This window comes from Homo sapiens, chromosome 2 (assembly GCF_000001405.40).
Source record: "Homo sapiens chromosome 2, GRCh38.p14 Primary Assembly".
NCBI classification, from domain to species: Eukaryota; Metazoa; Chordata; class Mammalia; order Primates; family Hominidae; genus Homo; species Homo sapiens.
Window position 1 is genome coordinate 84,103,507 of NC_000002.12, and position 288,358 is coordinate 84,391,864.

General features: G+C 39.5%; 1 long non-coding RNA gene and 1 pseudogene across 2 annotated transcripts, besides 4 other annotated features; one reads left to right on the top strand and one right to left on the bottom strand.

Moving 5' to 3' along the window:
- Positions 1-92,926: 92,926 nt before the first annotated feature.
- On the bottom strand, positions 92,927-227,351 carry LOC107985905 (uncharacterized). Its single transcript, XR_001739572.1, has 3 exons — positions 227,281-227,351; positions 101,455-101,522; positions 92,927-93,068 (listed from the first exon to the last, which is right to left on the bottom strand). It is a non-coding gene; the product is annotated as an uncharacterized LOC107985905 (long non-coding RNA).
- Positions 115,247-115,746: an enhancer, noted in NCBI's record as "H3K4me1 hESC enhancer chr2:84445877-84446376 (GRCh37/hg19 assembly coordinates)". NCBI's record gives its function as "activates a minimal SCP1, AML or CMV promoter by ChIP-STARR-seq in primed H9 embryonic stem cells {active_cell/tissue: H9 hESC(primed)}" and the evidence as "EXISTENCE:reporter gene assay evidence [ECO:0000049][PMID:30033119]".
- Positions 186,555-187,754: an enhancer, noted in NCBI's record as "BRD4-independent group 4 enhancer chr2:84517185-84518384 (GRCh37/hg19 assembly coordinates)". NCBI's record gives its function as "activates an origin of replication core promoter dependent on BRD2, P300/CBP, MED14 and CDK7 cofactors, and independent of BRD4, by STARR-seq in HCT116 cells {active_cell/tissue: HCT116}" and the evidence as "EXISTENCE:reporter gene assay evidence [ECO:0000049][PMID:35650434]".
- Positions 187,176-188,694, top strand: FUNDC2P2 (FUN14 domain containing 2 pseudogene 2; annotated as a pseudogene). Its single transcript, NR_003663.1, has one exon. The product of NR_003663.1 is annotated as an FUN14 domain containing 2 pseudogene 2 (transcript).
- Positions 193,375-194,574: an enhancer, noted in NCBI's record as "CDK7 strongly-dependent group 2 enhancer chr2:84524005-84525204 (GRCh37/hg19 assembly coordinates)". NCBI's record gives its function as "activates an origin of replication core promoter dependent on BRD2, BRD4, P300/CBP, MED14 and CDK7 cofactors, with strong dependence on CDK7, by STARR-seq in HCT116 cells {active_cell/tissue: HCT116}" and the evidence as "EXISTENCE:reporter gene assay evidence [ECO:0000049][PMID:35650434]".
- Positions 199,479-199,528: an enhancer, noted in NCBI's record as "active region_16098". NCBI's record gives its function as "activates an Ori minimal core promoter by ATAC-STARR-seq in GM12878 lymphoblastoid cells {active_cell/tissue: GM12878}" and the evidence as "EXISTENCE:reporter gene assay evidence [ECO:0000049][PMID:35858748]".
- Positions 227,352-288,358: the final 61,007 nt, after the last annotated feature.

A 288,358-nucleotide genomic window follows, 5' to 3' on the forward strand; every position in this document is an offset into this window, starting at 1 on the left:
AAAGAGTCTGTAACTCTTCACATTAAAGTTTTCACTCCTCTTTTGAACTCACTGAGATCATCACCAAAAAAAGTTCTGGTATTCAAGCCCTTATCTTAACATGGACCTAGAGGACAAATGAGTACTGCCAGTTCAAAAGAAAACAGCAAACTAAATGAGAGATACCATCAGAGGCAGAGATATTAAAGAGCATGGAACAAACAATTTTATAATAAGAATAACAAATATAATCTTATTAAAAAATAAAAAATTATATAATATATAATTTAAAATATTTATTACAAAAGTATAATTTTTGAGGAGGCAGTCTGCCTGTTCTCAGATCTCCAGCTGCGTGCTGGTAGAACCACTGCTCTCTTCAAAGCTGTCAGACAGGGACATTTAAGTCTGCAGAGGTTACTGCTGTCTTTGTGTTTGTCTGTGTCCTGCCCCCAGAGGTGGAGCCTACAGAGGCAGGAAGGCCTCCTTGAGCTGTGGTGGGCTCCACCCAGTTAGAGCTTCCCTGCTGCTTTGTTTACCTAATCAAGCCTGGGCAATGGCAGGCGCCCCTCCCCCAGCCTGGCTGCCGCCTTGCAGTTTGATCTCAGACTGCTGTGCTAGCAATCAGCAAGACTCCATGGCATAGGACCCTCGGAGCCAGGTGCGGGATATAATCTCCTGGTGTGCCGTTTTTTAAGCCTATTGGAAAAGCGCACTATTAGGGTGGGAGTGACCCGATTTTCCAGGTGCCGTCTGTCACTCCTTTCTTTGACTAGGAAAGGGAACTCCCTGACCCCTTGCGCTTCCCGCGTGAGGCAATGACTCACCCTGCTTTGGCTTGCACACAGTGCACTGCACCCACTGTCCTGCTCCCTCTGTCTGGCACTCCCTAGTGAGATGAAGCCAGTACCTCAGATGGAAATGCAGAAATCATCTGTCTTCTGCGTGGCTCACGCTGGGAGCTGTAGACCAGAGCTGTTCCTATTCGGCCATCTTGGTTCCACCTATATGTGTGTCTCTTCTACACAGAACTTTAAAAAAACCCAACCTGCCAGTCTCTGTCTTTTAATTGCTGAACTGATCCCTTTTATATTCACTGAAGTTATTGATCTATTTGGATTTATTTGTATTACCTTTGCTTATTGCTTCAATTGTCCTGCCTTTGTTTCTGGAGATCTGAGAACCGGCAGACTGCCTCCTCACGTGGGTCCCTGACCCCCGAGCAGCCTAACTGGGAGGCACCACCCAGTAGGGGCAGACTGACACCTCACATGGCCCAGTACTCCTCTGAGACAAAACTTCCAGAGGAACGATCAGGCAGCAGCATTTGTGGTTCACCAATATCCACTGTTCTACAGCCACTGCTGTTCTGCAGCCACTGCTGCTGATACCCAGGCAAACAGCATCTGGAGTGGACCTCTAGCAAACTCCAACAGACCTGCAGCTGAGGGTCCTGTCTGTTACAAGGAAAACTAACAAACAGAAAGGACATCCACACCAAAAACACATCTGCACGTCACCATCATCAAAGACCAAAAGTAGATAAAACCACAAAGATGGGGAAAAAACAGAGCAGAAAAACTGTAAACTCTAAAAAGTAGAGCACCTCTCCTCCTGCAAAGGAATGCAGCTCCTCACCAGCAATGGAGCAAAGCTGGATGGAGAATGAATTGACGAGTTGAGAGAAGAAGGCTTCAGATGATCAAACTACACCGAGCTACAGGAGGAAATTCAAACCAATGGCAAAGAAGTTAAAAACTTTGAAAAAAAATTAGATGAATGGATACCTAGAATAACCAATACAGAGAAGTGCTTAAAGGTGCTGATGGAGCCGAAAGCCAAGGCTCGAGAACTACATAAAGAATGCAGAAGCCTCAGGAGCCGATGCGATCAACTGGAAGAAAGGGTATCAGTGATGGAAGATGAAATGAATGAAATGAAGTGAGAGGGGAAGTTTAGAGAAAAAAAAATAAAAAGAAATGAACAAAGCCTCCAAGAAATATGGGACTATGTGAAAAGACCAAATCTACGTCTGATTGGTGTACCTGAAAGTGACGGGGAGAATGGAACCAAGTTGGAAAACACTCTGCAGGATATTATCCAGGAGAACTTGCCCAATCTAGCAAGGCAGGCCAACATTCAGATTCAGGAAATACAGAGAACACCACAAAGACACTCCTCGAGAAGAGCAATTCCAAGACACATAATTGTCAGATTCACCAAAGTTGAAATGTAGGAAAAAATGTTAAGGGGAGCCAGAGAGAAAGGTTGGGTTACCCACAAAGGGAAGCCCATCAGACTAACAGCGGATCTCTCGGCAGAAACTCTACAAGGCAGAAGAGAGTGGGGGCCAATATTCAACATTCTTAAAGAAAAGAATTTTCAACCCAGAATTTCATATCCAGCCAAACTAAGCTTCATAAGTGAAGGAGAAATAAAATCCTTTACAGACAAGCAAATGCTGAGAGATTTTGTCACCACCAGGCCTGCCCTAAAAGAGCTCCTGAAGAGAGCATTAAACATGGAAAGGAACAACCAGTACCAGCCACTGGTACTGCCAAAATGTAAAGACAAATTTTGCCAAAAACATGCCAAAATGTAAAGACCATCAAGGCTAGGAAGAAACTGCATCAACTAACGAGCAAAATAACCAGCTAACATCATAATGACAGGATCAAATTCACACATAACAATATTAACTTTAAATGTAAATGGGCCAAATGCTCCAATTAAAAGACACAGACTGGCAAATTGGATAAAGAGTCAAGACCCATCAGTGTGCTGTATTCAGGAAACCCATCTCACATGCAGAGATACACATAGGCTCAAAATAAAGGGATGGAGGAAGATCTACCAAGCAAATGGAAAACAAAAAAAGGCAGGCATTGCAATCCAAGTCTCTGATAAAACAGACTTTACACCAACAAAGATCAAAAGAGACACAGAAGGCCATTACCTAATGGTAAAGGGATCAATTCAACAAGAAAAGCTAACTATCCAAAATATATATGCACCCAATACAGGAGCACCCATATTCATAAAGCAAGTCCTGAGTGACCTACAAAGAGACTTAGACTCCCACACAATAATAATGGGAGACTTTAACACCCCACTGTCAACATTAGACAGATCAACGAGACAGAAAGTTATAAAGGATACCCAGGAATTGAACTCAGCTCTACACCAAGCGGACCTAATAGACATCTACAGAACTCTCCACCCCAAATCAACAGAATATACATTTTTCTCAGCACCACACCACACCTATTCCAAAATTGACCACATACTTGGAAGTAAAACACTCCACAGCAAATGTAAAAGAATAGAAATTATAAAAAACTGTCTCTCAGACCACAGTGCAATCAAACTAGAACTCAGGATTAAGAAACTCACTCAAAACTGCACAACTACATGGAAACTGAACAACCTACTCCTGAATGACTACTGGGTACATAAGAAAATGAAGGCAGAAATAAAGATGTTCTTTGAAACCAATGAGAACAAAAACACAACATACCAGAATATCTGGGACACATTCAAAGCAGTGTGTAGAGGGAAATTTATAGCACCAAATGCCCACAAGAGAAAGCAGGAAAGATCCAAAATTGACACCCTAACATCACAATTAAAAGAACTAGAAAAGCAAGAGCAAACACATTCAAAAGCTAGCAGAAGGCAAGAAATAACTAAAATCAGAGCAGAACTGAAGGAAATAGAGACACAAAAACCCTTCAAAAAATCAATGAACCCAGGAGCTAGTTTTTTGAAAAGATCAACAAAATTGATAGGCCACTAGCAAGACTAATAAAGAAGAAAAGAGAGAACAATCACATACATGCAATAAAAAATGATAAAGGGGATATCACCACCGATCCCACAGAAATACAAACTACCATCAGAGAATACTACAAATACCTCTACGCAAATAAACTAGAAAATCTAGAAGACATGGATAAATTCCTCAACACATACACTCTCCCAAGACTAAACCAGGAAGAAGGTGAATCTCTGAATAGACCAATGACAGGCTCTGAAATTGAGGCAATAATCAATAGCTTACCAACCAAAAAAACTCCAGGACCAGATGGATTCACAACCGAATTCTACCAGAGGTACAAGGAGGAGCTGGTACCATTCCTTCTGAAACTATTCCAATTAATAGAAAAAGAGGGAATCCTCCCTAACTCATTTTATGAGGCCAGCATCATCCTCATACCAAAGCCTAGCAGAGACACAACCAAAAAAGAGAATTTTAGGCCAATATCCTTGATGAACATTGATGCAAAAATCCTCAATAAAATACTGGCAAACCGAATCCAGCAGCACACCAAAAAGCTTATCCACCACGATCAAGTGGGCTTCATCCCTGGGATGCAAGGCTGGTTCAATATACACAAATCAATAAATGTAATCCAGCATATAAACAGTACCAAAGACAAAAACCACATGATTATCTCAATAGATGCAGAAAAGGCCTTTGACAAAATTCAACAACTCTTCATGCTAAAAACTCTCAATAAATTAGGTATTGATGGGATGTATCTCAAAATAATAAGAGCTATCTATGACAAACCCACAGCCAATATCATACTGAATGGGCAAAAACTGGAAGCATTCCCTTTGAAAACTGGCACAAGACAGGGATGCCCTCTCTCACCACTCCTATTCAACATAGTGTTGGAAGTTCTGGCCAGGGCACTTAGGCAGGAGAAGGAAATAAGGGGTATTCAAATAGGAAAAGAGGAAGTCAAATTGTCCCTGTTTGCAGATGACATGATTGCATATCTAGAAAACCCCACCATCTCAGCCCAAAATCTCCTTAAGCTGATAAGCAACTTCAGCAAAGTCTCAGGATACAAAATCAATGAGCAAAAATCACAAGCATTCTTATACACCAATAACAGACAAACAGAGAGCCAAATCATGAGTGAATTCCCATTCACAATTGCTTCAAAGAGAATAAAATACTTAGGAATCCAACTTACAAGGGATGTGAAGGACCTCTTCAAGGAGAACTACAAACCACTGCTCAATGAAATTAAAGAGGATACAAACAAATGGAAGAACATTCCATGCTCATGGGTAGGAAGAATCAATATCGTGAAAATGGCCATACTGCCCCAGGTAATCTATAGATTCAATGCCATCCCCATCAAGCTACCAATGACTTTCTTCACAGAATTGGAAAAAACTACTTTAAAGTTCATCTGGAACCAAAAAAGAGCCTGCATTGCCAAGTCAATCCTAAGCCAAAAGAACAAAGCTGGAGGCATCACGCTACCTGACTTCCAACTATACTACAAGGCTACAGTAACCAAAACAGCATGGTACTGGTACCAAAACAGAGATATAGATCAATGGAACAGAACAGAGCCCTCAGAAATAATGCCGCGTATCTACAACTATCTGATCTTTGGCAAACCTGACAAAAACAAGCAATGGGAAAAGGATTCCCTATTTAATAAATGGTGCTGGGAAAACTGGCTAGCCATATGTAGAAAGCTGAAACTGGATCCCTTCCTTACACCTTATACAAAAATTAATTCCAGATGGATTAAAGACTTACATGTTAGACCTAAAACCATAAAAACCCTAGAAGAAAACCTAGGCAATACCATTGAGGACATAGGCATGGGCAAGGACTTCATGTCTAAAACACCAAAAGCAATGGCAACAAAAGCCAAAATTGACAAATGGGTTCTAATTAAATTAAAGAGCTTCTGCACAGCAAAAGAAACTACCATCAGAGTGAACAGGCAACCTACAAAATGGGAGAAAATTTTTGCAACCTACTCATCTGACAAAGGGCTAATATCCACAATCTACAATGAACTCAAACAAATTTACAAGAAAAAAACAAACAACCCCATCAACAAGTGGGTGAAGGATGTGAACAGACACTTCTCAAAAGAAGACTTTTATGCAGCCAACAGACACATGAAAAAATGCTCATCATCACTGGCCATCAGAGAAATGCAAATCAAAACCACAGTGAGATACCATCTCACACCAGTTAGAATGGCAATCATTAAAAAGTCAGGAAACAACAGGTGCTGGAGAGGATGTGGAGAAATAGGAACACTTTTACACTGTTGGTGGGACTGTAAACTGGTTCAACCATTGTGGAAGACAGTGTGGCGATTCCTGAGGGATCTAGAACTAGAAATACCATTTGACCCAGCCATCCCATTACTGGGTATATACCCAAAGGATTATAAATCATGCTGCTATAAAGACACATGCACACGTATGTTTATTGCGGCACTATTCACAATAGCAAAGACCTGGAACCAACCCAAATGTCCAACAATGAAAGACTGGATTGAGAAAATGTGGCACATATACACCATGGAATACTATGCAGCCATAAAACATGATGAGTTAATGTCCTTTGTAGGGACATGGATGAAACTGGAAACCATCATTCTCAGCAAACTATTGCAAGGACAAAAAACCAAACACTGCATGTCCTCACTCATAGGTGGGAATTGAACAATGAGAACACATGGACACAGGAAAGGGAACATCACACTCCAGGGATTGTTGTGGGGTGGGAGGAGTGGGGAGTGATAGCATTAGGAGATATACCTAATGCTACATGGCGAGTTAATGGGTGCCGCACACCAACATGGCACATGTATACATATGTAACAAACCTGCATGTTGTGCACATGTACCCTAAAACTTAAAATATAATAATAATAAAATAAAATAAAAAAATCACAAACTCCCCCCCCCAAAAAAAAAGAAGAGACACACATAAACGATAAGAATACAAAAAGATGGGCCTGGCACAGTGGCTCACGCCTGTAGTCCCAACACTTTGGGAGGCCGAGGCGGGTGGATCCCAAGGTCAGGAGATCAAGACCATCCTGGCTAACACAGTGAAACCCCGTCTCTACTAAAAATACAAAAAATTAGCCAGGCGTGGTGGTGGGTGCCTGTGGTCCCAGCTACTGGGGAGGCTGAGGCAGGAGAATGGCGTGAACCCGGGAGGTGGAGCTTGCAGTGAGCCGAGACCACACCACTGCACTCCAGCCTGGGTGACAAAGGGAGACTACGTTTCAAAAAAAAAAAAAAAAAGCAAAAAAGAATACAAAAAGGTGAAATTAAAATGATGCCAAAAGACATACCAACCAAATTCGAAAAGAAAGGCACACTAGTATAGCTATACTGATAGTAAACAAAATAGACTTTAAATCAAAACTAATCATTAGGGATAGAAAGGTCCCATATACATTGATAAATGTTTCCATTCATCAAGGGAGAAGATACAATAATTTTAAACATATATACAATTCAAGAAGTTTTCTATATATTAAGCAAAAAATCGTAGGACTACAGTTATAAATATATAAATCCATCATCAGAATGGGAGATTTCAATGTGAATTTCTCACTTATTAATAAGGCAAGCCGATAAAATATATGTATATATAGGATCTAAACACAATTAAGAAGCTTGATCTATACTTACATATAGAATGCTAAAAACTATTTAAGAAAAAATCTGCTTCTCAAGAATATAAGCAACATTACAAAAATTAGTCATATACTGGAATATAATTCAAGCCTCCACAAATTTCAAAGAATATATTGCAGACTATTTTCTGATCATACTTCAAATCCGTTAAAAGTTAATTACAAAAATAAAAACTTCCCACACATTTTGAAATTCAAACAAAAATGTACCTAATTAACACATGAGAAAATATTATAATTATCTAGAACTACTTAATAATGATAATACTATGTTTTAAAACGTGTAGCCTACACCTGAAGTGTTTTGAGGGAAATCTATAGCGTTGTTTACTTATATAAGAAAAGAAAAAAATCTTAACATTAATAAGATAAGGGTAAAACTTAAGAAACTGGACAAAACAACAAAATAAAATCAAAGAAATTACAAAGAAAGAAAGAAACTAAGAGCAGAAATTGATAAAATAGATAAACAACACAATTGAGAACATCAATAAAGTCAAAAATTGTTTTTTTGAAAAAATAAAATCGACTAAACTGTTCCAAAAGAAACCGAGGAAAAAAAAAACAAATAAAAACATTTTGAATGAGCAGTCTGCAAAAGTTATATACTGCTTGTTTCTAAATATATGACATTCTAGAAAAGGCAAAATTACGTGTAGACAACAAAAGGATCAGCAACTGCCAAGAATTCAGGGTAAAATGTGGAGAGGGATGAATAGAAGGATGTCAGGGCATTTGTGGGGGTGAAACTAATTTTCATGTACTGTAACTGTAATGTAATCCGCAGTTGTAATGGTAGACACATAACATTATACATTTGTCAAAAATTGTACAACACAAAGAGTGAACTCTAATATCTATTTTGGATTTTAATTAACAATCATATATTAATATTGGTTGATCAGTTTTAACAAATGTACCACATTAACACGAGGGGTTAAACAATAGGAGAAACCCTATAAGATATGGCAAGGGGGCATATAGGAACTCTCTACATTTTCTGCATACATTTTCTGTACATTTAAATCTGCTCTAAAAACCAGTCTTTTTAAGTATTATTAATTACAAAGTGGATAAAACTACAGATAAAAGAGACTTTTCAAAGGAAATTATTCATATACTCAGTATTTTCCATGTTAATTACTTAAAATGCAACTCATTTATGTGAAAATAGAAAGCATGAGTTGTTCCATAACTATTACATAAATTAAAGCAATAGTTTTTAAAATGCTTATACAAAGCAAACATAGGGATAAGACGATTTTATTATAGGTAGTTCCCATCAAACTTGCAAGGCAAATTTTATCCCAATCTTAAAACGACTACAAAAAAATGAAATTCTTTCCAAATCCTTTAACAAAAAAAGCCATTATAAACCTAACATCAAGACCAGATTAAAAATATAAAGAACAAATCCAAATCGATTGAAATAATAAAATCTTTTAGCATGGTGTCTAGATATAAGACAAATATGTGGAGTTTATTGTACTTCTATGCATCAACCACAAAACTAGAAAGCAATTAAAAACATACCATGTACAACAGTCTCAAAGAATATTAAGTGTCTGGTAATAACTATAAATATATTCCGAGGTTTTTATATACTCAAAAATCACAAGTTTATGTAAGGAGACATGCAAGAACATTCATGACAGTATTTTTGACAATAGCAAAAATCTTTAATAGGCATATAGTTAAGTAAAACATGGTTTCATCATATAATGGATTATTAGATATTAGCAAAATTGTATGAATTATAGCTGCACCACTACACAAAAAATTAATCTTAATAACATAAAATTTATCAAAAAGGCAAATGCCAGATTACATTCAATGATAACCTTTTAATAAAGTTAAAAAACTGTTACAGGCCAGGCGTGGTGGCTCACACCTGTAATCCCAGCACTTTGGGAGGCCGAGGTGGGTGGATCATCTGAAGTCAGGAGTTTGAGACCAGCCTGACCAACATGGTGAAACCCCGTCTCTACTAAAAAATACAAAAATCAGCCGGGCATGGTGGCATGTTCCTGTAGTCCCAGCTACTCAGGAGGCTGAGGCAGGAGAATGGTGTGAACCCAGGAGGTGGAGGTTGTAGTGAGCCGAGATCATGCCATTGCACTCCAGCTTGGGTGACAGAGCAAGACTCCATCTCAAAAAAAACAAAAACAAACAAAAAAAAGGTTACAAATCCATATATGTATGAAAAAACTGTACTATACACACATACGTTATGGTGTTTTACATATATGCATACATATGACATATTGATAGATGAATTAGATAGGCAAGATTTAAAATATTCATTGATTTTACAAATTCAGAAATTTTTAAATACACTTATAGAGTTGTGGTACTGTCATCACAATCCAGTTTTAGAACATTGTCATCACCATCCATAGCTGTCTTGTGCCCATTCAGTCAGTAGCCACTCACTCCCACTCTCAGGCCCAAATAACCACTGATCTGCTTTCTGTCTGTATAAATCTGCATTTTCTGGACACTTTGTATACACAGAATCATACAATGTATGCCCTTTTGCCTGGCTTCTTTTATTTATCATAAGATTTTACAGGTTTAACCATGTTGTAACATGCCTTCATATTTTGTTTCTTTTTGTTGCTGAATAATATTCCATTACATTGATATACCACATTTTCTTTCTTTTTTCTTTCCAACTTTTATTTTAGGTTCAGGGTATATATGCGCAGGTCTGTTATATGGGTAAATTGTATGTCTTGGGAGTTTGGTATACAGATAATTTTGTCACCCAGGCAATCAGCATAATACCCGATAGATAGTTTTTCAATCTTCACCTTCCTCTCACCCTCCACCCACAAGTAGGTCCCAGTGTCTATTGCTCCCTTCTTTGTGTCCATGTGTCCTCAATGTTTAGCTCTCACTTATAAGTGAGAACATCTGGTGTTTGGTTTTCTCTTCCTACATTAATTCGCGTAGGATAATGGCCTTCAGCTCCATCCATGTTGCTGCAAAAGATGTGATCTCATTCTTTTTTTTGACTGCGTAGTATTCCATGATGTATATACACCATATTTTCTTTATCCAGTCCACCACTGATGGCCATCTAGGCTGATTCCATGTCTTTGCTATTGTGAATAGTGCTGCAACGAATATACTCATGCATGTATCTTTATGGTAGAATGATTTATATTTCTTTGGGTATATGCCCAGAAATGAGATTGCTGGGTCGAATGGTAGCTCTGTTTTACATTCTTTGAGAAATCTCCAGACTGTTTTCCATTGTGGCTGAAGTAATTTACATTCCCAACAGCAGCATATAAGCATTCTCTTTTCTCCACAACCACCGTAACATCTGTTATTTTTGAACTTTTTAGTAATAGCCATTCTGACTAATGTGAGATGGTATATCACTGTGGTTTTGAATTTGCATTTTCCTAATTATTAGTGATATTAGGCATTGTTTCATATGCCTGTTGGCCATGTGTATGTTTTCTTTTGAGAAGTGTCTATTCATGTCCTTTATCCATTTTCTAATGGAGTTGTTTTTTGTTTGTTGATTTGTCTAAGTTCTTTACAGATTCTGGATATTAGACATTTGTCAGGTATATAGTTTGCAAATATTTTCTCCACTCTGCAGGCTGTTTATTCTGTTGCTTGCTCTTTTGCTGCGCAGAAGCTCTTTAGTTTAATTAGGTCCCATTTGTTAATTTTTGTTTTGGTTGCAATTGCTTTGGAATCTTCATCATAAAGTCTTTGCTAGGGCCAATGTCCAGAATGGTATTTGCTAGGTTTTCTTCTAGGGCTTTTAGAGTTTTTGGTTTTACATTTAAGTCATTAATTCATCTTGAGTTTATTTTTGTATATGCTAAAAGGTAGGGGTCCAGCTTCAATCTTCTGCATATGGCTAGCCAGTTATCTCAGCACCATTTATTGAATAGGGAGTCCTTTCCTCATTGCTTATTATTGTCAGCTTTGTCAAAGATCAGATGGTTATAGGTGTGCGGCTTTATTTCTGGGTTCTCTAGCCCAGAAAAAAAGAGAAAATGAACTCATTTGGGTATAAATGACCACATAACTTTCTGAATTTATATTAGCTACAAAAGAAGGCTGAGTAAAGGTCTCTCATCAATAAAACTATCTCTGTTTATCTTTGAGAATACCTTATATATTTTTATATCTTATTGACCTAGCTCCATCTGAAATACTAAAAAATATATATTTTAAATTTTTGCTCTTGTGGCTTCACCAATACTGGTTTAAAAAATAACAAAATTCTGATCAAAATGATTCAGGAAAAAAATGTGTCATTATAGTCAAAATGCTTTGCTGTTTCAACAGCTACACTCTCAAAGGCAGGCCCTGTAGGGCATGTGTATTCTATGCTGCCGCAGCAGTTCCATCAATGAGTCCAAACACCAAGGGGAACATGAAAATCCCTCTGTCTTCAACATTCCTGAGGAAAATAAAACCATATTTATATGTGCATATTTTTGCAAACATAGATAGCTACATAATAGCATACAGCATAATATAGTGTAGGATATATGGCAAGAAAAATACACATAACTATTAAGATTCCAAATCCTCTTTCATTTTTGAATAACTGAAAAGAAAATTGCAATAGGCCAGATATTTTGCTGTGATGATTCAGAACTGCACAGATAATGCTGAATGGCACAGAAATGATTTCGTTCCTACTAAAAGTGAGTAAAACTGAAACTACCTGCCCAGTAACAATAATGAGACACACTGAGAAACTCTTAAACACTTATTCATTAATGATTCTTTATTCATTAATAGAAGTCAGAGTATAAGCTAACTTACTAGGGAAACTGGAATAATAAAAACATGCTTAGTCCAGGAAAGAAAATAACTTAGAATAATAATACATCAACATAAATGAATTTTTAAAAAATCAAGAACAACCCTATTGATCCTACAACCAATTTTGGCCATACTCCAGAGACAACCATCTCCAATCCCTACCCCCAATCATGTTCTGCTTTGTCTCCTTCTACCACATGGCTTGACTTTTACCCTAAACTGCCTACCTATTGTGTATTTCCTATATCCATAAACACAGGTGCCCAGTTATCCAAGCCAGAAACCTGCAAGTCCCACTAGATTCTCCCTCAGCTCTGCCCAAGCATCTAATCAATCACAAAATTTTGCTGATTCTTTCACCTTACTGTTTCTTGAATCTGTTCATCCATCATCCCCACTGCTGCTTTTTCAAGCTTCATCATTTCTTGCCTGAATTACTGCAACTGTCTTCTAGGCTTCTTGCCAGTTGTTTTACCCTCTTCAATTCGTTCTCCAAAAGCAGTCAGTGAATTTGCTGGAATGCACATCAGGCTTTCCATGACTCCCCAACGATAAGATAACATTTAAACTCTGTAGAGCAGCACTCAAAACCCTGCCTGGGCGGGCCCCTGCTTACTAACCTGACAGCAGCTCGTTCCACATTCCTCTTGGTACTTTTCATTTCAACCTAAGCCAGCACTGCCCAGTAGAAATATAGCATAGGCCATACTTCAAAGAAAGTAAAAACAGGTAAATTGCATTCTAATAAAATACCATATTTAACCCAATATAGCCAAAGTATTATGATTTCAACATGTAGCATTAGCCACATGTTGGCCACAGTTCAAGTGGTCAATAGCCACATGTGGCTAGCAGCTACCATACCAGACAGTGTAGGCCTAAGACATTTACATTTTCCCCAGTCTTCCCTATGCTTGACCATCTCTAGAATTTTTCGTTGGCTGCTACTTCTGCCTGGAATTCCCACCTTCCCTCTTCATATTCCACCCCACTGTGGTTACAATTTCTCCCCTATTGTGCCCTTCCTGACCCACCACCTGCAAATTATGTGTCTCTTTCATGCACTTCCAGAGCACACTGAGTTTTCTTTAGCAAAGAGTATATAGAAAGTTCTTTTCTTTTTACTTATATCAGAGGTATCTTAAAATGTCTAGTAATTAGTATAATATTTGACACATGGTAGGTTAAATACACACTCATGGTTGCCCACCCCATCAAAACTCCTCCTTTACTCAGTATCCGCCTGCTCTCCTATGGCCCAGGTAACTCAGAGGATACGAAGCTCATTGTTAGCTACTAGGGTGGAGCCTAAGTGGAAATTGATCAGCACATGATATTATTCTGGGGATTGTTATTGGTTCCAGATGGGCATGTGAACAAAGTTGCTCCAATTAAGCTGAAGGGAAAGAGCTTATTCCAGAGTTAGGGCAAAGGTTCTTCCTTTTTCCCCCACAATATGTGACTAAGGAAGTGTGCTGCCCCTTTTGCCACCAGCAACCTCCCTATAACGAGCCCTCCAAAAGAGCAAAAGAGAAGGAAAGAACATGGAGTCATTAGGCAATCTAGCTTTAAAGTCTGCACTGTGTCCAGATTTCAGAGTTTATGAGATAATAATTTTCTAATTTTAAAAGCTAGTTTGAAATAGTTTTTTATTACCTGCAGCCGAATGTATATGACTGATCTTGTTAACTTGTGTTAAGTGAATGCTTATTATGTGACATTGTTCTAGATATTTTACAGATTTTCCAACCACTCATATGAACTTCATATTTTTGCATTTTATATTTTACTTCTATTTCTTATTGAAAATAGTTTTCAGGGATAAGTTTTCCTGTGCTAATTAGAATGTTTTTTCCTGCTATCATGCTCAAGGTGAGATGCCTCCTTGGTGTCTGTGAGGCAAGAATTTAGATTGTTGCAGACCAGAGACTGAAGAGTGTCCCCATTATTTGCCTTTCTGCCTGTGGGTATATATTACTCTTACATAGCTCCTGTTTCATAATGGCATATAGGTATGGGGGAGGTAGATAATTTGTTGTACTCCTTACATCAAGCCAAAAGGACAGCCATCCACATGTAACAGGGAGTACTTCACAATACCCAGGGATACTGTACCTGGACCAAATAGGACTTTAGGTTGTCTTCCTTTGGGAAATGATGGAATCAGGGGGTGTTCTATGTTCAGGAAAACACAAAGGTGGACATTTAGCAAGCTGAGGCAGAGATGAAATGATGTGTTCACAGAATCCCCTTTCACTCTCCTTTCCCTAGGCCCCTTATTTGGAGTTAGGTCAGGTGCCATGTGACTAAATCTGCCCAAAGGAATGTGAACATATGTAATGTCAGCCACACCAGGTCTAGGCCTTGTAACAATCTCACACAATTGTTCATACTGTTTCATGAAGGTCTGTGCCAAAAATGGCAGTATCTCAAGGTACATGATGCCAGAATCCCCAAAGGATTGCTTGGAGAGAGCTCCAACATCCGTTAGACTAAAACATGAACCAGAAAGAGGTTCTATTATATTAAACCACTAAGATTTTTAGGATTTTTCTTAAAACAACTAGTGTTACTTATGCTGATTAAAATAGTACTCAATAAATGCTTGTTGGATAAGGAAATTGGGTCAAAACAGGATATCATTTCACTTAATAAGACATCCACAGTAACTTCTGCCAAAACAAAGCAAAAAAAATTAAATTAAATTAAGAATTTTACACTCTTCCACTCCACAAGGGGATCCATACCATCTGTATCTGAAATTATTCACTGCTAATTACTCAGTTTTTAGCACATACCTGGCACTGAGTATGTGTTTAATAAACATTTATTGCAACTTCTAAATGTTTGGAGTTCCACAGAGTCGTCCTTAAGCCTGATTGTATATAGAATTACATATTTTATAGGACTATAGTTGATTTTATTTTTGTCTTTATACTTACCTTGGTTTTCAAGCCATATCCATTAGTTATTATTTCATTATAATAAAAAAGTAAAAGTTTATTTTCAGAATCTATAAATCAATGTTGAACATTTATAAGAAAGCAAAATCATGGTATCAAATTAAGGTTGAAATAACAAAACAAATACTAGAGAAACCAAGTAATATATTCTGAAGCATTAGCTATAATAATGGTCATTATGAAGGAATTCTGTCAGAAAGCACTTCAATCAAATAGTAACGTAAGACACAATTACAAGAAAAATCAGCCTGGAGATTCTAGTCTCTTACTTTACAAGAAAAGTAAAATATTCTGGGTTATTTTAAGCCTCTAAAAAAATAGTTTCTATCACCTGAAAGCTGAATACATTATTTAACACTGTGATCTCTAATGCAGTACAGTAAAAGGCACAGTGTCTTTTGATGCAAAACAAGAATTAAGGAAAGTTACAGTGTCTGCTTTGAGATTTGGAAGATAAGAAGAAGGAAAAGATAAGAAGAAGGAGCTAGAACCTGAAAGGAATGAGGAAATCGAATAGACTGGACTTCTCACATTTTGATTTAGCATCTTGTTTAACCACTAAGCATCTTATTCCCTAAGGAGTATTTATCTTTAAGTTTTGTGGGAAGAGTGTAAATTGCACATAGGAATTAATTAATTTAATGCTTCAGTGTCCCACCTAATCAGATTATAAATCACTCTCTCAGACCGTATCTCTTATAATCATGACATCCCTAAGAGGTAAATTTGTAGATTAGGTTATTGATTAAATGTGGGGAGGGTGAAAGACATAAAGTCGTCGGGATTGACTGCCAAGGTTTGACATGAACAATTGGGTGGTTAATGGCGCCATTTATTGTGGCAGTCCACACATTCTAATGTGCATAGGAATCACCTGGAGAGTGTTTAACTATTTCAGTTCCCTGGTCCACACTCTAAAATTCTGGCTCAGTAGATTTATAGAAAGGAGTCTTGGAATTTGAATTTTTCTAAAAGTACCCCTAGAGGATTCTAGTACAAGTGAGTAGAGGACAACCTTTTGAGATATTTATAAATAAGGGGCACCCTGGAGGAGAAACAGATTTGTGGAAAAGATCCTAAGTTTTAGCTGCAGACAAGAATGTTCTGCTGATGTGAATCTGAATAAGTTTGTCCCCATGTGTTTCTAAGCTAACACTAAGGAAGAATGAACACTGAGAAGTTCCGAGCCAGGACATTGAAAGACTCTCAAACCATTACAATGGGAATAGCTCTGGGATTCAGGAACTATGCGGGCTCAGACAAAGAAGTCCACCCCAAAAAGTTGTATTTTCCAAACCTTAGGAAGGTAGGCAGTAGATGAATTAAACATAAGAAAATAAGGCAAATGCCTGAGGTTATATGAGCACTGTCAATATTCATCTGCGATCCAGACACTTTAATATTTGCTATATGTGCTTTATAGTATTTTATGTTCATTAAACTCCTAGCACGATTTCATGCTTACAGAGAATGATGGTTTTATGGGGGTGAGGAGAGGAAAGGGACACACAGAGGTGAAAGTACACACTGGCAACCAGCCTTATGAAGATTGCCTAGCAAATAAGACAAGTAGCTTATAAGAGGCATGACCTGGAACTTGCAGCATAGAGAATAGAATTGAGCTCAATTTAAATTAACCTAGCCCCGTGACAGTAGAAATCAGTCACAGCAGATGAAAGGGCCATGTTGTTTATGCCCGTATCTTTGGTTTTAACAGATCTGGGAGATGAAGGTTTATCCTTTCATTTAAACATTTGATGATGGTATCCTTAAAAGAACTATAAAATGCCATTTTAATATCCTTATGGGTGCAAAGTGCTTCTTAATTTCCAGATAAATATAACTTTGGAAATGTTCTCAATTTAAGAGAGGGCTAGGAATATATAGAAGTCAGAGAAGAAGTGGTTATCTGCTCTCTCCTTGGGACATGAGAAATATTGACCAAATTATGAGATACTATTAACAGTCACCAAGGAGAACAATTTTGAATCAAACTCAAAGAATATATCTATAATATCTTCATATGCAGTAATTTCTTACCAATTTCTTTTTTAATGGCTTCAATACAATTCCATTTCTTTTGGCATTCAGAGGCTTTATTAATATATTCCTACTTTTATTGAATTCTAAAACTAAAATGATGAGGTTGAGTGATATCCAAGAAAAAAAATTTGGAATATTTTAGCTCACCAAAAACTTAGTGCATAATTCTGTTCAAATTTAATATATCCTCACACTAAAATTCTATTTTCAAAATCTTACATTTCAGTTGCTTTTTTTTCATGTTAAATAGGCTAAGCAATGGATAATTCTCCTTTTAAAAGTGACCAAAAATGTGTACATTACTTTTAAAAAGTGCATGTCAGTGTTAAATACAAATAATAAGAATACATGGTTGGAATTTTCACTTATCCTTGAAAGACCAAGAAATTGGAGTTTAAATGCATTTAAATGCAATGAAAACACTGATTCATTAGAGAGCAGGTTGCTATGTAATTTACAGTGTTTGGCATTCACGCACTCATTATTTAGTACATGATACTTTTTATGAAGATATGTAAACTCTCTGGGCACAGATCCATTTTAAAAACCTAGTTCCTCTGAAACAAAGAAATGCTTGAGGAAAGAAAGCTGCAAAAATAAAATAGCTGACTGCAGAGACAGCCACCTGTGGAGTAGTGTACATTCTGGAGAATTTTCAATGTAGAAGACAACAGGACATCAAATCACATGTATTCTAAGGAGCTGCAGAGTTTAAACTATGAAATGAGGAGGCATCAAATAAAACAGAAAGCAAACAAATTTAATATGGGAAGGTCACTGGAGATGCCAATAAGAAAAATAAAGGTTGTCCAGGAAAGATTGCGAGTGTGCATTTTGAACCTGCAACAGGCGATGCAGACATTGTACCTCAACCCTTGCAGAGGAGCACTAAGCTAGTGTCCTGTGACTTACTGAGCATATTGATGGTCTTGCTTTACTGCTTACTTTTAGGTCATCTTCTATTCATTAGAAAACACTAGGCACTGCATGAAGCACTCCTATCATCTTGTTTAATTCTTATAATCTTGTTTTAATTCCCCTTACGATGTGATAGTTGAGATAAGATACATAAGATATGCTTTTTTGCCCAAGTCACCTACCTAGGAAATGGAAGAGACAACGTTTGAACTCAAGTCTGATTGAGAGCAAGGATGACATCTGTATAATGCCAGCTTCCTGGCATAGATTACTGCTATTCATCAAGAGAGTAAACCCAGAGAAAAATTTGTTTTACCCTACATACCTTTTAAAATTGTATTTATTTGTAATTATTTACAAAATTATCTAACAGCACTTTCTCTTGCACTTTAGGTTGGCTGCAACACAGCAATCATGATTGTTGATTTTTCTGTCATTATTGATCCTACTAATTCTAACACATGCTTATGGGATTTTAGATGAATAAGTAAACGAAGTTATTTTTGAGAACTAGAGAAGTATGAAATCTGGGGACCCATCCTTTGTAATCTTTAAAAATGCCACAAAAGGCCAGGCAAAGTGAGTGGCTCATGCCTATAATCCCAGCACTTTGGGAGGTTGAGGCAGGAGGATCACTTGAGCCCAGGAGTTTGAGACCAGCCTGGGCAACATGGTGAGACCCCATCTCTACAAAAGAAAAAAATGCCGCAAAAGATAATCTGCTCATAAAAGACTGACCACATGCTGCCTCTTTGTCTATCCCATCTAACTATATGGTCTTGCTTTGCTATTGTGCTCCTAGTTCAATTGCAACTTCTGCTTTTAAAATGGTCAAAATGACACTATTAATAATTATATAAATCACCATCTGCACTTATGTTGAGCACATGGTATGAATCAGAGTATCAGGCACTCATTATTTCAATAGCACTGTGTAGCAAACCTCCCTAGAACTCAATGAGCATTTTCCCCAGCAAGTGGACATGGATCAACCAATTTACACTCAGCTTAAATGGGCATCTCTGCTTCACACTGTGGGTCTACATTTGATTCTTCACTGTGAGTTGGGCTCACGTCTCCCACATGAATCTTCCTTCTGGTCCCAGGCTGAAGGAACAGTAGCTACTCAAGGGAAGCTCTTCTAGTAGAGACGCCACAAGTGCAAGTGGGCAAACCCAACTGGGCAAGCACATTTCCGGGTTTTGCTGTGTCACGTCTTCCATAAAGCAGGATGCATGCTCAAGCTCAAGTCAAGGGAAGGACCCCCATCCACAGAGGGCTGAAATGCAAATCCATGCAACAAATACATGGAGAAGTACGGAATTGGGACCAATAATTCAATCTACCAAAGAGCAACCATGTAAAGTTTTTTCATATCGTGTTAATTTTAACCGATCCGCAAAGTTGGAATTAATTTTTCAATATTCTCAAAAAGAAAAGTGAGATAAAGGTTAAAAAAACTCATATAATGTGACAGTTATTAAATAGAAAGTATGAGATACAAACTTGATCTGCCTAATTCCAAAGTTCTTTCACTCTTCTCTAATCATGGCTTCTCTCAAAACACAAGATAGTTAATTCTATTTCTCTTGAAATATTTATGTGGAACTTCACATTTTATAAAACATTTTCACATTTTTTTTCTCACTTATTGATGTAACTGCCTGGGACAAAATTTGAACTTTCTCGGGATCCATTCTTCACTTCTTGTTGCATTATCTAGCCACTGCTGGTTACCCTATTAAAGTTAGTGACTTAGCTCACCCCAAAATTAACTAACTATACATACCAATTAGTTCACCACTTTTTACTGAACTGACTCCTAAGTTTAACACAAGAATAAAAATTAAATAAACAAGATTCGTGCTTAGAAAAATCAGGTTATTGTCTGGTACAAATGTAAGTCATGCTGCATTATCACTCAAACTGACTCAAGTTGTTTTTGGTTTTGTTTTATATACTATATATATACTGAGAACCTACTATGTGTCAATCATATCATATTTCCTAATTTGGCCTGATAGTAGTACAATAAAGCATGTGTTATTAACTTGATATTACAAATTAGGAAATGGAGTCTCCAGGAGGTTAAGTAATACTATCAAGGTCATATTGGGATTCCAGTTTGGGTTGGCTGTCTGACAATGGCTAGCTAGTGTTGTTCACCATCTAGTAATCTGAATCCCCTTTTTCTAAAATTCACAAAAATTGGCCCATCCCCGCCCCAGGCTGTATGGTGTTCAGGTATTACCACAGAACTCCTGTAGACAAAGCCAGATGCCTGTCCTCCAGAAAGACATTTCCTGAATGATCTCTTTTCACACAACAAATGTGGAGGCAAAAAAATACTGAGAAACAAATTATAGAGAAAGTAATGGTGAGAAGAATAAAATTCTCCAAATAAGAATAACTGAGGCCTGAGGATCAAGACTCCATAAAACAGGATAAGAAGTATATAGAAGAAGAATAAGCATGAGTCCTTTGAAGCGTCTTTAAGAAGTAAGCTCTGGGCCAGGCGCGGTGGCTCACACCTGTAATCCCAGCACTTTGGGAGGCCGAGACGGGTGGATCCCCTGAAGTCAGGAGTTCGAGACCAGCCTGACCAATATGGAGAAACCCCATCTCTCCTAAAAATACAAAATTAGCCGGGTGTGGTGGCGCATGCCTGTAATCCCAGCTACTTGGGAGGCTGAGGCAGCAGAATCGCTGGAACCCAGGAGGTGGAGATTGCAGTGAGCCAAGATCGCACCATTGCACTCCAGCCTGGGCAACAAGAGCAAAACTCCATCTCAAAAAAAAAAAAAAAAAAGAAATATATAGAAATAAATAGAAAATATTTTCCTTTGAAATAAAAATAAAACTGAACCTCTTTTTTGTTTAAAAAAAAACAAACTAATATGGAAAAATTGACATCAGAACACTTATTGTTTAGGTTAATTCCAAAAATATAGAAATATTATAGTGTTTAACAAAATTAAAATTAAAATATGACTAACATCACCCTGAAAGTGGTGGAAAAAAAGAAAGAGAGAAATTCAAGAGTGTGATTTCCCTTTTCTGTCATAACAGGGAGTTTATATTATATACAATTGAAATCCATAATAATAAAAAGCACAATGGTTCTGAAATTTTAATATTTCTCATAATCTTCTTCTCTTCAATTTAGAGGGAACTTGTGGAGAATAATATTTCTTTGTGGTGAAAAAATATTTATCCAAAATTCAATAATTCTTTGTTTCATTTTATTCTTTTCTTTTTGAACAATTCAAATAAACTTAACTTTATAACTTATATTTAAAATAATAGATCATATCCAATTTTTATAAAATTATCTTCACCTATCTGGATATAAGCATAGAGAGATGTCAGAATAGCATTCTCCTGATATTAGTGTTAGTTTTTTGTGGTTCATGGAATGTGCGGTAATATTTTCTTCACTTTTCAGTTTATGTTTATTTTTTAATGAGTATAACTATTGTATAAAAACTTAAAAAATATTTTATTTTTAAAGAATTGTGTTTACAGACATTCAAAGCTTCATTTTCCAATTTCCTAACAAAATATTTCTTTGTAACTATGTAGTGTATTTAATTCAACAAATATTGACTGAATACTTCAGGTGTCCGATCCATTATGCTAGGAACTGAGGGCTCCAAAATGAACAAACTCCTGCATTGGAGGAGACAAGAATGCAACGGGAACAATGTTAACATAATGTGTTGGGTGCTGAGAGAGTGGTACATGGGGTGTTCATACATACAAGAGGAGCATCCCCCAAAATCTGAGGAGCTCCAAGCAGGCTTCCAGCAGGAATAACACTTGGACTGAGTTTTAGAGCATGGTTAGGAATTCTGAAAAGAAAAAAAGAAAAAAAAAGAAGAAGAAGAAGGAAAGTGGGGAAAATCGGCCGGGTGCAGTGGCTCACGCCTGTAATCCTACCACTTTGGGAGGCCGAGACAGGTGGATCACGACGTCAGGAATTCAAGACCAGCCTGGCCACGACAGTGAAACTCCGTCTCTGCTAAAAAACTACAAAAATTAGCCAGGAGCCATGGGAGGTAATCCCATGGCTGTAATCTCAGCCTGTAATCCCAGCTACTTGGGAGGCTGAGGCAGGAGAATATCTTGAACCAGGGTGGCAGAGGTTGCAGTGGGCTGAGATTGTGCCACTGCACTCCAGCCTGGGCGACAGAGAGAGATTCTGTCTCAAAAAAAAAAAAGAAAAAAAAATGAAAAGGGGGAAAATAATTCTAGGCAGAAGACAGCATAGTATGAGTCAAATCACAGGGATTTGAGAAGGGCACTGCAGATTAAGAACCTGCTAAACAACCTACAGAAAAAGCTAACAGAATATAAACATGGATGGGTTGAGCTTTCAGAGCCAAAATGTGAGTGTGTTAAACAAGTACAATCTTCTTACTAAGAGGAAGCCAGAGGCATAGAACTCTGGTTTAGTGAAGGGTGCAGGGAGGGAAATGGACAGGACAAACAATTGTCTTTTGTAAGTTCAGGATGATAGTATCCCTTGCCTTCCCCAGCTGTGTTCACCTGGAGTCCCTGACCACCTGTAAGCTCTACTGTGCCCTGATCCTAAGTCAGCTCAGTTAACTCAGTTCCAGAGCAGGATGCTCTAGGCCTAGGAAGGTGATGTGTGAAATGAGATTGGCACAGAGACTAGGTTCAGGGCATCCAGGGCTGATGACTGACAGCCTTCACTTACCACCTACTCTGCTGAGTTTCTGTCTCCTTTTCCTATCTTTGCTTCTCCGTGTATGGTATGGAGGTTTTTGCTGAAGACAAGATGTGGCTGCAGGGCTCATACCTTGTCTAGCTCTTTCCAGGCTCCTCTTTCAGAGGGACAGGGGAAAAGAGAATCCTACTTACCATGGCAATTTACTAGTTCTCTCTTTTTCTGAAGAGATCTATGCTGCCATCTGCCTGAAGCCTTGTTCTGTCATTCATTTAGCACCACTGTGGCCAAGCCCCCACTGCCGCTTAGACCACCCTGGATATTCACATCTGCCGAGATCAGGGCAGTTCTGACACTTTCTGATTAATCCTATGCCTGGGTCAGACTGCTTGGCATCCAAGCTTCCTCCTCTTGTTACAAGTATGCTTTGCAGCCAAGCCAAGTGACGTACAACATGAGCTGAAAAAGGAGTGCTCTAACTGAAAAAGCACAATGTCAAAGAAATCCATCAAGTCCAGCTTTCAAATCTGGGTTTGTAGATAAGATTAGGATGAGAAAGCCTGCTATAGAGGAGTCAGGTATTAGATAAGAAATTATATGTATGTTAGGCTTTATATTGTTTCCTTAACATTGATGACATGGTATTAATTATGAATAGATAAAAGTTAATATCTTTGTGATGTTATGTTTTGATTTGTTTCTTTTCATTGTATCACTCTGTTCTTACTTCTGCCTTTTAGGGATATGTTATCCTACAGTTTGAACAGTGACCAGGTTTTCTTCCTAAGATTTATGTTGACAAAACATAGGTTCAGGTTTTCTTCACAATTTTATGTTTTGTAATTCTGCACAGAAATATATATATATATATACACACACACACATAAATATAAAATACACACTCTATATTTAGAGGAATATATATACATATGTATATATGTATGTATTCTTAACAGTTTCAGCTGTTAAGAAAAGAATTGTATCTTTTTAGAAATATACTTTGATCATCCTCTTGGGAATAGAGAATGAGATCCTCAGGATTTGCTCTTTAGTATCTAAGGCCACAAACCCAATATGTAAACTGTTCTGTATCGTAAAGAACATGGACCTAATGGAGAATGGTTAAAAAAAGAAGAGGAAGAAAGGAACAGAGGATGGAGCTACACAGGGGAAGTTTAACTTGTACAACAGAATAGACCTGAACTTCTAGGAATTATTGTTTGCTTTTCTCTTATGCTGTTTTCGCCAACTCTTTAGTATTGTACACACATCTACGTGTTCTGTGAAGTTTTTTTTTTATGATTGTTTGTCTGTCTTTTTAGTTTTGTAAAAACTAAGGAAAAGAGATGAGTTCTATACCCAGAATGATGTGAAACAGGATAGGAACAATGTGAGTGTGAGAGGTGAAGCTGGCTGGGCTTCTGGGTTGGGTGGGGACTTGGAGAACTTTTCTGTCTACCTAAAGGATTGTAAACACACCAATCAGCATTCTGTGTCTAGCTAAAGGTTTGTAAATGCACCAATCAGCACTCTGTAAAAACCCACCAATCAGCGCTCTGTGTCTAGCTAAAGGTTTGTAAACGCACCAATCAGCACTGTAAAACGGACCAATCGGTGCTTTGTAAAATGGACCAATCAGCAGGATGTGGGCGGGGCTAAATAAGAAAATAAAAGCTGGCAACCAGAGCCAGCAGGTCCCCTTCCAGGCTGTGGAAGCCTTGATATTTTGCTCTTCATAATAAATCTTGCTGCTGCTCACTCTGGGTCCGCACTACCTTTATGAGCTATAACATTCACTGCGAGGGTCTGCGACTTCATTCCTGAAGTCAGCGAGACCACAGACCCACTGGGAGGAAAAAACAACTCCGGACGCGCCACCTGTAAGAGCTGTAACACTCACTGTGAAAGTCTGCTGCTTCACTCCTGAAGTCAGCGAGACCAGGAACCCACCAGAAGGAAGAAACTCCATACCCATCTGAACATCTGAAGGAACAAACTCCGGACACACCATCTTTAAGAACTGTTAACACTCACCACGAGGGTCCACAGCTTCATTCTTGAAGTCAGTGAGACCAATAACCCACCGGAAGGAATAAATTCCGGACACAAGTGTGTTTGTGAGACAGCCCTAATTGGAGCTCATGTGGTTCACCAGCAGAACACTAATCTCCATCCCCCTCACTCTTTGCCTCCTTGATTGTTACAAGCTTACAAATAAACAGCGCTTAATAGCAGGTTTTCAATAGCAAATTCTACTTTTTACTAAGTTGAGAATTTCTTTTTTAAAGAAAAGAAAAAACAGAAGGATCTATGAATTCAAACCACACTTGTCATTGATCACCATTTAATTCTAAATGAGTCACTGTATGTTAGTGAATAAAAACTAGAGTTTAAAATCTTAAACAAAAAGAAGAGAGGATTTTCAAGGATGGTAGTGAACCAGCTCCATGCTTAGGGACTCAGGTAAGGCCAGGGTATGGACTCCTGATACCAGGGATCTTTAATCTAGGAATCAAAGGACCAAGTGATGGCAAAGATATTTAGGCAGTGAAAAGAAATAGTGGCCTGTATCTGTGTATAATGTGACTTCAGCGTGGAATTGGGGAGCTGCTTAGGGGGCTACCGCACATCTCTGAGATACTTAGGTGGACAGTGGCAGGTCACTCAGACCGAGGCATGAGTCCTGCCAGTGAAGTTCTGCCTTCGGGGTGATCTAACTAACTCTAGGTCTGGTTTTCCTCATTGTAAAAGAAAAAAAAATGTGGATAAATGAAATACATTCCTCTTTTCTCCAAAACAATAAATTACTGGTCGTTTGATTCAAATTCTGCTTAGTATGCATATGCTGTGTTTGTATGTTTCTGACTGTGAAGATAAAGGCAAAGAATCCTCGCTATCCTTACTCAGTGCCTTCCTCTACCATGCAGCAGGTAAGTGGAACTAACAGAACTCACTGTTCTTTGTTTCCTGCCCAGCTCCCTCTGCCTTGCTTTTCTGGGACCCCAAGAAATTCCTGTTGTGAAAACTGCAAGAAAAAACCCTGTCTCAGCCAAACAGAATTCATCCAAGGACCTCAGCGTGTGTGTGCTTTGGGGAAGGGTTAAGAAGGGAAGAATATTTTCCTTTCTTTTATTTTTATTTTTATTTATTTATTTTATTTTATTTTATTTTATTTTATTTTTTGAGACAGAGTCTCAGTCTGTCACCCAGGCTGGAGTGTAGCGGCATGATTTCGGTTCACTGCAAGCTCCACCTTCAGGGTTCACGCCATTCTCCTGCCTCAGCCTCCTGAGTAGCTAGAACTACAGGTGCCCGCCACTACGCCCGGCTAATTTTTTGTGTGTGTGTTTTTAGTAAAGACAGGGTTTCACCGTGTTAGCCAGGATGGTCTCGATCTCCTGACCTCATGATCTGCCCACCTCGTCCTCCCAAAGTGCTGGGATTACAGGCCTGAGCCACCGTGACCGGAAGAATATTTTCAAACAGCCAAGCTTGCCTGTGGTCAGCAGTATCCAAAGGGGATTTCCAGAGTTGAAGTACCCAAACTGGAGGAGTTTAAAAACTATTCATTTGCTAAAATACAGATTCTCTGGGCTCCCCACCCACATTCTGACTTGGAGTATCTGGGGCCAGAACCTACGTACCTGAATCTGTAAAAGCTGCCTAGATGGTTCTGAGTCTATACAGGTTTGGGGAATGAAGTTAGGAATATTCTCAATCATTGGCATTTAACAACAGTCTTCCTAGGAAAGAGTCACAGAGAAAATCCCAAATCCCAATGGTGATTTTTTTTTTATCTCAAAGCACACACAGAAATTGAGTTGTCTCACCTCTGCTCCAATCCTTTTAGAGAGACATTCTTTATAATAACCACTGGGTTTCCCAGTGAGTACTTGCAATAAAGGTACACCTTAACTATTCAATAAATGTATGAAGTTTATTTTATAGTGAGAACATGGTCACTTTCAAATTATGTATTTATGGTCTTAATAAAATCTTAAAAGAGCAAACCCTGAATGAACCTGGTTGCTAATTTCAGTCATGAATCCAGTGCCCAAGAGAAGTGGTGGCTCACGCCTGTAATCCCAGCACTTTGGGAGGCTGAGACGGGAGGATCATGAGGTCAAGAGATCCAGACCATCCTGGCTAACACGGTGAAACCCTATCTCTACTAAAAACACAAAAAAATTAGCCGGGCATGGTGGCGGGCACCTGTAGTCTCAGCTACTTGGGAGGCTGAGGCAGGAGAATGGCATGAACCCGGGAGGCCGAACTTGCAGTGAGCCAAGATCACACCACTGCACTCCAGCCTGGCTACAGAGTGAGACTCCGTCAAAAAAAAAAAAAAAAAAGAGAGAGAGAAGCCCATTTGCACAGAGCATGTTCTTGTCTGGAGCAGCAAGAGATTAGAATTTTTGCTGACCACAGTATACTAATTTATGTTGTGGCAACAACTCCTAAGATTTCAATAGATTAAAACTGAAAGTGTTTGTTTCTTGTTTATGCTATATGACCATTATGTGTCATCAGGGACTCTATTCCTCACAGTTGCCCTGAGACCCAGGCTAAGTGAGTAGCCACCATCTTGAACATTGCCAGTTTTTACCCAAGAGGGAAAAATTCTGGAAAAAATCTCATAGCAACAATTATCCCCCACTCCCAACTCATGAGCTAAGCTACTTGTGTGGCTTCACTATATCACAAGGGAGCCAGGAAATGCAATCCTAGCAGTTTATTGGAAGGGGAGAGAGCTAAGCATATTCTGTGAATGGTATCAATGATAAGCAGAGTTAATATTCATATCCTTGCAAATAATCTGTTCTTTAGACCATGCTCTTGAGTCAGAGCAGCCTGGACCAAAAATGCCCTTTACTGCTTTGCTGAGTGGTTTTTCACAATTTTCTTAATTCTTTGAGTCTGAATGGCCTCATCTATGAAATGAGGGTAATAAACCTTTAGCCACTCAGGCTTGCTGTAAGGATTAAATAATTTTTTAAAAAAAATGCAAAGTGCTTGGCACACAATGCACACTGAATGTTTGCAGATGTTGTTTCCAGATGTTGCCATTACTAAAGAGGAGGAACCAGTCTTGCATAGTAAGAAGTGGGTCTTGCATAGCAGACATCATAGCAGTCTTTCATAGCAGAAGTTGGGTTGGGCATGGAAAAGAACGTTTTGTCAGAGGGAGAATGATACATTATTCTTCTGTAATGGAGAATTCCCATAAAGGGCTGTTACAGGAATGTCTCAAGTTATCTTCCACACACAATCTCCAGAAAGTGAAAAATAAACCCCCTTTTGGATGACTTACAAGGAAGAAGACAGCCAGTTGATTTCACTTTCAGTTGCAAATGCTGCCCTAATCCATATGGGTTTCTGTTCTAAGATTCCATGATTCTCTTATAAGTTCATCTTTCCCTTTTCATGTACTCTCCCTCTTACTATGCAAATTCCTCGGTATATTTCTTCTGTTCACCCTTTGCAGCCACTGCCTCAATGGGACAGTTGCTGAACCTTTTCATGGTGTTCGTTTAGCCCAGAAAAGGAACAAATTTGTACTGTACTCTGTTCACACCTTCAAAGAAGAAATGCCCCTTGCTCATCTCTGTTCCTCCAATGCAGTCCTGAGCCAGGATCAAAGAAAGTGTCCAGGTATTTGAACAAACAAATGAATAAATGTGGTTCTTATTTTATTTAAAACTTTTTTTTTTGTTCTGAAAAAGACAAAAAACCTTCAATCAAATAAATAATTAGGCTGAGAGCAATTGAGGAACAAAAGATATAGTCGACTGATTTGACAGAAGTTAGCCAATTCCTAGCTGTCAGTTGACTTCTGTTTACCATCTAAATCATGTCTCTATCCTTCAGTTCATATTCAAGCCAAACATATCCCCTCTAGCATCCTCAAGTTACTTAAATAGGACATCAGAGCAAAGGGATCACAAAAACTTGATTAACTTCTTGAATTGAACTTTCAATGCCCCATATGGGTTGCTGATATATTGCTTGGATTTCTTTTTCTGAAACCAAAGCCTTCCAGGTAAAATAGAATTGAAATCATGCTGTTATGACTATCAATCCCTTGGTCTCTGAGAAGTCACTCAAAAATGAGCACTGGACAGCAGCACACAAAAAAGGCACAAGGGAAATGACAAACAATATAAATCAAAGGCAGAGCAGATGGCAGGAGCAGCTGTGGCCTGACAGCCGCACTTAGAATGTAGTGTCCTTCTTCCCCACATAGCCTGTATCAGCTCCTGTGACCCTGGGAAAGGAACAGATCAAAGTTCACTCCATCTCAAAGAAGCTGGTGTCCATTAATGCCCTTACAAAGCTTTCTCCTTGAAATAGCTCATTTCCATCACTACTTATCCTACACTGAGGTTTTGTGGATCCAAACTTTATTTTTTCTTCTCACTTTTTCTCCTGCAATAAACTAGGGTTAAAATTGGATATTACTAACTGGATATTTCCAAACATCTGGACAACTGGTTTTACACAGATTAACTAGTTTTTTTCCAGTAAAACTTTTTAAAATTATATTTATTGGGATTTTATTTCTGGCTATAAAAGTAATACCCTGTTCTATAAAAAATTGGAATCTTTTAAGAAGTATAAAAATTTTTAAATTCAGTGACAAACATTAGTAACAACTGGATTTATTTCTCTCACCTTCTTTCTATGGTTGCACACGTAAAGTGTTATGAATACTTTAGCCTTAACTATGCTCATAAATATATTTTTTATTATGTCTTCTACTTACTCAGGTTAAAGTCACAGAAGTGGGATTATTGGGTCTAAGGATATGAACCTTAGATTTCTAATATCTATTGACAAATTATCCTTCAGAATTTGTTTAAAAATATTATCCAAAGTAAATTGAGATATATTCAGGTCACCATCTCTTTGATAGCTTTGAATACAATGTGTGTGTTATCTTTATCAATTTGCTAGGTAAAGAATAAAATAACATTGTTTTAACTTCTCTATCATTGCTAATTTCGAACTATTGATTGATTGGTTGATTGATTGATTTTTGAGATGGAGTCTCACTCTGTAGCCCAAGCTGGAGTGCAGTGGCGTGATCTCGGCTCACGGCAACCTCCACCTCCCGGGCTCAAGTGATTCTCGTGCCTCAGCCTCCTGAGTAGCTGGGACTACAGGTGAGTGACATCATCCCTGTCTAATTTTTTTTTTTTTTTTTTTGTATTTTAGTAGAGACGAGTTTCACCATGTTGGCCAGGCTGGTCTTGAACTTCTGAGCTCAGGCGATTGGCCCACCTTGGCCTCCCAAAGTGCTGTGATTACAGGCATGAGCAACCGTGCCTGGTCAGCTAGTTTTAAACTAATAATTTATTATACTATTTATTTTATTCTGTTAATTTTTTCTTAAAATAATGTTTATATGTTTTCCTCTCCAATGGAATTATAAATGCCTTGAAGTTAAGGCTTACATAATTCTTTCTATATTTTTACCTTAGTCTCTAGCACACTGCCATTAAAATTACATGCATCTTGATAAATATTATTAAATCAATTTTGTAGATATAGTTGATCTTAAATGATTAGCTGTAGCACCAGAGAGGGGATTTCAGAGAGCTTCCAATATGGTAGAATAATATTTCTGTGGACATTAAAACCTCTTTCGACAAAGATTCTTTAAGGGTTTTTTTTTGTTTTCAATTTTAAAATGAGGATAACAATACTAATTATAATTTTTAAAAAGTTATGTAAAGCAAACCAGATAATATGAGTGAGAAAATGATCTGGAAAAAGTCACCATAGCATAGAAATAAAATAATTGTATTCAAAAGATAGTGTTAATCATTGATCATATCCATTAATGAAAGGCTGTATGAAGATAACCTTTCTAATTTCAGTTTCTTCATCTTTCATTTATTATACTTTTACAAACTTTAAAGTCTATAATATTTGTCCCCAAGATTAATAATAAACTTCGTAAAAGGGAAAAATGCAACTGTTACTATGTATATGTTCTTGTTAAGTTTTGTTATTATTCATTCCAGACAGAATTTGAATTGACAGTTTTCAATAATAAATCCAAAATACTGAGACATATTAAGAAACGAAGCCCTGGCCGGGCACAGTGGCTCACCCCTGTAATCCTAGCACTTTGAGAGGCCAAGGTGGGCAGATTCTGAGGTCAGGAGTTTGAGACGCGCCTGGCCAAAATGGCAAAACCCCAACTCTACTAAAAACTACAAAAATTAGCCAGGCGTGGTGGCAGGCACCTGTAATCCCAACTACTTGGGAGCTGGAGGCAGGAGAATGGTGTGAACCCGAGAAGCGGAGCTTGCAGTGAGCCGAGATCGCACCACTGCACTCCAGCCTGGGTGACAGAGTGAGACTCTATCTCAAACAAACAAAAAAAAATGCAAAATATTAGGCAGGAGTGGTGGAACATGCCTGTAATCCCAGCTACTCAGGAGGCTGAGGCAGGAGAATCGCTGAAACCCGGGAGGTGGAGGTTGCAGTGAGCTGAGATCGCACCATTGCACTCCAGCCAGGGCAACAAGAGTGAAACTCTATCAAAAAAAAAAAGAAAGAGAGAGAGAGAGAGAAAGAAAGAGAGGGAGACAGAGAGAAAGACAGAAAGAGAGAGAGAGGAAAGAAAGAAAGAGAAAGAAAGAAAGAAAGAAAGAAAGAAAGAAAGAAAGAAAGAAAGAAAGAAAGAAAAGCCCAAAGAAAAATACAATTTGGCAAATAAAAAGAAACCAAGGATATACACAGAAACGTACACCAAAAGTATGTACACAGTTGTTAAAACTGGATTACTTTTAACTTGAACTAAGCGCTTTGTAATAGACTACAAATAAAAGGAACAAAACTGACAGTTACAAAATTTAAAATCCCAAAAGTAAAAGGTGCTCAGGAAAAACAGTTGTTTCTGTTTCCTCTACCAACCCCTACTTCAACTGCAGCATCTAGGTCTCAGAGAAATTTTTACCCAGGACCATGATGCGAGACAATTTGTGAAACTGTAAAACAATATCCTTAATGGCAAACTTAATGGAAATTTTCATAACCTGAGCACATAAGGCTAAAAATATTCATAAATACAATTCTACGGGAAACTAAAGAAACAGTTTAAGTAGCCAGATTTTAAATTTGTTTGGACTTGGAGTAAAATTCAGATGATCTAAACTAGTTCTAGACATTTTTCCAAGGGAAAAAAACCACTGGGCTTCTACTCTTCAAAGCCCAATTTAGTAGATATGGGTGAGCACCAGGAAACTGTGGTTTTTAAAAGCTCTCTGGGGAAGCCTGATGTACCTCTCCAGCTGAAAGCCACAGCTTTGGAGAAATGAATGAATTGTCAATCCTGAAGGAATCAATGAAGAATATTAACTTACAAAATTATAATTCCTGCTCTTCCTATTAGCCCAATGTCTTCTCCAACTAACACCAAATTCTTTAAGAGCAAGCTCTGTGTGATCACAAGGAACATATAAGGTAGATAAGTAGGGAGAAAAGGTGAGAGTCAAAATAGAAAGGGGTGATAGAATAGACAAGAAAATATTGCTACAGAAAAACTGTTTGCTGGGACTTCTGTTATGCAGCCGAATACTGTGAGTGATGACAGGAGGTCATGCAATCCAGGGAGTCAAATGAAAGTGAGCTTCATGAAAAACATGCTAAGACTGGGTACTTGGATATTCTCTGAGTACTTTGGAGAGAAGGAGGACAAAAAAGGGCTCACTTTGAGAAGGAGCCTCATCCGTGGGGCAGTCAAAGACTTCTCCAGAACAAAGCAGCTATCCAAAATGGTGGCTTTGCTGGTCCTCAGTATCTTCCCTAGGAGACAGGGCAGAGATTATTTATGGCCCTTCAGTGTCTAGCACAGAATTTAATCCTCAGTTCTGGATTAGCCTTTTCTACCTCTAACCCTAGACTCTGCTCAGAGAGACTGCTGAGCGTCTTACCGCTGCAGAGGTCGTTTAACTGAAAGATCCCAATAGAATTGATTTTGGCCCTTGACAGGACGTAGAGACTTCACTCTTCATCCCAGGAACTCTTGAGCTATCTTTTCTTTTATCTCCCCTTTACCCAGTTTTTCTCCAGCCATCACAAGTCTAAAAGGGTGAGCAGAATTCCAGTGGTAGGAGGAATGAAAAGATTAGAGATCAATGGACATGTTGTATGACCTTAAAAAAAAAAAAGCCCTTTTATTTCTCTATGTGTCTTTTTTAATGGTCTATTAATCCTGAACTCTGGCAGTCTGCAGTATTTGTTGAAACTGTGTTTGTGTGTGTGAGTATGAGTGTCTGTGTGTAGGTAGGTAGATATGCACATGTAATTAAACTTTAACTTTAAAGATGCCATGAGTTCAGAAAGTGATAAAATTCCTAGTTTGGCAAATATTTCCCCATAATAATTTAATAGGCCAATACTAGAATAGTCTGTATCTTATTTTCATATCTAATCCTATTTTATTTTCCAAACCATTAATAAACATCATCTCATTAATTCCAAAAATCATTAATCTCATTCCATGTTTTTCATATATGAAGAACTAAAATCTATCTTTTTTCCTCTCTTTAATTACACATGCAGATGTCTAGAATAACAACACTAGTGATAAATGTATAGTGAACTCTATCCACTGGCAAGTAATTATATTTCTTTTGAAATAATGATAAATAAAGAGGAAGCTAAATGTGTACAGATACTGTATCAAAATAATAGAGTGCTTTCTAATACCCATTTCTTATTTGTGCATGATGATTTAACATGATGATTTGTGCATGATGATTTAACAAATGCAAATTCTGGCTCCAGGCGCCACAATGTTCACAAAAGATACTTGTTTATAAACGTCACAGCAGCAGTTCATCTAGAGGCCGGGATTGGCAGCTGGTTGAATCATCATTTTCACATTTCATGAGATCTAAATATCTAGGTCCAAGCTTGACCCAGAATTGTGAATGGCAATTTTCTGTTTTCTTATTCACTCTCCTCCAGTCCCAAAGTATATATACTATTTCTAGGGAGACCAAGTTCCCCTCAGCTGTATTAATGAGGTATTTGTGTCTTCACATTCTCCTAACATTTTCCCTTTGCTAAATCCTGGCTTGAGATACTCTCATTCTATTTTTAAACCCCCTACCCAAAGCCTGGTCTTGATTTTTAAATATGATGAAATTTATGCAAAAGGAACTTCAAATATATCCATTAATTTTTTCAAATTGTGTGCACTCTCATTGACCCAACATATATCAAGGCCTCCTACAAGAATTTTGTTTTACATTTGAATTAAGGCATATGCTCCTGTTCAGCTACAGTCCACATAAAAACACTGAGTGATATGTCTGATATCTGCATATCTGAAGAAAGAAAAATTTTGGGAAATGGAGAGATGCTCCCAAAAGCACAGAAAGGATGTAACAGCAACAGGTACACTTCCACTGCATTAAAAGGGGAGCTTGGCCACAAAGAACATTTGATATGACAGCCATATAGATAAAATGCTTTCAAAAAGTTTTATCCAACTGCAAGGTACTGCATTTATATAATTGCTGGACATTGTGAAATGTGTTTTCTCTCTCCCTAAATGCATCTTAATAAGCCATTACAGGTCTATTTTTGGTCTCAGTTGTCCTTTCCAATAGACCATCTGTTAGAAAGACAGTGTAGGAAGTGCAGGTTTGCAGAATGTGTTTGAGTAGCTTTGCCTCAGACAAGCCAAGTGACCTTGAGCCACTTAGTTTTTTGGTGAATTTTTTTTTTACTTTGCAAAACATCTAGAAAAGTGACTATGAGGATTGGTGTTGGTGGGAGAAAAACTGGTTGTTGAAACATCTTTGTGGGGAGGTAGTGGATTAAGGGAAAGTCCCATCAGGGAAAAAAAAAATGGCTCCAAAGGGAACAAAATGTAAGTGCATCTCTGTATGCAAGGAGAGATAATGGCAAGATTGACAAGAGAGGTAAAACTGTTTTGTAGAAACATGATAAAATAATTAAATTCATTAAAATTGTTATGCTTCAAATGTTTCAGATATTATGCTGAGTATTACATTCAAATGAGGAAGAATAATATATATCTAATTCGTTATGATGAATGCAACCCCATAAATGCTGTAGATGGAAGATTATTGAAGGATAGAGAAGGGAGCAATTTAATTTGCTGAAAGTTTTAAAGGTGGGTTGAAAAATCTCAGAAAAGATCCATGAAGAAGCTGGCATGAAGAAGATGGATGTTGAGTGGAATTTTGATAGATAAATAAGTTGCGAAAGGGAATGACAGGGCGTTTAAAAAAAAAAAAAAAAAACAGGGATGCTACCGGCATCGTGTGGATAGAGGCCAGGATTGCTGCTGAACTTCCTACCGTGCACAGGATAGTCTCCTATAACCAAGAATTATCCGTAACGAAATGTCAGTAGTGCTGAAGTTGAAAAACTTCTGCTGTTAATTATGGGCTTCTAACCTAAGGGCATCACTAGTACGTTTTGAATGAGGGTTTTAAAAGATTATTCTGGCCACCATGTGGTAAACTGACTTGAGTCAGAGAGAGGACAGGATAAGAGAAGACAATTAGAAGCAACAGCAGTAGTTTAAGTGATAGATAATGGTGGTTTGAACTATGACTGTGACAGTGGAGATGGAGAAAAGTTGACACAATCAGTATGTGTTCTGAAGGCTATGAACAGTGGGTGGCAACGGCTGTGAAGAGAGGAGTAAGGAAAGGGTGTGTGGATCCATAGATTATGCAGCTAAGTGGATGGGAGAAGTTTGGAAACATACATAGGGAATAAAATTTCATTTGGGATATTTTATGTCTGAAATTTCTTTTAGATAGATAAGATACAGATTTCAAATGTTAGATACATGAGTCAGGAGTTCTGGAAAGAGATGTGGCATGGAGATAAAAACTGGAAGGCGATAGACAAAGACATAATATTTGAATGTATGGAAATGAATGACATGAATTTAAGAAAGCATGAAGCTTTGGAAGAGGCCCACAATGTGAGCCCTACAAAATAGGGCTTCTCTGTCCCAACATTAGGCATTGGGAGAGAGAAAAACAGACAAAGGAGAAAGAACAATCACTGCTAGAGGAGAAAGAAAAAACACAGGAGGCTGTGGCTTCATGGAGCCCAAAGGCAATTAGTCTAAGAAAGGAGAAAATGGCTAGCTGCCCCAAATGCTCCGGGGAGCTAGGGACTACTAGGACTAAGAAGAGTCCATTGAACCTGGCAAGGAAGAGGTCATTGGTGACATATACATATATATTTTAAAAAGGAGGTTCAGTGCAAAATCCAGATCAGAATGGGTGGAAGAGTGAATGGAAGGTGTCAATGGTGAATGTTACCTTATCCCTGTGATCCTGTGATCCTGTGATCAAGCAGCAAAGGATACGAAATCCTCTCACCCTTTGTGTTCCAGAAATGGCTTACTGCAAAGAACCATCCTTTTCCATGAGACTAAGACAACACTATGGTTTAACGTAATCCCACTTTTTATTTTTGCCTTTATTGTCTGGCCTTTTGAAGTTATATCCAAAAAATCATTGCCCAGACCAATGTCATGGAGCTTTTCCCCTATGCCTTATTAAAGCTACTTGCACAGCAAAGGAAAAAATCAACAGAATGACGAGATAACCTACAGAATGGGAACAAATATTTGCAAACTATACATTTCATAAGTGGTTAACATCTAAAGTGTGTAAGGTACTCAAACAATCCAATAGCAAAAAAAAACACATAACTTGATTTTAAAATGGGCAAAATGAATAGACATTTCTTAAAAGAAGACATACAAATGGCCAACAGGTATATGAAAAATGCTCAACATCATTAATCACCAGGGAAATGCAAATCGAAGCCACAATGAGATATCACTTCACTCCTGTTAAAATTGCTATTATCAAAAAGACAAAAGATAACAAATGTTGCAGAGGATGTGGGAAAAGGGGAACCCTTAGAGGCTGTTGGTAGAGATGTAAATTAGTACAGCCTTTATGGAAACCAGTATAAGGTTCTTCAAAATATTAAAAGTGAAAATACCATATGACCCAGCAATCCCACTGCTGAGTGTATACTCAAAGTTTATGTGTGTCCAAGAGATATATGTACTCCCATGTTTATTGCAGTACTATTTACAATAGTCAAGGTATGAAATCAACCTAAGTGTTCATCAGTGGATTAATGAATAAAGAAAATGTGGTATATATAACAATGGAATATTATTAAAGCATTAAAAAAGAATAAAATACTGATGTGTGTGACATGAATGGAAATGGAAGACATTATGTTAAGTGAAGTAAGCCAGGTCATTCATATGTGAAATCTAAAAAAGCTGATCTCATAGAGGTAGATAATACAATGGTGGCTACCAGAAGCAGGTTGTACATGATACATACATAAATTTTTATGTCAATTTTTTAAAATAAAAAAATATTTTTAAGTCTTAAAAACATTATTTTTTCAAATACAGTTTGTAAACCTTGATTGGATACTGCTTTAAATAAATCAACTGTAAAAGTATGTTCAGACTTGGGAAATGTGAACAAGTTAAATGATATTAAGAAATTATTATTAATTTAGTTCTGTGTAATATGCAGAATAAGTTATCTTTTATAGATATATACTGTAGTATTAGTGAGCAAAATGATATACTAATCTAAAACTTGCTTAAAGCCAACCCCAACACCCCTAACCCAAGTGATGGGATACAGTAGTTCCCCCTTATCTAGGAGGCATAGGTTTCAAGACCCCCAGTGGATGCCTAAAACCATGGATAGTACTAAACTCTATATATACAATCAGTCCTCTATACGCAGAAGATTGGTTTCAGGACCCCTGCATATACCGAAATCCACACATACTCAAGTCCTATAGTCTGCCCTGCTGAACTCACTTAGAGGAAAAGTCAGGCTCCACATATGTGTGTTTCACTCATCCAGAGAATACTGTATTTTGAATTCGCATATAAGTGGATCCACACAGTTTAAACCCATGGTGTTCGAGGGTCAACTGTACTGCTTTTTTTTGATCTGGTAATCCAGATGGCTGTGAAGTAAATCACAGACAGGGAGCGTACAAAGCACACCTACACTGGACAAAAGGACGATTCGTGTCAGCAGGACAGGAAGAGACTTCATCACACTATTCAGAATGGCATACAACTTAAAGTTTATAAATTGTTCTGGAACTTTCCATTTAATATTTTTGGACAGGGGTTGACAGCAGGTAACTGAAACCAAAGAGAGCAAAACAGTGGATAAAAGGGGGATAAGGCGGGGACTACTGTATATAAAACAAAATTAGCAAAAGTTGATAATTGAAGCTGAGTGATGAATATATCACTATCTTTGTGTGTGGTATATTTTTAAATTGTCCACAATAAATTGTTTAAAATAAAAATAAAACAACAGATTCACAGATATCTCCCTTATTTATCTATTGACAAAGCCAAATATAGCTCCTCTAAATTCCCATTATTTGTCTCACAAATGATTAGTTGAACCACTAGTCCCTCTGATCAATCAGTACAAAACACTCATAAACCACACTTTGGTTAATATTCTCTCCTTTCCCCAGCTCTCTGGCCTTTGGTCCAACCTCAACCTGAGCCAATATGTGGTTCCTCCTTAAGGGCCACCCCAGGAAAATAGGATGGCCTCATGGTCATCTGATCATGCCACCCTTTCTTCCCACTTCCCTGTACCCAGTTCTTTCTAGCCTTTTTACTCCTTTCTGTAAAAGAAAAGTTATTTTTGCCTATGCCTTGAGTTGTTTGCAGGTCTTATGACCATGAGTTCTCTTTATTGCAATAATCTCCCTGGCCCTATTGCAATAATGCTTCTGAATAAAGTCTCTACTTACTAAGTTTTTTTCTTTCTTATGTAATAAGGTGAGAAAATAGCATATGTAGGTAACTCTCAAAATCCCTTTCTGTGAAGTAGCATTTGAATGAAGATGCAAACCTGGGAGAATCTGGGTTGAAGAGGTGCTAAATTGAGCAGAAACCAGCAGGGTGGCAGAGCCTGGAAGAAAGGGACTAACGCATCCCCATCATCACAGACTCATATTGGGATTGGTAAGCAGAGGTGAGAGTGGATTGTGGAATAGATGAGAGCCAAGAACTTTGGCTTCTGTTTTCCTGCTGTCATTCAACAGCATTGAGGAAAAAATGGTGATATCTTACAGAAACCCAGCCAGGAGTTTGCCCAATCATGGCAGTCATGAGTAGCAGGAAGGAGGATACTATGCCAAGTTTAACCTGTCCTTGGCTCAGTGACATCTGGAAATCTGGCCAGACAGAAGTCCAGGCATACAGGGTTAGCCCACAGAGAGGCTGCCTCACCAGGCACAGGGAAAACACGGGGTGAAGACAACATTCCTTTTGGGGTGATCATATTGATGGATCTTTTGTTTATGATGTTGGGTGAGTCCAAGCCATTTGGTGACCAGTGAAAAAAACTAATGAATACTTACATGCATGGTTTATGAGCAAGTGCTAGAGCTACATAGACATAAAATCAATCAAAGGTGAACAAAAACAAATACACACACACACACACACACCCCCTACGGCCTGCCTGCTTTGCTGGCCTCAAGTTCTATAAGACACTCCTGCTACTATATAAGCTTCTTCTTTTAAAGTCCACTGCTACAAGTTCACAATGGATCCTATTAGTTACAACGAAGAGTCCTAGATCATGCACAATTCCAACAGTCAAAAAACACTTAGACTCTGAACAACATTGCCTTGGCATTTCTAAAGCAAAACATACCAGAAATATGAAGAAATTGATGGAAACATAATTGTATTGGGAACTTCAATACTTGTTGCTCCACGCTTGACTGATGAAGAACAAATAAATAAGGATATATGTTCCAAATACTAAAAATGATAAGGTACATTTGGGGAGATATATCATACTCTGTGCTCTACACAAGTCACTCTTCCATTAAACCTATTTTTAAGAGACTATTATATGTTGAAAATGTGCTATACAATGGGTTTTCTGAGGGACATAAATAAAGATGTTTCATTCATGGAGCTTCCAGCCTAGTAGAAAAGGTAGTTTTTGGACTTGTAACAAAGAAATATTCAACTATAAATTGGGTTAAGTGCTATAAAGGAATAGTATGGAGTGTGAGGAAATTGAATTTGGAGTGGGAGGGATAGATTCCCTTTAGGTCTGGAGGTCTGGGAAGGGCTTTCTGGAGACAGAGGCCTGTGGCAGGCAAAGGAGCCAGCCAGATGTAAACTAAAAATAAAATCTTAAGTCCCTCAGCCAACTGAACAGGCCCCTTCTTGGCCAAGGGGACCCCAGAGAAACCTTAAAAAGCTCTTAAGTTCAAAGGTGAGTTCTCTCAGCCACGATGGGACAGAAGGTCAGACACACCTCATTACACCCCCACTCTTTTGGAGCTTAGATGCAACAATTGACCAGCATTAATGTTAAAATAGAGATCATAAGATTGATTGAATGGACTCTGTGGCAATAAGATATCAGACCATACCAGGCAAGAGTTAAGTCACATATGCCTACACTTAAAGAATAAACTATGTTCTTGGTGAAACCCCATCTCTACTAAAAATACAAAAAAATTAGCTGAGTGTGGTGGTGCGTGCCTGTAGTCCCAGCTACTCGGGAGGCTGAGGCAGGAGAATCACTTGAACCTGGGAGGCAGAGATTGCAGTGAGCTGAGATCATGCCACTGCACTCCAGCCTGGTGACAGAGCAAGACTCCATCTCAAAAAAAGAAAAAAAGAAAAAAGAAGAAACTATGTTCTAACTGCCACTAGGTTTGTCTTTTTCTCTAGCAGCTAAACAAGCCCTGGCTTTGAGATAAGCAATGTTTAAACAATTGCAGCTCATTGCCAGATGCTAACTAACTGACCACCCCGCCCCTTCCACAAGCCATAACTACAGTTTTGATTGGACAAGGGACTGATTTCAGTAACTCTCTCTTGGTAAGAGACCACCAATCACGGACTGGTTCTCACCTGTTTACAGAGGCTGCGCACTGAGTTCCTTTGTGTCCCTTCTTCACCTTTTGGCACGTGGGTCCTAATTGTAATACATTTAAATGTTAAGTCCCCACCCCTAAATGAACTTAGGTTGTATGTAACATGCATGTTTTTCAGTATGCATGCATTCATGAATATCCATAACTTCTGCAATCTAATAAACATGTATACTTAGCCAACCCGTTCAGCATAAATCCTCATTCCATCCTCCCCTCCCCAGAAGGTTACTTTTGGATTTTTTGGCCAAGGCTACACTTTCTGCCTGCAGGTTGTAATTGCCTTATTTAGAAGTAAAGCTCTCCTTTCTACACTTAAAAATTGTGTGGTTTTTAAGTTAACACAGGCAAACACAGCAGAGACTGTTGCAGAAGGGAGACAGCATGTGCTGTGGGTCTGAGATGAAAAAGTGCTTGACATATTCAAGGACCAAATAGAAGGCTATCGCCTCTATGGCTATATCTCAGTAAGCACAGGAAAAGGGGGCCTGTGATCAAGTGAAGGAGAAGAAAAGGGGCCCAATTTTGCAGTGTGTTTAGGTCTCGGTTCTGTCCTTAGAGCAGAAGCAAATGGAGAGCATTCAGCCTCCTGGGGGGGGATGCAAGCTGGTTGATTTATTTAAATCACCTGGCTGGCCAGTGGAGCATGGTTTGGAAAGGACCAAAGTAGTGGTGAGGGGGCAATTCTGGTGGCTGCTTAAAAGAGGTGGGGGCAGCAGAGGTGGAAACAAAGAGGCTGATGTGAAATATATTTTTGGTAGATTTGGCAGGTTTTGGTAATAAGTTGGATTTAAGTAGTATTGGAAAGGGAACAATTGTAAACACCTTTAAGAGAAATAAATATTTTATTGAAGACTTTATGGAGCACTTACAAAACTGTATCATATATCCAGTCACTAAAGAAAACTCAATAAATTATCCCAATCAGAAATGCACAAGCCATGGTCTCCGACTACTCAATAAAATAAAAATAAATCACCACATGAATATATCAATTCTAATACACCATACAATAAAAACTTCATTCAGAGACAATATTATAAACATAAACGATTTCATTAATAAACCAAAAACAAGGAAAATAAATTAAATTATTCCTTGAATTCAAATTAAAAAAAGGACAACATTCTAGAGAAAGTAAGAGAGGAATTAATAATATCCAGGAAAGAAATGTAGACTGGATAAATAATTGAAGAAACTGATTCTTTGAAAACAAAAACTTAAAAAATAGACAGTTTTATAATGTCTAATCAAATGCAACAAAGAGAAAAGAGAACTACTAGAATTTACAATAACAAATGCTGGTGGGATCTGATACCTGAAGGCAGACAGTTCTTAGAGAGAATGAACTTTGGATCATACAGAATTCTGTTTTATTTCTTGCCAGGTGGTCCACATTAGGAATTCCTAGCATTGATTTCAGGCAGAGACCTCAGTTAGACTTGCAGAGATATTTTATACAATACTTCTGGGAGTTTAAGAGGAATCCAGCATATTATTAATATTTATTTTACAATACCTTATCTCTTAGGATGAAGAGGGGGGTGGAAGGATGGGATATTCTATGGACTGCATGTTCCTGTACTCCCAAAATTCATATATTGAAACCCTAGCCCCAGTAGTATATTTGGAGGTGGAGACTTTGGGAGATAATTAGGTCATGAGCCCCATGATGAGGTTAGTGTGCTTATAAGAAGAGCACTAGCCCACTCTCTTTCCACCTCCATGATGTGAGGATACAACCTCACAAGAGGGTCTTCACTGGAATCCAACCATGCTGGCACACTGATCTTGGGCTTCCAGCCTCCAGAACTATGGAAACAAATTTCTGTTGTTTATAAGCTCCCCAGCCTATGGTACTTTGTTACAGTGGCCCAAACTAAAACAGGCATCATCATCGTGATCAGAGCTTATACTTACTGATTCTCACTGATGGCTTGCTATGTGTGGAACACATTAAGGGCTCTACAGGTATCATGTCATTTAATCTTCGCTATGACACTGCAACATATATCTTGTTATCCCCACTTTAACAAATGAGGAAAATAATATTTTTGTGTTAGAAAGTATAAAAGAAATTTTAATAAACACTGAAGCAAACTGTGTTTTCGAATAAGATCATTGTAAGTAGTGATAATGTCAGTTCTCCCTCAAATTGATGCACAGGTCTAATAAAATTTCAATCAAAATCCTAATAGTATCTTTTAATCATAGGAAATTTACATTTTATACCGAAAAATAATGAGTGAATACAGCCAAGAATTTTTTTAATAAAAGAAAAACTAAAAGTATTTTTTCTCTAAAAAATATCAAATCAAGCCTGAAAGCCACCGAAAACCTAACGCAGGAAGAAAATACTCTGGGATAAATGAGATGTTAGCGTATAATAAAGGAGTTACTTCAAATCAATGTGAAAATGATGAATTGTTTAAAAATGGTGCTGGGGCAATTAGTTTTATGTTCTAGAAGACAAAGGAGCATGGATGACTGACCAAATGAACCAATAGATCAACATATTCTATCAGTTTGGAATGATTAGCTACCCTTGAAGGGGAGCATGTTCTGAAACACTGACTGACAGCATTAAATTATTTCAGATGTAATTATCCTTGTTTATTTATTTCTTCCTGAGTTGAAAGAAAGGGAAAAATGTGGAAATCTCAAGGTTTTATAACACATTTTACCTCACTGTCTCCCCTTTCCCTAATGAGGACTGGAAATTTTTTTGAGTATCTACTGACCCTTCAGCACCTTTGGAAATATGCCAAGCACATAAATGAAAACAATGGAGAAAAACAGAAAACAGAATTGTTAGCAACACATTCAGGAGAAGGCATAGCTCAGTAAGAGATGGACCGGCAGTAACAGAGGAATTGGAAATGTGCAGGATCTTTATATGCAGCAAAGAAAGAGAAGAGAGAGCATGCAGGAGGGAAGGGGTAGAAAGGAAGGAAGGAATGAGGGCAGAAAAGCAGAGGATGAATCTGAGAGACTGGAACACGGAGCACACCTAGGGGAGTAACAGAGAACAGTGAGATCGTGGTGAAGGGAAGAGAAGGCTTAACTGTGAGTCAGAGGGGTTAGATGTGCTAGGAGCCAGTGGGAGGTTTGGAAGAAGCGAGTAACCCAGCAAGATAGTGGCATTAAAGGAAGACATCCCTGGCATGATGATGGAGAGGGAGAGTGAGAAAATAAAATCCAGGGGCCTGGCATGAAGGCTAACGCTATAATCCACGTGTGAAGTGACAACCTTAAGGCAAAAGCCTGACAAATGTGGCAGGCACTTTGAAGTAGCCATCATGAGGACAGACTGGAGTGATGTCACAGTTCTGTTAAACACCAAGAGCAGCATCAAATGCAGGATCTAGGTTAGGATCCAGTAGACAGATGGTCTCTTTCCATCAGAGTGTCCCAATGCAGCTTTTTCCCAAAGGGAAAAATAAAAACCACTCCTCACCAGAGCCCTTCCTTCACCCACACCCCAGGATCGTTCTCATTTGGCTCATTGTCTTATCAAGGGGTCTTAATCCAATGTCCACCTTCATGTATCATAAAACAATAAATGTTATGTGTGTACTATTTTCCCAAGAAAGTTGAAAGTCTTAGACTGTTTATTTTTTTCCCACCATAATCAGAGGCAGCTTGGAAAAATAGAAGTAAATTAGGCTTGAATTCTCATGTTAGTTCTAACACTGAACACTTATGTACTTCTGAGAGAGTAACTTCTCTGGGTCTCAAGTTCTTCACCTGTAAAAAGGGATATTGTTTCCTGAATTTCAGGGTTACTATGAAATAAATGTGTGTGTGTGTGTCTATCTATCTGTCTATCTTGCCAAATTAGTGTCAAAACCTATACATACACAATAATAAATCAAGAGGTATATTATTAACAATTATAAACACTATGCTTTTGAAGGTTGGGACAATATTCTCCAAATAATAATGGTTTCCTTCTGAAAACCTGTTAATAAAAACAGCCCTTATAACAAATACATACAAACAATTGGTTACTGTTACCTTAATGTAGTGGGACTAAGGCCATACTTTTATTAAGTAAACGCCTCTCTAAGAGTGGCACTGCCAAGTACAACCACTCTCCAGGACAGTTTGATGAAATAGTTTGCTGTAATTAGTTTTCCCAGGGGAAAAATGAATTTAAAAATCTCATCAGGTGTTAGGGTTCTGCAGCTTCTCCAGCTGATTAAAATTCCATTATTTATTTTGTACATCTGGATGGTAAATGGAAGCATCCCTAGCATTGGTTTCTCCAAGCTGTCTCCAAACAGGTTCAATAAGAGGATTAGGAGTTTAAATAGGTTTCCAACTGTTAAAAGTAGTTTTCTCATTTTTCATGTTGACATTCTCAAAACCAATTTGTCTTCTTGATGTTCTGGCTTACCGCTCCCTCTGGAATGGAAGCCTATCTCCAATAGGAGGAAGAAGAGACTGTACTCTGTGACCTTCTGTGAAGGGACTCAGTGATCTCCAGTACATTGACCCACTGGATACTTAGTAAGTACCTACTATATGCTCAGAAATGGAATCAGCACTAAAGAGAATCCAAAGACGTGTGTTGTCATTTTGTTAGAGAAAGCAGAGTTCAGCGTGAAACACTGAGCTTTATTATAAGAAACAAAGTAAGAGAAATTTAAATGTTTTATGGTATATTGTAAGAGATAGAACAATGTTGCAGCAATTCAGAGGAGAAAAAGAAATGCTAAGATATAGAAAAATAGTTCCCAACACCAGTTACCCATTTGAATCATTCAGGAAGCTCTTAAAACTCCCAATACCCAGGCCATACACCAAACCAATTAAATCAGAAGCTCTAGCGATGGGATTCGGCTATATATATGCATTTTAAATCTACCAAGGTGATTCCAATGTGCAGGCAAAATTGAAAACCACTAATATAGGCAGAATAGTCTTCCCACTTCACACTTCCACCAACATTCTGTTCATAACCATTTAAGTAATTGCTAAAAATGGGGCTTTCCCTAAAGTTCTTATCTTCTGAGAACTCACAAGAATCATCCTCAATGCCTTTTTCATGGCAATACAGGCTTTTTCCAGCATTTACTTCAATCTGTTCCAGTCTCTGCCCATTATCAAGTTCCAAAGCTGCCTCCACATTGTTAGGTATTTGTTATAACGACGCCCACTTCTCTGGTACCAATTTCTGTTTTAGTCTCCTTCTGCTGTAGTGAAAGCGATAGAATATCACAGACTGGGTAATTCATAAAGAACAGAGATTTATTTCTTGCAGCTCTAGAGGGAGGCTGGGAAGTTCAAGGTCAAGGTGCTGCAGGTTTCTGCTTCCAAGATGGTGCCCTGAACGCTGCATCCTCCTGAAAGGAGCAATGCATCATCCTCACATAGCAGAAGGCAGAAAGACAAAAAAAGGAACAAAATCCCTCTGTCAAGCCCTTTTATAACAGCATTAATCCATTCATGAAGACTAAGCCCTTATGACATAAATCCCTGCCAAATATCCCCACCTCTCAACAGTGTTGCACTGGGGATTAAATTTCAACATAAATTTTTAGAGGGGACAAAAACATTCAAACCATAAAAGCACATCCCCATCTCCCCATTTTGCATGAGTTCCCTTACCCTGTGAACACCTATATAAAAAGTCCTTTCTTTAAACTTTTCAATAAGCCTGGGCCATTGTTTCCCATTAGCACCCTGACTACTGCAACTGCTAATCTCCATTTCACTTTGGGCCATATAGATCCTATGATGTCACTATACTTCTCATTATACTTCCCAGATAATAAAATTCTTCTCTTTATAATACAATTGATTCTTGACATGATACAGTAACCTTTTCATTTAGAATGCTAGTTCTACTCTGTTTATAAAAATTAGGAAAAATGCAGACATCTATAACTAACTTTCCAGCATATTTAGTGTAGTCTCTTGATCTTTTTTCTAAATACCTAAAGGGTCAACTACATAAGAAAAACTTAATTTTTTTTTAATTAAGCATTTGAAGCTTTTGTCCTCCAACTGAAAATTCTGTTAAATTTCTTAATGCAAGGACTCCAGGTAGAAAGGGGAATAATCAGTTGCATTCTTTTCCATGCTGGGAGGCTGTGAGCCTCCAGGAAGAGTGGAGCCTGCAAGAACTCCCAAGGCCATGACTTTCCCCTGCCCTTACCAAACTTCAGCCCCACTAGACTGTTTTGACTCCTCAGATGGGCTAATCTTTGTTTCAATTTTGGAATGAACTAGTTCTTCTGCACAAAATCCTCTTCACCCCAACCTCTAATCCCCTCAATTCAGTAACTCCTACCTATTTATTCTTCAGTTCTCAACTAAAAAAACAGAAGGTGAATGGATGAGCATTAATGATAGCTCCCTTCAATGATAGTCTCTTTTCCCAGCTACAGTATTGTATTTGTTTCAGGATAAAATGCTTTTGTTTATGTGTCTCACTTTATGCTAAAAATGCTTAAAGTTTATTAATTAAACTTAAATCATGACTGAATAATAATTGAAATATAATTACTTAGTTATAATATATTTAGTTTCTTTGGGCCTGTTATCTCTTTTGGGAACTGAGATCATATCTGGTTTTTTCTTCTCTCTCATAACATGATTAAGGTCAAGTGCCATGAAATATGCGTCAGCACTCTGTGAATATAATGGGCTTCAATAATCATTTTTTATTATCTAGACAGTATACTCTGACACGTCTCCAAAACCCAGCCTGACATTCCTAGGAGCTCAAAAACGTGAACTTGTAAATTAAGTACTTTCGGACTGTAAAAGGGCTTTCCTCCTCATGTATTCATTTATTAATTTACTAAGCAACTACTATGGAATAGTCTCTGTGAGAAATGCTGAAACTATTAAGTTCAAGTATGCTTGTGCTTGACAGCCCACCGTCTGGGAGAGACAGACATAAGCACAGGTAAGTGCTCTAAAGTTCTCCACTACAGAGAAGCATAGAGGGAGCTATGTCAGTGCACTCCATGAGGAGAGATGTGAGTAGAGTTTTTAATAATGGAAATATTTATAGAAATGTGGGCAGGGTTAAGAACATCTGCAGGGATGTTGAGGACCAACCGTTACCATGCTAAGTTTAAAGGATGAAGGAGAAAAAACAATATAACTGGAGCCCATTTGAGAGCTAGAGAAAGGAAGCTTCCTCTACAACTATGGCCTTTGTCAACTGGCCTTTCTTCCAAGAAGGAAGGATTTGAGACTCACCCTAATCCAGTATGACCTCATCATAATGAATTACATCTACAAAAACTGTTTCAATATTAGGCCCATGAAGAAAGGCCAATTGACAAAGGCCGTAGGAGGTCAGCATTTGGTTCAGGAGCTGCTGGCTGGCCAGAATTCTTAGTGGGAAAAGGTGAAGAAAACCTGATATCTCTGGGAGAGTGAGTCTGAGGTGGTCTGAGTGTTCAATTTGAGAGTAACTCAAATAGAAAGGACGTCATGAAGTCATTTTCAAAAGACAGAAAAGGATGGTGTTCCTAGGGGTCAAAGAGGGGTCCAGGTGAGGATGCCAGTCTAAAGAGGGCTAGTAAAGATAGATTTTTCCCTAAATAGATTAAATCTAGCCAGAAAAATTACCATCTGTCTGTAAGAAAGTAAGAAATAGGAGGACCCTCTGCCAGGAACTGCAGTTTTCAGAAGAACTCCGTAGTATCAATTTTCCTGGGCTTAGGAAAAATGCCCTGACTTTAAAATGTTGAACTATAGGCTAATATGCAGCAACCAGAAAAAAAAGAAGAGTCAGGGAGCACAGTGGGAAAACTGGCACATCCCAGAGCTCAGACAAGGACAACATCACCAGAGCGGGGTAAAGGGATCTCATCAAGCACAGACAGAGGTACAGATAGGTCTCCTTGGATTTTTTTCTCCCTTGTAACTAGCCAAACAGCCCCATTTGATACAATAGGGATCAAACAATATTATATTCATTGACTGCATTTCTCTAGCAATGCTTAGATGGAAAGTATGAGGTTGCATATAGACCAGAGTACATTTATTAGACTTACATGATAAATTCATTTCCCAGTATTTCATGCCTCCATAGCAAGAATGACATATAAGAAGTTCCAAACTGTATTCCTTGGAGCCTAGACCTTGCCCTGCGGGGTGGGGGACAGGGGGATAGAGGGCAATATTCAGGTAGGGTCGAAGTGAGGAATGGGTTTATATGTGAGATTTTCTGTTAATAAATGGTTCTGCAGTGACACATATTTTGAGATGCTAATCACAAAAGATAGTTCTAACACCACCTCTGCCTCTGGCAATTCTGTAACCACAGATGACTCATTTTACTTCTTTGTAAAACTCACATTTCATTTAGAAAAGGTGCAATAATTAAATAGTGATGAGAACACTTCATGAAGGTAACAGTATTACCTGAATACCAAGCAGTATTGCTAACATGAGCAGCAGCATCATTATCATCATCATCATCACCATTGATGATCACTTTGGCCTGCAAGGCTTATCTTTCTTTGGCAGCCCTTCGTAACCTCACTACTTTTATTTTTCCATTACTCCTTTTTCCAGACCTTCAGTTCCAGTTCACATAACTGTAGTCTATTCACATACCCACTTTCACATTTATTTGCTGGTTTACTTACTGTTTGTCACCAGACTGTAGTATCCAGAACCATGTCAGTTTTTCTCCTCTGCTGCATATTCAGTTTAGCTATGCCAAAACACAGTAGATGCTAAACAAGAATTTGCTGAATAAATTGATGAATGTATTATGATCTTGGAGTGGACACTTTAGTGCCAATTTCTAGGTTAGTGATCTTGAAACTCAAACCACAGAAAACATACTTGAATTTCTGATGCTCTGAATGACACTGTGACATTTTGAAAGACCTTCAGTTACCAAAATAAACCACCGTAACTGACTATCAAAAATAAGAATGGTCCACTGAATGGTTTTCCAGTATTCAATCTCTCCTCTAGTGCATTCTCCTGTCTGCCACTAAAGATAATCCCCTAAATGAAAAGGTTGACCTTGCCATTCTTAAAATCCTGTGTGCCAGGTACTCATTTATTTATTTATTCATCCATTTATTCCTCAAATATTTATTAGGAAAATGAATGAAAAACACGTAAGAAGAAAGAAGAAATGAGGGAGAAGAAGCCACAAAGACAAGCCCTGAAGTACAGTTTCTTAGAGTATTAGAGCTATATGGATGCAGACTTTCAGACTAACCAGCTTAGACAGGGTGTCACTAAGGTAAGACTTTAAGAAAAAAGCCATGAAATTAAATAAGTACATCTAGACAAGGCCATATGAGGTTACCTCTCCTGACAGTTAGATCAGCCAACTGAGCTATAGTCTGACTGCACAATGAACAGGAGCCCAGAAGGTATTTTTCATGAAGGACCATTACTTTTGGAATTTTCAAATTGTTGATATAAAGGAATTCAGATTTATCGCAGTCAGTTGAGACACTAGCCTTTATGTTTTACAATGAATGAATAATTAAATGCTGGTCCTGGTTAAAAAAAAAATACAGAGGATGAAGGGCTAATCAGAAGTGATCAGAGGTCAGGTCTAAAAATGGAAATCAAAGGGACATGAAATAAAAAGTTGTGTAAGGAAGGGGATAAAATAAAATGTGAAGCCAGCAGTTCTTACTTTTAGATCATTCACTTACTAATGGAATAACGTTGGATACATGGCTAAACCTGAAATTTGGGTTTCTCCTCTACACAGTGGAGGTCATCGCATGTCCCTAGCATACATTCTCCTGGTTGTTGGAGGAAAGGATGAGATAATGTATGTATAAAAGCCTTTTGTGAACAATAATTTTACCTTCGAGGCATACCTTTTATAACAGGTTTATTGAAATATCATGCACATATTATACAAATGACCTTTCTAATGTGCACAATGTAATAGTTTTTAGTACAAAGAGTTGTGCAGCCATTACCACAATTGATTTTAGAAGATTTCAACACTTAAAAAAGAAGTTCATAACCATTAGCAGACATTCTCCAACTCTTCCTGCAACACACACAAACACACACCACCCCATCTCCAGACCTAGGCAACACTAATCTGCTTCCTGTTACCAGAGATTAGCCTGACCTGAATATTTCATATAAATGGAGTCATACAATATATGGTCTTTTGTGACTAGCTCCTAGCATAGTTTTCAAAGTTCATTCATGTTTTAGCATGTATCAATACTTCATTCCTTTGGATTATCTAATAGTATTCTTTTGTATGGATATACTACATTTTCTTTAGCCATTCATCAGTGATAGACATTTGCTTTGTTTCCATGCACTCTTGGCTATTATGAATAATGCAGCTATGGATCTTTGTGTACAAGTTTTTGTGTGGACTTATATTTTAATTTCCCTTGAGTTTATACTTAGCAGTGATATTGCTGGGTCATATGCTAAATCTATGTTTAACATTTTGAAGAACTGCCAATCTCTTTTCCAAGCAACTTCTCTAATATAGTTTGGATATTTGTCCCTGCTGAAAACTCATATTGAATTTTAATTCCCAGTGCTGGAGGTGGGGCCTTATGGGAGGTGTTTGGGTCATGGGGGTGGATCCTTCATGGCTTGGTGAGGTCTTTGTGATAGTGAGTTCTCTGGAGATGTGGTCATTTAAAAGTGTGTGGCACCTCCCCTCCCATTCTCTCTCTCTTGCTTCTGCTCTGGCCATGTGACGTGCCTTCTCCCCCTTCGCCCTCCACCATGATTGTAAGCTTCCTAAGGCTCCCTAGAAGCCAAGCAGATACCAGCACCATGCTTTCTGTAAAGCCTGCAAAACTGTGAGCCAATTAAACCTCTTCTGTTTATAAATTACAAAGTCTCAGGGATTTCTTTATAGCAATGTAAAAAGGGCCTAATACATGCACCTTACATTCACACACCAGCATGTAAGAGGGATTCCATTCTTTCACATCCTTACCAACAATTTTTACTACCTTTATTTTTTGTTATGATCATCTTAGTTTGTATGCAGTGTTACGTTATGATGGTTTTTATTCGCATTTCAGAACTACTAACTGCCCGTAACATCTTTTCATGTGTCTATTGACCATTTGTAAACCTTCTTTGGAGAAATATCTACTCAAATGTCCTACCCATTTTTTAATTGAGTTATTCATCTTCTAAAAATTCTTCACATAATTTAAATACTAGACCATATATGATTTGAAAATTTTTTCCCATTTTGTGGATTATGTTTGAACTTTATTGATGGTGTCCTTGGAAGCATAAAAGTTTCTAATTTTGAGGAAGTCTAATCCATCTATTTTCTTTGTTTGGTCAGTTGTAATTTTGGTGTCATATAAGAAGGCTTTGCCAAACCTGAGCATGAAGATATTTTCTTCTAAGATTTTTATAATTTTAGCTCTTACATTTAGGTCTTTGATTCATTTTGAGTTAAGTTTTGAGTATAGAGTGAAGAAGGGGTCCAACTTCATTCTTTTACATGTGAATAGTTGGTTGTCCTAGCCTCATCTGTTGAAAAAAAATATTCTTTCTCCAGTTAATTGTTTTGGCAACTTTGTCGAAACGTGATACATTGTAATAGCCAAGATTTGGAAAGAACCTAAATATTTATTGATGGGTGAATGGACTTTTTAAAATGTGGCATATCAATATAATGGAATATTATTCAGCATCAGAAAAGAAAACCCCGCAATATGTAACAACATGGATGAACCTTGAAGACATTATGCTAAATAAAATATTCCAGTTACACAAGGACAAATACTGTCTGATTCTACTCATATGAGACACCTAGGAGACTCAAATTCATAGAAGTAGAGAGTAGAATAGTGGTTTTCAGGGATGTTATTAATAACAGGGAGTTGTGAGTCAATAGGTATAAAGTTTGAGTTATATAAGATTAATAAATTCTAGAGATCCCCTGGGTATCATGCCTATAATTAACAATACTGTACCATACACATAAAAATTTGTTTAAATGGTAGATTTCATGTTAAATGTTGTCACTACAATTTATAAAATGTGATCAATCCATTTGTAGGAGTTTACTCCTGGATTCTCAGTTTTACTCTATTGATCTCCCTGTCTATTTTTATGTCAATCCCACACTGTCTTTATTACTATAGCTTTGTAGTAAGTTTTGAAATTGGAAAATGTTAGTCTTCCAACTTCATACTTCTTTTTCAACATTGCTTTGGCTATTCTAGGTCCCTTATTCCATATAAATTTTATAATCAGCTCATTAATTTCTGCAAAAATGATAGCTAGGACTTTGATAGGGATTGTATTGAATCTGTGGATCAATTTAGGGAGGATTGCTATCTTAACAATATTAAGTGTTTGATCCATGAACATAAGAAGCTGTAGCCTTTACGTAGGCTTCTTTAATTTTATATAATAGTGGTTTGTAGTTTTCAGAGTACAAGTCTTACACTTGTTTTATTAAATTTGTTCTTAAGTATTTAATTCTTATGCTATTATAAATTGAATTATTTTTAAATTTTTATTAAGAGTATTCATTGCAAGTGTATACAAATACAGTTGATCTTTGTATATTGATCTTGTATGCTACCACATTGTTGAACTTGTTAGATTACTTTGTAGTTTAAGATTACTAGTAGTTTAGATTACTTAGGATTTTCTGTGTACAAGACTGTGTCATCCTCAAACAGTGATAATTTTCCTCCTTCCTTTCCAGTCTATATGCTTTTCTTTCCTTTTTCTTGCCTAAATGCTCTGTCTAGAAACTCCAGTACAAAGTTAAATAGGAGTGATAAGAAATGACATTATTATCTTCTTCCTAATTTTAAGATAAATGCATCTAGTCTTTCACAAGAATCATGTAAGCTGTAGGGTTCTTTTTGTAGATGCCTTTTATCAGGTTGAGGACATTCCCTTCTATTCCTAGCTTTTTGAGTGTCTTATTATAAAAAGGTATTGAACTTTGTCAAAGCTTTTTCTATGGCTTTTGAGATGACTATGTTGGTTTTGTCTTTTATTCTATTAGTAAGGTTTATTACATTTTTTTATTTTTAAATGTTAAATACCCTTGCATTCTTGGGATAAATTCCACTTAGTAATGGTGGAATTATAATCATGTTTATATATTGCTAGATTCTGTTTGCTAGTAATTTGTTGAGCATTTTATTAGTATATTTTTAAGAGATATTGGTCTGTAGTTTTATTTTCTTGCAATTTCTTTGTCTGGTTTTTGTATCACAATACAACATCTCATAGAATGGGTTGAGAAATTTTGCAACCTCTTCTATCTTTGGGAAAACCATGTGAATAATTGGCATTAATTATTATTCAAATGTTTGTTAGAATTTACCAATAAAGCCATTTTGGCCTAGGTCTGTCTTTGTGAAAGATGATTTTTAGGTGAATATTTTTGTCCATCTGTCATGTATTTTGATGTATGCATATTACAGGATAGTTATCCATTCTTGTTCCTAACTAGTTCTCTTAATTCCACTGATTGAAATGAGTCATATGATTCTACTGGCCCTAAATAAGAATTATGCCATTTTTGATATGTTCTGAATTGATAGTTAGAATTTGTCTCTTCTAGGATTTTTTCTTTTATTCAGCTTATTGATTCCATGCTCTTTTCATTATTTTATCTTTAAAATAAATTTTAATGCCTTATGTCTCCCCTCATTTTTCATCTAACAAATATTTATTGAGTGTCGATTATTAGCTAAGCACGTGCAATGAAAACTCAGCAGTAAACAGAACTGGTAAAACCCCTTGCCCCGAATGAGTTTACAAAAATAAAATATAATAGTATGCTGAAACTATGGTAATGACTACAGAGAAAAATAGTGATTGATGTCTGAGGGAAGAGGCTTGAAATATTATATAGGATATACAAGAAATAGCTCACTGAAAAGATAATATATGGGGTAAATAAAAAAAGATGTCAGAAGGTAAACTACATAGATATTTGGAGTCAAAGCATTCCAGGAAGCAATAACAGCAAGTGCAAAGGCGCTGAGGCTGGAATGTACAGGGTGCCTGTGGAGAGCACCCAGGAAAACAGTGTTTCTACATTAAGTACATTAAGTGAGCGGTGGAGGAGCAGGAGATGAGGAAGTATCATAACAAGGTTCAGATCATGTAGGTCACTGAAGGCCATCACGATAATTTTGCCTTTACTTGCTAAAAGGTAGAAAGCCATTGAAAGATTTTGATTAGGAGGGTGACATGATCTAGCTTGCATTTTGATAGGAATACATTGGAAGCTGTGCTGAGAACAGATTGAAAGGAGAAAGGATCAAAGTATAAGGTTTATTACAAGGCTACTGCAATGATCCACATGAGGAACCTTGAGCGCTTGGACCAAAGAAGGTGGAAATAAGTGACTGGATCTTGAGTATGTTTAGAATGTAGTATCTCATTACTCCAAATGAAACTGAGAATTGTTTTAGAACTTCCTCTATACCACATCTAAAATGTGATTGAGATTTTTACTAGTAGTCTACTAATGTACCAAATTGGAAGTAAGCCACTGAGTTTATAGATTAACTTCCAGGACATCTGTTACAATATGGTTTCTCTTGCATGAGCATTTGTCCCCGTCTTCTTTTATGCACCATGGTGAAAGTTTGCTGTTTTACTTATGCAGGTCCTATACACTTTTTTAAGATCATTTTTAGCAGAAGGGTGTATGTGTGTATTTGTTAACCGGTTATGGTTTATCTAGAGAAAAACTATTGACTTTCGTGTATTTATTTTATAACAGACCATTTAATTCAATTATTTTATCAGTTGTAATGATTTTCCAAAGTTTTTCAGTTTAATCTTCATATACTGAGACATGTATTTACTAAATATTTACATCTATTTACTAAAGATGACTTTAAAGATGACTTTAAAGATGACTAAATATTAGTCATCTTAGTTCTCTACCTGGGTGGTGAGTTTTGCTTGGTAAAAGTGATTTTGAATGAATCTTAACATGGGCAGTGGAGGGTGGATCTCAGTGTTGCATGTCAGTGGGACTCCAGGTGTTGAGCAGCAGCTTGCAAACACCAGGTACTCATGATGTGGGCGTGGGTATGAGGGCATGTGTGGGGAAGAGGGAGGGATGGAACAGAAGTAAGTGATAATGAAGGGTGATGACATGAGAACTTAGAAAGACACTTAAAGCAAGCTTGGGTTCACTTGGGTTGACTTATAAAGGAACTTGGAATTTACCTAGGCTGACAGCCATACTTCGTCTATGAGGAAAATAAGGTCCAAAGAACAGAAGAGAATTTTCCAAGGCCACACAGTAAATAGCTCAGCCTGGGCTAGAATATAACCCAGGTCTCTTCACACTCTCACTTCACTGAATGGGGACAAACCTCACAGGGGAGGAGCCAAGTTAGCAAAAAGTCAAGAAGCAATAGAATGTCATTGGCCCCACTCCATCACCTTTAGTTGAGGAGGGAATAGAACACCTTATGTTCCCCACATCTCCACAGGGTGTTGGATCGGAGACAGGAAGAGATTAAGGACAGTATACTAAGCCATCAAGTACTTACCTTTCTCCAAGTAAATTATTGGACTTTGGAGAAATCCACTTATTTCCTGTGCTTCAGCTATTATCACCTTAAAATATATAGGGCCCATTTAGATTGTAGGCTATATCCAGCCCACAGATGTGCTTTGATTTTTCTGTGTTTGAAAACAACTTTAATTGTTTGATAGCATTTAGAAGTCAAAAAATTTACATAAAATCTGGATTTCTGGCTTTTCCTAAAAACTGTGAAGATCTTGCAACACTGGCCCAACTTACTGCATGGTACCAATTGTGTGTGTGGAGAAGTACCACCCACTGTCTGCCGTTATCCCCACTTACTCACTTATTTAGGTGGCCCACCTTGCCCCTGTGAGCTTCTCTAACATGATCTCACAATCTTCCTAGCTCTGATGTTCTGTGAGTCTGTTAAGTTCTGATTCTTGGCATGGTCTTGGCAAACACATCTCAAGCAAAATTAATCCACATGTCTGTCCCTTCAAATACCTTCTCCTCTAAGTTGTCTCAGACTCAGCTGATTTCTCCATTTCCCTATTGTACACCTTTGTACACCTCCTTTTCTGAAAGCCTGGGTGCTGGGTCTTGGCAGTATAGTTCCAGACCCTATGCCTGTCATGTGGATGTTCTCTATTTCTGCCCTAAGCTAAGTGGCCTGGATTCTGCCCAGCATGGCTTAGGAAGGAGGATGTGACAGACCCAGGTTCCCTGGCTCTCTTCCAGAACAAATGCCTCTGTTCTCTCTTTATACATTCATTTCACAAACTCCAAGGCAATAAATGAATCCACAACAAATGGTGGCCATTGTGTATCTAAAGAAAGAGGCAGGTGTTGACATTGGCTGCTCTGCTAGTTAGCGGCTCTTGCAGTGGCAGAGAAAAAATAAGCAAATAGAAGCCAGTATAAATTGACAGCACCCCAGGAACAGTCTGTCCAGGGTGCAGCTGGGGGAAAGTGAGATGACTTAGAAGTAGGAAGGCAGGAAGAAGTCATGCTGAAACCAATATTAGAGTCCCAAGAGCATTGTCAATTATTACAAACAGTCTGAAAAGGTGTAAGAGTCTTAGGAGCAGCCAGGCCAAAGCAGGAGAGCAGAAAACACATCCATCAAAGCACTTTTCACAGTGAGAGGGAATATGGTTATTGAATAGAGTCTACAATGATGTAACAGACTATGAGAAGCAAAGGTCAGTCATAAAGCTAAGACACATGAAGTAGGCACAACTTAGGGCCACCTAAAAAACAGGTTGGGCTCTCAACTAAAGCCCCAGGGTCACAGGTCCTCTATGGGAAACTGACAGAGGTGCCAAATGGCCTAATCCTCCCAAAAATCTAAATCCAGCTAGAAGAATGGTTGGTTAGGCAGACTCAATGGGCCTGGGCACATGGGCAGAGTTAGAGCCTGCTGTCATCAACCCAGAGCTCCTCACCTCCAAGTCTTTGATCATTAGGGACAGAGTATCCACGACTAGACTTTGTGTGGGCACAACTTGCTGCGGCTGAGCAAGTTGTTGCTACCATCAGAGTCCAAATGGGTTTTCTTTGGTTTGGGAATTTAGTGGGCTTCTCTGTGAGTGATCTTCATGGGCAGCCAGGAGGAGCTGGGGAAAACTGGAGTTCACAGCTGGTAGTTTGCTAAGTTTCCAAGTCCAAGTTCTACAAGGGGGAGCCTACCATCTAAGCTGTAAATCGTAGAGATTGCATCTGTGCCTCCTTAGTCCAGGTTCAGAGAGACACCTTGTATGGTACATGTGAGTTCTCTGGCTCCCTCTGCTCCTGATGGTTCTGTCACCTGTGTGTGCCTGCTAAGCATGGAGCACCAGGAAACAGGAAGCAGGGGAATGAATCATGTTGAACTTGAAGAACGTTGTTTTCAACCCTAATGTTTGTCTTAGGAACCCTCCCACCCTCTAAGAAACAGGCTTGAGCTCTGTTCCTCCCTGATTCATTTCCCAGGGGTAGAGCTACCAGGTAAATGAGCAAAATCAAGGTATAATTTCATAACCCCTTACTTGGAAAACTATGGCCCCATCCTATGTGACAATAGGATGCCAGGTAAGAAAAGATTCAAGGAAAGAAGAGAACTGCCTGAAAGAGGATAAATTCAACAGAATTTATTGAGTGCCCTTTAGGTGTCAGACCCTGTTAGGAGCTTAGGTTACAAAGGTGAATAAGATATGGATTTCCCTTGCCCTTGGGGAGCTCTCAAGGTGTCAGGACAGACAGACATGTGCACATATAATAACAATTTAGTATGATAAGGGCTAAAGGGGAGGTAAGACTTAGCTCTTCCAAGGCAGCGAGGATGGAAGTGAAGGGGAGGCAAAGTGGGAGGTAGAAGCTTTCACAGAGAAAGCTCCATTTGAGATGATCCTTATAATTGAAGGATAAGCTTCTCTGGGAATGACGGAAAAAGAGGAGCATTAGGCATTCCAGGTTAGATGCAAATTCATGTCCAAAGGATCAGAAGTCTGAAAACAGCCCTATGCCAGAGTAAAAAATAGATTATATTTTGTGTGCTGATTGTTGGCAGTTTGATGGCATGGCTAAGCTTCAACTTTGCACAAATTCAGTGACTTCTTTTCTCAAATGTATTATATTCCTAAACGGATTTGATACACATTCCCCTCCAAAACTGTTCATGTCACTGGGCTCTCCTCATGAATAGCAGCACAATCCTCCAATTGCCTAAACGGAACCTGGTTTACCCCTACATCCCCACTTATTTACCGTCATACCCCCAAGTTGTACAATTTTTACCTGCTTCTATCAAGCCTTCCCCTCCTCCTCACAGTCTCTACTGTTATAAATTAAGCTCTGAGCTGCATCTTTACTTGTGTGAATCCCTCCAATAACTTTCTAACTCAACTATGTGTCCAGAGTCTGTGCCAAACTTAATTTTCCCTCTTCATAGAAGCCTGAGTGATGTTCATGAGTTGAAAATCTAGTGTGTCATTCCTAGGCTTAAAATCTTCCTGATCTCACTCTAGTTTTTAGGAGAGATAAACTACAACTCTTCATCACAAAATACCATTCACCATCTGATCTTTCCTCTTTTTCAGCCATCCTCCCCAATTCCTTTTAATGGTAAAAAAAAAAAAAAAAAAATGCTGGAAATGTGATACTCTTTTCATTGTTGTGCCTCCATCTGAAATGCCTTCTATCTTTCATCCTTCAGATAACTCCTAACCCTCCTTCAAAAAGCATCTCAGGTTTCTCCATCTCTAAGAAATCATTCCTGAAAGTACAGCATGCATTGGATATCTTTAGTGCTTGGCCACATTATCCTGCAGTTGATGACTTCATTACTAGACTGTCTTCCCTACAAGGATAGAAGTTGCAGGTCAAGTCCAATCACTTATCAAACTGGATGTCTTCTATACCTGACATGGTGCCTGGACACAGAAGAGCCTAATTGTTGAATGAATGAATAAAATGCTTAAATAAACAAATGGCTCAATCACTTCATCATCAGTCAATCTACTGCTCCCCAAGGTCTCTGACTAAATTCTCTGTTAGTGGAAACTTACCCTGGGACATTTATAAGGAACTTGGAGAGCCAGCTGAATCAAATACAATCAAATTACTAATCAATTAATTCACTTCTCTGTTCTCTAAAATTAGGAGCATGTGAATGAATATGTATGAACATGTGTAATTATAGACACTTATGCACATAAATTACTGGCAGGGCTCCTCGTGTTATGTTCACAGGAGCAAGATGTTTATTTTCACCTGTCTTCATTGTAGAGCTGCTTCTGGAGCATCCTACTCGAAAGCAAAGTGGCTAAACACCCCCCCAATTTTATGACTTATTCATTGCTTGTTCTTTGATATTCTGCTCTAAAAAACATCAGAATTCTCCAGTGACATTCCTAGGTGGGATAGACTTATGGGATAAGAGGAGATGAAATGTGATATTGCTGGCTTTGAAAGTTTTTTCATATCCCCAGGAAGTTTAGTGTTCCTCTCATCGGTCTTCTTTTCAAAGGATTAGTTGGTGGTACTTACCAAGTTCTCCATTCCTTTGGTTTTTAAAAAGAAGAAAGACATTTTTTTCCTTGTGTTATCATGTGGAGAGGCTGAAATTAGTCAATTCTATTTCTAAAAAAGCTCTCAAGACACTCACATCATGTGTTAAACCTCAATGTGGGTCGTTCACTGTGGTTCTGCGTTCATGTTTGTTGTAGTCCCCTGACCACGAGCAAGATTATAGGCAAATCTATCAGACTGATGGTAAGAGTCTCTGCAAACTCTATGTCTTAAATGTCGGGGAAGGATGTCTGTAAAACCTTTGTGGGAAACAATAATGTGAAAAGAACAAGCTTTTGAAACTAAAAAAAAAAGAAAATACTTGTTCAAATATCAGCTCCAATATTTACTAGTTGTATAAACTTGAGCAAATTAATTAATTTTCTGAGCCTCTGCCTTCTAATCTATAATAAGTAATAAGTATTTCATAAACTGGCTAAAAGATTAAACACAATAGCACAAGTAAAACATGCTTTTGCTTTTAAAGATCTAGCAAAATGCCTGATATTTAGTGAGCAACTAGTGATTGTCTTTTCCTCTATCTCAGGTGATGGCTATACTAATAGGGAGTTGTTCAATGGGTACAAAGTTCAAGTTATGCTAGATAAATAAATTATAGACACATTATGCATTATGGTGCCTGTAGTTAATATAGTATTGTAATCATCAAAAATTGTTAGAAAATAGATTTCATATTGTATTTTTAACACACACAGAAAAAGAAATTCTAGAAGGTGATGGACATGTTTATTGTCTTGATTGTTATTATGGTATCACAGGTATTTGCATATGTTTAAACTCAAAAAAAAATATGCACATTAAATATGTGAAGTTTTTATATCAATTATACCTCAATAAAGCTATTTTAAAAAAGAAAATATATCTTTAGTAAGTATTTTATTAAGTCCTCAAATTCTCAATTCCTGGAATTAAGTGAACTGTTGAGAGAGAATAAGATCTATTTTATACAAAAATGTAGTCTCATACAAATACCAAACCTTCCACATAAAAATCAAGCACTAATAAGCATCAGGCAATTAGTCTACAAGAGAACTTATGACATGCTCTTTCTTGGTTGTGAGCTTTCTTCAGTTCACAATGATACAATTTCTTTCATTGTGTAAATGGTGGGCAATCCCATAGTAGACTCATCTCATGTTTGCAAAGGTGAAGGTGACTTACAACTGACTACTGACCTCCTATGTTAGTTAAAGGTCAATAGAAATTCAAAGGAAAACTATGGTAGTACATGAGTTTATTAGGGACTGTAATTCAGTATTCTGCTAAGTCTTTCTGCTCTGCAATTATTGGCAATTCTGTGAAAATCCCTAATGTCAATATATGCTTGGAGATCTTTGATAATAAAATAAGACAAGATTGTCAATGTATCATCAATGTTGTCTTCAGTAGGTTATGGTTTTCATTTGCTTACATTGCTTTTTAATTTTGAAACACTATGAACTTTATCATTATCGATTATTTTATTGGGGGTTATTTTCTAAATGTACCTTGCATAGTGATATATATGTTTATCAAAATATTTTGCTGATTATTCAAATAAATAGGCTTGATATATATTTTTAGGTAAAAGATGATGTATCACTCCTGCTTACCACCATTGCTACAAGACGGATACATAATTCCCCCCAAAATTTTCATCTACAGTAAAATCTCTTTACAATTAAACAAAAAAACCTCATTTTGAAACTGAGCAAAATTAAAAGGTCATTATTATATTCTGCCTTGTATACAATCCTCTGATGAAAAGTTTAAGAGCTGCTGGCCAATAGGGTTCCCATTATCTTTGGAAATGTCTAGGAAATTGGCCAATTTATATTTTCTTCAGCATGAGAGTTAATTTCTCATGGGCTCCTAATGAGTTTACTTTACTATTCAGGGAGCAATTATGCCATTCAGTGATTTACAGAATCCTGCCTGAGAACCTGAAAGAGAATAGGCTATCTATGATTATGAACTCATAAAGGATTTTACTCCCACAGTATCAATCTAGTTATATTTATGGTTCATCAGGGGATCATTTAAACCCCCAGCAAGAGGCAACAGAACTATTTGATTAGCTACTGTCCCAAAATAAACTTGAAAAATGGTGGTTCTATGTCAGTCAACCCCAGAAAAGGAAGCTATGGGGTCAAACACCTGTTCAACTCAAATGTCCTTTAGGATCTTGTGTAAGTGTGAACTGAGATGTAACTTTTCAGTAACAAACTGCTCTCTCACATACCACAGGATATATTGATTTCCCATTAGTAACCCCATAGCATAAAAGAAAGACCTACAGGATACTTTTACAAAGAGTTAAGGCTACTATTTTGTCACAGAATCATAGGCTGTTACAGTTATAAGAAGCCTTAGAGTTTATTTAATCTAAGCTTCTTTTATATTAAAAAAAAAAAAACCTGGAGAAACACAACCCAGAGAAGTAAGGCAACCCAGCTAGCTCATAATATAAATTAGTAAATTACCCAATCACCTATTCCATTTATTGTTTAATGTACAAGACCTTATCTTGCCAGGAGTATAGCTCATACCTGTAATCCCAGAACTTTGGGAGGCCAAGGCAGGAGGACTGCTTGAGTCCAGGAGTTTGAGACAAGCCCAGGCAACACAGTGAGACCCTCCCTGTCTCTAAAAAAAAAAAAAAAAAAAAAAAAAAAAAAAAATTAAATATTTGCCAGGTATAGTGGTGCATGCCTATGGTCCCAGCTATTTGGAAAGCTGAGGCACTGGAGCTCAGGAGATTGACACTGCAGTGAGCTGTTTCCAGCCTAGGCAACACAATGAGACCATATCTCGAAGGAAAAAAAATATTATCCTAAGGTCTCTGCTTAACTCTCATGTCCATTGTGTCTTCTTTTTTGATTCCCTTATTATTATATGCTTTAATCAAGGCCCAAATACTGAAATGCTAATTCTGGCATTTCATACCTTAGAATTTTTCTACTTTATATTCTTTCATCTGGAATATCCTTACATCATTCTTTCCTCCTAGTGAATTCCTATTCCTCCTTCAAAATCCAATTTATAAATAAGTTCTTCTAAAAGATCATCTTTGAACACCTGTATCAGCCCAACATTGTTGTAGAAAGAAAAATGTCTACATCTAATTGGCATACAACAATGACCATTTATTTCTTGCTGATAAGTTTGGAACTTGGCTGATCTAAACTTAATTTAGAGAGGTAATTCTGCTTCAAGCTATAGATCTGTGGGTCTACATCCTGTGTCTACAAGTCTCTCATCTTCCTGCAAGAACAATTCAGTTAGCAGGACATGTTCTTCTCAGGGCTCAGCAGAAGTGCAAGGGCAGCATGCCCAATTCTACAAGTGCAGTTTGAGCCTCTCTTTTCCTCATGTTTGCTAATATCAAAGATGAATAGCATGATTGACCGAATAAAGGGACAAGAAAGTATAATTTTCCTTTGGAGACAGGGTGAACTGCATTAAGTCATATGGCAAAGGCCATGGACACAGAAGGAGTCACAAATTGGTACCAATAATTTAATCTTTCAGTTTAACTATATTCCCAGGCCTTTTCTTTGCTAACTCTGTATCTTGTATGTGTGTCTACAGCCACATTTAATCATGATATATTGTAACTATTTTGACAGTTAGTTTCCCCAGTTAACTATACTTTAAAAATAATAGCATTTTAGTGGGTGTGCTAGGTACCAGGAAGTGCATTAAAATTTTTATGGGTAAAACCCTAGGTTTGATTTTAAACAGCCCTAAGTACTGCAGTTATCCTGAATTTACATATAAGGAGAGTTACACTGAGGTATTACATCGCTTGTCCAAGTGATATGGTTTGGCTCTGTCCCCACTCAAATCTCATCTTGAATTCCCAAGTATTGTGGGAGGGACTCAGTGGGAGGGGAGGTAACTGAACCATGGAGGCAGGTTTTTCCCAGGCTGTTTCTTGTGATAGTGAGTAAGTCTCACAAGATCTAATGGTTCTATAAGGGGGAGTCTCCCTGCACAAGCTCTTTCTTTGCCTGCTACCATCCATGTAAGATATGACTTGCTCCTCCTTGCCCTCTGCCATGATTGTGAGTCTTCTCCAGTTATGTGGAACGGTAAGTCCATTAAACCTCTTTCTTTTGTAAATTGTCCAGCCTCAGGATGTCTTCATCAGCAGCATGAAAACAGACTAATACAGTAAATTGGTACCAGTAAAGTGGGGTGCTGCTGAAAAGATACCTGAAGATGTGGAAGTGACTTTGGAATTGGGTAACAGACAGAGGTTGGAACAGTTTAGAGGGCTCAGAAGAAGACAGGAAAATGTGGGAAAGTTTGGAACTCCCCAGAGACTTGTTGAATGTCTTTGAGCAAAATGCTGATAATGACATGAACAGTGAAATCCAGGCTGAGGTGGTCTCAGATGGAGATGAGAAACTTCTTGGGAACTGGAGTAAAGGTGACAGTTGCTATGGTTTAGCAAAGAGACTGGCGGCATTTTGCCCTTGCCCTAGAGATTTGTGGAACTTCGAACTTGAGAGAGATGATTTAGGGTATTTAGAAGAAGAAATTTCTAAGCAGCAAAGCATTCAAGATGTGACTTGGGTGCTGTTAAAGGTATTCAGTTTTAAAAGAGAAACAGAGCATAAAAGTTTGGAAAATTTGCAGCCTGACAATGAGATAGAAAAGAAAATCCCATTTTCTGAGGAGAAATTCAAGGTGGCTGGAGAAATTTGCATAAGTAACAAGGAGCCAAATGTTAATCCCCAAGACAATGGGGAAAATGTCTCCAGGGCATGTCACAGGTCTTCACAGCAGCCCCTCCCATCACAGGGCCAGAGGCCTAGAAGGAAGAAGTGGTTTCGTGGGCTGGGCCCAGGGTCCCCATGCTGTGTACAGTCTAGGGACTTGGTGCCCTGTTTCCCAGCCACTCCAGCCATGTCTGAAAGGGGCCAATACAGAGTTTCCACCATGGCTTCAGAGGATGAAAGCCTCAAGCCTTAGCAGCTTCCACATGGTGTTGAGCCTGCCAGCACAAAGAAGTCAAGAATTGGCACTTGGGTACCTCCACCTAGATTTCAGAGGATGTATGGAAACACTTGGATGTCCAGACAGAAGTTTGCTGCAGGGGCGGGGCTGTCATGGAGAACCTCTGCTAGGGCAGTGTAGAAGGCAAATGTGGGGTCAGAGCTCCCACACAGAGTCTCTACTGAGACACTGCCTAATGGAGCTGTGAGAAGAAGGCCACTTTCCCCCAGACCCCAGAATGGTAGATCCACTGACAGCTTGCACCATGTACCTGGAAAGGCCGCAGACACTGAATGCCAGCCCATGAATGCAGCCAGGAGGGAGGCTGTACCCCACAAAGCCACAGGAAGGGAGCTGCCCAAGACCATGGGAACACACCTCTTGCATCAGCATGACCTGGATTTGAGACATGGAGTAAAAGGGGATCATTTTGGAGGTTTAAGATATGACTGCCCCATTTGGATTTTGGACTTGCATGGGGCCTGTAGCCCCTTTGCTCTGAACAATTTCTCCCATTTGGAATGGTTGTATTCACCCAATGCCTGTACCCCCATTGTACCTAGGAAGTAACTAACTTGCTTTTGATTTTATAGGCTCATAGGCAGAAGAGACTTGCCTTGTCTCAGGTAAGACTTTAGACTATGGACTTTTGAGTTAATGCTGAAATGAGATAAGACTTTGGGGGACTGTTGGGAAGGCATGATTGGTTTTGGTATGTGAGGATGTGAGATTTGGGAGGGGCCAGGGGCAGATTAATTTGGTCTGGCTGTTGCCACCAAAATCTCATCTTGAATTCCCACGTGTTGTAGGAGGGAGCCAGTGGGAGGTAACTGAATCATGGGGCCAGGTTTTTCCCAGGCTGTTCTCATGATAGTGAATAAGTCTCATAAGATCTGATGGTTCTATAAGGGAGAGTTTCCCTGCACAAGCTTTCTTTGCCTGCTACTATCTATGTAAGACATGACTTGCTCCTCCTTGCCTTCCACCATGATTGTCAGGCTTCCCCAGCCATGTGGAACGGTAAGTCCATTAAACCTCTTTCTTTTGTAAATCTCCCCAGTCTCCGGTATGTCTTTATCAGCAGCATGAAAATGGACTAATACAACAAGCTCACAAAATTAGAGTTGAGACTCAAACCCAAAGCTAACTCCAAATAATCTTATTTTCTTCACTATCCTATAATCTTTCTTATTTAATTAGGAGCTCAAGCAAGACCTTTATCTGATTTGCCTGCCATTAGCCCATAACTAGGGCAGTGCCTGGTATGTAGTAAGAACTCAATACTCATTTACTGAATTGAATTACTCCAAGTCTAACTTGTCTTTCCATCCCTATCTCTCACCACTCTAGATAAACTCTCCACTCAGGATGACCAATGAGTGCTAAAATATCATATGCCTCTGCCCTTCTTCCTGCCATTTCTAATTCTCAATTATTCAAGCACTGATACCCTATCACTCATCTAAAACATTCACCCCTATATTATATAGACAAAACCTAGGAGGCTAGCTTGTGAAATACATTGTTGTACTTGACTCTGTGTATGGCTGGAGTGAGCTGGACCATGATATCTGTGCTTCCACTGGGTGCCCAGAGGCTTTTATTGAATTCCTCTTTTCTATTAAATGAAAAGGGATGATCTAGAGTGAAAATCATGTTTTATTTATATCATAATCATTCTTTCCAGGATGGTAGTCATAAGGACTAGAATGACACACCATATTTCATAAATATGGAAGTTATGCTATAATAGAAAAATTCCTGTATTAAATTAAAAATCTGAACTCTGTGCTAACTCATTCATTATCTCAACATTGCCTCCTCTCACTAATCACCTCCCCTCTCAGTTGTATCATCTGTTAAACTGAGGAGTTGTATGCTCCCCAATGGAGAGAATTAAATTCTCTATGTCAAAGAAGGTATTAGTAGTAAGCAAATATATTTGGAAAATGTAAAACTCACTAGTTATTAAAGAAACACAAATTATATGTGTCTTCATATTTATAAAGAGGTTAAATATAATGTATAATATATTTATATACTGTTTTTTATAAAGCATTATTTAATATCAAATAAATTTTAAAAGGACAAATAAATTTTTAATTTTAAAACTCATATTCTCATAATGGCAAAGGAGAGCACAAACTGAACATGACTGTAAAAAAAATTTGGTAACATAATTCAAAAGAAACGTGTCCTATGAATGAAGATATTTCCTAAAGAAGAAAGCATAAGAATAATCTATACAATATGTGAAAATTAATTATGTTAACTCAGCATATCATTTAACATAGACCATTACCCAGGCATAAAAATTATAACTCTATGGCACATGGAAAACTATACAGTATACAGCAACTATATCCAGCAATTTCAAATGTAAAACAAGTAAAACAAAAAATTATAACTACTTATACAATTAGGTAAAATGTATGCATTATGGTTGGCTAAGTGCTATAAAATTATTCTGAAATTGAAGTGGCTGAAATGAATAAAGGTTAATTTCTCACTCATATCATAGTCTAAGGTCAGCAAGGAATTCTGGGTGTTCTCTGCTCCACACAGTGATTTAGGAACCCCAGATTCTTCCAACTAGTGGCTCTACCACTTCCTAGTACCTCATCTTCTAGATCCTCCTCCTTTGGAAGGCAGATACAGAAAGTGAGAGGGTGAAGAGGCTTAAGTGCTCTTAACTTCCCCCACCTATAATGATAAACATGGCTTCTGCTCATGGACATTCCCAAAAACAAGTCACATGTCCCCTGGCCCCAACCTGATAAAGGGAACTATAAGATATATGTGCGTGCCCAGGAAGAAGTGAAAGTGGGTCTGGTGAGTTTATGGACAGTCTGTGCCACAATATGTAAATAAATGGATATGGAAAAAATGTAAAAATGAAAAAGAGTTCATAAAGAGATAGGTTTACTTGCTAAGTAAAAGCTTAATTTACTTAAATAGGCAATTTAGGCCGGGGATGATGGCTCATACCTGTAATTCCAGTACTTTGGGAGGCTGAAGTGGGTGCATTGCTTGAGGCCAGGAGTTCTAGACCAGCCTGGCCAAAATAGTGAAACCCCATCTCTACTAAAAATATTAGCCAGGCATGGTGGTGCATGCCTGTAATCCCAGCTACTTGGGAGGCTGAGACAAGAGAATTGCTTGAACCTGGGGGGTGGAAGTTGCAGTGAGCCAAGATCATGCCACTGCACTCCAGCCTGGGAGTATGTAAAAGATATAAATGTATAAAATAAAAATCAGCTTAAAATACTAGAATTAGGTTAAATAATGCTTAAGTCCAATTCCATCTCTAATATCCAACAATTGGTAATTGCAGCATATTGAGATTTTATAATCCAATCTCATCTTTGTCCATACTTTCTCATGTCTTCTAAAAATCTAGACCTCAAGAAATATGGTCTAAATTTTGCAGAGTATTTAATGGGCAATCTAAAGCCTGGGCACTCACTAATAGGATAGAAAATTTTAATTAAGCTCCATATGCAATTATAACTTTGCTGGTTATTCAGAATGATGAGAAGAATTATAAAGCTATGATCACTGGCAGTGCTATTAATGGGTTTCTTGATGACATAACATTTGTTTAATGGAAGTGTTTCCTTTTATGTACAAGTGCCATCCGAGGGCAATTTGTCATTATTATTAATTTAAGATCATTTGATCTGTCACTCAATCCTGCATCTAATTAAAAAGGGGAGGATGGCATAAGCCTCCACCTCAGATCCCTGCCAGGCAGAGAAATTTAATAATGAAAATAAAATTGGGACAAACATCAAAGTATTTTTAAAGGGTCAGGCCCCTAAAATGACACAAAAGACCAGAAGTATAGTACAAAGAGAAAACTGATTTTTTTTTCCTTCCAGAAAGATGATATGTATGCAGTTTGGGTCATTAGAGATAAAATTCTTTGCATGTAAATTAAGGTGATTATTTCTTTCTTATAATGAAATGATGAGAGTTACTGAATGTTTTTCATGTGGGTGCTGCTGCCAAGCAGTAATGAACACACTGGAACAATCACATTTGAATAGGTTTTGTAGCACAAAGGTGATTATATCCGTTTTCTGGGGCTGGCATAAGAAAATGGCACAGACTAGATAGCTCAAGCCACAGAAGTTTATTTTCTCACAGTTCTGGGGGCTGGAAGTCCAATATCAAGGTGTTGGCAGTTTTTATTTATCCTGAGCCCTATCTCCTTGGCTTGCCTTCATACTGTGCCCTCATGTGGCTTTTTCTTTCATCCCTGCTGGCTCTATTTCTTTTTTAGGGACATTGGTCATATCAGATTAGGACTCTACCATTATGACGTCATTTAACCATAATTACCTCTTTCAAGGTCCTGTATTCCAAATACAGTCACCTTGGGGATTAGGGCTCCAACATATGAATTGGGAAGTGGGAAGAAACAATTCAGTCCATAACAGTGATCATATTCACTTTTTAATTCCAAACACAGATGAAATGAAACACATCTCCAAACTCCAGGCTTCCATTTCACACTGAATCAAGAGGGAAAAACAGGCAAAATAAATATGTCCTCTCTCTCCTGCAAAAAAGTGTATCCCCTGTAATAATGACCGCTTTTCCACCACACTTTTTCAGCTTGTGCCTCCCTTCAGAGTCTTAACATTATCCCCATTTTGCAGATGAAAGGATCTAGGAGAGAGGTTTGTTAACCTCTCCAAAGTCACACAGCCACTACATTTCGATTCAAATTCTTCTTATTCCTGTTACCATAGTCCTATACTATAGTATATATTATGATCCTTGTACTATAATCCACAAGATTTAGGACTGTGGTAAGCACAGAGGTACTCAGAAGACAGAGAGGGATTATGAGAGAGAGCGTGGAGGCCAGCTGTATGTGCCCTGTAGCCACATCCCTGACTAAGGAGGCAGTAAAACAGTTCCCAGATGAAAAGTGCAAGTCAAGTGCGAAAGCCCCATGGATGCTGATGCAGTTAACCAGGCCCCTGACACAGGAGAAGAGGTAGATGTAAGGGCAGGCAGAGGAGTGCAATTCTCACACATTGAGATACCCATGGTTGAACCAGAAAGAAATGCTGAGGTTATGAGATTAAATGGGGACCCAGTAAGCTGTGTGCATTACTGACAGGGATCTAAAAGTAAAAGACAAGGTGAAAGAATCAAAGAAGACAGTGGAGAGGGTGAAGAAGAAGGGGCAGTATACCAAGAAAAAGTTTTTGAGTTCCTCCTCTTACTACCTTACACAAAAGGCAGTATGGCATAAATTTAAGAACATAGTATCAGATCCGTACCACATAGGCCAAGTTCTGGTTCACCCACGTCCTGGTTGGGTGAGTCTGGGAAAATTAACATCTGTGACTTTGACTCCTTTTTATCTTTCTCCTGTGCCTTCCTTCTTTAAAAAAGGACCAATAATAGTATGTCTTCATAGTATTGTTAAAAGGATTCAGAGAAATAATACAGAGAAATCAGTCAGTAAATGCTCAGTAAATGTTTCCTACTTATTACGAGCTTCCTAGCATTGGGCACGTGCTTTCAACCCTGTTTCAAGTTCTTCATCGTAAAATGGAAAAAATAGTACTTTTTCAAAAGGTTGTTGTGGTAAATATTTTTGCTTATATAACTTTATTCATATATTTATTTAGTAAAAGTGTATAAATAAAATTACAAATAATTTACATATAAGCATAATGTTAACATTATAGAGTATGCACTATATATAATTTTGGATAATTTTATTTGAATGCTTATATATATAAGCATATATACCTCAAATTTATCATTTGCTGATATACTTAGAAGAAACAGCGGTAACATACCAAGAGGTAGCTACCAAAGGGGAAAGGATGGGAGTGGTCCTCCCCAGGTGTTCATAATAATGGGGTGCATTGTTTGCAGAGAATTCTAACAGTAATAAAACCAAACAAGAGTTAATTTATATTCTGTTATCACCATGTCCTGTGTATTAGTCTGTTCTCACACTGCTAATAAAGACATACCCAAGACTGGGTAATTTATAAAGGAAAGAGGTTTAATTGACTCACAGTTTCACATGGCCTCACAATCATGGCAGAAGGTGAATGAGGAGCAAAGTCATGTCTTACATGGCAGCAGGCAAGAGAGCTTGTGCAGGGGAACTCCCATTTAAAAAACCATGAGACTTCATGAGACTTATTCATTACCACGAGAACAGTGTGGTGGAAACCACCCCCATGATTCCATTATCTCCACTTGGTCCCACCCTTGACACATGGGGATTATTACAAATCAAGGTGAGATTTGGGTGTGGACACAGCCAAACCATATTACCCTAGCAATTCTAAACAATATCACTGATAAAATACTTCTCTCCACTGTAGCAGACCACTTCCAGAACCCCATCTTCTCCCCCAGCCTTCCCACCCCTGCCCCTGCTTCAGAGATGCTCTGTATATATCTGATACTCTGGTCAGTAGAATGAACTGAGTAGACCCTAGACAAGGACAAGCTTAACATATATCCAGTGGTAAAAACAGTCACTTGATTGAGAATTTCTTATATGTGTGAAGTGCTTACTTTTGGAATGCCCACAGGAACAGTCACTAATTTGCTATTGTCAAGGTTGAGTCACCCTGATTGAGATGTGACTCGAGTTCACTGTGTGCCTGCTCTCAATGAGCTATCAGCCCTGGCTGCCATGAGAATCACCCAGGGAGCTGTAAAAAGCATCCATACCCATGCCCCACTTTAGGCCTTTTAAAGTGGAATTTCTGAGGGGGTGATGCCTGGTCACTGGTACCTTTGAAAATCTGCTCAAGTAATTTTACCATGTAGCAAGGCATGGGAAGGGCTGAGCCAGGTGATATGGCATGACGATCCTGGCATTAAACTCAACTCACAGGTCTAATGGGGTCACCTCTCTGTGTCTCATTTTCTCATCTATAAAAAGAGAATAAAAGAACCCATCTCAAAATGTTATTGTGAGGGATGAAAGAGATAATCTATATAAGGCATTTAGAACAGTGCTTGGTGCCCAACAGGAATTTAATAAATGCAGGCTGTTATAATCATAACAGCATTTTTGCACACGGCCCTGTCAGGGAGCTCTCACTGTCCATTACAGACATAAGCAAACAGGTTCAAAAAACTTAGTTGTTTGTCCAATCACAGATCTTGTAAGTGAAAAAGCAAGAAATTGATTATAAACTTAGTGCTCAACAGTAATTTGTATGATACTCAGATACTTTGGTCTTTATTAAGCACCTACTGAATACAGTTTGGTATTTAAGTGCCTACTGAATACAGAATTTGACATATGCCTCTAAAGTCTTCTATCACAATTATTAGCCATTACTTGCCTATCACATATTTCTCGTCCGTACCACACTTCACACCCAGGCCAATAGGATCCTGCCTTGGCCCCCAACTCAGGGCCCTTTCATGCTTTGGAGAACCTTTTAAAATATTTTCTAAGACTTCCCTCTGAGAGGGCCAGATCTGGACAGCTAGATGGGGCACGCTGAGCCCAACTAGCTCCTGAGTGGACTCCTGTTCCAACTTGGAGCCCATCACTTCCACTGTCTTGTTTGGTTTTCATTCAGTGGGATTGCATAAGATTGGGTTGCCAGCCTACAAAATGGGAGAAAATTTTCGCAACCTACTCATCTGACAAAGGGCTAATATCCAGAATGAGCCAACATGCTGATTTGGGGTGACTCAAATTTTTTATATATTTAAGAATCCCACAAAAATATTTGTTTGTTCATATACACTCTAGAGGCATCCCTAAAATGTACTGTACCTAAAATATACAGTGGTCAAAAATGGTACATTTTCAACTTGAACAAGCAAATGTTTTCATGGGAGCCATTGATTAGTTAATTTTCCTAAGTCTACAGGTTTTCTATTTACATAAGTCAAAGAAAACAATTCAACAAACATTATGGATATTCAGGAACAGGGTCATAGTGCCACGTGGAAAGAATAAGAGGCAAACTAGTGAATACAAAAAGATATTCGTGAATCTCATTAAAAAAACACATTCCTGCATTCTATGACCTCCTAGGCCAGGAGGTAGACAAGTAGAGAGTATCTGGGTTTATACGCCATATCTGCACCCACTTACTCTCTAAAACTCAGTTTTCTCATCTGTAAAATAAGGCTAATAACAGTACCCACTAGATAGAATTGTTGAGGGGAATATATGAGATAAATAGGTAGTCAATAGCCCAATGCAGTGTAACTTAGTAACATTATAATACTAATTGTACTAATAGTTACATTAGTAACATTGTCAACAGTCCTTAAATGTTGGCCTCAAAGCAGTTTATAATCAGTGCCAGGAGAAAGCTACAAACAGTCTATGCAAGGAAAAACTAGGGGAGAAAAACAATTCCCTGGGAAAATATGGAATTGAAAGAGTTGTTCCCTGCCTGACCTTAGAATGAAAAGTGTAGCTCTCCCAAATCATGAATGAGAATTTGGGGGAGGGGATGAGGGAAGAGAAAAGAGAAAGTCCACATGGACTACCAGGAGCCATGAGGGATGGAGTTGTAGGTGGCATAGCTGAGTGAAGGTTTTAAGGGGTAGGCTAGTGATAAGCCTTAAAACCTATCCCAGAAATCCACAGACAAGTCCTTCAATCTTTCCTGACAAGTCTTCAATAACCACTGCTGGCATGATGATTGGCTAATGAATTTTGACAGCTGCCATGTATGTAAGCAGCAGAGAAATTACATTTGCAACACCGAAGACAGGCATCACTGACCAAAAAGCAGTCCAGCCTCTAGGTGACAGGTGAACCACTTAATAACTAGACAAGAGGTAAAGGAAGGAAGAAAGGCATCACCTTAGTCCAGGCCTGAAAGCTGATGAAATTCTAGGCTGTATCTGCACTCCACGGCCTCACTTTTCTCACCTTTTGGTGCCTTCTCCAGCTCCTATTGTTGGTCCCACTGGTGCCCCTCAGCAGCAGGCCTGGCCCTGGCCTTGTTTACAAGCCAGTTCTGTCACAGTGTGCTTAGCAGCAGCAGTGGCAGCAGGATCTGATGGAGCTTAGAGTCAAGTCAAAGTCCTACCGTCAGATGTGGAATGTCAGCCCAGCCCTTGAGGTTCTATGTGGATGCCTGGCTTAAAGTGCCAGGTATGTCCTGGATAGCCTCTTGTGAGGTATCCTCACCCGCCCCCCTGCCGTCTCGCCTTCTGAGTCCACAGCTTCTGCGCAGTTCCCCTTTCCACTCTGCCAGTTCCCCTCTTAAATGGAGGTGTTCCCCTGATCTCTGTTTGGACTCTGGGTTTGAAGCCCCACCAACTCTGGGCAGCTGTCCTCCCACCTAGTAAGTGGGGACAATCATATACGGACAGATACCACATACTCATGACTGCATAGCCTAACTCTTCTGCTGTCCTCTGGATAAAAGTAGAAAAAGAACTCAAGAGAGGACCTGTTTGTACGGCTAAAGAGACCACCTCTGTTATAAACTATTCAGTCCTACTTGGTCTGTGGGTGAGGATTAAACAAGAGTTGTGGGAATTTTACCCATTATTGCCTGATATAGCAAGAATATCTGATTCTCTAACATGCTCAGGAGGAGAATTCATCCCAAGTAGAGCTAAAAATCAGGATGCTTCTCAGCCTCTTATTTCCTATTCTAGCTGAGATCTTTATTCAGCAGCTCCTGCCACGGGATTAAATCAGGATCAATGACTGTCCACTTTGACTGTACATTAGAATCCCCTGTGAACTTTTGAAACCTGTATATTCAGACCAATTATAGTAGACTCTGTTGGGGTAGGTGGATAGGGCCCCAAGGCTCAGTAGCTGAATAAGCTCCCCAGGTGATTTAAGTGCAGCCAAGACTAAAGACCCCTGTCTGAGGCAGAGCAGACAGCAACCTCTGGAAGTGGCATCCTGTTCCAACACCCAATACCCCTGACCACAGATTGTAAGCCCATCCTCCCGTAACTTGGGGGTGTGGTGGAGTGAACCCCTACCAACATAATTAATAAATAATAATGCTCTTGAGAAAAGCAATCAAATGAATACCACTCTGCTCAAGGATGTGAGCAAAGTCTCTGGTAGCAAAGAATGTACCGGGTTGTAGGGCTCTGAAGGGCAGACTCAGGCAGTGACATGGGGGAGGGTCATAGGGAAGCAACACCAACTTTGCTTGTTTCATACGGAGCCAAACGTTTCTAGAGAAGGCAGCCAGAGTTTTCAGAGAATCAGCTCAGTATTGGAGGAAGCTCCTCACTGGGAGTCCACAACCCTAGCTTGTCAATAATTTTCATCTTGTGTGTATCTTAAAAAGCATATATATTGACATAGAACACATTCACAGAAAATACACAAATCACAAGTGCTTTGTGTACTCTAGGCATGCCATATCTCGATATCACCATTCAACATATTAGATGTCAATTGATTATCACAAACTGAGAACACCCATATAACCACAGTGCAGATCACCCATATAACCACAGTGCAGATCACCCATATAACCACAGTGCAGATCACGCATATAACCACGCTGCAGATCACCCATATAACCACACTGCAGATCACCCATATAACCACACTGCAGATCACCCATATAACCACAGTGCAGAACACCCATATAACCACAGTGCAGATCACCCATATAACCACAGTACAGATCAAGAAACGGAACATTGGCCAAGTCACTTTTAATATATTCTGAGCCTTTCTTTTGTGCTGAGGAGTTGTGAAAAGCTGCACATGCAAAGATAATGATGCAGAAGCTTTCAGCCCTAGAATAACTCACAGCCTGGGGGGAAACCAGTAGACAACTATTTAGCCCCACAATTTTACAATAAATTTCCTTCAGAAAATAAATAATGTACAGTGGGCAAAAAAAAAAAAAAAAGCTTTATTTAAAGAGTTGCCATAAGAGAATTGTCCACGTTTAGGTTTATTCTATACAGTGTCAGAATTGTGCTTAGGGAAGCTCCTCTGAGTGTAGTAGTTGGGGCCATGGTTTAGAAGATGACTTTGGAGCAAACTGATAAATAGCTTTACACGACAAATGAACAGGAATTGGAGGAAGTTGGGAAGAAGAAAGAAGGGGAGATGGAAAGAAAAAGGGGAAACAGCAAAGAAATATGGCAGGAGGTAGGTGCAATAGGAAAGTGGCCAGTAAGAAATTCTCAGTGACTGAGTGACTGAAGGACATGTAAGAACAGGGATAGCTAATATCCCAATTAGAATTATTAATGTTGCTATAGATCAGCTTGTCTCCTCCCCAATCCTCCCGTAAAACCTGCTACATTTTTAAATGCTTTCTGTAGTGGTTTGGGGGAAAAGGAGGAGAAAGTGCCAATTTCTCCAGCCAGATAAGTATAGAGCAGAGGGACTGGAACAGTCATAGGAAATGAGATTAAAGGAGAGACAGGCACTAATCAGAAGTGCCCATGAGAGGGGAAGCCCCAGGGAATCACACAGATTTGGGGGGAGACATAAAATTTCCTACCAGATGTTCAATGTGGGGCTAAGACAATTTTACTCACGCCTCAAAGCTCAGAGTGATAACAGCTGACAACTGCATGAATATGGTATATTGTCATTGGATTGTGTATGTGCCCTCTCCGGCAGTCCTGAATATATCTGAAATGCATGCCATGCACTGTAACTACCATCAGTTTCAAATACACAAAATGCTATATATACATCTATTTCAAGGCATGCTTGTGATGTAAATAGATCACCTCAGCCTCTGGTTCATAACTAGCCGTTCACCCCATTCTACACAAACATGGAGGTTTGTGCTTGTTCCCTTTGAGGATCCCTGGTTTTCTGCCATCCCAGAATGCTTCTGCATGGGCAGATGTGGGAGCATTGTGAGGCCCACACTGGTCATATGATCTAGGTGAATTCCTCACAACCTCCCCTCACACCACAGCATGCTCTACTTTTGAAAGGTGAACCGAAATCCCACTCAGCTCAGCTGAACGTGTTCTTTCCAGTGCACTGAGGTTTCTGGGTGTCTACGATCTGCATCCACTGTGTTACCATGACACATAGGCTGCAGAGCTCCCCATCAGAAATATGCATTTAAAAAATGGCAAAGGCATATGTGAAGGAAGAAAAGGTTTAAGAAGGGCAGTTTTTGCCTGTTTGAGAGAGAGGTCATGATCTGAAGCTCAGCTGACTGAAACATGCTGTATTCCAGCAAAGAAAAAAAACAGCAAAACAGAAAATAGAATAATAAGAAAAAAGAGCTGTTAGAATTGCCTATTCTATATAGTGCCACAACTGAGACTAATGGAAAGCAGATTTGGGCTCAATTTGACTAAGATTATGGTAATGGCTGCATCTGACTGTAGTGAAAAGGCTTTCTTTATGGAGTGGTAGAAGCTGGAAACTCAAGAAAACAGTCTTAACTGCCAGTTGCCAGATCCTCTCCAGGGAGGGATTGGGCAGTACCAGAGGCAAATCAGACATGCATGGGAGTCTCTCAAACACACCATGAAGCATCTCCAGCTTCCTCCACACACGACTCCAATCCAAGTCAACAGGATGGGCCCCAGGCACTGGATAAATCAAGGTGTTCTGTAGCTGTTTTAAAAGAGAAAACTAAACGAACTATGAACAGATTGTTCACAAATTATACTGGGGAGAAAACTATGAGATACACAGTTGACTAGATTCTAGAGCTCTATAAGCAGCTGTTCGATTAATTCTTCATTTCCTTAGTGGATGCAGGCACAAGGTGGAGGTTAGAATGTTGTTTGTTGGACCAAGAAGTGACTAAGAGGAGAGTGGTGGGCAAATTTCTAAAGATGACCTCCCCCAAATTCCTGCTCCCTGAGTATTCGATCAAACAGTAACCTAGGCACTGCTGTGAACAGATTTTGCAGTTGTAATTAAATTCTCAATTCAGTTGACATTAAAATTTTAACATTTTTCTGAATAGAGCTAGCCTAATCACATTAGCCTTTAAAAGCATAAAGTTTTCTTCAGCTGCTGAGAGAAGAGAAAGACATAAAGAGAAGTCAGAGAGATCTGAAACGTGAGAAGGACTCAATGCACTATTGCTGCTTTGAGGATGGAAGGAGCCACATGAGAAGGAATGTGCACAAGCCTTGAAGAGCCAAAGGCAACCCCAGATGACAGCTAGCAAGGAAACAGGGGCTTCAGGCCTACAATTGGAAGGGACTGACTCAACAACCCGAGGCAGCTTGGAAGGGGACTCTTCACAGGTCCTCCAGATAAGAGACCAGCACAGCCAACAACTTGACTTTGGTCCCCTGAGACCTTAAGTAAAGAACCCAGCCAAGCCCAGCTGGACTTCTGACCTACAGAACTGTGGAATAACAAGTGGATGTTGTTTAAACTACTAAGTTGGAGTCATTTGTTACAAGGCAACAGGAAAGTAATTCAAGGAGTCACTGTTCCCCATAAGAGAAGAGCATGATGGTTCTCCTAGTACAGGCCCTACATGAGCATCCCTAATATCCCTGATGAAATGTTCACCCTGCTCAATATTGTAAGGTGAGTGAGTTTGTCTTCTGGGCCTGAAGATTCCAAATTCTGCACCACCACCCCCTCCGACACTTGCCCAGTTTTGGTGACTCTCATGTGACTCTATTTCTTTCCCTTAATCAGAGTTTCAGACAGGATACAGTGTAAATAACTTAGCATAACCCTGCCAAGGAATTTGTACTTTAACTGAGATGAAAGTTCAGCTAGAGAGTTGGAGTTTAAGAGGGGAGAGGAGTCATCATTTTCCTAGCACCCTTGGAAACACAAAGCATTGGCAGGCCCTGACTACATAAGTGGCACAGGCAATAACTATATCTCCATGCAAATGATATGTGAGGAAGAAATAAGGCTTAACCTGGCAGCCAATAACAGAGTGACAATAAAAATCTAGGCAGGCCATATCCCAATGTCACCCTTCAACATCTTAGATGTCAAATTTGTCACATGTTAACTTTAAATGTTTTTAAGTTAAATACACAGAAAGAGCCAAACTAGGAGAGGTAATAAGCCAGGGGAAAAATAGCCTCTTAATTAGATTCCTTTCATTCAATAGACGTACCCTATTTTACCCTATTAACTTCACTGATTTTACTTTTAGAAAAGAAACAAAGACCCCCAAATATCTAAAATACTTTTTACTTGATTAAAAAGAAAAGATAAAACTGCAGAGAAAAATATATCCAAAAAGAAGATTGATTGTGTTTTCCTTAGTCTACGTGAAATCCATTAGCATTAACTTGAGGAAAGGTTCCAAGAAGGAGACACTTTCTGAAACCTTAGTGATGTCCACTGGATTGTGTTTGCCAGTACTCCAGATGAGTGCACGTTATCCGCCGTCTTACCTTGAAAGAAAAGTCCCCAGATGTTTGCATACTTTAAGGAAGAAAAAGAATGTGGTACAATATCTATTTATTCATTAATTTACTCATTCATTCAATACATACATGCTAAGCAACACTGGATGCCTTCCGTCAGTCTTCTGTGAGGCATCTTTGTTAGATGGGGAAATAAACTTAGAACCAGTCTTGACCCACAATTTTTGGATTTTACAACCAATAGACCATTGGACTTTACAACCCAAAATAGAAGGCTTGTGAAGAACACAGGTTTTGTCATCAGAATGACCTATGTTCAAGCCGTGACACATCTTGATGAGCTGGGACAAATAACTTGAACACTCTAAGATTCCACATTTATAAAATGAGGCAATAATGCTAAGCAGCACATAGAATTCCTGTGCAGATAAATGAGATAATGCATATAATATACTCAGCATAGTGCCAGGTATATATTAATGGCTCAAGCAATATTAACTATTGGGAGTATAATTATTTTAATAATGAGAAATGGAGTTCCTCTGGCTGCTGTGGATCTGAATGAGGTTTGGTAGCAGCACCTACTGGCATCAGCACAGCTCTCCTGAACTGGAGTATTTCTTCAACCAAGTATTTCCCCACATTTTTACAAGTTCCTAGCCACTTTCATCAAATGCATGGATAACATTAGGCAGAAAAGGAAATTAATTTTTTATAATCCAGTTTCAAATGGATCTCAACAGGCTAGGGTGATGAACTGAATCTTATACGATGTCATTTCTCTGAAGATAAATGTAAATCCTACACTTGAATCTACACAGTCAATTGCACAAAGAAGCTGGAGTATGCATATGGCTGAGCAGAAGTTTTAGGGGACAAAGAGCTCATTGTGGAATGTGTCTGTCACCTTCAATGGCACCAGTGAAAACATGATATTGAAAATTGGGAAATAATTTTTCTGTTTTATTTTTAGCTAACATTTATTTGACCACATGTGATGTAGAGTTGTCTCTTGGTATCTGTAGGAGGTTGGTTCTAGGACTCTTATAGATGCAAATTCCAAGGATGCTCAAGCCTCTTATATAAAAGGACATAGTATTTGTATATAATATATGCATATACTCCCATATATTTTAAATCATTGCTAGATTACTTATAATGCATAATACAATGTATGTGCTATGTAAATACTTGTCATAATATATCGTTTTTATTCTTGAATTATTCCTATGGTTTTTTCCTGAATATTTTGGATGCATCACTAGTTGAAGCCATGGATGTGAAATCCTTATATTCAAAAGGCCCACTGTATTGTGTCAAAATTTGAGCATCACACTTCAAGAAGGAAATCAACAAGTTGGAACACATTCAGAAAAAGATATTTAGGGCTGAAGAAACATCAGGTTATACACTTACAAGAAGAATCGATAGAGGAGACAGCATGTGAACTGGATTTGTGAGATTGGATAGAAAAACCGGAAAAATGTCTTGGGATCAGGGGTGAATAAAGTGTGCTCTGCAGACTGTAAGTCTAGTTGGAGTGGATATTTAAAAAGTAATTATATATAATATATATTCTTTTCTGTGGATATGCAACTGATTATGCTTCTAACACTTTCTGCCCCATTCCTAGACCCACTGAGATCACAAAACAACTAACGATTTGTGAACCAACATGTGTGGCAACTCACTGAGTAATGAAAAGATAAGAAGGGAATCATTCTTCTGGGAAACGAAGAATCATTGTGTCACACAATCCTACCTAAGTTGTTTCATGAAGCAGAAACTCCTCCACTTGGATGGGCTGCTAATGAAAGGAACTTTCATAGGTAATCCTAGATCTGCCTCCTTCCCACCAGATTTCTTCCTAATCACATGAGATGACTGATTGAAGGTTTTGCAGGGCCTCTGTGTTAGTCCATTCTCATGCTATTATGAATAAATACCCAAGACCATATAATTTATAAAGGAAAGAGTTTTAACTGACTCAGTTTTGCATGGCTGGGAAGACCTCAGGAAATTTACAATCATGGCCAAAGGGGAAGCAAACATGTCCTTCTTCACATAATGGCAACAAGGAGAAGTGCCGAGCAAAAGGGTGAAAATTCCCTTATAAAACCATCAGATCTCGTGAGAACTCACTATCACAAGAACAGCATGAGGATAACCAGCTCCATGATTAAATTACCTCCAACCTGGTCCCTCCCATGACATGTGGGGATTCTGGGAACTACAATTTAAGATGAGATTTGGGTGGGGACACAGCTAAACCATATCAGCCTCTTATATGGATTTGTGTACATCCAGGGCAAATCCAAGATAACAATGTGAGATCAAGATTGTCAATTAGGATCTGTAATGCTTTTCTAAGCTCCCTTTACCCTTTTGTAATTTCTTCCCTCAACCAGAGCACCACCACCTCCAACAGGAACAAGCACAGACTGTGTTGCATGCACCTTCTTTGGTTCTCCAGGGTCCTCAGTTATGGCAGGACATACCCTTCCTTCCTAGGCAGTTCCTGGACCTCTCCTGGCTTCTGTCCCTTTGTCAGAAGTGGCTTGCCCTGATAAAATACTTACAGCGAGTAAATGTTATAAACTAATCCATGACTAAGGTGTTCATAGCCGAATAATTGCTTAATGTATTTTACAACTTATTTTCATCTAAGTTGGAAGGGTCTTTTATCCAAAACCCTGGGTTGGGAAGCACTGCTCCATCTGCCTATTGAAATGCATCCCTGAGTTTGGACACTGGTTCTTTTGGCCCTTCTATCTCTGGGCACATGAAAGGTAAAAGCCTTCCAGACTTTGTCCAAATCATCACGCGAAACAGGACTCTCACACAGCTTTGGCTTCAGACAAATATAGAGTAGTCAGAAACATAGCTGAAGCTATAAACTCTGGGCTTAAACTTGTCAGGAAATGTTCACTTGTTTTCATCAGGCCATACCAAGAAGAAAAGAAAGATCATATGACCAAACAGATAAACAAAAATGTCAAACCAAAGAGCCAAAGGGTACTAAAAACAGAGGCTGAGATTTTTGCAAAGCCCATAAGCTCACCTTATGGAGCAAAGCCTATCAAAACAGATGACACCAACATAAACCCCAACATAAAGGAGCAGAAAACTAAGATTAAGCCAAGACTACTAATGGGCACTTAGGGACCCCTAGGTCTCATGAAAGGCAGAAGTCAGGCTGGTTTCCCCAGCTGCCTACCAGAAAAAGTTGTATTTTGGCTAAGTTCAAAAAGTCAGTCCAGACTTTTCTCCTCTCTCCCAGTAAGAAAGACTCTGCAGTGAACGTTAAATATTTACCCCAAGCCCTGCCTTGCTTATTTTTTGAGAGTTACCTTGTAAATAAAACAACTCTAGTATCCAAAAACTTAGAAGTATTAGGAGGATGCTAATTGTATGAGATACTCATATAGGGCACTGAAGCCTTCTTCCAGCAATCCCTGGGGTATCCTACAATTGCTGGGAGGGATTAGAGGACAGTCCTGTATACTTCTGCCTCATCCTTGATATAACAATAACAAAATACAGACATCATTTCCAACAACAATAGTACAATAACAAAAACTAGAAAAAACATCACGTCCAGCTACAATACAACCCTACCACCAAAAACAGTGACTAATACTTAATATGTACCCAACACCATTTTCCTCTTGTTAAATGTAACATCTTATTTAAACTCCACAAGAATTCCATTTTGCAGATGACAAAACTGAGGCACAGAAAGGGAAATATGACTAATAAATGAAGGAGCCAGTGCTATTCTTAGCCATGGAACTTTACTGGCTCCCTAAGAGCCATACTAGTTGATCCCAGTACAAACCCCTTCTTGTAGCCTCTTTCTCTAAGCCATACTTCCTCTTCTCCAATATTCCATGTTCCCCTAATGTCCCATTTCTCCCCCAGTATTTCAGGACATTTTCTTGAGCCCTCCTGCCATTTATTTGCCCTAAGTGACGTCGGGTTGTCCCACAGTGCTTGACCTTATTATTTTCAGATACATCAGGAAAGTGTCCGTAAATCGTCTGACCTCTACCCACCCAGTCCCTAATCTGCCTTGCCTATGGTGACCCTTTCTTGCCACCACAAGCCACATCCCACACCTTCCTCTCACTCACTATTCCAACTGATAGCCTCCCCTCTGGATGACAAATGTGTTTCTGTTCACCATGCCTATTCCTGCACACCAGCTTTGCTCACTTCCCACAGCCTATTAACCCCCTGCTGTTTATATCACAAACAGCCACGTCAACACCGCCTGCATTAGCCAGGGTGCTCTCTTTTAACCTATTGCTATGCCTCTTTATCAAGCCACAGTGCTTCTCACAGCCTCATCTCACCACAATGTAATCTCAGTCTATGTTTATTCGACCCTGACATTGCTCAGTTAACTAAAATTTCCACCTAATGTATTTTTAATTGAGATATGATGCCACCATCCTATTTATGGTGAATAAATATTTGTAAAAGATAACACACTATGTTAGTGCAGTTATGGTGAAACAGTGCTTTCACATACTGCTGGTTAGGATTTAAAAAATGATATAGCCTTCTGGATTGTACATGTAAGTCAAGTCCTAGTAAAATCACCACTATGTAAATTTGTGTCTGTAAATCATTTCCTATTAAAATTTATACCATTTTACGTGATAATTTGATTTTCATGATTCCATACTAAGCAAATAATCAGACAATCCCCAGAAGGGCTGACCCTTCCCCTCTATACCCACCCAAATCTACACATTTATTAAGGCCACGGATTTTCTCCACCTCTGAGAAACTTTAAGGCCAGAATGAGCTCTCTCTCCTCTGAATTTCTAATATCCTTAGTGTCTTTGCATCTGATGCCTGGCATTACTGGTAATTAATTTATTCAAACTTAACAAGCTTTGATGATACCCGCAATAAACTGGGAGTTATGTTAACACTGGAGAGACAAATGATATGAGACACAGCCTGTGATCTTGACAGGTCATCTCCTACCCTTTCTCCTTAACTGGGTTAGGGTCCCCTTGAAAGTAAGGACCAAAGCTTATTTATTTTTATATCTGAAGTACTTCACACAAAACATAGACAAAATATAGCAGATACTGAGCTAATTACTAAACATTTTGGTGAGATTCATTTAATGATACGAGGCTGGGCATGCTGGCTCATGCCTGTAATCCCAGCACTTTGGGAGGCTGAGGTGGGCGGATCATTTGAGGTCAGGAGTTTGAGACCAGCCTGACCAACATGGTGAAACCCCGTCTCTACTAAAAATACAAAAATTAGCCAGGCATGGTGGCATGAGCCTGTAATCCCAGCTACTTGGGAGGCTGAGGCAGGCGGATCACTTGAACCTGGGAGGCAGAGGTTGCGGTGAGCCAAGATCATGCCACTGCACTCCAGCCTTGGCGACAGAGCCAGACTCTGTCTCGAAAAACAAACAAACAACAACAAAAAAGTCATTTAATGATAAAATGTGGTGTTATCAGTTTCAAAATCCTTAATCCAAAAGGTTTCTTATGGCAGGCTAACATCAACTGAGACTGTCTCAGCCTTGGATAGTTTGACCTTGACTGATGGATAATTTGGGATGAACTTAATTTCCAAGGTGAATATTAATTAGCCCATACTTCCTCTTATCTATAAAACAAAAACAAAGCACCCCTCAAAATTTTTTTTGGCTAGGAAAAATGTTCCAAGAATATATTTATGTATTTTTGGAAAATACATTTCTATGCCATTAAACTCCAAATAATGAAATAAGGATACTTATTAAGGGCCTGTGGCAACGTTATCTGCATTTTAGAGATGAGGTTACTGAGCCTCCGAGAGGTCAACAGATGCTAAAACTAGTAAGCAGTGAATCACCAATTTATTCCAGGCCTCCTCCAAGTGCACTGTTCTATTTCCCTAATAAACATATGTAAGTGTTTTAGAAATAGATGTTCCTAGGGGAAATTCTGTGTACCTCAAAATACCTCAAAATTAAAGTCACTCAATGACGAGAAACAGAAAGACGTCTTGTTAGTGGATTCTGCCCATGTTCACCCCTCCTTCATCATTCACGTCACATTTACTTTTTCTAACACACATTTTGCCTGTGTTTTCTTACTTAGGTCACTATGCTCATTTTTAATTTGAAAAATGTCTATGAGTGGTGAGGATAAGCCATGAGACAGTTACGTGCATGGAACATGGGCCTTCCAAGGTACATAAACTCTTTAAGGATACCAATAGAAAACAGGGTCCCAGTAGGAAACAAAGGCCACACTCAGATTAGAATAATTCAAGGAGAATTTAATAAAGAGATTGTTTACAAATCATGTGTTTCCTTAGTACATCAGATTTTTTTTTTTTTTTTTTTTTTTTTTTGGTAAATAGCTGTTACTGCCCTTAGACTTGAAGGGACAAGGAGAAGGAGAAGATGCAGGAAGAAAAGGAAGTTCTCTGTAACAGTAGCAGCAGAGCCAGCCCAAAATAACTTCAAGGAGATGGAGTCTGGGAGTCAACATGCTGGCCTCACTCTCTTTCAGCCCTCTGATTCCCTGCCAGGGATTCCCCATGGGTCAAAGCCAATGGGATGCCTCCTTCTGAAGCCACAGGAGCCTGCTGATAGAGTTCAGAGAGGACATCCTCCCCAGGCAGAGAACAGCGTAGAAAAGTGAAGAATGGATCAGTTGGAGCAAGTCTGAAGTATCTGGCACAGGTAAGTGAGAGTCAGCCCAAAGATTGGCCAAGTAGCACATCTTTCACATAGAAAATAGAACTATCAAATAGTCAAAGGTTGGTACTACGAAGGAATAGTCTACTCAAAATGAGAAGTGTCTAATATATATAGAATGTCCTAAAAAATCTATATGCATTTTGTTAGTAAGATATTAGAATGTATACTAGCACAAAGGCTAAAATGATTATTTACCAGTCTTTACATTGATTTCTTCATAATTAAAAAAGTAAAATATGCTCAACATCATGAAGAAGGCACTGTCAGCAATGGTATCTACAAGAGCAGCATATATTTTGTATTATTAAGATCTTGAAAGAGCTTGTATTTTGTTGGAGGACTTTGTAGTGTGTTTATAGATGCAGAGCCACAAGGTGTGATGAGAACAGCACACCAGACCTTGGAAGTGGAAAACCGGCTGTCACATCATGAACTTCAGAATCCTCACCAATGAAATATCTCCTCTACTCACCCAGCGAGTATGGTTATAATGGACACATGAAAGTCCCTAATATATCATAAAATATTGCACACCATATGCCTTTCTATATATCTCTTTATGTATGTATGTCAGAGCTTCCTAGTCAACTGAAAGCTTCTTTGGAATAGATGGTGCTCGTTTTCCAGAGAATCTACCACACAGCCTGAAATATAGTAGATGCTCAATCAATTTTTTCGTGATACATAGATACAAGTCAGCACTTTCTCAGTATTTAATGAGACTCAGTCAGGCCATCCTCCTTAATAGGGATTTTAGATGGAGAAACAAAGACATAGAGTCAGGGAATTTCCACAAAATATGATTGTTATTAGTGTGTGCCAAAGCATGTTACAAAGCAAGTGCTTTGCGGCAAATTCATCAGAAACGAAGAGTCAGAGGAGGGGCAGGTGTGTGGACCAAGAAAGAGAATATATATGTCCAGGTCCCAAGAGGAAGTAGCACCGTTGCCAGCCCAGGCACTCCCAGCAGAAGCACAGGTACAGGTATAGGTATGCCCTAAGCACAGCCTCCCTCCAGAGATCTTTTCTCCCCAACCAGCCATGCCCTTGCAAGATTTCCTGACATTATCCCTCGCAGCCAGGGCTCTTTTGTTGCTGGCTGTTAAAAAGTGAAATCTTTTATGGTGTATATAAGCCAGAGGTGACACAATTAAATGAAACTATTTGTCACATAAAATTTACATCAGCAGGAATTAAATGTCAAATAATTTAGGATTGACAGCCTCCACTGAGTCATAAAGACTCTGAATTAGTCTTGTGAAGGGTATTCTCATACAGTCCCTAATAAACTCCACTCCACCTAAGACTGACTTTCCAAAGTACCAAAAGAGGAATGTCAATAGTGAGATTGCCTTATTCCTCACAAAAAGTTGAATGGAGATTAAAAAGTCATCTTTTACTGACTATGCAGCTTTCTTAATGCAGGAAAAAACAGGGTAGAGAATACGGCCCACAGGAAAGTGTACCCCGAAGAAGCTTTGCACATCCTCTCCTTGACCAGATATAGCTGTGTGACCTTGGGCCGATCACACCACTTCTCTGATTTACAGGTAATGCCATCCTCTCCTTTTAACTGCTACATTAAACTATTTTTTCCTAATTACTAGAATTTATTTTTAGAATAATTTTATGAAAAAAATAGACAGTACAGAGTTCTTATATACCCTTCTGCTCCTCCATTCTCCCAGTTTCTCCTAGGATTAACATCCTGCATTAGTGTGGCACATCTGTCACAAATGATGAACCACACTGATACATTATTAAAGTCCACAGTATTATATTAGTGCTCACTCCATGTTTATAGTCCTAAGGGTTTTGACAAATGTTTAATGTCATATATCTGCCATTACAGTGTCATACACAATAGTTTCACTGTTCTAAAAAAATCTGCTCATGCAAATCCCATTCATTCATCTATTCAACATAATACTAAGTACTGGAGACACAAAGATAAATAGCACACTGCTTGTACCTAGTAGGCACTGGGAAATATGCACATCGATGGAGTCATGGATGATGATCATCATCATAGTAGAGATCCCCGAAGCATGAATATAAACAGTTAACATGCATTAAGTATTAAACTGTACCAGCCAGAGTTAGATATTTTATATAATTTTATGTGATTACACCCTCCCAGCCACCTATGTGGTAGATGCTATTATCATACCTTTCACATATGAGGGCCTGAGAGAGGTCCAGTGGCCTCCTCTATTGGGAACACATATGAACTCCAGAAAAGTTAGAATTGAGTCAAGTTTCTAAAACAATTGGGTTCCCTGAGTGCCTAGTAGGAAAAGGGGCATGCAGAACAGGAGGAACATTGGCACAGTGAAGTCACAGTGCATACATGCGCTCAGATGCCTAAGTGAATCAATGTGTTGGTTTAAACAGGGCAAATAGGAGGTTGCAAGAGACGATGCTGAAGAGGACAAAAGCCAATTCCTGCAAAGTCTTATGTGTGCTGTTCAGGAGTTAGATCTTTATTCTATAGACAGGGAGTGCAAGGGAGGCTTAATATGATTTAGTTAGCATTTTGGAAAGATTATTCTAGAGAAGGATTTAGAACAGTTTGGAAAGCTGAAGGAAAACTAATTATGAGACTCAGTTGAGTGGATGACACTTGGTGAACACATACTATGTACCCACACTGTACGGAGGGCTTTGCATGAAGTGTCTCACTTTTTCATCGCCTCATTTGAGGCCAAGTAGGAGATGATGGGAATCTACACCAGTGGGCATGGGGATGATGAGATATATTTTAGAGATGTTAAGGAGACCAAAGGCATAAAGCTTGGAGACCATTTAGAGGTTTGGTCAGAAAAAATGACAGAAAAATGTTCGGTCTAAGATTTCTGACTTGAGTAGGGAGATTGCAGATGATCTCATGTATTGAGAATAGTAACAAAGGAAAATTATCGGGTGTATAGCGAAAGTCAGAGCATTCAGATTTAGTTGTGTTGCTGTGGACTTGCCTGTTGACTACCCAGATGGTTGAATACTCAAGTCTATTGCATGGCAGAGATGACGAGGTTAAACACACACACACACACAAACACACACACACACACACACACACTTAGAAATGATCAGCAAATAGTAGCTGCATCAAGCTAACCTGGGAGAAGATAAAACCTATCTAGGGAGAACATGTGGAATGAGAAGAGAAGTAGGCTAAAAGGTAAGTCTTGCCAAGGACAGAACTCACAAGGGAAAACTCATAAGGGATTTCTGGGGCGTGAGAAGGAATCACAAAAGGTGATAATTAGAGAGGAATAATTAGATGGATAAGAGGAGAAACAGAAGGGGAAGAGGATCATAGAAATTAAGAAAGGAAAAAGATTCACAAATAATGGAGTGGTTGACAGTGTCAAATGCCTCAGGGAGGTTGAATATGATGAGGACTGAAAGGAGTCAATTAGATTTGGCATTAGGACATTACTGATGATCCTGGTAGAAGAGCTTCACTTGAGTGGTAAGTACAGAAGCCAGATGGTCGAGTGATGAACAGGGAGTGAACGATGTGGAAGTACAGACAGCATGTGTAGATTATGCCTTCAAGAAATTGGACTGTGAAGGAGGCAAGAAGATTGAAAATGACACTTAGACAGAGAATTTCTTTTTAAGATGGGACATTTGGGTCTGTTTATCAACCATAGGAAAGCAGCCAATGGAAAAGCAGGAGAATTGAAAACAGTAAAGAAAGGAAAAATTTGATGGAGCAAGGTCTTGAAGAGTGAAGGGGTGGATGCGACTAGAAAGGGGAATAATTCTTCTTTGAAAATTGAGGAAAGGTAGAAATCTAAGCTCTGCTTATATGAGGAGTGAATCAGATCTGTGAAGCGCATCTGGAGGATGCAGGTGAGGGGCACGGAGCTGCTGGGAGTCTCTTTACAGGACCTTCCAACCTCAGAGAAAGAGCTCTTCCTAAATGAAACAGAATGGTGGGAAAGAAAGTTAATGGGTAGGAAGGAGTATTGAGTGTACGATGCACTGTCTGTCATTTGAATTGTATCTAGTGTAGACCACAAGAGTGTATGTCTAAGTTTTAGGATAAAAAAACTAGAAATAGAAGGTGGAAATAAAAGTAAGGCACAGCTCTGCTGAAGTCTTATGAGACATAAAGAACTCAGACCTGGGGCAGCTTTAGTGTTGCCAACAGGTTCAGCAGCAAAGGACTTAGCCAGACATAGTGACTTCAATTCTGGGCATTAGTCTCAAGAATAACTGTAGAATGTGTTGGGGATGCCACATCCTGAGACAGAGAGTGATTGGCTGGAACATCTCAGGCTCCATTCTAGTCTCTCCTAGAAACAAGATGTCCTTCAATGCTTTAGCTCACTGGTCCTCTTGTTCCCAGGATATAAAGCCCAGTGTGGGCTGCTTTCCTGCATCTCTTAGATGTGGTGCAATTGAGATATGTACAGTGGAGACTCCATCCACTCCAGGCAGCTTTCCTGAGACTTTGGGGATCAGCTTGCGATATATCCCAGGCTTTTGCCTAAATTCTGTTTTGCTGCCTATCTGTATGTTATAAATCCAACTTACGTAACATGGTGTGTGTCCAGTGGGTGCTCTGTCACATTGGATTAAGACAAGTTGATAACCTTTGCACAGTGAGCCTGTTTCACACTCCTCTCTTTCTCCTCCAATATTTGAGGAGTTGGGATTTTATGCCATGACCCCTGTTGTATCAGACTAACTACAGCCAGATAAATAATTATAAGCCCTTAGAAGTCATCGTATGGAGAGAATTCCTGCCCAGGGTGTTGGGCAACATGAACTCTAAGATTCCTTCCATCTCTGATTGTCTGGTCTGCCATTCCCCATAAACTAAGTGTAAAATCCCTGAACTCACGAAACGCATTCTGTTCCTTTACCTACAAGCCTCATTCAGTGTACACAGCGAATGCTCAGTAAATTTATATTTCTGGGGTGATCAAAACTTTTTAGAATCTCCTGGGCTTGCAGAGACTAAGGCCAGCTCACAATCGGAGGGAATGTGCACACCACATAAATTTTCAACAGAAGAATGTTCCCTCCAGCTCCCACATCTGCCTCAGCCTGCAAAGCCTTGAATTCATCAGGAGATTGAGCTGATGCTGCCCCTGTGGCTTGCTGTAAAAAGGCGTATCACTAATGCCACAAAGGCACTCCCCTTCCCTCCCAGACTGTACCGCATTTTGTAGCAATACATGTTGCCAAAAGAACAAAAATCCCATTGACACATCCATGGCTGACAAGGCCTTAATTTGTGTCTGTTGATGCTGGCCCCTGACTCCCTTGTCATTAATTACACATCAATGACACATTTGCCTGTGTAATGGAGAGAGTGAGAGAAGGGGAAGAGGAGGATGCATCTTAACAACCTTGGCATGCCTTGGCTCTGGGGACCCTGGGAGCCTGTTCAGGGGCAATTATAAATACAAACACTGCAACAGGCTTGCCTAGATTAACAGAGAAAATAAGATCTCTTCTCCAAATGAAGGAAATTGCTGATGTTGTATATTCAGCATGCTTACACGGAGGGTGAGGGGAATAAACAGCTGTCTGAGGATGTAAGACATTGCATTATTAATATCATCATGATAATTTACATGTCTTCTGTGCCTTAAAGTTTATGGGGTTTTTTTAATCAAATATTTTATTTGATCCTCTCTATTATGGCAGGAAATATTTTTTGTCTTATACACAGTGCCTAAGTTAGTGTCACACACATTGCAGACATTCTATAACTATTTAGTGAATGAATACATAAATGGACTAATAAAAGAATGTTAAAGTAGGACCTCCCTTAACACTGTGTTCATATTTCAGGTGAACAAACTAAAGTGCAGAACATTTTAGGAACTTGCTCAGATTCCTGGGATTGATAGGAGGCAGTGTCAGGACTGAGTCCCAGGTTTTATTCTTCCTGGGCCCTGGTACTCTCCCCCTTATTTTCTCTTGTGAGGTACTTTTGCATGAGTGTGACCATTAAAAATCTCCCTGTCACAGAACCCACAAAATATGTGCACCTATTACGTAAAAAATAAATACCTGTTACAAAACTCCTTCAGTGAGCATCTCCCCATCCTGTCAGTGGTGCATTCTCTAGAACGATGCATACACAGCACTGAGCTCTGCTGACTACCACAAAGAGGAGGGTTTGGGACAGATGCCAATCTCAGCAAATGAAGAAGTGATTTCCTGCTGGCCATGGCTTATGGGGCCCTGGCTCTTTAGGAGGACTACTTGCAAGGCAGAGTTCTCTCCAGAGGCTTCAAGTGGTACCAAAGCAATGGGGCTCCCACAGACTGTGAGCTCCTGTGATGTTTCAGACACTGGATGTCCATTCTTTCTGTGGGCATGGTGCTGGTTTTGTCTTACCTTTTTGCGTATGAATGCTGTGTGTCCTAATTCCTTCTGTGCATTGTTGATACATAGTGTCACTATTCCATAATGGAACTTTAGCAAAGCTTTTTGAACTGGAAAAACATTGTCCCTTGGAATAGAAATATAGACACGATGACATTTCCTGGGTAACACCACTAAACATGCCCTAACAGCAGTATCTTAGTAGTGCCAGCTCTCTAGCATGTCATGGAGGTTCTACATGCATCCTCGTACACAGTTCTTGATCTACATAGACCTGAAACACACACGGGGAAGGAAATATAAAAGATTGATTTTCTAATCTCCAATGCTATATTAAAAAGCACTATAAAATAAACAACACTGCTGGAGTCTCTGGTAGGTTCCCACTTACTTGTAGAAAATGACGTAAGTCCAGAAAAGCACAACTATACCTCACAGAGGAGTACAGAAATCTTAACTGTAATAAAAACTTGCAATACAATTGCTGAGATTGCTCACCCAACAGTCAACAACTTTTGGCAGACACGCTCCTAATACAGTGTGGGAGACGGTTCCAGGCCAAGAATATAAAGTAGCTGTCTATTTTATTAAAGTAAAAAAAATAAGTTGGGAATACACAAATTCTGCGATTGTTACATTGAAGTATTTAAACTTTCTCTAGTGAAATAATGTGAAACAATGGTAATCTCTACTACCTACTCTAGTTCTAGTCCGATAATCTAGCCCAGTATTATTTAAACATGGTCTCAGAGCTCCACAAGTTCTAATATGTACATTTTTAGTTCCTGCTTTTGCAAATAGCTGCCCCAATCAAGTTGGTTTCATGTAATCACCAAATATGATCACCAAAAGTACAATTATATTTGACATCTTGATAGACACTTCTGGCAGAATTTAGGTTCGTATGTTCAAATGTAAAAATATATATATATAATATATATTTTAATATATAAAATATATATATTTTATATATAAAATATATATTTTTTAAATATAAAATATATATATATTTTAATATTAATATATATATATTTTAATATATAATATATATATTATATATTTTATATATAAAATATATATATTATATATTTTATATATAAAATATATATATTATATATTTTATATATTAAAATATATATTTTATATATTTTAATTATTAAAATATATATATTATATATTTTAAATATAAAATATATATATTATATATTTTAATATATAAAATATATATATTATATATTTTAATATATAAAATATATATATTTTATATTTATATATATAAATATATATATTATATATTTTAATATATAAAATATATATATTATATATTTTAATATATAAAATATATATATTATATATTTTAATATATAAAATATATATATTATATATTTTAATATATATAAAATATATATATTATATATTTTATATATATTAAATATATATTTTATATATTTTAATATATAAAATATATATATTAAATACATATATATATACTTACATTCCACATCTTCCCATTATATTAACCCTGAATTTTCTTACGGTTTTATAGGCAAGATTGTTTTACATGTATCATTGAAAGATAATTTCCACAAAATAAGACTTTAGTGTCTTAAGTTATTTACTAAACTAATTGTATTCATTACCTGTTGCTGCACAACACATTACCCCAAAAGTCAGCAGCTTAAAACAACAGACATTTCTTATCTCACCATTTCTGTTGGTTGAGAATCTGGGCCCAGCACAGCTGGGTCTTTTGCTTCAAGGTCCCTTTCAGGTGGCAATCAATGTGTCAGTTGGGCTGCAATCATAGCAAGGCTCAACTGGGGAAGGATCACGTCACTGTTGGAAAGAGTCAGTTCTTCATGGGCTGCTGGACTGAGGATCTGGGTTGCCAGATGGCAGTTGGCTGGTGGCTTACCCCCCAGTCCCTTGCCATGTGCACCACTTCAAAATGGCAGCTTGGTCCACCAAAGTAGACAAACCAGAAAGGCATTAGAGAGAGTTTGCTAGCAAGATGGAAGTTACAAACTACTGTAACCAACCACAGAAGTGACATCTTATAATCTTTGCCATATTCTATCAGGAGCAAGCCACCAGGTCCAATCCATATTCAAGGAGGGGAGATTATACAATGGTGTGAATATCAATAGGAGTGGGTATTAAGGACCCTCTTAAAAGTCTGCCCATCATAGGGATTTTTGTATTAACACCATGAAAATTAAAATGTGCTAGGTGCAATTTTTAATTGCTGTGGCTAATAAAACACTAACAGCTTTAATGTGAAAAGAAGGTGTTTGAACCAAGTGGGGAACTGATGTACTTGATAAACCAAGGTTTAAGTAGCTCAGACACAAACAAATAGGAGAATTAAATCTTTGCCCACCACAGTAGAAACATCTTCCCAAGTGCATAATATCCAACAACCCAAACCACAGCCATCAGTGCCATTTTCACCTTTAAGTCATAGATTAGTTTCAGGAAAACATTATCAGCCATATCCAAATAATAGTATTTTTCTGAATATTATTAAAATAGCAGTTGAATTGTTTGTATAAAATTGGTGCATTTTCTCCATTTAATAGTTCTTTCAGAGTCAAGAGCTACAAGCACAAGAAGTTTGTACTACAGTGTATAATAACACTGTAACAGGAATGTGTGGCACATTACTGGAGCTTGAGAAACATGGCATTCAGCTTATGTTTTTTAACTTTTATTTTTGGTTCAGGGGTACATATTCAGGTTTGTTATATAGGTAAAGCTATATGTCACAGGAGTTTGGTGTACAGATTATTTTGTCACCCAGGTAATAAACATAGTACCAGATAGGTAGTTTTTTTTTTATCCTCTCCCTCCTGCCACCTTCCACCCTCAAGTAGGCCCCAGTGTCTGTTGTTCCCTTCTTAGTGTCCAAGTGTTCCCCTCTTAGTGTCCACTTATAAGTAAGAACATATGGTATCTGGTTTTCTGATTCTGCATTAGTTTGCTTAGGATAATAGCCTCCAGCTCCACCCACGTTGCTGCAAAGGACATGATCTTATTCTTTTTTATAGCTGCATAGTATTCCATGGTGTGTCAGTACCATATTTTCTTTATCGAATCTACTGTTGATGGGCATTTGGGTTGATTCCATGGCTTTTCTATTTTTAATAGTGCTGAGATGAACATACACATGCATGTGTCTTTATGGTAGCATGATTTATATTTTGGGGGTATATACCCAATAATGGCATTGCTGGGTCGAATGGTAATTCTGTTTTAAGTTCTTTGAGGAATTGACACACTGATTTCCACAATGGTTGAATTAATTTACATTCCCATCAGCAGTGTGTAAGCATTCCCTTTTCTCAGCAACCTCAGCAGCATCTGTTATTTTTTGACTTTTTAATAATAGACATTCTGAATGCTGTGAAATGGTATCTCATTGTGGTTTTGATTTGCACTTCTCTGATGGTTAGAGACGTTGAGCATTTTTTCATATGCTTGTTGGTGGTATGTATCTCTTTTTTCCAGCTTGTTTAAAAGGCCAGATGCCTTAGCATTCAGAAGAGCCTGCAGATTCTCTCAGGAATCTGAAAGCTAACCAATTAGCATTTGAGTATTTCATAAACTTCATTTCAGTAATAATACATTGAGATATTAAACTAAAATGTCCCCCATTTTTTATGAGTATCATTGCCCTGTTGTTGTTTAGGGGAGGGAGGAGCCAAATGAAAATAAAGAGGTTCTTGCTCGGCACTGAATTTCAGAGAGGGTTTTTGAAATCTAGGGTGAAATAATAATCCTAACAGCCTAGCTGTGTTGAAGGAGAAAATGACATTTCAATTCCAAAAGATTCCTTCTCTATATCAAGAGCAATACTTTTAGTTTAAGGATAGAGCCATGGGGTGGAGAGAATGGACAGGAAGCCCGATTATTCAGAAAGAAGGAGACGGTTCCACTGCTGAGAGAAGGTGGAAGAGAGACTCAGAAGGGCAAATAAGAGGCTGAAATTCAGTGGTATTCTCTCTCTCTCTCTCTCTCTTTCTCAACAAAACCTCAGGGTAGGGAGGGAAAGATGGCAGGGGAGTACAAACCTCCATGTCAGGAGGGAATCCATAAACCCTGAGGTGGTCCCTCAGGATGCCAGCTCTCAGCGATGTGCTGCTTCTGGCAACTGGAAAAATTTTTGTGTCCAATTGTGTGGTGGATTCTGCTGTAGCAGAAGGAAACATTTAGAGAGGTGGGCCTGAGAGGAGGATCCCAGCAGTTCATAGGATGATGCCCCAACAGAGGCCCAAGATTGTGGCAAGGAGCCCCAGACTATGGGGTCCTAGAAATTCTAGACACATTGGCAACCATGTTTTGGCCTAGTGTTGGTAAACCCACTAACTTCATCAAAAAGCCCACATCCATAAGGGTTTCTTAGAACCCTTATTGGAACTGGTAGAAAAGGGGAGTTCTTATTGTCTCTCTCTGGGGAGCTTCATTTGCTGTTTTGCAGACTCTTGGCATCTGGTAATATCCATGTTCTAAGGAGAAAGAGATAGGAAAGGCACCTTGACTCCAGTAACATGAAGCTCAAAGACATTGCGGCCCCACCTCATGTGACTGCTGGGGGCTCCCCCAGGACTCCCAACATTTCCACTGTGTTTTTGTCAGCAAGCTGTCTTTACTGGATAACTCTCCAGGCTCCTAAAGCCAATGCAATATGACAAGGATGCCTTTGGTGTGCCACCCAGGCAGAAGACTTTGCTTGAGAACCCAGGGATTCCTGTTCTGCCGTCCTTGGGTAATCTGACAGGGTTGCTGACACAGATTTCTCTAATTGTGCTCATACTTTCTCTCCTCCCTTCCTTTATTCTTCCCCTTTCCCTTTAAAATTGGATAAACTCGAGAATGAGTTTCACTTTCTTTGACTCTAGAAAATGGGACAGTACCCTATGCATCTCAGCTGCCTCAAAGACCCTCTATCCCATGGGAGCCCACAGCACCAAGAACCCTGCGAGATGAGGCAGGAAGAAACCAGGGAGTCTCTTCATGCTTCTGCTTTTCTACAGTTTGTGGTCTGTGGTATGGAAGTGTCTTGTTTTTTTCAGGCAGCTATAATAAAAATACCACATGCTGTGTGGCTTATAGACAACGGAAATTTACTTCTTGCAGTTCTAGAGGATGAGAAGTCCAAGGTCAAAGCACCAGCAGATTCGGTGTCTGGCAAGGGCCCGCTTCCTTGCCAGTGAGCTATTTTCTCACTGTGTCCTCAAATGGCAGAAAGAGAGGAAGTTTTCTGAGATTCTTTGCATGAAGCTGCTAATCCAATTCATGAGGGTTCCATCCCTATGACCAAATGGCCTCCCAAAGGCTCACCTCCAAATACCATCACACTGTGGCTTAGGATTTCAACCTAAGAATTTGGGGAGACGTAAATATTCAGCCTGCAGCAGGGATATGTGACAACACAGATGATCTTTTTATCCATGGCCTCCAAAATATCTAATCTCAGATTTATTATTTTCCAGATTTTTTTTCATCTGGCAGCTGCTCAAGTTCCTAAAGAATATATATGAATGATACTTCGGTAAGTGAGGAACACCTCCAGATCTCTTTTCTTCCTGGTGTGCCTGGTACAAAATAGGCATTCATAAATGCTTGTTGAATGAATCGATGACTTGTGAACAGGGAAATCTCTATGTACTGAGACCCTGATGGCCTTGGGGTTCACCTAAGGCTGCTTTCTGTACAAAAATGTTTGATGTTACTACTCCAGGGCTTTTCTCCTGATAAGCAGCCATGGCCACTCTGAAGCCAATCTGCCCTAGAAATCTTAGGATTTACTTAATTAACCTCATGATGCTCTTGACACACATTGAGAATGGGAAAAAATGATGGCACTGACATTGCTCAAAAGCACGATGGATTACACTTCCTTCCATATGACTGCCTCTTTTCAGCCCCATCTTAGTTCAGCTACCTGTTGTCAACCGTATCACCCGGGATCCAAAAGAAAGAGTCAGCACTGTTCTCAAAGGAGGCAAAAGGGGAATGCTTTTGATGTTTCTCTTTGTGGGCACTCTGCTTGCATCTTGTAAATTCTTATGAGCTTGCAATAAATAGTACGTGCCAGGGAGCCCTGTTCAAAGTCCCTAGATGTACTGAGTCACCCTCAACATCTTGGCATCTAATAAATCACTTACATCCATGTGTGTGCTCCCCATAGCCTGGTAGCCCCACATCCAATCTAGAGGAACCACAGAAAACAATTTTCTTAGCAAATGGGAGCAAATAAAGGACATTATCTTCAAACAACCCACACAAAATGAAGCTAACAACCCACACAAAATGATAAGATAAAAAGAAATGTATTCCATCATAAAGGCCCTCACCAGGTGGGCAACATGGACAATGTGTTATGGGCCTAATTACCAGAGAGTCCAGTCAGTGAAAAATCTCATGCAAAAGGCTTCCTTTTCCCTCTGACCAGGAATTAGGACTCAATGCTAAAAGGAATCTTGTTGCTGTGGTCAGAAAGAAGAAAACTGGACTCTACATTTTAGTTCTACTATCATGTAGTAATTTTCTCTTCAATTACTTTCATCTATGTACAATTCAAATGTCTCAGATCCCCGAAAAAAACCCATCAAAAGTCCCACATTTGTACAAAGAATTCGTAGGAATGTTCCTGGTCTAAGATGAAAAGAGAAATGGAGAAGGTGTGTGTGAAACCATCTTTCTCCTTCCAAATGTGGATTCAGGGTGCCATTCTCTGTGACACGCTATCTCTATACACACATGCAATTGTACATTTTAGTCACATGACCATTTTCTTCTTGGCCATATTATAAAAATTCTACTAAACCATAAAATGTTTTACCTGTAGATGAAAAGGGATTTTTGTTTATGCCCCTGAAGTTGAAGCTTCAGTGATACAGGCTCTAAGGTGGATGTTACAAGAACAGCAGAAAAGACAGAAACCAGGAGAGACAGAAAGAAAATGGAAATAACTGCAGAGACAATGAAGCAGAATTCAGCTTCTTTTTTTGAAGCTTAACATCTGCTTCCTCCATCCCTCCTAGAGCACCTTGTTTCCCAGGAATGAAGAGCCAGGAAAAGCCTCGAGTGCTGTGATTGGAAATGAGCTAGCCAAAGGCAGATTCACCATTAAAATGTGAATCCGTTATTCCACAAGGAAAGAAAACAACACCATGTACGCTAGTGGTAAGTAGAAATGCCATCACATTTGGGGCATGAAAACCGGAGGCAATACTCGCAGTGAAACAAACTGTCAACTATGGCTGGAAAATCCAAGTGACCTTTCAAATAAGGAATCGTTACCTACCCAGGTGGACAGTAATTTTGAGTGGTTCTTAGTCTCTGCCTCAGGTGAGATTTCTGGCAGCAGACACAGCATCACATGTCTTGTTTCTTTTATCCCAAAAATTCTCCCTTCACAATGATGAAAAGTTGAAAGAATTGGGTTTTTTTAAAAGACAAAAGGCCTATACTCCATACAAGCTTTGTAACTGCTGAATCCTGTGGCCTGGGATGCGGGACTTAACCTCTGAGCTTCAGTCTTCTCAACTACAAAATGGGGATAATAACAGCCACTTTCTTGTGTTACTGAAACAATAAAATGGAAAATGTTCACAGCCCACTGTCTTGCCTATTATTAGTAATCAATAAACATTAGTTGCTTTCTTCCTTCTCCTACTCACCAAGACTAAACTCTACTCTGAGTCACTAGCATGCCAGGTAGCTCAGTCTCCTGACTTTAAGGAACTTCTTTCCCAAGGGACAATTGATGGAAAAAAGCACTGAGCTTTTGGGAGCCCCAGAAACATGGAGCTAAGCCACTGGTTTGCAAACACTTTTAAAGTGCTTAACCCTTTATTAAAAAGAAAGCTCATATAAATGCATATAGATCTAAGTTAAAACATGGCTTTTGGCCTTTCTGCTCCTCTGAGTGCCACCCCACCAAGGAAATCTCTAAACAGAGTTCCAAAAGCTTGCACTTAATGGTCCCCACGTGCCCTCTTTAATCTATGAATACTATTGACCCATTTTTTATGTGCTTTAGGTTTTTTTAGATATATATCTGTCTTTAACAGCAACTCTCATTTTAATTAGCCTTCAATCCTTAGACAAAACTCAGAAACACCTGCCACAATGTCTGGAATTTTATTAGAAATTTACTCCTTTGAATCTTGAAGGCTTTTTCATTTTTCAATAGTCACCCAGAAATTGTAAACTCCCTGAAAGAATCTGTACCTTCTTCAGGGTTTTGACCAGTCTGTAAGGATAAGATGCAGCCTGACTAAATGATAGATGCTCAAGACAGAATACGGAGAAGCCAAGAGCAGATAGAGTAGACAGAAAGCTAGAGCTAGAAAAAAAAGACTCCCTGTGCCTCGAAATAAACCCTGTCCTCTAACTCTTATACTTTTCTATTATTCTTTAAAGGGACACAATTTTATTGGCTATATGAAACAAAACCTTTCCCAAAATTTGCACTGTCTTACTACTCAAGGCAAAAGATGGATTTTAGATGTAATTTCAAAACTAAACAGGGTGATTATTTATTGTCTTCATACTGTTAAGTACCTGTTCTAGACTTTGTTAAAAATATGTAAAGAAATAACTCAGTTTCATGTCTTGAAGACATAAATTAAGAAGAGTGATCAAGAACTCACCATGGGAATGGGTCCATACAGGAATTTGTGGCATGCCTACAGAGTTGAAGAAGGGTCACCTCTCTTCTCTGACACATGAAAAGAAGAAAAAAAAAGTCCATGAAGATAAGAGTAGACCTAAGAGGGTAATTTCTTAATTATTTAATGTACATTTAACGTACAGATGCATAGTATTTTCCCCCAGAGCATCTATATTTTGTCCCCGTTTGATAAAGCCCTTTACTATGTATTACGCAATCTGGGGCTTGGGGATAATTAGTGGAATAAAAGTTGTGTCCCACTTTCTCTTCCTCACAGCAATATTAACCTGGCATCCCAAAACTTGAATTTCAAAACTACAGTCAGTTCTGTTATAATGTAATATAGTATTCCTGAACATCACCATGCTATGCAAAATTGTACAAGAAAAATTACAGGGTTTAAGAAGAAAATGGGAGCACAACATTTAAAAATGTTGTCAGTGACATGTAAACAAAAGATAGGAACTAAATAAAAATGATAGTTTTACACAAGTTAAATGGCTAGTAAATATTGCAAAAAAATGTGACTCCTTATCTTGAAAAAAAACCTGAAGTGGCCTATGTATGTGAATTTAGGAAGGCTGCAGCTTGTAAGTTACTGGGAAACGGAGGAAGGAGGGTTAGTTGAAATCACACAATGTGAAATCAGACAGGGTCTAAGAAGACAATGGGAGCACAACATTCAAAATTGTTGTCCATGACATGTAAACAAAAGACAGGAACCAAATAAAAATGGTAGTTTTACACAAGTTAAATGGCTAGTAAATATTGCAAAAAATCTGACTCCTTATCTTGAAAAAAACCTGAAGTTTGCCTATGTATGTGAATTTAGGAAGGCTGTAGCTTGCAAGTAACTGGGAAATGGAGGAAGGAGGGTTAGTTGAAATCAGACAATGTGGAAAGGTCAGGTGTGGAGGGATACAGCTGATAATACACATAGTGAGCTGACAGAGCTGGTAGACATGCACATGCTCATTTTGTGAATTCTTCCATAGCCCAATACAACAGAGTGCAATTTCTGCATTCATCCAGCATTCCCTGTGGACAAAACTGTGAAAGAAAATGCAAAATCACATTGTGCTCAGTTCACCTCCTAATATTTCAATCTTGTTGAAACAAATTTGTGTCTTCAAAACAAGCATTATAGAAGAACTGACTATATCTGGAATTTTCAGGTTCTTATCTCTCACTGCCACCCTTCTTTCCACTTGCAGAATAAATTCTCCTAATACAAATCTCATCTTTTGTTTAAGATCTCTTAGAAGAAGCAGACATTCAGATGAATGTTTCAGGTGATAAACGAGGCAGGATTTTAAAAGACAGAGAGATTGTGGTTTGCTCAGTTCTCTGTCAAAGTTTCCTTGCTGAAGCATAATTGAGCCTGATATTGAAGAACAGTAGAGTTGGGAGAGAAGGCAAGGCATAGGCAAGCAGACCTAGGACCCAGACCCAGGACCAGGCTCTGTGCCTACAGGAAAGAGTCTTGTTTCTAACAGGGCTCAAGGTATTAGTAGCTACTCTTGATGCTGACTTGAAGAATTTTACATTTACTAGATGTTCCTATCTACCCTTTTTAACTTGCTAAGAATACCATCTGTGAATTTACCTAAATCTCCCTTTTAAGCCTCTAGCTATCTTAAGGAATATTGTCGTGCAAGAGCTGGGCAAGAACCAGGAGCATAGTAATTGGGACATTCACTCACCAGTATTGAATTGACCAATCACTGTTTGCGATGCCACCTAAGTGGAAAAGGAAAGCTAAAATCACATTCTTATGAGTCTAGCAACTTCGTGGCAAGTCTCTGTGGAGCTCAAAGCCATCCTAAATTACAGAGCTTTTATATTCTGTGGCTGACAGCTGCTTCTTCCCTTACCGGTTTTTCTCTACTATTGGTATTTGGGGTGGTGCAATTATTTTTTGTGCAGGACTGTCCTGCTCAGTGCAGGACAATCAGCATCCTTATCTAACACCTACCAAATGTCAGTCGTGTACCCTAATCACTGCAAATGTCCAAAATGCTTCCTTCACAAACCCAAACACTTTTGGCAGGTTAGAGCGTTCCCTGAATGAGAACCACTGCCACTGACGTCTCCTTCAGCTGCAAACTTCCTTCTCCCTGCAGATGCAGGCCTGCCCACTTCCTGAGATAAACACTCAAGCAGTTTTCACTCATTTACCTTGGAGAGAATACACTATCTTGGATACAACAGAAGACATTACAGCAGAGAAAAAGGAGAATAGGAAAACTCTACATGCTCCTCACTGTATTACATTACTCTTCTTTAGACAAGAGTCTCACTCTATTGCTCATTGCAATCTCCGCCTCCCAGGCTCAAGGGATTCTCCTGCCTCAGCCTTTTTTTTTTTTTTTTGAGATGGGGTTTTGCTCTTTCACCCAGGCTGGAATGCAATGGCACGATCTCGGCTCACTGCAACCTCCACCTCCCTGGTTCAGGCGATTATCCTGCCTCAGCCTCCTGAGTAGCTGGGATTACAGGCATGTGCCACCTCACCCGGCTAATTTTTTGCATTTTTAGTAGAGACGGGGTTTTGCCATTTTGGCCAGGCTGGCCTCAAACTCCTGACCTCAGGTGATCCACCCACCTCAGCTTCCCAAAGTGCTGGGATTACAGGCATGAGCCACAGCACCCGGCCTCAGCCTCTGGAATATCTGGAATTACAGGTGTGTGCCACCATGCCCACCTAACTTTTGTATTTTTAGTAGAGATGGGATTTCGCCATGTTGGCCAGACTGGTCTCGAACTCCTGACCTCAAGTGATTCGTTGGCCTCAGCCTCCCAAAATGCTGGGATTACAGCCGTGAACCACCACACTGGGCTTACCTTACTCTTCTTATGCATGAAATGTTAATATCATTTCTGTCTCAGAACAGTCCTATAAAATTGGCCGTGGAAAGAAAACTGTGACTCAGAGGTCTGTCCCTGGTCAGGCTGCTGATTTGGGATTAGAATCTGGTTGTCCTCATGTTGCTTCCTCTTGTGCTCATCTTGCCAGCCCTTACTTCCGTTTCTTGGCCCTGGGAAAAGAACCTGAACTCTTTTTCACTAGCATCTGACTTCCTTCTTCCATGTTCTGCAGAAACTTGATTTTGCCATTGATGCTGTTGACCAAATATTTCCAGCTCTCTATCTTCATAGCACATGGTGATATTATACTTCCAGCCCATTTCTGGTTCTTCAAAGCAGCATTACTAGTTCTGGCCAATAAATGGTGAGCATTTAACAGCCAGTGCGAGAAACTCATTCTCTTTTCCCTCTGACGTAACAACTGGCAGCATTTAAGATGTTGTCTCTTCTATCAGCATGGATCCAAAAGTCAGGAAATGTTGAAGCAGAAGCCTCAGCCGAACCAAAATGGACAGCTAGTATGAGCAATAAAAAGCCCTTAGCTGTAATAAATCACTAAGATCTGAGAGTTGTTTGTCACCAATGTGTGATGTATCCTATCCTGACTGATACAGAATTATCTGCTTCTCCCAACATTTGCTCCTGAGTCAGTTCTCAGGTGTTTTGGTGGAATAAAAGAACTTCTCAGATCCATCCCCTATACCACATACGCACACGAATACACACACACACACACACACACACACGCACACACACAACACATGGGCCAGATTCCTTATGAGCTAGTGCCTCTTCTGCACATCTTCCTTACTGTGATGGTTAATACTGAGTGTCAACTTGATTGAATTGAAAGATGCAAAGTATTGTTCCTGGGTGTGTCTGTGAGGGTGTTGCCAAAGGAGATTAACATTTGAGTCAGTGGACTGGAAGAGGCAGACCCACCCTCAATCTGGGTGGGCACCATCTAATCACTGACCAGCATGGCTAAAATAAAAGCAGGTAGAAGTTGGAAGGACTTGACTTGCTGAGTCTTCCAGCCTTTGTCTTTCTCCCATGCTGGGTACATCCTGCCCACAAACATCAGACTCCAAGTTCTTCAACTTTTGGACTCTTGAACTTTCAACAGTGATTTGCCAGGGGCTCTTGGACTTTTGGCCACAGACTGAAGGTTGCACTGTTGGCTTCCTTACTTTTGAGGTTTTGGGACTCAGACTGGCTTCCTTGCTCCTTGGCTTGCAGATGGCCTATTGTGGGACTTCACCTTGTGATAATGTGAGTCAATACTGCTTAAACTCCCCTTCATATATACATCTATCCTATTAATTCTGTCCCTCTAGAGAATCCTAATACACTTAGGATTTTTAAATTTTAGCCATTTCACCTCTCACACTCTTTCCCCTTCCTTTTAAGAGTCTCACTCTGTCGCCCAGGCTGGAGTGCAGTGACGCAATTTCGGCTCACCACAACCTCTGCCTCCTGGGTTCAAGCAATTCTCGTGCCTCAGACTCCCAAGTAGCTGGGACTACAGGTGCATGCCACCACACTCAGCTAATTTTTTGTATTTTTAGTACAGATGGGGTTTCTCCATGTTGGCCAGGCTGGTCTCGAACTCCTGACCTCAGATGATCCGCCCACCTTGGCTTCATAAAGTGAGCCACCACACCCGGCTCTCACTTCCTTTTGAAGCATCAGTCATTCTAGACAGTAGAATTGGCTCCAGGATACCCAGTTGTTTTTGTTTCACTGCAAGTTCTTTAATGATAGGGAATGTGCCTCATATCAACTCTGCCTACCATAGAGCCTGGCACAGAGAAAGCAAAATACAAATACTTGTTAAATAACTAACCTTTGTAATCTAATGCTAAGAACAAAAGGGGAAGAGAAATTATCTAGGCTAACTATTTTTTTCCTCCAAAAGTACTGAGAAGAATAAGGAGTAAGAATACACATGCTAGAGAAGAAATATAATACATTTTTAAAAGTTTGGAAACTCAGAGTTATAAACACATAATCAATTACTACCACAATATAGAAGTTTTTCTTTTCTTTATAACCAAGAAAACTTCTCATTAATTACATCATGCTCCATAAGTTATACTTTATCAGCTATCAAATAAAAGACGTTTTATCTCATTCTAGATCTATGGTCAACAAAAAATTCAGCTCCTAGTTAATATCTGATGAATCCCGGGATGACTCCAGAGGAGACTCGCTCAATAATCCAATAGCTCATTTCACTCTCATCCTACTCAGCTATCCCAGACATCCACTGCCGCCAAAGTGAAATATGATATTGATCTTGCACTGCATTGTTCAGTCTCTGTGAATCCTTGGGGGTCATTTGCCACTGATAGATTAACACAAGTGTGATAATCACTTCGGAAGTAAACTGTCAAGTACGTGCACTACCCTGGATGCTGTACTGAGCACCCAAGAAAATTGGCTTCTCCCTAAGGGGTGTGCTACATAATTACGTTTGATAAAACTCAAAGCTATGCTGTAGAAGCAGCGGTTACTACCAAAACATGCTACCGTTTGTGTCCTCTGAGATGGGGGTCTGTCTACCCCAGGCTTTCAATTTAGGATGTCTTGTTTCTTTCCATTTTCTGGGGATCTCCTAAGCCATAACAAGAATTTAACTTGAGGTTAAAGTAATAGTAACAGTAGAAAAAAGGAAAAATTGTGCTAGCCAAGTATTATACATTTTTATATGCATTACCTTGGAAAGGTGATATAGTAGTTGAGAGTAAGGACTCAAGAGCTAATCTGCTTGGCTTCAAATTCCAGCTTGCCACTCATTAGCTGAGCAAGTTACTTAACCTCTCTGTGCCTGTTTCTTCATGTGTGAAATTATCTTACACGTAGAACTGTTGTGAAGATTAAATTAGTTAATTTATGGGAAATACTTAGAATAGTGCCTGTCATGTAAGTACTCCTTAAGCATAGTTTTATCTTTCTTTAAAGAGATAGAGAAGGAAATGGAGATAGAGATGCCTACAAGTGTGCATATGTGTATTTGTATATATTTCATAGACTCTATGAGATACATATGATCAATAAATCCATTTCACAAAAAAGATCATGAGAGTTAGTGGGGTAGGAGGAACAGTGAGTGAATGGTAAAGCCAGCAATTAAACCCAGGGCTTTTTCACTCTACAGAATACGTTTTTAAATAGCAGGCACATTGTTAAGTGATATTTGTTAGTCAAGAAATGTTTGTTGAGTGCCAACTATGTGCCAAGCATTCTGTTAGGCCTGGAGCCATGGGACTCTTTTACTCAGAGCCAGAGCTGGGGAAATGATGAAAAAAAAAACCCACAATATGTTTTTTGTGTTCCTTCAATGATACTCTAACCAATAAAGTCAAAACCTTTATCCTCTGCTTTCGCTCTTGTGCCTCACTTAAGTAGATTCTCCCTGGGCAGCATTCTAGAAATCATTTTTTATTCTCATACCCATTTCCTTGATACCTATTCTCTGAGAGCCTTCATCTTTGTTAAGTAACAGCAAGCTGTTCTGGTTAACTCAAATGACAATTAGTTCCCTTCATGGAAGAAAATAGATTGGGAATGAGTAAGTGCCCCATAGGTAAGCACAAACTAAGGCTATATGGTGATGACATAATAGATTTCTAAATTAGATCATGAATTAGACTAAAGAGACTTCCAAATCCAAGATAACTCAATTATTCAATATGCTAAGATCAGCATTCTTGTTTATTAGATCAGCTCTCATGGTGAGATTTCTTGTACTATGGTTGCAATACTAGGAGAATGCATTGGATAAAATAAAAATTTAGTGGTTACCTATTTTTAATGCCCCTTAATCAACCATGATAGTTGGCCAGCCAAATCAATACCTTACACAGTGATCCATTTGAACTTGACATTGATTGTCAGGATACTTAGTGGTACTATATGTGATTCTGGTAACAAAAGAAAAGAAACTCTCTGTGATGTATGCGATCCCACCTCCAACTCCTAGGCAGTAGAATCAGAAAATCGATCTGATGATTGAAAGACTAGAAAGTATTTCACACAGTCAAATCAGCTAACTCTAATTAAATAACTTCATTCTTTTCCTCCAAAAGGCCCAATTGTCCAAACTTTATCCAAGCTAAATAATGCCCTATATTTTTCAAATTGATCTCCCAGGCTCTCTAAGTATGACTTTATCTCTTTCCTTCTCTACATTGGCAAGCTGTTAGAAAAAAGTTCAGGCTTACTGTGTCACCTCCTTGCTTCCCATCCCCTCTTTGCTATGTAAGGCCATTCTCCTTTTTTCACTTCCAGGCCACTGTGTATGTCCAATCTGTAATTTTGAACTGCCGCTCTGCTATCTTATGTAAATCATACTCACATCCCCTCTTTGAGATTTTTCCAGAATCCAGGATTTTTATGCACGGCTCTGACACTAAATCTGTCCCTATCAGTCCTAACTCCCAGGGCATGAACACAGAGATACTGTTCAAATTTCTGTCATAGTTTACCTATAAATGGAAGCAGAAAAATAGGGTATTAGCTGGAGAGTAATGGGGAGACTATAACTTTTTAAAAAAGAGATGTAAGATATTTTAGTATCTTTGCTGTTGGAAACGATCCAGCAGAAGTTAAAAAAATTAATAATGCAGGGGTACAGGGTACTTCCAGAAGCAAATTCCTTATACAAGCAAGAATTTACTAAAAGCAATCAGTTGTATGGGTGATTTAATCTTTGCCCAGAAAAACGGAGGATTTCAACCTGGAAACTTTTGCTGTCCTGTGTAATTTTTTATGAAATTTAAATTTTTACACATATTTCTAAAATTTTACCATAGTTTTTTTCAATGTGTTTGAACACAAAACCATTCAACCAACTTGCCCTCAAGTCTTCATAAAATGATTGCTTTCAAATTGAGAAGGGTAAAACCTTCTCTAGATCCCCAGATACTGACTCATAACCAGAGTGAGGCAAAGCCCCGAAGCCTCAAGCTTACTGAAGTTGTCTATGAATTCAGAAGCAAAATTCATTGCTATCCTTCCTGCTTCTAGGGGAAATTAGGTAAATGACTCTTACCCTTTACCTCTGCCACAATGCATAGTGTATATTTTCAAATATTTACATTCTTGGGCATGACCCCAGTCTTGATGAGTCTAAATCTCCTGGGACAGTAAACGCAAAAGGAAAAAATACAGAAATCTGCATTTTGTTTTGTGAACTCCTCCAGCTATTCCTGTGTGCACTGAAGCTCAAATCCTGAAATAGAGAAGCAAATATGATGATTTCCATTTTCGTTCCTGCTTTTAACCATGTGTGTCAGGCCCTGTGTTCGGCATTGAACATGCAAGTTTAGAACATGATGGTCCCTGCCTTCAAAGGGTTCACAACACAAAGGGAGAGAAATGGGAGCTAATCAAGGGCAATTCACAACGTGAAAGGCTTGTGACCAAGGAAGTCTAAGGATGCTGAGAAGGAATATCAAAACTGGGTTCAGCTGGGGGTGGGTGTGATGCCAGAAAGGCCAGGCTTGCTTTCGAGATGAGTTCTGAAGGATGAGCAAGAGCTAGCTAGGAAATGATATACCAAAATCTAAACAGAAATATTTCTGGTTCTTATTTAAAAGATTTTACTTGCAATTTTTTTATTGAGTTGCACAATGCATAGTAAGTTCTCATCTACAAAATATTTCTAGTTAAAAAATTGCTTTGGTATCATTTTACCAGTCTAGAAGTAACAGCTGAGGGTCTTTTCCCTTTAAAGTGATGGGAGGCCTCCAAAACACACATTTCTTGCCCTCAGACATAGAAAAGAAGGTTACAGAAAAGAGGTGAAAATTCAGCTCCACCTTAAAGAGGAGAAAAGAGCTTTTAGTTGGAACTTAAAGAGCAAGACTTAGAGAAAGAGGAGAGAGCAGAAAGACAAAATAAATTTAAATCTCAAGTGGAAATGTTCTACTCTGCCCATGCAGGTAGGAAGATAAAAGTTAAATAATACATAAAGGAAAAGTGTTTCTCTAGGTTTGAAAAATTAGAGGTGACAATGAAAACAGACTCCTCTATAAATTCCACATGAACCTATCCTGAGGGTTCCTGTTTGTCCTGGCCAGTCTGCCCTGAATTTCCCAGTGTAAGAGAACGGTATGTGCATGGTATGTGCACTATACATCTCCAAGTCCAACTTGACTTTTCCAGGGCAGACTCGACTTTGTGGTAAATTGGTGAAAATGGGTTATATATAATAAACTTTATTACAATGAAGATTTCTGCCAACAAAGCTGTTTTTACAGGTTAATGTTAGTGAACTATACATAAAAAACTTTGTTATCTAGTTGCAAATGATTCCTCTCTAAGAAAAATTAGTTATGTGTTAATAAAAACCCAGCTTGAAGGCTACGGGGAGCAAGGCCCCACACCCCTCTGCATTGGTTAGACCTGTCTGCAACCTGAATTCCTCTGCACTGAAGTCCTATCTGAAGTTCTAGTTTACCATTTTGAGGACAACTAGAAAACTACCACAATTTAGTCACTGTTGAAACCAAAATACATGAAAAACTAATAAAGTTCCCCTCAGAAAACAGATGGCACACTCATAACAGGGACCAAGGGGAGTTTAAAGAAGGACAGAGCTAAGGGAAAAAGAAGGGAGGTGAAGCATCCCCAAGGATACACCCCTAGACCTGAAGGGGCAAAGAGGGAGAGGTGACCAGAATCCCGTAAGTCCTACATCTGAAGGAACCCAGCAACCGCCAACACCTGTGCCAGCCATGGCACAGGGGAAGGGACTGGGGAATAAGGGCTAGCTTGCTGACATAGAGCTCCAGCCAGCACCTCCCACTGGCCAGAACAGAAACAAAAGAGAAGCAAACCTGTTGACTACAGGCCATGCCAGTTCCTGGGGCCCAAAGCAGATTAGAGAGGGGAAGAGTTGGGTTTTAGGAGCCAACAAAAAATACTCAGCACAGAATCAAAAGTCGACTGCTTGCTGGACATGAAAGCTGTCTTTTGGTATTTAAAGTCAATATGATCATATCACCAGTTTATTGAGGCATAAGTTCCTGATTGCCCTCGATGAGCAGCTTCTACAATCTCACGCAGACTCCTAACAGCTGGAAATACCTTGGTTAAAAACCTTCCAGTAGAAGATTCCACAGCTTACATAAAGAGTTTTTAACTCATTGGTCATGACTTTATCTACATTTCCAACTTTATTTCTTACTATTTCTCTGCTCATACCCAGAGATTTTGGTAAACTGGATTTTCAATGTTTCCTAATTCATGGTGTACCCTTTCTTACCATTCGAAATTCAGTTCCACATTTAAGATTCATTACTAATTCTACCTTCTCCACAAAACCTGATTTCCCACAATGTCTGATTGTCTAAGCCAGTTGTAATCTCTCCCTCCTCTAAACATAGACCTGTAGTTTAATCTCTTGAAGAATTTATCTTAAAAACCTGTGTGGCCGAGCATGGTGGCTTGTTCCTGTAATCCCAGAACCAAGGTGAGAGGATCGTTTGAGCTCAGGAGTAAGACACCAGCCTGGGCAACACAAAGAGACCCTGTCTCTATAAAAATAAAAATTAGCTGGGCATGGTGGCAATCCTGTAGTCTCAGCTACTTGGGAGGCTGAGGTGGGAAGGTTGAGCCCAGGAGGTCACTTCCCTGAATTGCTTTCAAATAAGTTGGTTATAGATTTGAATAAGCTTATTTAGCTCTCTCCAAAGAAGAAAAACTTATATCAAAAGAGGTATCATTATAGGTAGTAATGTTTTGGCTGAACATAAGATTTTATAAGACCTAACCATTGGATGGTTTTTGCCTTCAGCTCCTGCTAAATGGCAATATAATTTCAGACCATGTAATTTCAGAAGGCCCCATTAACTTTAGGAATATACATGTATTAGTGAGTGGGGATAAGTTAAAGGGGACATACCAGGTTTACCCAACCATTATTTCTTTGCTGGGAAAATTCCTATTCAGAAAAGGAGACAAGAAACTTTCACAGAACCAGGACCTGTCTCCAAGTGCCAGGATTTATTATTAAACTCTGTCCCACTAGATCATCTGTGATTCTTGGCAGATGAGTGGATACTGAAGTCTTTTCAATTACAATGACTAAAGAAAACTTCTTTGTAAGATTTAATAAGCACACCGGCTTCTTTAATGGTTTTTAATACGTGCTCAGGCAACTCAAATATTGCCATCACAGCATAAAATTCCAGAGTCTTCTGAATATATTTCATGCTTTTTTAATGACCTCATTAGACAAATCAGTTTTTTGGCAAAGCAGGGCTAAAAAAAATTAATCTCACAGTGATTTGTGATAGCCAATGATCAGACAATACAGAATACATGCTTTTGGAATTGCCAACCTATTACAATAATGAGAGAAGGGGTACAGAAAGCAGAAAAGCAAGATATTTACCTTACCCTTGAGGAGTTTATAATATACTTATATAGACAAAGTGAACTCAGACTATTGCAGCAAATGATACATAACAGCTCATAATCAAGAAGTACCATGATATGGGTGGGAAGTAGAGGGGAATGATAGTTTAGGGTTAGAAGAATAAGTTCTGTCTCTTATTTGCTGTGCATCTTCAGGACAGTTACACTATCCCTTTGAGTCCTCTTCTGGAAAAATACTTGCCTTACAAGGACATTTTGAGGATATAATAGGGAAATGTATGTGAAAGTAACAATAATAAAATGTAAATATCTATACATGTTCTGTCACTCCATAGGAATTTATTAGGAGCCCACTGCATGCCAAGTACCATCCCCAGCATGACTGGAGTTATAGATTTAAAAAACTACAGTTTTTTTTCCTCAAAGAAGTCAACTAAGCATAGTCCTATAGGTTTCCTTCAGAAAGGACTGGGAACCACAAGTGCTGTGATAATGAGAGGAATCGATGAAGGATAGTGGGACCTGCACTTTCTAGGCTGTGTAGAACATGTAGCTCCTCAACTTATAATGGAATTACTTCCTAATACACTCAACAGAAGTTGAAAATATCCTAAGTCAAAATGTATTTAATACACCTAACATAACAAACATCATAGCTTAGCTTAGCCTGTATTACAAGTGTTCAGAACACTGACATTAGCCTGTAGTTTGGCAAAATCATCTAATATAACGCCCCTTTCCTAATAAAGCCTGAATATATCATGTAATTTATTAAATACTGTACTGAAAGTGAAAAAAAAAACCAGAATGGTTGTATGAGTACTTGAAGTACGGTCTCTACTGAATGTGTATCACTGTGGCACCATCATCTAGTCAAAAATCATTAAGTCAAACCATCATAAGTCAGAGATTATCTACATAGATAGTTGGGGGAAAGGAACAGGGTTTTTTTTTTTTTTTTCAAGCAAAGAAGCAGGATTTCCTAGAGATAGGCAAGTCTGGCATATTTTTGAGTGCAGGTCCTGATTAGAAGAAAAAATAAATTGTGTCTATTTCAAGAGTCAGGATTATTGAGCTCAACTAATGCAAAGTAAAATAATTGAACAATTTTCACTTAAATCGGTAGTAACACTAAGGTACATATATATTAAATAGAACCGGCTGACTGCTCAGATTTGGGGAGTTCCGTACTTTTTAAGGCAAAAGGAGTCAATCTCAGAAATGTACACGGATATTAAGAAGTTAGTAACAAGGGAGATTTAGAGGACATCTGTGGCTCAACGCACCAAAGCTAGCAGAAGGACTTCATCTCAAATGCTATTTCCCATCAGCAGGTAGCGGCTGCCTGCAGCATCCCCTCAGGAAGAATACCAAGGCTTTGTCTGAGCTCTGTGGGACAGCGTGTCATGATGAAATATCGAAAGTAGCCTTGGGTATTGGACGGCAGAGGAACTGCTCAAGCCTTCTCTTTTCCAGTGCTGCTTACACCTGCCCCAGCTCCCTCCTGAGCCCTGAACATGGAGACATGACGTTTAGAATAATAGCTCTGAGGGCTTTCACAGTCAGTTTCACTAGATCAGATTCAATAAAGCAGGAAGGCCTGCATATCATCATCACATCCATTGAAAAAAGACGGTTTTCAGCTTAGCTTTTAGCAAAGCAAAATGCTTTCATTAGAACTTCCTAATAGCCCAGGAAAAAATGAGGCTTTACATTTGCATGAATGACTATCCAAGGACACAGATGAAGGGTAGTTTCTGACCTTGAATAGCTCACAGTCTACTGAGAGAAAAACAATATAAAAACAATATCAGAATAAACAATGAATTTTATAACATTTTTCAAAGGATTCCATTCTCTTACTTTGCTTAGGTTAATTTCAAGGCACAGAAAGGAAACACCAAACTTATTTCAATGTATCCAGACAGGATCTATGTGCAAACATGTTTTCTAATGAGTCCTGAAGCAATTAATGGTTAATCAACAGAATTCTCTCCATTTTCTGTCATTCTAATTCTTAATCCTTTCTGAGGGAGGGGCTTCTTCTTACTCTCTTGCCAGATTACCCTCAAATTTCTGGATACCCATAGCTACAGAGAGAGTAAAATCAAATAATTTATTGCCCATGTGTGAACTCCTCAAGTTTTTTATGAACATATACCATGATAGAAGTAGCAGAGTTTGTACAACTAGAGGAGAAACCAGTTTAAAAGGGCAACATTTTCAAATATGCACATTCTGCCACCTCATAATCACGGAGGGACAATTTCTAGGGTACCCCAAAAAAAAACCTACCCTGTGGGCAGGTGTGTTTTCTGACTCAGGATGATCAGTGTTGCTATTTGGAGCTCAGACATGATACAGATAGGGAGGAAGGACAGGTGGAGAGACAGACAAGGAGCTGACCCAGTTGCACTAGAAGAAGCTGTCCAGCTGCTCGCCTCAGTGGCCCAAAGCTGGCTGTGTCTGGGTAGTGGGCAGCAGACGACGGGCCACAGCTGCCACCTGGTGTTCTTGGGCCAAACAAGGACTGCAGCTTTTGGGCCTCTGGCTAAGACTGGCAAATGCGGCATGCTGCAGGGAATGCTTGTCTCATGCAGAAGGCAGAGAACGACCCTGGCAGTACTGCCTGGAGCACAGTTCTCAGAGGATCCCCCTGTACTCAGTCAGAAATAAATGAAACATCACATGCCCAAGAGCTGGAAAAGTTTCCTGCCCTTCAGGAAGTAGAGAAAAAGGCAACATTCCTGACAAAAATACTCATTCTAACTGATACCATAAGGAGTACAAAAAACATGCAATAAACTGCCATTTTATATTAGATATCTGCTACGTGTCAAGTGTTTTGCTAAAAACTTTATATGTATTATGTTCAATGTTTGCAGGTGTGATTAACCCCACTTTGTCCGTGAGAGGTTGTCACTTGTGCAACACACACAGTCAATAATGTTTGGCTTGGGATCTAAATCCAATTCTAAGTTGCACCAACTATCTTCTTTTCTTGCTGGGACTAAGTAGAGCATGCAGGAAAAACCTTTCAGGGATAGAAAAAGAAATGTGTAACAGTTCTGTTGGAGAATGTTCCAGGATATCATTTTTTTGTTTTTTTAAGAAAAATGTGTATTCTGCTTTTGTTGGGTGGAGTGTCCAATAAATGTCAAGTATAGTTGGTTTATAATGTTTTATAAGTCCTCTGTCTTAGTCTTTTTGTGCTGCCATGACAACATACCTGAAACTGGGTAATTTATAAAGATGGAAATTTATTTCTCACAGCTCTGGAGGCTGGAAAGTCTAAGATCAAGATTAAGGTAGTGGCAAGTTTGTTGTCTGGTCTGTGCTTTGAAGATGCTGCCTTGAATGCTTCATCCTTCAAAGGGGTAAAACACTCTATCGTCACATGGTGGGCAATGGAAATTGCAAGAGGGCTGAAGGCTGTGTGAAGCCTCTTTCATAAGGCCCTTAATTTCATTCACAAGTAAAGGAGCTCTCATAACATAATCACTTCTTAAAGGTCCCACCTCTTAATAACATCACATTGGCCATTAAGTATTTACATCTGAATTTTGGAGGGCACACATGATTATTGCATTCATTTTCTTGTTGACCTTTTCCCCTTTTTTTTTTTTGAGATGGAGTCTCACTCAGTCACCTAGGCTGGAGTGCAATGGCGCGATCTCAGCTCACTGCAACCTCTGCCTCCCGGGTTCAAGTGATTTTCCTGCCTCAGCCTCCCAAGTAGCTGGAATTGCAGGCACACGCCACCATGCCCAGCTAATTTTTGTATTTTTAGTAGAGACAGGGTTTCACCATGTTGGTCAGGCTGGTCTTGAACTCCTAACCTCAGGTGATCCGCCTGCCTCAGCCTCCCAAAGTGCTGGGATTACAGGTGTGAGCCACTGCGCCTGGCTTTGTTGATCTTTTCTTTAGTTTTTCTACCAGTACTGAAAATGGAGTAGTGAAGTCTGTAACTATTGTTGTTGAAATGTTGATTTCTCTTTGATATTAGTATAGCCACTCCAGTTTTCTTATAGTTACTGTTTACATGGTATATATTTTACCATCTTTTTGCTTTCAATCCATTTGTATATTTGAATATAAAGTGTTTCTCCTGTAAATAGACAGTTGAATTATGTTTATTTATCCAGTCTGACATCTCTGTATATTTACTGTATTATTTTTTTCACATTTAATATTATTGATATGATTAGATTTATATCTGCCATTTTACTTTGTGTTATCTATATGTCTTATGTCTTTGTTGTTCTTCCACTTCTCCTTTATTAAATCCTTTTTTCTTAAATGGATATTCTGGTGGAATATTTTGATTTCTTAATTTTTTTTTACTATTTTTTAGTCATTTTTATAATGGTTGCTCCAGAGCTTGTCATGTACATTTTAGCTTACCAGAATCTACTTTAGACTTACACCAGCTTAATTTTGGTGAGATATAGAAATGTCACTCTTCTATAGCTATATTTCCTCCTATCATTTTTTGTGCTATTATTGTTATATATATTAAATCTATGTTACAAGCCCAATAATGCATTGCTATATTCATTACTTTTTATGAATTTATGTCTTGAAGAAGCTGAGGAAAAAAAGGAGAGGAAATATTTATCTATAGTTTGTTATATTTGCCTTTTCTCCCTCTTTATTATGTCTTTAAAAATATTATTTACCATTTCTCACTTTTTAAATTTGTTTCATGCACATCTGTGTGAAGAGACCACCAAACAGGCTTTGTTTGAGCAATAAAGCTTTTTAATCACCTGGGTGCAGGTGGGCTGAGTCCAAAAAGAGAGTCAGCGAAGGGAGACAGGGTGGGGCTGTTTTATAGGATTTGGGTGGGTAGTGGAAAATTACAGTCAAAGGGGGTTGTTCTCTTGCGGGCAGGGGCGGGGGTCACAAGGTGCTCAGTGGGGGAGTTTTTGAGCCAGGATGAGCCAGGAGAAGGAATTTCACAAGGTAATGTCATCAGTTAAGGCAGGAACTGGCCATTTTCCCTTCTTTTGTGATTCTTCACTTCCTTCAGGCCATCTAGATGAATACATGCAGGTCACAAGGGATGTGATGGCTTAGCTTGGGCTCAGAGGCCTGACAGTTTGTATGGGTTTGTATTGGAGTCATTGTCTTAATCCAGTGTTCCTACTCACCCCCTTTCTGTTGTTATTGTCAAATATATTACATTTCTATATGTTGTGGCTCAACAATACAATTATATTCATATTGTTTTATACAATTGTTTTCTAAATCTGTCAAAAGAAAAACAAAAAATATGTATTATACTGACTTTTATAACTAAATAGTTACAAGTACCAGTGCTTGCTTTTTTAAAATGTAGATTCAAATTTACATCTGTGCTTACTTAGACTTAAATTTTTCTTTAGTATTTCTTGTAATGTGGGTCTGCAAGCAAAAAATTCTCTGAGTTTTTATCTGAAATATCTTTATTATGTCTTTAATTTTGAAAGATAACTTTGCTAAGTATAGAATTATTGATTCACACTTTTTTTTTTCCTTTCTGCCCTTTGAATAGGTTATCCTACTTCTTCTGGCCTTCATTGTTCTGATGATAAATGAACTGTCAATCTTATTGGAGCTCTCTTGTACATGACAAGGTTTTTTTGTTTGTTTGTGGTTTCATTTTATCTTGTGTTGTTTTGTGACAGCATCTCACTCTGTCATTCAGGCTAGAGTGATGGTGAGATCATAGCTCACTGCAGCCTTGAACTGGGCTCAAGCAATTCTCTCACCTCAGCCTTCCAAATAGCTGGGACTGTAGGTGCATGCCACCACACCCAGCTAATTTTTGTTTTTTGTTGTTTTTATTTTTGTGGAGATGAAATGTTGCTATGTTTCCCCAGGCTGGTCTCAAACTCCTGACCTCAAGTGATCCTCCCACCCCATTTTCCCAAAATTCTGGGATTACAGGTGTGAGCCCCTGTGCCCAAGCTCTCCTGCTACTTTCACCTTTTTTGTTTTTGTCTTTGGCTTTCAGCATTTTTTACTGTAAGATGTCTTAGTATGAATATCTTTGTGTTTCTCTTACTTGAAGTTTTTGAGCTTCTTGGATGTGTATATTAACGTTTTTCAGCAAACTTGAGAAATTTTCATCCATTATTTCATCAGCTAGTTTTTCTGCCCCTTTTCCTTTTGTCCTTTCTTGAGATACTCCCACTAAATATATGCTGTTGTGCATATTGTTGTCTCACATTTCTCTGAGGCTCTGTTCATTTTTCTTCATTCTATTTTCTCTGTTCTTTGAATGGGTCTATCTTAAATTCTCTGATTCTTCTGCCAGCTCAAATATTGTTGAGCCACTCTAATAAATTTTTCATTTTTGTTATTATGCTTTTTAACTGCATAATTTTAATTTTTGTTTTTATAGTTCTTATCTCTTTACTGATGTTCTCTATTTTTTGAGACATTCATTGTCTTCACACCTTCTACTACTTCTTTAAGTACTCTTTTAGTACTTTTAATATATTTATAATGTCTACTTTGAAGCTTTTGTCTGTTAAATCTGACTACTGGTCCCCTTCACAGGCCATTTCCATTGCCTCTTGTTTTGTTGTTGTTTTCTTCCTGTGTATGGGTCACATATTCCTGTTTTATTGCATGTTCTGTAATTGTTGAAAACAAGACATTTTAGGTAAAATATATTAATAACTCTATATATTGATTTTCTGTTCCCCCTCCAGGGCTTGTTTTTATTGTTCTTTTTTGTTTTGTGACTCAGGGAGGCTAATTTAGTCAAGTCTCTTTCTCAAAAATGTGAAGTATTTTGTGTTGTTCCTCAGAGAGCACACAATCACCGTGAAATAACAGGGGTTTTGACAAGGTCTCTTTGACTGTCTTTTTCCTGATATCTCTATTAAGCTGTAGCTTCATTTGGTGGTACATCCTGCCTGTTAGGCTCCACTAAACACCAGCTGATTGCTCTATTGTTTTTGACAATTCCCTAAGCATTATAATTTGATTTAATAAAATTTGAGAAGGGATCATATTTGAGGCCAGTCTTTGAGGTATTTCTCTGACCACAAGTAGGCTCACAACAAGTAGGCCCTTTTTTCTGTTTTTCTCTGTGGTGAGCCAGCTGGTCTATGGCTTAGCTTGTTTTTCTTTAATAAGTGGAGCTATCATTTTTTAGAATGCCCTTAGGCTTGAATCACTTCCTGTGGGAAAGAGCTGTGAAGTCTCTCATTCTTTTGGGCCGCACCTTCTCTGTGATAAACTCTCTGAAACACTACTCTGGATGTTGGGTGGTTCAGTAGCCCCTGGTCTTCTCCTCTTGTCTCACTAAGCGTAGAACCTCTGCCCTACAAGTGACCTGGGGTGAGAGCAGTCATGGCCCCAGCATTCTCCACTCCTGATCAGATGGAGGCTGTATTCCTATAGGCTTTTATATATAGGTTTCTATACCCCTTCAATATTAAGCAATTCATAAATGTCATTTTAATGTCTCCTTAAATCATATGATATTCAGAAGATTTTGTTTTTGTTTGTTTGCTTTAGGTTAATCGGCAGGGCTCTCTTTTATTTTAAATGTCAATGTATTTTAAATAATAATATTAACTTTATAATTCTTTCTTAAAAATTTCTTTTGTAGACTTCCATATAGCTATGTTTGGTAAAGCTAAGATATGGGCTGTGGAGGAGTTAATTTCAGTAAAATCGACTTCTGGAGAGAAGTCATTATGCGAGGTAAAGTGGCCTCCCTGGAAAATGGTTTCTTAGAGTATACTATGGATATAAATATTTTCAGTTTTTAGAGTCTCTGACATTCTGAGATATAAATCAAAACTAACTGTATTTGTAGTCTCTGTTTGCTCCTCCCCATCTCTTACACCTTTTTTATAGTAGAGCAGAGAACTGATTTTACACACACACACACACACACACACACACACACATCTGTGGTCTGTTTCCCTCCCTGGAATAGGTCCATTGTTCCTATGGAAAGTGAGGCTTATAAAATAAAGAAAAAAAACCCTTGGTTGCCTTTCACATAGATTATAAGGCTCAAGTTATAAAACATGAAGTAATATATCAACCCAAGGCTAAGCATATATCAACATAAGGACTTTAGTTGAAAGATCTGGGATTAGGAATAAGTGGAAAACTCAGCCTTGCATTGCTCCACATATCTAAGAGCCAGGCTCACACCTCCTTCAACAGAAAAGAGTCTAGAGAGTGAAGGAATATATAAGTTACTGAAGCAATCCCTGGAGGCCATGTTTGGGTGGTTGGACAAATAGTTTTCTTCAGAAACCAGCAATTCCTGGAAGTAAATCTCTTAGGCTAACCTGCTGCTTTACTTTAAAATAATAATGGTTATTATTGAAAAAATAATTGTGATTTAAGGAACAATGCTGGAAATATCTATGCACAATGTAAAAAAACATAGAGGTATAAATATTTTAAAATTTAAATCATATTCACAAGGGTGTTCAGATGGTAATTTACTATGACATCCAGACATGCATAAAAATTCCTGAATGGGGGAGAGGAGCCAAGATGGCCGAACAGGAAGAGCTCCGGTCTACAGCTCCGAGCGTGAGTGACGCAGAAGATGGGTGATTTCTGCATTTCCATCTGAGGTACCAGGTTCATCTCACTAGGGAGTGCCAGACAGTGGGCGCAGGACAGTGGGTGCAGCACAACATGTGCGAGCCAAAGCAGAGCGAGGCATTGCCTCACTCAGGAAGCGCAAGGGGTCAGGGAGTTCCCTTTCCTGGTCAAGGAAAGGGGTCACAAACAGCACCTGGAAAACCGGGTCACTCTCACCCCAATATTGCGCTTTTCCAACGGGCTTAGGAAATGGCCCACCAGGAGATTATATCCCGCACCTGGCTTGGAGGATCCTATGCCCACGGAGTCTCGCTGATTGCTAGCACAGCAGTCTGAGATCAAACTGCAAGGCAGCAGTGAGGCTCGGGGAGGGGCGCCCACCATTGCCCAGGCTCGCTTAGGTAAACAAAGCAGCCGGGAAGCTCGAACTGGGTGGAGCCCACCACAGCTCAAGGAGGCCTGCCTGCCTCTGTAGGCTCCACCTCTGGGGGCAGGGCACAGACAAACAAAAAGACAGCATTAACCTCTGCAGACTTAAATGTCCCTGTCTGACAGCTTTGAAGAGAGCAGTGGTTCTCCCAGCACACAGCTGGAGATCTGAGAAAAGGCAGACTGCCTCCTCATGTGGGTCCCTGACCCCTGATCCCCAAGCAGCCTAACTGGGAGGCACCCCCCAGTAGGGGCAGACTGACACCTCACACGGCCAGGTACTCCTCCAAGACAAAACTTCCAGAGGAACGATCAGAGAGCAGCATTTGTGGTTCACGAAAATCCGTGGTTCTGCAGACACCACTGCTGATACCCAGGCAAACAGGGTCTGGAGTGGACCTCTAGCAAACTCCAACAGACCTGCAGCTGAGGGTCCTGTCTGTTAGAAGGAAAACTAACAAACAGAAAGAACATCCACACCAAAAACCCATCTGTACATCACCATCATCAAAGACCAAAAGTAGATAAAACCACAAAGATGGGGAAAAAACAGAGCAGAAAAACTGGAAACTCTAAAAAGCAGAGCGCCTCTCCTCCTCCAAAGGAACGCAGTTCCTCACCAGCAACGGAACAAAGCTGGACGGAGAATGACTTTGACGAGATGAGAGAGGAAGGCTTCAGACGATCAAACTACTCTGAGCTACAGGAGGAAATTCAAACAAAAGGCAAAGAAGTTGAAAACTTTGAAAAAAATTTAGACAAACGTATAACTAGAATAACCAACACAGAGAAGTGCTTAAAGGAGCTGATGGAGCTGAAAGCCAAGGCTCGAGAACTACATGAAGAATGAAGAAGCCTCAGGAGCCGATGTGATCAACTGGAAGAAAGGGTATCAGTGATGGAAGACGAAATGAATGAAATGAAATGAGAAGGGAAGTTTAGAGAAAAAAGAATAAAAAGAAATGAACAAAGCCTCCAAGAAATATGGGACTATGTGAAAAGACCAAATCTGCATCTGATCAGTGTACCTGAAAGTGACAGGGAGAATGGAACCAAGTTGGAAAACACTCTGCAGGATATTATCCAGGAGAACTTCCCCAATCTAGCAAGGCTGGCCAACATTCAGATTCAGGAAATACAGAGAACATCACAAAGATACTCCTCAAGAAGAGCAACTCCAAGACACATAATTGTCAGATTTAACAAAGTTGAAATGAAGGAAAAAATGTTAAGGGCAGCCAGAGAGAAAGGTCGGGTTACCCACAAAGGGAAGCCCATCAGACTAACAGCAGATCTCTTGGCAGAAGCTCCACAAGCCAGAAGAGAGTGGGGGCCAATATTCAACATTCTTAAAGAAAAGAATTTTCAAATCAGAATTTCATATCCAGCCAAACTAAGCTTCACAAGTGAAGGAGAAATAAAATACTTTACAGACAAGCAAATGCTGAGAGATTTTGTCACCACCATGCCTGCCCTAAAAGAGCTCCTGAAGGAAGCACTAAACATGGAAAGGAACAACCAGTACCAGCCACTGCAAAATCATGCCAAAATGTAAAGACCATCAAGGCTAGGAAGAAACTGCATCAACTAACGAGCAAAATAACCAGCTAACATCATAATGACAGGATCAAATTCACACATAACAATATTAACTTTAAATGTAAATGGACTAAATCCTCCAATTAAAAGACACAGACTGCCAAATTGGATAAAGAGTCAAGCAAGACCCATCAGTGTGCTGTATTCAGGAAACCCATCTCATGTGCAGAGACACACATAGGCTCAAAATAAAAGGATGGAGGAAGATCTACCAAGCAAATGGAAAACAAAAAAAGGCAGGGATTGCAATCCTAGTCTCTGATAAAACAGACTTTAAACCAACAAAGATCAAAAGAGACAAAGAAGGCCATTACATAATGGTAAACGGATCAATTCAACAAGAAGAGCTAACTATCCTAAATATATATGCACCCAATACAGGAGCACCCAGATTCATAAAGCAAGTCCTGAGTGACCTACAAAGACACTTAGACTCCCACACAATAATAATGGGAGACTTTAACACCCCACTGTCAACATTAGACAGATCAACGAGACAGAAAGTTAACAAGGATACCCAGGAATTGAACTCAGCTCTACACCAAGCGGACCTGATAGACATTTACAGAACTCTCCACCCCAAATCAAGAGAATATACATTTTTTTCAGCACCACACCATACCTATTCCAAAATTGACCACATACTTGGAAGTAAAGCTCTCCTCAGCAAATTTAAAAGAACAGAAATTATAACAAACTGTCTCTCAGACCACAGTGCAATCAAACTAGATCTCAGGATTAAGAAACTCACTCAAAACTGCTCAACTACATGGAAACTGAACAACCTGCTCCTGAATGACTACTGGATACATAACGAAATGAAGGCAGAAATAAAGATGTTCTTTGAAACCAATGAGAACAAAGACACAACATACCAGAATCTCTGGGACACATTCAAAGCAGTGTGTAGAGGGAAATTTATAGCACCAAATGCCCACAAGAGAAAGCAGGAAAGATCCAAAATTGACACCCTAACATCACAATTAAAAGAACTAGAAAAGCAAAAGCAAACATATTCAAAAGCTAGCAGAAGGCAAGAAATAACTAAAATCAGAGCAGAACTAAAGGAAATAGAGACACAAAAAACCCTTCAAAAAATCAGTGAATCCAGGACCCGGTTTTTTGAAAGGATCAACAAAACTGATAGACCACTAGCAAGACTAATAAAGAAGAAAAGAGAGAAGAATCAAATAGACGCAGTAAAAAATGATAAAGGGGATATCACCACCGATCCCACAGAAATACAAACTACCATCAGAGAATACTACAAACACCTCTACGCAATTAAACTAGAAAATCTAGAAGAAATGGATAAATTCCTCAACACATACACTCTCCCAAGACTAAACCAGGAAGAAGTTGAATCTCTGAGTAGACCAATAACAAGATTTGAAATTGTGGCAATAATCAATAGCTTACCAACAAAAAAGAGTCCAGGACCAGATGGATTCACAGCCGAATTCTACCAGAGGTACAGGGAGGAACTGGTACCATTCCTTCTGAAACTATTCCAATCAATAGAAAAAGAGGGAATCCTCCCTAACTCATTTTATGAGGCCAGCATCATCCTGATACCAAAGCCGGGCAGAGACACAACCAAAAAAGAGAATTTTAGACCAATAACCTTGATGAACATTAATGCAAAAATCCTCAATAAAATACTGGCAAACTGAATCCAGCAGCACATCAAAAAGCTTATCCACCATGATCAAGTGGGCTTCATCCCTGGGATGCAAGGCTGGTTCAATACACACAAATCAATAAATGTAATCCAGCATATAAACAGAACCAAAGACAAAAACCACATGATTATCTCAATAGATGCAGAAAAGATCTTTGGCAAAATTCAACAACCCTTCATGCTAAAAACTCTCGATAAATTAGGTATTGATGGGACGTATCTCAAAATAATAACAGCTATCTATGACAAACCCACAGCCAATATCATACTGAATGGGCAAAAACTGGAAGCATTCCCTTTGAAAACTGGCACAAAACAGGGATGCCCTCTCTCACCACTCCTATTCAACATAGGGTTGGAAGTTGTGGCCAGGGCAATTAGGCAGGAGAAGGAAATAAAGGGTATTCAATTAGGAAAAGAGGAAGTCAAATTGTCCCTGTTTGCAGACAACATGATTGTATATCTAGAAAACTCCATCGTCTCAGCCCAAAATCTCCTTAAGCTGATAAGCAACTTCAGCTTATCAGCTTACAAAGTCTCAGGATACAAAATCAATGTACAAAAATCACAAGCATTCTTATACACCAATAACAGACAAACAGAGAGCCAAATCATGAGTGAACTCCCATTCACAATTGCTTCAAAGAGAATAAAATACTTAGGAATCCAACTTACAAGGGACGTGAAGGACCTCTTCAAGGAGAACTACAAACCACTGCTCAATGAAATAAAAGAGGATACAAACAAATGGAAAAACATTCCATGCTCATGGGTAGGAAGAATCAATATCGTGAAAATGGCCACACTGCCTAAGGTAATTTATAGATTCAATGCCATCCCCATCAAGCTACCAATGACTTTCTTCACAGAATTGGAAAAAACTAAAGTTCATATGGATCCAAAAAAGAGCCGGCATCACCAAGTCAATCCTAAGCCAAAAGAACAAAGCTGGAGGCATCACACTACCTGACTTCAAACTATACTACAAGGCTACAGTAACCAAAACAGCATGGTACTGGTACCAAAACAGAGATATAGATCAATGGAACAGAACAGAGCCCTCAGAAGTAATGCCACATATCTCAACTATCTGATCTTTGACAAACCTGAGAAAAACAAGCAATGGGGAAAGGATTCCCTATTTAATAAATGGTGCTGGGAAAACTGGCTAGCCATATGGAGAAAGCTGAAACTGGATCCCTTCCTTACACCTTATACAAAAATTAATTCAAGATGGATTAAAGACTTAAATATGTTAGACCTAAAACCATAAAAACCCTAGAAGAAAATCTAGGCATTACCATTCAGGACATAGGCATGGGCAAGGACTTCATGTCCAAAACACCAAAAGCAATGGCAACAAAAGCCAAAATTGACAAATGGGATCTAATTAAACTAAAGAGCTTCTGCACAGCAAAAGAAACTACCATCAGAGTGAACAGGCAACCTACAAAATGGGAGAAAATTTTCCCAACCTACTCATCTGACAAAGGGCTAATATCCAGAATCTACAATGAACTCAAACAAATTTACAAGAAAAAAACAAACAACCCCATCAAAAAGTGGGCAAAGGATATGAACAGACACTTCTCAAAAGAAGACATTTATGCAGCCAAAAGACACATGAAAAAATGCTCATCATCACTGGCCATCAGAGAAATGCAAATCAAAACCACAACGAGATGCCATCTCACACCAGTTAGAATGGCGATCATTAAAAAGTCAGGAAACAACAGGTGCTGGAGAGGATGTGGAGAAATAGGAACACTTTCACACTGTTGGTGGGACTGTAAACTAGTTCAACCATTGTGGAAGTCAGTGTGGCGATTCCTCAGGGATCTAGAACTAGAAATACCATTTGACCCAGCCATCCCATTACTGGGTATATACCCAAAGGACTATAAATCATGCTGCTATAAAGACACAGGCACACATGTTTATTGTGGCACTATTCACAATAGCAAAGACTTGGAACCAACCCAAATGTCCAACAGTGACAGACGGGATTAAGAAAATGTGGCACATATACACCATGGAATACTATGCAGCCATAAAACATGATGAGTTCATGTCCTTTGTAGGGACATGGATGAAATTGGAAATCATCATTCTCAGTAAACTATCGCAAGAACAAAAAACCAAACACCGCATGTTCTCACTCATAGATGGGAATTGAACAATGAGAACACATGGACACAGGAAGGGGAACATCACACTCTGGGGACTGTTGTGGGGTGGGGGGAGGGGGGAGGGATAGCATTAGGAGATGTACCTAATGCTAAATGACAAGTTAATGGGGGCAACACACCAGCATGGCGCATGTATACATATGTAACTAACCTGCACATTTTGCACATGTACCCTAAAACTTAAAGTATAATAATAATAAAAAAATTAAAAATTAAAAAAATATATATATTCCTGAATAAAGTTGCATTACAGGAAACATGAATCCAAGCAGCAAGCCTGGAAGTTCTTCCCCAGGTAGCCCTTCCCAGAGTGCGTTAGAGTAGAGCACTGAGTCCTCAAGAACTAAGAGAATAATTTATGGATGCCGATTGTTCAGTTCAGAGCCTGGGCCTTTCAGTACTCCATTCTAAGTATCTCCTCATTAGGTTGGATACTAGGAAACTGCATTCACACTGCCTACTGTAGCTTACTGCCCAATGTACCGAAAGAGTGATGAGGGTTTCCTGGGAGAAAGTAAACATCTGGTCATCCTACACTTATTTGCCCTGAAACTTTCCAATCCTTTGCCACAGTCCTCAAGATGGTGTTAGTATTTAGTGACTGACCATCTTTTATTATGGATGTCTAAGAATAATAACTTGATACCCTAAAGAAGAGTTTTACATTTTTTCACATAGGATTCCTAGAAGTATACTATATTATCTCAAAGAAATGAATTTCTAAGCATAGGGTTTGGAGGAACCGAATCAGATTTGGGGGCACCAAAGCATTTCTCTGTTGGTCCCAAATCAGATTAAAGTAACTGGGCAAACACAAAGCCCTCTTGCTCTGCTTGCTTCCTGACACTGAATTGGTCATTTATTGTCTCATAGCCACTACTAATTCAATAGGCCCATTTCCAGCAGGCATGTCACTAGAAGATGCAGCATTGCTGGTTCCAAAGCTGAGCAGCTCTATTTGCCAGGCATAAACCATCTACAAAATAGAGCACTGAATTGCATTGTTTATGCAACAGGAACAGAGAGAACTATTTAGCATGCAGATTAGGTCCATCTGCGTTTTCATCTCCAGCAGGGCACAGCACCCAGAACTCCTCTCTCTTACTCTCTCCCAATCCCTAAGAGACATTTATTTATCCCTCAATCTATAAATTAAATATTCACAAGATTAATATACCATAACTGGTATATTACTGTTAATTTTATCTCATAATTACCAGGGAAAAGCAAACTATATACCTCTGTAATTTTGAGGTCAATATCAAGACAGTCACTGACCACCTCTCACACCAGTCATCCTTGGCACCACTGTCAGTCAGTGCCATAAACTTAGATTGGCATGACTATGGGGTAACCAGGATGGGATGGCCACACTGAAGGTGCATTCACCACATGGAGTGAAACAAGCTGGAAAGCATCAAGGTAGCGAAGGACAGACTGCTCAGTAAAGCAGAATGAGGCAAACAGACCAACTGGATAACTTTAGTTGAATTCATTTCTCATGAGCTATATATATATATATATATATGTATATATATATACACATAGACACACACATACATATACATATATGTATAAGTGTATATACGTATCTATATATTTACTTATATATAAATTAAATATATTTATATATATAAATTACATGCATTTCTATATATATTTTTATATATGAATTATATATATATGTATTTCAAAAGTGAATAATTTGTTAGGCAGGTGAAAGGCAAGTTATAGAAGGGCAGAGCTTCTAAAAGGTAGGAGAATTTGTTCCAAGAGTTCTAGATAAATTTATATACCATAAGGCAGTATTGCATTTTTAACACCTTTCTCAAGAGGAAAAAGAAAAGTAACATTTTGTAGCTCTATATCAAGGGAGTTTAGGAAAGACTGAATTACAATAAATGAATTTACATGAGGAATCGTTTTTATCAAACATGAATGCTTAAGATGAAAGAATAAGACATTATGCACCCAAAGAGAGCTAAGCTTCTTTAAAATAATTCTGCTAGAATGTGAATTTTAGGATCTGATAATTTATGAATGTCACCCGGCCCCTGGCCTGTCACCTGTATCTTCTACTCCATGCCAATCTATTCAAAAGAAGGAACTGCTGATTCCCAAATGTGTCTGAATTTACATTTCATCTACTCTCTCATTCCAAGTCCAGTAGCGTGGGCAGAAAAAACTGTCACCCTGAAATACACTCCAAGGGCCTCTGTGAGTTCTCCAGGAGTAAGAGTGCTTCACAAGCTCTGCCACATGCACTCTGCTCCACATGCTAACACAGAGCCTGAAAAGGCATCCCTCTTTTAATTCTAACACTGTCTCCAGAAGATTGTTGATCACACACAGAAATACCCTTTTTTTGAGCAGTCATATATTAAACCAAAAGCCTCAACAAAAATGAATCATTGATTATTTCCTAAATAGCAACCTGAAAAAGAATATGACAAGGAAAAGGTCAGTTTTAACTGTGGAGGAGGATATTGGGGAAAGTCTCAAAAGAGGTTTCTCAAACTTGATTAATCGCAGGACTTGTTCAAAAGACAGAATCATGTACTCTACCTCATGAAGTGCTGATTCGTTAGCTCTGGAGTTGATACTAGAAATTGGTATTTTCACCTTCTGTCTCAGATGATTTCAGTGAGCCTTGTGGTTTAGGAAATGCTGCAGGTCAGTCCTGAGAGGGTCTCGGTAGTGGTGAGCCCTCAGTAGCCATCAGCTGGCATGTGGGCAGTAGGCATCCTGGGAAGACGAGTTACTTCCCTCCTCTCCCTTATGGCAGGGCAAAGGTTATAAATACAAAGTACTAATGGTGAGCTGGGAATGGAAACATCACCCTCCTAAATGAAAGCCTGAGGTTCCAGGTGATGCATGAAGGACAGGTAACCAACTGTCTTTTCAATCCATTGGCCTTGCTGCCTAGGTAATGAGGTCCAAGAGAAGTTAGCTTTTCAGCAATCTCAGCAATTGAATCATCAAATAAGGTCTAAGTGAAAAGGTTACTGGAAGAGGCAGATATGTCACTCCAATACCACCTCAATACTGCAGGAAGGAAAGTGGACATCTGGGAAACATGAAGATAACAAAATACAAATTTCTCTCTAAAAAGACCATCAGGGTTTACCTCCAGTATAAGCCCTGTGGTCATACCAGCCCAGAATTCTGATTCTTCCCATGGACATAACCATGGCAAAAAAGTGGTGGGTCAGCATGGTGTTGTCCTTGATCATACCCACGATACGTTAGGGATATACACACCAAACACAAAACAAAAGTAAAAGCAGTAAAAACAAAATGAAGTTGGAAGATACATTAGGCATCTTTCACCCAGAGTTTGGAAAATGCCTACAGCCTTTATCCCAAGTAGACTTCAAATTCTGTCCCTCACCCCTTTGGGTAAATCCTCATCTTGTGCATGTGGTCATATCCAGCTCCAACAAAAGGACAACCCGAATTCCTGCTGCACACCGTCAAGCCGGCTCCTTCCTCTTCTGTGTATGACTGTGTTTTAACAGCAGTATTTTATGATTCAGTTCGATGCTTTGGAGGTGAAGATAAAACAAAAATAATGTAGCACCAAATACCAAACCCTGGGGCACATAAATGTAAGCTTTGAGTAGCCTGTAAAAAATACAGTCATGTTAGCCTGGGGAGAAGGAGGATGCTGAGTAATGCTCACCCAGAATATAACCGGAGCAGACTCTGATAAGGTTTAAATGCTTGGGAAGTTCTTTTGAAGAGATGAAAGCATCTCTCCTGTCGTTATTCTCTCAGTCCTAACAATTGCCCAGTGACTGTTTTTTGGTGTTGTCTTTTTGTTTCTTTGTTTAGTTGGTGGAAATGTTAATCAGTGACTGTTTTTTTTTTTGTTTATTTTTTTTGAGATGGAGTCTCACTCTGTCACCCTGGCTGGAGTGCAATGGTGCGATCTCAGCTCACTGCAACATCTGCCTCTTGGGTTCAAGCAATCCTCCTGCCTCAGCCTCCAGAGTAGCTGGGATTACAGGCGCCTGCCACCACACCTGGCTAATCTTTGCATTTTTAGTAGAGATAGGGTTTCACCATGTTAGCCAGGCTGGTCTCGAACTCCTGACATCAGGTGATCCGCCTACCTCAGCCTCCCAAAGTGCTGGGATTATAGGTGTGAGCCACTGCGCCAGGCCCAGTGACTGTTTCTTAAGCAAGTTTCTCTGGTTATTGTTCAGAGATGGTAAATGGTTCTTCCATCAAAGCCAAACTGGGCACGAATCATGTTTAAAAAACAAAAAACTGAAAACACTAAGCTTCCTGACTTTTCCGGCACACGCGAACATTTATAAAAAGAGGCTTGTTATCGACTTCCAGATCTCTCTCTTCTTCTGTATTTTCCTCCACCTTCACTCTGTGAGAGTTCCCGTCTGAATCTTCAGCATGGCAATCAATAAACATGGCTTCCTGGGGCACAAGCGAGCTGTGCCCTCTGCAAATTGATAAATCTACACTCTAGAGTACAGTGTATTTACTTGATGAAGCTTTCAATTAAAAACCAGCAAGGAAGCCCTAGATGAAATCAAACATTAGAGAAATATGAAATCAGTCAGAAATAAGCAAATATTTACCATGCAAAATGGGCTGTGTGACAATTAAATGAAAATCTAAATGCTGGAAGGTGTTTCAGAGGCAAATGAAAAGAAAAGCACCTATAAATCTTTTAAAAAGGTTAAAAAAGGAAAGGTTGGGGATTGCACAATTTGCTTCTGCCTGGCTATCTAATAATGAAATTTGTTCATGAGAATATTTTGATGGTTTAACCTTCTCAAGAGATGATAAAAATGGAATTTTTATTTGATTCAGGACTTATTTTTGGTGTTTTATATCTTTGGATTTTGAATATATTTAAGTTCAGGTTTAGTTCAAACTGGTTCCCTGGTGGTTAAAACAGAAAAAGAAAAAACAAACCAGCATTTATTTCTGTTGAAGAAAAAGTATATATTTTGAGCTTATTTATAAATTCAATAAATTAATACAGTCAGTTTCAGGGTTACAGGTTTAATCCACAGTTTTGTTTAAGGTCAGCTTCCACAAAAAATTTAAACTTAGAAAACTGTGGCCATATATTGTGCATGCTTTATGTCTTGGCCTAACATTTGCCTTGCATGATGGCTGCATCCCAATTTATAGTAGACAATAGGTCATTTTTATTTTTCTGCATGAAAGTCTCATGAATTTATTACCATATTTTATTTATACCTCATAATTATGACACACAACACTGGAACTGATCTCTCTTATCCAAGAACTGTTTGTAACACACAAAGGTAGGAGTGACAATTTAACTTCTTTTCAAAAATGCTCACTTCACTGCTTTCTCAGTTGTAGCCCCATAAGTGTAGTGTCATATATCAGTAATTTTAGAAATATACCATATTTCTTTTTATGTTGACTACATTAAATCCCTATTTAGGGTCAGCAAAGCTTACACAAAGAGTATCACCATTGCATTATAACAAAGATAAGATATATAGCCACATTGATGTGATTTTCTTTCTTTTGCTTTCCTCTCAAATTTTTAGCTATTGCCAGACACAAGGCTTTTAGATAGTGAGAGATATGACACAAAATTCTAAGGTCTAGAAAAATACTCATCTGAGCAGAATTTCTCTGCGTGCCTATTATGACATACGTCAGGATGCTTTTCTTTCAGGATCCTGGGTAGCTTCTTCAGTCTAGGGCGTTTATCTTGTTCACACGCTCCTAGTTTATCAACCAAAGGATTTACACAGCTCTGAAAGGCACAGTTAGCGCATCATTGCTTCACTGCACTCACATACAGCATTGAGATGGTAGCAGTAAAACAGGGAGAAGGGAGCAATCCTTCAGCAACTGTCCTTTATGGGGTAAAAACTACTCAAGGCCAAGACCACCCTAAATCACAGCACGTCATTGCACAAATTCAAAAGCACAGTAACAGTAGCAGTGAACACAAATGCCGAAATACATTAGCAAATGCAACATGCCAATTCTCCCAGGTTTCTGGGACGGCATCTTTACATCCTGGTGTTTCTCTACAATTTCACTGATAATTTCCTGATGTTCTAGAAAACTGCATCCCTCTTAAATGGCTAAGTCTTTTTCCAAAGCAGTATATGCTATGCTTATTCAGCACTAAGACTGCATTTTAAGCAGGACATTTTGACGTGATGCATTTGATGAGGTTGCATTGGTGACTGAAAACATCCATGATAAAAAGTAAAAACACTGTTTCTATTATTTTTAAAAAGTGTACAACAGTTATCCCTTATCCCTACTTCACTCTTGAATCACACTCTCATTCTTGACACCTCATCATTCAAACACACTCTGAAGTTTACTCCAGACGGATGCTGGTTTTGCAGGCTGACTGACAACTTTCAAAAGGTGAAATTCCATGGTTTGTGTTTTGGATTGCATCAAAATACCCCATGCTAAAATGACAGGATTAAAACCATCACAGCAACACATCAGAATAAATGTGCTCCTGGATGCAGTTGGGAGTTCCAATCCTGCCTAATGCTGATCAGGCCTTAAACCACAGTAATACATCCAGTCCTATCAGAAAGCTTCTTCTCTTCCCCAGAATATCAAAGCTTACTCATCATTGGTTACATCTGCTTGGGGCCCAGTGCTCTGATAATATAAGACTCGAATTAGAGCTGTTATACACATGGCTAGTAGAGAAAGGCAAAGAAGGGATCATTTCTAATAACCAACTTCGCACTTTGCAAACGTTATATCATTTACTACACACACAGAAAACATGTAAGGCATTCCTGTAACTCATTTTACAGATGAGAAATCTAAGTCCAGGATATTCACATTCATTCTTATAGTCGCTCATTTAATAAGGGAAAGAGCCAGAATTAAACATGGTTCTGTCTGGTTCCAGCATCTGTGTGCTTATACTACATCATGCTAGTCAATTCAATCTATTAATATTCCAAGAGAACATTTGCATTTATCCAAAGCTTTAAAGTCTTAAAGAACACAAATGGGCTATATAGGAAATGAAGGCTGGAAGAAAGAAATATCTTTCCCCAGAGGGCCAAGATGTACTGCCCATAAGGCCAGCAGTTGGGGTAGAATCCAAATGATCCTTTATTGGTCTCATTTAGATTGTTTCTTGATACAGTTCCAACCCATGTCCCTCTGGTTCATTCAGGGATTTGAAGACAGACTGAGGCTGCTGGATGACTATTAACAAATGTTCTCCCATCTTCCACAGTAATAAAACCCGGGGTTTTTTAGCTCAATCCATGACTTCCCAGAGAAAAAAAATAAACAAAAAACACCTAAGTTCCCCAACCTCCTTTGCAATTATACGAGGCCAGATGCCTACGTTCTGCCTGATGAAGCTGATGAACTTTAAGCACAATGATGTGTGGCACCTCCAGGGGCCATCCTTAAAAGTCAGTTGGCATGCACCCCTTGTCATAGCCCTTCCTCCTTTCTGTAGACTGCAACGCAAACCTGATAGCTGAAGCCAGTGCAGCCATCTTGGGTCACTGATTGGCATTAGAAATACAAGGCATGAAAAGTAGATCAACATATTAGAAGAATCCTGGCTTGCTCACAGCATCACACTAGCCTTGGACTGCTTTTTTGCCTCCACATTTTCATGTCAGAGAGAAATAAGTTTCTAACTTATTTAGTTTGAGTCTCTTTTACCAAGAGATAAAACTAATCCTAACTGATGAACACAGAGAGGGTTGATACTAAATGTTTCCCAGCCTTGTGGGCTTTGTGAACAATGAGCTAACCCAAGAAAGAACAATTTTGTTCAATAAATGCTAGCTTTGAATAGGAGGATTTTTAGAAACATTAATGAAGAAGAAATAACTACAAAAATAATGATGTTAAATTACCTCAGTGTGACCTTTCTTCCATTCTTAATGCAGCCAGCATAATCGGAACACTGTTGTGTCATTCTCTATAACCAATAATAGAACATTCAGGTGCATATGATAATTATTCTATTATAATGATGAAAGGGAAGAGGCTCCTGAAAGCCATCCCTGGTGCCGAATCCCTACCTAAAAAAATATCATTATATGTTAAGAAAAGAGACCAGTCTTGATGCCAATAGCAGAAATGTACTATTTTCAGAACTGTGTATCTACCTTCTTTAATAAGGGAGGATAAAGCACTAGTTTACTTCCTTAAGAGGCAGCAAGAGATGAAACTTTCCATTAGCTCTAAAAGTTTTATAACAGTTACTATAAACTATTAACTTTAGGTGGTTTTAGAAACAGATCTGGAGGCCTGACCCAAGAGTCAGAAGGTGCAATGGCCTGGTTAGACCAGATGTAGAGCTACCAAAGATGAAAAAACTGTATCTACTGTATGTCTCTGCAGTTATGTTTGGAAACAAACCACAGCCCTGTTTCTTCATCTTCTGGGGGGTATTCACTTGCCTCAGCAAGACGTTGATTACAGGGAAGGAGGAACAGTATATGTTTGTGAAACATCATGAAAGCCTGTCCCTCCTAGATCATGGTCCAGATGGTTCAAAATCACCTAAAAGGCAGCACTTGATTGTCTATTCCATGCACCTTCTGTTGCAGACGTGGAGAAACAAAGTTGTGAGCTGCCCCAGGATTTCCCTGAAGCCAAGAGTCTGCCCAATTCCTCTCTGGGCAGCTCAGGTAGCCCAATTTAGTGAAGACAGCTGTCAGGCACATTTGGCCACATGCCTAAATGGAAGCCTCCAGCATTCTGAACTAAAAAATGACATTCCTGGGATAGCGGGAGAGAGTCTGAAACAATAGGGGCGTTGGTAAGGGCTTGGAAAATCAAAGAAGTTTTTCTAGAGTTTTTCAAAGACAGGTAGCTGAGCCAACATCAGAGACGATCTTATGAACAGAAAGTGCTTCAGTGCTTGCATTTTGAAAGAGCAAGTTCCTGAAAGCATAAGAGGAAAAAGGAGATGATTCCTCTAGAGAGCCTAGAAAACATTTAAATTCGAGATATCTGGGAAACTGATCACCACTAATGCAAACCCAGTGGCTCATGAATAGCCCCTGTATTCATGGTCCTCACACTTAAATAAACATGAGTGCCATGAACTTCAAGCCATCTCCCAGTGTACTCATTACAGTTAGAATCACCTGCATCAAGATGTTAGATGATGGCTGTGTTAGTCAAGGTAGGTTGGTCTATGCTGAGGTAACAAATAAACCCCATACTTCAGTGGCTTAACATAACAGAAGTTCATTTCTCACTAAAGGCACAGCCTGAAAGGCACTGGGCTATTCTCCTCTAACTATAATTTACAGGTCAAGGTAGCTTCCAACTCGTGATTCTACCAACTTGTGGCTTCTTGGTCAAATGGAGGCTTCTTGCTCAAGTGGAGGATCAACCAGCCACAGATGGTAAAGAAGAGAGCACAAAGAGGGCACAATGGATACTGAACTGCTCTCAGCCTGGAAGTGATACCTATGTGGCCAGAATGACTCACATGGCCATCCTAATTGCAAGGAAGTTTGAGAACTATCAAGGACCACAAGTACTCAGTGAGCACTGACTGTCTCCAATAGGGATGCGGAGTGAACTGAATGTGGGGGCTTAACCATCAGCTACACTGCAAAATGACTTTTTAAGGGACTCTAAGAGAAAAAAATTAAACTCATGAACAGCACAACAAAGAGAAGGAAGGACAGAAGGAAAGACAGACAGACATGAATAGCATTGTTAGTGATTTCTGTGCTAAGACACAGGAAGTCTGAAGCAAGGGCCAACAGAGAAGGTGCCTATGGCTGAAACACAGACACTACAGTAAAAGGTTAGTCAATTTCCGATAGGAAGCTTTAGAGGATTGTGTTCGGAAAAGAACTTAGAATAAGTTGACAGTAAAAGAAAGAAACAGAAGACAGGAAACCAGTTATAGTCAATAGAAACATCAAAAGGAAGACCTTTAGAATTAGAGGCACAGAAGAGACAGAGAAAAGAGGAGTTCACCTCCTTGACTGAGGCAATAAGGGCTAAAAAACATATAGAGAACTCTGAAAATTGATCAAGGAGACATAATCACCAATTCATAAGCATTCTGGAAGATAGTGAAACAGGAGATATAGAGGAAATAATACAAAACATTGTCACAACTATTCTAAAATTAAACTAGGAAAAAAGATAGAATTTTTTTTTTTTTTTTTTTGAGACAGAGTTTCACTCTTGTTGCCCATGCTGGAGTGCAATGACGCAATCTCAGCTCACTGCAACCTCCACCGCCCAGGTTCAAGCGATTCTCCTCCCTCAGCTGCCCGAGTAGCTGGGATTACAGATGCCTGCACCACGCCCGGCTAATTTTTGTATTTTTAGTAGAGACGGGGTTTCACCATGTCAGCCAGGCTGGTCTCGAACTCCTGACCTCAGGTGTTCCACCTGCCTCGGCCTCCCGAAGTGCTGGGATTACAGGCATGAGCCACCGCACCCGGCCAAAAGATATAATTTTTTAAAGACTTTCAGAACATGTATAAAATGTTCATAAGATGATGTCAGACAAGTAGTGTTTAAATTCTTGAATTAAAATAATGGATCTGTTTAGAAGTATGGAAGGATATGTGATATTAGGGACAATTTTTTAAATCTGAAAATTGTTCCAAATCTGTAAACAGTCTCTCTTGGTGAGTGGTGGGGAGGGAGGAATGTAAACCAATCCTCATATAGAACCAAATTTTAGAAATGGTTGCAAATTCCCAGGAGAAATCTTCATCTAAAACTTTGTTCTTAATTAAAGAGAAAAGAAAAATATTTTCAAAGCTCAAAAATTATAAAGAAAAATTATATAAAGTATGCAGGTTGAGTAGTTCATGTAATGAATAGAAAAATGTTTCTAAAAGGAATTAAGAATATGAAATTTAGTGTCTACAAATGCAAGATCTTGTTTTTGGATCTAAAATTCAACCGCAAAATAAAAAATTCAACTGCACAGGTGCAAGGGAGATTGACTTAGCAACTGGAAAAGGCAGACAGAAGGGTAAATGAAAACTTAGAGGTTCTAAGGAATGAAAGATGTGATTCTGTCCTACTCTGAGCTAGATCAGACTATACCTGGAATATCAGGTTTCAATCTAGGAATGACACTTAAAGTAGCTATAGATGAGCAGAATGGCCAAAATCGTGGTGGCCTCCAACTTTCATCAGATGAGGAAGTGATGAAAGGAGAAAAAATGACTGAAATGGAGAAGATCTCTAAAGGAAAGAAAAATGGCTATATTCAAGATCTGAAAGTGGTACATTTAGATTCCTCATAAGGATGCACTTTCAGTATTTGTGAATGTGCTGCCTCCTGGGGTGGTAGAAGCTCCATCTCTGGGGCTGTTCAAGCAGACGCTAAAAGATATTTTCAGGATAATGGAGGGGGAATTGAACACAGAGAAGGTTACTAGACTACATGGTTTTCAAAGTTTCTTCCAACTATGAGATTTTCTAACTCTATGATTGGGATTAAATTAATTTACTGAGTATATGTCTCTGCAGAATCTTCCTAATGGAATTGTCTTGGCAGAAGAGTTTATTGCACATTTAAAAACAAGAAAAGGCTGGACACAGTGGCTCACACCTATAATCCCAGCACTTTGGGAGGCCAAGGTAGGTGGATTACTTGAGGTCAGGAGTTTGAGACCAGCCTGGCCAACATAGTGAAACCCATTTCTACTAAAAATACAAAAATTCCCTGGATGTGTTATCTGGTGCCTGTAATCCCAGCTACTCCGGAGGCTGAGGCAGGAGAATCACTTGAACCCGGGAGGCGGAGGTTGCAGTGAGTGAGCCAAGATTGCGCCACTGCATTCCAGCCTAGGCGACAGAGCAAGACTCTACCTCAAAAAACAACAACAACAAAACAAACAAACAAGAAAAAGTGGTAACCCCACAGGCCCTTCCCTGTGATTGGCAACTGTGTTTCCATTTCATTTCCCAGGATTCTGTTGTCAATAAGAACACCTCAGTGAAATCCTTCTAATGGCCTTAGGCCTAAATATCAGAAAATAACATAGCAGTGGTTACAGGTCTGCAGAGCCAAAGGGAAGCAATGAATAGATCCCACTTATGAGATTCAGTTTTCTTGTGAAAACACATTCTGCTGAGTTTGGCATTGAATGTTCCATAAAGTTTACATTAAAGGAAACAATGACTCTAAGGTTGTATGGACCCAACAAAAGTGTTTCCAAGAACAGAATCAACGAAACATTACAGGTAGGTATTCCATTTACAAAACCCAAATCTGAACAGGTAAACTTACAGTACAATAAATCTGAAAATATTAAAAAGTTGTCATTATTCCCTTAAGAAAAACATTAACCACATGTTCCTATTTCATCAAGGTTAAGGTTTCTTTACATCAAATACAAGGAACCTTCAACTTGCAGACCAAATTCTCTCTTGCATTTTATGTCATGTCCTAAGTAGAATTCTCCATCATGGCCACCTTTGGAATTTCAGTACAACTTGATTGCCATGATTTCAAAAATTTACAAAAGGGGTTATAGCATTATGAAAATGATCTTCCCCGTAAAATGAAAGGAAATATTTACCATTTTTCAAAGAAAACATATGAAATGCATTGTATTTATGAAAAGACTTCAAGATTTTCTGTGAATGGCTTCAGATAAAAATGAATGATAGCTAGATCCCTCTAGAGTTTAATATGCACATCTTATTTAGTTACATACCAATATACATATTGAACTTCAGAGAGATCAGGTTCCCCTCCTCAGTCTTCCTAGTTCTGACAACTAAGGACATGGCTAAGAAAAAATATATATATAGCTCACAACTTTAAGTGTAGACTATGTCTACTGTTCGGGGTAGCAATGTCCTCAAAGGGCTGGCTGTGTTCAGCCCTGAGGTAGACAGGCACCTGTGCAGATGACTCTCCTGGGAGGTCTCAGCTGAGGTTTAGCCAGATGTGACTTCCCTCAGAAAGTGCCTGTGGAGCAATCTGGGAGCATGTCTCTCCAATCACATTGCCCCATGGGCTAACAACTAGATTAATGGTATTTACAGGCCCAGGAGAAGACACTAACATCCCTGTATAAGTAGGAAGCTTGCCTCCTCTCTCATGCTCCTGACCTCATGCTCCTGACCCAACTCCAAGCACTGAGGAGAAAGGTGCTGGAAATGGAGAATGGTTTTGATTTATGCATGAGCTTGAAGTTCTCAAACAATCAGGACTGAGCCTCACAGAACTTATTTGGAGACTGCTTTGTTAACACAAATTGTCTGAGAAATTAGGAAGTCAGACGGAGGCCACAAGAAGTCCTACTCCCAGGCAGAAATGTTGAACAGGGCACAGCCGGTTGCAGTTGTTGAGAAAAACAAAACTGCTTCCTGTTTATACTCCCAGTGAGTTGAGACTCTTCACAAAACTTGTCCTGTGTAAAATATATTGTCAGAAACTTTCCTAAATGAGTATAAATTTTGTCTCTCCTGCTGTTTCTCAATCTAACTCTATATGCATCTAACTACATTTCTATAAAATAGCTAAAAATGACTCATATTTGTACAGTGCCTTCAGTTCCACATGCTTCTTTCAATTTTTTTTTAATTTCACAATAGTTATTTTGACAGTTAAAAGCACATAGCTAGAAAATGGTAGACCCAGGACTCAAAACCAACTGTCAAGTCTCACAAAACTCAAAGTCGGGAATTCCGTTTTCATCTCTAGCTGGTTTCCGCTCCCAGCCTGTCTGGTCTTGTGCCTTTGTGTGAGCTGATGCTTTTGAGGTTGTTCACTTGCCATGTAACTTCCGCCCCTCTCTGCCCTTTTCACTTTCACAGCTCCTCCGTTTCCATCTTGTATTTTTCTCCCTCATCATTACTCCTTCTCCCACATCCACCCCACCCACTTCCCACCTCATTCATTCTCATCAGAAGGAAAACAGCCACTGAATTCAAATGCCATAATCAGTGGTGGCCCCTGCAGGAAACAAATCAAGCACCGGAGTACTCAGCACTCAACAGCGGAAAGATTTTCCTTCTGGAGGGAATATTTCACAGCTGTTGAAGAATCAAGGCTTCTGGTAGGTTGTTTCTCCCCCCTTCAGTGAGAAGGAGAGGCTTGTCAAATCAAAGCTGGTATTTGTTCTTTAGTGTCTGATTTAGGAGATTATACATCAGAGGGAAGCACTTGTAAAAGGATTATAGCATTACAGAAAAATAATTGGAATGTTTCATCTCTCTGCATATCATAGCTTGTTAAAGTTGCTCTAAGGAGTAGCCAGATTAATTAGAAAGAGGCAATATGTTTATTTCTCTAGCTTACCACTCTGATGGTCAGAGATACTCCTGTTTATGTTAGTAAATGTTAAGTCTAGAGATAAAACAAAAGAGTGGCTTGAAGGAATTAGCCTGACACTTTTAGCAGCTCACCACCCCTTATCCTCCCCCCAAAAAAGGATCTATTCAGGATATGTAGAGAAGTTGGGTTATAATGTTGTTCCCATTATTCACAACACTGTATGTAACATAACATGGGAAGTGAAGGGAAAGAACATTTGTTGAGTATCTGCTCTGAGCCAAGCACTGAACTGGAAGCTTTATAAGTGTTAGATCATTAATTCTCCTCACAACCCCATGAAGTTATCTTCATTTTCGGAGAATGAGCTGATGCGTGGAAGGACCCAGGTCAGTCTGATCTTGGCCTGCACCCTTTTTTCAGTTCTACCTGGTACCACTTCTGGCCTAAGCATCTTTATCAGTGACAAGGGCAGAGATTGTGCCACATACTCACCATGTTGCTTTTAAAAGAGAAACCCAGCAGACCCATATCAGGTGTCCACAAATAAAAGACAACATTTTTGTCCTAGGCATTGAAATGTCAACATATGTTTATTACTAGAGCACAGCTTAGCCTATCACAGCTGATACAGTGATAAGTATGTCATCTTTAGTTGACCAAAAAGCAGAGTACTGCAGGAGGAAGAATGGTAACAGAGGAATAGGGACTTCCAGAACAAACCTAAGAAGCAGGCTTATTGATCCTACAGAAATAAGGCAGTAGAATGCATTGTTGACAAAACAGGCCTTATAGTTAAGGTAATTAAAACTTAATAGGATGTCACACCAACATGGCACATGTATACATATGTAACAAACCTGCACGTTGTGCACATGTACCCTAAAACTTAAAGTATAATAATAAAATAAAATAAAAACACAATAGGATGTCATACCACTTCTTTGGAACAAGGTCTCAAACCTTTTTACTAACTTCATGCAGCCAAAGGGAAGATCGTGAATGTCTCCTTAATTCCCCAATTAACAAGTATATTAGTCAATGTTCTCCAGAGAAACAGAACCAATCACAGAGAGAGAAAGAGGGAGAGAGAGAGAGAAAGGCTGATTTACTCTGAAGGACTGGCTTATGGGATTATGGAAATGGAGAATACCATAAGTTGCAACCAGGGGAGGGGCACGTGTAATTTCAAGTCTGAAGGCTTCAGAAACAGAAGCATTGGTGTCCTAGGGCAGGAGAAAATAAATGCCCCAGCTCAAACAGCAAGAGATGATTCACCTTTCTTCTGCCTTTTTGTTCTATTTGGGCCCTCAATGGGTTGGATGACACCTGCCCACATTGGTGAGGGTGGTCTTCTTTACCCAGCGTACTGATTCAAACGCTAATCTCTTTCAGAAGAGGAAGAGATGTGTGTGCTTATCTCAGGCTTGTAACAGACATCCATTCAGAGTAGTGAACTCTATAAATTAACTGTCTATACTACCCAAATAAATGAGGTAATTGATATATATCCTTAAAATCACTCCACAATACCTACAGAAAAAGAAGATGATCCTTTTTCTTCTGAGTGTGTCTGAGACCCTCATACACTTAGAAATAATATTTTACCAGCTATTGGAGCATCTCTAAGCCCAGTCAAGCAGACACATAAAATTAACCATCACAAGACATATAATCACCCTCGTTCTTCCTTTTTGCACAGAAAGTAAGTGTGTGACAGACCAAAATGTAGGCCACAAATATAAAGGATCATCTTCTTTTTCTGTAGGTATGATGGAGTGATTTTAAGAATATACATATATATCAATTATCTCATTTATTTAAGTAGTATAGACAGTTAATCTATAGAGTTCCCTACTCTGAATGGATGTCTGTTACAAGCCTGAGATAAGCATTTTGGTAATCTAATATATTCTAATATGCAATTAGTTAAAGTCTCCCCTTTAGGATGAGCTGTTGGTTCACTCCTAAATTATTTAAATACATATAGCCATAGAAAAAATAAAGGTTGGAAAAATTCTGAAGTTAGGAAAAATTGTCATCAGTGCCCCACTTTCTATTTAGACATCTTTTCTTGTGCTTTTCCCCTTTACTCATTCTCTAAAAACCCAAAAAACCTCATGTCCCTTCCTCTTTCCCAGAATCTCCACATATTCCCCCGCTGACAACACATTAGCCTCCCAAAACTGACTAGACCTGTGTTCCATTCCCTAGGGTCAGACACAGGTAACAGTGCTTTATCAAGTAACCCATGCCCGTGTTTCCTAGATGTTCATGAGTTTATATATTCCCATTCCTCATCAGGGTATTTACTTGTACGTGACCTCCCAGTTAACCTGATTATTTTTTTGACAAGGGCTTTGCCAAACGTACATAAATCCACAAGGATGAGAAGTGTGGGCAATTCCAGCACTATGGTAGGCCAACAGGGGGATGATTTTTCAACAAGACTTTGTTACCCTCCAGATCACACTACATGGGCAGATGCCCTCATGCCCACACCTGTGACCTCATCACTCTTCACAGGGAAAGTTGACATTCTTCTCTACATGGTATGTTAGGCAGAGAGCCACTTTTTTGAGCTTACATCAGACCCTAGAAACTCACCTCTACAATAAAAAGGAAAGATAGCCCAAGCCCCTCCCTACCCTACTCCCCACAGGCCAACGACTCCAGTGGGATCCTCTAACTCCCCATCCCCACAAAGCTCTGGAATGTATCTCCTGCGGGCTCAGACACATGCTTCAAAATACACTAGTTGTTTAAACATTGAACTTGCTTCACCTTAGTGGTAGACAAGGAATGTGTGTGGGGGTTAATCCTGTACTAAAAACTAATAGAATAAAAACAACTGGAAGAATCTAGACAGCCTGAAGGCAGGATTAGGAAACTAGATGACCGAGCAGGAAATAGGAGCCCTGACAACCAGGCTAACTACTTGACAGATTAGCCTCAGGCCAGCCCTTCTCCAACACAGGGAATATGTCTTCTTCTATTATTGTCAAACATTCGAATCACACTTTAAGATGCAACTCAAAAGTCACCTTGTTTGGCTTCATTACTTCATTCGTTTATTCATTCAGTTCTTCACAAGGTGAAAGAGCAATGGAAAATGTATCACATTAAGATTTCTTGATGGAGTCTGGACTATATCAACATGGTATCAAGCTAAGGAGCCATTCAGGGCTCTCTGATAACAACCAACTCAGAGGACATGGCTTGTGCTTCCATCTGTTTTGTTTATTTTATTTTATTTTTATTTTTTTATTTTTTAAGACAGAGTCTTGCTCTATCACCCAGGCTGGAGTGCAGTGGCACAGTCTTGGCTCACTGCAAACTCGGCCTCCTGACAGAGTCTCACTCTGTTGCCTTGGCTGGAGTGCAGTGGTGCGATCTCGGCTCACTGCAACCTCTGCCTCCCAGGTTCAAGCAATTCTCCTGCCTCAGCCTCCCAAGTAGCTGGGATTACAGGCATGTGCCACTACGCTCAGCTAATTTTTGTACTTTTAGTAGAGACAGAGTTTCACCATGTTGGCCAGGCTGGTCTTTAACTCCTGACCTCAGGTGATCCACCCACCTCGGTCTCCCAAAGTGCTGGGATTACAGGCGTGAGCTACCACACCTGACCAAGCTTTCATCTTGAGTCTTTACCTCCATACACACATACACACACACTAACATAAATAACTCCATCCCCTCCAACACCAAATGGAGATGCTCAGGGGTCAATCGAGAGAACCCCAGAGAACACCAACGTGAAGAATGAGAAAAGAGCCTGAACCGGTACACTTATAGGGGCAAGAAGTTCCAAAGTAACTACTACAGGCAGTGTGGACCTTCAAAACACTGTGGCCGTACTTGCAAATGATAAAATTCCATCCTGTGAACACTCAGAATAGCAGCTCCTCCACTCTTAGGAATAGGATGTAGGATAGAGGAAATGGAAAAGGAGATACACAGAAGGGCGTATATGTAGGGAAGAAAGAATGAAAAATCCACCTCCATAATACATAGAAAAATAAGAAACAGGCTTTCAAAATGATCAAAATCAAATTGCAGAGACCAGAAGCAGAAAAGGATGAGAAATATACAATGGAAAATTAATAGTGTGGACAAAAAGCTCTAAGAGTTCAAGGAAAGAACAAAAATTGGATGGAATTATATAGAAAGATTGCAGAAGAGAATGAGACCTTTTGCAGAAGTGGCTCAGAGGTAACTTTATAAACTGTAGGCCAGACCAGGAAAAAAAGAAAGTGGTCTTGCCAACCTGTACGATTATGGCCTTTCCTCATCTCCTCCACAGAACCAGCCTGAGTTTACATGTGCTACCAAGAGAACCAGCCTGAGTTTACATGTGCTACCAGGAGAACCAGCCTGAGTTTACATGTGCTACCAGGAGAACCAGCATTGGTCTGTTTGCCTGTCTCAGGGATCAGCTGCCCTCGTGGTCACTCTGCTCAGGCAGAGTGGATCCGAAATGAAATGCTTTTTATCGCTACTTCTCAGCCCTTGATTAAATAATTGTCAACTCTCATATGCAGAGTGTAAGAACTTCAGCTTTCTCCAACCCCAGTGGAGCACGTGCCTTTTGTTTTTTCTTCAACCAAACACACAAAGGTGGAAAATTAATAAGAGATTGTATTTTGCAGTTTGTTGATAAAACGTCCAGAGGTAAATCCCCAGACTTTCCATCATGGCAGAGCCTTACATACGTCTGTCAAGCTAGTAAATCTCCTTAGAGAACTTTTTAAGACCATGTGTTCCTAAAGCTGGGGCTTTACGGAATTATGTCTGGCATCTAATTTATTCTCTTTGTGAACCAAAACATAGGCCCACTGAGTATCACATTGTATCACCATTCTCAGTCATCATACTAAACACCAGTACCAGAAAATGATACCCAGATCAGAGAATCTCTGAGGTCAGAGCTAGGAGGTTGTGAAAAGAAAAGAAAATCTCGAGACCCCAAACTCACTATACCAAAGGGAAAAGTTAAGCTCAGAAACTGAGTCATACAAAAAAGAAAAAATGCCTTTCCTTTTGTTCCTAAACAGATAGCTGTACAATAAAAGGCCACATATCTCCCCAGGTAGCTTCCCTCACTCTGATTATGTAAATTAATGGCTTACCTTCACAGGTACAGGACAAAGAAAAGACTAGAAATCATCCCTCCTCCTACCTCAAAATAAAGTAGATTCTCTATTTACTTATCTTATGTAAAATGCAGATTTATTGAGTGCAAGATGTATGTATAATTGATTGTTCCTCTATGCCTTTCACATGCAACATGGATTTAGTGAGTGCTAATCAAAGCCTCACAAGAAATGTGAACAGTTACCTCACTACATACCCTCCCTTTAATTTTCTTTCTTCCTTCCCCTCCTGCCTGCTTTTTCTCCTTTAAATATTCAAACCCCCAAAACCCTCTTAGGAAAAAAGTACAGGCCATAGATCCCACTGAGACTTGTGTCTCCTTTTCTCAGGCATGTCCTCAATCTCAGCAAAATAAACCTCTAAATGGATTGACACCTGTCTCAAACACTTTTTGTTTTACAAGATCAAAGTAAGGTTTGAAAATATAACAAATCAAGTATCCAAACTCAGCCAATCCTGAGATTTGAGAAGCAGGTAAAGTGACAACCAAAATAAGAACCACAGCTAGCCCTGAAATAGAAAGATAGCAGAAGGGTGGTGAACAGAACATGAACAGTGAACAGCAATAAAGCAAACAGATCCTCCAGTGCTTTCTCTCCTCACTTCCTTGTAGGAAGAGAAAAATTGTAGCTTGGATAGGTTATCACAGCCTACCTGAGAGGCATCTGAATGGCAGCAGATATTCTGCACTAATTGGTGCAAATTTCCCTCTTGCAACTTAGTCTGGCGGCTGTGCTATTACTTCCCTCATTGCTGACCTAGAGATCAGCAATCTGGAACTCTCTATGAAGGAAATAGAAAATCTTTCTAGGATTTTCCTTGAAACCTAGAGGATGCTGGACAAGTCCATCCAAAATGCCGTTTCTTGATCAAGTTTTACAACAGTATAAAGGGCTCAAGAGAAGGGAGCTCAATGGAACATGTGTTAATATATAGGGATCATGTATTAAACTGATCTCCTGCCTGGTTGAAAACCTGAAAGTTGCCCACAGAAGCCTCTAGGGGCCATATTGAATATGTCATCTATGAGACCAGAAACAGAGAAATAGAGTATGTCAAGATGATGACGACTTAAACCCTCAACATTTCTCAAAGTGTGGAGGACCATGGGCCTCAGAATCAACCAAGGGCATTGTTAAAAATGCAGACAGTCTGGGCCCTACATAAATCTACTCAATCAGAATAACTGAATCATGAATCTGTATCTTAAGATTCTCCTACCCCCACTTTTAACCTCACTCCACTGACCTAGGAAATTCCATTCTTTTCTGTCCTTCTAGTATTAGTCACTTTCAAGGGAGAAGGGGGTTAAATCCCACGGTCTACTTAATATCATAGGGGAGAATACAAATCATCACTCACTTTATCCCTCTGGGAAGAATAGAAAAACAAGATACCAGCAAACCCTGCAAGAGGATATGAGCCAATTAGAGCCCCTAAACTGAGAAGGGTAGTATCATTAGGACCTGAATGATTTGAAGCTCCCAGGGTATGCTGGTACTCAGTAGGTGCTTAATAAATATGGAGAGGGAGGGAGAAAGGAAAAGAAGGAGAGACAGGGGTTGGCGGGGGAGGGAAAGAGAGAGAGAAAGAAGAAAGAAAGAAAAAGAAGTAGGAAAGGAAAAGAAAGGAAAAGAAAGGAAAGGAAAGGAAGAAAGAAAGAAAGAAAAGAAAGAAAGAAAGAAAGAAAGAAAGAGAGAGAAAGGAAGGAAGGAAGGAAGGAAAGAAAGAAAAAGAGAGAGAGAAAAGAAAGAGAAAGGAAGGAAGGAAGGAAAAAGAAAAGGAAAAGGAAAAGGAAAGAAAAGGAAAGAAAAAAGAAAAGAAAAAGAAAGAGAGAGAGAGAGGGAGGGAGGGAGGGGGAGAGAAAGAGAGAGAGAAAGAGAAAGAGAAAGAGAGAGGAAGGGGGAAGGGACAGACAGAGACAGAGAAAATGAATGACCAGCCTTAATCTTGTGTTAATTTTCATCCTCCGCATTCTGCCCAGGCCTTACTCTCAGCTCTAACCCACTTACAGTCAACCCCTTTCACTTTCATTTGGGATAATAGGACTTCTCATTCATCATGCTGACTCTTTTTGATGAAGGTCTCCTGGCCTACAGAGTTAAGAAACCCTCAGCCAATGTCAACTGCTATTCTCTCTGATTCTCTAATCTGACAGCTTCTTAAAGAAGAAAGCATTTTTTCTATTTTACATTAAAGGTACTTCTCAAGGTCAGAGCAGCAGAGGCGTACACACAGAGGACAAGGTGTGGATCAATCCACAGCACCAGAGCTCAGCTCCCCTCACTGTTTCATCAGCTCTTTAGTTCCTGTGCAAAGCCGAGCTCCTTCCTCTGGCTCTGGGTGTGTGTAGGGGGTTTGGGGAGAGCAGATAACAGGGAGGAGATGGCATCTGTGGTGTTTTACAGATTGTTCACACTCTCTGCCTATGTGGCCTCTGGGTCTTCTGGTCTGCCATGAATCTGGGGGGCCCAGTTCCTGGCACCATCCCCACTGCCATTGGCACTCTAATTTCCAGATTTTCCATCCAACTATTAAAATGTTGTAGGTACTCTTTCTGAAGGAATGCTGTATGCTGGGCACTGAGCGTTGACCATTGGAAACAGAATGTGTGTGTGTTTATTTTTAAATTTCAAATTATGTGTAGCAGATTTGAAAAACAAAGAAAAATACAAAGAATGTAATTAAAATAATCTCTAATCCTACTACTCATCAATAATCACTGTTAAGTGGATCTATGTGCTTGTTAAATTTGTAAATAAGTACAGAACTGTTTCATTTTTTCAAAATTAAAATAATGTTATATGGTCTCTTTTTTTTCTTCTTCAATGTAAATGAATAATATTTTCCATGGTCATTACAATCTTTCATAACAATTTTTTAGGCTATATAATGTTCTATGATATAGTTTATTTAGGCAATTATCTTTTTGGAGATTTGAGTAATTTCCAATTATTCGCTATTATTTTTTAAACCACTGGGATAAACATATGCATTAGTAAGCATATACACACAATTTTGATCATTTCCTTAGGATTAATTCCTAGAATAGGAATTGCTTAGTGGGCATAAGTATGTTTAAGGCTTATGATGGCTATCATTAAATCACTCTCCATAGGTTATAAGCATTTAAATTCCCATTATCACTAAGAGAGCATTTCCATTTTTCTTACCCTTATAACTACCAAATAGTACATTTCCCTTTTTTAAAAATTTCATAAGCAAACAACAAATTTTGGAATGCATTTTGTCATCTCCTACCAATTGTCTATCCATTTCCTTTGTTCATTTTCCTACTGTGTGTGTGTTTGTTTTTGTTTTTGTTTTTTTACCTTTTGTATATTGATCAGTGCTATGTTCTGAGCGTTTTTGAGAATGGACTCCTCAAGAAGGGGATTAATGACCTTACAAAAACAGCCCCTAGACTGCTAGCTAGTTCCTTCCACTATGTGAGGACACAGCTAAAGGGTGCTACCTGTGAAGCAGAGAGCAGCCCTCCCCTGACATGACTCTATCAGCACTTTGATCTTGAACTGTCCAGCCTCCAGAATGGTAAGAAATAAATTTCTGTTATGTACAAGCTACCCAGTCTATGGTATTTTCTTATAGCAGCCTGAATGGAGTAAGACAATCTGTTAAGACTTTTTATATAGTAAGGAGTGGATTATAAATCGCAAATATTTTTCCACTTTAAAAATTTAACTTATTCACAAATTTCATATGAAAAACGAGTATGGTAGTCTATTTTTGTGTAATGTTTTATGCGTCTTTGTTTTTATGTCAAAAGGAAGACTTTTCCATTTAACTCTTTAATCCATTGTTAATGTACTTTAGTATATTGTGTGTTACAAAGATTAATTTTCTCCGGTAACTAATTGTTATAGCACCGAAAATGAACAAATTTCTTCTTTAATCATGAATTTGAAATCTTTACTTAACCATATACTATATTTTTATATTTGCAAGTATCTGTTTCAGAGTTTTGCTTTGTTTTGTTTTCTGCTCAATTAACTTTTCTGTGTTTTTGCTTCAATATAAAGTAGTATGTATTTTAGCTTTAAAATACATTTTATTATCTAGTAAGATAGCATTTCTTTTTTTTTTCAAACTTCTCTAATTGGCTGTTTCTATTCTAAGAGATGTAATTTTTTGAACTTGCATTCTAATATCTGCTCACAGAATCTAAAATTACAAGATATAATGAAAGAGGGAATTTTCCTTAACCTTCCATAATATCCCTTTGTTCTTAATTTCACCACTTTAAAAATTTTTTTTAACTTTTATTTTAGGTTCAGGAGTATATGTGCAGGTTTGTTATATAGGTAAATTGAATGTCACAGGGGTCTGGTGTATAGATTATTTTGTCACCCAGTTAATAAGCATAGTACCTGACAGGTAGTTTTTTTATGATCTCCCTCCTCCCACCCTCTACCCTCAAGGAAGACTTGGTGTCTGTTGTTCCCTTCTTTGCATCCATGTGTTCTCGTTGTTTAGCTCCCACTTATGAGTGAGAACACGTGGTAGCTGATTTTCTGTTCCTGCGTCAATTCCCTTATGATAATGGCCTCTAGCTCCATCCATGTTGTTGCAAAGGACATGATCTCATTCTTTTTTATGGCTGTGTAGTATTCCATGGTGTATATGTTCCACATTTTCTTTATCCATCGATGGCCATTCAGGTTGATTCCATGTCTTTGCCATTGTGAATAGTACCCCAATGAACATAGGTGTGCATTGTCTTTATAGTAGAATGATTTATATTCTTTCGGATACGTACTCAATAATGGGATTATTGGGTTGAATGACAATTCTGTTTTTAAATTATTTGAGAAATTGCCACACTACTTTCCACAATGGCTAAACTAATTTATATTCCCACCAACAGTGTATAAGCTTTCCCTTTTCTCCATGACCTCAACAGCATCTGTTATTTTTGACTTTTTAATGAAAGTCATTCTGACTGGTATGAGATAATATCTCATTGTAGTTTTGATTTGTATTTCACTAATAATTAGTGATGTTGAGCATTTTTCCATATGCTTGTTGCTCTTATGTAGGTCTTCTGTTGAAAAGTGTCTACTCATGTCCTTTGCCCACTTTTTAATGAGGTTGTTGTTAAGTTCTTTATAGATTGTGGATATTAGACCTTTGTCAGATGCATAGTTCGCAAATATTTTCTTCTATTCTGTAGGTTGTCTGTTTACTCTATTGATGGCTTCTTTTGCTGTGCAGAAGCTCTTTAGTTTAATTAGGTCCCATTTATCAATTTTTGCTTTTCTTGCAATTGCTTTTGGCATCATCGTCATGAAGTCTTTGCCAGGTCCTGTGTCCAGAGTTGTATTTCCTAGGTTATCTTACAGGGTTTTTATAGTTTTATATTTTCCATTTAATTCTTTAATCCATCTTGAATTGGTTTTTGTATATGATATAAGGAAGGGGTTAGTTTCCATCTTCTCCATATGGCTAGTCAGTTATCCCAGCACAACTTACTGAATAGGGACTCCTTTCCCCATTGCTTGTTTTTGTCAACTTTGTTGAAGATCAGATGGTTGCATATCTCTGTTATTATTTCTGGGCTCTCTATTCTGTTCCACTGGTCTGTTTTTGTACTAGTACCATGCTGTTTTGGTTACCGTAGCCCTGTCGTACAGTTTGAAGTCGGGTAATGTGATGCCTCCAGCTTTATTTTGCTTAGGATTGCCTTGGCTATTCAGGCTCTTTTTTGGTTCCTATGAATTTTAAAACAGTTTTTTCTAGTTCTGTGAATAATGTCATTGGTAGTTTGATAGGAATAGCACTGAATCTGTAAATTGCTTTGGGCAGTATGGCCATTTTAATAATATTGATTCTTCCTATGCTTCAGCATGAATATTTTTCCATTTGTTTGTGGGTCATCTCTGATTTCTTTGAGCAGTGTTTCATATCAATAATTCTCATTTTGTAGAGATCTTTCACCTTCCTGGTTAGCTATATTCCTAGGTTGATTTTTTGAGCTATTTTGAATGGGATTGCTTTATTTATTTGGCTGTCAGCTGGGATGTAGTTGGTGTATAGAAATGCTACTAATTATTTATATTGATTTTGTATCCTGATATCTTGCTGAAGTTGTTTATCAGATCAAGGAGATTTGGGGCAGAGAGTATGGGGTTTTCTAGGTATATAATCATATCATCTGCAAACAGGGATAGTTTGACTTCCTCTCTTCCTATTTGGATGCCTTTTATTTCTTCCTTTTGCCTGATTGCTCTGGTTAGGAATTCCAGTACAATGTTGAATAGAAGTGGTGAGAGAAGGCATCCTTGTTCTGGTTTTCAAGGGGAATGCCTCCAGCTTTTACCCGTTCAGTATAATATTGGCTATGAGTTTTTCATAGATGGCTCTTATTATTTTGAAGTATCTGATAAATGAATTTTTACCATTAACAGTTTCTAAAAATCTTGGTGGAATTTAATTGGAATCACATTAAACCCATAATAATTTGGGAACACACAATGTCTTTACAAATTGAGGGTTCTCATTCATAAACTCTGTTTTCATTTTTCCAATATTTTGCTCAATTTGGGGGGTGGTATATGTGATTTTCTGATATATGTATACAATATGTAATGACCAAATCAGGGTAATTGGAATATCCATCACCTCAAACATTCATCTTTTATGTTGAAAACATTCCAAGTCTTCTAGCTATTTTGAACTACACATTATTGATAACTGTAGTTACCCTACTATAATGCCGAACAGTTGATCATATTCCTTCTAATGTATTTTTCTACCCACTAAACATCCTCTCTCCATCCCCTCTCCCCTCCCCTGTTTGCAGTCTCTGATTTTTATTTATTTAGTCAAGTTATTTTAATAATCTTAAAAATAGCTTCTATGGCATTTGCAGTTTTATCTAGGCTTTGCACTAAATTTCAAATTAAGGTAAATCACAGGTATTTTACATTTGTACTGCTCATATGGATAATAGTTTCCCATTATATCTTTGAGGCCATAATAGATGTATAGACAAAAGTTATGAAATTTCTTATATCTGAATTTTTTTTTACATTTTTATTACTCTATATTTGTTTTTATAGTTAGTGTTCATCTATTTTTGATGATTCTTTTTCTATTCTCCCCCTGCTTTGTATAACAAGAAAATGTTCATGCATACTTTTGTAGTTTGGTGGGTCTATGCTCTGTGGCCACCAGGGCAGATGGTTTGGTAGAGGCGGTCTAAAGGAATGTTTGCATTTTTCAATGTGAGCATATCCATCAGACAGAGACACAAAAGGAACATTCCTATTTTTTCCTCCTACCTTCAATCACTCTGACATCCTTCAGATTCTTCTCCAGCAACTCATTCTGCCTGGAACTATCTCCCTCCAATCCATCTCAGCAATATTTATCCCTTTAATTCATTTTCTCCTAAAAGGCTTCTCCTACTCCATGATCAGAATTGTCCAGTGCTCTGAAGGAAATTAGTTATTCCTTTATTATGAAACCGTATGCATGTCTGTCTCCACACCAAAATCTAAAACAGAAAATGATGATCCCCAACACCTAGCACTGAGTCTGGTACACAGTAGGTACTCAATAAATGTTTGTTAAATTGAATCGAATTGCATGAAACGTTCACTTATATATGTCTAAGCAAGTTAATAAGAAAAGAACCAAGAGGAACAAGAAGTAAACATATTTTCAGCCATATTGACATGTGCAAAAAAAAAGTTTTCTATTTTCTTATTTCACTTTTTCAAAGCTAGTGTTTGCTTAAGTCACAGACACCTGCTGCTCTGCAGCTGTATCAGGGAATACATTTGTGCTCTAAATTACCAACTTAGAGCTTCCCAGTGGCTTTTCTACTAACAAGCTGCCAAGTCTGGAATGATGAGGTTTCTGTTTTAGCTGACAACCAAAACAAAATCTGGCTGCTCTGAACAGGCTCTTTCACTCCACCTGCTGTTTCTACAGCTAAAGTGTAGAAGGACATAGGAATCACCTAAGCCCAAGGCCAGGATTCTGATAGAAATCTAGAAATCCATGGATTTCAATGCAAGGCATTGTGAAATTGCTTGCACATTATGTGTTTATTCCTGTTGAAACCACCCATGAAAAATATGAGAAAGTTTTAAAACTTTAAAAGCTGTCCATGGCTTTTCCTGTCCAGGAACCTATCTTTGATAGCAGCATTAAGAGCTGGAATATGGTAGGGCTCAGGAATCCACCCATCTTCTCACCTCTAAAAGGGAGGAATAAACTAGTACAACTCACCTTTGCTTCTCCAAAGCTTCCCTTGCAAAAAAGAATGACTCATGGGAGAAATTTCAGAGACTGAGACAAGTTGTAAGGAGGTATTTGGGCACTAAGAGGGCCTTTCAGTCTCATGCACATCAATCTTGGCACCAACTGAGGCTCTGTCAGAGTGTACTGAGAAAAGTATAAATAAATCCATCATTCTCATCACATTGTGTCAACTTAATAAGACTCTCATCTGCTTTGGATGAACCCACTTGGTGGGGCAGGAGGTGAGAGACTAGGGAGACCTCAGAAGGCCACCGCAAACACACCAAACCATCCCCCACATTCCACAGCACCAGACACAGAGAAGACACTTTGAATTGCTGGATATTTTGAGTGAATCATGAATAAATGAAAATAGTGTTTTAATAATAATTTAAACATTATAAAACATTAGTTTATTGAATGTTTACTATTCATCAAGCACTGTGATAGCACTTTAAATGCATTATCTAATTAAACGGTCACCCCGAAATCACACAGTTGATAAAGGATTTCAGGAGAATTTAGACCCAGGAAACATTAATTTTCTCTTATTCATTCCCAATCTAGAAAACTTGTGGGCTGTCCTCCCAGACTATCCCAAATCATAGAAAGAAAATTCTCCTAATACACAGGGAGAAATCAAAAAAAGGAAAGGTTATGCAGATAGGCCAAGTAAAGTTCCAGGATGCCTGTCTTCCAGAAAGGGTTCTCACTGTAACAGGGACACCAGAATTGCTACCTCTACAAGAAGGGCACAAACCCTGGGTTCTATCACACTTTGCAGATATCCGATCCTGTAATAAATTTCTGAGGACATTTCTCCAGATGTAACTCCCTCCCTTCCCAACAAAATGTCAAGACTGCCTGCCTCACATATGGTGGCCTTCATAATAGGCATTTCAATGAGCTTTAGATTTAGGTAAAGAAAATTGTATTACAGCATTTTAAAGCATCCTTAATATTGCTCATTTTAAAATACTATTAGATAGAAGCATATCTTGGGGACATGATTTCTAAGCTAACTTGTTTGGGCTAAGCAATTGATTTAGTTAAGTTGACAAAGATGCATGTACATATTTTGAAAGAGTGTTTCCCAAAATACAGTATTTAATGTATTCTCCCTCAATTCTTAGTTTACTGCTGAGCTGTCCTTTAGTTCCTGACAAATAAATCTAATGGTAGAATTGATTCTCTTCCTAAAATGTTTATTTCCAGCTAACATTGTTTGAACTCAGGTGGTACCAGTATGTATGCTACTCCCTAAGACTAGTAAAGGCCAGTTATTGAAAACCACAGCTACTCAGAACAGGTAACGCTTGTTTGTAATATGGAAGAAAGAGTAGAGGTTATAAAATAGATATGATAAGTACATGAACTAATATGATTCATGACTTAGAGAAATGCGCCTGGGCCCTTAATCAGTCTGTCTATTCCTGTTTTAGGGACTACTCTAGTAAGTTTAGCCATTTAGTACCTAAGGTTATCCTTGAGTTTCAGCAAGAAATTAGGAGCATTTTTTGGTAAACAAATTCTGACAACATGAGCTCCTGTCCCTAACGATAAACAAAAGTAAATATGAAAAGCAGGCAAGAGACACCCACAAGCAGAGCCGTCTGTGCCTACTGGGGGGCATGCTGTGCGTATATCAAGGGTCAGCAGGAATTATTCTACATCATTCCAAACACAAAACAAAACAAAGCAGATGGTGTTCACTGCCCCCAGCTCAAGATCAAAGAAGAATTTACACAGACTTAAAAAAAAAATACTTAAAGGAATAGGCTTAATTTATAACCTCCCTGCGCCAAAGCTCGCCTGCCAATCAAGATCACTCTGAGACTTGAGCATTTAGTCTTCCAACTCCAGTTTGTCCTACTGTGCTGATGCCAGATCAGCTCAACTTCTACCACAGTCCACAAACTGCAGGAAGTGGCAGAGGATCTTCTTGAATTTGAACTCTGGTGATAGTCAACTAAATAAATGCCAAGGCTTTCTTTAAAATAGCAGTAAGAATTACTGAGATCTATCCCATACATTCTCTCCCTATCTCTTTTTATTTTTCTTTCTTTTTTTTGCACATGTCTGGGTTATAAAAAGGGAGAATGGTGCATCTCTTAGGGGAGACACTTGCCATCTCCCCCTCTTCGGCCTTTCTATTTCTGCAAAGAAGAGTTGCCTACCTCTCCCCAAAGCCAGAAAGTTAAAGAGCAGGAATGCGGGTTCCCTCACTTTTACTACTGCTTCCTGATTAGTGAGAACTGTCACTGATTGGGCCACAGTTCTATCGGGTGGGGCTAGGGCTTGGCCTTCTACATTTGTGTCTCGTGGCCTCTGGATCTTTGGTTCTTGCTGGCAACAGTGAGTGCGTATCTTCTACCAGGCTTCTTGGTCCCAGTTACAATTGAGCAAATAAGCGAACCTTCCATCCGGTGCAGGAAGCCCACTGCTTTCTACACCCCCTGAAAAGGTTTGGGAGTGTGAGACATGCCTGCTGCTGGCGGCGGAACGTTCCTCAGGGTCTCCTAGACAGGATCCCCCCAAGCATTGGGTCCCAAGTCTTCATGAGGGTGGGAGTAAATCCCCATCTAAATTGCATTCCCCCATGCACATGACCAGGCATTTAGGAGATATTTTGCAATTGCCCAGAGAGTATCCCAAGTCTTTAATCACCATATTGCTAGTGATCATTATGCCTATGTTATCAATCAGAATCCTGAGAGATAAGAATTAGGCTCCCCTAAATCTGATGTCATCCAGTTTCTCACTAGGAGGAGGCAGTGAAGGGATCTGAACTCAGGTCTTCTCATTCCAGATCCAACCATCCCAAATCTCACATCATATCAGGCATTCAGGGCCAACTTTGTAAGAAGTGGGACAGGGACAGGAGATCGAGACCATCCTGGCTAACACGGTGAAACCCCGTCTCTACTAAAAATACAAAAAATTAGCCAGGCGAGGTGGCGGGCGCCTGTAGTCCCAGCTACTCGGGAGGCTGAGGCAGGAGAATGGCGTGAACCCCAGGGGGCGGAGCCTGCAGTGAGCCGAGATTGCGCCACTGCACTCCAGCCTGGGCGACAGCAAGACTCCGTCTCAAAAAAAAAGAAGTGGGACAGGGAGATGGGGATGGGAATAGTGAAGTACAATATCCAATTGCTTCTAATTGTTTTTCCTGTGATTCAAGTCCCTGATTAAAACAGAGTTACTAACCTGTAAAAATAAGACCACAAAAGCACTGGCAACAAAGACAAAAATAAACAAATGAGATCATATCAAACTAAAAAGCTTCTGCACTGCAAAAGAAACAATCAACAGAGGGAAAAGATAACCTATACAACAGAAGAAAATATTTGCAAACTACTCATTTGACAGGGGATTAATATCCAGAATATACAAGGAACTCCGATATCTCAACACCAACAACAGAAAAATGATTTTAAAAATGGGCAAATAATCTGAACAAACATTTCTCAAATGAAGACATACAAATGACCAACAAATATATGAAAAAATGCTCAATGTCTTTAATCATCAGGGAAATGCACATTAAAGCCACAATGAGGTATCATTTCACCCCAGGTAGGATGACTATTATGAAAAAGACAAAAACAAAAAACAAAAAACAAATGCTGGTGAGGATGCAGAGAAAAATAAACTCTTATACACAGTGGGAATGCAAACTAGTATACTCATCATAGAAAACAGTATGAAGCTTCCTCAAAACACTATAAATAGAACTACCATATGATCCAGCAATCCCTCTACTGGGTATTTATCCAAAGGAAAGGAAATCACCGTATGGAAGAGACATCTGGACCCCCATGTTTACTGAAGCACTATTCACAATAGCCAAGATATGGAATCAACCTAGGTGTCCCACTACAGATGAATGAATAAAGAAAATGTGGTATAGATATACAATTACATATTGTTCAATCATAAAAAAGAATGAAATTCTGTTATTCAAGGCAACATGGATAGAACTGGAGGACACTGAAGCAGTTCCAAGATGGCCGAATAGGAACAGCTCCAGTCTACAGCTCCCAGCCTGAGTGACGCAGAAGATGGGTGATTTCCACATTTCCAACTGAGGTACTGGGTGCATCTCACTGGGGATTGTCGGACAGTGGGTACAGGACAGTGGGTGCAGTGCACCGAGCATGAGCCAAAGCAGGGTGAGGCATTGCCTCACCAGGGAAGCACAAGGGGTCAGGGAATTCCCTTTCCTAGCCAAGGTAAGGGGGAACAAACAGCACCTAGAAAATTGGGTCACTCCCACCCTAATACTGCGCTTTTCCAACAGTCTTAGCAAATGGCACACCAGGAGATTATATCCCGTGCATGGCTCAGAGGGTCCTATGCCCACGGAACCTTGCTCATTGCTAGCACAGTAGTCTGAGATCGAACTGGAACGTGGCAGCAAGGCTAGGGGAGGGGCACCCTCCATTGCTGAGAATTGAGTAGGTAAACAAAGCGGCCAGGAAGCTCGAACTGGGTGGAGCCCACCGCAGCTCAAAGAGGCCTGCCTGCCTCTGTAGACTCCACCTCTGGGGGCAGGGCATAGCTAAGCAAAAGGCTGCAGAAACCTCTGCAGAATTAAATGTCCCTGTCTGACAGCTTGGAAGAGAGGAGTGGTTCTCCCAGCATGCAGCTTGAGATCTGAGAACAGACAGGTTGCCTCCTCAAGTGGGTCCCTAACCCCAGAGTAGCCTAACTGGGAGGCACCCCCCAGTAGGGGCAAACTGACACCTCACATGGCAGGGTACCCCTCTGAGACGAAACTTTCAGAGGAACAATCAGGCAGCAACATCTGCTGTTCACCAATATTTGCTGTTCTGCAGCCTCCGCTGCTGATACCCAGGCAAACAGGGTCTGGAGTGGACCTCCAGCAAACTCCAACAGACCTGCAGCTGAGGGTCCTGACTATTAGAAGGAAAACTAACAAACAGAAAGGACATCCACACCAAAACCCCATCTGTACATCACCATCATCAAAGACCAAAGGTAAATAAAACTACAAAGATGGGGAAAAAACAGAGCAGAAAAACTGAAAATTCTAAAAATCAGAGTGCCTTTCCTCCTCCAAAGGAATGCAGCTCCTCACCAGCAATGGAACAAAGCTGGACGGAGAATGACTTTGAAGAGTTGACAGAAAAAGGCTACAGACGATCAAACTTCTCCAAGCTAAAGGCGGAGGTTCAAACCCAATGCAAAGAAGTTAAAAACCTTGAAAAAAGATTAGATGAATGGCTAACTAGAATAACCAATGCAGAGAAGTCCTTAAAGGACCTGATGGAGCTGAAAACCATGGCATGAGAACTATGTGATGAATGCACAAGCTTCAGTAGCCAATTTGATGAACTGGAAGAAAGGGTATCAGTGATGGAAGATCAAATGATAGAAATGAAGTGAGAAGTTTAGAGAAAAAAGAGTAAAAAGAAACGAACAAAGCCTCCAAGAAATAGGGAACTGTGTGAAAAGACCAAATCTACGTCTGATTGGTGCACCTGAAAGTGATGGGGAGAATGGAACCAAGTTGGAAAACATTCTGCAGGATACTATCCAGGAGGACCTCCCAAAACTAGCAAGGCAGGCCAACATTCAAATTCAGGAAATACAGAGAACACCACAAAGATACTCCTCGAGAGAGCAACTCCAAGACACGTAATTGTCAGATTTAACAAAGTTGAAATGAAGTAAAAAATGTTAAGGGCAGCCAAAGAGAAAGGTTGGGTTACCCACAAAGGGACGCCCATCAGACTAACAGCTGATCTCTCAGCAGAAACTCAGCCAGAAGAGAGTGGGGGCCAATATTCAACATTCTTAAAGAAAAGAATTTTCAACCCAGAATTTCATATCCAGTCAAACTAAGCTTCATAAGTGAAGGAGAAATAAAATCCTTTACAGACAAGCAAATGCTGAGAGATTTTGTCACCACCAGGCCTGCCCTAAAAGAGCTCCTGAAGGAAGCACTAAACATGGAAAGGAACAACCAGTACCAGCCACTGCAAAAACATGCCAAATAGTAAACATCATCAAGGCTAGGAAGAAACTGCATCAACTAACGAGCAAAATAACCAGCTAACATCATAATGACAGGATCAAATTCACACATAACAATATTAACCTTAAATGTAAATGGGCTAAATGCTCCAATTAAAAGACACAGACTGACAAATTGGATAAAGAGTCAAGACCCATCAGTGTGCTGTATTCAGGAAACCCATCTCACATGCAGAGACACACATAGGCTCAAAATAAAGGGATGGAGGAAGATCTACCAAGCAAATGGAAAACAAAAAAAGGCAGGCATTGCAATCCTAGTCTCGGATAAAACAGACTTTAAACCAGCAAAGATCAAAAGAGACAAAGAAGGCCATTACATAATGGTAAAGGGATCAATTCAACAAGAAGAGCTAACTATCTTAAATATATATGCACCCAATACAAGAGCACCCAGATTCATAAAACAAGTCCTTAGAGACCTACAAAGAGACTTAGATTCCCACACAATAATAATGGGAGACTTTAACACCCCACTGTCAACATTAGACAGATCAGCAAGAGAGAAAGTTAACAAGGATATCCAGGAATTGAACTCAGCTCTGCACCAAGCAGACCTAACAGACATCTACAGAACTCTCCACCCCAAATCAACAGAATATACATTCTTCTCAGCACCCACCACACTTATTCGAAAATTCACCACATAGTTGAAAGTAAAGCACTCCTCAGCAAATGTAAAAGAACAGAAATTATAACAAACTGTCTCTCAGACCACAGTGCAATCAAACTAGAACTCAGGATTAAGAAACTTACTCAAAACTGCTCAACTACATGGAAACTGAACAACCTGCTCCTGAATGACTACTGGGTACATAATGAAATGAAGGCAGAAACAAAGATGTTCTTGAAACCAACAAGAACAAAGACACAACCTACCAGAATCTCTGGGACACATTTAAATCAGTGTGTAGAGGGAAATTTATAGCACTAAATGCCCACAAGAGAAAGCAAGAAAGATCTAAAATTGACACCCTAACATCACAATTAAAAGAACTAGAGAAGCAAGAACAAACACATTCAAAAGCTAGCAGAAGGCAAGAAATAACTAAGATCAGAGCAGAACTGAAGGAGAGAGAGACACAAAAAACCCTTCAAAAAATCAATGAATCTAGGAATTGGTTTTTGAAAAGATCAACAAAATTGATAGACCCCTAGCAAGAATAATAAAGAATAAAAGAGAAAAGAATCAAATAGATGCAATAAAAAATGATAAAGGGGATATCACCACCGATCCCACAGAAATACAAACTACCATCAGAGAATACTACAAACACCTCTACACAAATAAACTAGAAAATCTAGAAGAAATGGATAAGTTCCTTGACACATACACTCTCCCTAGACTAAATCAGGAAGAAGTTGAATCTCTGAATAGACCAATAACAGGCTCTGAAATAGAGGCAATAATTAATAGCTTACCAACCAAAAAAAGTCCAGGACCAGAAGGATTCATAGCCGAATTCTACCAGAGGTACAAGGAAGAGCTGGTACCATTCCTTCTGAAACTATTCCAATCAATAGAAAAAGAGGGAATCCTCCCCCTAACTCATTTTATGAAGCCAGCATCATCCTGATACCAAAGCCTGGCAGAGACACAACCAAAAAAGAGAATTATAGACCAATATCCCTGATGAACATCGATGCAAAAATCCTCAATAAAATACTGGCAAACCGAATCCAGCAGCACATCAAAAAGCTTATTCACCATGATCAAGTGGGCTTCATCCCTGGGATGTAAGGCTGGTTCAACATATGCAAATCAATAAACATAATCCAGAATATAAACAGAACCAATGACAAAAACCACATGATTATCTCAATAGATGCAGAAAAGGCCTTTGACAAAATTCAACAGCCCTTCATGCTAAAAACTCTCAATAAATTAGGTATTGATCAGACATGTCTCAAAATAATAAGAGCTATTTATGACAAACCCACAGCCAATATCATACTGAATGGGCAAAACTGGAAGCATTCCCTTTGAAAACTGGCACAAGACAGGGATGTCCTCTCTCACCACTCCTTTTCAACATAGTGTTGGAAGTTCTGGCCAGGGCAATCAGGCAGGAAAAAGAAATAAAGGTTATTCAATTAGGAAAAGAGGAAGTCAAATTGTCCCTGTTTGCAGACGACATGATTGCATATCTAGAAAACCCCATCGTCTCAGACCAAAATCTCCTTAAGCTGATAAGCAACTTCAGCAAAGTCTCAGGATACAAAATCAGTGTACAAAAATCACAAGCATTCTTATACACCAATAACAAACAGAGAGCCAAATCATGAGTGAACCCCCATTCACAATTGCTTCAAAGAGAATAAAATACCTAGGAATCCAACTTACAAGGGATGTGAAGGACCTCTTCAAGGAGAACTACAAACCACTGCTCAATGAAATAAAAGAAGATACAAACAAATGGAAGAACATTCAATGCTCATGGATAGGAAGAATCAATATTGTGAAAATGGCCATACTGCCCAAGGTAATTTATAGATTCAATGCCATCCCCATCAAGCTACCAAAGACTTTCTTCACAGAATTGGAAAAAACTGCTTTAAAGTTCATATGGAACCAAAAAAGAGCCCGCTTTGCCAAGTCAATCCTAAGCCAAAAGAACAAAGCTGGAGGCATCACACTACCTGACTTCAAACTATACTACAAGGCTACAGTAACCAAAACAGCATGGTACTGGTACCAAAACAGAGATATAGACCAATGGAACAGAACAGAGCCCTCAGAAATAATACCACACATCTACAACTATCCAATCTTTGACAAACCTGACAAAAGCAAGAAATGGGGAAAGGATTCCCTATTTAATAAATGGTGCTGGGAAAACTGGCTAGCCATATGTAGAAAGCTGAAACTGGATCCCTTCCTTACACCTTATACAAAAATTAATTCAAGATGGATTAAAGACTTAAATGTTAGACCTAAAACCATAAAAACCCTAGAAGAAAATCTAGGCAATAACATTCAGGACATAGGCATGGGCAAGGACTTCATGCCTAACACAACAAAAGCAATGGAAACAGAAGCCAAAATTGACAAATGGGATCTAATTAAACTAAAGAGCTTCTGCACAGCAAAAGAAACCACCATCAGAGTGAACAGGCAACCTACAGAATGGGAGAAAATTTTTGCCATCTACTCATCTGACAAATGGCTAATATCCGGAATCTACAAATAACTCAAACAAATTTACAAGAAAAAAACAAACGACCCCATCAACAAGTGGGTGAAGGATGTGAACAGACACTTCTCAAAAGAAGACACTTATGCAGCCAACAGACACATGAGAAAATGCTCATCATCACTGGCCATCAGAGAAATTCAAATCAAAACCACAATGAGATACCATCTCACACCAGTTAGAATGGCGATCATTAAAAAGTCAAGAAACAGCAGGTGCTGGAGAGGACGTGGAGAAATAGGAACACTTTTACACTATTGGTGGGACTGTAAACTGGTTCAACCATTGTGAAAGACAGTGTGGTGATTCCTCAGGGATCTAGAACTAGAAATACCATTTGACCTAGCCATCCCATTACTGGGTATATATCCAAAGGATTATAAATCATGCTGCTATAAAGACACATGCACACATATGTTTACTGCAGCACTATTCACAATAGCAAAGAACTGGAACCAACCCAAATGTCCAACAATGATAGACTGGATTAAGAAAATGTGGCACATATACACCATGGATTACTATGCAGCCATAAAAAATGATGAGCTCATGTCCTTTGTAGGGACATGGATGAAGCTGGAAACCATCATTCTCAGCAAACTATCGCAAGGACAAAAAACCAAACATTGCATGTTCTCACTCATAGGTGGGAACTGAACAATGAGAACATTTGGACACAGGAAGGGGAACATCACACACTGGGGCCTGTTGAGGTAGGGGGAGGGTGGAGGGATAGCATTAGGAGATATAAGTAATGTAAATGATGAGTTAATAGGTGCAGCACACCAACATGGCACATGTATACATACGTAACAAACCTGCACATTGTGCACATGTGCCCTAGAACTTAAAGTATAATAATAAAAATAAATAAATAAATAAATAAATAATAAAGCTACAGATAATAGCCTACCAAAAAAAAAAAAAGAACTGGAGGACATTATGATAAGTGAAATAAGCCAGGAACAAAGGTTAAACACCACATATTCTCACTCATATGTAGAAGGTAAACAAAGTTGATCTCATGGAATTAAAATGTAGAACAGAGTATACTAGAATCTGGGAAGGGTGGTAGGGGGAGGGATAGGGAGATATTTGTTAAGGATACAAAATTACAGCTAGATAGGAGCAATAAGTTCTAGTGTTCTATACCACTGTAGGATGACTGTCATTAACAATAATATATTATTTCAAGTAGCTACAAGGAGAATATTGAATGTTCCCAGCACAAAGTAATAAAAACTGTTTGAGATGACAAATATGCTAATTACCCTGATCTGATCACTATACATTATCTGTATCACTATGTGCCCCATAAATATGTACAATTTTTGTCAATTTAACAAATAATTTTAGAAAAAGACTTAAAAAATAAAAATGGGTAAGCAAAAATATTTTGAATATTTTGAAAAAATTTTTTTTAATTTTAATTAAAAACAATAAAATAAAAATATTATTTTAGAGTAGTGGTTCTCAACCAGAGGTGATTTGGTGGCGTCCCTCTCCCTGTCCAAAATCAGGGACCATTTGGCAATATCCTGAGCCATTTTTGGTTGTTATAACTGGTGGATAAAGGACAGAAATGCAACTAAACATCCTGCAATCCACAGGACAGCTCCCAAAACAAAGAATTGTGGCCCCAAAATGTCAATCATGCCAAAGTCGAGAAACCCTATTAAGGAGGCTCAGTGAAATATGGATACCAAATATAAATGCAGCATTGCATATAAATGCGTATAGCATGTAAATGCATAAGGGCCTCAGATTGGTAAGAAGGGAAACCACCCTTGTTGTATGATTACTGCAACTTTGCCATAAGCCTTTTGTGGATCTATCAGCCTGGGCAAGTCATTACCAAAACTGTCAGGTGGGGAAATCTTGTATTTGCCCTTCCCTATTCTATCTTCTCCCCTTTTTGAGGTCCTTAGCCCACCAGCATCTCCTACTCCTCCAGTCTCTGCTTGGAGACACTATAACTTCCCCATGCCTAGATGCTGTCTTGTGCAGTTCCTAACCAATCCTGAGCAGGATGAGAGAAAAAAAGCATATTAATACCCTTTGCCCCAGTAGAAAGTTCCTATAACTATTAAGGAATGCCTATATTTTAGCTAGCTGCTTTATATATTATAGCTCATAAATTTAAAAACAATCATATGAGGTAGGTATGATTTCAATTTTAAAGCTGAGGAAATTAAGGCTCAGAGAGGTTAAGTAACATGCTCACTTTCTTAGAGATAACAAGAAGCCAACATTCATATCTGTTCTGTATTAATTTCAACGCACATCCTTATGCCACATTTAGTTAATACCTGACTTTCCTGTCCTAAAATCATATCAAGTTGGGTACAAGCAGTTTTTTAGATTTATATTTTAAATTATTGGCAATAAATCTACAAGCCAAATAAATTATCGGTGTCTTCTTTAGTCTGTATCTTAATTAGGATGCTTTGATTGCAAGTTACAGAAACCAATTCAATCGAGATAAAATAAATTGGGGTAATTTATTACAGGGATGTAGGGATTCTCACAAAAACCAAGGAGATAAAAAACTGCAAAGCTGCTACTGCATTTTCTCTTTTCTCATTCTCACTCCAGATCAACTTTCTCAGCTTTCTCTCCTCCTTTGATAGTAAGGAAATATAGTTTGGACTGGCTCTGCCAAAGTTTCTGAAGTAGGGCAAGGGCTATCTAAAAAGGGACAGTTTTCTCTCTATAAGACACAAAAGATGCACCTTCTGTAGAAGAGAATTTCAATTGACTATTGAAATACAACCTGAGAGTAATCCTACTGATGGGTACAGAGCTTTTCCTATTTCATGATACTGCCTTATTTATTCTTAATAAGTGCTTGGCAACATAGAGATTTGAAAATGAGGATAAATTGACTAAAAGTTTCACCTCTAGGGTTTGAGATTCACACAGATAGATATTTCAGTCAAAACTATCAAATCACCTCCTGCCTTCTCTCCCATCTCACACTCAGATTGGCCTTCTAAGCTAACCTGTTTTTGGCTGTTGCAAAAATAAATGGAAATACCTTGGATGCCAACAAATGATGTTGAGAGATAGAATAAATGCACTGAACAGAGGATAAGTTGGGGCAAGTGAAGACACTTTCTCTTTTACCCTATAAAATGCAGATAGCTGAAGAGCTACTGCAGACATCATAAAGCAGCTATATTTTTAGTCCCTACTCATTACGGCTTTTAGTGAATAGTATCTCTGTTGTCTTAAGCCATTCATCTTTGGAGAAATATGGCCCCATTTCTCTGTTTATTTATCTCTTTGGAAATGGGAAAACATAAACTGTTGCACTGTAATAAATTTTCTCACTTTTAATAGTTCAAATGGTTGAACAGTAAAATGAAAGTCAAGCATTATTTTTTATTCCCTGGGTTTTTGTCATTTTGAGTATCCTTAGCACCATTTAATGTCACGATCCCTAAGAATGGCCTCAATTCTATTATCTGGCTTCTGAAGATGTTTTTCTCAAACTTTAGACATTTAAAAGTGGACTAGCAGACAGCCTAATCATCCTTTGTGTCTAGAAGTACAGAGAAAGCAGGTGTTTTTAGCTATCTAATTTCTAACCCACCCATGCAAATTTCAAAATGTAGAAAAGAAAAAAACAGGAAGGACTAAAATTATTCCAAAATAAAAATGTTTTCTAGGACAAGAGCTAAACAACCTCAAATTATTCTTAACATAAAACTTAATTTGAAAATACAAAGTTAACAAAATTTTAGATGCACCAAAGAATATGACACCTTTAGTGTCTTAGTGACACCTTTGCTATTTAGGCAGATAATTCATTTTCATAGGAAGAGATCAGTTTTGGATTTATGTAATCCATCTGCCTCATCCTGGTTCCTGAGAATTATAGCACAAGAGATATTTCAGATAAACGCATACTCTCTATTCCTGGATAGAGCTTCTAACCTGAATCCTTGTCTCTTTTCCTATCCCAGATGAGCTGAGATGGGCAAGTTAGAAGGAAATCCAAAGATTTTCTTCTTACCTTTGAAGTCAGCTCCACACCATGCAGTCTGCCTGCTTATCTTCCCTGAGCTTTTCCAGATTCAAGAGAGAGTATCAGAAGGAAAGTAATCGAAGAAGGAAAATAGAAAGAGAGACAACCCCACAAAAGCACTCAGGCCAAAATACTTCCAAAAACACTAGCCAATAGCCACTGCCTTCCATCCAAAAAAAAAAAGCCAAGAGTTCCCACTCCCACCAATTGAAACCAATGAGACTCAATTCCCACCTACAATATCTAGGATGAAGAAGCAAAGCAAAGAAATGTCCATTCACTCTCCAGATGGAATAATTTCCTATCTCCTTATTTTTCCCTGAATAAACCATAAACCTTGAATGAATTGACCTATGTTCTTGGCTAATATTTTCCCATGAGTTATGTCCAGTGTGCCATCAAAATGACATCTCACTTAGCTTCAGCATGTCTGCCTTAGATTGTAGGCTTTCATTTCCTACTGGTTTGTAAACTACCTGGAGACAGAACTTTTGTCACCTGCAGCTCAACAGTTAATAGCATGGACTTTGAAGCCAGACTGTCTGATTGCAAATCACGGGTCTTTCCTTTACTGACTGTGTGGTTTTGTTACTTTACCTCCTTATGCCTCAGCTTCCTCATCTGTAAAACTAATGGAGATGTTGCTAGTAACCGCCTCGTGGCAAGGCAGAGAGGATCAAATGAGACAGTTTGTATAAAGAACTTGGAGCAAGCCAAGTGCAGTGGCTCACACTTGTAATCTCAGCAATTTGGGAGGATGAGTGGGGAGGATCACTTGAGCTCAGGAGTTCAAGACCAGCCAGAGTAACATGGTGAAACCCTGTCTCTACAAAAAATACAAAAACTAGGCAGACATGGTGGTACATGCCTGTGGTCCCAGGTACTTGGGAGGCTGAGGTGGGAGGATCCCTTGAGCCGAAGAGGCGGAGGTTACAGTGAGCTAAGATTGTGCCACTGCACTCCGGCCTGGGCAACAGAACAAGACCCTGTCTCAAACAAACAAACAAAAACTTGAAGCACTATAAAACATGTGACTAGCAGTCACTTAATGTTGGCTAGTATTATTTCCCTAATATGTTGCACATAATGGGTACCCACTTAGTGTTGGATGAATGAATGAATCCTGAGAGGCATTTGAGCTCCTTCTCAGAAGAAAATCTGACATTATTGTGGAATGTTACTCTATGGAACCCTTTTGTGGCTTGAGAAAAGCATATCCAGACAGAATGACAAAATATACATATCTTTCCAAATAAAAATTTTCAACTCATCCTAATAGATTCCACACTTCCCCTGCTGCTTCATTTATCACTGGTTAGGGACAAATAAAAAATTTTCTTTGAAGAAAACAGAAGAAACTCAGAGTTAGGGTGAAGAGAATGTGAAACAGGAAAAGTTTGAGTCTTTCATAGGCTTTCTTCCCATCCCAGTCAGCCTGAAAAATTGTCTCTATCAGGGAAAGAAATGAGGTGCAGAAAAAATTAAGAATGCAAGCAGAAAGTTGATTTTGGTTTTACGGGCACTTGAGCGGTATCTCAAAAAATGTAGAGGCCATTTAAAGGTACCTTCTCTTATTTATGGTTGCACTTCCCGAATGAAATATTGTCTGCATTAATCCCATCTGGAATTACAGGGCCTTTCTATGTTTGATGCCTCCAGAAACTTAGAACACAAACACCAACCAAAGAAAAATATATGGACAAACATAAATTAGACTTTTTCCCCCCACTGGGATGCATCCATGCATCATAGCTTATAAATTTAGATTATATCTCTACTGCCATCGTGTGATAGAATGGTTTTTAGTGAAGATATCCTAAAAAGTGAGCCAAAAATTCAGAATACAAGGAGCTTTCAAGGAAAAAGGCTGTATGCTGCGTTTGCCTGCCTTCCAAGCAACGTCATGCTTTCTGATTACTCATGATCAAAGTAAAAATTGGGGAAGTGCTCTCTGTGTCCATGCAGCAACGGATCGGGGAGGCAGAACGGAGAACACTGAAAAGAACATGGCGACAATACCCAGCTATACTTCAGTCATGTGTCATAGAAGTGTGATCCTATTTTGCCTCACTCTAGATGTAAAACCTCTAATTTTAGAATGATATGCCTTCACCCATCCCCCAGGCCATTTATCCCCCAGCCTAGAACTCTCTGTCCCGTAATGGGTTCAGGTCATGGCAATATCACTTCTCCCACCTATATTCTCGAATGGCTTCCTCCCCACTGGACTTGGGCATCTCCGTTCACACCCATTTTTCTTTGGTTGCTTTCACCCCCGTCACATTGGAAATTTCTTCCATCACTTTGCATCACCTGGAAATCTGAGAAGTGTGCCTCCTACAACATTTTACAAATCATGGAGTCAATTTTTGACCTGACACTGAATACCGACTCCATTCATCCTCTGCCTGAATGTGCTGCTTTCATGTTTCCTCAATTTTGGCAGAACTGTAACATGTGGGAAGCTTGTCTTTGGTGCCCCTCAACGTGCTCCCTGTTTTCCTTTTCCCAAGCCCTAACCATCCATCCCAGCCTCTCACTACCCACAAAATGCCCTCTGGCTGCTCCTTCCTTCCACTCCACCTATTCTCTCTACTCCCCTTATCCCAAATCTGCCTCTCCACTCTCCTTATCAAGCCTGGTCTCAGAAATCTGTGTAAAGAAAAGAAGTTAATGTATTTCAAGCTGCTAATACAAACTGATGATGGATCCTCCATTTTGTTCCTTCCATATTTGTGTCCATCAGAGGAAAATGGACTTAAATAAAAAAAATAAGTGTCCAGTTGTATCATGGGATCATTTTAGCTGTCGCTGCAACCTCCCACCTCCACACTTTCTGATCAGATTTCTCATCCACATCCCCTGAGTCAGTGGCAGGTGTTACCTCCTGGGAGGTGTTGCCCAGAATATGAAGAAACAGAGGCTCACTATGCTTTTGAGCTTCTAAATAAATTTTGAAAAATTGTAGCAAACGCTTGAGAGTCATGAATTTTTATTTCCAAACCTATTGGGATTCTTTTAGTTGAAAACTTAATACCTAAAGAATACAGAGCTTGAAATGTTAGCTTCTTCAAATAAAAATGAAAATATATAAAATGCCAGGGTCCACAATGATCAAGAGGAGATTTGCCAGGGAGAATCAAAGTCAGAGAGTAGAAAAAGAAGTAGAAACTTTTCTGTGCATCTGTCAGTCCCATGCTGAGCTACCGGAGAGAAAGAGAAAGGGAAGGAGGGGACAGAAGTACCAGATACAACTGAGAAATTTAAGAACAAAGAGTCCCAATGACTTACATCCTACCAAAGTAAAAACAGCTTCCTGCACCAGCATGGTAGGACAGAAATTGAGTATAGCTTAGAGCACGATGTGTTTTGGTATTTGGGAACTTAAGATAGAGACCCCAAAAGACATGAACAGCTTTTCATGGAGGCTTAGAAGTAGGGTGAGAGAGAACCTATGGAACCTAGGAGACAAAGAAATGTAAATTTGAGGAACTGCAGCCCTATGACAGAGAGTGAGCATAGATATTTTAGTGGGTGTTGGTAGAAACAGAGACCAGTGACCTAGAGCCATTAAAGCTAATAAATATCTCATCCAAGGACATTATAACCAAGGCCCAGATGACCTTTTCAAAATCTAGATACCTCATAAACCCCCCCTCTTCCATCTGCATCAAGACCCCGCATCTGGAGAAAGAGAATGAGAGGAAATCCTGAATTGATTGGGTTTATACCCGAAATAACATAGAAAACCTGAAAATGACAGAATTTACCTGGAGATAACTAGACTAATTAGGCAGAATGGGAGCTTGAGGTAGAAACTAGGTTGTTATATACATTTTTTTTTTTTTAATGGGAAGTTGTACTTACACCGTATATCTGAGCTTGTGGTCAGAACCAGAACCATCTGAGGCATTAAGACATTCAGGAAAGCCTGACTGCAGGTTGGAAATACTGGGAGAGATACTAAGGTACTAAGGTAAAGGACCTTCTTAGTGTCCTTTAAAGCTTAAAGGTAGCCTACAGTGCCTGCATGCTTGGTTGATTCAGCCTCCACATCTGCCTACTTACCAGGTTTACCTGCAGAATTGCACCTGCCATACACTTTCATTCTTGCAACCTCATCAGCACAATAAAACCTCAACTAAGTGGAACACCAGGGAAATAAAAGTGTCTCACAAATTTAGCTTTCTGGTTAACTGAGGCTTATCCTGAATCTCAACACATATTGTGAAAATTATCCTGAAAATTCTAGTCTACTTCCTTCGAGTCTTCAGGGTCATCATTCTAAGCATTGTTCAGGACTTTTTCCTTTATTCTCCATGAATAGATTTCTTAGTTTCCTCAGATTTTCTGCAAACAACAAGATTCCATGGCCACTCTCATCTGCAAATGTCTGGCTTATCTATATGTCTTTGAATAGTCACTGAAAATGGAGCACAAATTCCCAGGGTCAGTTGATGTGAACAGGTTAAATATGGACTATCACTAAACACTGTAGTGTATTTCATTAATTCACTCCATGATCCCATGAGATTTGGGGTGACTACATCATGCTGGTGACTGAATCCCCTAAGTCAAGTGTTCTTAACATTGAGTTCATGGATGGGCTTCAGGGACATATGAACCATTTGAATGTGGTAGGCAAAAAATGTTATACGTATGCTTGTGTGTGTGTGTGTGTGTGTGTGTGTGTGTATACTTATATGGGAATATGTGTTTCATCAGTTGCTCAAGAGGGTCCATGACCCAAAAAAGTAAAAAAAAAAAAAAAAAAAAAAAAAAAAAAAAAAAAATAGTGGCCTTGTCTTTCTCACATGCTGCTGACAAGCCCAGATCTCTACTCATTTATACCTCTTAACTTAGGATTTTGAGAAGCTAGGAGAGTTTCACATCGCAAGTTGGTATACACTAGGATAAAAATGAAGGTGAAGATGTTTTTCACCTGCATTCTTTCTTGCCATCTCTCTCACTCTTCAACCATACAATCTATATACATGCTTTAGTATCTTCACCCACATTATAAAGAAAGTTTTAGGGGAGGATAAAGAACTCTAACATATCATAAAGTACCCACTTCCTGGTAGATATCACATATAACTTACAGATTATCAGGACATCTCACCTATGACTAAACCACTGAACTGTGGTAACCACACCCACACTTAACATCTTATTCACAAGTATATAAACATCTCTTTATGTGCCATTGTTAAAGTCCAGAAATGTTAAATCTGTGGCATTTCTGTAAGTATCCTCAGCTGAAAGGGAATGTAGAAATTATCTATATCAATCCCTTCATTTTATTAACAGGAACAATGAGGTCTAAACTATGTCAAAGGTGACCTTAGAGCCTTCTCTTGATAATAAGCCCAGGGCTCTTTACCCTGTTCCAAGTAGTCCATTGGCCATGATTCACTGCTCCTACTGATGCATTGATCCCTATATTATCCTTATGACACTTCCAGCATATAGTTCAGACTCCTGGACCAGACCATTAGCATTTGTGGGAGTGGGTGCATAGAAGAGAATCTCAGCTGGTTCATTTTTCCCTCCACACAGAGACTGCAATGATTGTGAAAATGTGGAAATATGTGCTTCCTATCAGAAAGGCAGGGTCCACCTTGCCACCAAGGGTAACCTGGATCTTGTGATTTTCAAATGCATGGAAAAATTCCTTTTAGTCCTCCTGCCTGGAATGTCATCATAGCCTGAAGTGCACTACCTATCCCTGACAGCAACTGACAGGTTTGCACACTGTGCAGCGACCCTGTGTCCAGCTTCTGTCAAGTTGGGCTAGCGTTGCAGTGACCAGAGGTACAGCGGGAAGACCACATGTTGAGAACTTTTCACTTCTCTCCTGTTGAGAGGAGCATTAACATGTACGAATGGTACCCAAGAACAGAAGAGAGAGGACAATTAGTTCTGAGGTCTCTTCATCAGGCTGACAAGCCAGAGCTGGGGCAGGAGGAAGGGAGGCAGGGGTAGCAGATAGACACTGTACTAAAACAGAGGAAAGCAGAAACCTGGGAGTGGTGTCCCTGTCCCCTTGGCTTTAACAGCCACAGCAGAGCCTCAGACTTGGTGATCATTGCCTGCTCTCTTGCCTTTCCATTGGTGTACCTTCCTGGATATCAGCATAAAAACCCATCTGCATACCTCCACGGAGCTCCAGGAAAGGACAATAGGAAATTATTTGCAAGAGTGTTGCCAGGTCAGCGGGGACTCAGATTGAAGGTCTGGCTCTAGGACATTGGGATTATGACTTTTGGACAAAGAGGAAAGTGATGGCGGCCTAACCCACACAGAGGATCCCACTAAAGAGAGCATCCAGAAAGGCAGAGAGCACACTGCAATAGGAAAGAACTGAACTATCCAGGACCCAAAATCAGCCACTAGTATGAGGGTAGTTCTGGGTGGTGACACAGGCTCCCATAGACAAGTTCCCTTGAAAATTTATTTGAAGTATTTTAAGAGAAGTACAATCCCTGAGATCTGTGATTAGGTATCAACTCATGTCATGTTGGTAAAAGCTCTGCAATCTCCCGTAGGGCTTCTCTCCAGGTGAAGGAGAAATGGGGTCCTGGGGGCGTGAACAGAGTCCTCTGCTGAAAGAATACACTTACAATGATTTAAAAAAATTCGGAAAAACTGCTAGCCTTTACACAGTTCCTTTCTACCCAAAGCTACCAGCCCCCTTTGAAAGGCTCCCACCTTCTGCTGATCATTGCCTCAAAGATCTCCCCAGGCTCTTTTCCTGCCCGATCTCCTTAGGCAGCAAGCTCTAGGCTTTGCTTCCTACCCTATCTCTAAACTTTCCACCTTACTAGACACTGTGCCTGGGATGCTTCCTGCCATTCCCTTTTGCTGTACAGCACACAGCTGCCAGCTAACCACAAGTCAGGCTGAACCCCAGGCCTCCTGTAAACCCAGCAGGGCCCTTCAGACAAGATCAAAGGAACAGGGACAGGAAACTACAGGAGCCACTGAGAAGCAATACCACTGAACAAGTGAGTGAGCCACCAGAAACCCAAGATAGACGTAAAGAGCCCTGGGAATCAAATTGTGCAAGTTATCAGAGTCAAAAACTGCAGTCATGATCAGTGGCAGCCAAGGGTATCCCAAAAATAGATAAGGCCAGGGAAAACAAGCATAGCATACAGAAGCATAGAGTACTCATTATGTGGGGTGGTCCTGTCTGTCCAGCTAGGTCTTCAGCTGCCTGAACACACAGTCCCTACCCTTAGAATGGAGTTATCCACATTCAGTAAGTCTTAAACATAATTCTGATACTTAAGTACCTGTTTGGTTAAGCCAATTCAGTAATTAAAATAAATTAATCCTTAGACTTATGGATTCCAAGTAGTTACAAGCTTGACTGATTTTATTTCCAATTGTTTATGAGATGCCAGACATGTGCATGGACAAGGGCAATTAAGGAGGGCACCTATCAATCAGAATAGTCACCATGGACCTATCAAAATGTGCGCTGGCTGGTTCACTGCTCCAGTATATTCTGTCAGCTAAATACCACTCTAAGTATGGGACTCTAAAGAGATTCATCTCTTGCATGATGATTATATATTATGAGTTATCACAACTATTTATAACAGATGCATTATATGCCAGGAATTAATAATAATTCAATAATTCCCCTTTGCCATTAATAACAATTACCATAATTATTATAATAGCTATGAATTAGTAGATCTGTTATAAGTGAAATGGCAATGGATTAGTGGGCTTTAAGTGTCTTTTTTAAAGGACCAATAGGGAAAACATTTGGAACATAAAACCGAGGGTGAATATTTGAGAGAGTAGGGATCTGTGTGCCATATGGGAAAACATGTTACTGACTTTAAATATAGGAACTAGCTGTAATCATTTTCATATTCTGATAAAATTCAAAGAAGCAGGAAAGTTTGCTCTTTCGTTTAATAAGACATCTCGGTGGGCATTTTGCTTGTGAAAATGGGGGCTGTCTTGTGCTGGACTGAGTGGCTAAGACAGAGGGAAGACAAACAGCTCTGAGTAATAATGGAGTACTATTTGAGTTTTTGTTTGAACAACATGACAGGCAGGGGTGGAGGCTCTGAGTACCATAATGAAGAAGGCAGAGAAATTATCTATGAGAAGAAAGCTTTAACTCACCACCCCACTAGCAGGCTGGGGCCTCAAGTGAGGTATGATCAAAGAGAGATTCCTTTTAGTGATGACCAGATGATTTGGGGAAGAGTTTGAAGATATTTCTGATCTGTGCTATAATTCTTCTTAGTAGCCCTAAGATTTCAGTCTGAGACTCTTGGTGTTTCAATGGTGGTATTAAGGAGAAGCACAGAATGGGCAGTGTGTGATGTATGCAGTGGGGACATGACCTTCCCACACACTGTCCCCCAAATACACTCTGTCACTGGGAACAGTGTCAGGATAGTAGCATCTTATTGAGGGAGGACTGTAGCTCCCAAAAGTCAGGTTATCGGTGGACAAGAGCTGAGACTTAAGATGGACCTGAGACTGATAGTGGAGAAGCAGGCTAAATGTGGATCAATTCAAGAGCTGTATTTGTCAGTCTTCTCCAGAGAAGCAAAGCCAGTAGCATAGATAGATATAGATATAGATATATAGCTGTATAGATAGAGAAAGAAAGAGAGATTCATTATAGAAATTGACTCATGTGATTATGGAGTTTGAGAGGTTCCACCGTCTGCTGTCTTCAAGCTGGAGAACCAAAAAAGCCAGCAGGGTAAGTCCTGAGCTGTGTCTGAAGGCCTGAGAAGCAGGAGCACTGATGTCCAAGGGCAGGAGAAGATAGATGTCCCAGCTCAAACAAAGAGTGGGCAAATTTGCCCTTCCTTTGTCTTTCTGTTCTATTCAGGCCCTCAACAGACGGGATGATGCCCTCTCATGTCAGTGATCTTCTTTCCTCAGTCCATCAATTCAAATGCTAATCTTTTCTGAAAGCACCCTCATAGACACACCCAGAAATAATATTTACCAGTCATCCGGGCATCCCTTAGCCCAGTCAAGTTGACCCATAAAATGAACAATTACAGGAGTAGATATGAGAAGGTCCACTCTTCCTGAAATATGCTCGGAGATGGAGAATGGATTGGGAGTAAGTCAATGCTGCTGTGATGTGGACTGGGACCAGGCACTGAGAGGACACATGGGTATACACACGTATGAGAGAGAGACTGAGAGCCCAGAGTGCCTTTGTGGTATAAGGTGGCCAAACACAAACTAAAAGTGAAATCTGACAAATGGAGGATTTCAAGTGCTTATCAAAAGACATTCTTTCACTGAGAGGCTTTTACAGAATTCAATCATACCTAAAAATGGAAGCAAAGTAAGCACTGAAAAAAAAAAAAAAACTTCCTGCGTCCACATGATAAGATATCAGGGCTTTCCAGGAAGACTAGAAATCCTAGGCCTACAGAATACTAATGTGGACAGCAGCCATCAAAACAGCTGACAAAATCCTGGTAAGTAGCACACACCAGCTGAACACATATAAGAAAGATATGTAACAGCTTTGGACTTAAAAAAAAAATAGACATGAAATTAAATGAAATGTCACTGGAGCATAATGTCATAACTGCAACCAAAGCTGCCTCAACTTCTCTGTCACCTGCAAGACTACTTCCTGTAGGTCTGTTGTGTAACCAACCAAAAGTAAATAAATAAACTAGGAACTGGACCTGTATATACAAGAGAAGAGAGAGTCTTTGTGTTTGTGTGTGGGTGCGCATGCACAAAAATAAAATGTAGAAGCACGTAAATATATTTGCAAATCAGAATGTTGTTCCTGTTGGTTTTTATGTAAGTTTTTCTCCTTTATTCATTCACTCCATTAACATGTACTGAACACTCAGTAGGTGGCCGGCACTCTCCTGGGCAGCTTCTCATGTCACAATTATTTCTCAGAACTCTGCAAGGTGTACAAACCCTCTTTTTTTCAGACAGAAAAACCAAAGCTCAGTGAGATTAAGTGACTACCTACTGTTGCAGCTACTAAGCGGCTGAGGATTTAGAGCCAGGTCTCCTGATACAGGGGACGCCAACTTGCATGCAAAGGACTTTGGGCTGCAGCCTGCAGGGCAACAGTTCTCAACTTCTTTCAACTGATTCCAAATTCAAAACCCTTTCCACAGCACCAGAGCTGCCTAAGTACAAAAATTATATATTATGTTTAAGAGCTCATTTAAGAAACATTTGTGAAATGCCATCTATGTGGCAGGCATAAATTTTAACATCAAGTTCTTATTCTCAAGTTGCTCATAGAGAAAAACATCAGAAAAAAATAAAATAAAAATGAGCATGTTGTACTAGACTGAATAACAGAAGTGCTAGAGACAATACTGACCAAAGTCGACATGATGACTTCAGCTCAGGGGTCAAGAGGGAAAATTAATCATTGAGAACAGTTACAGAAAAGGTGACGATTAAGTTTAGTCTTGATCGAAAGATAGGAATTTCCAAAGAGAACCCCAAAAAATATTCTAGGGAAAGGAAAAGCCTTGGCAAAGGCAGATGTGTGAAAGCTCTGGGCTGAGAGAATTGCAAGGAGTATTGCTAGGGTGAGATGTGGTCTGAGGGGTGTGACGGGGAATGAGGCCGGTGGAGCAGCTGGGGCTTAGGTAAGTGAGGAATCTGAGAGAGGTGTATTGAGACACTCTGGATCACCTGGAGCTTGTTCTCGGATGGAGCTGAAGGCTGGAAGTAGGTGATTTCTCCCCACATAGGGGCTCACAAACCTCCTGGTAAAAAATGCTTAAACCCTGTCCCCTATTGGGGTTTGGACATGTGCAAACATGATTGATATGACCTCAAAAGACAACAGATGGAATAAAGAAGTTTATTAGTGTAAAGAAGTTTCCAGGGTCGGGCACGGTGGCTCACGCCTGTAATCCCAGCACTTTGGGAGGCCGAGGCGGGCGGATCACGCGGTTAGGAGATTGAGACCATCCTGGCTAACACGGTGAAACCCCGTCTCTACTAAAAATATAAAAAATTAGCCAGGCATGGTGGTGGGGGCCTGTGGTCTCAGCTACTCAGGAGGCCGAGGCAAGAGAATGGCATGAACCCGGGAGGCGGAGCTTGCAATGAGCCGAGATCGCGCCACTGCACTCTAGCCTGGGCGACAGAGCGAGACTCCGTCTCAAAAAAAAAAAAAAAAGAAGTTTCCATTAAGGAATGAGGAGGCTGGCTGAGTCAAACAGCGCAGCCTGAGGACCAGAGTAGAGTGGGAATCTGGACTTGGTGAGGCGGCCTCTTTCAAACCCTGTTCTAACCCAGGCCTCCAGATCAGCCTGAGCCGTGTTCATTAATTGAAAGGACTGGACCATATATTTATGAGAGTGCACAAACTATTCTGGAAGTTTGTTCAAGTAAATAAGATGGAGGAACTGGTGTTCAGGATTAGAGAGACTTGCTTTTCATTGTATCATTTCGTACTGCTGGGATTTTTTTGTTTTTAATCACATACCTGAAGTAGTTATTCTAAAAACTTAAAACAAATTTATACTTAAAAGAAAAAGTTGTATCACTTATATCACTTACTGAAAATATTTAGGACCCAAACAACACCAGTATTGAACAATTTCTGAATAAAACAGAAGAAACACCTTTCTCAGTGCACAAGGGCCTTTCTAGGTGTTGGTTTCCTGCACTAGGTTGATTAAAATCTCAGCAGTGGAGCAGATATTTCAGCTCCCCTGGTGAAGACAGTGTTAAGAACAGCGTTCAACTCAGAGCAGTGCTTCTGAAGCCCATCAGAGACAGTGAGAGAGAGAGAAAGACAGAGTGTGTCTTATAGTTATTTCCAACAGGAAGCACAAGAGTTTTCTGCTGTAAAACTTTTGCATTTAGCAAGTGTCTCCAGAAAGGATCACTTTCCTTTTTAATCTGAACAAGGAAAGGGGTATTCAACACGTGCTGGGGGTGTGAGGAGGAACAATAAATGCTGCATGATGGTAGGAGGTGGAGAACATCATCAGGGGACCTCCAGGTCTGCAGGCTGCTAGGCAACATCAAGGGGAAAACAGTTCCAGCTGAGAGCAGTATCGCCTGGAGCCTGGCAGATCTGCGGGACTATAGGTCCTGCCTTAGGAAGCAACAGTAGTAAATAATATTTGAGAGTGATTTGCATGCACTTAGAAGCCCTGCTGGAGGCTCTCAGAAATGAATAGGGGAAAGTCTGGTTTGGGGGTGAGAATTATAGAGCATACAATAAAGCCAACAGGGACTCAAATAGTCACACGAATATTAACAAAACTACACCAGCTTCAAGGAAAAAACAATGGCTTTGCTCCTTAGGACAGTTTTTCTGCTTTTTTCCTCATTAAGAAAATGGTAGATAATTCAAGACTGGTATCTTGAATGTACGCTATTTTTTCTTTTTTCTTTCTTTTTTTTGAGATGGAGTGTTGCTGTTGTTGCCCAGGCTGGAGTGCAATGGCGCAATCTCGGCTCAGCGCAACCTCCACTTCCTGGGTTCAAGTGATTCTCCTCCCTCAGCCTCCCAAGTAGCTGGGATTACAGGTGCCCACCACCACGCCCTGCTAATTTTTTGTATTTTTAGTAGAAATGGGGTTTCATCATGTTGGCCAGGCTGGTCTTGAACTCCTGACCTCAGATGATACACCTGCCTCAGCCTCCCAAAGTGCGAATGTACCTTTTTTTTTAAGTGCTATGAACCATTAATAAGTATTGGCACCTTTTTGTAATAATTAATTACCCATGGGATCTCAACAACTGATGGGAAGCACCAGGATACAAAACATCATAGTTAGAAATGACTTTTACCAGTTAGAAATGTGTTCAGCTTGAAACTGGTAATCAGAAATAAACTTGGGGATGTGATACAGTTTGGATATTTGTTTGAGTTTCATGTTGAAATGTGATCCCCAATGTTGGAGGTGGGACCTGGTGGGAGGTGTTGGGTCATGGAGACAGATCTTTTATGTATGACTTGATGACTTGGTGCCATCCCCATAGTAATGAGTGAGTTCTGGCTCTGGTAGTTCACGCAAGAGCTGATTGTTTAAGAGTGTGACACCTCCCTCCCTTCTCCTTACCTCTCTATCTGTCTACCTCTTTCTCACCCTGTCTCTTACCATGTGACATGCCTGCTTCCCTTCTGCCTTTAGCCAGGAGTAAAAGTTCCCTGAGGCCCTCACCAGAAGCAGATACCGGCACCACACTTCTTGAACAGTCTACAAAATCATGAGCCAAAATAAACCTTCTTTCTTTATAAATTACTCCACTTCCAGTATTCCTTAACAAGCAATGCAAAACAGACTAACACAGGGTGTCTATGGAAAATTCTCAAAATACTATCAGGGGATGTCTGGATTCTGCGAATTCTACCCCCTAAATATTTTATCTTCTATCCGTCCCTTCTCTTCTCAACCTCCAAGGCCAGCACCATTACTGCCAGCTCCATGTGACAAAAACAACCTCTCTAGAAGCTACACATATAAGATTTATAGTTCTTATATAATAATAAGGCCAGCACTGGCATTATGACTCACAGTAACCATGGGGATCCAGGCTCTTCCCATTCTGATTTTGTGCTCTATGACAGACTGGTTGCAAAATGCCCATAACCATGGCTCCCATCCTGGAACACAGGCCCATTAATCTGAGCTGGTCATGTGACTTGTTTTGACCAATAGAATATGGCAGAGTTTCTTTGTGTGATTTCTGAGCCATATCCCTAAACAAGTCTTGCAACATCTGCCCTCACTTTTCAGCCCTGAAACAATCATGTAAGGATGCCCTAGTCTCCTAGAGAAGGAGAAACCAGATGGAAAAAGAGGCACATACATATGATTGAAGCCATCCAGGACCAGCCACATAGATGACCCTAGGGCAAGAGGTGCAGAAGAACCACTCAGCTTAGCCCAATTCAGAAGGCAGAATTGTGAGGAAATAAATGGTAGTTGCTTCAGAATACTAAGTTTTTGATGATTTGTTGCACTGCAATAAACAAATGAAACACCATCCTTTGTGTTTTTCTTCTATTCTCACGACCAGCAAGATGGCTGCCACATCAAAATCATGTCCCAGGGAAAAGAAAGAAGGATAAAGGACAAAAGGTTAATGCCAGTCAAGTCTATCCTCTTTAAAGCACTTTCTATCAGCGCCACCCAGTAATTTCTGCATATAACTTGTTGTTGAGTATTGGGCCACATGCTATAAAGGAGTCTGAGGAAGTGAATGGGGCACACTACCACCTGAAAAAAGTTGGGAGGTGGATATTCAGTAGGTATCTAGCAATGAGTACCAGATCAGATCACTGCTATTGGCAAAAAGAGAACTCCCTGAAGGGCTTGTGCATGGAAATAATGCGATCAGAGCTGCATTTCAGAAGGGTATGTCTAGAAGATGAATGAAGGAGAGATCAGAGGGGGCCAGATCAGAGACAGAGAGATCAGTTAGGAGGTTGACATATCAGTCTCGGCAAAAGATGAAGATCTAACTAAGGCTGTGACAATGGGAATGGAGAGAAGAGGATGTTTGAGGGGGAGCTTCAAACTTGTTTGATGTGAGGAGTAAGGAAGTTTCTATCTGGCTGGGGTGAGTCAGTGAATGGCAGAGCTAAAATTATCAAGATTAATAATACAAAAGGAGAACCCTGTCTGGAAGAAAGACAAGGAGTTCAGTGTATTACAAACACAGAGTTGATTCTTGTTATTTACAGTAACTATATTCTGTAGTCACTGTGAACGCTGCATTGTGAATACTGAACCATTGCTCCTGAAGCAAATACAGGGATAGGTTCTGAGAAGCCTCTAGTCAAAATATTTTCCATCAACTCATCAATACATAACATTGTGTTATGTGTGTTTTTGTTTAAAGGCATCTTGTTTAATATAGACTGTTGATTCATTAACATTGAATTCACAGCCAGCCTCACTATAACTCATGCCTGAATGAAGCTTATCTAACATATGTATTTTCTCCATAAGGCACATCACAGCCTCCTAGTGCTTAGAAACACTAGACAGCACTTCAGCACTATGATTGGGGGCCATTTTAAATAGTGAAATAACCAAAGAAAAGCATAAAAATGCAAAAAAGAAAAAAGTGGCACTCGATGGACCACAAAAAGAGCATTTACTTACAGTGTGAGAGCTGAAACACGAAGTCAGAGCATTACTTTGTTCAGCCTTAGCTGGGAATGTGCTATCAGGTGACTCAAGCTTTTCATCACTCTATGCATGGCCACAAATGACCACAAAAGCATCTTACATATTGATTTGGGGATTACAAATAAATTTTACCTAGTAGGTACATTCCCAATTGCAAAATTTGCAAATAATGAGGACTGAGCATTTAACTTAAGCTGCCCACGGGATCTCCAAAAAGCAATCGAATATACCAGTCTGGAGGCAGGAGAGAGATGTAAATTAGATGGGTAACACCTCTGCCCAAAGCCCAGCAATGCTTCCCTGTCACTATGAGCAACAGCCAAAGTCCTTGTCACAGCTCATAGGACCCTAAGATAATCTACTCACCCCACATTTCCATTTGATCTCATTTCCTACTTTTCTTCCTTGGCTTCCTTGTCGTGTCCTTGAACACGTCAAGAATACAACTCAAGGAATTTGCACTGTAGTTCCCTCCAAGTGGATGTTCTCCCCACAGAGAACTGCACAGTTTACCCCCTTGGCTCCTTCAGAGTACTCAAATGCTGTCATCTCAATGAAATCTACCCAGACTGCCCTATCTATACTTGCAAACATCCCCCCTGCCCGAGATGTACGCAGTCCTTCCAATACTGCCCATCCTGCTTTGCATTTCCTTTTTTCTTATAATGTACTACATAATTTTCTTATTTTGATTATTATGTATTGTCTTCCCCCATTCCCACCCAGCTACCAGACTGCAAGCTCTATGAAAGCAGTGATCTTAGTATGATCTGTTCAGTCTTATATCTCCAGAACCTAGAATAGTGGTGGGCATATTCCAGGTTCTCAGAAATACTTGTTAAATGAATGAATAAATGAATGGAGGAATTATGAATTGGGCATATAGAACACACTTAATCTACACATAAATACAGGCAAGAGCACTCACAGCGAGTAAACTGAGACGGTGGTCGAGGACAGAACCCCTGGCAATGCCATGCGAAAAAATGAAACAGGAACAATGAGCCAAGAAAGGAAGCAGCATGGAGAAAGGGACCGAGAGTGAGATTCAAAGCCAAGGGAATGGGGGTTTTCAAGGAGGGAGACTTGAACAGTGTAAAATATCACAAACAGGCCAAGCGCAGTGGCTCACGCCTGTAATCCCAGCACGTTGGGAGGCCGAGGCAGGTGAATCACCTGAGGTCAAGAGCTCAAGACCTGCCTGGCCAACAAGGCGAAACCCCATCTCTACTAAAAATACAAAATGAGCCAGGTATGGTGGCGCATACCTGTAGTCCCAGCTACTTGAGAGGCTGAGGCAGGAGAATCGCTTGAACCCAGGAGGCAGAGGTTGCAGTGAGTCAAGATCGCACCACTGCACTCCACTCTGAGCAACAAGACCGAAACTCCACCTCAAAAAAAAAAAAAAAGAAAAAGAAAAAGAAAAAAGCACGAACAAGTCATTGATTTGAGAAAGGAAATCTGTTATCCATTTATGTAAAAAAAAATTGCTGCACATCTTCTATGTACCAGGCATTGTGGGCACGGGAACAAGCCATGGAAAGAGCAGGACTCTAATGACAACGTCAATGCTCCACCCAGGACCCCGGGGTTCACTTTCTGCCATTTTTGCACACCACCCACCTTCAGTATGCCTCAGCAGTAAGGTCACCCCTCCAGCTATTCAGAGGCTTGTCCACACACACTCACACAAAGAAGAGCTGGAATCCTAGGAATTTACTTCCCCCAGGGCAGCCATTGACCAGTAACCATAGGTACTGGGATACTGCAGTCCATCTCCCTGGCCTTCCATGGGCAATTCCAAGGTGTAACTTATACTCCAAAGCTCCCCTGCAGGGTCAGGCTGTAGCTACCACCCTCAGGATGTTGCCTGAGGACACCCTCTTGCTGGGTTTCCTCCCTTCCACTGTCCTGCACCTCCACTCCTTACCAGGCTCCATGGGAGCCCTTCCTTAATATATCACTTATGCATGAACCCTAATGTTAGTCCCTGCCTCTGAGGCCTTCAGGTGTCCAGTCTCTAGAAAGGGAGATGGTCAAGAGAAGAGAAAAAGACAGTGGGAAAGAATGTGGAAAACATATCATGCTGGAAGGGAACATGGGAAGGACCCAAGATCAAGACTCCCAGGACTCGAGAGGGCTTCCAGGAGACAAGGGAGGCTGTGCTGATGCTGGAAAGATGAATAGGAATCAGTCCAGCAAAGGCAGAGGGCATTTGTGACAGAGAAGGCAATCAGTGTAAAGATCCTGAGAAGAGCAACAGCAGAGCTCCTTAGGGAAATTGCAAACAGATCAGTATGGCTGGAGGGCAGAACACCAGAAGGGCTGGGCAGGCCATAAGACCACAGGTGGGCACTGGCCACTTCAAATGGCTTAGTAAGCCAGGATGGGGGATTTGGAGCATCCTGACAAGCCTTGAAGTGCCTTTGAGCATCCCTTTGGCAGCAGTAAAAAAAATGGATTAGCGAGGGGCAAGATAGGAGACAAGAGGACCCATTAGAAAGCTGTTGAAGTAATTCAGCCATGAGACGACAGTGGCCTGAAATAAAGTAGCAGAAGTGGGGCCAGAGGGAGGAAAAGGATTAAAACTGAGAGATCAATTGTGATATCAGGAGGGCAAGGCCAGTGAACTGGGCAAGGCAGAAGGCAGACAGAGTAGGTGGGCAAGTTATGTGCAGTAAAGAGGTGGAGATGATGAACAGAGATTATTTTTGAACAGCTTAACCATAAGAAGAAGGAAACAATTCAGTGTCAAAAAAGGGTTTTGCAGGGGCTGAAGGGGGCAGCCTTTAAGATGAAAGAGAACTGGAACTCATTTATAAAGTTACAAGGAAAGTGAGATCTACCCATCAAAGTTTCTGCCCATTTCTCTCTCTGCCTTTCTCGCTTTTATTTTCCTTTTTACTTAGATGAAGACTTGTTGTCATGTTATCCTTAAGATGAGCACAAGAAATTCCAGCAGCAAGAAGATACCAGGACATAAAAACTATATACTTCAAAAGTTCAGACTTAATTCCTGTTCATATATTGCATTGGATAAAATTTGTTTTTTTTTCCAGTCCAGCCCTGGTAAAAAGGCCACAATAGCACAAGCAGTCCTGTTATGGCTGCAGAACAGAAGGTGGGAGGAAAAGTTCAATTAGAACCATGCCTTCCTCAGCCCGATAATGGGTTTAACATTTGCAGAGGGTTCCCAGGCAACAACCCCTGCCATTCCACACCCTACAAATTGGGAATGGCTTTTTGTTGCAGGCTGAGAAAGCACCACACAAAAGGTCCCAGGCAGCACAGCTTTTTCATGTTTGAAGGGTCGTCAGCCCAGCCCCATCTGCCTCCCAAAGCATATTCCCCTCTTCTCTTTACCTTCCCACAGATGACACTTCGGACAGCTCTTTTCAGGTAAGTCCAAGAGAAAAAGTAAATGCTAGGCCTGGTGAAGTAATTTCTCACTCAGGTTTTGCAAAATGCAGAGAGGCTACAGGTTTCCCCAAATATACTACAAAAATCTTTGAGTCTCAAAAGGGGAGACTGTCGACGGTGTGAAGGGAAGTGTTTTCAAAGATAATTCACCTGGACATTTGCCTAGGAGTTTTGCAATTTACAAAATATTTCACACACATAATTTTATTGGATCCTCACAATAATACTGTATTTTTCTTATTCTATAGATGAGAAAACAGACTCAGGTCTTCTCCTTGGACATGTGGTCCATTGCTCTTTCCACCATTCCACACTGCTTCTAAAAAAAACAAAAAACCAGGATGGCATCTGTTGGGCGGGGCTACGGGGCTTGTGATGCCGCCCGCTGAACTTTGTGACACAGCCGCTTGCGGAGACAGGAAGCGGTCGCAGCACGTCAGGCCCGCCCTCTTCCGCGGCCGCGGTGGGAATGGAAACATCTGCCCCACGTGCAGGAAGCCGGGTGGTGGCCACGACAGCGCGCCACTCCGCAGCGTAACCTCGCAGATCCCCTGCGTGTGTCCTCGCAAGACTAGCTCACCGAAATGGCCGCGTCCAGTCAAGGAAACTTTGAGGGAGATATTGAGTCAGTGGACCTTGCAGAATTTGCTAAGCAGCAGCCGTGGTGGCGTAAGCTGTTTGGGCCAGAATCTGGACTCTCAGCCGAAAAGTATAGCGTGGCAACCCACCTGTTCATTGGAGGTGTCACTGGATGGTGCACGGGTTTTATATTCCAGAAGGTTGGAAAGTTGGCTGCAACAGCTGTGGGAGGTGGATTTTTTCTCCTTCAGCTTGCAAACCATTCTGGGTACATCAAAGTTGATTGGCAACGAGTGGAGAAGGACATGAAGAAAGCCAAAGAGCAGCTGAAGATCCCTAAGAGCACTCAGATACCTAACCAGGTCAGGAGCAAAGCTGAGGAGGTGGTGTCATTTGTGAAGAAAAATGTTCTAGTGACTGGGGGATTTTTCGGAGGCTTTCTGCTTGGCATGGCATCCTAAAGAAGATACCTCATTTTCATTGTTCCTGGTTTTTTCCAGTCAGCAGCCTCTACACTCCATCACAGGACATTGAGTCCCTCCTCCTCTTCTCCCATGCCTTCCTCCCTGCTGTGGCAAATCCGAGTGGCTTCTATAAGCATCCGTTGGTACAAGTTAATGTGGCACCATGAGCCTGACTGGCTTCTATAAGCATCTGTTGGCACAAGTTAACGTGGCACCATGAGCTTGATGGCAGCAGAAGAGACAATAGTCCTTAGCTCTTCTTCCAGTACGCCCCCTACTTAGTCAGTCTGTAGGTCATCAAGAAGGTCCCTCTACCCCTATGCAAGACACTTACAAGAACACATTGCAAGATAGCTGACCGTGGAGGATGAGTGGATCCTGAAATGTTGTCCCGAACTGTTGATTTGGAAAAGAAATAAGCACATAGATAACCTTATTGTGTGCTGCATGGAAAGGAACTGAATACAATTGCCTTTAAGCATTAAAAAAAAAGGATGAAAAATTGGGGTGTCACATTTGCAAAATGGATGGACAAATGTGGTCAGGGCAGATCAAGGTAAGGGATGATCTGAGGCAAAACTGTGAAGGATAAACTTTGGTGACCCTTACATATTTTTTACCCTTACCCCAGGTGCCCCCTGTTTCCCAACCCCTAATGCCCAGGGCCCTCATTCTCTACACTTTTGCTAAACAAGGCAACTCTTCTCTGTTGCCCACATGAGCAGAACCTCATACTTTGGCTTCCGTGACTCCTTCTATCCCTTCAAAACATACCTATCCCTACCTGTGTTCTTCTCCCTCAATTTCTCTCTGGGCAACTGATCTACTTTAACCTGATCATTTGACTTCCTAGGAAGTACCTTCCACTCTGAGAGTCAGAATGCTCTGCATGTGTGCTAAGGCATTAAATGAAGATTGAAAGTCACTCCTGTGTTACCCCTCTCTGGCAGCACTGCTACTTTGACAAGGGTTCTGTTGACTCAACCTGAATTCCACAGTGTTGTGAGAGTTTCAGGCACTGCTGCAGCTAATAGGTACAGCTATTACTGGGTAGGGACTCCCTCAATTGGCGCACCACAGTCTATCCATCAAAAATTTCTCAACCATGGCCCTGGGATTGATTGCCCAAAACCCATTAGAGGACTGCAGGGATCTGCCAGAAGGTGGGACATGAGATATGAATACATTCCTTAAGGCTCTGTAGCCCTGAAAACTCAGCCCCAGAAGATGATCTGTGCAGGAGGTTTTGAGCCTATCCAGGGTACCAGAGACACCAGGACTACCTCCTCCAGCCAAGACTGACCACAGTCCAGAGAACAAAACCCAGATATCAGAATCTATCTCTGACACTGGACTCTTCTTTCTTGCATTGTGGGAAATGTAAGAACTACTCTTGGAAAGAAACAGTAGAGACCAAGAGACACTGCGATGGAAGCTGACTGGTTTCAGGGTTCAAAGGTCTGTGTTCCACCCCAACTTGGCCAGTTATCAGCAGGAGGGGCCATGAACAATCCAGAAAAACCCTCTGGGCCTCTGGTTCCCCATCTGAAAAATTAAGGATAGTGAAACTTGCCTTGCCTACTCACAAGTCTGTCCTGAACTCATGAAACTCTAGCAGCTTTTCTATCTCCTCAGCTTTTCTATCACTTAGGTGAAAAACCTGTGGCCTAAGAAATTAAATGACCCACTTACCTGTTGTCTTAGTTTGTGTGTCCCCAGACCTTGAAACAAGCAATCAAATACAAGTAGTGTATTTAAGACAGGCAAGAAAAACTGTCAGAGGAGTGGAAAAGTGAACCAAGGAAGAGAAGGTAGCCAGTAAAATGATTTATCAGTCTTGCTGCCTTGGGGACAACTGAAAGTTAATTCCCTGAGGAAATTCTGGAAATGGAGTACAATGCAGGCCTTGAAGTTATCCTGCCCATGGAATAAGGGAGCTTGGGTGTTTGCATGCCAGTCTTGCAGAGTCCTTGGTTGAGGCTGCTGGGGCAGGATGTGAGCAGAGTGGACTTCATGGCCCTTTAAAAAAAAAAAAAAAAAAGAAAGAAAAAGCCTGCAGACAAAAGGAAGCAGAGTCTGGCTAGTGGAGGTTGGTCAGAATGCATGGAAATGGCAAGGCCCATTGGGTATGTGTGTGTCATTGCGATGGCTTCAACAGCTAACAGTCAACAAGGCTAAGATCTCAACTTCGGTTCCCTGACATCCCATTAGGGTCTTTCCCACTATCACAACTCCCTCTGACATTATGGCTCAGTTCTCCTGACTCTCCTCCTCATGAGGTTTCTGCCAATGCCCAGACTGCTTCCTGCCAATGTTGTTCTTCCCATACATGGTAACACCATTGGGTCAGAGCTGGGAGAGGGCATCCCTTGGCCAAACTGTCCTCTCCAGGCTCTGGCACTCAGCTCAGAATGCTCAGCATTGCAAGCCTAGAACAAGTTCCTTAACATGAGAATTCACAGATTTGGGTGTCTGTTTCCAGACCTACGATATCTGTCAACAGAATACTAATCCAAGAAGATATTTTGACAGGAGAGAGAATAGTGACCCCAGAAAAAAAGGCAAGTAAGAAGAGAGGGAAGTCCTTGAGTCCAAGTGACAAGACCATCAGGGCAAGACAGGGTACAAGGGGATTCAGTACCTGGTTCGGATACTAAATCTGCAAACAGTGAGCATCCCTGTTGTTTACAGAAGCACATGTCCCGGATGCAGGTCAAAAGCCTAGAGCAAGCTAGATCTGAGCTGTGCATACATTGGCAGACACGTGTGAGTGGCCCAGTGCCCCAGGGACAAGGTTCTTTTCTTAGCTGGGGAAAAACAGGCACCGGACTATCTCCACCGAGGCCTCACCAAAGCAATCAGTGGAGTGCTAAATACCTATCTGACAAGTCCAAAGTCTAGGTGAAGAAACATGGAAATGGTCTTTTCTCTTTGTGTTTTGGTGGTAGAGAGGGGCTGAAAGGACAAACAGTAAAATAAATATTTTAAAAGTCGCAAAACATTAAGGAAAATTCTGACCCATTAGATACAAATTCATAATTAAAATAGCCTAGCCTCACTGCTTCTGCATGTCATCAATTGTAAGATGCACATTTTTTTTCACATTTTAATGTCCCTGAAATTGGAGTTGTCTTTGCAGTAATGGTGGCCCTCAGTCCCTCCTAGCCAGAGAATAGTTACAGCAAAATTGTCATTGCCCACATGTCCCAACATGCACAGAGATACTCCCATTTTCTTTACTCATGTACTGAGTTTAGTTATGCAAGATGTCTTCAAACCAGAAAAATGTCAGTAATTGTTGAAGTTAGATAATGGATTCACAGAGTTTATTATTTTATACTTTCCACTCTTTTATATGTTTAAACATTACTAAAATAAAAAGGAAAAAAGGTCTCCAAAATATGCAATGATTCAGCATTAAAACAAAATGCTTATTGTGTTTTCAGAAAGGGAGAAAAATAGAGCAGTGAGGTATCAATGTGATATTAGTAAAACAAATGCTTGACATTGAAGGAATAACTGAAATTTTACATTTTCTTAGAAAATAACAAGCAAGCCCTTTTCAGGACCTAAGAAAGAAAGCTGTCTACAAGTGGATGTAGCATGTAATATTTTGTTACTGAGATAGAAGGCAGGAGGAATTGCGTAGGCTTTTGGAATTTGTGTAGTAAAAATACGAAAAATTAGCCGGGCGTGGTGGCAGGCACCTGTAGTCCCAGGTACTCGGGAGGCTGACACACGAGAATGGCATGAACCCGGGAGGCGGAGCTTGCAGTGAGCGAGATCGCGCCACTGCACTCCAGCATGGGTGACAGAGCGAGACTCTGTCTCAAAAAAAAAAAGAAATTTTGAAACAATGTAACCAAGTTATGAGTTATGGTAGACTACCATTATGCTGTTGTCATAGTTTAATACATAGAATAATGGTACACCTTCCCTTCTATAGTGTCTTAGAATCAATAAAGCAGCATTTTCAATGTTAAGTATTCCCCATGTTGACTAACCAAGGCAAAATTTTAAAATATGCATATTTACAGAAAGAGATGAAAAAGTTTTTGTTCACCAAAGTTCCTCTTAGGAAGAATCCTGCATTTGTCTAGAAGATATGCTTTAATAAGAGACAGTACAGTCTCGGGGCTGAGATCATGGGCTCTGAAACACGGCTGCGTATGTTTGAATCCCAACTCTGCTGCTTGTTAACTGTGTGACATTAGACAAGTTACTTAACTCTTCTATACCTCAGCAGATAATGAAAGTGGATCTTTCATTGATTGTGTAAAGATTAAATGAAATAATACTTGCAAAGAATTAAAACTAGTACCTGGAACAAAGGAAGTGTTCAATAAGCTGTTATGCCATGTTCAATAAACTGTTATGCCATGAAGGAAAGGGAAAGAACAATCTGTTTCCTCCTGAAGAAGAGACGGTCAGGAGATGGGTGGAGAATTCAGAGAGAGGGATCCCAAGAGACAGCAAAAACCTTTCCTAAACCATGATGTGTATTTATTAGGGAAAATTTGACATTTAAGGTGAATACTAAGTATAACAGGAAAAGCACACGTCACAAAAGTAGAAGGCAGAAGAGGCCCTGAAAAAGCAAGTCCTGGGAATTCACAGAATCAAGTGAGAAGCTATGGATCCTCGTATGCCTTGCATTTTGGAGCTAAACTAGGTTGCGCTAAGTTAAATGTGTATACCTTCCTCCTTCTCAAAGATGATAAATTGATCCCATCTTGGGTGCCAACTGTGATCAATTAGAGTGTTATACTGTGAAGGATTAGCAATATCTGCCCTAAGCATGGGGGGATTCAGTCACAATACATGAATAACATTTCAGCCACATTGGTTTTAGGGCAGACCTGCGTCCCCTTGACATTAGAAATACAGTCAAAATGAAGAAAGCCCCACAAAAACCTCTCTGTTCCATGTGGCTGGTCCAGGACCTAAGTATGTGGGACAGCCCTCTTCAGACTGCACCCTAAGGTCACACAACTGGATAGAGTTTGGGTGACTGATTCAAAGTGCATCGAACAAGTATCACCACATAGGGATTCTCCAACCCAAATCAAGCACCCAGCCGGTGTCCAGGGGATTCTCAACCAATAAAAGATACCGGTATTGCACCCATAGGCAGGGAATTGGTGGCAACCAAATGAATTGAAAGTTGTTAAAGCTATATGCTGGCTTGAATTATGTTCATTGAAATGTGTAGAGAGAAAGGGGAGTGTAGTTCAGAATTAACATTGACTTAACAATCATTCTGTTTAACTCTCTCATTATACAGAGAAAGAAATTGAGTTCCAAAGTTTATAAAATGTCAGAGGCAGGTCTAGAACCCTGAGCTCCTGAGACCTATCTAGCCAGGGCCTTTCTTCTTGTAAGGTTGAAAACATAGGACATGCTGAGGGTTAACTATGAAAAACCAGCCCTTCACACCATCCTTGCTGTCCTCTCCTGCAACTCCAGGGAAAATTGGACCAATTGGGAAACTATCTGCTCCAAGAACATTGACTCCTCTAAAAGTTCAGTCACTCTCTGCCATGTTAGAACCATCCATGTGTGTTTCTTCTGAATTCCAAGCCAGAGGAAATATCTCAAATTGTGCCTGTTAGAACCCTGTCTCAGAGTTTATCAATAGACTGCAGAAGAGCTTCTAGGTTATATGGTCTCACAATGATCAAGCCATTCTTTCTGCTGCAAATGAAAGCTTGTCCCCAAGTCTATCCCCAGTGGCCCACTGTGGCACTCTTTTTGCTTTCTCCAGAAGACTCCTTTTAAATATGCATGCCACTTTTGAGAGCATCTTCATAACCCATTTGGTTTGTGCAATTCAGAGAGAACAGACCAGGCCCACGACCTTGGATGAAAGGTCCAGGGAAATTCTTTTTTATTTATTTATTTTTTTAGAGATAGTTTCGTTCTGTCACCCAGGCTGTAGTGCAGTGGCATGATCACAGCTCACTGTAACCTTGAATTCCAGGCTCAAGAGATCCTTCCACCTCATGCTCTGAAAATGCTGGGATTACAGGTGTGAGTCACCATGCCCAGCCCCAGGGAAATCGTTGAACCTCACCCACTTTATGGTTGGTGAGGATCAGAGGCTGCTCCTTGCCCCTCCCCAGTAGTAAGGAATGTGGTGTTAGGAGGGGGTGGGGTCTGGTATTGGCAATGGCAGAAGCAATGCCTTTCTTATGTTAATCATTCACGTTCATTAATGTTTGTAAAATCCATGCATGTCATTGTGTGTAGCTATAGTGCATTCCTTTTCACTGCTGGATAGTATTTTGTTGTATGCGTGTTATGTTGCATCCAGTTTGGGGCAATTATAAACAAAGCTGCTATGAACATTGTTTGTTTTTTCCATGTGTCCACTTGTACATATATTTTTCCAGGCATAGACTCAGCAAAGAATGCCCTGGGTGTTCTTCATAAAGTGTGAAAATCTTCAACTGAGTTTTCTGCAGCGTTTGCACCATCTTATGTTCCTACCAGTGTGACTGAGCATTTCTATTCTTCTGCATCCTCACCAACACAGCGTATTTCAGAGTGTTTAATTTTAGCCATATTCCTTGGCGGTTTTATTTTGCATTTCCTCGGTGGTTTTATTTTGCATTTCCTCAATGACTAATGAAGTTAAACACATCCTCACATATTTCTTGGCCATTTATATTTTCATTTTGTGATGAATGTATTAGATTCCTTTGCCAGTATTTCTTTTGTATTGTTTGCCTTTTTCTTACTTGGTGAAGGAGTTGTACATGTGTGCTGGGCACTGGTCTTTTGTAGTGATAACTGTTGGAAATACCATTCCCACACTCGTGGTTGGTCTTTTCACTTTCTTGTTGGTGTGTTTTGTTGAACAGAAGTTCTTAGTTTTCATAGAGTTGAACTTATCTGTCTCTTCTTTAGAGTTAGTGCTTTCATGGTCTTATTTAAGAAATATTTCCCTGCTCCAAGCACATAAAGATATAGTTTCATACTCACTTCCAGAAGAATTTAGTTCTGCTTTTCACAATTAGATCTTTTATCCTTCTGGCATTAAATTTTAAAATGTCTCAAACTTCTTTGTCAAATTATAATGGGAACCATAGCACCATGTTCTTGAGCACTGGCTTGGAGGCCGCCTGCGTTTCGGTCATGGCTCAGATGTTCACTAGCTGTGTGACTCTGAGAGTCTGCTTTACTTCTCTGTGCCTCTCTCCCAGCTGTAATAGTACCCACCAGAGCACTTTTCTGAGAGTTAAATGAATTAATATGTAAAAGCGCTAGAAGAAAGAATGTCTGGCACACACTTAATGCTTTATAGGACTTAGCTACGTCTTTTTTCTGCCCTTAATGTTTCTCCTCGGCTTACTCAGACCCAATGATCGTGCTTGCCATGCCCTAACAACAGCCAAGAAACATGACCCCATGGAAGCTGTGTGCTGTCGTGATCAATATTCTGCCTGAAGAGTTTCTTTTCACCATATAATTTTCTTGCATGTGTCAGTATTTATATGCTTCACTTGCCATCTGCAGGCACCTCAGCCTTCTAAGAAAACGTGCCTAGTTCTGTCGACTTTAAGATCAGAGAGATGTGGAATTCAGTTCTCCCCAGATATTTCTTATGCTCCCCGGGAAGTAAAATAGCTCTGAAAGTGGTGGAAAAGAGAAACATTTCTCAACTTTCATTCAACTGGGATGTACATTTCTGGGGACACTGCATGATCTGTCTGTCTTTTTCCTGTTACTGGGTGACACCTTTAAGGCACCAAAAGTAGCTTCAAGCCAGAAAAGGAAAGAAACCAACATTTGTTGAGAGATTTCTAAGTTATAGTAAGTGCTTTACATATGTTATTTAAGCTACCCAATAAGTGAGAGAGGGAGGTAACTAATATGCAGAAGAGTCAGAAATTCTGTATTCAGAACAAAGTCCTTCTACTTTCCAGATGAAAGCTCTTTACAGCAGGCAGCCTCCCAAGAGGCACCATCTAGTAGACTTAGAATCATTCTGGCCTTCTTGAATGCCCCACGTATTTTAGACTTTTTTCTATTTTGTCATCTCATCTGCATCCTGCTCCCTCCTTGCGCTAGCCCTTGGTTGTGCTTTCAGCACAAAAACCTGTTCTCCCAGTGAATGCCGGCACCTGCAGCTGACCACCCACCATGAATCTTAGACTGGACCCCCTCTGCAAAATCTCATGCTAGCAGCTGCCCCTGTGGACTCTCTCTTAGGAATGGCAGCATATGAAGTTTCTCTTCTCTTACAGACATGTTTATACAGGTCAGTTTCTATGTCATTGTGCCTGTATATACATGTAAGCAAGGATGGGCATGTAACAGTAATGACTTGATTAATGAGAATGATCATTATATATAGTTATGCAATGAAACATGTATGATTCAAGTGAACACATAACATAAAATTTCATGTAACCTAACTGGTATTAACTTATATGAATCCTTCTAGTAAGTTGAAGTCCATTTTTAGAGTAATACAAGTAACAGGACATGAGCTATTATTTTTAAGAATTTACTCAAATGAGCAACTTCTAGGTTGAGTCTCTAAAGAACCTACTGGGGTTAAGCTCTCCGACACAGCAGCCCTGATTCAGTATTCTCTGCAGATCTCAGGGTGCATAACACAGGTCTGGCATCCACAATGAGATCTTCAATGAATGCTTGTTGTGTATAAATAGATGAAAGAATGGATTGGATCCATTGACACGCAGCCCAATCATCTTTCCACAGCCAGCTCCAGCCCTGTACCAATAATCACTAGGAATAAGAATTAGTACCCTGAGGCTGTCTAGAAGCCAGTCATCAGGTTCAGTCTTGCAAGCTAACTTAGACTTAATTAGGCAGAAACATTGACTCAAGCATCTCAAATTATTTAAACAGCAAGAGTTCAGATTGGCATCTTTCTTCACAACCCGTAATACAGGGCTTCGCAGGCAGCAAACGTTCAATAAATACTAACTGATTACACTTCAGAAATCTAGATAATTCTATTAACCAAATTCCTCCTTTGCTGTATGTGTATCCATTAATCAAGGTAAACATCCAAAGACACACATCTGTGTGTCCATCTTACCGCCTCCACCAAATTCCTCCTTTGCTGTATGTGTATCCATTAATCAAGGTAAACATCCAAAGACACACATCTGTGTGTCCGTCTTACCGCCTCCACCAAATTCCTCCTTTGCTGTATGTGTATCCATTAATCAAGGTAAACATCCAAAGACACACATCTGTGTGTCCATCCCACCGCCTCCACCAAATTCCTCCTTTGCTGTATGTGTATCCATTAATCAAGGTAAACATCCAAAGACACACATCTGTGTGTCCATCCCACCGCCTCCACTGACCTCTGCCTTCACTGTCTGCATGTGTGGGCTGGCTGCTAAGGGACCAGATTTAATTATCAGATTTTAAGCACATTCCTTCTCTCCAAATTATGTGAGTTTGTTTTTCTATTTGAGAGTTTGGCAAAAGCTATATTCCCACCCTGTCACTTACTCAAGAGGAAATGTGTTACTCTTAGCAAGAGGACATCTCCCACAGTAGGAATCCAACAGCGTCTGCAGAGGTGGTCCCAGCTTGCGGCAGCCTCTACGGATTGCCAAACTCCCACCTCAGGCTGCCCCTACTTGCCTTTTGCAGTGAGCCTCCAGAAAATGTTCAGACGGCCCCAGCAAACAGCCAGAAAAGGCATGGTACTTGGATAGGAAGGTGACATAGGGACCTCAACTCCCTAAATTGCTTTATGGTTTTTGCAGACCTGGAAGGGTATTTCTCAGAATGATTCCTGGCTACTTAATTGTTGGTCAGTCCAAGCACGTTGCTATCACTTCTTCAACTACCAGTAGGCAAGGAGTCGATGGTAAAATAAGCTAGTGCTTAGACTTTAAGCAATGATTAGACAGAATTATATCCCCCCCAAATTTTATGTGTTGAAACTCTAACCCCCAGTACCTCAGACTGTACAGACTATATTTGGAGGCAGCATCTTTTAAAAGGTAATTAAGGTAAGTTGAGTTCATATAGGTGGGACCTAATACAGTATGACTGGTGTCCTTATAAGAAGAAGAGATTAGGATACCAAATGACACAGAGAAAGGACCGTGTGAAGACACTGGAAGAAGACAGACATCTACAAGCCAAGGAGAGAGGTCTTAGAAGAAGCCAACTTGACTGACATCTGGATCTCAGACTTGCAACCTCCAGAACTATGAAAAAATTAATTTCTGTTATTTAAGCCTGTGGCAGTTTGTTATGGCAGCCCAAGCACACTAATCCAGGCAGCAAAGAGCCTGAGATAAACTGTGACCATTTGCCACAATGGTCAACATCTTAAATGGTCACTGGAGGCAAATTGTCACAACTATTGAAGAATAGAGGACATTCAGGGGACAATGCACCCCTGTTCTTTATGTTAACTCATTACCAATATCTCTGTATCCATTCTCTACCCCTACATAACAAACCACCTAAAACTTCGCAGCGTAACACAATCACCATTTATTTGCTCACAACTCTGGGCCAACAATTTGGGCTGGAGCATCTGGGCAGCACTTCTGCTGCTGTCTCTAGAGGCCATTCACATGGATGCAGCCACCTGGCGCTTGTCTCAGGGAGAGATGCTAGAAGATGGCCTGGTTCACATGCCTGGAAATTGGTGCCGGCTGCTCGCTGCAGTGCCTTCATTCTCATGCTCCAGCATGCTGGGCAGAATTGCTTTCCATGGTGGTCTCGGGTCAGCAATCCAAAAGGGCAATTGCAGAAACCCTAAGACTTTTTGAGGCTGAGATTCAGAAGTCTCACAATATCACTTCAACACATTCATTTGGGTAAAGTAAGTCACATGGTATCTTAGTGCACTTATCATTATTATAACAGAATACTACAGACTGGGTAATTTATAAAGAAAAGAAACGTATTTCTTATAATTTTGGAGGCTGAGAAGTTCAAGGGCCCTGCATCTGGCAAGGGCCTTCTTGCTGCATCATCCTATGGCAGAAGCCAGAAGGACAAGAGAGCACCGAGGAGAGAGAGTAAGAAAAAGGCAGTCAAATTTGCTTTTATAACAAAGCCATTCCCAAGATAGCAAAGCCACTCTCAAAATAATTAATCCACTCCTGCAACAATGACATTAATTCAGTCATGCGGGTAGAGCCCTCCTGACCCAATCACCTCTTATTAAGCCCCACCTTCCAACACTACTGCATTAAGGATTACGTTTCCAACACATGAACTTTGGGGGACATAGTCAGACCATCACACAGGGCCAGATTCAACTAGAGGAGAATTAAACCCACTTTTTCATGGGAGGAGCAGTAAAGTCACAGTGCCAGGGTGTATGTGTACAGGATGGGAGGAATAGTTGCAGCCATCTTTATAAACAGGTCACTACACTCTCTTTCTATCATCAGGATCATTTCACTGATTACAAGCCAGGTGCACGCCCTGTCCCAGGCATTTAGAAGAACAGGGGCCAGACTTACATGTGTGAGTATGCCTTAATGATTGCAACACTTGTTCATTATCCATTCATTCCACAAATACAAAATGAAAAATCTATTCTTGGAATACAAAGGTGGGTGTGATATAATGCCCACCTTCAAAGAAAGTTCAGTTACTAGGGTCATAGAGATACAAATAAGCAGATCAAAACAGAATTGTGTACAGAGTAGTCAATTCTAGGGAGGAGCAGGTCAAGAAAGATTTCATAAAGGAGGTGACTCTTGCCCTAAGTTCAGAATGGTGAGGTACTTGTGAGGTGAACTGTGATAAGAGGACAAAGGCCTGAGCGAGAGATGATTTTTGAGTAGGAGGTAGCACCACCTAGTGGCAAGGGAAGGGGGAGGCTTCTCTGCCATACTAAGGAGCATGAGCTTTCTCCACAGGAAACAGACTTTGAAACCTTTCAGGTATGGGCTTGTTATGGTCCTACTTGGAATTTGGGGAAATGTGCAGGGTGTTCTTGAGGCAAGGGGATCAGTGAAGGGGCTTCTACAATTACAGTTTTGTAGTTGCAAACAACAAAATGCTGACCAACTAAAGCAAAAGAGGAGTGAATCAAAGGCTATAGAGGTACTCACAGGGTTGAAGGGGAGGCTGGAGAACGAGGCTTGTAACTCTCAGAATATGGAACAGCTCCAGAAAGTGTGAAGACAAGATCCAACCATCTGTCTGTTCCCCTCATAGAACCTGCTGACAGATGCATAGATTCGAACCATTCCTCCCATTTCGATCCTTCTGTTTCAGGGTCACAGTTTTGGAAGAGAAGATCTAATTGGCTGAACTTATGTCATATGCTGCTTGCTGGAGGTTGTGGGAACTTCCATTTATACCCTTTTGATTAGAAGTACAGGTGACAACCTGGGACTTGTGATTTGGTTTCTGAAGTAGGGGCAGTCTTGTGGGACTCCAGGGCTGGAAGGGAATCCCCAGGGATCTCTCAGAGGAGTCTGTGGCAAGAAGCCCAGCACCCACCCTCATTGCTCCGCAAGACAGAGGTAATTCCCAAGAAGGAAACCAAGATGCTGTTGGGAGGTAGAATGGAAGGTAGATAGCCCAAAATGAACAACACTCACTATAGAGCCATTCTGTCTGTCTTGATATCTGCCTAAGTGACAGACATCAAGGACAATCTGCCTCAGTGGGACAGCATAAGTCTAGAGTGAGAGAATGAACTCAAGGGCCACAGGTAGCCAGAGCCATAATTTGGCTACACCTAGATGCCTATGGCCCCAACTCTAGCTCTTTTCTAGTGGCACTCTCTCTTCTGTAACACAGAATTTAACTAATTTGTTCATTTTTTTCCCAAAGTGAATCAAAAATTTCAAATGAAATAACTACTTCAGTAGTGCCTCTGTGAGTACTTCTGTTGATGAAGATTGAAGAGGCCACCCACCTTCCTCACTAACTTTCCCAAGCATCCAAGACCTAGGTTTAGACACACACACACACTCATGCCCCAAGAACTCTACTAAGAAGAGGTTTCTTGCATAATATCTCATCTTTAAAATTCTTCTGACTCAAAGAAAACTTTTATTTCCCTTAAAATGGTTTCCATTATGAACCAAAAAGACGAGGGCTTGGGACTTTCCCATTAAAGTAATAACCATATTAGCTAACAGCCCAAAGCTATGTCATGGGTCATCAGCTCCCAGCCACCATTAATTATGAGACAATATTATTCATATAGTGCTTTGCAAAGTCACTCAAAGGGTGAGACTCTCCAAATCAAATCTGGATATATAGTTTATCCCCCATTTGGCAAATATTGCTTTTGAGGATGCAGAACATTTTCCTTGTTCCAACCTCTCCAGACATGACCAACCCAAACCTTGGGCCCTGTCTGATCTCTGCCACTGAAAGAGGTGAGGGTGAACCTGGCTTCTGGGGGAGACATGGGACCATAAACTTTAGAGGCCTGACAAACCTCAGAGTTTATGAAAGAATACTAGTAATGAACTTATGAACCTTGTTCAGACATTAGGCTGCAGCACAGAGTCCCAAATTTGACAGCAGAAGTTTTAGTTGTGATTTCTAGCTATCTCCACTTCCCAGCCCTAGAGTCTTGGGATAATTGTTTTTAACTTTCACGCACTTACTGATTTATAAAGTGGGGATAACAATACTGTGATGTTGTGATGTAATAATAAATACATATTTAATCTTCATTCCCAGCTCCTGACCGGAGCTCCTAAAACCCTTATAATTTCCTAAGAGATAAAAGCAATAGGAGCGTCTTTTGCTATGTTTTGTTTTTGTCCCCACTTCCTGAAATAGCTGCTGGGTGATAAAGAGAGAAAAACATCTTTTGTTATTCATAACAAGACTCCTTCAATCACACCTGAGTTTATGTTAATGGAGTGATCTCCAGAAAGCACCTAAGAATGGAGAGCTGTTTGCCAGGAGAGCAAACCTGTGGGTAAAGGGTTTCAGCCACACCCCCTGACCTCCAGGGAGGGGAAAAGGGCTGGAGGTCGAGCTAATCACCAATGGCCAATGATGTAATCAATCATGCCTACATAACAAAGCCACCATAAAATCCCCAACCAAAGGGTTTGTGAACTTCCGAGTTGGTGAACAAGACCATACACAGTTTCTGGGAAGGTCGTGCGCTTCAAAACTCCATGTGGACAGAAGCTCCCGTGCTCAGGACCCTTCCAGACCTCTGTGTATCTCTTTATCTAGCTGCTCATTTGTGTATTTTAAATATCCTTGTAATAAATTGGTAACAGTAGGTAGACTGTTTCCTTGGGTCCTGTGACTTGTTCTAACAAATTATTGAACATGAGGAGAAGGTTGTGGGAACTTCCATTTATAGCCTTTTGATTAGAAGTAGAGGTGACAACCTGGGACTTGTGATTTGGTTCCTCAAGTGGGGGCAGTCTTGTGGGACTCAGCCCTTAGTCTGTGGGGTCTGTGCTAATTCCAGGCAGTTGGTGTCAGAATTGAGGTAACTTGTAGGACACTTAGGGTGTGTTCCAAGAGGTGGTTGATGTTGGGGGAAAAATAAAACCCACACATTTGGTTCCAGAAGTATTGTGTTGAGGCAGGATAGGTAGTCAAGAAGTAACCATGTTCTCAGGGCGCGGCAACCATGGTGGCCATACAGTCAGCACAATAAGCCCCAGCACTCACATTATAGTTAAGCTTATCCCAACAAAGCTATCTCCAGTAGGGAATCCCGCTCCTCACCCACTCCCAGAGAGCATGCACATTTTAATTTCACCTGTCCTCAAACTCACCCTTTGCTCATGACAATAGTAGAAAAACATACCCCAGGGTGGAGATGCTAATTAGACATGCAATATTATCGGGGGAACCAGCCCCCAATATTTCAATGTAGGTTCTTTTCTATTTTCCCTAAGTGTCAGCAGGTCTGAGAAATAAAGAGAAAGAGTACAAAATAAAGAAATTTTACAGCTGGGTCTCTGGGGGTAACATCACATGTTGGCAGGTTCCGTGATGCCCCCAAGCTGCAAAACCAGCAAGTTTTTATTAGCGATTTTCAAAGGGGAGGGAATGTATGAATAGGGTGCAGGTCACAGAGATCACATGCTTCAAAGGCAGTAAAATATCACAAGGCAAATGGGGGCAGAGCAAGATCACAAGGCCAGGGAGAAATTAGAATTACTAATGAGGTTCCATGTCCTGCTGGGCACACATTGTCATTGATAAACATCTTAACAGGAAACAGAGTTTGAGAGCAGAAAACCCATCTGACTACAATTCGCCAGGCTGGAATTTCCTAATCCTAGCAAGGCTGGGGGCGCTGCAGGAGGCCAGGGCATATTTCATCCTTTATCTACATCTGCATAAGACAGACACTCCCAGAGCGGCCATTTTCGAGACCACCCCCTGGGAATGCATTCATTTTCCCAGGGTTATTCCTTGTTGAGAAAAGAATTCAGTGATATTTCTTCTATTTGCTTTCTGAAAGAAGAGAAATATGACTCTTTTCTGCCCAGCCCCACAGGCAGTCAGACTTTATGGTTATCTCCCTTGTTCCCTGAAAATCACTGTTATCTTGTTCTTTTCAAGATGCCCAGATTTCATATTGTTCAAACACACATGCTTTACAAACAATCTGTGCAGATAACGCAATCATCACAGGGTCCTGAGGCAACATACATCCTCAGCTTAGGAAGACGAAGGGATTAACAGATTAAAGAAAGGCACAAGAAAATTATAAGAGTGTTGATTGGGGAAGTGATAAATGTCCATGAAATCGTCACAATTTATGTTCAGAGATTGCAGTAAAGACAGGTATAAGAAATTATAAAAGTATTAATTTGGGGAACTAACAGATGTCCATGAAATCTTCACAATTTATGTTCTTCTGCTGTGGCTTCAGCCAGTCCCTCCGTTCGGGTTCCCTGACTTCCCACAACACAATATATGAGAAAGCACGTATAGCTACTGTGCCTGTGCACCAAGAACATGCTTACTAGTAACACCTCTTCCCACCTACTTATGAATAGTCATGTAAGACTCCCATGAAGGGAGTCTCCCTAGTGCCAGTCTTTGCTGTCTCATCTTTATGAGCAGCTTGCCCTGAATCCTCTCTGTATTCTGCACCTAGCTTTCAGAATATTCTTCTCCTTTGCAATAAGTTGCTGTGTGCTGCATCTCCTTTGCTGTGCATCTCATGTGTAAACTCTTTTAAACTAAGAAACAAGAACTGAGGTTTCACAACAGCCATTGACAGTGTGAGTAGAGCAATAGTTTTGCCTTTTAAATACTTAATCTGCCTGCCTCAGAGGTTGCTTATATAAAGGTCATATAAAAACAGTATACAGAGCTGATAAACTGTAACTCCCATGTGAGTGCATGGAAAGTGGCATTTGTGTCTATTTAGCATTCCCATGGCTCTGAGAAAAATTTTTAAAAATATCATCTTGTTCTCACTACGCAGACACTACCTGTGTCCATTGCTCAATCTTGCATTGGTTTGCTTGCTAAGAAGGAGAAAAGTCACTGGTCCTCAGAATCTTGAAAGACAAAGTTCTACGAGGTGAATTAAGCCATTTATACTTTGAAATCCTCCCATGAGAACTGGTGTTACCAGCCATCCTCCAAACGTGTCTGAATTTCTCCTCTCTTTCCTGTTCTCTTTTTCTTCTTACCCCATTTTTCCCTCATTTTTTTCTGGATTTATCTTGCTGACTCACTGATTTATTTATCCACTCATCAATGCTTGTGCCCACCTAAGTCCCTACTATGCCCTACTAAAACCCTGGACAGGTTCTCTTTCATGTAATGGGTCAACACCACCAGCTGAGGGACCACGGATGGGTTGTTATACAGCAGGTGTTCCAGAAACATAATGTTTTGTTATTCTCCATGCCTTCCCTGTGCCTTGTACTTGAGGATGGTAACATGGGGCTTGTTGAGTCCTCCATGTATGTAAAGTCTAGTCCTTATGTTTTTGTTTGAAAGAAGCTGAGTAAAATCCCTATTTAGAAGCACATAAAAGATATAGCTAAATGCCACAGAGTGTCTGCTATAGGGATCTCTCAGGGGGGATTTTCAATAACTTCTTCCCTAGTAGGATAATGTAATTTGTCTAAACACAAAGAACTAGTACATGGCTAGGATTTGAACCTTGGTCTGACTCCAAGCCCTACACTCTCAATACTAAAATGAGGGCAAAGCCAATGAGAAAATCATGAGTGTCCTCTTGTCAGCAGCTGCCTCCAGGAGAGAGGGAAACAACCAGTGGAACCAGAGCTTAACTGCTCCTCCTACCGGCCCCCCACCACCCTGCCAAGCATTAGCAGCTCCTGAGTCCAAAACAACCACAGCAAACCTTTACCTTTGAAACTTTGAACAATACTTTACCCTCCACCAAGAAATTGCCTAACTTGCATCCTCACAGCAATGGAGAATAGGGGTTCCTGGTCCCCTTTCACAGGATAGTGGGTTGAATGGCATCCCCCAAAAATCCATGTTCATTAGAAACCTCCGTATGTGACCTTATTTGGAAATAAGGTCTTGCAGATGTAATTAAAAATTTCAAGATAAAATTATCTTGGATTTAGGGTGGGTCCTAAATCCAATGACTTGTATCTTTATAAGAGAAAGGAGAGAAATACTTGGATACCCAGAGAAACCCAGAGGAAAAGGCCGTGTAAAGATAGAGGCAGAGATCAGATGGCAGCCCTAAGCCAAGAAGCACCAAGGATTTCCTGCAGCCACAAGAAGCTGAAAACCACCAAGAAGGGATTCTCCCTAGAGCCTTCCCAGGGAGCATGGCCCTGCCCTGTGAATTTCAGGCTTCTAGCCTGGAGAAATGTGAGAGAACATGCTTCTGTTGTTTTAAGCTACGAGGTTTGTGGTCCTTTGATATGGCAGTCTAGGAACCTCACAAACGTGGTGAGAACACTGAGGCTCATAGATGCTACCTGACCAACCAAGAGCACAGGATAAGTGAGAAAACTCAGGGTCATAGCTTGGGTTCCCTGATGAGGATTAGGGCATAGGTAATTTACTGGGGTAAGTACAGCAATGAAGTAAGGGAAGAGAATAAAGTAGGCATTATGAAGCCAGCAGCCACAGTGGAGAACCGAATCATAATTCCACAGGCAGGTTCTAGAAACAGTGCAGATAACTCACCTCGTAGTTATCACCCCAAGGGGTGAAGGAGCAATGGGCATTTATGCCTCAACTCCCATGAGTCATGGGTGAGGACTGCTGGGGCACAAGTTGCTGCCCAGCCTTTCTGGCCTGACATAAGTGCAGGTCCAGTGGCTTTCTGCCGCTTTGGGGCAAGCTCTCAGACAGAGAGAGTGGCTACTAGGAATCAAGTCAGGAGCACCCAGGCATGGGAAGATCTAAAGGGTCCAGGCAGTGTCTGGACCTCTTTTATTCCATCTGGGTCATGGATAAGGAGAAGCTGTGTACTCAGACACCTTTTCCCTAAATGATAGACATAGGCAGAAATGTTGGCTACAATACCTCATAAAGCTGTTAATTTACACTCCTCCAAAGCACTGTGTTACTCACCACTTAAAACCTGCTTATTTCCTGACTGTGCTGCAAATTCAGCAATCAGTGATTTCCGCAAGTTAACACATATTCTAATTCTCCATGCTGGACAAAGAAAGGAGTAAATCAATATCCAGTGACAAACAATACTGCGTAAAACAGATGGATACGTGTAGACCACAGGATATTAGTCCTCATCTGAAATTTTATTCATAAAGTTACAAAATCCCAAAGCTACATCTGTTCACATGAAGCCTTCTAATTCCTAGGGACATAAGAAATTCCATACTGGGCATATCTAATCCAGGAGCCTCTCTCTAAAGGTATAGCCTGGTGTGGATTCTGAGAAGTGAAAATTGCCCTCCATCTAAGTCAAATCATTAGGAATAAGAATACTTAACTTCCCTAAAATCCAGTTGCTATGAATGCTATACATAAATATTTGCTTAAATATTCTTTAAACCTGTTTATCATTTTAAGATATAACCCTCTTTATGAGAAACAAGTTTCATAAACTTAATCTTAACTTCACCTGACCAAGTCTTACCTCCCTTACAATATAAGGCGGAAACTCTTAGTTCTGGTATAAATAGCTAATAGGAAGAACAGTATCTTTAAAGCATTTAATGAGCACTTATAACGTATCAGATACACTGTTAAACCATTTTCATATTTTATTTAATCCTTACATAAACTATACAAGGTAGATACCATTACTTTGTTATTTTGCAGATGAGGAAATTGAGGATTAGAAAGGTGAAGTTGCTTGCAATCACTCAGCTAATGAAAGGCATATGCTTTTCCTGAGGGACTGCAGTAACAGACAGTCCTAAACAAAGTATAAAGAAATGAATAACACACACTCCCTGCCCTCAGGATCACTTATAGCAATGATAACAGAAGACAGACAGCTACCTACAACATACGGCAGAATGCCCTCCGCCTGCTTCTGTCGTAGTTTGCTTATTCCCCACCAGCATGGGGTAGAGTGTTTGTAAGAGGCCCATAAAGCTTTAAAATCCCAGACACCCAGATTACACAGAGGACAAATTAAATCAGAATCTGGGGGAATGGGACAGAGTTAGTCCCGGCATCAGTAATTGTTAATGCTCGCCAGGTGACTTCAGTGAGCATCTAGGATTGAGAATTGCTGTGCTAGGATTGATAATATACAATTCAGAAGTGACTTCCGTAGAGCATAGTATGGGGTTAATTTCAAACTCTATCTGGACATTTTATTTTAGCATATATCACAGCCAGAGCTTGTGTGCTTGATCTCCTGTGCTGAAATTATGCTTTTCCAGGAGACAAATGTGCAGCCAAGGGTGAGAAGCACTATCCTACTGTTGCAGGAAAGTGTTCTGGGATTTCTTGGAGGAAAGGAAGGAGGGCGAGGTCTGAGCAGGTCAGGCTCAGAGCCACATATCACGGCTTGAACCTGAGCATCTCTGTTTTTGTCTTGTTTATATCGTGGGTCTCTGCCTCAGGTTTCTGGAAAAGAAAGGGCTCTGTTGCTGCAGAAATAAGTGTGAAAACCACTGTCTTAAAGTTCTTAGATGTCAAGAGTCCACAGGGTTTTTGTGTCAAGAAAACTATTTCTCAGCATCATCTTCAGGGTTACCTACTGGCACTTTGGTTACTGAAGTTCTTACGTGCAATTGCTGAAAAGCAAAGAATTGCTGGAATTAGAAAAATACCATAATTTAACGAAAGTGTCAATGAATACCATAAACTCAGAGTTTACAGGAGCCTTCACATATTCATACACTGCATATTTATTGTCTACTATGTTTTAGATGCTGAGGATACACCTTGAAGTTGACAGACAAGGTCTGGCTTTTAGGAAGTTTCTATTCTATTAAAATACAATTTAATCAGGCACAGTGGCTCACACCTGTAATCCCAACACTTTGGGAGGCCCAGGTGGGAGGATCACTTGAGTTCAGGAGTTTGAGACCAGCCGGGCAATACAGTGAGACCCCATCTCTAAAAATAATAATAAAAATAAAATTTGTAGCATGCCATTGATTTGCACTGGGTTCCTAGCCCAACAGCTCAAACCAATATGTGGTAATTCATGCTAAATGAAACAAATTAATTTAGAAGTATACTCATGTAACAAACAGCTGAACTTCAGTCAATGGTAGGTGGTCAGCTGATTCAAGTAAGACAAAATGCTGAGCTATAACTAAGTTGTTCTTTTTACCTCACTTCCCTTTTCTGTCCATAAATGCTGCTGTCTGATCATGTAGCACACAGAAGCTCTTTGACCCTGTTCTGGTTCTGGGGGCTGCCAGATTCACTTCACTAATCATTTTTGTTGTTGTTTTTTGGGTTTTTTTGCTCATAGAAACTCTGATAAATTTAAACTTGAGATTTTTCCTTTTTAACAATTCTAATGGGGAAGACAAGCAAGGGACAAATGTATAAATGAGATAATATGCATAATACACATCTTTCATTCTCAGGCCTGTCTGCATGGAGCCCTGTAGAGGAGGGGCTCTGCCAGGTGGTGCTCCTGCTCAGTCCCCCCTGCTTCAGAAGAGTCACTTTCCTTTCTAGCAAGGCCGGCGGGTCCTCTGCAGCTCAGTCCATGGGGGTCAGCTGGCATGTGCCACTACTGCTGCTGCTGTGGCCCCCTGTCCTCAGAAGCTTATCTGAGATCTGATGGAGTCTGAGAACCAGCTTGCCTTTGAGGGGCACCCAGAGGTCTTGGTTTCTCTACATCAGAAGGGTCCTTTGCTAATGAGGAGTTCACCTTGAGAGGTCTTTACCTCCCCAAGGCTACTTGGCTTCCATACATTTTTGAAGTATCCAAAAGCCCATCCTGTGAGAGATGATCACTTAAACACATCTTGTTGCTTCATATCTGCAACCTCAGATATCCAAGCCATTAGAGGTGTTCTGGGATTCACCCTAGAAAGAGGATTCCTGAATGTGTCATTTCTGTATGTGTCTGAATAAACAGTCACAAATGATTAGAGCTTACTGGGTATACTAATATATCCCACAGTCTGATTTTAAAGCTACAGATAGGTGTTAATGTAGAGAGACACCATCTATAATCCGATGAATGAATTGAATGAATATATAAGAAAAAATTTGTAATAAGCACATCAGTGTTAGCATACACATGAGAATGTCAAAGGTAGTTCAAACTCCGTTTAAACAATCTGCTCTCCTAAACATTGCCTTGTTCTTAATATCCTTTTGTAACCTCAGTAAAAAAAACAAACAAAAAAATACCACCTATCTCCTATGGATATAAGCACAAATATCAAATGAATAAGCTGAAAATTAATGAGTTTTCTTTTTCTTTAAATGGCTATACAAAAGCTTCAGTCTTCCCTTGTCAAATCATCAGGAATTTCAGGCACATAACTTTCATTCTGATGGGTTCATCTCACAGAATAAAAGACTTGCTTATAAAACAGCATTATTTTCTTCTCTTATTGAAAAATGTGTACACACTTCAAAGTTAAAAACAAAAGTTTCTTAAAGCACAAAGAAGCAACTTAAAATCACTCCAAAATTCTTAGCTAAAATACAAAGATTAATTATATGGAGTCTTTCCTTCCAGTCTTAAATGTTATATTTTTACAGGAATAACAATTTTTGCTAAGAACCTGAACTAGCACACATCAGGACAGAGTTGCATAATTAGTGGCTTGGAAAAAGATAGCAGTCACTCTTTAGCTACCAAATTGGCAAGATCAGAAATGAATGGCACCATAAAGATCTCACGTCTTTCATTAATGCTTAAAGCTGAGACTTTATTTATAAGGAGATTCTAAATTCCAGGCCAGTCTCACCGGGCTGTCCTTGATAGAGGTAGCCTGTTTGTCATGTTAATGAAGAGAAAATTTCCAGTTCTGAGTTCCACAAAGACTGTTCTCCCCCACCTACAGCTAAAGAGGGAGAAAAATGTCAGCAGGTAAGGGGTAGAATTGGAGTGAACCACTTCCTTACCTTTGGGAGCAGCTGGCCTAATGTCAATGTCAAGGGTGGGGCAGTTCCAGCTCCATCAGAGGTGACTGCACCATGACAGGCAATGCTCATAGGCAAATCCACAGCTCAGCACTTGACAGGCTGGAATATTATCTATCCCAGTGCTTCTCAAACTGGAGCAGCATCAGAATCCTGGCAGAGGGCTTTTAAAGCACAGATTGGGGCCAGGAAGGGTGGTTCACATCTGTAATTCCAGCACTTTCGAAGGCCGAGGTGGATCACTTCAAGCCAGGAGTTGGGAACCAGCCTGGGCAACATAGCAAGACCCTGCCTGTACTAAAATATATATTTAAAATTAAAACACACACACACGCACACACACACACTCACACAGATTGCTGAGCCCCACCCCAGGGTTTCTGATTCAGTAGGTTTGAGAATTTGCATTTTTTTATTATTATTATATATTTTTTTAAAAGATGGAGTCTCACTCTATTGCCCAGGCTGGAGTGCAGTGGCAGAATCTCAGCTCACGACAACCTCTGCCTTCTGGGTTCAAGCAATTCTCCTGCTTCAGCCTCCCATGTAGCTGATACTACAGGCATGTGCCACCATGCCCAGCTAATTTTTGTGTTTTTAGTAGAGACGGGGTTTCACCATATTGGCCAGGCCTGTCTCAAACTCCTGACCTCAAGTCATTTGCCCACCTCGGCCTCCCAAAATGCTGGAATCACAAGTGTGAGTCACTGCGCCTGGCCAAGAATGTGCACTATAACAAGTCACCAGGTGATGCGAATCCCAGGGGGTTCCAGGACCACGCTTTGAGAACCACTAGTCTATCCTGATGTTTGCACTGTTTAACATAGAAGTTCAAAACCCGGGCTTTACAGTCTGTCAGACCTGGTTTTTATTCCTAATTCCATCAATTAATAGCTATGTGAACTTGGGCCAGTAACTCAATTAATCTGAGCCTCTATTTTCTCACAAGTAGAATAGGAATAATTGCAGGGTTGTTCTAAGAAATGGATCATGTAATGTGTAAGTGCTTACACTTATGAAGCATTGCCAGCTTCATAATAAACATTTAATACATGATTATTAGTCTTTCTATTCAAGCCCTACCTCAACACCCTCCTGGAATCTTTCTGCACCTGTTCCTATTGATCTCTTAGTCCTCTAAAATGTTGGTTCACTTGCTTTCCAACCCGCTCTGTGGTAAGGAAACTCCATTTCCCCACCCCCATAGAGCCTCCCGACTCCACTAGCAAGTGGGTAATCCTCTGCTGCCACCTTGTGGCCTTCCTTCGCCTCACGCATTGCAGGCTAACCTTGTCAAGGTGGCGTTTCTGGGACTGCAATCCAGTAGCTGAGCATAAGCAAAGGAGCCAGACGTGGTGCCCGCTCAGTCTGCTCAGTCGATGTGAGGACTGTGAGGAAGGGTTCCCAACAGGACAGTCCGAAGGACACCCAAATCCTGAGGGCTACAGAATAACAGAAAGGAGCTGGAATCAGCACCAGGAGAGCAGGAGAGCGACCTGGCTGTGATCTCAGGTGAGTCTAGAGGCCCCGCTGAGCTCACTCAAGGCCTGGCCAGTGCCCTTCTATGCAGGACCCCAGGACACCTGCCTGTAGACATTTCTGAGGATTCCAGGGATCTCGAGCATATCCCTTCAGATCCCTCTTGCTACTGAGGTGGCCAAAGTCATGTGTGTCTAGGACAAGGCTATTAGAGGGTCCCCAGTAGTCCCATGTTGAGACCATAGTCCCAACTCCGAATGAAGACTGTTCATTGTAGCTGGTTTGGAATAGAAACCCAGTACTTCGGTGAAGAAAGCAGCAGGACAGAGCGATGTGAGCAATGAAATGAAGACTCAAGTTGCTCTTGTCTTTTATTCCCATTACTCCTTTTCCCTGGTACAAGTGTCTTAATGAGGGGGGTTGACAGCTCGATGGTGGGGGGTGGGTACAAATACAAACGGTATTTTTTTTTTTCAGGGATAGTAGGAAACACCTCTTTCCAGGAGCACATCACACCTGAGGTTCACGGTAGTGATAACTCTCTCCCCTCCTTGTGTTCTCATCCCTTAGAGCAATGAACAATGAACCAGAAGGTAGGGTGGAGAGTGAGGATGACACCTGGGATGGCAGCCACAGACCAGGAAGGCTGAGCTGGGAAATTGGTGCATTTTTTGGCTTCTCTCTTTAGAACATGGGTTATTTGGGGCCTTTTCATCCTCATTTTTGGGCCCCCAGGCACCAATTCTGAGAAACAGGAAAAGTTGCACTCAGCATCTCCTCCCTAGACCATGCAATCCGGCACACACTCAGACCCCTGAAAGAAATAAAAAGCAAAGCATTCCGATCCTTCTCCAGGGGATGGCATTTGTTCTCCTTCTGCAGAGGCTCATTTTAGATTTGCCTCAATGTAATATGCATAAGAAGTTAAGTCACCAGGGGCACCCCTTCCCCTCTCTAGAAGAAAGCTAAGACAAGGAAGGGGTTAAACAAAGGAGTAGGGCAAAACAGACACAGGCAGAGGAATGTAAGTTCTGCTGGTGAATCTGGGAGTAGGGGGGGTTATCTACCAACAATTTTCTACCCCTTAACCAGACATAAGCCTTGAAAATTGACTTCTTTAAGGCATTTAATCATGCTATCTCACTTATTATAAAGCATGCAACAGTTTGACCAAGGTCTTTTTTACATTCATTAATTCACATGGGTTTTAAATCTTGCAACAATTCTCTTGCATTGGTAGAGCAAACATCACTTATTCACTGATAAGAAAAATGGAAGCTCCAAGATACTAAATGGCTTGTCCAAAATCACAGAGCATTAGTCTCTCTCCGAGGGCAAAGTATTTATATCCAAAACTATAAACTTATACAGCATCTAGCTAGTTAACCAGCTTCAAGCACTTCAAGCAAGGCCTTGAAGGAATAAGGAATAGGGAGTGTGTGAACATTGTGCATATAAGTTTGGGTGAAGGAAGCAAAGTTGCAGAATCAAGACTGATGTGCAGGAGAGTGGCTTGATTTGCTAGCAGTGGGCAGTCAGAAAGGAATATGACTCCTGGGTGCTGGGACAGAAGGTGAGTGGAAGCTTTGTAGATTATCAACCAACAGAAGGCAAACTCTTCATTTACCTTATTTTACTTTTCCTCCTCATATAGATCCAAGTATGCCCAGTTGCACCATGGGAAAAATCTCTTCTCAAAGCCAAAACTATCTGAGGTGGGGGAAAAGATCCTAAAATACTTTTAACCATTTTTGTGTGGTTCTAACTTGTCTAAGCAGCAAAGAAACTTTCCTTTGTTAACTCGGGGGCGTCAAAGCCAGCTTTGTTTTCATGCCTAGTATTGATTTGGATCCTCCGGGGGGGGTCTCTTGACATCTCTCCACACCTTGCCTGATGAAGCCAGCAAGTCCAATAGGCTTCTCACTCACTGACAGACTGAGATGTTCAGAGCCCCTGTCTGGCATAACAAAACCTCTCTAGGGCAGAGTGAGGAGCTGAATGCCAAATCTCCACACAGGGCTTATGAGATCCTTCTGACATCATCATTTTTCTAGCCTGGAGAAAGGACTGGTGAAGGGAACACAGGACTTTTGTGTTCTCTGCTCCTAACAGACATAAACTCTTGAGAGGCAGCCCTTCACCGTGCGCTCCCTGAAAGAGGCTAGGCTGGACCAGCCATCAACCATCCTAGTTCCCAGCCTGACCCTGCCCTCCACAAGCTAGGTTACTCTGCCACTTCCCTTCTGGCCTCAGTTTCCACATCTGTCCAACAAAGGCTGGATGGAAGATTTCTAAAGCCCTCCTCAGCTGTCTTTTCTCTTTGGTGCTATGACTGGTTAAATTCCTCATTTCTTTCATACCTGCCTTTGACACAGTGTTTAGGTTTTCAGCCATTAAACCCTGGTGTGTCTGAAGGAGTAGCAAGGAGAGATCAGCCAGCCAGAGGGTTTCAACAAAAATACCTCACATGCTTGACAAATATTTACCAGCCAAAATGATATAAACTTATTCTACATACAAAGTCTGATGTTTTCACAATATAATACTCAAAAGTGGTTTTCTTTTGAGACGGAGTCTTGCTGTGTCACCCAGGCTGGAGTGCAGTGGTGGGATCTCAGCTCACTGCAACCTCTGCCCCTCCAGGTTTTAAGCAATTCTCTGCCTCAGCCTCTGGAGTAGCCGGGACTATAGGCATGTGCCACCATGCCCGGCCAATTTTTTGCATTTCTAGTAGAGATGGGGTTTCACCATCTTGGCCAGGCTGGTCTCAAACTCCTGACCTCATGATCCACCTGCCTCAGCCTCCCAAAGTGCTGGGATTACAAGCGTGAGCCACCATGCCTGGCCTCAAAAGTGGTTTTCAATGTTTGATACAGACACCTGGCAACCAGAGCTCAGAAGAAATGTGTACTTTTTTTTTTTTTTTTCTGAGACGAAGTCTTCGCTCTCGTTACCCAGGCTTGAGTTCAATGGTGCAATCTCAGCCCACTGCAACCTCCGCCTCCTGGGTTCAAGCAATTCTCCTGCCTCAGCCTCCCTAGTAGCTGGGATTACAGGCACCTGCCACCAAGCCCAGCTAATTTTTTTTTGTATTTTTAGTAGAGACGGGGTTTCACCATGTTGGCCAGCCTGGTCTCAAACTCCTGACTTCAGACGATCCACCCACCTCGGCCTCCCAAAGTGCTAGGATTACAGGCGTGAGCCACCGCGCCTGGCCCTAAGTGTGTACTCTTGGGGCGCTCGTTTAGCTTTGTGGGCTAGGGATTATGGTGCATTATCTGATAAATTAGAGGAAAATTTTACTTTATCTGAGAAACATATTTGCAGCCAGTCTCAGACACACTAAGTCACAGAAGAAAGAAGAATCAAAATAAAGAGAATTCTGCTGTCAGCTGTTTCCCCTCTTGCTTTACCTAAAAAAGCAGCCATCTGTGCCCTGAGGCAGACATGGCAGAATGTGCTTACTCAACACCTGACCCCCGACTCCTGACCCCTCAAAACACACACTGGGAGCTTAGAGCCTGCCCCCAGGCTGCCTCTCCCCACCCTTTACTCCTCAAAATACATACTGAGAGGGAAGGGGATGCCTGCAGCTGGTCCAAACTGCTTCTCTTGGACTAAGATATATTTACCCGGGGGTGTCAACAGCGTGGGAGTGGAGAGAGCAGGCAAAGGGGAGCAGGGAGGTCCTATGGCCTTGCAGAGGACAAAACCACAAATCCCTGGCAAGTGACCTGGGTTTTAAGACCAAATGAAGCAAGGCATTTATATTTTTACATTTTTAATGGACAAATAGTAATTGTGTATCTTTATGGGGTACAATGTGATGTCACAATATATGTATACACTGTAGAATGATTAAATCCAGCTACTCAGCACACACATCATCTCACATACTTAGCATTTATTTATGGTGCAGGCAAGGCGTTTAACCTCAGTTTTGTCATCCATAAAATAGGAATAAAAATAGCTATCGTGAATAGTGCCGCAATAAACATATGTGTGCATGTGTCTTTATAGCAGCATGCTTTTTAGTCCTTTGGGTATATACCCAGTAATGGGATGGCCGGGTCAAATGGTATTTCTAGTTCTAGATCCCTGAGGAGTCGCCACACTGACAGCATGGCACATGTATACATATGTAACTAACCTGCACATTGTGCACATGTACCCTAAAACTTAAAGTATAATAATAATTAAAAAAAGGAAAAAGAAAAAAAAGAAAATAAACAATAAACAATAGTGAAAAAAAAATAGCTGTCACACAGGACAGTTGGGTTTCTCCTCCCTTCCTCACACTCCAAGCAGTGCCTGGCAGAGGGAAATAATTTGATCCACATTTAGTGAGTAAACTTCACATTTTGTCCAGAGCCAGGTTGAAGCCCACAGATAAAATCTCGTTATCTTCCCCTGGAGGCTCTCTCTCTAAAGCTGAAAGATGAATCCAGGGTACATCAGTTGGGATTTTACCTAGGTCTGTAGCTCCTGTGTCATCCTTTTCTCTTTTGTAGATCTCAGGCCTCCCAGCAGAAGCCTGTGTTTTCCAAAACAGAAGACAGATGAAAAGACCCGCAGGCTACAAAGAGGGCAGATGCTGCCCTTCTGAGAGAACGGCCTCCTCTCGCGTCTACGGAGCCCACAGTTCTCATTGTTCTGGATGTGGGGTAGAAGATTCCTGTGTGGTATAAATGTGCCATCTCACATCAGTCACAGGATAAATGTGGGCTCTCAAGTGCCAGATTTTATCTAAGGGACAAAAATGAGAGGAAGAGAGGAAGAGGGAGAGAAAGCTCCAGCCTCCCCCCTGCCAAAGCCTCAAGAATCAGCAATTTTTGCCTTTTGCCATTTGATTGACTTTAAGTCACCATTTAGAAGGGAAAACAGAACATCAACAGGAAAACCTTGAACCACCTGTAACCCTTCATCTGGAGCTAAAAATGAATTTTATTTCACTCTCTCACAGCAGCCTGCAGGTAGAAGCAAGGTCTCTACTTCAAAGGGACTGAAGGAAAGATGGGGTGATTCTTCAGAAAGCCCCACACAACCAGGCAGGGCTCCATTCAATAATATAACTGCAGGAAGAGATATACTCTTGTTCTCTGGCTGGACCTCATGGTGATATGGTTGTTAGTAATGAAAAAGCAATAGTCCTGCTAATTTCCTTTAATTCAACTCACCTGTTTTCCTAGTAACTAAAGCCACAGATAATTATCTCCTTTGCCTGGAAAGCTCCTATTTCCCCTCCACCTTCCTTTGAAGTCTTCCCTAACTCTGGTTCCACTGTGCTCCCAAACCAGTAATGGGGCACTGCTCAATGAAAATATAATGTTAGCCACAAGTAATTTTGAATTTTCTTGTAACTACATTTTAAAAAGAACAAAGAATCAGATGAACCTAATTTTAATACTACATTTTATTTAACTCAATATATCCAAAGTACTATCAATTTAATATGTAATCAACATTTTTAAATATTAATATTTTAGGCCAGGTGTGGTGGCTCGTGCCTGTAATCCCAGTGCTTTGGGAGGCCAAGGCAGGAGGATTACTTGAGCCCTGGAGTTAGAGACCAGCCTGGGCAACATAGCAAGACCCCATCATTACCAAAAAATTGAAAAATAAATTAGCTGTGCATGGTGGCATTCGTCTGTGATCCCAGCTAGTCAAGAGGCTGAGGCAGGAGGATCTTGAGCCCAGGAGTTCAAGATTATAGTGAGCTATGATCGTGCCACTGCATTACAGCCTGGAGGACAGAGTGAGACCCTGTCTCTTAATATATATTTTACATTCTTTTTTTTCATTCTAAGACTTCAGAGTACAGTGCGTGTTTTACACTTGGAGCACATCTCAGTTCAGACTAGGCACATTTCCAGCACTCAGTAGCCACATGTGGCTAGAGGCTGCTGAATGACAGCACTGCCCTAATAGAACACTTAGCACATTTTTCTGAAATGCTTTGTTTACAAGTTCATCTGCCCTATTACAGTGGAGCTCCTTAAGAACAGAACCATTAACAGTGATCAATTCATTGCAGTTACATCATAACTCTATGTAGAATGATAGACCAGAGTAATTCATAAATCAATGTCACTACTAACCACAGATAGAAGAGGAGAGAAAGGGAATGTATTTGGCATTAAGGATTTTAAGTTAGAAGCACTATGAGACCCTTGCAGTATGATGCTCAGAAATAAGTCAGAGATAGAGATGGGAGATCAGAAAAGGAACAGGATGAAAAATAAAGGTTAGGGAGGCATGGTTTGGGAAGGTTACTTTCACCATAGAAAGCACAAACACTCATCCACGCATTTCACATAAAAATGCTGTGGGCCACCTCTGTGGAAAATCATAATATGTATCATGAGAAATTAACCTCAGCATGCAGATGCACTGCTTCCCTCCTGTAGTTAATTACTTGGGGCAGGTCCTGGACAAGCCTGGGATATGGGTGAGATTCATGTGCAATGTCCTTCTATACAGCAGGGTTCTCCCCCTCTGAGTAGAAGTCCTCCCTCTTCCTCTCACCCCACTCCCACAATGGTCAATACCCTCAACAGAAAAACAAGTCTCTGGCAGACTCTCTCACATTACGGCAGAGCTTCTCAAACATTAATGTGCATATGTACCCGGGGACCTTGTTAAAATGTAGATTCTGACTGAGTAGGTCTGGGGTGAAGACTAAGATTCTACTTTTTAAGATGTTCCAGGAGATGCTGATGCTGCTGGGCCATGGGCCACACTTTGAGTAGCAGGGCACTGGGGGTTAAAGACCTATGTAAAGCTTTATCCAGCCTTAGGTTTTAAGAAGAGAATCCCAGAGAGAGCACTTTAGCCCACAGGAATACAAGAAATGATAGCATTTAAGTGATCAGATGGGACTCATGAGACATAAAATGTCCCCCGAATTCTGCAAAAAAAATACTACAGAAGCATTTCTGTTTATAGGTAAGGCCGTCTCATTAGTAAGCAGCACTTGTGGAATATTACAAATCATGCTGGAATCGAGGTTGAATTTGAATCCCCATCTGTTATACTTATTAGCCATTACCAGCCATGTGATGTTATGATTTATCACTTCGCTTCTATAAATCTAAGTTTCCTTATCTATAAAATAGGTATAATATCACAGAGGTTCTTTGAGTCTCAAACAAAATAGCATATGTGACATTACCTGGTATAGTACCTGACATATGTCTGAGTCTCAACAAATGCTTAGTAAATCTTAAGCAAAATATTTTCCAGTTACCTCTGTGAAGACAGCACTGGCATAAAATTGGTGGAGTATGAAAACAATTTTTAAGATGATACATATCTGCTTTTAAGTTGATCCAACCTTAGAGTTAGAATATTTGTCTTGAACTAAGTGTATCCACCTGTATAAAAGCAATGCAAACACATTTCAAGCAGATGCCTCAGGGAGCAGGCATAATTTCATCTTTACCTGTTTTTATATTTCTTTACTGTTGCCATGAGAGCATTTTAATAACCTCCGTGGAGTTGAAAGTGATGCAGGTAATTGCCATAAGTAATTGAAGGGCTATTAAAGCTAACAAACCTCTTCTGTGGAATACCTTGTTAAGCAGTGATCAGCAGAAAACACATAATCATCATGCACACTGTAAATTCAAGCCCCTTTTCCAGTTAAACTGAAGGGGGAATGTAGCCACATTACACATAAGAAGGGTGCAGATATTAAAGCCTTTCCTGTTCAGGTCTTGGGGTAGCTCAAGCCACAGATGCCCTGGCAATCTAATGAGACCCACTCCCTTCAGAAAAGGCAACTCCATCTCTGCTATAACTTCCCATCACCTAAACTGGCTGCTGATGTTTCCATGCATGCTTCTTAAGATATAAATCAAAGCATGTTTTAGCACAAAGCCCCAAAGTCCTGGGTTCTAGCCTTGGATCAGCGAATTGCTAGCTGTGTGACCTACAGCGATTCTTTTCACCTCTCTAGGCATGAACTGCTGCAGCTACAAAATGAAAAGAATTTATTGTGTGTCCTCAAAGATCTCTTTCAGCTCTATAATCCTTTGATCCTAAACAAATTCTATAGTTAGAAGCACTTTTTCTGACTATTTTAACTATCAAAAATATAACCATGAATCAAAAATAGGGTGCAAAGAAAGGAAAGAGAAAGATCCATGAAAAGCATAGGTCAATATTGCAAAGTCCACACGTTAAGCTTCCCAGAACCTCATAAGTCTGTACTCAGCATGAAGTTATTCTTCCTTCATATGCTGGCCTAATGAATTTGATTTCCTTTTTCACAAGGCTCACAACACAGTAGAAGAGGCAAAAAAAAAAAAAAAGGCAAGAATACTGACAATAATAAGTAAAAGGCCATAGGAAAAAAAAAAAAAACAGATAGAAAACTTCGAAAAGGCAGGGACTTTTTCTGGTTCACTGCTACATACCCAGTGTCAGGCACATAGTATGTGCACAAAACATGTTGGGTGAATGAATGAAAACAATACTTACAGAAAGCAGATAAAATTTGTGTAAGTACAGTGATCTGGGAGAGGCTCCTAATGATTGTTTCACATGCTGCAATTAATATTCATGCGGGTGGCTAAGACTCAGCAAGGAAAATTTAAGCTATGCTCAGCAAGCTCTCATTTAGATGAAAAATTACTATTTCTGGTTAAACATGGTATATTGAGCACTTGTTTATCTCTGTTCCCTCCAAATACTCTACTAAAAATCAAAGTGTGTCTGTGTGATCTCCACAAGGAAAAAGAAGAAAGGATCGACAGTGGACAAGAAATGCCAGCCAACATATGCAGGACTAGAAAACATCAAATAAAACTGTCAGAGCTGATAAAGCTGAACAGCAAGGGCCTGCAGAAGGGATCCAGTGAGAAACCAGCCAGGTGCACCTCAGATCTGTGGAAAACTCAGAAATCAGAGGTAGCCACACAAGAGGCACGAGGAGCTGGACTACATCAGGAGAATTTGTTTAAAGTCTGTTAAGAAAGCAGTTAAATTCTCAAGTTTCTTCTCCTACCTTGGCAGTAAACTAGAAATTTATTCAACAAAGAAAAGGATACAGAGGAAGTTTAGCCCAGGATTGCAGCAGATGGTAGGGAGAGGGACACATCTGAAAACAAGGGTGTGAGTGAGTCTACATACAGAACAAGGAGGCTCCAGGTTCCCTGACTCTCTGGGCTTAAAAATACTGGCAGCTTAGGGATATACCTCTCCCACTACCACCTTCCCAGGCAGGAAACTGGAGGATTGTTAGATGGCGAAATGGAATATACTCAGAATCTCCAGATTCTGACACTCAGGGTTCTCCCACAAACAGCTGGATCCCAACTAGCACATTATAATTGACAAGCTCTCCTCTACCCAAAAAGAGTGACCAGTCAGCTCTAATGTAATATTCTCAAGTATCAACAGACAAAAAAATACTAAAATTAAGCTCCAGGAAGAAAAAACAAGACTAAAACAAATTAACAGAGAAAACTCAGAGGAAATCAAGACAATGGATAGAGAAGAAAACTTTGTACAGAAATAATATCTTTAGAGAAATATAAATATTCATCCTTGGCAAAATAACAAGACATCATTTTTTAAGGAATAGAAAACAAATTAGAACTCTTAAAATTGGAAAATATGATATTTGAAATAAAAGATTCAACAGAAAAAAATTCAATAGAAAGTTTGGAATACAAAGTCAAGAGAATCTCTCAGAACAAAAAGACAGAGAGATAAAACAGTAGTAGATAAGAGGAAATTTGAGCGTCAATCAGTCCAAGAAGCCTAACCACAGTATAACAGAGTTCCCAAAAAAAGAGAGAACAGAGTAAAATAAAGAGAATTATCAAAATATTGATGCCCAAAGTATTCTTTTAACTGAGAAACATGGGTTTTTGGATTAAAATAGTCTATTGGCTCTTTATGACATATGAACGTATAGCACAATGAATAAAGAGGTTGCCCACACCATGTCACACTACTGCAAATTTTCAGAGCATCTAGGATAAAGAGAAGATACTAAAATATTCACGTCATAAATACCTAGTTCACAGAAAAAAAAAGACTGGAAATATGAATGTCATCAGATTTCTCAACAACATGTTCAAAGTTGGAAGTCAGTGGAGCAAGAGCTTCAAATTTGTAATGAAAACTTGCATCCCAGTATTCTACATTCAGCCAAATTACCAATTAAAGTGCGAAGAAAGAATAATACATATTAAGACTTTCAGGTTGTCAAAAAATATTGCTCACACATGCTTTCTCAAGAAGCTACTGGAGATGCTCTACTGAAATCAGGATATAACCAATGAAGAGAAAGAGATGGGGAGGCAGGAAATAAGAGATACATCCCGGGAGACAGGTAAAGAGAAGGGCCAGGGGACCAGCTGTAGAGAACACCCAGAGCACAGCCTGGAATAGGAGAGAGGACTCCTGAAGGAGTGTTTCCAAGAATAATGAAAAGCTGATGCTTCTGCCTGGTTGAGAAATAACAGTCATTGGTGTTGGGGAGTTTGAAAATAGTGATAGGAACACAGACAAACAATCAAGTAAGGAAAAAAATGAGTTAAGTATTAACTCTAGAAAGCAAAACATTCTGAACAAGAAAGGAAATGTAAGCACAAAATGCTAGGTGGAAAATTAGGAAAACATTTTACATTGTTTTATCTAAACTTTTTTTTTTTTTTTTTTTTTTTTGAGACGGAGTCTCTCTCTGTCACCCAGGATGGAGTGCAGTGGCGCGATCTTGGCTCACTGCAAGCTCCACCTCCCAGGTTCAAGCCATTCTCCTGCCTCAGCCTCCTGAGTAGCTGGGACTACAGGTGCCCACCACCACACTCGGCTAATTGTTTGTATTTTTAGTAGAGACGGGGTTTCACCATGTTAGCCAGGATGGTCTCGATCTCCTGACCTCATGATCCACCCGTCTCAGCCTCCCAAAATGCTGGGATTACAGGCGTGAGCCACCGCGCCTAGCCCTTATCTAAACATTTTTATATAATTTTACTTGGAAAACAGGAGGGGGAGCAAGGATGTTGGATTATGTAAGTATGCTAAATCCTCATCTTCGTAATAAGCCAATGAAAAGTGAAAAAATGATAAAATTTTATAAACCAAGAGCTAGCATTTGATTCAATAGAGTTTAGGGAGAAGTGGATCAGGAAACTGCTATTTTGTGTTTGGTTTTTGTTTTATTTTTCTTTTAACTTTAATTGTTTGATTTTGATAAAAATTTACTTTGGTAAAAAATTTTAAGCTACTTTAAAAATGAAGTCAGATATCATAAAGAGCCTAATAATTGCATGATGCAATCAAGTTAGAATGACTCTAGTGTGGGGATTATGGAAAACTGACCAGATCAGCAAAGTTGAGGGTGACCTGAGACACCATCAAAGTCCAAGAGGTCTTGTCCAAAGGGATGAGGCAAGATGCAATGAAAATAATCTGAGTTTTGTGCTTCTTGACATCAGGTAAGAGCACAAGTTTTTAATTCAGGGGCCCTAAATACGTCAAGAATTGAAGCAGGCCTCTGTCTTAAGAAAAATGGCCACGGAGAGTCATGGATTGGCCTCCAGTTCTGGAGACAATAGTTAGTCATTCAGGTCAGTCTCCGAAGTCTCTAATGGGGTAACTGAGCAGGAGGCACAAAGAAAAAAGGCCAAGAACAGCTACTGTCCAGGCACAAGATAGTATCAGCCTGGGAAGCAACAGCTCAGTGATTATGAAGGCATCCAAAGGCTTAAATCCAAACAACTGTAGCTGCAAACTCGGATTACAATTTCCACAGTGGCAGGGACTACATATGCACACCCAGGTCCACAGTCATTGGTCCTGAGCCTATGCAGGGTTGGGTCTGCAGATGGCAGACAACACCGGAGACAGAGAAAATGGAGCTGGCACAGGAAGTGACCTACAGAAGAAAAATATCTAACGCAGGCCAAAAAGAGTCCCTTCAAAATGGTTAAGTTTTATGCTAAGCTTTGGTACTTAAAACTTCCATTACATGAAATATTCACTTATGTAGAACAGCTCATTCCCCAGTAATATGAGATTAATGAGGCATCACTGTGCATAAAAACTACCGAACTGGCTCAGATCAATGGTCTGTCTTGTCCAGTATTTTGCCTTTTAAAGGACTTAAAAGAATATGCAATTTGGAGACAGAAGTATCTGGATTTGGGGCTTGTTTCTACCACTTTGAACTGCAAGACCAAGTTATTTATCTACTCCCAGCCTCAATGTACTCATCTGTAAGACCGCACTAATAATACCTTCTTCTTGGTGATATTGTGAAAATTCAACCAGATGCTATCTTTAAAAATACTTTATAGACTGTTCTGCAGTCTAAGTATGTGAATTAATGTAGCGGAATGATGTGCGAAAGCTTGCTTTTCATATGTATCCTGAAGATCATTCATCTCTTTTAAGAAATTCAATTGTTGACTTTTGTAGGAATGTATCTTTAAAAAATCCCAAAGCTGTGAATAATTTGGGGTCTCTGACTTTCAGAGGAAATCTTAGCATATTCAACTTCAAAAAAAATTAGCAGGGAAGTTAACTGAAATCTTGTGGTGAACAAAGTTAGGTCACAGAATCTAATGCCTTCCTGTGTCATCTCACTTCTTCACCCTTATATCTGAATCCTCCCCAGACCTGGGCTCTCTGCTTACTCGTGCTCTTAGCAAAGACCTCATGAACTGGGGTATTGTGCATGGGTCAGAGGCTTAATGGGGGCTAGAAGGAATTGTTGGGCTAAGTTAAATGGTTCTTCTTCATTACACATTCAATGAAACACTTTCTGGAAGGTCACATGAAGCCTAGGCCTTCTCACACTTCTCCAGATGGTGGTCTGCTGTGTCAGTCAGGCAGCTGACTGAGCAGATTCTGCTGTTTGGAGCTCATCACAGGATGGGGATTCTGAAGGTACAGGTTAGAAAGTGGGGAGCATTCAGCAATGTTTTGGTTAACAGTCTAATTTAAATTTTCACTTTTTTCTGCCTCTGTTAAAACACCATGGTAAAGTGGAAAAAGCACCCTAGTAGAAGCAGAGTTGAGTAAAGAGTCTGTCCTAACGCTGTCTTTGTTACCAGCCATGAGACTTTGGACAAACTACTTTTCCTCTGTGGGCCTCAGTTAGTACAAACGGTAAGTTTGGACTAGATCGCAGTTTTTAAATATGCCTTGCAGATTCTGGATTCCCCAGTGATACTTTGGGTCACATCTGGAAAGGTGGAGAAGAGAACAGTAAGGGCATGGAGGTAAAGGAGTGTGAGTCCATCCTCCAGATCCCATGTAAGAAGAACAGATTTATCACTCTCTATCTATTTCACACTAAGATTTTTGAAGGCAACACTCCCTGGATAAGACAACATTTGAAAACCACTGGATCATAGGTCCCCAATATTCCTTCCAATCCAATAGTTCTCTGACAAGCTAACATTCTCTGGCACTGGAGACATGAAATACACCACACAAGAAGATAAATTCTGGTCTTGGAAGTATAAGCTTCCAAGATGTGTCAAAACTTGCACACCTAGGGTAGCAATCCTGGCTGGAACTGTCTCATACATCTCCAAGAAAATAAATCTGTACTCAATAAGCATTTATTATTGCATAAACCATCATAATGTGCTAATGGGAAAAGATACAGCCTGCCCTTGTAGGGTTTGTACTATTAAAGAGGTGAGATTGAAACACCCAGAACAATTCCAGCTCAAATTGCCCCTCTCCCAAACAAAGAATATAAGTAAGTGACACTACCATACACAAACTCTGAATGTGTTTGCATGTAACAGTAGGGGAAAGCATAGGAGAAAATGGTTCAAGCAGTGAGAAAAGTCTTTATGGAAGAGGAAACAGTTGAGCTAAGCCTTGAAGAAAACATCTGAAGTCCAAGAACTAACCACTAGTTCTCAGACCCTTACAGGTTTCTAACTCTTTAAAGGTTTCTAACTCTGTAAACTTCAGTTTAGAAATGAGATCAGTGTTAACTAATCTTGCTGACCTGAAAAATATATTTTACAGCTGAACAGAGTTTCCTTCCCTCTGAAAAGCCTACATCCTTTAAACTTTATTCCTAAAAAGGTTTGAAAAGGGTTCTATGGCAAAGAGACACAAGCTTTATTAACCAATTATTGGCTACAGGGGTGCTTACATCATCACAACCCCCAGTTCCAGGTGGCTCAGCAGAGAGAGGGACTCCATCTGTTTGGGAGAAAGTAAGGAAAAAGACAAGAGTTCCTGCCTGGTAATCCAGATAATTCTTCCAGATTTTACCAATGATTCATATAAGTTATACCAGAAGAGGTGTAAATATTAGCAAAAGTAAGGTGTGTCTTACATATTTTCTTACCAAGGAATCTGAAAGACCTGATTTTTGGACAGGATAAAACTGTGATTTTATACAGAACCTTCATTCACACCAAAAACAGCATACAAGTGTTAACCTCACTCACAAACACCATAAATAGAACAGGGCTTGCACTACTGAGGATGTGAGATTGAAACACACAGAACAATTGTGGCACAACACAAGAACAGCTGAAGGGCTGAAGCCATGGATATATTGGGCTTGGGAGAGATAACGGTCCCCAAAGATGTTGGTATATCAAAGCCAGGCCCCTGGAGTAAAACTGGAGGTGGGTTTGGCATCTCTGTCTGTTACCTGGAGGGTAACAAGGCTGTGGCCAGTACCATATCCATGACTGTAACATGATGCTGCCTGAGAAGGCTAGAAGAAGCAGAGGCAGCTACCAGTGAACTCATAAATCTGCAATGTCCCTAAAAGAAAGCTCTAAGCCACCAGTATAACCCTGGTTCTGGAGCTTTGAGACGAGTGGAGGAAGCGACAGGGATGGGCACAACAAGAAAAAGGTCATATATATAAATATCCACCCCCTTAAACTCACAAACTAAAATTTCAAATCACATCAGCAAAACTAATGTCAGAAAAGATAGTCAACAAACTGAACAAATAACAGAGTTCCCTTTTGTAAGATTGTAAGAAATAATGCATGCTTCTGTAAAAGATGACTTTAAAATAGTATAAATCCTCAATGAGATAAAGAAATGACTAATATCCATATACCAAGAAAAATAAATTCTGCAACAAAAACAAGCAATTATGAATCAAGAACAGTTTAAGATTTTTAAAAGAACCCATCAGAAATACCAAAAATTATACCATAATTACTGAAGTAAAATAATCTTAGTAGGAAAGGATAAGTAAATGAGAAGAAAGTATTAAGATAAATTAGAACATATCAAGTAGAAAACATTTTTTAAAAAATATGTAAATTAGAAGTTATATACATAGGAAAATAGGCTACCAACAACCCACATATGGCCAAAACATGTTGCAGAATAAGAGGCCAGAAGAAAGAGGTGGAGAGTCAAGATTGATAGAGTTAATGAGGGAGAGGGAGCAAAGCAAGATGGAGGAATAGAAGCCTGTAACATTTGTCACCCCTCCATGCTGGAATACCAAATTTAAACAACTATCTGCATACAGAAAAGCACCATCTCAAGAACCAAAAATCAGACAGAGTCACTGGACACACCTGGGACCTGGGGATACTCACTTCCCTGAAAGGAAGAGCCTTAGGCAAGGCCCAATGCTATGCTGGTTTCAGGTCTGACCAAGCACAATCCCACTGGTGGTGGCCACAGGGGTGCTTACATCACCACACCCCCAGTTTCAGGTGGCTCAGCACAGAGAGAGAAACTGTTCATTTGGGAGACAGTAATGGAAAAGAACAAGAGTCCCTGCTTGGCAATACAGAGAATTCTTCCAGATCTTGTCCAAGATCAACAAGGTGTTACTTTGGTGCAAAACCATACCATTATTGAGCTTGGAGCCCAAGTCCCTTCAAATAACAGGAAAGCCTTCCCAAGAAGGACAGGCACAAACAAAGCAAGACTGTGAATACAACAATAAATACCTAACTCTTCAATGGCCAGACACTGACAAATATCTACAAGCATCAACCCAATCCAGGAAAACATGACCTCAGCAAATGAACTAAATAAGGCACCAGGAACCAGTCCTGGAAAAACAGATATATGACCTTTCGGACAGAGAATTAAAGATAACTGTGTTGAGGAAACTCAAAGAAATTCAAGCTAATATGGAGAAAAAATTCAGAATTCTATCAGATAATTTTCACAAAGACATCAAAATAATTAAAAAGAATCAAGGAGAAATTTTAAAGTTGAAAAAGGCAAATGACAGTGAAGAATGCATCAGAGTCTCTTAATAGCAGAATTGATCAAGCAGAAATAATTGGTGAGCTTGAAGAGAAGCAAATTCAAAATACACAGAGGAGACAAAAGAAAAAAGAATAAAAAACAATAAAGCATGCCTATAAGATCTAGAAAATAGCCTCAGAATTGTCTAGCTCTGTGTCCCCACCCAAATCTTATCTTGAATTGCAATCTGAATTGTAATCAGGAACTGCATGCAGCCATGCAGAACTGTGAATCAATTAAGCCTCTCTCCTTTAAAAATTATTTAGTCTTGGGTGGTTCTTTATAACATTATGAGAATGGACTAATACAGCCTCAAAGGAAAAAATCTAAGAGTTATTGGCCTTAAAGAGGAGGTAGAGAAAGAGATAAGGGTTGAAAATTTATTCAAAGGGATAATATCAGAGAACTTCCCAAATCTAGAGAAAGGTTTATTTTATCAATATTTAAGTACAATAAAGTTATAAAACACCAAGCAGATTTAACCCAAAGATGACTACCTCAAGACATTTAATAAGCAAACTCCCAAAGGTCAAGGATAAAGAAGGATCCTAAAAGCAGCAACAGTGAAGAAATGAATAACATACAACTGAGCTCCGATACATCTGACAGCAGCTTTTCAAGGGAAACCTTACTGGTCAGGAGAGAATGGCATGACATACTTAAAGTGCTAAAGGGAAAAAAACTGTTACCCTAGAATAGCATATCTACCAAAAATATTATTTAAGCATGAAGGAAAAACAAAGCCCTTCCCAGAAAAACAAAAGCTGAGGGATTTTATCAACACCAAACCTGTCCTACAAGAAATGCTAAAGGACATTCTTCAATTTAAAAGAAAAGGATGTTAATGAGCAGAAGAAATCATCTGAAGGTATAAAACTCACAGGTAATAGTAAGCACACAGAAAAACACAGAATAGTATGACACTGTAATTATAGTGTGTAAACTACACTTAAGTAGAAAGACGAAATGACAAAAAAATAAAAAATAACAACAACTTTTAAAAACATAGACCGTACAATAAGACATAAAGAAATATAACAAAAAGTTAAAAAGTGGGAGGACAAAGTTAAAGTGCAAAGTTTTTCTTTTCTCTTGGCATGTTTGTTTATACAATGACTGTTAAGTTGTCATCAGTTTAAAATAATGGGTTACAAGATAGTATTTACAAGCCTCATAATAATAACTTTAAATTAAAAAACATACAACAGATGCACACACACACAAAAATGAAAAGCAAGAAATGAAAGTATACCACCAGAGAAAATCACTTTCATTTAAAAGAAGAAGGAAGGAAAGAAGGAAGGGAAGGGAAGGGAAGGGGAAAATGAAGGAAAGGAAGGAAAGGAATGAAGGAAGAAAAGAAGAAAACCACAAAACAACCACAAAATAAATAACAAAATGGCAGGAGTAAGTCCTTGCTTTTCAGTAATAACATTGTATGTAAATGGTCTACAGTCTCCAATCAAAAGACAGACTGGCTGAATGGATTACAAAACAAGACCCAGTGATCTGTTGTCTATAAAAAATATTCTTTACCTGAAGAGACACATATAACTGAAAATAAAAAGATGGAAAAAGTTATTTCTTACCACTAGAAACCAAAGAAGAACAGGAGTTACTATACTTATATCACACAAAATAGATTTCCAGCCAAAAACAATAACTAGAGACAAAGAATATCATTATATAATGATAAAGGGATCAATTCAGCAAGAGAATATAACAATTGTAAATATATATGCACCTAACACTGGAGCACCCAGATATATAAAGAAAATATTATTAGAGCTGAAGAGAGAGAGAGAGAGACTCCAATATAGTAATAGCTGGAGATTTCAACACCCCCCTTTCAGTATTGGACAGATATTCCAAATAAAAAATCAACAAAGAAACATCAGACTTAATCTGCACTATAGACCAAATGGATCTAATAGAAAATTACAGAACATTTCATCCAAAGGCAACAGGATACAGATTCTTCTCCTCCACACATGGATTATTCTCAAGGATACACCACATGTTAGGTCACAAAACAAATCTGAAAACATTTAAAAACATTAAAATAATATCAAACATCTTCTCTGATCATAATGAAATAAAACTAGAAATTAATACAAGAGCAATTTTGGAAACCATACAAACACATGGAAATTAAACAATATACTCCTGAATGACCAGTGGGTCAAAGAAGAAATTAAGAAGGAAATTGAAAATTTTTTGGAAACAAATGATAATGGAAACACAACATACCAAAACCTATGAGATACAGCAAAAACCGTACTAAGAGGGAAATTTATATCTATAAGTGCCTACAACAAAAAAGAAAAAAAACTTCAAATAAATACCTAATGATGGATCTTAAAGAACTAATAAAGTACAAACCGAACCCAAAATTAGTAGAAGAAATTATAAAAATCAAAGCAGAAATAAATGAATTTAAAATGAAGAAAACAATACAAAAGATAAATGAAACAAAAAAATATTTTTTTATGATGAACAAAATTGACAAACCTTTAGCCAGACTAATGGAGAAAAAAAGAGAGAAGACCCAAATAAATAAAATTAGACATGAAAAAGGAGACTTTACAACTGATACCACAGAACTTCAAAGGATCATTAGTGGCTACTATGAGCAACTATATGCCAATACAATGGAAATTTTAGAAAAAAAGGATGGATTCTTAGACACATACAATCTACCAAGATTGAACCAGGAAGAAATCCAATACCTGAGCAAACCAATAACAAGTAATGAGATCCAAGCTGTAATAAACAGTCTCCCAGTAAAGAAAAGCCCAGGTCCTGATGCCTTCACTGCTGAATTCTACCAAACATTTAAAAAAGAACTAATACCAATATACTCAAACTGTTCCAAAAAGTAGAGAAGGAATAAACACTTCCAAACTCATTCTGTGAGGCCACTATTACCTTGATACCTGAACCAGACAAAGACAAATCAAAAAAAAAAAAAAAGAAAGAAAAAAGAAAACTACAGGCCAATATCTCTGATGAATATTGATGCAAAATCCTCAACAAAACACTAGAAAACTAATCAACAATACATTTAAAAAGATAATTCAATACAATGGACTCTGGGGACTCAGGGGAAAGAGTTGGTGGGGGGTGAGGGATAAAAGACAATACATCGGGTACAGCGTACACTGTTTGAGTGATGGGTGCACCAAAATCTCAGAAATCATCACTAAAGAACTTATTCATGTATCCAAACACCATCTGTTCCCCCAAAAAAACCTATTGAAATTAAAAAAAAAAATCATTCATCATGACCAAGTGGGGTTTATCCCAAGGATTCATGGATGGTTCAACATATGCAAATCAATCAATGTGATACATCCTATCAACAGAATGAAGGACAAAAATCAGATGGTCATTTCAATTGATGCTGAAAAAGCATTTGATAGAGTCCAACATCCCTTCATGATTAAAAAAAAAACCTGAAAAAACTAGGTATAAAAGGAACATACCTCAATATAATGAAAGCCATATTTGACTGACCCACAACTGGTATCATACTGAATGGGAAAAAAAATGAAAGGCTTTCCTCTAAGATCTGGAACACGAGAAGGATACCCACTTTCATGACTGTTATTCCACATAGTACTGGAAGTCCTAGCTAGAGCAGTCAGACAAGTGAAAGAAAAGTCATTTAAATTGGAAAGGAAGAAGTCAAATTACCCTTGTTTGCAGAAGATATAATCCTGTATTTGGAAAAACCTAAAGACTCCACCAAAAAACTATTAGAACTGATAAATTTAGTAAAGTTGTAGGATACAAAATTAACATACAAAAATCAGTAGCATTTCTATATGCCAACAATGAACAATCTGAAAGAGAAATGAGAAAAGCAATCCCATTTATAATAGCTACAAATAAAATGGAATACCCTGGAGTTAACCAAAGAAGTGAGAGATCTCTACAATGAAAACTATAAAACACTGAGGAAAAAAATTGTAAAGAACACCAAAAAGTGGAAAGCTAATTCATGTTCATAGACTGGAAGAATCGATATTGTTAATATGTCTACACCACTAAAAGCAATCTACAGATTCAACACAATCCCTATCAAAATGCCAATGACAATCATCACAGAAATAGAAAATAATTCTAAAATTTATATGAAACCACAAAAGACCCAGAACAGTCAAATCTATTCTAAGCAAAAAGAAAAAACTAGAAGAATCACATTACCTGATTTCAAATTATACTACAGAACTATAATAACCGAAACAGCATAGTACTAGCATAAAAACAGATACATAGACCAATGGAACAGAATAGAGAACCCAGAAACAAATCCTACAGTTAACTCGTTTTGGACAAAGGTGCCAAGAACATACGCTGGAGAAAAGACAGTCTCTTCAGTAAATAGTGCTAGAAAAACTGGATATCCATATGCAGAAGAATGAGACTAGACCCCTATCTCTCATCACATATAAAAATCAAATAAAATGGATTAAAGACTTACATCTAAGACCTCAGACTATGAAATTACCACAAGAAAACTTAGGCAAACATCTCCAGGATATTGGTCTGGAAAAAAAATATTGAGCAATACCCCACAAGCACAAGCAACCAAAGCAAACATGGACAAATGAGATGATATCAAGTTAAAAACCTTCTGCACAGCAAAGGATACAATCAACAAAGTGAAGAAACGACACACAGAATGGGAGAAAATATTTGCAAACTACTCATCTGACAAGGGATTACTAACAAGAATATATAAGGAGCTCAAACAACTCTGTAGGAAAAAATCTAACAACAAAAAATGGACAAAAGATTTGAACAGACATTTCTCAAAAGAAGACATACAAATGGCAAACAGGCATATGAAAAAGTGCTCAACATCATTGATCAGAATAACGTAAATCAAAACTACAATGAGAGGCCAGACACGGTGGCTCACACCTGTAATCCCAGAACTTTGGGAGGCCAAGGCAGGTGGATCACCTGAGGTCAGAACCTCAAGACCAGCCTGGTCAACATGGTGAAACCCCATCTCTACTAAATATACAAAAAAAAAATTAGTCAGATGTGGTGGCAGGTGCCTGTAATCCCAGCTACTCAGGAGGCTGAGGCAGGAGAATCACTTGAACCTGGGAGGTGGAGATTACAGTGAGCCGAGATCGTGCCTTTGTGCTCCAGCCTGGGCAACAATAGCAAAACTTCATTAAAAAAAAAAAATGCAATGAGATATCATCTCACTCCAGTTAAAATGGCTTATATGCAAAAGACAGGCAATAACAAACACTGACCAGGACGCATAGAAAAAGGAACACTTGTACACTGATTGTGGGAATGTAAATTAGTACAACCACTATGGAGAACAATTTGGAGGTTCCTCAAAAACGTAAAAATAAAGCTATCATACAACTCAGCAATCTCACTGCTGGGTATATACCCAAAAGTGAGGAAATCAGTATATTGGAGAGATATCTGCACTCCCATGTTTGTTGTAGCACTGTTCACAATAGCCAGGATTTGGAGGCAACATAAGTGTCAATCAACAGATGAATGGGTAAAGAAAAATGTCTGTTGTGGTACATATACACAATGAAGTACTATTCAGCCAAAAAAAAAAAAAAAGAGATATTCTGTCCTTTGCAACAACATGGATGGAACTGAAGGTCATCGTGCTAAGTGAAATAAGCCAGGCACAGAAAGACAAATATGTTCTCATTTATTTATGGGATCTAAAAATCAAAACCATTGAACTCATGGAGATGGAGAATAGAAGGATGGTTACCAGAAGCTGGGAAGGGTAGTAGGGAGATGGCAGGAGCAGTAGGGGGAAGTTAATTGGTACAAAAAAAAATATTTAGAATGAACAAGACCTAGTATTTGTTAGCACAACGGGGGGGACCATAGTCAATAATTTAATTGTACATTTTAAAATAACTAAAATATAATTGGATTGTTTGTAATACAAAGGATAAATGCTTGAGTTTATCATCCAATTTTCTATGATGTGATTATTCTGCATTCATGCCTGTGCCAAAATATATCAGTACCCCATAAATATACATGCCTGCTATATACCCACAAGAAAAGAAAAATAAAAATAAGAGTCAATGATGGCTTCTGCTTAAAGAAGCCCCTTTGCCCCTCTCAAAACTCTACTAAAGTGATCATGAATGGATTTGTAAAGGCACAATCCCACAAAATGGAAGGAGTGACTAAATACATACACTATATACATATGTGCATACATACATATAAAAGCTGAGAAGCAGATAGAAAAATATGGAAACCAACAGATCCAAGAGTGCTGAAATATGCCAGGAAAAGGCAAGCTCATCTGTACTGAAGAACCCCAAATGGGTCAGGAATTTCAGAGCACCAAGTAGTTCTGAAAGAGGAGGTATAGGTAGTGCTGAAAGCAGAAGGACTGATTGAAAGTCAGTTTAATATGTAGTCAGTGGTCCCAGCTAAGGGAGGGCTGGAAGTTGATGCTCTAGTGAGGTTCGACCATCAAAACCAAGTGCCCCTCTATGTCCTTAGAACCACCAGAGTGGAGGGAAGGGTCAGCAAGTGAGGCCCAACTTCAACAGTGCCACTAGGATGTCTTTTATATATGGAAGCACCATGTAAAATATTGTGTGAAGAAAGATACTGTCATTGAGGATAAATATTTCTCTCTAGGCCACGATCTTACACCATCACAGATGGAGGGTATTGGGCAGGCCTGCCATCTGGCACTTAAATATCTTACTGAGTAATCAGGCAAATATGTGAGGGTTCTGGCCTTAATTAAAAACATCAGAAAGATGTTAAAATAAGAGCACGAATCTGGGAATGTCAGCCAAAAGCCTAAAGATAAAAATTCCCCATTTTGTCTTAAAGTTAAAAATAAGAGTTAATTTTGGAGACAAATCTACCTAGGGTTATTCTTTTTCCATCCCCTGTTCTGACTCATCCTGTTGCCTAATGATCCTTTCTGGGTGCTTTTGACACAGAAAGGGAAGTTTGAAAATGCGTAGAAGGAAGGAGAGGATTTCAAGTTTAATCGTAAGCCTAACCTGAGTTTTTGCACATTATTCACAGTATTTAACTGCCTGGATTCAGAAGCCAGAGTTTTAGCCTCAATGCTGACATTTACAATCCAGGTAAAATTAGGCAATTTTACCTCCCAGGGCCTTGGTTTTCTTGACTATAAGAAGATGAGAATAACAATGCCCACATCAAAGTTAGGATTAAAATTAATTTGTTGACATTAGTGTTGAAGTTAAGATTTAATAAGATAATGAGCAATAAAAGGTTTTAACATGACATCTGGGATGTAGTAAACACTAGTTACATTTATTGTTTTTCAAGGAATCACAAACTGTAGAAGGAAAACAAGCTATTAAAGAGCATCAGTGGTTAGGGTTCCTAAAGGAATAGAAAGGAATGAGTTGGACATTTAAGATATAGTTGATTTTTGTCTGCACCGTAAATGAAAATTGCCTTCAATATATTCTGTTTTGTCTTAAGAAAATCTACAAACCTATACCTTATGGACTAAATCAACATGGCTCAGTCTGCACCAGACTTTTTACTTCATTCTGGACCCAATTCTTCTGTAAGGGTGGCTCCTTTTGTGAGAGTAGACAGCTGGAGGTAGGAGGCTGATGCTCTAGGGAGGGTTTAATCCCATTATTTTTCTACCAAGATCAGCTCTTGGTAGAGACAATGTGGCCCCCTCATTAATCAATAAAAGCAGTGCTGAACTCCACCATGGTTAGAGCTCCAGCTTGAAAATATTGTTTGCCTTACACCGCATGTTCTCACTCATAGGTGGGAATTGAACAATGAGAACACATGGACACAGGAAGGGGAACATCACACACCAGAGCCTGTTGTGGGGTGGGTGGAGGGGGGAGGGATAGCATTAGGAGATATACCTAATGTTAAATGACGACTTAATGGTGCAGCACATCAACATGGCACATGTATACATATGTAACTAACCTGCACGTTGTGCACATGTACCCTAAAACTTAAAGTATAATAAAAAACAAACAAACAAACAAAAACAAAAAAAAGTAAAAAAAAAAAGAAAAGAAAATATTGTTTGCCTTGCTCCTAACATCATCACAAAGACCTCAGGAAATCCAAACATCACGACTCCTACTCCTGTGGTTTTTCTTTCCAAATACCCCCCAGTATTCTTTCTCTCCCTGGTGTTATATACACAATTCCCATGAACTGGAGCTGGACCTAACAGTATCTAGTGAGTATAGGAAGACTAGCATTAAAGCAGATGACAATGCTCCATGTCATTAGGGACCAAAGCTGGTAAAACAGTAGTTCTTGAAGTGTGGTCCCTAGTATCACCTGGCAACTTGCTAGAAATGCAAACTCTGGGACCCCACTCAAGACATGTTGAATAAGGATTTCAGGTGGAGCCCAGCAATCTGGTTTTTTAATTTTTTTTTCTTATTTTTGCCTTGACAAATTAAAATTGTACATATTTATATGTACAACATTATGTTTTGAAACGTCTATACATTATAGAATGGCTAAATTGGCCTCACATATCATTTTTTGTGGTAAGAACACCTATAAGTCTACTCTCCATGATTTTCACATATATAATACATTGATATTAACTATAGTAACCATGTTGTGTATTACATCTCTTTGACTTATTCCTCCTAACTGAAATTTTATGTTCTTTCACAAACACCTCCCAGTCTGTATCCTCCCTGCCCCTGATCCTGGTAACAACCATTCTACTCTAATTCATCTTTTTTTAGATTCTACCTATAAGTGAGATTATAAAGTATTATTGTCTTTCTGAGCCTGGCTTATTTCACTTAACATAATGTCCTCCAAGTTCATCCATGTTGTTGCAAATGAGAGGATTTTTTTAAGGCTGAATAATATTTCATTGTCTATATACCACATTCTCTTTATCCATTCATTGCTAAACACTTAATTTGATTCTGTAACTTGGCTATTGTAAATAATGCTTCAGTGAACATGGGAGTGCAGCTATCCCATCCCATGCTGCTTTCATTACCTTTGGATATATACTTAGTAATGGAATTGCTGCGTTGTATGGTAGTTCTATTTTTAATTTTTTGAGGAAACTTCCTACCATTTTCCATAATGGCTATACAAATTTACATTTCCACCAACAGTGTACAAGGGTTTCCTTTTCTCCACAACTTTGCCAACAATTGTTATCTTTCACTTTTACTGTCAATTAATTTTTGGCAAGGATACCAAGAACACAATGGGGAGACAAGGGTCTCTGCAATAAATGTTGTTAGGAGAGCTGAATATCCTCAGGCAGAAGAATGAAATTAGACCCTTATCTCACATCATATACAAAAAACAACTGAAAATGGGTTACAGATTTAAACATAAGACCCAAAACTGTAAAACTATTAGAAGGAAACACAGGAGAAAAGCTAAGTTCCGTAACATTGGTCTGGGAAAAATGTGCTCCCAAAAGCATAGGCAAAAAAAGTGAAAATAAACAAATGTATTACATCAAGCCAAAAAGCTTCTCCACAGTGGAGAAAAATAGAGTGAAGAAACAACCTACAGAATGGGAGAAAATATTTCCAAATCATACATCTGATAAGGAGTTAATGTCCAAAATATATAAAGAGCTCAAACAACTCAATAGCAAGAAAACAAATAACCTGATTAGAATATGGACAAAGGACCTCAACAGACATTTCTCAAAAGAAGACATACAAATACAAAACAGGTGTATGAAAAGATGGTCAACATCACTAATATCAAGCAAATGAAAATTAAAACCATGATGAGCTGTCACTTCACACCTATTAGAATGGCTGTTATCAAAATTTCTAAGAATAGATTTTAAATATTCTTACCATAAAGAAATAAGTCTGTAAGGGGATGGATATGTTAATTTGCTTGATTTAATCATTCCACAATGTATACATGTATCATAACATCATATTGTACTCTATAAATATATACAATTATTGTCAGTTAAAAATATAATTTTTTAAAAAAACTGTTTTAACAAGCCCTTCAGGTGATTTTAATGAATGCTTTCCCTTGAAAGCAACTTAAATAAAACAAATGTTTTTAATAGCAACTGAAAGGACTTAGGTAAGATAAAATGGAAGCTTTTGTCAAAGAGCTAATAGCACTTGACAGTGTTAAATGCTAAATTGTAAAGACGTAAGAGCTACTACAGAAAAGCCTTCTGTAATTACTTTTCAGTGTTTATCTCCCCCACTCAGCTATGAACTTTAAGAGATCAAGAACTACATCTGTCTTGTTCTTTGTTTTATTTCTTCTTAAAAAAAAAATACACGTGCAGAATATGCAGGTTTTTTATGTAGGTATATGTGTCCCATTGGTGGTTTTGCTGCACCTATTGACCCATCTTCTAAGTTCCCTCCCCTAGCCCCCCACCCCCCAACAGGCCCTGATGTGTGTTGTTCCTCTCTGCGTCGATGTGTTCTCATTGTTCAACTCTCACTTATGAGCAAGAACACGTGGTGTTTGATTTTCTGCTCCTGCATTAGTTTGCTAAGGATGATGGCTTCCAGCTTCATCCGTGTCCCTGCAAAGGACATGATCTCTTTCCTTTTTTATGAGTGCATAGTATTCAGTGGTGTATATGTGCCACATTTTCTTTATCCAGTCTATTCTTAATGGACGTTTGGGTTGGTTCCATGTCTTTGCTATTGTAAATAGCTCTGCAATAAACATACATGTGCATGTGTCTTTATAGGAAAGTGATTTATATTCCTTTGGGTATATACCTAGTAATGGGATTGCTAGGTCAAATGGTATTTCTTGTTCTAGATCCTTGAGGAATCACCATACTGTCTTCCACAATGGCTGAACTAATTTACATTCCCAATATTGTAAAAGTATTCCTATTTCTCCACAGCCTCGCCAGCATCTATTGTTTCTCGACTTTTTAATAATCACCATTCTGACTGGCATGTGATGGTATCTCATTATAATTTTGATTTGCATTTCTCTGATGATCAGTGATGTTAAGCTTTTTTCATGTTTGTTGGCTATGTAAATGTCTTCTTTTGAAAAATGTCTGTTCACATCCTTTGCCCACTTTGTGATGGGGTTTTTTTCTTGTAAATTTGTTCATGTTCCTTGTAAATTGTGGATATTAGGCCTTTGTCAGATGGGTAGATTGAAAAAATTTTCTCCCATTCTGTAGGTTGCCTGTTCACTCTGATGATAGTTTCTTTTGCTGTGCAGAGCTCTTTAGTTTAATAAATCATTTGTCAATTTTGGTTTTAGTTGCAATTTCTTTTGGCATTTTTTTCATGAAGTCTTGGCCCATGCCAATGTCCTGAATGGGATTGCATAGGTTTTCTTCTAGGGTTTTTACGGTTTGTGGTTTTACATTTAACTCTTTAATCCATCTCAAGATAATTTTTGTATAAGGTATAAAGACAGGGGCCAGTTTCAGTTTTCTGCATATGGCTAGCTCGTTTTCCCAGCACCATTTATTGAATAGAGATCCTTAACCCATTGCTTGTTTTTCTCAGGTTTGTCAAAGATCAGATGGTTGTAGATGTGTGGTGTTATTTCTGAGGTCTCTGTTCTGTTCCATTGGTCTATATGTCTATTTTGGTACCAGTATCATGCTGTTTTGGTTATTGTAGCCTTGTGTATAGTTTGAAGTCAGGTAGTGTGATGCCTCCAGCTTTGTTCTTTTTGCTTAGGATTGTCTCATCTATACAGGGTCTTCTTTGATTCCATATGAAATTTAAAGTTTTTCTAATTTAAAGAATTAGAATTTTTCTAATTATGTGAAGAATGTCAATGGTAGTTTGATGGGAATAGCATTGAATCTATAAATTACCTTGGGCAGTATGGCCATTTTCATGATACTGATTTTCCTATCCATGAGCATGAAGTGATTTTCCATTTGTTTGTGTCCTCTCTTATTTCCTTGAGCAGTGGTTTGTAGTTCTCCTTGAAGGGGTCCTTCATATCCCTCGTAAGTTGTATTCCTAGGTATTTTATTCTCTTTGTAGCAATGGTGAATGAGAGTTCACTCATGATTTGGCTCTTTGCTTGCCTATTGTTGGTGTAAAGAAATGCTTGTGATTTTTGTACATTGATTTTGTATCTTGAGATTGCTGAAGTTGCTTATCAGTTTAAAGAGTTTTGGGGCTGAGGTGATGGGGGTTTCTAAATATAAAATCATGTTGTCTACTGAGAGAGATAATTTGACTTCCTCTCTTCCTACTTGAATACGCTTTATTTCTTTCTTTTTCCTGATTGTCCTGGCCAGAACTTCCAGTACTATGTTGAATAAGAGTGGTGAGAGAGGGCATCTTTGTCTTGCACCAGTTTTCAAAGGGAATGCTTCCAGCTTTTGCCCATTCAATATGATATCGGCTGTGGGTTTGTCATAAACAGCTCTTATTATTTTGAGATATATTCTATCAATACCTAGTTTATTGAGAGTTTTTAACAGGATGGGATGTTCAATTTTATCAAAGCCCTTTTCTGTATCTATCGAGAGAGTCATGTGGTTTTTGTCTTTGGTTCTGTTTATGTGATGGATTATGTTTCTGATTTGCATATGTTGAACCAGCCTTGCATCCCAGGGATGAAGCCGACTTGATTGTGGTGGATAAGTTTTTTGATGTGCTGCTGTATTTGATTTGCCAGTATTTTATTGAGGATTTTCGCATCGATGTTCATCAGGAATCTTAGCCTGAAGTTTTATTTTTTTGTTGTGTCTCTTCCCAGTTTCGGTATCAAGATAATGCTGGCTTCATAAAAGGAGTTAGAGAGAAGTCCCTTTCTTTTCAGTTGTTTGGAATAATTTCAGAAAGAATGGTACCAGCTCCTCTTTGTACTTCTGATAGAATTCAGCTGTGAATCCATCTGGTCCTGGGCCTTTTTTGGTTGGTAGGTGATATGGTTTGGCACCACCCAAATCTCAACCTGAATTGTATCTCCCAAAATTCCCACATGTTATGGGAGGGACTCAGGCGGGAGGTAACTGAATCATGGGGACCAGTTTTTCCCATGCTATTCTTGTGATACTGAATAAGTCTCACGAGATCTGATGGGTTTATCAGGGGTTTCTGCTTTTGCTTCTTCCTCATTTTTTCTTGCTGCCACCATGTAAGAAGTGCCTTTCCCCTCCTGCCATGATTTTGAGGCCTCCCCAGCCAGGTGGAACTGTAAGTTCAATGAAATCTCTTTTTCTTCCCAGTCTCAGGTCTGTTTTTATCAGCAGCATGAAAACAGATTAATACAGTAGGTCATTAATTGCTGCATCAATTTCAGAACTTGTTATTGGTCTATTCAAGGATTCGACCTCTTCCTGGTTTAGTCTTGGGAGGGCATATGTGTCCAGGAATTTATCCATTTCTTCTAGATTTTCTAGTTTATTTGCATAGAGGTGTTTATAGTATTCTCTGATGGTAGTTTGTATTTCTGTTGGATCAGTGGTGATACTCACTTTATCATTTTTTACTGTGTCTGTTTGATTCTTCTCTCTTTTCTTATTAGTCTAGCTAGCAGTCTATCTATTTTGTTAATTTTTTCAGAAAACCTAGATTCATTGATTTTTTTGCAGGGTTTTTCATGTCTCTATCTCTTTCAATTCTGCTCTAATCTTAGTTATTTCTTGTCTTCTGCTAGCTTTTGAATTAATTTACTCTTGTCTCTCTCTTTTAATTGTGATGTTATGTTATCAATTTGAGGTCTTTCCAGCTTCCTGATGTGGGCATTTAGTGCTACATATTTCTTAACACTGCTTTAGCTGTGTCCCAGAGATTCTTGTACATTTTCTGTTTGTTTTTATTGGTTTCAAAGAATTTCTTGATTTCTATCTTAATTTCATTATTTACCCATGAGTCATTCAGGAGCAGGTTGTTCAATTTCCATGTAATTATTTGGTTTTGAGTGTGTTTCTTAATCCTGAGTTCTAATTTGATTGCACTTTGGTCTGAGAGACTGTTTATTATGATTTCTGTTCTTTTCATTTGCTGAGGAGTGTTTTACTTCCAATTACATGGCTGATTTTATAACTGCCATTGGCACTGAGAAGACGTATATTCTGTTGACTTGGGGTGGAGAGTTCTGTAGATATCTATTAGGTCCATATGATCCAGAGCTGAGTTCAAGTCCTGAATATCCTTGTTAACTTTCTGTCTCGTTGATCTAATGTTGACATTGGAGTATTAAAGCCTCCCACTATTATTGTGTTGGAGCCTAAGTCTCTTTGTAGGTCTCTAAGAACTTGTTTTATAAATCTGAGTGTTCCTGCATTGGGCACGTATACGTTTAGAATAGTTAGCTCTTGTTGTTGAATTGTTCCCCTTACTATTAGGTAATGCCCTTCTTTGTCTCTTTTGATCTTTGTTGGTTTAAAATCTGTTTTGTCAGAGACTAGGATTGCAACCCCTGCTTTTTTTTTTTTTTTTTTTTTTTGCTTTCCATTTGCTTGGTAAATTTTCCTCCATCCCTTTATTTTGAGCCTATGTGTGTCTCTGCATGTGAGCATGTGAAATGGGTCTCCTGAATACAGCACACTAATGAGTCAGGACTCTTAATCCAATTTGCCAATTGGTGTCTTTTAATTGGGGCATTTAGCCCATTTACATTTAAGATTAGTATTGTTATATGTGAATTTGTTCCTATCATCATGATGCTATTTGGTTTTTTGTGCACTAATTGATACAGTTTCTTCATAGTGTCATTGGTCTTTATATTTTGGTGTGTTTTTGCAGTGGCTGGTACTGGGTTTTCCTTTCCATAGTTAGTGCTTCTTTCAGGGGCACTTGCAAGGCAGGCCTGGTGGTAATGAAATCCCTCAGCATTTGCTTGTCTGGAAAGGATTTTATTTCTCTGCTTATGAAGCTTAGCTTGGCTGGATATGATATTCTGGGTTGAAAATTCCTTTCTTTAAGGATGTTGAATATTGGCCCCCAATTTCTTCTGGCTTGTAGAGCCTCTGTTAAGATGTCTATTGTTAGCCTGATGGGCTTCCCTTTGTAGGTAACCTAGCCTTTCTCTCTGGCTGCCCTTAACACTTTTTCCTTCATTTTGACCTTGGAGAATCTGACGATTATGAGCCTTGGGGTTGATCTTCTCATGGAGTATCTTAGTTATGTTCTCTGTACTTCCTTAATTTTTATGTTGGCCTGTTTTGTTAGGTTGGGGAAGTTCTCCTGGATAATATCCTGAAATGCGTTTTGCAGCTCTTTTCTATTCTCCCCATCTCCTTCAGGTACTCCAATCAATTGTAGGTTCAGTCTTTTTATGAAATCCCAAATTTCTTGGTACCTTTTTTCAGTCCTTTTTGTTCTTTTTTCTCTAGTCTTGTCTGCATGCCTTATTTCAGCAAGGTATCTTCAAATTCAAATGCCTTCTTCCACTTGGTCAATTTAGCTATTGATACTTGTGTATGCTTCAAGAAGTTCTTGTGCTGTGTTTTTCTGCTCCATCAAGTCATTTATGTTCCTCTCTAAACTGAATATTCTACTTAGCAGCTCCTCTAACCTTTTATCAAGGTTCTTAGCTTCTTTGTGTTGGGTTAGAACATGCTCCTTTAGCTCAGAGTAGTTTTTTATTATCCATCTTCTGAAGCCTACTTCTGTCAATTCATCCATCTCATCCTTTGTCCAGTTCTGTGCCCTTGCTGGAGAGATGCTGTGATCATTTGGAGGAGAAGAGGCACTCTGGGCTTTTGGGTTTTCAGCGTTTTTCCATTGATTCTTTCTCATCTTCGTGAGTTTGTCTAGTTTGGATCTTTGAGGCTGCTGACTCTTGGATGCGGTTTTTGTGGGGGCTTTTCATTGTTGTTGATGCTTTCTACTTGTTTGTTTTTCTTTCAATGGTCAGGTTCCTCTTCTGTAGGGCTGCTGCAGTTTTCTGGGGGGTTCATTTCAGGCCTTATTCATCTGGTTTGCTCCCGCACCTGGAGATGTCACTCAAGGAGGCTGGAAAACAGCAAAGAGGGGTGCCTGCTCCTTCTTCTGGGATCTCTGACCTCAAGGGGCATCAACCTGATGCCAGTAGGACCACTCCTGTATAGGGTCTCTGCCAACCCCTGTTGGAGGGTCTCACCCAGTTGGGTGGCATGGGGAATGGGACCGTTTAATGAAGCACTTTGTCCCTTGGTGGATGGGGTGTGCTTCACTGGAGGAAAACCTACTCATCTGGGCTGCCTGGATTCCTCAGAACTACCAGGAGGAAAGGCTGAGTCTGTTGGTCCACAGAGACTGCAGCCACCCTTCCCCGTAGGGGCTCAGGCCCAGGGAGATCTGGGTTCTGTACCTGAGCCTCTGGCTGGAGTTATTGGAGTTCCTGCCTGGAAGCCCCACCCAATGAGGAAGGATGGGTCAGAATCAGGCCTGAAAAGGCACTCTGGCCAGTCTGCCCCAGCTGATATGTTGGGCTGTGGGGGACACATCTTGGGACCAAGCCATCCAGCCTCCCTGGCTCTAGCAGGGGAAAAGCACAGCCTGGAGCTATGGAGATGGATATCACCTTTCCCCCACCCAGGGATTCTAGTGTGTTAGGCAGTTGTGAGTCCCAGTGCTGGCTGCTGCCTCTCCACCAAAGAATGCAAATGGCTTAGACAGCAGGTAGCCACAGCCGCAGCTGTGGTGCTGGTCACCCACTCCTCCCAGGAGCTCGGTAGGCTTAAGCAGATTCCAGCTGAAAGGCTGTTGAGAATCTGCATGGTTCCAGGGTTGGGACACTAGGCCCCGGTGGCATGAGTTCACAAGTGGAATCTTCTGATCCATGGGTTACACAGTTCCATGGAAAAAAGCATGGTTTCCCTGGCTGGGGAGCATGCTCACTCACTGCCTTCCTCTCTGTGGATCACGCCAGCCTCCTACTCAGTGCTGATGAGAGAACCTAAATACTTTGGTTGACAGTGAAGGAGTCACATGCTTATTATGGTTCTTTTCAATGGGAGCCTCTGAACACCACTGTTTCTAGCCAGCCATCTTGGCCCCACTACCCTGTCTTGTTCTTAGTGCAAAGATGTAACAATCAATGTAGGCTCCGTTGTGCTACAGTAACAAAACTATCCTAAAATTCAGTCTTTAAATAACAAAAGTTTATTTCTCACTAACATTACACATCCTTCAAAGATGGGTGAGACTTTGCCCCATGTCATTCTTTCTGCCAGAGAGGCCACCATTGTGAACAATGCTGTTGTGGCTTTTAACTGAGCAATGGAACCTGTCACCTCAGCTCCCATTTCATTGACCAAAGCAAATGGCCAGACTGAGTTCAACCGGACAGGTTAATATAGCCCTCCTATTTACCTACAAGGAGAGAACTAATATCTGTAAACAGCTAATAGGTTCACAAGAAGTATCAGCTCCTCTGAGGTGGGTATGCTCACTTTGCAGGTAAGAAAACAAACATAGAGAGAGGTTAGGTAATTTGCCTAAAGTTCTTCGGCACATAATTATAAGTGCTGGATTTCTATTTGTCTGATTCCCAAGTTTGTGCTTAGAAGCACCATGCCTCACTGTTAGAAATAGAGACCATGGGAAGGGGAAATGGTTTTCCAAGAGATTAGTTAAGCTTTAAATGGTTGTGGAACTTTGAAGTGGAAATCTCCCAGGGCAACTCAAAATGTGGAACTAGTGTAGAAGAGAGACAAGAGAACTAGAGGTGCATATTGATTTGGAATTTCTAAATCAGAACATTCAGTGAAATATTTGTGTGACTTTTTTTCTCTAAAGACAGAAGAAAATGGGAAAAAACAGTCTTCAGGGATATCAACAGATTGGCAGAGAGAGAAAAAGAGCTAATAAGAAAGTTGTAAAAGAAAGAACACTGAAGAGGAAAGGCCTTTAGGAGGAGTATAAGGTCAGGAATACCTGTTACAACAGGAAGTCGGAAAGTGATAATACAAGTTTTTTAAAAAGCCATTCTATTTGTATAGGAAGAATTCTGGGTGTCCTCTAAGGGAAACAGTTCATAAAGTAGTGAAATGAGTAACTTCAAATTTCTAGGGCCAGAAAAAGAAAAAAACTGTGGGCATGAGACACAAGATTGAAGTATTTAGTAGCAGAAAGACTCATAGAAAAAAAATTATGATGGATTAAATGTCAGGGCTGTGGTTTCAGTTTGCGAAGAAAAATGTACAAATGTTTAGAGGCAAGAGGATAAGAGAGATTGAAAATCAGAGTAAGAGAGACAGAGGCACACAGACAGACTACAAGAACATTATAGAGCTGGAATCAACGGGGTCCACGGTGCAGGGGCAGACTGCAATTATGACCTCAATAGACATCAGGCCTTTTCTGCCTCTGAGACAGGGAAAGTGTGAGAGTATCATGGGAGGAAAATTGCTGATGGGAGATAAAGTCCAGGGCTCTTAGAATGCACAATTGATTACTATATCTTACAACAGGTCAAGCCCAAAATCACAAAAGATAGCATCTTCCCATGTCCAGATGGACTGCTCTATATGCCTGGTCCTCACCTGGGTAAGAATCTCCTGGGAGTTTTCCCTCTATGAACCATTTTTCTTTTCTTTTCCTCATTTGAAGCATTATACCTGGTTTGGGAAATTGATCACACCTGTGGTAGATACTGCACTTGATCACCCAACATCCATATTTCTTATCTTCCTTATTAAATTGCCCAAGTTTTTTCAAAGTGGCAATAACCCACATAAATTATTTCCTTCTCAACTTCCTTTACCTTTTTAGCCAAAGAGACATCAGATGCATCCCGTAGTTGGAATATGAGGGAGGGAACCCTTGGGACCCCATGTTAGGGTTGGGAACTTCAGGGCATCACCGTGTATGACTTTCATATGAAGAAAGTCATAATGCAAGGAAGTGGGAGATCACTGATTGAATGCACCTGTCTGTGGACAGCTCTGAGCAGCAGCATCCTTGTTACTGATTCTTTTTCTTGCCTGATCTGCAGGTGACATTTTGTGACCAGAAGAGAAAGGCCAAGAGAAACGAACATCAGCTTCTCTAACCTATTTATAGCCAGGATGATAGAATCACAAGATTTTCAAGGTTTACAGGTGATGGGCTGCTCTCAAAAGGAGCTTTGTTGTGAAAACGTACCAAAAGAAAATGGATGAGTGATTCTCCAGTACGTTGCTTTTCAATCCTATGACATCCTCACCTCTGCCCTATGGGTAGATTCTTTGATGTCTGAAAAGTTTCTGTACATAAAGAGGAACATTCATTACTATTGTTTAATGCCCCATTTGTTAACTGTGTGACTTTATTAAAAAATTATTTTTGAAGGAGTAAACCATCACTATTTTAAGTATTCACATAGTACTTTCAAAACTAATAAATATAGACTTGGAATAAAACAAATTAGATTTACTAAAACTTACTTGTTGGTCACAAACATTTTTAATAGTATGCCCCAAATGCATGGAATCAACCTATATGCCCACTGCTGACAGACTAGATAAAGAAAATGTGGTACATATACATCATGGAATATTATGCAGACGTGAAAAAAAAACAAGATTATGTCCTTTCCAGGGACATGGATGGAGCTGGAGGCCATTATCCTTATCACCTAATGCAGGAACAGAAAACCAAATACCACATGTTCTCACTTATAAGTGGGAGCTAAATGATGAGAACACATGGACACACTGAGAGGAAAAAAGCACACTGGGGCCTATTGTAAGGTGGAGGGTGGGAGGAGGGAGAGGATCAGGAAAAATAACTAATGGGTATGAGGCTTAACACCTGGGTGATTAAATAATCTGTACAACAAACTCCCATGACACAAGTTTACCTATGTAACAAACTTGCACATGTACCTTGAACTTAAAAGTTTTAAAAAGTCCTAATTTAAAGTATTATTCTAATATTTTACATTTTCTGAAAAATCAGACAAAATACAAAAATAAATGCTTTAAATCTCTATTATACTTTCATTTTAAACCAGTTATAAAGGTACTGAAATCAAGATAAATTTTATCATATGTACTTATGCTTCTTCCTTTCTAGGATTTTTATGTATTATCAAGGTTTCTCAAGGCTGAAGTAGTTTTACTAGTGACAAAAGCAAAAGAATACCACCTTAGACCAGCTGAAATGACAAGTCGTAGAATTTTGAAACTGATAAATCTTGGTTGGCCAAGAATCCTGATTGTGTAAACCTTTGTGATTTAAACCCAAGCCTTGGGGCATTAGACTGAGCTTTCTTTTATAATAAAGTTTTATGCATTACATCAAGGGACTTTTATGTCTCTGCCTTTCAGATAGGTTTTAAACTTTTGAAACATGTTGTATTCCCAGAAATATGTTATTTATCCTTGGCATGGCTGACATTTCTTAACACATAGGTATAAAATATCTGCATGTATGTATTAATTAGAAGCTTATGTAATCAGTAAAAATTAAATATATCCCACAATGTTCACCTTTTTTATTAAAGCTAAATTTTGTATACTTCCATTAACTTTTTATTTGAATATCTGAATGACCTCATAGCTTTTATAGTCATAATTATTCTCTTTTTGATGCTTAAATTTTCTCAATTTAGCCAGTATGAATCCCTTTAAATCAGTTTCTTTATACTTTTTACACTGCCTTGAATATCTTTGAGAAAGTGAATATCAGCCCTCCTAGCTGGCTATCAAGCTATGATAAACAGTCTCCAACAAGCATAGTCAAAGCTGTAATTCAGCTAGAGGAAAAAATATATCTGAGTGATTTTTGCTTTCTTACCAATGACATCCCAGCCTAGCCTCACTCCTACCAAATTTTGTAGAAAGATTACTAGATACTCAATTGCCAAACTGCTCCTACCTTCTTGACATTACCCAATCCAGAGATGGTCCCTGCTTCTTCAATCTCTTCCTAAAATTACTCAACATAAGCAAAAATCTTATAATAAGGTCTTCTCAATTACCTATTTCCCTGACACCACAAAATTCCCCTGGAGTGTGTTCTTCCTTGCAAGCTAAAAAAAAAAAAAAAAAATCTAAACATGTTCCTGATGGTCTTTGACTAGTGGTCTTTCACACTTTGAAATAATCCTCGCTTTCTAATAGCAGAAAGACATTTCAGACCCATCCTCAGTTTTCCTGATTAAAATATGGCTATCAGTTGTCCTTTATTTTAGTTGAGAGATGAAAATAAAAAATAAAAATGTGGGCACTAGAGTTGAGCATGAGAGTTAGTGATGATTAAAATTGCTGCTGCTGCTGCTGTAACTATTGATGTCATTGAGCTACTTTTTAAGGAGGAGTATCTATTTGTTTAAGATTACATCAAACACCCACATCTAGCCTATTTTCACATCAGTCATTCCAATCTGGCCTATTTTCTTGCTGTACCCAATATTCTTTTAGTGCATCATTTTATTAAGTAAGACTTCCTTTGACATGGACTTTTGGAGGTTTGAGATTCACCCACTGTCCTGCATTTCAAGTTCTCACAAATTAAGAAAAACAGGGAGACAAATTACACTCTTTATTTAAAAACAAAAACATTACAGAACATATATCTGTGGACAAAACGGAGGCTTTCATCTCTTTTTCTATGCCTTGAATTGAATCACACTTGTTAAGTACATGGAAGATTTCATAATAGCCAAGAGGTCCTAACCTGTTGTTCCTAACATACAAGAAGAGAAAATGAAGAAGGTGGTGGAGAGGAGAGAAAGTGAGGAGGGAAGGAAGAAAAGAGGAAGAATGGGAGGAAGTAAAAGGAAAGCAAGAACAATGGAGGGCTGTTTACTTGTACATAAAGAGGGGCAATGATAACTACCTGATTGGGTTGTCATTGAAACCAACTCAGACACTGTCTGTAAAGTGCAAGGTATATATAAATCCTCATAAATGACAGCTGATATGGCCATTTATCATTCATTTTGATCATTTATCCGAACATAGTTATGCTTTACTCTTAGGGTCAATTTCTAGAAATAGAAATTGGGGATTCTGAACACAAAATTATATAGCTTAAATTTTAACAGCACTTCAGAAAAAAACTGTCAATGTTTTTAAACTTTTCCAATCTGATAGATAAAAATAAGTCATTATTTTTATTATCACTTCTTTTCTGAATTTAATAATGTTATGAAAGTTATTTATAAACATAATTTAAAGAGTCAAATAGGAGGGGCTGGTCAAGATGGTTGACTAGAAGCAGTTAGCATGTGCTAGTCTCATGAAGAGAAATAGAAGGGACAAGTAAATACAGCACCTTCATCTTTGAGTACAGGAGATGCTGGCAAGATGGCTGAATAGGAACAGCTCTGGTCTGCAGCCTCAGCGAGATGGATGCAGGTGGGTGATTTCTGTATTTCCAACTGAGGTACCTGGTCCATCTCATTGAAGCTGGTTGAACAGTGGGTGCAGCCCACGGAAGGTGAGTGGAAGCAGGGAGGAGCATTGCCTCACCCAGGAATTGCAAGGGGTCAGGGAATTCATTCCCCTAGCCAACGGAAGCTGTGAGAAACTGTATTGGGAAAAATGGTGAACTCCAGCCCAAATACTGCGCTTTTCTCACAGTCTTCGCAACAAATAGACCAGGAGATTCCCTCCAGTGCCTATGCCACCAGGGTCCTGGGTTTCAAGTACAAAACTGGGTGGCCATTTGGGCTGACACTGAACTACCTGCAGGAGTTTTTTTGTTTCCATACCCCAGTGGTGCCTGGAACACCAGAGAGACAGAACCCTTCACTCCCCTGGAAAGGGGGCTGAGCCAGGGAGCCAAGTGGTCTGGCTTGGCGGGTCCCACCCCCATGGAGTCCAGCAAACTAAGATGCACTGGCTTGAAATTCTTGCTGCCAGCACAGCAGCAGTCTGAGATCCACCTGGGATGCTGGAGCTTTGTGGGGGAAGGGGCGTCCACCATTGCTGAGGCTTGAGTAGGCAGTTTTATCCTCACAGTGTAAACAAAGCCCCTGGGAACTTCAAACTTGGTGGAGCCCACCACAGCTCAGTAAGGCTGCTGTGGCCAGACTGCCAGATTTCTCCTCTCTGGGCAGGGCATCTCTGAAAAAAAGGCAGCAGCCCCAGTCAGGAACTTATAGAGAAAACCCGCAACCCTCTGGGACAGAGCACCTGGGGGAAGTGGCGGCTGCGGGTGCAGCTTAGCAGAATTAAGTGTCCCTACCTGACAGCTCTGAAGAGTGTAGCAGACCTCCTAGCTCAGCGTTTGAGCTCTGCTAAGGGTCAGACTGCCTCCTAAAGTGGGTCCCTGACCCCCGTGTATCCTGACTGGGAGACACCTCCCAGTAGGGGCTGAAAGACACCTCATACAGAAGAGCTCTGGCTGCCATCTGGCGGGTGTCCCTCTGGGACGAAGCCCCTCTGGGACAAAGAGGAAAGAACAGGCAGCAATCATTGCTGTTTTGCAGCCTTTGCTGGTGATACCCAGGAAAACAGGGTCTGGAGTGAACCTCCAGCAAACTCCAGCAGACCTGCAGCAGAGGGGCCTGACTGCTAGAAGGAAAACTAACAAACAGACAGAAATAGCACGTCCACTCAGAGACCTCATCTGAAGGTCATCAACATCAAAGACCAAAGACAGATAAATCCACAAAGATGGGGAGAAACCAGTGCAAAAATGCTGAAAATTCCAAAAAAACACAACACCTCTTCTCCTCCAAAGGACCACAACTCCTCACCAGCAAGGGACCAAACTGGATGGAGAATGAGTTTGACGAATTGACAGAAGTAGGCTTCAGTAGGTAGGTAATAACAAACTCCTCCAAGCTAAAGGAGCATGTTCTAACCCAATGCAAGGAAGCTAAGAACCTTGAAAAAAGGTTAGATGAATTTCTAACTAGAATAACAAGTTTACAGAAGAAAATAAATGACCTGATGGAGCTGAAGAACACAGCATGAGAACTTCATGAAGCATACACAAGTATCAATGCCCAAATCAATCAACCGGAAGAAAGGATATCAGAGATTGAAGATCAACTCAATGAAATAAAGAGAGAAGACAAGATTAGAGAAACAAGAATAAAAAGAAATGAACAAAGCCTCCAAGAAACATGGGACTATGTGAAAAGACCAAATCTATGTTTCATTGGTGTACCTGAAAGTGATGGGGAGAATGGAACCAAGTTGGAAAACACTCTTCAGGAGATTATCTAGAACTTCTACAACCTAGCAAGATAGGCCAACATTCAAATTCAGGAAATACAGAGAATGCCACAAGGATATTACTCAAGAAGAGCAACCCCAAGACACATAATCATCAGATTCATCAAGGTTGAAATGAAGGCAAAAATGTTAAGGGCAGCCAGAGAGAAAGGTTGGGTCACCCACAAAGGGAAGCCCATCAGACTAACAGTGGATCTCTTGGCAGAAACCCTAAATGCCAGAAGAGAATGGGGGCCAATATTCAACATTCTTAAAGAAAAGAATTTTTAACCCACAATTTCATGTCCAGCCAAACTAAGCTCATAAGCAAAGGAGAAATACAATCTTTTACAGACAAGCAAATGCTGAGAGATTTTGTCACCACCAGGCCTGCCTTACAAGAGCTCCCAAAGGAGACACTAAACATGGAAAGGGACAAGTACCAGCTGCTGCAAAAACAAACCAAATTGTAAAGACCATCGATACTATGAAGAAACTGCATCAACTAATGGGCAAAATAACCAGCTAGCATCATGATGACAGGATCAAATTCACACATAACAATATTAACTTTAAATGTAAATGGCCTAAATGCCCCAATTAAAAGACACAGACTGGCAAATTGGATAAAGAGTCAAGACCCATCAGTGTGCTATATTCAGGAGGCCCATCTCACTTGTAAAGACACATATAGGCTCAAAATAAAGGGGTGGAGGAATATTTACCAAGCAAATGGAAAGCAAAAAAAAGCGTGAGTTGCAATTCTAATCTCTGATAAAACAGACTTTAAACCAACAAAGATCAAAAGAGACAAAGAAGGCAATTACATAATGGTAAAGGGATCAATGCACCAAGAAGAGCTAACTATCCTAAATATATATACACCCAATACAGGAGCAACCAGATTCATAAAGCTAGTTCTTAGAGACCTACAAAGAGACTTAGACTCCCACACAATAATAGTGGGAGACTTTAACAACCCACTGTCAATATTAGACAGATCAACGAGACAGAAAAATTAACAAGGATATTCAGGACCACAGAACTGGAAGAAAAACACTCCTCAGCAAATGCAAAAGAATGGAAATCATGACAAAGAGTCTTTCAGACCAAAGTGAAATCAAATTAGAACTCAAGATTAAGAAGCTCACTCAAAACCGCACAACTACATGGAAACTGAACAACCTGCTCCTGAATGACTACTGGGTAAATAATGAAATGAAGCAGAAGTAAAGATGTTCTTTGAAACCAATAAGAACAAAGACACAACATACCAGAATCTCTGGGACACATTTAAAGGAGTGTGTAGAGGAAAGTTTATAGCACTAAATGCCCACAACAGAAAGCAGGAAAGATCTAAAATTGACACACTAACATCACAATTAAAAGAGCTACAAAAGTAAGAGCAAACAAATTCAAAAGCTAGGAGAAGACAAGAAATAACTAAGATCAGAGCAGAACTGAAGGAGATAAAGACACAAAAAACCCTTCAAAAAAATCAATGAATCCAGGAACTGGTTTTTTGAAAAGATCAACAAAATAGACCACTAGCCTGACTAAAAAAGAAGAAAAGAGAGAAGAATCAAATAGTTGCAATAAAAAATGATAAAGTGGATATGACCACTGATCCCACAGAAATACAAACTACAACCAGAGAATACTATAAAAACTTCTACGCAAATAAACTAGAAAATCTACCAGAAATTGATAAATTTCTGGACACAAACATCCTACCAAGTCTAAACCAGGAAAAAGCCAAATCCCTGAAAAGACCAATAACAAGTTTTGAAATTGAGGCAGTAATTAATAACCTACCAACCAAAAAAAGTCCAGGACCAGACGGATTCACAGCCAAATTCTACCAGAGGTACAAATAGGAGCTGGCCCCATTCCTTCTGGAACTATTTCAAACAATAGAAAAAGAAGGAATCCTCCCTAACTCATTTTATGAGGCCAGCATCATCCTGATACCCAAACCTGGCACAGACACGATAACAGCAACAACAACAACAAAATTCCGGCCAATAGATGAACATCAATGCAAAAATCATCAATAAAATACTGGCAAACCAAATCCAGCAGCACATCAAAAAACTTATCTACCATGATCAAGTCGGCTTCATGCCAGGGATGCAAGGCTGGTTCAACATATGTGAATCAATAAACGTAATCCATCACATAAACAGTACTAATGACAAAAACCACATGATTATCTCAATGGATGCAGAAAAGTCCTTTGATAAAATTCAACACCACTTCCTGCTAAAAACTCTCAATAAACTAGGTATTGATGGAACATATCTCAAAATAATAAGAGCTATTTATGACAAATGCACAACCAATATCATACTGAATGGACAAAAACTGGAAGCATTCCCTTGGAAAACTGGCATAAGACAAGAATGCCCTCTCTCACCACTCCTATTCAACATAGTATTGGAAGTTTTGGCCAGAGCAATCAGGCAAGAGAAAGAAATAAAAGTATTCAATTAGGAAAAGAGGAAGTCAAATTGTCTCTGTTTGCAGGTGACATGATTGTATATTTAGAAAACCCCATCATCTCAGCCCAAAATCTCCTTAAGCTGAAAAACAACTTCAGCAAAGTCTCAGGATACAAAATCAATGTGCAAAAATCACAAGCATTTCTATACACCAATAACAGACAAACAGAGAGCCAAATCGTGAGTGAACTCCCATTCACCATTGCTACAAGGAGAATAAAATACCTAGGAATCCAACTTACAAGGGACATGAAGGACCTCTTCAAGCAGAACTACAAACCACTGCTCAAGGAAATAAGAGAGGACACAAACAAATGGAAAAACATTCCATGCTCATGGATAGGAAGAATCAATATCATGAAAATGGCTGTACTGCCCAAAGTAATTTATAAATTCAATGCTATCCCCATCAAGCTACCATTGACTTTCTTAGCAGAATTGGAAAAAAAACTACTTTAAACTTTATATGGAACCAGAAAAGAGCCCACATAGCCAAAACAATCCTAAGCAAAAAGAACAAAGCTGGAGGCATCATGCTACCTGACTTCAAACTCTACTACAATGCTATAGTAACCAAAACAGCATGGTATTGGTACCAAAACAAATATATAGACCAATGGAACAGAATAGAGGCCTTAGAAATAACACCACACACCTACAACCATCTGATCTTTGACAAACCTGACACAAACAAGCAATGGGGAAAGGACTTCCTTTTTAATAAATGGTGTTGGGAAAACCGGCTAGCCATACACAGAAAACTGAAACTGGATCCCTTTCTTACATCTTATACAAAAATTAACTCAAGATGGATTAAGGACTTAAACATAAGACCTAAAACCATAAAAATCATAGAAGAAAACCTAGGCAATACCACTCAGAACATAGGCATGGGCAAAGACTTCATGTCTAAAACACCAAAAGCAATAGCAACAAAAGCCAAAATTGACAAATGGGATCTAATTAAACTAAAGAGCTTCTGCACAGCAAAAGAAACTATCATCAGAGTGAACAGGCAACCTACAGAATGAGAGAAAATTTTTGGAATCTATCTATCTGACAAAGGGCTCATATCCAGAATCTACAAAGAACTTAAACAAATTTACAAGAAAAAAAACAACCCCATCAAAAAATGGGCAAAGGATATGAACAGACACTTCTCAAAAGAAGACATTTATGCAACCAACAAACATAAGACAAAAGCTCATCATCACTGTTCATTAGAGAAATCAAAATCAAAATCACAGTGAGATATCATCTCATGCCAGTTAGAATACCAGTCATTAAAAAGTCAGGAAACAACAGATGCTGGAGAGGATGTGGAGAAATAGCAACACTTTTACACTGTTGGTGGGAGTGTAAATTAGTTCAGCCATTGTGGAAAACAGTGTGGCGATTCCTCAAGGATCTAGAACTAGAAATACCATTTGACCCAGCAATCCCATTACTAAGTACATACCCAAAGAATTATAAATCATGCTACTATAAAGACACATGTACACATATGTTTATTGTGGCACTATTCACAATAGCAAAGACTTGGAACCAACTCAAATGTCCATCAATAATAAACTGGATAAAGAAAATGTGGCACATATACACCATGGAATACTATGCAGCCATAAAAAGATGAGCTCGTGTCCTTTGCAGATACATGGATGAATCTGGACACCATCATTCTCAGCAAACTAATACAAGAACAGAAAACCAAACACTGCATGTTCTCACTCATAAAGTGGGAGTTGAACAATGAGAACACATGGACACAGGGTGGAAAATATCACACATCAGGGCCTATTGGGGTAAGGGGCTGGGGAGGGATAACATTAGGAGAAATACCTAATGTAGGTGACGGATTGATGGGTGTAGTAAACCACCATGGCACGTATATAACTATGTAACAAGACTGCACTTTCTGCACATGTACCCCCGAACTTAAAGTATAAAAAAAAACCCAGCATCTTCAATGGTGAAACACCCAAGTACACGCACTGGGGCTCATCAAGAAAACAACTCCACCCACAGAGAATGGAGAAAAGCAAGGCAGGGTGACCACACCCCTGGGAGCAACACAGAGCCAGGTAAACATCCCCTGCCCAGAGAAGCAGTGAGTGAGTGAGTGACCCCAGGGACAGACACTTCTCTCATGGATCTTTGCAACCCTTGAGTCAGGAGATCCCCTTGAGAACCCACCCCATGAGGGCCTTCAGTCTGATACACAGAGCTCTGCTGGGTCTTAGCAGAGCAGCCACTCAGGCACACACAGCGACCCAAGAGTTTAGATACCTGGGCTTCCCAGCAAAAGCAGCCGCAACTCCAGCTGAGCAGGAGGTTATTCCCCTGTACAAACCCATAGGAAAGGGGCTGAATCCAGGAGGATAAGCAGGGACAGTCTGCAGGCCCTGCTTCCCTAGCACCTCAGAGGATGAGACCCACTGGCCTGGAACTCCAGCCAGCCATGGGTAGCAGTGTTACACCTCCCTGAGACAAAACTCCCGCAGGGCAAAGCAGGCCACCATCTTTGCTTTTTCACAGCCTTAGCACTCTGAAGAATCCAAGGCAACAAGGGACTGGAGTGGTCCCCCAGCACAGCACAGTAGCTCTGTGAAGCAGCAGCCAGACTGCTTTTTCATGCTGGTCCTGGTTCTCTTCACTGGCTGAAATCTCCCAACTGAGGTCTACAACCACCCCTGCTGGTGTTTTCAAGTAAGCAATGGTTTAAAACCTCCCTGGGAGCTCCCAGACGGAGGAAGGCTGTCGTCTTTGTTGTTTTGCAGCCTTAGCCGTTGTCACCTTCAGGCTTTGGAGAGTCAAAGATGACTGGGGGCTGTAGTGGAACCCCCAACACGGCACAGCTGCTCTTAAAAAAAGCAGCCAGACTGTTGTTTTGCACAGGTCTCCAATCCCATTTCTCCTCACTGAGTGGGACCCCCAACAGGGGTCCCCAGCCACCCCTACCAATGTGTTTGAGCCATAGCTCCCGTATTGCTGCCTTGCCACCTTCACTGTTGATATATTCATTTGCTGGAAAACCCAAGGTGACTAGGTACTGGAGTGGACCCCCAGCATACTACAGCAGCGCTAAGGAAAAGTGATCTGAATGTTTCTTACATGAGTCCCCAGTCCCATATCCTCTCAGTGAGCAGGTCCTCCCAGCCTGGATCACCAGCTACTCCCACTGGGACTATGCAGCCATTAGCAGCTCCACAACTCACTGGGACAGAGTTCCCAGTGGGAAGGATGGATTATCATCTTTGCTGTCTCACAGCCCTTGCCTTTGCTGTCTCCAGGTTCTAGAGAGTCCATGGGACTAGGGGCTGATGCAGACCCCCAGCCCAGAGCACCCATCTCACAGAAATGTGGCTGGACTGTTCTCCATGCAGGTTCTGGTCCTCACTTCTCATCACTGGGCAGGGCCACCTGACCTGGGACTCCAGCACAACTACTCTGCCCCAGCCTGATGACTTCAATCAGAGGCAGTCCAGCAGTGAAAGAAACACCCATATGCAGAGATGAGAAAGAACCAAAGCAAGAACTCTGGCAACTCAAATAGCCAAAGTGTCTTATGTCCTCCAAATGATTGCACTAGTTCTCCAACAAGTGTTCTTAACCAGGCTGAGAAGGATGAAATGACAGAAATAGAATTCAAAATATAGATAAGAATGAATATCATTGAGATTCAGGAGAATGCCAAAATCCATCCAAGGAAACCAAGAGTCACAATAAAATAATACAGGAGCTGACAGACAAAATAGCCACTATAAAAAAAGAGCCTGGCCAGGCACAGTGGCTCACACCTGCAATCCCAGCGCTTTGGGAGACCAAGAGGGTGGATCTCCTGAGGTCAACATTTCAAGACCAACCTGGCCAACATGGTGAAACCCCATTTCTACTAGAAAAAAAAAAAATTAGCCAGGCATCGTGGCACATGCCTGTAATCCCAGCTGCTCAGGAGGCTGAGACAGGAGAATCACTTGAACCTGGGAGGCAGAGGTTGCAGTGAGCAGAGATCATGCCACTGCACTCCAACCTGGGTGAGAGAGTGAGACTTGGTCTCAGAAAAAGAGCCTAACTGATCTGATAGAGCTGAAAAACACACTACAAGAATTTCTCAATGCAATCTCAAGTATTAACAGCAGAACAGACTGAGCTGAGGAAAGAATTTAATAATTTGAAGACTGGCTTACTGAAATAAGACAATCAGACAAAAAGAAAAAAGAATAAAAAGAAATGAAACCTTTGAGAATATGGGATTATATAAAAAAGGCTAAATCTATGAATCATTGTCATCCCTGAAAGAGACAGGGAGAAAGCAAACAACACTAAAGACATCTTTTAGAATATCACCCACAAAAACTTCCCCAACCTAACTAGAGAGACCAACAATCAAATGCAGAAATACAGAGAACACCTGCAAGATTCTACAAAAGAAGGTCTTTGGCAAGACACATAATCATTGATTTTCCAAGGTTGAAATGAAAGAATGTTAAAGGCAGCTGGAGAGAAACGGCAGGTCGCCTCCAAAGGGAACCCCATCAGGCTAACAGCAGACATCTCTGCAGAAATCCTACAAGGCAGAAGAGACTGAAGGCCTATATTCAACATTCTTTAAGGAAAAAAATCTTCAATCAAGAATTTTATATCCAGTCAATCTAAGCTTCCTCAGAGGGGAGAAATAAGATTCTTCTCAGATAAACAAATGCTGAAGGAATTTGTTACTAGCAGACCTGCCTTACAAGAGATCTTGAAAAGAGCACCAAATATGGAAAGGAAAAATCATTATCAGCCAATACACAAACACACTTAGTTACACAGACCAGTGACACTATAAAGCAACCACACAAACAAACCTGCATAATAGCTAGCTAATAACACAATGACAGGGTCGAATCTACATATATAAATACTAATCTTCAATGTAAACAGGCTAAATGCCCCATTTGAAAGGCACAGAGTGGCAAGCTGGATAAAATAGCAAGACCTAATGGTCTTCAATAGACCCATCTCACACACAATGACAGTCACAAGCTCAAAATAAAGGGATGGAGGAAAATCTACCAAGCAAATAGAAATCAGAATAAAAGCAGGGGTTCCAATCCTAATTTCAGACAAAACAGACTTCAAACCAACAAAGATCAAAAAAGACAAAGAAGGGCATTACATAATGGTAATGTCTTCAACTCAACAAGACCACCTAACTATCCTAAACATATATGCACCCATAGCCAAAGCAATACTAAGCAAAAAGAACAAATCTGAAGGCATCAATTAACCAACTTTATACTACAAGGTTATAGTTTCCAAAACAGCATGGTACTAGTATAAAAATAGTCATGTAGACCAATAGAACAGAATAGAGAATCCAGAAATAAAGTCAAATACCTATAGCCAACAAATCTTCAACAAAGCAAACAAAAACCTACATTGGGGAAAGGACATCCTATTCACTAAACGGCACTGGGAAAACTGGCAAGTCACATGTAGAAGAATGAAACCGAATCCTCATCTCTATCTTATACAAAAATCAACTCAAGATTAATCAAAGAATTAAATCTAAGACCAGAAGCCATAAAAATTCTAGAGGATAAACATCTGAAAAACTCTACCAGACACTGGCTTAGGCAAAGAATTCATGACTAAGACCCCAAAAGCAAATGCAGCAAAAACAAAAATAAATAAACGGGCTCTAATTAAACTCAAAACTTCTACACAGCAAAAGAAATAATCAGCAGACTAAACAGAAAACTCACAAAGTAAGAGAAGATATTTGCAAACTATGCATCTGATAAAAGGCTAATATCCAGAATCCACAAAGAACTCAAACAAATCAGCAAGAAAAAATAATAATAATCCAATCAAAAATGGGCAAAGAATATAAATAGACAATTCTCAAATGAAGATAAACAGGAAATAAACATATGAGGAAATGCTCAGCATTACTAATTATCAGGGAAATGCAAATTAAAACCACAATGAGATATTATCTTACTTCTGCAATAATGGCCATAATTAAAAAGTCAAAAAAATAGATGTTGGCCTGGATGTGGTAAAAAGGGACAGTTTTACACTGCTGGTGGGAATGTAATGGTACAATCACAATGGAAAACAATATGGAGATTCCTTAAAGAACTAAAAGTAGAACTACTATTCAATCCAGCAATCCCACTACTTAGTATCTACCCAAAGGAAAGGAAGTTATTATATGAAAAAGACACATGCACATGTATGTTTATAGCAACACAATTTGCAATTGCAAAGATATGGAGCCAACCTAAGTGCCTGTCAATCATGCAATACTACTCAGCCACAAAAAATGAACAAAATAATGTGTTTTACAGAAAGTTAGAATAATGGTCTTGAGCCCCATCCAAGTGAAGTAACTAAGAAATGGAAAACCAAATATTGTTATGTTCTCACTTATAAGGGGGAGCTAAGTTAGGAGGATGCAAAGGCATAAGAATGTTATAATGAACTTTGGGGACTCGGAGAAGGGTGGGAGGAGGTGAAGGATAAAAGACTGCACATTGGGTACAGTGTACACTGCTCAGGTAATGAATGCACCAAAATCCCAGAAATCTATACTAAAAAACTTATCCATGTAACCAATAACTACCTGTACCCCCTAAAACTATTGAAATAAAAATAAAATAAATAAATAAATATTCACCCAACACAGGAGTACCCAGATTCATAAAGCAAGTTCATGGAGACTTACAAAGAAACTTAGACTCCCATACAATAATAGTGGAAGACTTCAACACTCTACAAACAGTATTAGACAGATCATCAAGTCAGAAAATTAACAAAGATATTCAGGACCTGAAATCAACATTGGACCAAATGGATCTGATAGACCTCTGCAGAACTCTCTAACCCAAAACAACAGAACATTCTTCTCATCACTACATGGCACATACTCTAAAATCGACCACACAATTGAACATAAAACAATCCTCAGCAAATGGAAATAAATCAAAATCATATCAAACACACTCTCAGACCACAATAAAAATAGAAATTGAGACTAAAAAAATTGCTCAAAACCATGCAATTGCAACTACATGAAAATAAAAAACTTGCTCCTTAATGACTTTTGCATAAGTAATGAAATTAAGGCAGAAATCAAGAAGTTCTTTGAACTAATGAAAACAAAGATACAGTATACTAGAATCTCTGGGACACAGCTAAGGCAGTGTTAAGAGGGAAATTTATAGCATTAAATGCTCACATCAAAAAATTAGAAAGATCTCAAATTAACGATCTAACATCTCAACTAAAAGCATTAGAGAACCATGAGCAAACCAGTCCCAAAGCTAGCAGAAGACAAATAATAACTAAAATTAGACTTTAACTGAAGGAGACTGAGCAAAACCATTCAAAAGATCAATAAATCCAGGAATTAGTTCTTTTAAAAAAAATTATAATATAGATAGGCCACTAGCTAGACAAAGAAGAAAATCTAAATAAACACAATGAAAAATGACAAAGGGGATGTTACCACTGCCCCACAGAAATACAGCTAACCAGAGACTATTATGAACACCTCTAGTCACACAAAACTAGAAAACCGAAAAAAGGATGGATAAATTCCTGGGCACATACACTCTCCCGAAACTGAAACAGGAAGAAATTGATTCCTTGAACAAAACAATAATGAGCTCCAAAGTTGAATCAGTAATAAATAGTCTACCAACCAAAAAAATCCCAGCACCAGACAGATTCACAGCTGAATTCTATCAGATGTACAAAGAGCTGTTACCATTCCTACTGAAACTATTCCCAAAAATTGAGAAAGAGGGACTCCTCCCCAACTCATTATGTGAGGCCAGCATCATCCTGATATGAAAACTGGCAGTGGCCAGGTGTGGTGGCTCACACCTGTAATCCTAGCACTTTGGGAGGCTGAGGCAGGAGGATCCCTTTTATTCCAGGAGTTTGAGACCAGCCTGGACAACATAGGGAGAGGAGACACTGTCTCTATATAGAAGAAGAAGAAGAAAGAAAAGAAAATCTGGCAGAAACACAACAAAAAAATAAAACTTCAGGCCAATATCCTTGATGAACATTGATGTAAAAATCCTCAACAAACTGAATTAGCAGCACATCAAAAAGCTAATCCACCATGATCAGGTAGGCTTTATCCCTGAGATGCAAGGTTGGTTCAACATATGCAAATCAATAAATGTGACTCATTACATAAACAAAATTAAAGACAAAAGTCACATGATTATCTCAATAGATTCAGAAAAGGCTTTCAATAAAATTGGCATTCCTTTATGTTAAAAGCTCTAAATAAACTAGGTATTGAAGGAACGTACCTCAAAATAATAAGAACCATCTACAACAAAGCCACAGCCATCATCATATTGAATGGGCAAAAGCTGGAAGAATTCCCCCTGTGAACTGGCACAAGAAAAGAATTCCCTCTCTCACAACTTTGATTTAACATAGTATTGGAAGTCCTGGTCAGAGCAATCAGGCAAAAGAAATAAAGGGCATCCAATAGGAGGAAAGGAAGTCAAACAATCCCAGTTTGCAGACAACATGATTTTATATCTAGAAAATCTCATATTCTCTACCCCAAAGCTCCTTTAGCTGATAAACAACTTCAGCAAAGTTTCAGGATACAAAATCAATGTGGAAAAATCACTAGCATTCTTATACATGAACAACAGCCAAGCCAAAAGCCAATCAGGAACCAAATCCCATTCACAATTGCCACAAAAAGAGTAAAATACCTAGGAATACAGCTAACTTGGGAGGTGAGAGATCGCTACAGTGAAAATTACAAAACACTGCTCAAAGAAATCAGAGATGACACAAATGGAAAAACATTCCATGCTCATGAATAGGAAGAATCAATCATTAAAATTGCTATACCACCTAAAGCAATTTACAGATTCAATGCTATTCCTATCAAACTGCCAATGACGTTCTTCACAGAACTAGAACAAAAAAACTATTTAAAAAATTTTATGAAACCAAAAAAGAGCCAAAATAGCCAAGGCAATCCTAAGCAAAAAGAACAAACACCCAGTCTACACTTACAGGACTTCAGTCACCAAAACAGGATGGTATTTACTGGTACAAAAACAGACACACAGACCAACGGAACAGAATAGAGAGCCCAGAAATAATGCCACACACCTACAACCATCTGATATTCAACAAAGCTGACAAGAAACAAGCAATAGGGAAAGGACTCCCTATTCAATAAATGGTGTTGGGATAACTGGCTAACCATATGCAGAAAATTGAAACTGGACCCCTTCCTTATATAAAAAAATCAACATGAGATGGATTAAAGACTTAAATGTAAAAACCAAAACTATAAAAAGCCTAGAAGACAATCTAAGCAATACCATTCTGGACATAGGAACAGGCAAAGATTTCATGACAAAAACACCAAAAGCAATCATAACAAAAGCAAAAATTGACAAACGAGATCTAATTAAACTTAAGAGCTTCTGCACAGCAAAAGAAACTATCAACAGAGTAAAGAAACAACCTACAGAATGGGAGAAAATATTTGCAAACTATGTATCTGACAAAAGTCTAAAAAGTCCAATATTCAACATCTATAAGGAACTTAAATTAACAAGAAAAAAACACCATTAAAAAGTAGGCAAAGAACATGAATATTCTGCAAAAGAAGACATATATGCAGCCCACAAGCATATAAAAGAAAGCTCAATATCACTAATCATTAGAGAAATGTAAATTTAAACCACAATGAGATACTATCTCACATCAGTCATAATGGCTATTATTAAAAAGTCAAAAAATAACAGACTCTGGTAAGGTTGCGGAGAAGAGGGAATGCTTATACACTGTGGGAGTGTAAATTAGTTCAACCACTGTGGAAAGCAGTGTGGTGACTCCTCAAACAAAAACAGAACTACCATTGGACTCAGCAATTCCATTACTGGGTGTATACCCAAAGGAATATAAATTGTTACCATAAAGACATATGCACACATATGTTCATTGCAGCACTGTTCACAACAGCAAAGACTTGGAATCAACCTAAACGTCCATCAATTGTACACTAGATAAAGAAAATGTGGGACATATACCATGGCATACTATGCAGCCATAGAAAAGAATGAGATCATGCCTTTTGCAGGAACATGGATGGAGCTGGAGGCCATCATCCTTAGCAAACTAAGGTAGGAACAGAAAACCAAATACCACATGTTCTCATTTATAAGTGGGAGCTAGATGATGAGAACCGACCTGGACACAAAGCGGAGAACAACAGATACTGGTGCCTACTTGAGAGTGAAGGGTGGGAGGAGGGAGAGGAACAGAAACAATAACTATTGGGTACTAGGCTTAGTACCTGGGTGACAAAATAATCTGTATAACAAACCCTCAGGATACAAGAGTACCTATATAACAACCTGCACATGTACCCCTAAACCTAAAATAAAAGTTAAACAAAATAAAGAGTCAAATAGTTCTATGAGTTTGTTTTTGGTGTGTATGTGTGTTTGTGTGTGTGTGTTTTAGAAAAAATAGCCCCTTGACCTGCTACCCCCACTCCCACCCACCACTCTCACCCCCACTCCACCACTGCAAAATACTGAGTTGAGTACTTTGATATTTCCCTCCATTAGAAGTTTTTGAGGCTTCCTCTTTATCATTATAGATTTTCCATACTTAGAGATGAAGTTTTAGCTATTTCACATGATTGCCTCTTTTCCTAACCACACACATGCCCATTTCCCATCTGCCCAATACAGAACTGTGTACCTTTGGTTATATCAGTATTTGGTGTTAACTTTGTAATGACATTAGTACTACTGAGAGCTGAGTAACCTAAAGTAATATGCTTTTTCCTTTCCTGCATAACAATTTGTTTCTCATGAAAAAAATAACTGCTTTGCTGCTTCTTTTTCTTAGTTTCCCTGTTTAGTTGTGACTGACTTGTCCCCAAACTCTGACCCCACCTTTTGCCTCTCTGTATATTTTCATGCTCATCTTCTTAAAGCCAGTCCCCCACCTTCTGGCCAGCTGCAATCTGAGCTGGCTGCTCTCTGGGCCTGTTGCTGTTGTCTTAGGTTTTCCCTTCAGCATCATTCTGGGATTCCCTTCATGTATTACCTCTCTCTTGATTTACTCCATCATTTTCATTAAACACATCTTCCAGTAGCTTCCTGAGAAAGTGTGCATGAAAGACAATATATTTTAGACCTTACCTGTTATAAAGTTTTTATTCTATTCTTTTTTTTTTTGTTAGTACTTTTAGTTTTATTTTAGAGACAGATTTTGTTACTGGTTTTACTAAGAACAATGTGTTCTTTTTTTTTTTTTTTCCTTTTCTTTTTTTTCATTATACTTTAAGTTTTAGGGTACATGTGCACATTGTGCAGGTTAGTTACATATGTATACATGTGCCATGCTGGTGCACTGCACCCACTAACTCGTCATCTAGCATTAGGTATATCTCCCAGTGCTATCCCTCCCACCTCCCCCCACCCCACAACAGTCCCCAGAGTGTGATATTCCCCTTCCTGTGTCCATGTGATCTCATTGTTCAATTCCCACCTATGAGTGAGAATGTGCGGTGTTTGGTTTTTTGTTCTTGCGATAGTTTACTGAGAATGATGTTTTCCAATTTCATCCATGTCCCTACAAAGGACATGAACTCATCATTTTTTATGGCTGCATAGTATTCCATGGTGTTATTCTGAATAATGCTGCAATAAACATACGTGTGCATGTGTCTTTATAGCAGCATGATTTATAGTCCTTTGGGTATATACCCAGTAATGGGATGGCTGGGTCAAATGGTATTTCCAGTTCTAGATCCCTGAGGAATCACCACACTGACTTCCACAATGGTTGAATTAGTTTACAGTCCCACCAACAGTGTAAAAGTGTTCCTATTTCTCCACATCCTCTCCAGCACCTGTTGTTTCCTGACTTTTTAATGATTGCCATTCTAACTGGTGTGAGATGGTATCTCATTGTGGTTTTGATTTGCATTTCTCTGATGGCCAGTGATGATGAGCATTTTTTCATGTGTTTTTTGGCTGCATAAATGTCTTCTTTTGGGAAGTGTCTGTTCATGTCCTTTGCCCACTTTTTGATGGGGTTGTTTTTTTCTTGTAAATTTGTTTGAGTTCATTGTAGATTCTGGATATTAGCCCTTTGTCAGATGAGTAGGTTGCAAAAATTTTCTCCCATTTTGTAGGTTGTCTGTTCACTCTGATGGTAGTTTCTTTTGCTGTGCAGAAGCTCTTTAGTTTAATTAGATCTCATTTGTCAATTTTGGCTTTTGTTGCCATTGCTTTTGGTGTTTTAGACATGAAGTCCTTACCCATGCCTATGTCCTGAATGGTAATGCCTAGGTTTTCTTCTAGGGTTTTTATGGTTTTAGGTTTAACGTTTAAGTCTTTAATCCATCTTGAATTGATTTTTGTATAAGGTGTAAGGAAGGGATCCAGTTTCAGCTTTCTACATATGGCTAGCCAGTTTTCCCAGCACCATTTATTAAATAGGGAATCCTTTCCCCATTGCTTGTTTTTCTCAGTTTTGTCAAAGATCAGATAGTTGTAGATATGCAGCGTTATTTCTGAGGGCTCTGTTCTGTTCCATTGATCTATATCTCTGTTTTGGTACCAGTAGCATGCTGTTTCGGTTACTGTAGCCTTGTAGTATAGTTTGAAGTCAGGTAGTGTGATGCCTCCAGCTTTGTTCTTTTGGCTTAGGATTGACTTGGTGATGCGGGCTGTTTTTTGGTTCCATATGAACTTTAAAGTAGTATTTTCCAATTCTGTGAAGAAAGGCATTGGTAGCTTGATGGGGATGGCATTGAATCTGTAAATTACCTTGGGCAGTATGGCCATTTTCACAATATTGATTCTTCCTACCCATGAGCATGGAATGTTCTTCCATTTGTTTGTATCCTCTTTCATTTCCTTGAGCAGTGGTTTGTAGTTCTCCTTGAAGAGGTCCTTCACATCCCTTGTAAGTTGGATTCCTAGGTATTTTATTCTCTTTGAAGCAATTGTGAATGGGAGTTCACTCATGATTTGGCTCTCTGTCTGTTGTTGGTGTATAAGAATGCTTGTGATTTTTGTACATTGATTTTGTATCCTGAGACTTTGCTGAAGTTGCTTATCAGCTTAAGGAGATTTTGGGCTGAGACGATGGAGTTTTCTAGATATACAATCATGTTGTCTGCAAACAGGGACAATTTGACTTCCTCTTTTCCTAATTGAATACCCTTTATTTCCTTCTCCTGCCTAATTGCCCTGGCCAGAACTTCCAACACTATGTTGAATAGGAGTGGTGAGAGAGGGCATCCCTGTCTTGTGCCAGTTTTCAAAGGGAATGCTTCCAGTTTTTGCCCATTCAGTATGATATTGGCTGTGGGTTTGTCATAGATAGCTGTTATTATTTTGAAATACGTCCCATCAATACCTAATTTATTGAGAGTTTTTAGCATGAAGGGTTGTTGAATTTTGTCAAAGGCTTTTTCTGCATCTATTGAGATAATCATGTGGTTTTTGTCTTTGGCTCTGTTTATATGCTGGATTACATTTATTGATTTGCATATATTGAACCAGCCTTGCATCCCAGGGATGAAGCCCACTTGATCATGGTGGATAAGCTTTTTGATGTGCTGCTGGATTCGGTTTGCCAGTATTTTATTGAGGATTTTTGCATCAATGTTCATCAAGGATATTGGTCTAAAATTCTCTTTTTTTGTTGTGTCTCTGCCTGGCTTTGGTATCAGAATGATGCTGGCCTCATAAAATGAGTTAGGGAGGATTCCCTCTTTTTCTATTGATTGGAATAGTTTCAGAAGGAATGGTACCAGTTCCTCCTTGTACCTCTGGTAGAATTCAGCTGTGAATCCATCTGGTCCTGGACTCTTTTTGGTTGGTAAGCTATTGATTATTGCCACAATTTCAGATCCTGTTATTGGTCTATTCAGAGATTCAACTTCTTCCTGGTTTAGTCTTGGGAGAGTGTATGTGTCGAGGAATTTATCCATTTCTTCTAGATTTTCTAGTTTATTTGCGTAGAGGTGTTTATAGTATTCTCTGATGGTAGTTTGTATTTCTGTGGGATCGGTGGTGATATCCCCTTTATCATTTTTTATTGCGTCTCTTAGATTCTTCTCTCTTTTTTTCTTTATTAGTCTTGCTAGCAGTCTATCAATTTTGTTGATCCTTTCAAAAAACCAGCTCCTGGATTCATTAATTTTTTGAAGGGTTTTTTGTGTCTCTATTTCCTTCAGTTCTGCTCTGATTGTTTTTATTCTATTCTTATACCTGCTTGATAATTTTACTGAGTTTAGACTTCCAGGGTAGAAATACTTTCCCCCAGAATTTTGTAAAGTTTTGTTCCATTGTATTCTAATATCCAGCATTATATTGAGAAGTTCAGTCACTGTGAATTCCATGGGGCTTCAAGTAGTGTAATATGGCTGGGATTTGGGGAGAATAAACCTGGATCTCAGCATCTTAATGTCTTTTCTTTTGGACTAGTCAAAATTTCTAGAAAAGGCTCTTACAATGTCCCAGCTGGAAGATATAATCCTGGAAGCCCACATTCTGAGGGCTAGGTGGGAAAGAAGGCTGGAGATCTCCACATTCAGTAGACAATCCTGTACTTATGTTGTTCCTGCCGTCGACTGCGACTGGTGTTCCAGACAAGAGACTTTCTCTTTTGCTCTCTTCAGAAGACAAACTTCCAATCTTCTGCCAGGGTGAAAAGGTAACACTCACTCAAAGGTGAGTAAGCTCTGTGTCTAATGGCTTTTTCAAAAGTTTATTAAAATGGCCTCAAAAATTCCTCCTTTTAACAAAAGGGCATCTATGAAAAACCATCCACAAACATCATATTTAATGCCAAAAGACTGATCTGGAACAAGACAGGGATGTCCACTTAGGCCACTTCATTCAACATTGTACTGGAGGTTCTAGCTAGGTCAGTTAGGCAAGAAAGGAAGTAAAAGGCATCCAGATTGAAAAGAAAGAAGTGAAGCTATATTTTCAGATGACATGATTTTGTATATAAAAAGTTCTAAGAAATCCACACAAAATAATTATTAGAGGCAATAAGATTGAAAAATAGAAGATCAATATACAAAACTCAGTTATATTTCCAAACACTAGCCATGAATAATCTGAAAATAAAATTAAGACAACTGTAGCATCAAAAAGAATAAATTACTTAGAAATAAATTCAATGAAAGACACGTAAGACTTGTACACCGAACTGCTATAGATACTTCTCTTAATGACCCTAAAAATAATTCTTCCTGTGGGATTTTACTATCATTAATAAAAGTGTTAGCATAAATAATACAACCTGAATCAATACCATGTGACCTTTCTCACTGCAAATAGTTAGGTCCTGAAATATTAAACGATAAATTCCCACTACTGGAGGAATCCTGGTATTGCAAGTTCTTCAAAAGGAATGTTTACATCTCTAATTAAAGGTGGAAAAAGCACAAACCCCCTACCTTAAGTTACAACCAGGGACTTTGAGAAGTCTTTACCACAAGGACCACCCACACTGGAGCCATCCCTCCCTCCTGTCACTGTGTACTCTCCACTTAATCATTTGTCCCTCAAACATTTTCCTAATCACGTAACCCTCTCCTGAAAAACATTCCATTGTGCTTAGTGATCTCTGGGATGAAAATAGGAGTCTTCATGATCTGACCCCAACTTACATAAAACAGGAGTCTTCATAATCTGACCCCAACTTACATACACAAACACATTCTTCCCAAATACTGAAGGAAAACATTACTGCATCAATGGAAATATCTTCAATGATGTAGTCCCCACAAACTCTAAGAGGATCTACAAATAAAAAGTTTTTGTCTGAAATTATCTCTCCCATCTATTCCCTCTACAACAATGTACATTTTACGTGGTTTCCAAAGCTCAAACCCACCTGTTTCAAAGAGCTTTTCATGATGCGTATTTATTTTTTCCTGAAATGTTACCTCCCTTGGTATTTGTTGGTGCAAAAGTAATTGCAGTTTTTGCCATTGAAAGTAACGGCAAAAACCGCAATTACTTTTGCACCAAACTTAATAGTTATGCTATTTAACACATAATCATGTCTTTCTATTTTCGTAAATCTCAAGCTTAGGAAATAAATTATTGATCTGCTTCTGGTACTGGAGTTAATACTTGGATATGCCCAACACATGGGCTTCACTGTAAGGTAATCAGGCCAAGCCATATAGTTTACATCCATTAATTTTTTAAAGTGGTGAGAAAACTTCTGTGGGGAAGAAAATGTACTTTATTCCCATCCATGACTCAATTTCAGAGATGTACAGATATTTTTGATTGTCTACAGAGAAAATCATGGGGCACTTGGAGACAGACCCTATTATGGGTTGAATTGTGTCCCCTGTGTCCCTAAACTCATATGTTGAAGTCCTAGCCCCCAATACCTCAGAATGTGATCTTAATTGGAGATAAAGTTGTTATTGAGAAGCTTAAGTGAGATCATTAGGGTGGGCCCTAATCCAATATGACTGGTGTCCTTATAAAAGGGGAAAATTTAGAAACAGAGACATGCATAGAGGAAGACAATGTGAAGAGACACAGAGAGAAGACAGCCTTCCACAAGTCAAGGAGAGAGGCCTGGAACAGGTCCTTGCCTCACAGCCCTCAGAAGGAACCAAACCCAGCTGACACCTTGATTTCAGACTTTCAGCCTCAAGGACTATACAAAAAATACATCTCTGTTGTTTAATGCATCAGTTCATGGTACTTTGTTATAGGACCCCTAAACTAGTACAGATGCAACCTGTAAGTGTTTCACCTGTTTGGAAAAGCTAACCCTCTCCACTCTGTAATGGCTATATTTTTCAAATCCATTTCACCTTGTTTGGTTTTTGTTTGTTTGATATTTAAAGCAGAAGATAATTAGAAATACCCCAGAGTTAGTATCTTTTAGCCACGTTGGAAGGCTACAAGAGGGCAGCTTTGACCATATCCATATTCTCCCTTGGGAATCTTAATACTTTTCATTTGGTGCAGTGCCTGGAATTTATATACTACTTGGTTTCTTCACACCAGTCCCAATAAGACTTCCACTGGATCTCAGGGACTAGAGAGAACTGGGGGTACCAATTATTGACTCCTCTGTGGGATTCTGTTTCCATTCTTAAGGCTGTGGCCTTGATGTGAATATCACCAGAAACATACGGGTGTTTTTGGTGACGTAAGCACTTCTTTTTACCCTTTCTCACACATACCTCAATACTTAAAGAATTTAAATTCTCACAGAAATGGATAGCACAGGGTTCTCCCACAACCTTCAGTCTTTGGTCAGGCTCAGAGATTATAAAACACTAGGCATTCGGTGAGTCTAGTTCTGAAAAACTCTTGGCTGGCTGTAGAGTATGCAATATAGTAAGCTCCAGGGACAAGACATCACCCTGAACATGGAGAGTAAGCAAGGCTTACCTCCTGAATCCATAATGAACCCCACAGGCTAAGCCCCTATCCTGAAATAGAGCACCCAAAATACCTTATACGGAAGCACAGTCCTACTGCAGGATCTGTCAGGGTGCAATGTCTGCCTGATGCTGGAGACAAGACAGCAGTCAGGACCCAGAGCACCTTCCTGTCTTTAGACCTAGCTGACACAGCAGTCATTTGATGGGGTTTAGAGAAAGGACTCAAACTAGGCAGCTGTGAGGGCCTCTGACAGCCACAGACAACCTCCTCGAAGTCTGTAAACCCTAGGGAAGCTATTTTCAACACAGGCTATACAATGCGATCAACTGAGAACTTTTCAGAACTATTGAAGACAACCCTTTCCCCATATAATTTTTTTAAAACATAGCACAGGTGCTTAAAGGAAAAAAAGAAAACAGTCAGTACCCCCAACAATTAAATGAGAATTCCTGGAGGTGAGAAAATGTAAATACCCCAGGTTATTCCAATGTGATCTGGGTTGCTAATCCGTTTCTCTGAGCAACTTATCAACTCTGGCATTGCATTAGAACTGCTGATAACACAATAGATGTGGCCAGGCGCAGTGTCTCATGCCTGTAACCTAAACGTTTTGGGAGGTCAAGGCAGGAGGATCGCTTGATGCCAGGAGACCAACCTAGACAACATAGCAAGATCCCATCTCTATCTAAAAAAATAGCCAGATGTGGTGTGACACACCTACAGTCCCAGCCACTCCGGAGGCTGAGATTGCAGGATCGCTAGAGCCCAGGAGTTCCAGGTTACAGTGAGCTATGATTGTGTCATCGCACTTCAGCATGTGTGACAGAGTGAGACCCTATCTCAAAACAATGATGTAGTGCCCTACCTGAGACTGATTGAATCTGAATCTTTAAGGTTGGGGGCCCAGGCATTTTTTAACCCCTCAGGTTATTTTTTTTTTTTTTAACATAGCCAGGGTTGAGAATCACTGACTCTAAGAAAAAATTCCACTTAAGTGAAATGGCCAGGGTTTGATGTGCCCAAGGATACCACTGTGATATTGCCCAAATCTATAGTTTTGGACTCTAAAGCCTCAACTCAAAAAGAACATGGACAAACCAAGTTCTTCTCAGGTCAAATTTCTCACTGTGTACAAACCAACCTCACCTGAGTTTTTTCCTCCAGGACCAGGTCACCTTTAGGTGGACAGCCAGAGAGCTATCTGAGGCAGAGGCAAATAGCCACTCTTCCTTGGCCCAGATATAATTAGAAGTTCAGTCAGGGCCTGAAGACTTATTTAGAATTAAAATAATAATAATAATAAGAGCCTCATATGTTAATATAACATTTCACTACTCTTCTTACCTAAAGTTAAGTCTAGCTGCTAGAATTGAGCACAAAGAGCCTGGCCACATAGTGTTGCATGGTGGGATCACATACAAACATTAGACAGACAAAGGCAGCTTGTCACAAAAAGCCTGGAACAGAGATTTCATAATGCCTCTTACCTTATTATTTGCTGCCCCCATTCAATGATGAAGGATCCATCCTTCTGCTCCAGGCTGGTACAGCCATGCAGGTCTCAACCACAATTATAAAAGACAATAAAGTTTGCCATTGCATTTGGTTTAGCTTTTCCAGGAACACATTATAGTATTAAGTATAAGCATTTGTAATGACAGATTCCTGCTGGGAAAACCCCATTGAATTCAGCAAATTCCATGTAACAAACAAGATGTACTAGCTACAGAGTACAGGTAACAAAGTCAGAAATTCCATTTCAATATGTTCAAGGGAAATGACATGTATCCATGGATCAATCTGGAGGGGCTTACTGAAGGAAGAACACCAGCTGACTATTGCCAAGTGTACATGAGCCATCCTTGAGGGAAAGATCTATTTTAGGTTGCTGAGGTCCATTTTAAAAAGGTGAGGAGACAATGAAATTTGACCACTGATGTGTGACCCAATTCTTTTATTATTATTATTTTTCTTTTTTTTTTTTTTTTTAAACAGAGCCTTGCTCTGTCGCCAGGCTGGAGTGCAGTGGCGCCATCTCGACTCACTGCAACCTCTGCCTCCCAGGTTCAAGCTTCAGCCTCCCGAGTAGCTGGGACTACATGCACGCACCACCATGCCCAGCTAATTTTTGTATTTTTAGTAGAGACGAGGTTTCATCATGTTGGCCAGGATGGTCTCGATCTCTTGACCTCATGATCTGCCCGCCTTGGCCTCCCAAAGGGATTGCAGGTGTGAACCACCATGCCTGGCCTGATGTGACCCAATTTTATACTCAAAAATTGGTAGAGTACGCAGAAGCATGGGTTTCACCTATTGAGGTAATAACAGAATTGGAACTCCAAATGAGGGCTCATGACTCCAAGTGTGATGTACTTGTTCCTGAGTCAGGATCTTCCTCCATATGCCAGAAGTTACAGCTTGGCCCTTATCTTCCAGCAAGAATTAATGACTCCTCTTCTGGATTCTAAGGAATTGACTATACATTCTAACCAAACAAGATGGCCCATGTTATAGCAGCTTGAGAGAAACAGAAGTAGTTTATCTACACCTGAATAAAAATAACTTTTTTATTCACTTTTTTATTCATCATCACAGATTCATCCTGGAGGAAAAAAAAACATGTAGACAAAGAATGTGGAAGCACATATATATTGCTATATATTCAGGTAGAAATGGTGTGTGTATCTGTATCTACAGATATAGACACATGTTGGGTGTGGTGACTCACACCTGTAATCATAACACTTTGGGAGGCCAAGACAAGAGGACTGCTTGAGGTCAGGAGTTTAAGACCAGCCTGAGCAACATAGCAAGACCACATCCCTACAAAAAATAAAAATAAAAAAATTGTCCAGGTGTACTGTTGCAAAACTGTAGTCTCAGCTACTCAGGAGGCTGAGGCGGGAGGAACACTTGAGGCCAGGAGTTTGAGGCCAGCCTGGGCAATGTAGCAAGACCCCATCTCTACAAATAAATAAACTGGCCAGGTGTGGTAATGCATGCCTGTAATCCCAGCTACTCGGGAGGCTGAGGTGAGGGATCACTTGAGGCCAGGAGTTTGAGACCAGCCTGGGCAACATAACAAGACCCCATCTGTAATAAATAAATAAATAAATACACCAGGTGTGGTGATGTGTGCCTGTAGTCCCAGATACTCAGGAGGCTGAGGCAGGAGGATTGCTTGAGCCCAGGAGTCTGAGACTGCAGTCACCTATTACCTCATACATACCACTGCACTCTAATCTGGGCAGCAGAGTGAGACCCTATTTAAAAAAAAAAAAAAAAAGCTATAACATATACACATTAGAGTTCATTTGCTAAGATTATCAAGGGAGGCTTTTAAATTAATATTTTACTTTAATAATCTAATTTGACACTGTAACTTTTTAGAAGGAAATGAACTTTAAAAGGATACAGTTCTTACTAATTTCCATCTCCTCATAAAATTTATAATTACCTTAGAATTATTTTAGTTTTTCCATAAAAGTATGATAAGATGATGTAATGAATATCAGGTAACACTATGTCTGACTATAATGCTATCTGACAACAATAACTGTGTTGTTTTGAAATATATGTGTGCATACTGCATGCCTTGCCTAAGCATAATACTAGTGTCTTAGTCTGTTCAGGCTGTTACAACAAAGCATCAGACTGGGTGGCCCATAAACCACATCTATTTCTCATAGTTCTGAGAGGCTAGGAAGTTCAAGATCAAGGCACTAATAGACTCCGTGTCTGGTGAGGGCCCACTTTCTGATTCATAGACTGCATCTTCTCACTGTGTCCTAACATGGCAAAAAGGGAAAGAGAGCTATCTGGGTTTCTTTTATAAGGGCACTAATCCCATCCATGAGGGCTCCACCATAATGACCTAACCATCTCTCAGAGGTCTCACCACCAAATACTATCACACTGGAAATTAGGTCTTAATATATGAATTTTTGGGGTATACAAGCATTCATCTATAGCAACTAGTGACTTGATATATGTTCAGTTTGTTTGGAAATCTTGTTCTGTGGAGTTCTCTAATCTTTCAAGTGTGCTGATTTATTGTTTCATTTCAATTGTCTTTTAAAACCCAACTCAAAGAAAGAATTTCCTTTTGGTTTGAATGCTATATTTTGATTTTTAGTTTGAGTTATGAATATTTTATTTAATATTAGCTTCTTAAATAATTTTATTGTCATCCTAAAATTCTAACAGAAACAAAAATGAACTTCAAATTTTTTTTAATTGTACAGACTGGAAGTCCTAGCCAGAGCAATCAGGCAAGAGAAAAAAATAAAATACATCCAAATAAAAAAAAAGAAGTCAAACTATCTCTCTTTGCTGACAATATGATTCTATGTCTAAAAAACCCTAAAGACTCCACCAAAAGGCTCCTGGAACTGATAAACAACTTTGGTAAAGTTTCATGATGCAAAAACCAATGTATAAAAATCAGTAAGATTTCTATATACCAGTAATGTTCAAGCTGAGAGCCAAATCAAAATATAATTCCATTTACAATGGCAAAAAAAAAAACATAAAATACCTAGGAATACATTTAACCAAGGAGGTGAAAGATCTCTACAAGGAAAACTACAAAACATTGCTAAAAGAAATCATAGATGACACAAACAAATGGAAAAATATTCCATGCTCATAAATAGGAAGAATCATTATTGTTAAAATGGCCATATTGCCAAAACCAATCTGCAGATTCAATGCTATTTGTATTAAACTACCAACATAATTTTTCACAAAATTAGAGAAAAAATTCTAAAATTCCCATGGAGCCAAATTCATATGGAACCAAAAAGAGCCTGAATAGGCAAACCAATCCTAAGCAAAAAGAACAAAGCTGGAGGCACCACATTACCTGACTTTAAACCATACTATAAGGCTACAGTAACCCAAACACCATGGTACTGACATAAAAACAGACACACAGACCAATGGAACAGAATAGAAAGCCCAGAAATAAAGCTGCGCACCTATAGCCATCTGATCTTAGACAAGGCCAACAAAAATAAGCGAATGGGAAAGGACTCCCTTTTCAATAAATAGTGCTGGGATAGCTGGCTAGCTATATACAGAAGAATGAAAGTGGACCCCTACCCTCCACCAAATAAAAAAAATTATCTCAGATGGATTAAAAGTTTAAACGTTAGACCTCAAACTATAAAAATCCTAGAAGAAAACTTAGGAAACACTATTCTGGAAATTGGCCTTGGAAAAGAATGTATGATTAAGTCTCAAATGCAACCGTAACAAACACAAAAACTGACAAATGGGACCCAATAACTAAAGAGCTTTTCCACAGCAAGCAATCAACAGAGTAACAGACAACCTACAGAATGGGAGAAAATATTCACAAACTGCATTTGACAAAGGTCTAATATCCAGAATCTATAAGGAACTTAAATTAACAAGCAAAAAACAAGCAATCCCATTAAAAAGTGGACCAAGGACAGGGACTGACACTTTTCAAAAGAAGACATAAAAGTGACCAATAAACATATGAAAAAAATGTTCAACATCACTAATAATCAGGAAAATGCAAATCAAATCCACAATGAGATACCATCTTACATGAGTCAGAATGGCTATTACAAAAATGTCAAAAAAACAACAGATGTTGGTAAGGCTACAGAGGAAAGGGAATGCTTATACACTGTTGGTGGGAATGTAAATTAGTTCAAACACTATAAAAAGCAGTTTGGAGATATCTCAAAGAACCTAAAACAGAACTACCATTCAATCCAGAAATCCCATTACTGGGTATATATCCAAAAGAAAATAAATCATTCTACCAAAAAGATACATCCACTCATGTTCACTGCAGCACTATTCACCACAGCAAAGACATGGAATCAACCTAGGTGCCCATCAATGGTGAATTGGATAAAGAAAATGCAGTACAAATACACCATGGAATACAGCACAGCCATAAAAAAGAATGTAATCAAGTTATTTGCAGCAACATGGATGCAGCTAGAGGTCATTATGCTAAGCAAATTAATGCTAGAAAACAAAACCAAGTACTGCTTGTTCTCACTTATAAGCAGAAGCAAAACACTGGGTACTTACGGATATAAAGATGACAACAATAGACACCAGGGACTACTGATGAGGATTGGAGGGGAACAAGGGTTGAAAAATTACCTGTTGGGTACTATGCTTATTAATCAAGTGGCGAGATCATTCATATCCCAAACCTCAGCATCACGCAGAATACCTATGTAACAAACCTGCACATGTACCCCAAATCTAAAATTAAGATTATTTTAAAAATTAATTATGCAGACTGTCAAGTTGAACTTCAAAATTTAGTAAAAAGCAGACAGAAAAGATATATGTGACTGAACTCATTGTAGTTTCCAGACTAGTATTCTGAAAAAGATAAATCCTCACGTGTTTGATACTTTATATCAATTTATTGTATATTATTTTCTGCACAAAGACATTTTGAATCAAATCATAGACCTATCCACCAGAAAAATAAATATGATAAATTGTTTTCTAATATTTAAAAATATATGTAACAGATAAGTTAACATATATAAGCAGTTTAAATTATATATAATAGAGATTTGCTTCGTATCTTTATATTTGAACCTAAAGCAATCACATAATCTCTACAAAGTCTTGATCTTGTTGTTTCCCATCACCTGTGCATACTCATTGTTTGGCCTGGACTATGACACATAGGTACATTTCGTATGTTTGTCAATTACATGGATTAATTTCTGAATGGTGAATTTGTTTTTAAAGTTGTTCTGCTTTTCCAAATTTTGAAACGTAAAGGCCAAAATAACTTTTATATGCATTCATGAATTTAAGCAAGTTGGAATGCAGTTAAAGACCATGCAGTTAAAATTGTAAATTAACCCAGGATGTTACCTACAGATTGTAGGGTGATATCAGTAGGGTCGCTTCCTGTGTTGTCTGTGGGTTATGGTTGCAGTATCTGTACTCTCCAAACTTATAACCTAATACTTTCCATGACTTTTAATGCATATAATTTTTTATTTGATCATTTTTTCCAATAACTAATTTTTCTGAATGTCTGTTCTCTGCTACAAATTGTATCGAGTCAAAAATAATTTTGCTTTGTTCCTGAAAGATGAGAACAATTTCACACAGTAAAACAAATTAAAAATTATGTCATCAATATTGATAAAAGCTTTGTATTGTTTTTATTAGAAACGGTGATGAAAATGTACTTCTATTAAACATTTTACAGTATATTATACTGATTTATTACTTTTACATTCATGGCACATAAAATAGTTAATGAGGACTTTTTTTTTTAGTTTGGCAGGCAACATGAAATCATTTGCCATCTCTGATTAGGAAATTAGTATAGGATAAATTACACATGTGTGCTGAAGGTGGGAAGCCATGCCAACCAACCTATGCCACCCCTCATTTTACCTGGTTTACAGAGCTTTTTATACACCAGAAAACACAGACCAGGAGAAAGCTTTTTAAATCTAAAGAATGAAGGAATCCTTCCAGCCAAAAAAACACAGCTTCTTCTACATCCCCTTGTCTGTGCAAAAGACATTTCTACATCCCCTTGTCTGTGCAAAAAAACATTTCAAGCATCACATCTACAACTAAATCTTGATTTATCCATAAACCTGTTCCTCCCTCATTAGTAATATCATTAGTATTGCTCATACCCCAAAACTGAGGATAATCCTCCACTCCTGTCTTTCTCCTAACCCCCATATCCAACCAACTACAAATCTCATTTGCATTACCTTCTAAATACATTCCAGAATCAACCACTTTTTTTTTCTTCTTCAGCTTTTAAGTTCAGAGGTACACATGCAGAATGTGCAGATTTGTTACATAGGTAAATGTGTGCCATACTGGTTTGCTGCACAAATCAACCCATCACCTAGGTATTAAGACCAGCATCCATTAGCTATTCTCCCTGATGCTATCCATCCCCTGGCTCCTACAACAGGCCCCAGTGTGTGCTGTTCCCCACAATGTGTCCATGTGTTCTCGTCAATCATCTCCCACTTATAAGTGAGAACATGTGGTGCTTGGTTTTCTGTTCCTGCATTAGTTTGCTGAGAATAATGGCTTCCACCTCCACATCTCGTTCCTTTTTATGGCTGCAAAGGACATGATCTTGTTCCTTTTTATGGCTGCATAGTGTTCTGTGGTGTGTATGTACCACAATTTCTTTATCCACTCTATCACTGATGGCCATTTGGATTGATTCCATGTCTTTGCTATTGTGAATAGTGCTTCAGTGAACATATGCATGCATGCATCTCTATAAATGCATATAAATGTCTGAAGTGTGAAGTGTCTGTTCATGTCCTTTGCCCACTTTTTAATGGGGTTGTTTTTCCTCGTTAATTTGTTTAAGTTCCTTATAGATTCTGGATATTAGAGGTTTGTCACATGGATAGATTCCAAAAATTTTCTCCCATTCTGTAGGTAGTCTGTCCTCCACTCTGATGATCATTTCTTTTGTTGTACAGAAGCTCTTTAGTTTAGTTAGATCCCATTTGTCAATTTTTGCTTTTGTTGCAATTGCTTTTGGCATTTCTGTCATTAAATCTTTGCTCATGCCTATAACCCGAATGGTATTGCCTAGATTTTCTTCAAGGATTTTTATAGTCTTGGGTTTTACATTTAAGTCTTTAATCCATCTTGAGTTAATTTTTGTATATGGTGTAAGGAAGTGCTCCAGTTTAATTTTCTGCATATGGATAGCCAGTTCTCCCAAAACCATTTATTAAATAGGGAATCCTTTCCCCATTGCTTATTTTGGTCAGGTTTGTTGAAGATCAGATGGCTGTAGGTGTGTGGTCTTATTTCTGGATTCTCCATTCTGTTCATTGGTCTACATATCTGTTTTTGTACCAGTACTATGCTGTTTTGGTTACTGTAGCCTTGTAGTATAGTTTGAAGTCAGGTAGGGTGATGCCTCCAGCTTTGTTCTTTTTGCTTAGGATTGTCTTGGCTATCTGGGCTCTTTTTTGGTTCCATATAAATTTTAAAGTAGTTTTTCTAATTCTGTGAAGAATGTCAATGGTAGTTTAATGGAAATAGCATTGAATCTATAAATTACTTTGGGTAGTATGGCCATTTCCACAATATTGATTCTTCCTATCCATGAGAATGGAATATTTTTTCCACTTGTTTCTGTCCTCTCTGATTTTCTTGAGCAGTAATTTGTAGTTCTCCTTGAAGAGGTCCTTGACTTCCCTTGTTAGCTGAATTCCTTTAGCTGTATTCCTAGGTATTTTATTCTCTTTGTAGCAATTGTGAATGGGAGTTCATTCATGATTTGGCTTTCTGCTTGCCTGTTGTTGGTGTATAGGAATGCTTGCAATTTTTGTACATTGATTTTGTATCCTGAGACTCTGCTGAAGTTGCTTATCAGCTTAAGAAACTTTGGGGCTGAGACAATGGACTTTTCTAAATATAGGATTATGTCATCTGCAAACAAAGATCATTTGACTTCCTCTCTTCCTATTTGAATACACTTTATTTGAACTTCCAATTCTATGTTGGATAGGAGTGGTGAGAGAGGGCATCCATGTCTTATGCTGGTTTTCAAGGGGACTGCTTCCAGCTTTTGACAAATCAGTATGATATTGGCTGTGGGTTTGTCATATATGGCTCTTATTATTTTGTGGTATCTTCCTTCAATACCTAGCTTATTGAGAGTTTTTAACATGAAAAGATGTTAAATTTTATTGAAGGCATTTTCTGCATCTATCGAGATAATCACGTGGCTTTTGTCTTTAGTTCTGTTTACGTAATGAATTACATTTATTGATTTGTGTTTGTTGAACCAACCTTGCATTATAGGGATGAATCCAACTTGATCATGGTGGATAAGCTTTTCGATGTATTGCTGGATTCGGTTTGCCACTATGTTATTGAGGATTTTTGCATTGATGTTCTTAGAAATGTTGGTCTGAAGTTTTCTCTTTTTTTGTTGTTGTATCTCTGCCAGGTATTGGTATCAGGATGATGCTGGCCTCATAAAATGAGTTAAGGAGGAGACCCTCCTTTTTAATTGTTTGGAATAGTTTCAGAAAAAAAATGGTACCAGCTCCTCTTTGTACCTCTGGTAGAATTCAGCTGTAAATCCATCTGGTCCTGGGCTTTTTTTTTGGTTGGTAGGCTATTTATTACTGTCTCAATTTCAGAATTCATTATTGGTCTATTCAGGGATTCGATTTCTTCCTGGTTCAGTCTTGGAGCATGTATGTGTCCAGAAATTTATCCATTTCTTCTAGATTTTCTAGTTTATGTGCATAGAGGTGTTTATAGTATCCTCTGATGTCAACCACTTCTTATCTCCTCTGTAGCCAATGCCTAGTTCTCTCTTCTCTTCCCTCACCTCACATCACTCATGTGCCCTATTTCAACAGCCTCCTGACTCCAATCCATGCTGATACCAAAGGCTCAATCTCTTCTCCTACTGCAAAGTTATTCCTCCACCAGCTTTTGATCTGACTGAGTCTCAGTAAGAAGGGAGCTTCACTCTTAGTACCTTCATTAATTGCCACATTGCTTATCTATTTTTCCTCCCACATTGTGTTCTCTGACATCTCCAGAACCACTAGTAGTGACAAAGAGAACATGTTAGGAAGTCTTTAAGTGACCCTCAAAAGACCAAAATATTTGATCCAAGAGATATTCAGTCTCCAGCTAGAAACTTAGAAGCAGCTGGCTTATTTTTCATTCTATCCCCTCAGTGTTCCCTCTATATAAATAAAGGTTATAGAAATGGATAAGCTGTAGAAGGAAGGTGATTTTTATAGCAGTCAGAAAAGAAAAATATATAATCATTTCAAGTGGTAATGATTTCTCAAAATATAATAAAACAGAATAAGGGAATAGAGAGTAACTCCGTGGGAGGGAAGGCAATTGAATCAAACACAAAAAAGTGCAAGTTAGGAGAGAAAGATCCCAGGACTGTGTGATTTCAGTCAAGCTTGATCGACACTATCTGAAGTCTGAGATAGGTGGAGACGACTAGGAGATAGGAAACGTTGCTAATCTTGCAGCAAAAGAAATTCAGGAAGATTGCCAAGGAGATTTGCTGCCATACAGTGTTTGAGCAGGAGAGATTAGGAGACAGATTTCAGGAGTTAAAAAGAAATGTTAATTAAGCCTAATTATAGACTTGCTTTCAGTATGATTTGACAGGAAAAAAGAATTAGCACAAATAGGAGGGAGACAAAAGAAACAGCAGTCAAGCAGTTTTCCTATTTTTAATGAACTATAAATTTCTGAATGGGTAAGAAACTAAACCTATAAATATGGGAACCCAGGGACAATATGGAGTGACAGGCAATTCAGGACAGTGAGGGTTTTAATTACACACAGCCGGAAGGGATACAGAGCCCTGGTGAAAAGACCATAAAGGAAGGGGAGGGAAATTACTCTCTGACATCACATGGAAGTGTTAGAAAATAGATTTGGGGAGAGCGTTCTGTGGAGAAAGAAGATGACAAATGATTTGGGTCTTGTGTGGGGAAGGGGATTAATCTTTTAAGGAGGATTAACCTCGTTTGTCTCAGTTTCCTCCTCTCTACAATGGACTCTAAACACTAATCACCTCACAGGGTAGTTGTGATGATTAATGAGTTAATCCGTAAAGACCTAAGAACTGTAACTGTTGCAAAGAATCTCTCAGTGCATATGAGCGGTTATTATTCAATCTCATAGTTTTCCACAACTGCAAAATAATTATTTTTGTCATAACAACTAGATATGACAAAATATTAATGATTATATAAAGCCTTGCCATACACAAATTATTTTAATGAAAAATATCACTTATTTTTCTCTACAATCATTTTTTCCACAATTCATCTAGATACCAAGCAACATTTTCATATTGCACAAATGAGGAAATTAAAGTTCAAGGAGGTTAGTGGCTCGTCCAGTTTTCACATTAGTAAATGATAGAGCCATGGCTCAAACCCAGGAGTTCTAAATCCAAATTCTGTGGTCTTAACATTAAACTGGGTTTCTAAATAGGGGAGAATTTCTTTAAAGGAGATTTCTGAATAGATCTTCACACATCCCAAAAAAATAAATAATCATAGTTACCAACAGACCAAAGATTTTTTAAAAACAACTCAATTTCAACAAATCAATCATACTGTCCTGTCTTTCCCTTTGCTGACAGATAAATGCAAAATGATAGTTCTTCATGTGATCACAAATGACAGTCCAAACTCTTAAGTATCATGTCTACATTCAAGGTAGGAACAAAGAGGGAAAGATACCAGCTCCATCTGTTCTTTCTAACAGCAAAAGAAAAAGTTTTCCAAAAGCTTTCACAGCACTCTTCCTTTATATCAGGATTAGGTCACATGATCTAGTCTAGCTGTGATGGACACCTTGGGCTGGGCACATGGTCACCCTAAACAAAATCAGGGCTATACTGGCAAGTAAGAAGAAGAAATGGATATTAGGCAAACAATTAACAGTGCCAGTTACAAATACTCCCCTAGCTGGCAAAGTAAGTCAAGCCAAGCTCAATAGGAGCAGCATGTAGGAGAACAAAAACCGAGAGCAATAACAGACTAAGGACCAGGTTCCATTACCACTTTCCAGATGCCAGGCAATTAAACACATTCCAAGACCTGAGAATGGTGGCAGAGTTGTCCTCATTGATATTGGGTTTATTGCTAACACAGGCACAGGGCTATACCTAATTTTATTTGTAAAACAGGCTAATATGTTTTTTCCTTGCACCTCAAGTGTGTGGAACAATCTACCAACTACATTTGTCTTCTGAGTTCTCTACTGCTCTGCATCATTCTAAAAACATTAGCATTTTAAAGTAGCCTTCCACAGAACCCAGAAAAGTGACTCATCTGGAATCGTCAAGTCCATCCAAAGCAGAAGCTATGAGGAAGTCAGGAACTAAAAACATGGAGATTGATCTAAAGTTTTTGTTAGGTTGAACTACATGCAATTGCCTATTGTTATGAGTAGAGGTGTCTCCCACAAATATTCATGTGTTGAAATCCTAACTGCTAGTACCTCAGAATGTGACCTTATTTGTAAATAGGTTATGCTAGCCCAAGATATTCAGTGAACAGGACTGCAGAGCGGGATGATGCCTGCAGATATTGCAGAGTCTCAGGGACATAATTCTAAACATCACCTGTCACAGTCTCCCAGGCCTGGACTGTGCTGGGGTTGCTTAAACAGTGAACTGAAGAATCAGATTCTATGAAAAGACAAGACTTAGACTTTGAGAAAAGATTTTCAAATTACATATCTAATAAAGAACTTGTATCCAAGAATATATTAAGAACTCAAAACAATACAAAAACTAACAACTCAATTTTTAAGATTGTCAAAAGATTTGAACAGCCTTTTCACCAAAGATATATGAATTGCAAATAAACACATGAAAAGAAATTCAACATCATTACTCGTTAGGGAAATGCCAACCAAAACTATAATGATACCACTACATACCTGTTAGTGTCACGGGACCCCTGGGGTGTCGCTTCACCAGCTGGAAACATCTGTGGCTGGCAGTGTCTTCTGCCTGAGTGTTGCTCATGCCCACTGGGCTCGTTGGGCCCACTCAGCTTGGCAGGCTGTGCTCAGCTCATGCTACCTGCTCATATCCCACACCTGCCAAGGGTGAGCCAGGTTTGGAGTGGCGAGGGGTGTGTGGGCAAGTGAGCACAGGGCCTGGCCACTGCGTACAGCCAGGCATACAGGCAGCTGCAGCTGGGCAGGCAGCTCCAGCTGCCAGCACAGGTGTTTGCTCCATGTGAGGCTGCAACTGGACCAGATGTACTGCACGTGGCTTCTGCTGCAAGCACCTGCATCTGGATGAGGGGAACGCGGTGGCACCCAGAAGCTTGCAGACACTAGGAACTGCAGAGCCCCAAAAAGGGTATAACAGCCCTGGCTTAGGGACCTCCTAGGCCTGGGCTCCCCAAAGGGCTGAAGCTGTTCTCTCCTTCTCATCACCCACAACATGGTGAGCAGGGAGCGTGTTTCAGCACTTTTTGTGTTACAGCTTTTTAAATTTCACCATTTGGTGGGTCCCTAGTTCTTGTCCCATATCCAGGAAAAATGAGGTATGTGGACAACTGGAGTGTGAGCAAGGCAGAGAGGAGCCTCATTGAGTGACAGAACAGCTCTCAGGAGACCCAAAGTTGGTAGCTCCTATCTATAGGCAGATCCTCCTGATGTCTGAGTCTGGCTGAGTTTGGGGTATTTATGGTCTCAGAAGGTAGGAAGTGCATGGCCAGGCCTGGAAAAAGCACTAAGTTGTCACTCCAGTCTGCGGACTCCACCCAGAATTGACAGCCCAGCCCCCATACTTCAGGCTATCCCTGACTTAAAGGTAGGGCTTCACCAGGGATGTGCCCCTTTCCACCCAGAAGCCTGTCTGCCTCCTGTCACCATCAATCATGTCCATGGCACCCAGGCTATTCCTGCCGAGGGGCACCTGCAGGCCTGTGCTGAGCTGCCCTCAACCCCCACCCTTGGCCTCCCTCCTGTGGTCATGGGTGTCCAAAGCCTGGAGGGGGCCAAGGCAGCAGGGGGCTGGTGTGTCAGCACTGCCCCAAGAATGTACACACCTAGCCAGGTTGTAATATCACCTGGTCTTGGCCTCAGCTTTACTCCACAATCAGAGTGGGTTCTGGGAGTGGGGATAGGCCAGGCAGTGGGGGCAGACACTCCTGAGCCTGTGGAGGCATGGGGGCTTTCCTGGCCCCCAAGAGTGCAGGGATGCCCAGGTCTGCAACCACCACTGGGTGGCTGCAGCTGTGCCCAGGAGGGTGGGACTCCTGCCCCACCAACTCAGTAGCGGGTGGAGTGTGCCTCCCCTACTACTGCCAGCATCTTCACAGTAGATGCTCCAGACAGGCCACCACTGCCATAATTAGGATGGCTAAAATACTATCATACCAATTGTTGTGTGGATGTAAAGCAACTATAACTCTCATACACTGCTGACAGGAATGTCAAATGGTATAACCACTTTGCAAAACACTTTTTCAGTGTCTTAAAAAGCTAAATGTGTACTTACCATACAACCTAGCCATTCTACTTCTAGGTATTTACTCAAGATGAATGAAAATGTATATCCACACAAATAATTGTTCATGAAAGTTTATTGAAACTTTATTTGTAACAGCTAAATCCTGACTGCAATTGCAATGTCCATCAACAGCTAGATAAACAGTGAAATACCACTCAGCAATAAAAAAACTATTTAGACATGCAACAAGATGGATGAATCTCAAAATAATTATGCTGAGTTAAAGAAGTTAGACCAGAAAGCATGCATACTATATGATTCCATTTGTAAAAGAGTCTAGAAAATGCAAACAAATCTGAAGTAACAAAAAGCAGATCAGTAGTTGCCTAGGGATAGGGGATGCAGGGGGTAGTAAGAGAAAGAGATTACAAAGAGGTATGTGGAAATTTTAGGGATGAGACAGAGTAGGGATGGGACTTGGCTTCAGCTCACCCTGACCAGAGCATTATATTTCATGCATTCCCACTGATCACAAGACCTTGCAAGCTGTAAGTTATCTGAAGAAACCAAGATAAGTGACATTCTACCATAAATCTTACTCAAGAAAACTCCCACCACCCTCATGTGCAAAAGACCAGGAGAATGACTGATCCTTAACCTCAGTTTCATGACAATACTAAAAATCACACCCAGGGTTGGAGACTCAACATGCTAATGAGATATGATGCATGAAGAAGCATGTTAACAAACTACATAGGTGCTAAAATTCCCTGCCTTTACTTGCCTAAACGTCACTCCTTTCCCAACATAGCCCCCCCATAAAATTGCCTTTCCAACTCCCCAACAGGAGCCAGCCTAAGAATATTTCCTCTCCCCCTTCCCCTTTCCTCCCTCTTCACCTTTTCTCTCTCTCTCATGTTGCCTCCCTATGCCCAGGTATAAGCTCCAATAAAACCTTCTCTGGGAAAACTATTTTGGCCTTGTGGCAATTTCAGTTGCATTGAGAGCCCAAGAACCTGTGGTAATGGGGAGGTGATAGACCCATTTATTATCTAAATCATGGTGATATTTTATGGTTCCAGGGTAATTACGAGTGGAAAAAGCACAAACAGTTTTTTCTCTGCTCTCATCCCACAATGATCAACACAGAATACTTCAGTGACCAAATGTGTGGGATGTTTTACCCCCATACCAAGCAAGCAAGCAAGCAAACAATACTGCAGCTGTCAGCTGGATGCCCACTAATTCAATTCTGAAACTACCTACTTGGAGATAGCATCAGATCCCACAGGTTGAGGGCTCAGTCCCACAAGACTGCCCCTTATTTCTGATGCCAATCACAAGCCCCAGGTCATTTTACCTGTGCTTCTGTCTGATATGGTTTGGCTGTGT